We start from the raw sequence: 288358 nt of genomic DNA, 5'->3' as shown, positions 1-288358 counted from the left end.
GTTGTGGCCTCTCCCGTTGCGGAGCACAGGCTCCGGACGCGCAGGCTCAGCGGCCATGGCTCACGGGCCCAACCGCTCCGCGGCACGTGGGATCCTCCCGGACCGGGGCACGAACCCGCGTCCCCTGCATCGGCAGGCGGACTCTCAACCACTGCGCCACCAGGGAAGCCCTATTTCTTGATCCTTTATACAGGTGAGGGGCTCTCACTATCACCAGTCCCCTCCCATGCCCCCCTTCCATCCCAGCTTGCTAAAACCAACACCTGGTTCAGCAGTCAGAGGCACAGGCTAGGGCAGCCTCAGGAACCTAGGGGGAGCAAATGCTGTTCAATCTTCCAAAGCTACTTACCCAACTGCCCATTCAGAACCCACTCCAGCTGAGCCTTGGATTCCAGCAGCCAATACAGTCAAGTTGTCTGCCCACAGTGACCAGCCAGGGGAAGAAGGTGAAAGAAGGTTTCAGAGGAGGTGGCGGAAGAGAGAAAGGAGAGGTCAAAGTTAGAGGAAGAGAAAGCCCCAGGCTGAGACTATCTGCTGATGCGCAGAGCCACGAGCTGAAGCCAAGGAAGATGCAGACCTGGAGTGTGAACTGCAGGCCAGCTGGGACCTGGGCCACCTGAGGATGCTCTGTACCTTCTGCTTGTGTTGCCCCTTTCTCCACTTAACCCTGAATTGCTTCTGAGACCAACTTGCAAGGGAGCTCTCAGAGGGCACACCTTCCTGTAGGGGCTATCTACCAGGAGATAGTGTCAGGTCCCACAGGTTAAGTGCTCCATCCTACAAAACTGCTCCCTCCTCCCCCAATTTCAGACACCAGCTGCAAGCCCAGGTGTCACCTGCGTTTCTGACCAACCTGTTATGGATTGGAAGTTCCCACTGCCTCCTCCTTCATTTTGATTAACTTTCTAGAGTGGCTCACAGAACTCAGAGAAACATTTCACTCATTAGGTTATCAGTTTATTATGAAAGGATACAACTCAGGAACAGTCAGACAGAAGAGATGCTTAGGACAAGGTACGGGGAAAGGGCACAGAGCTCCCATGCGTCTCCAGGCACGCCATGCTCCCAGCACCTCCACGTGTTCATCAACCCAGAAACTCTCCAAACTCCATACTTCGGAGTTTTTACGGAGGCTTCATTACATAGGCGTGGTTAATTAAATCATTGGCCATTGATGATTAATTTGACCTCTAGCCCCTCTCCCCTCCCAGAGGTCAGGAAGTAAGACTGAAAGTTCACACCTCCAATCACATGGCTGGGTCTCCTGGCAACAGCCCCCATCCTTAGGTTACCTAGGGGCTTTCAAAAAAATCACCCCATTAACATAACAAAAGACACCTTTCTAGCTCTTGTCACATAGGAATTTCCCAGGGTTTTAGGAGTTCTCTGTCAGAAATGGGACAAAGATCAAATACATACTTTTTGTTATAAATCACAATATCACAGGTCTGTAGTATTAGCATCTTCTCACAGATCAAGGAGGAAACCACAACCTAGAGAGGTAAAGTAACTTGCCCAGGTCACACGGTTATAAGTAGGAGAGCCAGAGCCAGGATTTAAGTCCGAAAGTCTGGCTCTGGAGAATCTGTGCTCTTAAGCATCAAGCTAGGCCAACATTAATGTCCCATTTACGGATGAGGCAGCCCAAGACCCATGTCACAGTGACATGACTAGATAGCAAATCTAGGTCTTCTAGAGCCAGGCTATTCTCACCATCCCATCTGATCACCAAATTCCCAAAGTATATTTGAACAAAAATAGGACAATTAGGATCCAACTGCTTTCTTATTCCTAGAATCCAACTCTCACTCCTGTACCCTATCTCTGCCCTCCACTCTCCAGTCTTAAGTCCTCTGCTCTTTAAATGGAGCGAAATAAATTAACTACATTGATGGGTTTTCTCCCCCTCCTTCTCCCAGCCTCACCAACCCGGTCTTCAGTCTGCCACCATAAATCACTGGCAATTCAAAAAATGGTTTCTGAGAAAATGGGCCTTCGTGTCTTGATGGATGTGTAAATTTCCACCTCCTCCATACATGTCTCACATTTCAGAGGGAAAAAAATCTTTATTGGCGTTAGCACATTCATGAGTTTAAATAAAAACAAATACATCTCTGTTGACTGTAGTTATTATGCTCGGTTTCATGCAACGTAAGAGCTTCAAATAAAAATAGATTGGTTGGAGTGAGTGTGCATCAGTTCCAATAATGATGCAGCCAGTTTCCGTAGCATATGCGTTCCAGTTAATGTTCCCCCAGCTTGCAGGAGGGGAAGCACATTACTGCACGGAGCTTTTAGGCTCCATTTTCTGTCTAAATGCTCCAGGTAGGTGTGACTGTTTATTAGTGTCATGAAATGCATCTGGCAGGCAAAGCCTGGCCTTTGCAGAAGAGACCAAAGGGCAATTGCTGAAGATGGGCCAGAATGGGCAGAAAGTGCAAATCCTATGGCATGTGAGCCCAGCAGCAACCCATCAAATGTGTATGCAGTACCTACTGCATGCCTGTCACCTGAGCAAGGGCCAACCTAGGACTGAATATTTAGAATTACTTATTTAGGCTCGTCTCCTGAATGGGGTAGTAGCTCATGAAAGGAAGGGCATCCCTCTGTTTTAATCATCACGAATTCTCTAAGTCAGGTTAAAGGCATGGGCCTGGGCATCAGACTACCTGGATTCAAATCCCAGCTCCATCATTTAAACAGTAAGCAAACATTTATGGAGCACCAACTGTATACCAGAACTTTTTCTAGGTGCTGAGGCTACAGCACTGAGCAAAGTCTCTGTTCCTATGAAGCTTACATTCTAGAGCAGGGAAGGTTTAACTCTAAGTAAGAAACATTTCTTGAACTTCAGATTCTTCATCAGTAAGATGGGGATAATAGCACCTGCTTCATGGTGCTGTTGTGAAATTTAAATAAGAAAATTCCTCTGATGTATTTGGCACAGGGTCTGGCATACAGTAAGGGCTGAATGTCAGCTCCCAGCATATTCATTGTCAGTAAGGACACCTCGTATGCAGCATTTTAAATTCTTTTGGCCTTTCTTCTTATTCTAGCCCCTACTGCAGCCAACAGCTCAGTGGCCACTGATAGGCTCCTACAGGTACAGCCTGACAGTCCATTCACCTTAGGCCCATGTCTAAGACTTCTCCCTCCCATCCTAAGGCTCCTCTGCTCATGTTAAGCCTTGGCCCCCATGTAAATGCAACCTGGAACTACAGTGGAGTTAGCACGTTGGGGAGAACCTCTAGCCAGGGTGTTGTGGGTTGAACTGCATACCACAAAAAGCTATATTGAGGTCCTAACCCCTGTGACCTAAGAAATACATATGCCCTGGTTTCCTGGCACACAGCTCCTAAAACCCTTGGAACCTTCGAAGTCCTAAGTGTCTTCTTATATGCTAATGAGATGACTGGTGGTTGGGATCTCCTGGATAGCCTCAGGATGGGGGCTGGTTGTCAGGGGAACCAACTGTGTGATTACAGGGCTGGAACTTTCAACCCCACCCACTCACCCCCAGACCTCCAGGGAGGGAGAGGGGCTAACGGTTGAGTTAATCACTGATGGCCAATGATTTAATCAATCATGCCTAAATAATGAAGCCTCCATAAAAATCCCAAAAGTACTGGTGAACTCCTGGAGTTTCCTGGAGGGTGGCGTGCCTGGAGAGGGCATGGAAACACTGCACCCCCTTCCCCATACCTTGCCTTGTGCATCTCTTCCATCTGGCTGTTCCTGAGTAGTATCCTTTTATAGTAAACTGGTAATCTAGTAAGTTATCTGTTTTCCTGAGTTCTTTGAGCCATTCTAGCTCATTACTGAGCCCAAGGAAGGAGTTGTAGGAACCTCCAATTTATAGCTGGCCAATCAGAAGTACAGGTGACAACCTGGACTTGTGATTGGCATCTGAAGAGGGAGCAGTCCTGTGGGACTGAACTCTTATGTGGGATCCAATGCTATCTCCAGGTAGATAGTATGAGAGTTGAGGTAAATTATAGGACACCTAGCTAGTTTTGTAGAATTGCTTGGTGTGAGAAAAAACACCCACACATTTGGTGTCAGAAGTGAAGTACTGAGAGTAGTACTGTGAGTCCAGGGAGAAACAAATTTTTCCCTTTCACCCCAGTACCTATAAATGTGATCTGACTTGAAATAGGGTCTTTGCAGATGTAATCAAGTTAGGTTAAGGACATACTTAAATAGAGTGGTTCCCATACTCAATGGCTAGTTTCCTTATAAGGAAAGAAGGATCTGGAGATACACAGACATAGAGAGACGGAAGAAGGCCATGTGAAATAGAAGCGGAAATTAGAATGATGCAGCTACAAACCAAGGAAAGCTAAGGATGCCAGCAACCACTGGAAGCTAAGAAGAAACAAGAAAAGATGCTTCCCTAGAGCCTTCAGATGGAGAATTGCCCTTGCCAACAACTTGATTTCAGACTTTCAGCTTCAAAACTGTGAGAGAATAAATTTCTGTTTTTGTGGTATTTGTGATGGCAGCCCAAGAAAACTAATACACATGGGGTATAGAAGTGAATGGGTAGATGTTTCTTCCTTACCCGCCCTGGACAGGTGGCCCTGGGATATGTTTCATATGGCCTCTCAGATGTCCCATGGTGTCTGTCACCCAAACACCCATAGTCGTGGCCACCTCAGTAGTACACCCTTGTTGGGGCTCTCCCTCCTTCCTTGTTTTGCCTTTCCTGTTGCTCACTCCTGCCCCCTGGGATCACCCTTCAATAAAGGACTCCTACATACGCTATTTGTCTCAAGTTCTGCTTTCTGGGAAACCCAGGTTAAGACAGCTAGTACCTGGCAGGCACATGGTTGACATTCAATAAATGTGTATTGACTGACTGAATAAATGAATGAAGATGTAAATGAACACCCAATCCTGTCCTCAAGAGGCTTTCAATTAAATTATCAAAACAAAACACACACACACACACACACACACAATATATGAAGAAATAAATTGTAGAGGCATTGGGAGGACAAAGAAGAACTTGAAATTCCCAGCTGCCTGACTGAGCCCAGGTGGTGGGTAGAGCAGCCATTTCTAACATTTTCTATGGCTTTGATCTCTGGCACCTCCACACACATATTAGTCAGGGTTCTTAATTGCAAACAACAGAATCCACTCTGATTAATTTAAGAAGAGAGCTTTGGTAAAGGACACTAGAGAGCTCATAGAATTTCCAAGAGGACCACTCTCTGAAGAAGAGTATTAATCATATAAGTGTTTCTCTGGGGAATAAAAAGCCACGAGAAAAATAACAGCCACAAATCAGATTCTGCTGGCTGAGCAAACCAGTCCCTGGCTGTATTCTGGAAAATCTGGGAAATCCACAGGGTGGCCTTGGCCTTGGGGAGATCACTCTAATCCAGAGGTGAGCCAAGAAGAGGGAAATGAACCATCCACACCTCACCACCCTGGGGGCCTGTATTAAAACTCCAGGCCCTCAGGGTCAGCTGATTGCAATCTCTTTTCCAGGGCTTTCCATGTTACTAAAATGTTCAAGCTTTCCTATCTGTTAAGTAGCTAAACCAGGATTGCATGCCAGGGTCCAGGTCCTTGATGCTCAAACCCTCATGTGGTTTGTGAACAGGCAGGGGAAGCACTGCTAAGCTTGTTAGAAATGCAGAATCTGGGACGTCAACCAAGAGTGGCTGATTCAAAATCCAAGGCTTAACGGGATCCCCCAGCCGATCTCTGTGCACATCAAAGTTTGAGATGCACTGGTCTGGTCCCTTTCCTTAATTCCGGTGGTCCCCAAATCTGGCTAATCATGAGGCACCCCCCACCAGAACTTTTTAAAATGTAGATTCCCAGGCTCCACCCCAGATGAGCCTATCGAACAGGCCTGGAGTGGGCCCAGGTCACTGTGTTTTTTAGTTTTAATTTCCTTGGAGGTTTTCATGATCACCTAGGTTTGGGAACTGCCACCCTCCAGGATACAGCTCTGGTCCCTCAATCACCATCCTCTCAATCAGCAGGAAGGCCAGGAGACCAACATTCTTGGGAATCACCTGGCAAACCTGACCAACATGCAGATTCCCAGTCCCACCCCAGAGATTCAGATTTCAAAGAGTCCGGACAGAGTCATCATAAGACTGTAGGAGGCCCCAGGTACTGTTACCATGGCGGCTCCAGCCCGCCTCATAAGGGACATATTTAAAGCCATTTTCTTCCCACTATAAATGTAAATGATATGTAACTATGAGAGAGTGGATTGACTTGTGGTTGATGAGTTGACATAGCTACATTTTCTAGACATTTAATTAAACATTTATTAATTTTGATTTTTCAATTTTCTTTTTATATATTATGGCCAGTATTTTTTCCTCCTCAGGGTTCAAATGTTTACAAAGGCCGCTGAAGAGCTTATAAGCTTTTCCACCATGTACTGTGCCTGAAGCACTGAATGGATACAATGGTGGTGTGTTTGGGAAGGGCTCAGGACTCCGCATTTTAACAAGAACCCCAAGGTGACCCTAGAGGTGTCCTCAGACCACACCTTGACCACTGGCCTTCAGAGGAATGAGGGAGATCTCCAGGGCGAACCTGCATTACAACTAGCTGGGAAGGAAAAGCCATCTGGGCTGGCAGGGAGGAGGGATGGCGAGAGTTCTGCTGACCAGCGGGAACACCCCATGACTCCAGAGAAGCCCCCCGACCAGGGCATATCCCCATACAGATCACCTAATACAAAGCACATGGCGTACAGGAAACGCTGCAACCACTCATGCTATTCAGCATTGCTCAGACTGTCCCCAGGACCATAGCTAAGCCCCTACAACAAGAAAATCCAGCTGAACTTGAAAGGATCAGAAGAGTATAACAAAGTGTATAAGTGGTCAGTTCTGGGAAACAGGATTATTTAGTTGGAAAAGAAAAGACCAGATGATCCATGATAGTCTCCAAGCAAATGGTGAATGATCACGTGGGCATGAGGCCTCCCTCCCTGAGCCTGAGCATCTGGGATTGGCATGGAGCCCAGAGGGGCAGGCCTGCCAGAGCCTCTTTGTGAGGTCTGAGGATCTTTCTGGGAGACCTTGTAATCCATAGAAGCCCAGGGTCAGGAAGGAGGGATGAATCTAGACAGGCTCTCAGACCTAGTCCCAGCCAGTCCTCAACGGGACCAGGTCTCAAGTCCAGCGGTAGTGGATACTGGAAATAAAAAGTGAAGAGAGACATCTCAAGAGAAGGGCTGAGATCAGAGCAGATGCTGAATGGCTTTAGGACACTACCTCCCAGCTCAGTGTGACCCCAAGAGTACATTCAAAGACATTCTCTGCCCTCACCCTACCCCCACCCCACCAAGGCATTCTTCAGTGCAGAATCAGGGACAGCCTTGGCATCTCAAAAGCTTCAGAGAAAGGATGGACAGCCCTGCAGAGAGATCTTGGGAAGGGTGTGGTCTCCACTGGCAAACAGTTGGGGACCCTGGCGGGGGAAAGAGCCTGTGGACTCAGGGGAGCCAGAGCAACAGCTGCAGAGCCCTGAGGCTGCAGACCAGCTCTGACATGATAGTTCAAGACCCCTGCCCCCAGGCACTCCCACATGTGTCAGGGATGGAGCAACTTTGCAGGGCTGAGGTCCTGGGTAAGCAGGTAAATTCCAGAAGCAGGAAGGGAAATGGGTCATGGCCATCCATTTGACCTTCTAGCCCTCTCATACCCGTAAGGCCTGGGAAACAGGCCGCCGGGGTTAACAGTGAGTGGTAGTGACCAGATGGCCATCACAGAATCAAACGGGGAGCTTAAAGGCACTGACCTTGATCCTTTCCTGAATGGCAGATGCCCTGGGTACCTCGAAGAGTGCAGTCACAGAGTCTACATATGTGAACAAAACCAAGAGAGAAAGGAAGCAATCAACTTACCCTACTGGCAGCTACAGTGCTGTAGCTGGGTGATTAATTGAACTAATCCTTCCCTGACCTCCGAAAACAGGCACTGTTATCCTCATTCTCAGGGATGGAAACAGGCACCGAGAAATTTTATCTCTTGCTCAAGGTCACATAGCCAGCACACACAGGAGCTTGTAGTTGAACCCACTTTTGTTAAACTCCAGAGCACAGGTTCTTAACCCCTGTGCTATCTGTGCAGAACTGGTGGCAGAACTAATGAAAAGATGGAAGCAGGTCCTGCTGTGAACACCTGGTCTCTGAGGCTATAGGGAACAGTGTCCATAAAGCCCTCATAATATGGTAACAGGAGAAAGCCATCCTCTATTACACTGCTGATGCTGAGTGGCACAGAGACCAGGAGACAAGCACATTCTGTGCTCCGCTTTCTACCCACAGCCTATTGAGCTCCCAAAGAACCACCGCCTACATCCTTCTGCCAGACGCTGCCCCAGGGGACTCAGAGCCCCAACGACCAGTGGGTTGGTTGTGCCAACTGCCCAGAGAGTAACAGGCAGTGCCCCCAATGACACCAGACACCCTGCACTCCATTCTGCACCCCCTCTCCACACCCACAGCACACACACTACCAGTGACCCCAGGTTTGGCTTCTGCATTCACTCTAGCTTCAGGACTGCAGGGCCCTGCAACCATGGGAACAGACGTTCCCCTCGCACATGGCTGGACTTGGATCTCAGCAGTGATGGACAAGCATCATTGACCAGGATGGATGGGCAGCTGGAGAGAACGAGAAGGAGGCACCAGCTCCCACCCCTATCCCATCTCCATTTGCAGAACAGTTGCCACCTCCCTTCCAAGGCAAGAGAGGGCAAGGACATCTCAGACAGCTGTGCACGCCCACCCTGCTCCCTCTCTGCCACTGTTCCCATTCTGAGCACCCAGAAGGCAACAGAAGCACAGCTGCCCGCCCAGCACCTTGCATGGTGCTGTTGTTTCTCTCCCCCCCCCCCCCGCCCCCTCATCAAACATCTCTCAGTGCTTATTCTGCTGTGACGAAATGACCCTTCTATTACTGCACTGTCATTACTGTTGTGTGGATTTATACTTGTGGTTCAAGAAAGACACCAAGTGTGTTACCAAAAGGGCATGGAGAACAACGTAACAGAATGTGCGGTGGTCATCCCTGAATGGAAGGACTACACCTGATTTTTATTTTCTTTCTTTCTAAATGTACCTTATTTTCCTTCTACCACTTATATGTTTTTTATTCATTTAAAGCTAATTGGCGGGACTTCCCTAGTGGCGCAGTGGTTAAGAATCCGCCTGCCAATGCAGGGGACACGGCTTCAAGCCCTGGTCTGGAAAGATCCCACATGTCGCGGAGCAACTAAGCCCGTGCACCACAACTACTGAGCCTGCACTCTAGAGCCCGCGAACCACAACTACTGAGCCCGCGAACCACAACTACTGAGCCCGCGCACCTAGAGCCCATGCTCCACAACAAGAGAAGCCACCACAATGAGAAGCCCACACACCGCAACGAAGAGTAGCCCCCGCTCAAAGCAACTAGAGAAAGCCTACACGCAGCAATGAAGACCCAACGCAGCCAAAAATAATAATAATAAAAAGCTAATTGGCATGTCATGGCTGTGGGCCCTCCTTTGTATGTTGAGAATGAGGTCCTCCAGGTAGGTCATAGGTAATGACAAACCCCACGTGCCACTGATTACCTAGGGATGGGGGTATCCCCGGGCCTGAAGCAAGACTTAATTAGAAGGTACCAGAAGAGAGTATAAAATAGGAGAGACTCTGAGACCCACGAAGACAAGCTGGCTGGGGTAGGGTCAGAAATCTGTACGTGGTAAACTGGATGTATTTTTGTGTCATATGCATTTATCCCTTTGGTTTCCTCTGAACGCTCTGAAAATTCTTGAATCTCTGCATCTTTTGGCTCCATTAAAAAGGACTTAGGAAGATGTTTGCCTGCACTGGGGCCTGACCTTTAAAGGGGGGAATAGCACATCCCTGGAATCACTGTTTCAGTGACCATAGGGAACCCTGCCCCCACCAAAGACAACTGAAACTCAGGGAGCCCTTGAGTCACACCATCCTTCCCTACCTGCAAGGCTCTCCTGACAATGCTGGCATTTTTGCTTTTGCTTAAATAAGGATTATGAAACTAGGATGGTTTTAATAAGGAATGTGATTCATTTATACAAGTACACATATACATACTCCTACCCCACCCCTACCCCCAAACCCACACACGCACACACACATGGGCTTCGTTCAACACAGATGACGATTCTCTCCCCCTCAGAAGTACTCGTCAGTCATCGAAAAGCAGAGTTCACCCACTGCACCCCTCCGGGGGGCACCCTCCACCTGGATGTCTGTGAATGTCACCCCTTTGACTGCCACAGACCTGAGGTCAGCAAGCTACAACGTGCCACCTGGTTTTGTTACTGGAACACAGCCACGTCCATTCATTTATGAGTGGCAGATTTCACACTACAGCAGCAGAGGTGGGTATTTGCAACAGAGGCTGTAATGCCTACAAAGCCAAAAATAGTATCGGGCCTTTTGCAAGTTTGTCATCTTTTGCCATAGACCAAGATGTGGATGATGCTTCCTGGAGCCATGTGATGAGCAACGCTAAGGGAGATCTAGGCAGGGGCTACCCAGGACAGAGCCGGGCTCAGATGGAGCACACACAGCTCAGGACCCCCAAAACCCCTCCCAGCACATCTACCCACATGCTCAGCACCCTCATCTAGGGCTACCAGAAGGCAGTGATCTTGGCAGAGAACTTAAAACTCGGGAGTGTGGAGTCAGGCTGACTTGGGAATCATAAAGCAAGTCTTCTGGGATTATATTTCCTCATCTGCAAAATGGTGTTCATAGAATGTCTCTAATAGGAACACTGTGAGAATCAAATTAGGAACTGCAAGTTACACGTTTAGCATCGTACCTTCCACATAGCAAGCCTTCAACAAGTGTCAGCTCCTACCTAAGGCAGTGGTGGTAGAATCAGTAATAGTTTTATCATCAGCCTACACAGTTTCACTCTAGTGAAAGCACTGTCCGCTTCCTACCCTGCCAAAAATGTGGGAATGAAAGGCAAGACCCCAGAAGGATTTTGCTCACGGCTCAGCACCTGGAACCCACAGAGGGCTTGGAAGTTTCCTTTGGCTGCTGGTGCCTGCAGCAAGGTGTAAATTCTCTGGAACGATTCCGATAGGAGGTTCTCTCAGGAACATCAGGTCCCCTAATTGCACAGCACACATACGTGCACACAGGCATACAAAACGAGAAAGGCTTAGGACATCTTCAAATTCTTTATGTGGCAGTTATGAATGGAGCGGCCAGAATTATACCACATTTTGCTATTTCCTAATGTCTTAGGAATTAGGCTCTAAATTGATATTTTAATTTTAATTGAGTGTATCTGTAGACTGGTCTGTGTGCGGGGAGCCAAGATACCCTGTCACAACTGAGCAAACGCCTCATCCTGAAGACTCTACTAGGGCCCCTAAGGCAGATAACCCCACAGGAGGAGAGGGGCTTTTCTAGAGGCAGGCAGGTGAGCAGGTTCTGGGGATGCCCAGATCAGAGAAGTCCCTAAATACTTTTTTCCATGTGAAGCTTTACACAGTTATCTACTTTTCTGTACACTTTCCCCTTTCTTCAATGCCACCTTAATTTTGTTCACTTAGCTGCGAATACACCTTTAACTCCTGCTCAATTACCTTTTTAAAAAGGGGTTATTGGCCAAACAAATCTGCATATCATTGCAGTCCCAGCTGAGGGTTGGGAAACAGAACTCTGATAGCACATTTTTTCAGGTCTGAGAAACTCTTAGTTATAAAAGTCATCACTGATTTAACAACAGCTCTTGGTGGAGGAGAGGAGCAAAACACTATAGAGTGTACAAGACTGCAAGACACGACATGACTTCAGATATATTTAAATGGGGAGGGGGTCTTAGAACAGAGGAGAAACTAAGAAAAATTATAATAGCCACAACAGTTACCAATTATTGAGCAGCTACTATGTTCCAAGGACCATGCCAGGTTCTTTTCCTGGGTTTTCTCATCGAGTCCCTATCCCTTTGTAAAATAGATATTGTTCTCCTATGTTACAGAAAAAGAAACAAACTTATGGAGCCTCAATTCCTAGAACAGCTGAGCCCCCAAATAACCAAATCTGGAGCAGCACACTTTTTTACCTCTCCCCACTCCAAGAATTGGCTCCAGGGTTCCACCAGAGACCTCAGCCAGAAACCAAATCCCTGAAGTGACACAAGCCCACTCCCTTCCTCCAAAAGAGGCCACAGAGCGCAGCTACGGATACTTGCTGATGCCTCTGCTGTCCCTCCCCCTAAGTACTCCAAAGTCCCCAGTTCAAGAAACCATTTTCAAAAATGCATTCGTACGATGATTATTGAAACTAGAATGGAAAAGGACTGGGAGACGCAGGTGTCAAAAAGTCACAGTAAGACGGTGGGGAAGGCAGTCATAGCTCCTTCCCTAGTGTGAAGATGGAGGGGGCATACACACACACACACACAATCCCACCCCCAGAGGAGTGCACTCCCCCTTCTCTGCAAGCTCCCTCTAGACTCCTGCCTTCCTCTAAGGACACCACCCCGACAATCCTCAGGAGCTAGGGCAGGTCGAGCTGGAAATTAGCTTCAGTTGGTCTCCTAATTGCAGATATCAAGGAGGAATCGGATCAATCCAGCCACAGGCAGGCAGAGACGGAATCAATTCCAGCCCGGCCAACGTCACTATCTTTTTCTTTCTGCAGCCCACAGGCAGTGCCATAAGACCTGTGGCAGCAGGGTAAGGCCAGTGCCCCAAGGAGGCTTATAGTTGCCCCCTGAGTAATTGAAACTTACCCTGTCTTCTAATTGACTGCCTCCTTTCCCCTGAGAGCTCCAGGAAGGGAGGCATGCAAGGGGTGGGGCAATCCCACTGGCCCTTGACCCTATTTTTGCGCACATTATTGTCCTGATTTCCCAGACAAGGAGGCAGTCACCCGCTCAGGGTACACAGGAAGCGGCAGAACTTGGACTCAAATCCAGGTCTGCCCAACACCTAGCCTCTTCCAGTTTAGTTTAAATATCACTTATTAAGCACCGACTTTGTGCTGCTATGCACCAAGCCCTGGGTGAGGAGACGCAGGAACACAGAAATGGATCAAATATGGTACCTATCACTAAGAAACATCAATCCACTACTCCACTAGTTCCCACGCCTGTCTGCACAATAGGAATCACTGGGAGAGATTTTTTTTTTCTTTAAACAGGGCAGACTTTTTAAATTTTTTATTTATTTTATTTTATTTATTTTTATTTTTGGCTGTGTTGGGTCTTCGTTGCCACTCGCGGGTGCTACTCATTGTTGCGGTGCGTGGGCTTCTCATTGCAGTGGCTTCTCTTGTTGCAGAGCATGGGCTCTAGGTGCGCGGGCTTCAGCAGTTGTGGCACGTGGGCTCAGTAGTTGTGGCGCACGGGCTTAGTTGCTCCGCGGCACGTGGGATCTTCCTGGACCAGGGCTCAAACCCGTGTCCCCTGCATTGGCAGGCGGATTCTTAACCACTGCGCCACCACGGAAGTCCCAAGAATATTTTAAAATAAGGACTCCTGGCCCCCATTCCAGAAAATTCCATTTCTGTAGGTTTAGGGAGGGACCCAGGAAATCATTGCTTTTTAAAGACTCCCCAGGTTGGAAGTAGATAAGTTGCGGGGGAAATTTTTGTTTCTTATTAATATACAGAAACATGTATCTAAATAATGAGATTGTCTGAGTGACATTTACTTTGGGGGGGTCAATAGTTATTAAATTAAAATTTTTCTAATTAAGCAAAAGCATCTCCTGGTGATTCTGAAAGTGCAGCCAGCTTTGGGAATCGACACCACACAGTGTTGCCTCCAGCACTTCTTTGGAATTGCTGCCCACTTTGATAAGACACGGCAGTGGAGCAGGGGGCAAGGTAGCTGACAAGTACATTCACACTAAGATTTTAGAGGCTGAATAAGATGCCACTCTCCCAAGGTACCACCATTGTAACATAAAACCTTACAGAGAAAGCACTGTTTACCCTCAAAAAATAAATCCCTAATGGTAAAATACAGACACCAGTGGAGCTCTTTTGAGGCAGGAGAGTCTCTCGACTTCTTCAAATAGCACAGCAGCTGTATGCAAGAAATAATCAGGACCTAAATAAGTTCCATGAAGCCTTGTCCAGAGCTGAGGGAGAAGCCAGATGCTTCATCACTGACACAAGATGCTGTTTATGCTTCAGCTTTATCGAGTTGCAGGGAGGGTAAGGCCTAGCAATTTATAGGCCAACCACCTGGTGGCAGCTGGGCTGTCTGAGACTGCTAGCCAGCTCAGGACTGCCTCAACCCAAATACTTATTCATCCTCAAATCATCCAGCCAAGCCCAGAGCCCTCCACCAGGAGAAGAGCACCACATTGGAACAGCAAGGGCCCCCTCAAGGTTCCCATTTGTCAGTGAGATTGAGCATCCAGGCTGCACCCAACTCAATGCTAGAACCTAGAGGTTGCAAAGAAAAAGCCAACCACCCCTATTCTCAGGGGCCCTGTGATCTGGCTGGGAAGAGAAGACAAACCCATATGCTGAAGATGAAGGCAAGATAAGAGAGCGTGACCAGGCTGAGTGACTCCTGAAAACCATACCTTTCCAGGGAGAATGGAATAATTTAGTAACAGTTAGCCTAGACGACAGCTAACACCTAGAAAGATGCCATGTGTCAGGCATTGTTCTAAGCACTTCATATGGGTTAATTCATTTAATCCTCAAAGCAACTGTAGAAAGATGAGCATTGTGCAAAGACACTGAACCACAGAGACGGTAACTGACTTGCCCAAGTCACACAGCCAAGTGCTGCAGCTGAGATTAAACCCAAGTGGTGCAACTGCAGAGCAGTGGTGTGCTGGGAAGTACTTAACAACTGGCTTTCCTCGGGGTGGAGCCCTGTTGTATTTGCTGATTTTCATGGTGTAAATATCCCCACCATGGCCAATTTCGAGCTACTAATGTGATGCCATTGAGCACAGAGCTGGGAAGAGATGGGCAGTAGCGCACCATCGTACGGTATTTCTACCATACAAGTTCAATAGACGTAACTTCAAGAGCGTAGAAAATAGTCAAATGTAGTAAAACAAAGTGATGAGTATTGAGTACTTATTACCTTTGGTTTTAATTTGTAAGCCATAGAATTTAATTTTTAATAATGACTTTTAATAATTGATTCACAGAACTCCTAAATTTGGGAAATTGGCTCTCACAAGCTGGTGAACACTGGCTCAAGCACATTACTGATCCAGAGTTACAACATTATACAAGACTGAGGAATGGAGGATGGCACAATTGCTATTCTGAGGGGATTTTACATGGAATAAGAATGAGTCATTTGTGGAAGACCAGATTTGAAGTCATTATAAGGTAACTTTTTAACAGACAAAACTGTCCAAAGATAGATTTGACTTCCTAGGTAGACACTGAGTTCCCGATCACCAGAGAAATCCCAGCAAAGACTAGACAACTACTTGACAACAGGATAGAGTGTAAGCTCCAGGCTACTGTTAGATTAGTACTTTCCAAACTGCAGTTTGAAACTTCATATTGAGATACTAAGTCACAAAAACCAATTTAGTGAGTTGTAGGGTCAGCATTTTTAAATGAAATAAAATAGAAAACATAGGCATATTATGGGTAAATTTGGCTTTGTGAAACATTTGTTATACATTTGTTTATTTAATACGTATGTGCATATGTACAAATAATGTATATGCATGCATACTGTGTCATGTAAAAAAACATGTAAATTTTCTTATTGTTAGTCATGATCAAAGAAGTTTGAAAAGTATTGGAATAACTGATAAGGTCCCTCCTAACGTGGAGATTCTATGACTCCATACCTTATTAACTACCATTTGATAGGTACTTCCTTGTCCCAAAAGGACAAGAACGGGGGTGGGGACTGATCACCACAGACATCTCCAGCCCCTGGCCCTCTATCTGACCCACCGAATGTCCTTAAAGATACATTCAGTGAAGGGGACAGTGAGGGAAATGAGCATTAAAAACGTTTCCCTCCAAGGGTAGGAACTCGGCACAGGCAATTCACCCAGGAAAAATTAAGCCTAAAAGGATACTTTTCTATGGCGTCTCTTCCCGGAACAGTCCTTCAGGTGGTAAAAGTGCTCTGCACAGTCCATCCTGACCAAGGGAAGTTCCCCCAGAATTTATGGGTGGAGACGGGCAGGGAAGTGACTCACAGGAGATTAACAAGAGCAATGTGTGGAATGCTTGCCTGGAGCTTCTCAGAAAGAGGAATAGGAAGCCTCTGTTGCAGGAAGAAGGGTAAACTCACACCCAGAGCTGGGGAAAGAGGCTGGAGAGTGTAGCCAGATGCGGGGAAGTAACATTAGAAAGCTGAGGAGAGGATAAAGAAGCAGGAAAGATGACAGTGTTGTTTAGTCAAGAAAAGCCACATGGTAACAGAAGACAGACAGCAGTGCCCAGGATATAGGTACCTGCAACGAAATGCTTGCTTTATGTCTGTTTTCCCCTCTAAATTCTGAATTCCATGAGTACCAGACTCACTGGCTGGTCTGTCCCGGTCACCTCTTCAGAAAGCAATAAATATTTGTTCACTCAATACATAGATGAGTTTAGGAAGGTGAGATCTATTATAACAGCGAGTCCTACCACATATTCTGGGACTTCCCTGGTGGTCCAGTGGTTAAGACTCTGTGCTCCCAAGGCAGCGGGTCCGGGTTCGATCCCTGATTAGGGAACTAGATCCCGCATGCCACAGCTAAAAGATCCGCATGCTGCAACTAAGACCCAGCGCAGCCAAATAAATAAGTAAATAAATTTTTTTTAAAAAAAGCAAAAAAACCTGCCACATATTCTAAACTGGACTGCCTCCCATTTTGAAAATCAGCCCCCAATAACACTGGTGCTGGGCAAGGACTAGAATCCATTCATTCAAAAAATATTTCTGAGACCCAACTATGTCCCAGTTGCATTTCTAGGTGGCCAAGTATTACTAGCTAAGCCCAAGTCTTGGCAAGATGACCAAGGGCTTCTCCTATATTCACAAAACTGAATCCAACAGGTCAGTTTGCCCAAACACAAAGGAGAATGCTCATCTCCCAACCTACTTAAAGAATTGGTTGTAGAACTTTCAGGGCAAGGGAGAGTATGTGTTTCACCTTACCCATTCCCAGTTCTCCCAGCTGTACCTAGGAAAATGCTGAATAAGGCAGAAAACGCTAGATATCAGGGCTAGAGCTAAGTTGAAGATACTTTGCAAAAAGGTGATACAAGGCAGATCTAGGAGCACCATGCACACACACACCCTGCCCTAAGAGAATTTTCAGAGGAGACTTGGGAGGCACCAGCTGCAGGAGGGAGAACAGAGCAGGCCTGCAGAGCACACATCCCCAATCCAGGGCTCAGGAAGCAATGCAGCTCCGCAGGAAGAAGGCAGACTTGGAAGTCAAAGAAGCTAGTTCTCGGCTTTTTTTTTTTTTTTTTAACATGTTTATTGGAGTATAATTGCTTTACAATGGTGTGTTAGTTTCTGCTTTATAACAAAGTGAATCACTTATACATATACATATGTTCCCATATCTCTTCCCTCTTGCATCTCCCTCCCTCCCACCCTCCCTATCCCACCCATCTAGGGGGTCACAAACCACCTAGCTAATCTCCCTGTGCTATAAGGCTGCTTCCCACTAGCTATCTATTTTACATTTAGTAGTGTATATATGTCCATGCCACTCTCTCACTTTGTCACAGCTTGCCCTTCCCCCTCCCCATATCCTCAAGTCCATGCTCTAGTAGGTCTGTGTCTTTATTCCTGTCTTACCCCTAGGTTCTTCATGACATTTTTTTTTCTTAGATTCCATATATATGTGTTAGCATACGGTATTTGTTTTTCTCTTTCTGACTCACTTCACTCTGTATGACAGACTCTAGGTCTATCCACCTCACTAGAAATAACTCAATTTTGTTTCTTTCTATGGCTGAGTAATATTCCATTGTATATATGTGCCACATCTTCTTTATCCATTCATCCGATTATGGACACTTAGGTTGTTTCCATCTCTGGGCTATTGTAAATAGAGCCGCAGTGAACATTGTGGTACATGACTCTTTTTGAATTATGGTTTTCTCAGGGTATATGCCCAGTAGTGGGATTGCTGGGTCGTATGGTAGTTCTATTTGTAGTTTTTTAAGGAACCTCCATACTGTTCTCCATAGTGGCTGTATCAATTTACATTCCTACCAACAGTGCAAGAGTGTTCCTATTCTCCACAGCCTCTCCAGCATTTATTGTTTCTAGATTTTTTGATGATGGCCATTCTGACCAGGGTGAGATGATATCTCATTGTAGTTTTGATTTGCATTTCTCTAATGATTAATGATCTTGAGCATTCTTTCATGTGTTTGCTTTGACAAAATTCAACACCCATTTATGATAAAAACCCTGCAGAAAGTAGGCATAGAGGGAACTTTCCTCAACATAATAAAGGCCATATATGACAAACCCACAGCTAACATCGTCCTCAATGGTGAAAAACTGAAAGCATTTCCACTAAGATCAGGAAGAAGACAAGGTTGCCCACTCTCACCACTCTTATTCAACATAGTTTTGGAAGTTCTAGCCACAGCAATCAGAGAAATAAAAGGAATCCAAATCGGAAAGAAGAAGTAAAGCTGTCACTATTTGCAGATGACATGATACTATACATAGAGAATCCTAAAGATGTTACCAGAAAACTACTAGAGCTAATCAATGAATTTGGTAAAGTGGCAGGATACAAAATTAATGCACAGAAATCTCTGGCATTTTTATACACTAATGATGAAAAATCTGAAAGTGAAATTAAGAAAATATTCCCATTTACCACTGTAACAAAAAGAATAAAATATCTAGGAATAAACCTACCTAAGGAGACAAAAGACCTGAATGCAGAAAATTATAAGACACTGATGAAAGAAATTAAAGATGATACAAATAGATGGAGAGATATACCATGTTCTTGGATGGGAAGAATCAACATTGTGAAAATGACTCTACTACCCAAAGCAATCTACAGATTCAATGCAATCCCTATCAAACTACCACTGGCATTTTTCACAGAACTAGAACAAAAAATTTCACAATTTGTATGGAAACACAAAACACCCTGAATAGCCAAAGCAATCTTGAGAACGAAAAATGGAGCTGGAGGAATCAGGCTCCCTGACTTCAGACTATACTACAAAGCTACAGTAATCAAGACAGTATGGTACTGGCACAAAAACAGAAATATAGATCAAAGGAACAGGATAGAAAGCCCAGAGATAAACCCACACACATATGGTCACCTTATCTTTGATAAAGGAAGCAAGAATATACAGTGGAGAAAAGACAGCCTCTTCAATAAGTGGTGCTGGGAAAACTGGACAGGTACATGTAAAAGTATGAAATTAGAACACTCCCTAACACCATACACAAAAATAAGCTCATAATGGATTAGAGACCTAAATGTAAGGCCAGAAACTATCAAACTCTTAGAGTAAAACACAGGCAGAACACTCTATGACATAAATCACAGCAAGATCCTTTTTGACCCACCTCCTAGGGAAATGGAAATAAAAACAAAAACAAATGGGACCTAATGAAACTTCAAAGCTTTTGCACAGCAAAGGAAACCATAAACAAGACCAAAAGACAACCCTCAGAATGGGAGAAAATATTTGCAAATGAAGCAACTGACAGTGGATTAATCTCCAAAATTTACAAGGAGCTCATGCAGCTCAATAACAAAAAAACAAACAACCCAATCCAAAACTGGGCAGAAGACCTAAATAGACATTTCTCCAAAGAAGGTATACAGATTGCCAACAAACACATAGTTCTCAGCTTTTGACTTTGTCCTTCACTAACTGGGAAAGTTCCTGAACTTCCCTGAGGCTCAATTCCCTTGCCTGTAAAATAGAGATAACATCATCTACCATCCAGAGTCATTTTAAGGAGTCATGAATGAAAGTGCCAAACACATAGCAGACATGCAATATTAGTTGATGCAAATATTGAGAACTGGGTGGCAACAGTCTTCTTTACTCCCAGCCACACCAACACTAAAGAGCCTTTCCTGGGCACGTCGCTGGCACCCCCTCACCTGGGCAACCAGGCTCAGTGACAGATACCCTATGTGCCTTTTTCTGAACACTGCCTTCATGTTCTCCCCCTCACTCTCCTTCTCTCACCTCCTTGGGCTTTTGTTTACACTCCCTCAGGGAACTTACTTCATGGTGCTGGGTATTTCCCCTTTCTTGCTCTCTCTCCTTTACTCCTGTTTCTGCTCAAACTGGCTCTTCTAATTCCCTAAGTAAATGGATCTCCTTTTCCTTTCTTCCCCAGATACCTGAGATTATTCCCCATCTTGCTCCATATCTCAGACTCAAAGCGAAAGTGAAACTAATTTTAAAAAAGGAGAGGGGGGGGCTTCCCTGGTGGCGCAGTGGTTGAGAGTCCAACTGCCGAAGCAGGGGACACGGGCTCGTGCCCCGGTCCGGGAAGATCCCACATGCCGCGGAGCGGCTGGGCCAGTGAGCCATGGCCGCTGAGCCTGCGCGTCCAGAGCCTGTGCTCTGCAACGGGATAGGCCACAACAGTGAGAGGCCCGCGTACCGCAAAAAAAAAGGGGGGGGTGGGAAATGTCTAGCCTCACCAGGTTTACATGCTTTTCAAATGTTCTGTCTACTTATATTAAAAATGTTAAAAACACTTATGGAGCCAAGCTTGGAGATCAGCAACAAGTAGAATTACAGAGAGAAAAAAAAAAACTTATCCCATGAAGAATTACCCAGAAGAAATGAGTTCAGCAAGACTGCAGGATACAAAATCAATATACAAAAATCAATTGTAGGGCTTCCCTGCTGGCGCAGTGGTTGAGAGTCCGCCTGCTGATGCAGGGGACACGGGTTCGTGCCCCGATCTGGAAGGATCCCACATGCCGCGGAGCGGCTGGGCCCGTGAGCTATGGCCGCTGAGCCTGCGCGTCTGGAGCCTGTGCTCCGCAACGGGAGAGGCCACAACAGTGAGAGGCCCGCATACCACAAAAAAAAAAAAAAAAATCAATTGTATTTCTATACACTTGCAATGAACAATCTAAAAATGAAATTAAGAAACAACTCCATTTACAATAGCAAAGAGAATTAAATACTTAGGAATAAACTTAAGAAGTGTAAGCTTGTACTCTGAAAACTACAAAACATTGCTGATATCAATTAAAGACTTAAAAAATAGAACGCCATCCCATGTTCACTGATCAGAAGACTTAATTTTGTTAAGATAGCAGTACACCCCAAATGTATGTACAGATTCAACATATCAAAATCCCTACTGCCTTTTTGCAGAAATTGACATGCTTATCCTAAAATTCATATGGAAATTCAAGAGATCCAGAATAGTCAAAATAATCTTGAAAAAGAACAAATTTGCAGGACTCACACTTCCCAATTTCATAAGTTACTTCAAAGCTACTGTAATCAACACAGGGTGGCACTGGCCTAAGGATAAATATATAGATCAATGAAATAAAACTTAAGAGTCCCAGAATTCAATTTTTTTTTTTTTTTTTTGCGGTACGCGGGCCTCTCACTGCTGTGACCGCTCCCGTTGCGGAGCACAGGCTCCAGACGCACAGGCTTAGCGGCCATGGCTCACGGGCCCAGCCGCTCCACGGCATGTGGGATCTTCCCGGACCGGGGCACGAACCCGTGTCCCCTGCACCGGCAGGTGGACTCTCAACCACTGCGCCACCAGGGAAGCCCCCAGAATTCAATTTTTTATGTCTCATATATATAGGTGTGCAATTGATGTTAGCTATTTAGAGGTCCTCTTCCCCATTCTCTTCTCACCATAACCCTTGGGTACTTAGCTCCTTATGTGTGACTATTCCAATGCACTTGGCCAGGACATTTTTTTGATTGAAAATGAAACTGAAACTCCCCCGTCAATTCAAAGTGATTTTTTTCTTCTTATAAAAGAGAAAAGTAGCAAGGAAATCAAATAGAGCAAAACACGCAAGGAATAGGCAGCTTGAGCCAATGCTATGAGGTGCCACGCTAACTTCACTCACACACAAAAAAGTAAGGTGCCAGCCAACCCATTGGTCTGAATCATCCAACATTGTTTCTAGGACTCAGTTCAAAAAGTCTGGACCTCCTAAAGCCCAGAATACAGCCTCCAAGTTTATGCTTCTAAATCAGTTAGGATTATTTCAGTTGCAAGGAGTAGAAATATGACCAACAGTGGCTTCAACTATAGAGACAGTTATTACTTACCAGACAAGAAGTAGAGGTAGGTGGTCCCAGGGTAAGTACCCCAGCTTGGCCTAGTTCCATCAATCCTCTGCCATCCTCCTTATATTACATTCCCCTCACAGTCACATCATGGCTGCAATATTCCAACCATCACCATGGCTGTAATATTCCAACCATGATATAATCACTCAACAGTATCCAAAACACTATTCAAAAAAGAGAGCAGCAGCATAAATAAACAGCTCACATAACTCAACATCAAAAAAAGAAACAGCCCAATTAAAAAATGGGCAGAAGAACTGAAGAGACATTTTTCCAAAGAGGAAATGCAGATGGCCAACAGGCACATGAAAAGATGCTCAACATCGCTAATCATCAGGGAAATGCAATCAAAACCAAAATGAGGTATCACCTCACACCTGTCAGAATGGCTATCATCAAAAAGAACACAAATAACAAATGTTAGCAAGGATGAGGAAAAAAGGGAACCCTTGTACATTGTTGGTGGGAAGGTAAATTGGTGCAGTCACTATGGAAAACATTATGGAGGTTTCTCAAAAAACGGAAAATAGAACTACCATATGACCCAGTGATTCCACTCCTGGGTATGTATTTTTAAAAAAAACAAAACACTGATTTGAAAAGATACATACACCCCAATGTTCATAGTAGCATTATTTACAGCTCTCAAAATATGGAAGCAACCTCAGTGTCCATCAACAGATGAATGGATAAAGAAGATGTGATTTATATATATATATATATATATATATAAAATACACATTATATATAAAATACACATTATATATATAGTACACATTATATATAATACACATTATACACACACACACACACACACACACACACACACACACACACACACACAATGGAATACTACTCAGCCATAAAAAAGAATGAAATTTTGCCATTTGCAGCAACATGGATGGACTTGGAGGGCATTATGCTAAGTGAAATAAGTCAGAGAAAGACAAATACTGTATGGTGTCACTTATACGTAGACTCTTAAAAACACAACAAACTTGTGAATATTACAAAAAAGAAGCAGACTCACAGACTCACAGATATAGAGAACAAACTAGTGGTAACCAGTGGGGAGAGGGAAAGGGGGAGGGGCAATATAGGGATAAGGGATTAAGAGGTACAAACTATTAGTTATAAAATAAACTACAAGGATATATTGCATAACATGGGGAATAGAGCCAATATTTTGAAATAACTATAAATGGACAGTAATCTTTAAAAATGTATAGAAAATAAAGTTTTAAAAAAGAGAGAGCAGCAAAATGGCTTTTTCCTTTTATACTTCTTACTTACCAGGAAGGAAACATCTTTTCCAGAAGCCCCCAACAGGTCTTATTGTTGCAGCTCATTGGCCAACACTCAGTCACCATAGACTGTCAAACAGAGAAGGAGAACTGGAGTTAACCTACCCTGATCCCATTTTAAGCACCTTCCCAGATTTACCTGGCCTGGCTTGCTCAAGGAAAAGGCTCTAACCACCACTATCTTCAACTCACCTCCTGAGATGACCACACCGGCTCAGCCTCCCTGAAGGTGAGGGCTGAGCTTTGATGTGGACCTCACCACACCCACCAGCAGCCCTGGCTCCCAGGCCTGGCCACGATGGGACCACAGAGACTGGTGCCACTGTTTTGTATTTGTGTACTGTGTGATGATATCAAAGGTTTCTCTTACTATGGGCCGTGGGCAAAAAAAAAGCTTGAAGCACCTGTACCTCTTCACCTTCCTCACCCAAATGCATGAGCTGTGGAAACATGTCCTGTAAAAGGTTCCAGACCACCCACGGGTAGTACACGGTGAGAGAGAAACACAGACAGACAGCTATGGGTCTCTCCCCACACATGTAAGTTCATGTAATTACACACTTCCTTCAGAGAGCATTAAGTTCACTGAGAAAAACTGATCAGTTCTCTTGTTTCTTGCCTGTTTTTAAACACTTCTGACTTGGCTCAGCAGATGGCCCCTGGCCCTTCCAGCCTCCATGGAGAAGTGTGGAGGGTACAAAACCTGGCTGGCGGCCAAGGTTAAGCCCCGCTTACAAATCATGCTCTGGCCAGGCTTGAGGCAAATTTTCATCTGGTACTCAGGGAACCGAAGCCTTTAGATTAATCCCAGATCTGTCAGCTTCTATCATGTTCACGTGGGAAACATGGCAGCAGGGAGGGGGGCACCTAGAACCAGGTTCCAATTCAATTCACTCTTGCCCTTTCTCTGCCTGAGGCCCCCCACTCGCTGCCCTTTATCAGCCTGGTTCACACACACACCATCCTTTCTTGACTCTTTGAATGCTCTTCCTCACTGCTCTTGTCTCCTCTGGTCTCTCTAGGCAACCTCCCTCTGCGATTCCCAAGTGGGTGAGAGCCTGAGCTCTGGGGTCTGACAGTTGGGGGTTCAAGCCCTGAGCCCACCACTGCTGGTTGGGTTTCCTGGACAAGTCGCTTGACCTCCCCGTGACTTGGCTTCCTTATCTACAAATTGGGATGATAATGCCTCCCTCCCAGGGTTGCTGTGAGGATCACATGAAACATTCATGGGTAACGTGTTCCAAATACTTACAGAGGGCCAGTCACTGTTCTAGATTTACAGATTACCCCAACAGACATGGAAAAGGCTTAAAGCAGTATCTGGAATGTGTAGGTACACAATAAATGCTAGCTAAGGTTATGACAGTATAATTAGAGGTCTTCTTCCCCTCATCCCATGGGCACTTGGGAATTCATTCATTCATTCAACAGTCGACTGCTGCCCTTCCACTCGTGGGGTGGCCCAGGGCTGAATAAGGGAGGCACTGCAGTGTACCAGAGTTTGCAGACTAGCCAAGGGCTTCCCTTCTCCTGTTGGGCTGACTGACGACTGTCAAGACCTAATCACAAAGTGTGTTGATGGAGCTATATCATTACTCAGCGTGACAGTATTTTGATAACTGCATCTCCAAACAAGAACTAGCACAGGCCGCTCTCCACAGAGCTGGCAATAATAAACCCTGATGGGGGCACCCCAAACCTGTGGGTGGCACAACATGGGAATCATCACACAGAACCTCTCTCCTATATCTCAAGTAGAGAAGGAGAAATGAAACCCATGGCGAGAGGTGGTCCTGGGCAGGACAGACAACACTGGGCTAGAAGGCAAAGGGCCCAAGAGTGAGAGCTCACTGCCACTTCCCCGTGGCTTCATAAGAGTCCTTCTGAGTCTCTGTTTGCTAATCCCTAAAACGGGTACCTCTCTCCTGAAACATTGTGAATGTTAAATGAAACACTAGGTAAAGAAAGGCTATGAAATACCCAACGTGCAGTGTCCGTGGAAGGGATGAGCCTTATTTGTGTTGCTTTTCAATACAAGGCAGGCGAGTTGAGAACAGAGGTTGCAAACCATGGCCCCATCCAGCCCGCAGCTGTGCTCTGTGTGGTGTGTTTTTTAAATGTGGATTTGTTGCCAGCATTTAAAATCCAGGACATTTCACATAAAAATCCAGATTTCTGGCTTGTCCTAAAAATCGGAAGATTTAGCAACAATTAGCCACAGCTGAACAGCATCTGCCCCTTCAGCCAGGGTCAGGAGGGAGCTCCATGCGCCAGAGGCAGCACTCCAAACACACAGAGACCTCTCCTCGAACACACACACACACACACACACACACCTGTTCACTCACTCACTCACCTTAGTGGCCTGGGCCCTGTGTTTGAGACTCCCGGTCCACTGGTAGGACCTTAAGCTTTGATGTCAATCAGACCTGGACACTAATTTCAGCTCAGCTACTTTATACCCCATGTGACCCCGAGAATTACTTCACCACTCTGAGCCTCAGTTTCCTATTCTATTAAATAAGCATTCATTTATTCAACAAATATTTCTCGAGCACCCATTCTAGGCCAGGCATTCAGCAAACAAGATAGACAAAGCAGACACTAAAAACACGTAAAAAATAAGACAACTGTCCGATTATGATCAGTGCTATGAAAGAAGTAAAAACATGGTGAGGTTCTCGAGAGTGGCCGGTGGGTTCGGGTGTAGGCGCGCCTTTAGCTAAGGTGGTCAGGAAAGGTCTTACCAAAGAGCTGGGGAAATAACTGTATTCACCACCTAGGGCCATTTGGGGGATTAAAAGTGAGGCACTTAACACCTTGCGCGGACGCTGCTAGTCAGCACTCGCCCCTTTGATCGAGGTCTCCCAAGGAGGCCTGAGAAGAAGGAACTGAGGACGGGGGAGGGGCAGCTCCCAGAAGCACGTGGGGCCCAGGCCTCTCCACCAGCACCCACCAGCCCCTCTCTTCCAGTGCCCTGCTTTCAAAGTCCCTGCAATTATCCCATCTATAAATACAGCCTGCCAGCAAAGAGGGACAGAGACACAGGCAGGAGGCATTAACCCCTGAGTGTGGGCCTCCCCCAACTCTCTCCCCCTGCCAGTTTCCCCTCCCCCCTTCCCCCCACTCCCTGCGATCAGCCCCACCCCCTCCAGCCCAGAACACTTTCCCACCAGCTGCCTAATCGATGTTTGACTTGTACAAACAGTCGCCTCACTGCAAGCGGGAAGGGATTCAGAGGAGGCAGTGGATAACAACCTGTTCCTGGTGGTATTTATTCTACAAGCCTGCAGCGCTCAGTGTCAACCCTCACACCAACCCTCTGCTCCTTGCAGACACCCAGCACAGGGCCTCTCTAGAGGCCTCTTTCAAAGGGCATGTCTGTCTCCAGCCTCACTCTCCCTAGGAAGGGGAACAACTTGGTGCAGGCCTAGGATTGAGTTACACTGAAAAAGAGTCTTTGTTTAAATGAAAGCCACGGTTAGAGTTCCTACCTGTCCACAGGGACCCACAAGATGCCCCTTCTCCCTGGCTCCCAGCTCACTGCTCTTCTCTGGGTTTCCAGAACAACACAGCTTCCTCCTACCTCAGGGCACTTCTGTTCCCAGGGTCAGCAAAAGCAGGCCACAGTGTCCAGTGAACACCTCCTCCTCTTTCAGATCGAGGAAGCCCTCCCAGGTGCCCCAAACTACAGCAAACCCCTCATACGGCTTGACAGGCCTTATAGCTACCTGTCCCTTCCCCTACACCCTGTCCGGTGAGTTATGTATCTGTTGATATTCACTGTTGTATGCCTATACCAAGCACAGTGCCTAGAACCTGGCTGGTACAAATACTGGTAAAGGAGTGAACAGGTGATTGAATGAATGAATAAATGAATGTCCAGTCATGGGTTAACACCATGAGATGTGCAGAACCACCATAAAACTCCTCTAGGATGTAAGCACGGGGTGGGGGGGGGGGGGTCCAGGGTGGTGCCTGTCTGTTCAACACTGTCCTCAGCACTTGCCCATTGCCTAGCCCATGTGACATGCTCAGGGAACACCTGGTAATGGAGGTGAGTGAGTGAGAGTTCCTGCTGCCAAGAAGCCTCTATTTAGGTATTACCAGCCCAGAGGAGGGCTTTTCAGCAATACTGCAGCACAGTTCAGAAACTTCTTTTTTTGCAGCAAAGCTACAATAATCATTACAAAGCAAGTTGTAAAGTTGTTATTAAAAAAAAAACACCCAATTAATTTTAACCATTGGTAAGAAGGGAATCAACACCTGAAACTAATATGACATTGTAAATCAACTATACGCCAATAAAATTTTTAAAAAAGCAGGGACTCAACAGGTAAATTATGATCTGCACATGAAATGCGGTTCCCAAGCGGTAGATGGTGTGATGGAAGAAGAGGGCTAGTGCCGACCAGAATAGTCACGGTAGGACCAGCTGCGGGCCAGAGTTGTATGGGGGGTGAGGAGAGGGCTCCCCTCATTAATTTAGTCAACAAGTCTTAAAAACACAAAAACACAGGGAAAGCTCCAAGAGCAGTGCCTGTCCCAAGGAAGGGCTCAATCAGCCCTGAGAACCATTAGCTATTAACTTGTATGAAGCAGCTGACAGCTATGGGCATGCCACGGTAGAGGAGAAAAGATCCCAGCTCTCCTGGAAATCTCATTCTAGCAGAAGGACAAGTAAATAAATTAATTTCAGAAGAGGAAAAGCCCTATAAATAAAATGACTGCAGAGGCCAGCTTTAAGCAGGGTGGTCAGGAAAGCCTCTGTGAGCCGGTGAGCGGAGACTGGAGGCAAGAACGATGCAGTCATTGAAGAACCAGGTGCGGATGTGGGTGAACGGGAGGACGGGGCGTGGGGGGCTCTAGGACAAGGAACAAGCTAAGCTGCTCACGCAGAGGCACTGCCTAGCTACAACAGCTAGATGGACTCCAGAAACACAAGACCAGAATGGCTGAACCAGTAGTGAGCATGATATAAAGAATGATCCACAATCTCCTACTCACAATTCCTGTTATCTACTGAATGTCTGTGTCCTCCACCGCTCCCCAGCTGGTTACTGTAGTGGGGCTTCCCATTCCCTGTGGCAGGGCAAACTGAGGAAAAGGTAGATAAAATTAAACAGCTTTCTTCATTGCAGGGTTTCTAAGAACTTTTAACGTGCTAATGGCTCTTCAAGATAGAGATATAGATGCAGTGTTTCCCAAACTTATTTGACAAGGGAGGAAAAGCCCCTCACAGAACCGTGATCTAAGGAAATCACTTCTGGAAGAGCTGCACTAGACACTGGTATTACATCCTTCCTGGCCCTCCTGCAGAAGGCCAAGCTGCTCATGAGCTTCTGAACCAAATTCTGATGCTCTCTGGGAGGGGTCAGACTTAGAAGGAAAGGAATAAAGGATGTCCTCAATAAACCTAGCTCCTCAGCCCATCCTTCCAGCAGCCTCCTGACTCTCCATCTTTAACTGGGCTTACTCACCCTCACATTTAGAAAGAACCTCTGGTGTTCCAGGCCTGGGCAAGGCAACAGTCATGGGGCCTCAGTCCCTTCTTCCCACCTCCACTTTGGCCGCTTCCTTCCCTTGTGTGCTTACTTGGCACCCCAGCCACTGAATTTTGCTTCCCCTTATACATCCCACACTCACCCCTGTGGCTTCCCCAATTTTATACACTCCCTTGCTCCTGCTTCCATCAGACATCCTTGGTAGCCACTACCCAGGCCAAACAGCCCTAACCTTGAAACACTCTGATGTCAGCACATAACAGCTGCTCCCTGTTGGAGGCGGGTAGTGGGTACTCAAGCCTACCAATGGGATACTCACATCAATTACGGAGACACCAACCAGCCTCCAGTAAGGTCCGTTGGCAAAAGGGAGCTGTACTTCCACTAGGCAGAAAAAGCATCAATTTCAGCTGCAAGTCTTGGTCAAGTTAGAAGCTAAGCTATAGAACTCTGACTGCTTTATTGTCCAAGGAATCATTCACCACAACTACCAAGCGTGTACTTTGTCATTTACAATCCTTTGTGTCATTAGGGTTGAGTGGTTCATTTAAACAAACAAAGGAACAAAATCAGAGGATTTTACTCCTCATCAAGAAGGAATAACAGGGCCTAGATTTACTCTCACACCTTAAACAACTTGGAAAAACGACAAAAGAAAGGGACATAAGTTCTCAGAGATCAGATAACAGGCAACACAGGACTGTGATCAGATAAGCCCTCCTATTACAACAGCTTACATAAAGATAGTTTCTGACTACGACAAAAGCAGGGGGTGTACAAACAGAGCCTGGCAGTCTCTCTGAGTTCGGGAGCCGGAAATCAAAGCTCAAGGACCCCATGGTCGCTATAATTTGTGGGACAGAGCACCAGAGAGGAGATACTGCAGAAAGCTCTTCTCGAGTAATTCGCTGGGCAACAATGTGCACATTTGTGAGAGGGAACTACCCGAGACATGCGGAAAGATCCTCTGAAAAGGAGTAGGCAAAGTAATCCCCAAAGGTCTGGGAAGAGTTCATGTTCCAACCAGCCAGCGTCCAAAATGACACTTCAGGTCTCCAAGTATCAATGTCAATTCTGACCCTGTGTCAACCGTCCTTCACGAGTTTAGCTCATTCTCTCCTTTCCCCCCGCCCCGCGAACAGTTACATGAGTAAATAGCCATGGGTGACCATCCTGCTGGTCCTTTATGCAGATTGAGTGCCATCCTCTTCGGCTGCCCCTAGAGATGCCATGTTCAATTAACCATCCCTTAACTCCACAGCTGAGGACCCCTCTGACTGCCCATGACCTTTCTGCTCACTACAACAAATTTATCCACCTAGCTCCTGCAGGGTTCTATTGCCTCAGGCTCCTACCTTCCCCATTGCTCTCATGGAGCACTATTCTGTACAGGTATCTCCTGCCACCGGCCCTTGGTCTCTGGAGGAGAGCCACCTCACTGATGAGGGCATTCCTCTTACCCACAAATTCCTTACTGCTTCTATAAATCCTCAGGGTCTTCCAATGGAACATCATCCTTTGTGGGTTTTCTGGCTTTAATAGTATATCCACTCTACCATGCTCATTTCTCTCAACCTTTTGTCCCCTCCTCCTACCAAGCACCAGAGAAATCTGGGCATCTTTTAGTGTGGGCCAACACTTTTCCCAAGCTTCTAGGACCTATTGCAGTAGTGTGCCCCAGGCAGAGGACTCACTCCCAAACTGAAAACCTCTCCCTCAACCAACTCTACGTTCCATCCCACCTTGATCAAGCATCTCAAAAACCAGCCCCAAGCATACTCTCTTGGCTCCTGCTGGAATATGTTGCTTGGGTCCTGCAGCTCTCAAAGGAGAGAGCTTATCAGTTTGTCCCTAGCCAGGTGTCATAACTGTACCCTAATTTTTGGCCCAGTGGCCAGGAGGGGAGGTGCAGCATGCTTGGGGAGGCACACGCTGTCTTGCAGAGATCTTTGCATTGTCTTCAAGGAAAGGGGAACACCAGCCCTTAATAGGGAGGAAAAGGTCATTCCTGCAGGCTCAGAGAGTATGGAAGAATCTGATGATTCAACATTTTCAGCTACATCAACCAGAAGTCCCCATTCCATGTGTTACGATCCCATTCTTTCCTAACCAGGGCCCTGACCTTGGTTAGCTTCGACCTAAGCACTTGCTTATGTTGCTAATTTAACTTTCTTTGAAGTCATCTCTTCTTTCTAATGATTAAGTCCTGAGCCTGGGCCTCAGATTTCCCTGCTCTCCTTCTGCTGGTGATGAGAACCTCTTTACATGCCACAAGGAAGTCCTCTGGCCTTCACACTTAGCCTTATAGTTGCGATTATCGCTCTCAACTCTGTAATGTCTTCTTTCAAAGCATTATTTGAGCTTAGCAACACCTACCCAATTCCACTGTCCTCATGGCTACTCTTTATCCCATATTTCTCAAATGCTGATACACTGCACCAGCTAATCCATTCTTTTCCACTGGTATACATCCCAAATCACCACAAATTATAGCTTGTACTACCCCACATACCGTGAGTAACATGGTCCTCGCTGCCAGCCAGGCAATGGTGATCCAGCTCCCAAGCCCCATCCTAGTATCCACTTTCCCAGACTACATTAGGCAGCTACAGTCACAGGTCAGGTTCATTATGGAGGGTTCTAGGAATCAACAACACCTGTGGAGGGGAAGCGAACGAAGCACCAGGTGAGCCTCCACTGACTCTCAGAGGAGCTCTGAAGCTGAGATGACACCTCCAGGTTATCCTGGGTTGGGGGGGAGGCGACAAGAGCTTTCTACCCTGACTTCCATCAGTCATTGGATGTAAGCACCCCCGGAAGTGGGTGCGACCTTGAACTGGGTGGCTGTTTGTAACAGGCCACCCTGGGAGGGCTGACAGCCGAGAGCTCTCAGCCACAGCACTCGCAGCAGATGAGCAATCAGCCCTTCATTCCTAAAGGAAGATCTGATGGTGCATCCAGTGTCCACCACCCCTCCCAAATAAACCACCTGCCTCCAAGTCCTGGCTTCAGGCTTTGCTCTCGGGGAAACTGGAATGAAAACAACAGGGACCAACTGTGATGTTTAGTTCACTTATAAGGAAGGAGAGATTCTCATAGCTCACTAAATTGTTATTTAGGAGAAGAAGAAAGGGAGTGCTTGCCTAAGAGAAAAGGGGTCTTCCTAGTCTCTGGAAGTAACTTAAGTGAAGCCTCAGAGATGTTCTTCCCTATTCCTTTTCCAGGGAAGTCCTTTATTTCTCCCATATTGGACCTACTATTCAAGGAGGACTAATGGGCCTCTGAACTCTGAACATCATCAGTCTCCATGAATGAAACTCTGGGCGTTAAGGAGCTGAACTGCCAAAGTCTGGTGGAGAGCTTTGTACTAAATGTGAGAACAGAGCAAGGCCAGGCTGGGTGTCCAGGACCTGACAGAGGTCTAGGCTTGGAGTAGAGCCACATGCAGGAGGGCAAGTTCAACCCACTATGCCCAATATTTGCCTCCTTCCTCCTCTTCCTTCAACACATCTTTCCAGGGTGCATAGGGAGAAATCTTAGAGCTTTAAGCAGCTGGTAGAAACTGGAAGAGGACTGGTTACATTGCAAGTCCGAGGTAGGCCTAGGAGGAAATCAGGCTGACGTGATATGATAAATGATGTAGGGGCAGGAGGAGGTGCATTCTCTCGGCTGCCCTCATTCATATCACCATTCTAGCCAGACCCCTGCTCCACTGGGCTGACTGGCTGCACCAGCCACACACAGCAGCCATAGGTCAGCATCTACACGGGCCCATCCTCTCTCCTTCTCCGTGGCGTGGACTCTAATCTGCCCTCCTTCCTAACTGAAGATGTTCTCTCTTTATTAAAGAACAGAACGTTTGGATGAGTGAGTGAGGTGTGGTATAAAACCCACTGCCCTTGGCATCAGACTGACAAAGTTTCAGTCTCTGCTCTACCACTTACCACTCTTGGCTCCTGGGCAACTTCTTCTGTATGCCTTGCTTTTCTCATTTGTAAATTGTGACTATAGCTTCCTAACTTATAAGGTGGCTGTGAGGATTAAATGAGATAATATATTTGAACCTTGCCCAAGGTGCTTAATGAAATCCACTTCCTACCCCTCCCACCATCAGCTGATTTTGATTGCCCTAAACTATACTAAGAGCTACTGAGATACAACACATGACATTTATCAAAGAATTTACAATCTTTATGCCCCACAAAGGCAGGGACAATGTCTATTTTATTCACTAACATATACCCAGCCTCTAGCACAATGCCTAGCACACGTTGACACTCAGAAATATTTGTTGACTGAATAATGAATGAATTGTATAAACCTGAATCTTAATATCTTAAGACCCTAAAAAAGCCTCTAGTCCAGGGATGGCAAATCATTTACTTGTTGCCCACCCCAACTGATATGTATCAATAGTTCATACCTACTTGGGACTTTCCTGGTGGTCCAGTGGTTAAGATTCCGCCTTCCAATGCAGGGGATGCAGGTTCAATTCCCTGGTCAGAGAACTAAGATTCCACATGCTGCAGGGCAACTAAGCCTGTGTGTTCTAGAGCCTGCACGCCCCAGCTAGAAACCCTGTGCACTGCAACTACTGAGCCCGCGCTCTAGAGCCAGCACGCCACAACTAGAGAGAAGCACGCCTGCCACAATGAAGATCCCTTGGGCCACAGCTAAGACCCAATGCAGCCAAATAAATAAATTAATTTTTTTAAAAGTAGTTAATACCTACAGCACTGTGTTGAGAAAGATTCTGAGGCCACATCTGTCTCAGCAGGAGAGAATGGTGTGATCAGTTAGCAATATCTGCCAAAAGTATGAAAAGGGATCAAGCATCACTAATGCCTATCTTACCCTTTCTGGTTCAAACTAACGCATCATTTTACAGATGAGGAAATGGGAGCTCAAAGATCACACAGACAGTTAACGGCAGAATTGAACACAAACGTTCAGCTTTGGATGTGAGCAGCAAAGGCCTGATGTGGAGGAAATGGCAGCAAGTTGGGAACAGAAGGCCAGAGAGACTCCAAGCAGCCACTGTCCCAAGATAAACATTTCTGCTCAACCCCCATTAGCAGAGGTATCAATACAAGCAGAAATCCAGAAGAAATACTGATGGATAGAACAGACTGAGAGATTTCAATTAGGCCCAGTGTGGTTAATTCCCTCTTAACTACATCATTTCCCTTTAGGTCACTTCAGTTCTGCAGCCACCTGCCACCCCTCCCTGTTCCTCAGCCTCCCAGTTTCCTGAGTTGCAGCCCTCACTTAAGATAGATTGGTCTCATCTCTCTCAAGATCACTGCTTGGAAGAAGCAGAGAGAAGAGTAATTAGCAAATTCAGCATTCTGGTAACTCTTCTACAGGGAAGGATAATCATTTGTTAGTTTAAGTAAATCCCCACGCCTTGATTAGCTGTCTGATGTTGAGGAAAAAATGAGAATGGGCTCACTCACTGCACCTGGGGCTCTGCAAGAGACTTGGGAGACAAACAAGAGTCCAAATAAATTTTTTTCTTTTAAAACTAAAGACTCCTCCCAAGGAAGGGGAGCCTAACTTCCCACCCCATAAGTGTGGGTTGTACATTGAGACTTCCTTCTAAAGAGTATGATATAAAAGGGGCAAAAACAATAATAACAACTTTATACTGGAGAAACCTGACAAATGCTGTCTTAGCCAGGTGGTCAAGGTCAGCATCGTCAGTGAAAAGTCACATTGATACAATGTGATGAGAAGGGCACTTCACCTCTTTGGTCTTCCTCCCCAAAACCCGCGACCCCAGTCTAATCATGAGAAACACATCATGAGAAACCCCAACTGAGAGACAGTCTATAAAATGCCTGACCAGTGCACCTCAAAACTGTCAGGGTCATCAAAAACAAGGAAAGTCTGAGAAATTATCACAGCCGAGAGGAACCTAAATGTAATGTGATATTCTGGGTGGGATCCTGGAACAGAAAAAGAACATAAGGTAAAAACTCGGGAAATTTGAATAAAGTGTGGACTTCAGTTAATAATAATGTATCAATGTTGGTTCATCAATGATAGTAAATGTGCCCTCCTAATATAAAATGTTAATACTAGGGGAAACTGGATGGAGGGTATGTGGGAATTCTCTGCATTATCTTCACAATTTTCCATACATCTAAAATTACTCTAAAATAAAACTTTTCTTCATTGACAGCAGGGGTCTTAAGGGTCACCTCTAGAAGAGCCCAGGCAGGTGACTCTGGTAGCACTTCTGGCAATAGGATTCATCCACATTCTCCCTCCCTCTGAAATGACTTTTTCTTATTAAGCAGCCAGCTGGCCTCTTCTCTTCTCATCCTGCTGGTCTGAGTTCTTCCCTCTGAAACCCACAGAAAAAGTCTGCAGTCTAGACTCTCTTCTCCAGCACAGCCCTCAAATGTCTCAGAGTTACGCTTTATCAATCAAAAAGAGACCTGCAAACATCTTCCAGCCCCAAATCTTCTTTTTCTTTCTTTCTTTTTTTTTTTTTAATTTTTGGCCATACCGCATGGCATGTGGCATCTTAGTTCCCCAACCAGGGATGAACTCACACCCCCTGCAGTGGAAGCGCAGAGTCTTAACCACTGGACCACCAGGGAAGTCCCCCAGACCTTCATTTTTTTTTTTTTTTTTTTTTTTTGCGGTATGCAGGCCTCTCACTGTTGTGGCCTCTCCCATTGCAGAGCACAGGCTCCGGACGTGCAGGCCCAGCAGCCATGGCTCGCGGGCCCAGCCGCTCCGCGGCATGTGGGATCTTCCCAGACCGGGGCACAAACCCATGTCCCCTGCATCGGCAGGCAGGCTCTCAACCACTGCGCCACCAGGGAAGCCCCAGACCTTCATTTTTAAGACAAACTCAGGCCCAGGAGGTAGGAAACCCCCCACCCAGTCACATAGACACTGAAATCCAGGTTTGCTCATACAAGTCCAAAGCCCTTTTCTTTATAGTATGCTGCTCTTACGAAGAAGGTTAACATGTATCCCTGTACACATTGTCATTTCCTTCACCATCCATCATAATCTGAGATGTCCATCTGCACCAGAACCCTCCCAGGGAGACCCTCATCAGCTTGTGAATGTTTCCCTTGCCCTCTCCACAATCCTTTCCAGAAGCAGTCGTGGCTAAGGATGTTAAAGAAACCAAAATCCCCCCCTCTTGAGAGTTGATGTCCCAAATTGAGCAGAATGCGCCAGATGAGAACTACCCACTGTTACTGTGGCACAAGATTATAAATAGATGAGCACACCTTCCTTAAGCAAGCCTCTGATATACACTAGCTAACTGTCATACAGATGAAGCATGAAACCTCATGAAGCCTTTAGCCAACCAAAATATCTAAGTGACCATCACCATACGGCTCCAATCCCCTTCCTTCCTACCTCTTCCAAAAAGCTTTTACACACTGAGGAGGGCTAAGGGAAGGAGCCAGGTGAGAACTAGCGTTCACTGAGACTGCACAAGGTGCACTGTGCCTATTACACACATTACCCATTGATTCATTTAGCATTTACCGAGGCCACGATCGGCCAGGAATTGGGGGAAGAACTGAGAATATAAAGATCATAAGATACCATCTAGGCACTCGATGATTTCAGTTTAGTACGAAAGACATTCATGTCAACGACAAAATGTAGAAACATGTGACAACCATGAAAGCATGAGATTAGGAGGTAACACCCAATACCTTGTGAGGAAGGATTATTTGCCTACCTATAAATTTTCCAGATGAGGAAGCTGAGGCTTCAAAAAGTCAAGTACTTATCCCAAGAAATGAGTTAGTGATGGAGGCAGAGATGTGAATTCTGGGCACAAAGCTCCGAAGTCCATACTTTCCCAAACTAAGTTGTTGATACATGTTGTACAAAATGTGTCCCATGGTCAATTAGGTTTGAGACTATAGAATGCCACTTCTTTCCCTTGGAAATTGAAAACGCCCATATGAATAATAAAGACTCTAAGAAGTCTTACACTAAAATACCTGTTTAACCCTGTAGTGTGACCACTGAAATATTTTTTTCTTAACTCTTTTTTTTCAGAGAATACTTATTAATATAGAGAATTAATGTTACAGGGACTATACTTTGGAAAACTCACCTCTATATCCTGCTGTCATCCCTAAGGTAAACAAATGCAGCTATCACACCCCTGGGGGGGAAAAATCTTGACAGATTAGAAATGTGACAAAGCCAAAAAAGTCCCTTTGAATAAATACATAACCCATGAGGCTTAATAGAATGACTTTTAGCCTAGATGACATGAAAGTAAAGATATATGTTAGGCCAAGACCACTGCATTCATCTCCAAATTCTATTCATTGCCCAAACAGCCTTCCAGGGTTCCCCAGGTAGCTCTGAGGTTCTTGACTTGCAGGAGGGCAGTAGAAGCTCTGAAGATATGAAACCAAAGGGGAGGTAATGAGAGAAGAGAAAGACACCAGCAACACAAGTCAGGAGAGAGACCCATAAAGGTAGGGAAAAGGAAGTTCCTTGGAGAGAAGGAGAGAAGTAAATGCTACCCTGTAATAGTAGCTTTGGCTTCCAGGCACTTCTCATGATCATGAAATGCTATTGATAGCATCATACCTATTTCCTTTTTCATATTAATCCCCCTACATCAGAGTTTCTTTTTTCCTTTTTCTTTTTCTTTTTTTTTTTTTTTGTCTGTGCTACACAGCTTTTGATATCTTAGTTCCCTGACCAAGGATGGAACCCCAGGCCCTCGGCAGTGAAAGCTCAGAGTCCTAACCATGGGACCACCAGGGAATTCCCCAGAGTTTCTAACTTCTAGTGCTGTTGACATTTGGGGCCAGCCAAGCCTTTGGTGGGGGAAGAGGACTGCCCTGCATTGTAAGGTATTTAGCAGCAGCCCTAGCCTCTACCATATGCCAGAACTACATGCCAATAGCACCCTTCCCCCAGTTTTAAGAAAAAAAATGTCTCCAGATGTTGCCAAATGTCTCCTAGGGGGCAAAATCACTCCCAGTTTTGAACCACTGCCCTAAAGGTTCTTTGGTATCCATCACCAACCCATGCTACCATAAACTCCAAATAAGCGATTACCCTGCAAAACAAAGACATAACCTCTTCTGAATATTACTCCCTGGGCCTCAAGCTGCTTTCCAACAGAGCCCCACTGCTTACTGCCAGGTTGTCTGACTTCTAATCATTCCTGAGGGCCCATCTCAATCTCACCATCTCCTGCTATGAAGTTTTCCTGCCAACTTGAGTCAGCTGTGACCTACCCCTTCCTGCTCTATTCTACCACCCATGATACAGTATCATACAGTAGTGGTACATGATTGACTTCAATCGAAGGTCTACACATATTTGATCTTGTACTGTCCTGTAATTCATTATGAGTGAGCAAACATTGATATAGCATGTATGAAGTGTCAGACATGTGCTGGTGCAGTGGGACGTAGAAGACATAAGGATATGATCTTTACCTTTAAGTAGAGTACAGTCTCATGGAGAAGGCAGACCCAGAGTTACAGTCCTACATAGCTGCTTGTCTCGTCTCGTCTGTGGGATCCCTGAAGGTAAAGACAAAACTCCAGTCCTTCCTTTATGTCCACCACAGAGCTGAGCACACAGTGGGTGCCCAAGAGATTACACTGAACTTGAATCAGTAAGGAGGAGTGCTTCTCTGAGAACTCATCTCCACAAAGGCAACTGCCATGCTTCTAGGACTCCACTGGGCAACTTCTTTTATGAAGTGATGGTAAAAGTAAATGGTATTTGTTATAGATAACTAATGAGAACCTACTGTATAGCACAGGGAACTCTACTCGGTGCTCTGTGGTGACCTAAATGGAAGGAAATCCAAAAAAGAGGGCATATATGTATACGTACGGCTGATTCACTTTGCTGTACAGCAGAAACTGACACAGCAGTGTAAAGCAACTATACTCCAATAAAAAAATAAATAAAATAAAATAAACATATCTAGGTTCTGAGTGGGAAAAAAAAAGTATCTTATGGTTACAAGTGACAGAAACCTTCACTTAAACTGACTTAAGTATAAAAAGACTAAAAAGACTTAGAGTAAAAAGAAATTGGTAGCTCGTGTCACTGAAGAGCCCAGGTGACCACAATGATGGAAGCCAACTGAAAGACAACCCCCGCCCCCCAGCAGTGCTCAAAGCTGGAATAGTCTGAGCAACAAAATAAATAAAGTAGCATTGGATTCTATCCCATACTTGTATAAATAAATGATTGAATACATATATGGGGGAGAAGAGAAATCTCCCATACAGAAGAATTCCAAATAATTTATGTAGATACTCCATCCTCAAAAAGAAGCAACATAAATCCCCACTCCTTAAGCATGGGCTGCACGTACTGACTTCCTTCCGTAAAGAACAGTATGGAAAGGGCGATAAAAGAATAATTTGACAGTGTCCAGCCATTGTAAAGTGAGGCATCCTTAAGGTTTTTTGAAAGAGTGTTTAAAGAATAAATATAATCATTCCCTAAGTAAATAAATAAATAGCTTGACAGTGGAGAAACCTGACAGACCCCACCTCAGCCAGGTGATCAAGGTCAGCAACAGCAGTGATGTCATGTTGACCGTAGGCACCCTTGATATGTGATGAGAATGACACTTGGCTTCTGTGGTCTTCCTCCAAACACATACAACCGCAGCCTAATCATGAGAAAAACATCAGGCAAATGCCAATTAAGGGGCCTTTTACAGAATATCTGACCAGTATTCGCCAAAAGTGTCAAAGTCACCAAAAACAAGGAAAGTCTGAGAAACTGTCACAGCCAAGAGTCTACACGGAATGTGGTGTCCAGGATGGGCCCCTGAAACAGAAAAGGGCATTAGGGGACGACTAAGAAAACGTGAATAAAATATGGACTTCATTCAATAATAATGTACCAATATTAGTTCATTAACTGAGATAAATGTGCCACACAAATGTAAGATGTTAATAATAGGAGAAACTGGGTGTGACGTCTATGGGAGTTCTCTGTACTGTTTTCACAATGTTTCTGTAATTCTAAAACTATTTTAAAATAAATAAGGTTATATTAATTAAAAGTAAATGGTGGGGGCTTCCCTAGTGGCGCAGCGGTTGAGAGTCCGCCTGCTGAGGCAGGGGACACGGGTTCGTGCCCCGGTCCGGGAAGATCCCACATGCCGCGGAGCAGCTGGGCCCGTGAGCCATGGCCGCTGAGCCTGTGCGTCCGGAGCCTGTGCTCTGCAACGGGAGAGGCCACAACTGTGAGAGGCCCGCGTACCGCAAAAAAAAAAAAAAAAAAAAAGTAAATGGTATTTGTTTTTATTTGAAAAACATTAAAAGATGGCAACCCTACATAAGTTACCCTACCTTTTTTTTTTAACTTTTGCTCCATGAAATCCAAAAATCCATAACCCACTGCTTGAATAGTGAAAGTACAGGAAAGGAAAGAGGGAGGGGTCCAAGAAACACATTTAAACTATTAGGAAGTAATGAAGACTTTGCAAAAATAATTATCAACAACAAATAGGCTAGGGAATACTTGGAAAATGTGTAATACATACAAAATCGCTAAATCTTAAAAGTCTGCATTACTGAGTCTTTGGGTGGGAATATACTAAAGCTCTAACATTCTTGAAAAGTAATGAAGAACAGAGGGACAGGAGTGTGGGAAGACAGGTGGAGGTTTACATCCTCCTAAGCCAGAAGAAAATAAGAGCCCTAAATGGGCATGGTTTAAGAAGGCTAGCTTTAGCATTTCGAAGAAACAATGGAAGAGAGTTTAAAATGTTTAAACAACAAAGATGAATAGAGGTCCCCTGGACCACAAGATAACAGAGCAGAGACGCAGTTGCCAATTTGAATCAGGAGGCAGAATCCACCGTATCATCACTCAGAAATGCTCAGTAAATAGTAGCAGTGTTTGTTAGTATCATTACTGACACATCGAGTTCCCCTGACCATACAGTCTTTTTCTTTCCTCTCCTTTGACTTGAACTAGTATTACATGTGGTATTTATACACAAGCCTTGAAAAGAACCAAGCTGATGGCTAGGAAAGTTTCCCAAGGATTCTGTCCTTACCATTCACACAAGAAGAGTGACCAAAGACGGGGGAGCACAATCCAGGGCAGCAAAAGGAGGTCAGGCCAGTGCATTTCAAAAGGGCACCTCGGTCTAGAGTCTATACAGTTCTAAACCCACATCAGGACACGCTCCACCCAGCCTCTCCTTCCAGCACCCTGCGGCCCACCCCACCCCATCGAACATAATTCTCCAGCAGCACACTTTCCTACTCACTCTTGCCAGCCATCAAAAAACTGAGGAGGGCTTCCCTGGTGGCGAAGTGGTTAAGAATCCGTCTGCCAATGCAGGGGACACGGCTTCGAGCCCTGGTCCGGGAAGATCCCACATGCTGTGGAGCAACAAAGCCCGTGTGCCACAACTACTGAGCCTGTGCTCCAGAGCCCGTGAGCCAAAACTACTGAAGGCCGCCCGCCACTGCAATGAGAAGCCCGCACACCGCAATGAAGAATAGCCCCCGCTGGCTGCAACTAGAGAAAGCCCGCGTGCAGCAACAAAGACCCAACTCAGCCAAAAATATATAAATAAATAAATTTATTTTAAAAAAAACCTGAGGAATCTGGGCTAAATACAAGCATAAGGCTTCCCCAGTGTGGAAGGGGGCCCAGGAGCCAACAGCCCATTTTGGGAGGTAGGGTGGTAGCAACTTACATCTGGTGAGCCAAGAAGCAGGGAAAGACCAAGCCCATCTCCACAGCTGGTGCTGGTCAACCTTCAGCGAAAGTGTTAAAACTGAGACTAGAGTCTGTAAAGACAGCATTTCCTTAGCCAAGTTTGAACTTTGCCAAAGAGGCTCAAGGCCTTTGATGTAGTTACTTTTAGGTCACAGCTCTGGTCCACCCAGCCCTGAGGAAATTGGGGCTTCATGGAAGAGTTCCATCCACGGACCCTGGAAAGACGCACAGACCTTAAGGCCCTATATACAGGGTCCAAGAACTTGAAAATGAGAGGAATGAAGGTAATGAGTCTGTCTTCTAAAGACTGAGCAAAGATATGCAAAGCCTGCCTGGTGATATTAACATAGCTATACATGGAATGTGTTCATTAAAGGGGAAATCTCTTAAGGCGGTAGTTTATCAAATTGTCCTGACTCCTTTATAGGTGGTAAAATCAACTAGTGAGTTACCAGCATTTTTTAAAAAATGAAATAACATAGAATAGACAATATGATTGCATCACATGTAATAACAGTAAGTATTGTTTACTGTTTTCATGAAGTGTGTGTGTGTACACGTGTACTGGTCTGAATTTAAAATGTATCTCTTTACTGTTAGGTTTTTTTTGACAGTGACTGCTTTCAAGTAAATACTGGTAGAGTCTAACAGTTTTAGTCAAACCAGTCATTCATTTATTCATTCCTGCATAGCGCTCCTACTATGTGCCAGGCCTCCACAGGGCACTGAGAATACAACACTAATAGACACAATACTACACTTCTTGTTATGTATTTGGCACACCTCTAAGTTCCTTCTATATGCAAATGTACTAGCCCTCGAAACAAGCCTATGAGACAGTTTCCATTATTATCAACACCTTGTTCAGATGAGTAACTTGCTCAACTCCTCATAGCTAGTAAGTGGCAGAGCTGGAATTTGAACCGTTCAGTCTAGCTGCAGAATCTCTACTCTTATCCACCAAGCAATAGTACCCAAGGACTTGCCCTATTGCTCCCAACAATAGCTTTGTGGCAGCAATGAATTGTATTAACCCGAGGCCACTACAGACTGCACCTGTGTCACTAACTCCCCTGGTCTGAACTGTTGTGCTAGCAAGTCAAATGGAGGTTTATACTTAGGCTTCCCGAGAAGTCTGCCATAAGAGACAGAATACACTGCCCAGAGTACCCTTTCCCCTGGGCATCTCTAGCCACACAAATCAATGGCCTGGCATTCTCTCGACACAAATTATGTGCATTGATGTCAATGAGCTTCATGAGCTGACATCAGTATTTGGGGCTGCAAGCCCAAGGGTCAGTCTAGGCCACAGAGACTTCAACAAAGGAAATGCCCCTGAATAGCTGTATGCCCTTGTCTAAGTTACCTTTCTGTGCCTCAGTCTCCTCAACTATGAGATAGGGATAATAACAGTATCTACCTCATAATATTGTTGTAAGAATTTAATGAAATAGGAAATGTAAGCAAATGCCTGGTATTTAGTAAGTGCTTATTAAATGTTCGCTAGCTATTATTATTTATTGGGCACTTTGCTAGTATCAAATTTATCAACCAATGCAAGAGAGAACGTGCAAGCAATATTGTGCCTACAGCGTGCTATGCTGGGCTAGAGGAGTTCAGGGAAGAGGTACTTGAGTTAACCAGCAAATTTCAGAGAGAAGATCTTATTTTGAGATGATTCTTGAGGACTGAACCAACAGGTGAAGAATGAAGGAAAGGACATTCCATCCAGACAGACAGAGTGAACAACTTGGCAGAGACACAGAGGACCTTCGTGTGCAAAACCACCAAAAAAATCTCCAGGAAAAATTCCTGCAGCACAAGATTTTCCAAAGTTGTTTCAGGCATTGAAATATATATGCAATGTGCATTTTATATATACTCACTTCAAGGCAAATGAAAACCTCAGCCCTAAAAGAAACTTAAGGGAAAAAGCATCAGTCCCTAAATACATTAGAAACGGGAATCTCTCCCATGAAGCTGGACGTGCTTTAGAGAAGTGGGCTCCCAGACCTAGGAACTTGTTAGAAATGCAGATTCTCGGCCTCCCCCAGACCTACTGAATCAGAAATTCTAGAGGTGGGGCCCAGCCATCTGGGTTTAGAGAAATTTGCCAAGAAGGAAACAAAGATAAAAGCAACAGCAGTCCAGGCAACAGCTCCTGTGAAGAGCTATGCTCCCTGTAACCAGAGCCAGGCACAATTTAACACAGTGGCTAAATAGCTCAGGCTCTGTAAACCCATCGACCTGGGTTTGAACCCCAGTTTTGGTGCCTGATGCCTGCTACTTCCCTTAACCACTGCATTCTCATCTGCAAAACAGAGACAATGATTCCTCCCTCTTAAGACTGTTCTCAGGACTTGGTAAGATGGTGCCTATAAGGCACTGCACAGAGCAGCTCATTAAGTGCGAGCCAGTATGCCTAAAGGGGAACTCAAGCAAATTCATCCTCTCCAAGAGTGATAACATCTCTATGAGCTCTAACAGCTTTTGGAACAGCAGCCTTCAAGTTGGGGTACACATGCTGTTGGGGGGTATAAGAGGACTTGGTTTGGGGACATGGATAGACTGATGAAGATCAATTTCCAAACTTCATTTTTCCTACAGACTCCCCTAAAATCGATCTGCCTGCAGCTGGGGCATCAGGCAAGTTCTCCTTCCACATCTTCCCTATCTTCTCTTTCACAGTAGCCCTCCTCCCACTTACCAAAAGCAAGACATAGTGCTCACACATCCCAAATCTTACTATGTGTCCTGGAGGACAAACTTCCAGGGCTCCAAACAGGGAATAAATAGAAATATTGAGGTTGTGAATGTCTCTAATGAGAGGGGAAAATCCATTTGCAAATGAACAACTCAAATGACTGGTTACAATTTCTTTTCCAAGTCAGGTGTTTTCCACATAATCGAATGGGGACCTAATGTGCGCTGTCAGCTGATAGATCATTAAAACAAATGTTTGATGATAGACCACTATGTGATTTTTAATTTATGACTTGGAAGCAGTTCAAATAATTCAAATGTAACAATTTTCCTTACATTTCCACTTATGTGAACGTTTTCAGCACTTTAACCTTTTATTTTAATTGAAATATGTTACACTAGTTTCAGGTGTACAATGTAATGATTCAGTACTAGTACAGATTGCAAAATGATGACAATAAGTCTAGTTAACATCCGTCAGCACTTATGTCTTAATAAACAAAACCTTGGCTTGCAACTGATGCTGAACTGTCTCGATCAAGCAATAAGTAATATTCACCCACAGATACATGATACAAGTTTTTAAAATGCCATCCATCTCACAGCAGATGCATTTCCGATGAATTTTACTTCTTTGTTTAATAATTCCATATCAAAATTATAATATATCTATGTTGCTTTTCTCAATTACATAGTATAATAATTTTAATGATAATTCAATCCAGAAGGAATGTTTTAATACTTAAAGCCTTTTAGGCACATGAAATGTTTTAAAATGCTGTTTCAATCTATATGTATGTTTTTGTTGCAGAGAAGCGTGATACAGAAATCGATAAAAAACTTTCAAGCATAAAAATATATTACATTAGGATAAAATTCTGTGGGGAAAGTGGAATGAAAATGTGAGTTCAAGGAGAAAAAGGAATGATGTAAAATTTTGTGACTACTAAAGAAAAGCTCTTTTGTATATTTTTAAACAGAAGACAGTAGTATCAAATCATTATGGTATTTAGATTGGGAACTTTAAAAAGGGCAATGTAAAGGTTTATTTAAAATTTTTTAAATTTCAGTATTTATTATTTGCCCAAAATTACATTCTTTGTAATTTTTATGTAAAGTTATAGTAACTGTAGATACCAAGTTAAAAATGTACAAGGGGGTACACTGCCTTCCAAATTTTTTTCAGGGGGTATGCAAGGAAAACATGCAAATACCTCTGCTCTAGAAAATCTCCCCCTTATTGTTCTCCTCTTTCTTCAGTAGGTGAATATATTACACAGAAATGACATTCTCAGCGCTATATGGCATGCTAAGAAGCATTCCAGAGGAGGAACCATCGCTGTCTCTGTTTTCAAAAACTCACCACCTAGTTGAACCAACCAGAAAAAAGTGATGCAAAGCAACTGAGGTATGTGGCAGACACTGGTCTTGCCCACGTGGTGCTCACGCACTCCGGTATCCTTGCTAAGCAAATCCAGACTGTGTTTAGGACAGCAATATGCCAGGTAAATACCCATTTTTTCAGCCTCCCTTCCCCTGAGGGGTGAACACGTGACAAAATTCTAGCTGATGAAACATAAGTAAAGACCTGAGGGCTTCTGGGAAAGCTTTTGCTTTCCTAATAAAACCATATAGATGCGGCTAGCTCTGCCTGTCCTTTCTTCTTCCTAACTTGAATGCGGATGCAATGCCTGGAGCTACAGCATTTATGCCAAAACTATGAGGCAACAAGCATGAGAACAAAGGCAACATACTAAGGATGGTAATATGAACACATGGAAAGATCCTGGGTCCCTGATGGCATAGCTGAGCAGTGAACTAATGCCAACAAGGGCTTACCTCTAGATCTTCTAGTACATTAAATACATGTATACACATATTTCAATTGCTGTAAACCAGTGCTAGCTGGATATCCCAGTTACTTGTACTGTGTAACAAGCTACTCTAAAAGTGCCATTAAAATAAGTCATTTTTTTAAGCTCACAGATTTTGCAGGTCAGGAATTCAGACAGGGTCCATCTGGAATGGTCTGTCTCTACTGCATGATATCCGGAGCCTCTGTTGAGAAGACTCAACCGGGTGAGTGACTCAAACACCCAGGAACTAGAATAGCTGGCCCTGGAGAATCCATTTCCATGAAAACTTCTTCACTCATGTGTCTGGTACCCAGGCTAGAATGATAAAAGACTGGGCTCAGATGGGACTGTTGACCAAGTGCCAACACATGTGGCCTCTCCATATGGCTTAGGCTTTTCACAGCACAATGGCTGGGTTCTGAGAGCAAGCATTCCAAGAGACCTAGAAGGAAGCTGCATGGATTTTTATGATCCAGGCTCATGCAGGAATCAGTGTCATTTCTACAGTACTCAGTTGGTCGAAGCAGTCACCAGATCCAAGGAGACAAGACACAGATGCCAGCTCTCAATTAGAGACGTAAAAAGAACTTGCAACCATTTTTCTTTAAAACACCACATCAGTTGAGGTATTTTTCCTTGCAAATTAACACATTCCTAACTGATACAATGGATGATATAAGATAACATAAAGTGGATGCGAAGTTGAACAGTACAAGTAGGCTATTGAACTCAAAGGAGGAAGAGATAATGAGAATCAAGAAAGCCTTCATTATAAACACTGATTGAGGGCCTGTAAGTGCACAGCCCAGAATAAAATGCCAAGAGGATTGCAAAAATACTGCAAGACTCCATATCTATCCCCCATGCTAGATATGAGTTCAGATCTCAATCTGCTATTCTCAACTAACATGGCTTTGGAAAATCCTAGCTGAGCCTCAGTTTGTGTATCAGCAAAAAGGAGAGCATATGCCAAGGTTAGGGTGAGGTCTAAATAAAATAGAATGAGAAGGGCCTAGCATGGTGCATGTCACTCAGGAAGTGTTCAATAAATGCTATGCATGTGTTTATTTATTAAAAGAACTTACCCATGTGAGAAAATCGAATGAGTATCTACAATTGACAGAGTTAGTATCCCCCAAACATAAGTCAGAGTCCCAAACCCACCTTATGGACTCAGCAAGGTTTACTGACATTTGTTTTGTACAGAGCTTGGAGGACTTAGACCAATTTTTCTGGAGGAAAACTAAAACAGACTTGAGAAGACCTTCTGATGTCTAGGCTGATGTCAAGCCTTTTCCCTGCAAAGCCCATCCCGACCACTGCTACCAGTTTAGAAAAATCTATAGCATTTCTCACAAGAGGCCAACCATTCCACTCTGGGATAAGTTTTCTAAATATTAGATCTGAAATGATTTATTTTATCCCTAAATGCACTGGGCCACAATCTTCCTGAATGGATTAAGTCATACCATCTATTTTTAGCAGCTGGCTCATTCAGTCCATTTCCTTACTATAAATACCTGAGTGCACTTGTTTTAAAGTAGATCTCTTTTGTCATCTGATTGTCCCAGTCTAGGTTAGAGGGGGATCGAGGAGAGAATGAAAAATGAGCCAGAGAATAGAGGAAGAGAGACTGCACTGCTCTACTCTGCTCAGCAGCTATTTTCACAGACTCATAGATCCATAGCGGCCTAAATACAGGAGAAAGCCAAGAGGGTCTGGTCCTTCTCAGTGTGTTAACCTTGAGAAGTTGGCAGCTATTTGGGACTCGATGGAGCCACCCAGACTCTTTCCTATCATTTCATTCACTGAAAGTTTCCTTTTCATAATCCCATGTCTCAGTCTCCCTACTCCTAACACACTGACACTAACCCCAGCCCCCGAGGCAGGCCAAGAGAGGTTTCTCCTGGTCTTAATGCCCTTGAGTGAAAATAAATTATTATAATATTTCATACTCATCTCCCTGCAGTCTCGAAGAAGGGGACACTGAGCTCTTGAAAAATACTGATCAAAGCATTAAGAGGAAATAGTCCAGAGTCAAATTAAGGAGTGGGTCTGCCGGGCAGCTGCATGGAGCACTACTACACAAGGAAAGATACGTTCAAACATCACTGGATGCCGGTGTGTCGCTGGAAATTGAGGAGATAGATAGAGGAAAAATGCAAGTTCGAAACTCTTCTCAGGAAAGTAGAATGTGTGGTTAAAGGAATACTGCAAAATGATCCTGAAGTTGTAGCTAAGACCTCTAAGGGCCATGATTTCAATAGTGAATATTTGTCATTTAAGGTAGCTAATATCTTAATATTCTCCCTATTTTGAGGTTTCTACCAGCAGTCCTCCTTCTCCATTCTTTTTTCACTTTCCCAGTTTTCAACTCCTCCTCCAAATTAAAGCTAAACAAACTTTTTTTTTTTTTTTTTTTGCGGTACGCGGGCCTCTCACTGTTGTGGCCGCTCCCATTGCGGAGCATAGGCTCCAGACACGCAGGCCCAGCCGCTCCGTGGCATGTGGGATCTTCCCGGACCGGGGCATGAACCCGTGTCCCCTGTATCGGCAGGTGGACCCTCAACCACTGCGCCACCAGGGAAACCCTGAACAAACATTTTGATTGAACAAATATATTGATTTGGGGGGGGGCAAGAAATTATCAACACTCTACCAAGATTCCCACATGTCTCAGTCTAGACACTTCCCCCAAGGATCTCAAAGGAGTACAAAAACCCACTTATCCAAGTTTCAAGCACCAAGGAAGCACTGCGCTCCCAAAAGCAGCCAATGGGAGCAGAGTCTCCTGGCTTCTCTCAGATGAAATGCAAATGTGCCTCAAATAGTAGAAAAGTATTCATCAAATGTTTTCAAAAACAACTCATACACGATGATCCAGTGGGTTTTATCTCAGGAATGCAAGGCTGGTTTAACATTCAAGTATCAGTCAATGTAATTCAACATACTAACAGAACAAAAGAGAAGAAAACAATTACCTCAATAGACTCAGAAAGATTATTAGAAAATTATTGATAATAAAAACTCTCAGGGCTCTTGGAAGTTGAGGAAGAGCGACATAGATATGATGGCTGCATCACTGCCTCCACCACCCCTCTGACACCTCCAACCACATCCTCTACCATCACAGAATGATAATCCAGGATCTACCATTCCTATTTAGTAACTGTGGATGATTATTCCAAAATAGAGAAAGTTGGAGAAGTATCTGTGGAATTATGTGTAAGGGTAGATACAAAACTACTGGTCAAGTGGTAGCCATGAAAAAATCAGACTAGAAAGTAAAGAGGAAGTGTTCCTAGTGCCTCAACTCAGGAAATTTCTCTTTTAGAACTCTGTCATCCAAACATAGTCAATCTTCAAATGTGGTTACACAAGAATCCAGGTTATATCTCATCTTTGAATTCCTTGGATCTCAAAAGTACTTGGATTCTATCCCTCCGGGTCTGTTCATGGATTCTTCACTTGTTAAGAGTTATTTGTAATAAACCCTACAAGGGATTGTGTTTTGTCAGCCTAGAAGATCTCTTCACAGAGATTTAAAACCTTAAAATCTATTGATAACAAAGGAACAATTAAACTAGTTGACTTTGGCTTTGCCAGAGCTTCTGGAATACCTATTAGAGTATACATACATGAGTTAGTAACACTCTGGTAGAGATCTCCAGAAGTACTGCTGGGGTCAGCTCACTACTCGACTCCAGTTGACATTTGGCATATAGACACCATATTTGCAGAATTAACAACAAAGAAGACACTTTTCTATGGGAATTCAGAAGTTGATCAACTCTTTAAAATATTCAGAACTTTGGGCCCCCCCAGTAATGAAGCATGGCCAGAAGTGGCATCTTTACAGGACTATAAGAATACATTTCCCAAGTGAAAACCAGGAAGCTAGCATCCCATGTCAAAAGCTTGGTTGAAAATGGCTTGGATTTGCTTTCAAAAACATTAGTTTATAATCCTGTCAAAGAAATTGCTGACAAAATAAAACTGAGCTACCCATATTTTAATGGTTTAGACAATCATATTAAGAAGATGTAGCATTCTGACAAAAAGTTTCCACATGTATCAAGAACAGATTGTTCTATTTTTACTGTTAACTCTATTTTTATCCCATGTATTTTTCTTTTCTTTGTTGTAAAGTTTAAGCCATACTTCATCTTCCAATTTCAGGTATAACTTAAAATGTAAATACTGTTCTATATGAATTTAAATGTAATTCTGTATATGTGTGTAGATCTCACTGTAACAACTATTTTTTACTATAATAAAACTAAAATCTAGTATTGATGACCAAAAAAATGAGAAAAAAAATTTAAACCTTTTAGTAAATTAAGAACAGAAGAAAACTTCTTCAGCCTGATAAAGGGCATCTTGGAAAAACCTACAACTAACATCACACTGACTGAATGGCTTTCCCCTTAAGATCAAGAAAAAGGCAAGAATATCTGCTCTCACCATTTTTTTTAACATTATACTAAAAGTCCTACCAGGTTAATAAGGCAGTAGAATAAATAAAAAGCATCCAGATTCGAAAAGAAGCAAAACTGTCTTTGTCACAGATAACGTGATTGCTTACGTAGAAAATCCTAAAATACCTGCAAAAGAGCTGATTTGTAGCAAGGACAAAGGTACAAGGTCTATGTATATTTAAAATAAAAAGAAGGGGCTTCCCTGGTGGCGCAGTGGTTGAGAGTCCGCCTGCCGATGCAGGGGACACGGGTTCGTGCCCCGGTCTGGGAAGATCCCACATGCTGCAGAGGAGCTAGGCCCGTGAGCCATGGCTGTTGAGCCTGCGCATCCGGAGCCTGTGCTCCACAACGGGAGAGGCCACAACAGTGAGAGAACAGTGAGAGAAAAAAAGAAGAATTTCTAAATGGTAGAAACAAAGAGTTAGAAATTGAAATAAAATAGATACCATTAATTTTTTAAAATACTGTATTAGTTCTCAAATGCTACATAATGAATTACCAAGTTAGCAGCTTGAAACAACAAACATCTATTATCTCACACAGTTTCTACAAGTCTGGAATCTGGGAAAAGCTTCACCAGGTGGTCTGGCTCAGCATCTCTCAGGAGGTTGCAGTCAAGATATCAGCCTGGGCTGCTGTCATCTGAAGGCTCGACTGGGTCTGGAGGACGCACTTTCAAGATCACTCATTCACATCTTGTTAGTGGAGGCCTCCGTTCCTCGTTTATGAGGGTATCTGTTCTTCACCACATTTGACCTTCCAGTAGAGCTGTTCTCATGTTTCCCAGAGTAAGCAATCCAACAGAGAACAAGGAAGAAGCCATGATGTCTTTTACTGCCTACTCTCAGAAGTGGCATTCCATCACTTTGCCATATCCTATTGGTCACACAGACCTGGTACAATGTGTGTGCATTGCAGGGGGTACTGTACAAGGGCATGAATACCAGGAGGGAAGGAGCATTGAGGGCCAACCTGGAGGCTGGCTACCACAAATAACTTTTGTGACAACACCAAAAGATATAAAACACTTGTGGATAAATTTAACAAAATACATGCTAAACCTCCACACTGAAAATGATAAAATAATCACTGAAAAAAATTTAAAAGACCTAAATAAAGGCAGATATATACAATGTTTATGGATTGTCAGACACAATATTAAGATATTAATATTTCCCAATGTTTTGGGATTCAATGTAATCTCAATCACAATGCCACAGGTTTTTCTTAATAGAAACTGACAAGCCGATAATAAAATTTGTATGTAAATGTTAAGGATTTAAAAGAGCCAAAACAACTTTGAAAAAGAAGAACAAAGATGAAGGACCCTCCTACACTACATCCCCAAATAGTGGAAGACCTACACTATTTTAGGATCTACAATAAAGCTATAATAATACAGACAGTGTGCTATTAACATAGGAGAGACATATAGATCAGTGGAACAGAATAAAATGTCCAGATATAGACCCACTCATACGGTCAATTAATTTTTGACAAAAATGCCAAAGTAATACAAGGGGAAAGGATTTTCAACAAATGTTGCTAGAACAATTGAATATCCCAGAAAGAAAATAAACTTTGAACATTGTCTTACAATATAAACAAAAGTTAACTTAAAATTGATCATTAAAGAATATATAATGAAGAAAACACAGTCTCTTCAATAAGTGGTGCTGGGAAAACTGGACACTTACATGTACGAGAATGAAATTACAAAATTCTCTAACATCATATACAAAAATAAACTCAAAATGAAATAAAGACCTAAATGTAAGACCAGATACTATAAAACTCCTAGCGGAAAATATAGGCAGAATACTCTGACATAAATCGCAGCAATATTTTTTGGATCCATCTCCTAAAGTAAAGGAAATAAAAGCAAAAATACACAAATGGGACCTAATTAAACTTAAAAGCTTTTGAAAACCATTGACAAAACAAAAAAACTACCTACTAAATGGGAAAAAATATTTACAAATGATATGACCAATACGGGATTAATATCCAATATATACAAACAGCTCATACAACTCAACATCATAAAAAAAATCCAATTAAAAAATGGGCAAAAAAACTGAATAGACATCTTTTTCCAAAGAGGAAATGCAGATGGCCGAGAAGAGATGCTCAGCATCACTAATCATCATGGAAATGCAAATCAGAACCACGTAAGATATTACCTCACACCTGTCAGAATGGCTATCATCAAAAGGAACACAAACAGGGACTTTCCTGTGGTCCAGTGGCTAAGACTCCATGCCCCCAATGCAGGGCGCCCAGGTTTGATCCCTGGTCAGGGAACTAGATCCCACATGCCACAACTGAGAGTTTGCATGCTGCAACTAAAGACCCTGTATGCTGCAACTAAAGATCCCACGTGCCACAACAAGGATCCCATACGCAGCAACAAAGATCCCGGCACAGCCAAATAAATAAGTAAATATTTTTTAAAAAGTAACACAAATAACAAATGTTGGTGAGGATGTGGAGAAAAGGGAACCCTTGTACATTATTGGTAGGAATGTAAATTGGTGCAGCCACTGAGGAAAACAATATGGAGGTTTCTTAAGAAACTAAAAATAGAACTACTATATGACCCAGCAATTCCACTCCTGGATATATATCCAAAAATAAAAAACCACCAAAAACACTAATTTAAAAGGATACATGCACCCCAATGTTCATAGCAGCATTATTTACAATGGCCAAGATATGGAAGCAACCTAAGTGTCCATCAACAGGTGAATGGATAAAGAAGATGCAAGATACATACACACACACACACACACACACACACACACACACACGCAATGGAATACTACTCAGCCACAAAAAAGAACAAAATTTTGCCATTTACAGCAACATAGATGGACTTGGAGGACATTATGCTAAGTGAAATAATTCAGACAGAGAAAGACAAATACCATTTGTATTTGTATTCTCTATATCCGTGAGAATATAGAGAACAAACTACTGGTTTGTTCACAGACCACTCACAGATATAGAGAACAACCTAGTGGTTACCAGTAGGGAGAAGGCAGGTGGGGGGGCAATATAGGGGTAGGGGAGTAAGAGGTACAAACTATTAGATATAAATTAAGCTACAATGGGGCTTCCCTGGTGGCGCAATGGTTGAGAGTCTGCCTGCCGATGCAGGGGACACGGGTTCGTGCCCCGGTCCAGGAAGATCCGAAATGCTGTGGAGCGGCTAGGCCCGTGAGCCATGGCCGCTGAACCTGCGCATCCGGAGCCTTTGCTCTGCAACGGGAGAGGCCACAACAGTGAGAGGCCCGCGTACCGTGCAAAAAAAAAAAAAAAAAAAAAAAACTACAAGGTGATATTGCAAGACATGGGGAACACAACCAGTATTTTATAATAACTCTAAATGAAGCATAACCTGTAAAAATTGTGAATCACTATATTACACAACTGTAACTTATATAATATTGTAGAACAACTATACTTCAATTTAAAAAATTGATCATCACTTCCAGGAAGATGGCCGAAGAGTAAGACGCGGAGATCACCTTCCTCCCCACAGATACACCAGAAATACATCTACACGTGGAACAACTCCTACAGAACACCTACTGAACGCTGGCAGAAGACCTCAGACCTCCCAAAAGGCAAGAAACTCCCCACGTACCTGGGCAGGGCAAAAGAAAAAAGAAAAAAACAGAGACAAAAGAACAGGGACGGGACCCGCACCAGTGGGAGGGAGCTGTGAAGGAGGAAAGGTCTCCACACGCTAGAAGCCCCTTCGCGGGCGGAGACTGCGGACGGCGGAGGGGGAAAGCTTCGGCGCTGCGAAGGAGAGCACAGCAACAGGGGTGCGGAGGGAAAAGCGGAGAGATTCCCGCACAGACAATCAGGGCCGACTGGCACTCACCAGGACGAGAGGCTTGTCTGTTCCCCCGCCGGGGCGGGCGGGCCTGGAGTTGAGGCTCGGGCTTCGGTTGGAGCACCGGGAGAGGACTGGGGTCGGCGGCGTGAACACAGCCTGAATGAAGGGGGTTGGTGCACCACGGCTAGGCGGGAGGGAGTCCAGGGAAAAGTCTGGACCTGCCGAAGGGGCAAGAGACTTTTTCTTCCCTCTTTGTTTCCTGGTGCGCTAGGAGAGGGGATTAACAGCGCTGCTTAAAGGAGCTCCAGAGACAGGCGCCCGCGGACCTCAGAGACGGGCATGAGACGCTAAGGCTGCTGCTGCCACCACCAAGAAGCCTGTGTGCGAGCACAGGTCACTATCCACACCCCCTTCTGGGGAGCCTGTGCAGCCCGCCACTGCCAGGGTCCCGGGATCCAGGGACAACTCCCCCGGAAGAACGCACGGCGCGCCTCAGGCTAGTGCAACGTCACGCAGGCCTCTGCCGCCACAAGCCCGCCCCGCACTCCGTGCCCCTCCCTCCCCACCCCCACCCCGCGCCTGAGTGAGCCAGAGGCCCCGAATCAGCGGCTCCTTTAACCCCGTCCTGTCTGAGCGAAGAACAGACGCCCTCAGGCGACCTACAGGCAGAGGCGGGGCCAAATTCAAAGCTGAGCCCCTGTGAGCTGTGAGAACAAAGAAGAGAAAGGGAAATCTCTCCCAGCAGCCTCAGAAGCAGCGGATTAAAGCTCCACAATCAACTTGATGTACCCTGCATCTGTGGAATACATGAATAGACAGCGAATCACCCCAAATTGAGGAGGTGGACTTTGAGAGCAAGATTTATGCTTTTTTTCCCCTTTTCCTCTTTTTGTGAGTGTGTATGTGTATGCTTCTGTGTGAGATTTTGTCTGTATAGCTTTGCTTCCACCATTTGTCCTAGGGTTCTATCCGTCCGTTTTTTGTTTTTGTTTTATTTTTTTTCTTAATAATTATTTTTTATTTTAATTATTTTATTTTATTTTATCTTTTATCTTTCTTTCTTTCTTTCCCTCCTTCCCTCCTTTAAACAACGAATCATCCCAAATTGAGGAGGTGGACTTTGAGAGCAAGATTTATGATTTTTTCCCCTTTTCCTCTTTTTGTGACTGTGTATGTGTAGGCTTCTGTGTGAGATTTTGTCTGTATAGCTTTGCTTCCACCATTAGTACTAGGGTTCTATCTGCCCGGTTTTTTTTTTTTTCTTTGTTTTCTCCTAATAATTATTTTTTTATTTTAATAACTTTATTATATATTATCTTACTATATTTTATTTTACTTTATCTTCTTTCTTTCTTTTTCTCCTTCCTTCCCTCCTTCCTTCCTTCCTTCCTGCCTCCCTCCCTCCCTCCTTTCTTTCTTTCTACTTCTACTAATTCTTTCTTTCTACTTGTTCTCCCTTTTATTCTGAGCCGTGTGGATGAAAGGCTCTTGGTGCTGCAGCCAGGAGTCAGTGCTGTGCCTCTGAGGTGGGAGAGCCAACTTCAGGACACTGGTCCACAAGAGACCTCCCAGCTCCACATAATATCAAACGGCGAAAATTTCCCAGAGATCTCCATCTCAACACCAGCACCCAGCTTCACTCAACGACCAGCAAGCTACAGTGATGGACACCCTATGCCAAACAAGTAGCAAGACAGGAACACAACCCCACCCATTAGAACAGAGGCTGCCTAAAATCATAATAAGTCCACAGACACCCCAAAACACACCACCAGAGGTGGACCTGCCCACCAGAAAGACAAGATCCAGCCTCATCCACCAGAACACAGGCACTAGTCCCCTCCACCAGGAAGCCTACACAACCCACTGAACCAACCTTAGCCACTGGGGACAGACACCAAAAACAATGGGAACTACGAACCTGCAGCCTGCAAAAAGGAGACCCCAAACACAGTAAGATAAGCAAAATGAGAAGACAGAAAAATGCACAGCAGATGAAGGAGCAAGATAAAAACCCACCAGACCTAACAAATGAAGAGGAATTAGGCAGTCTACCTGAAAAAGAATTCAGAATAATGATAGTAAAGATGATCCAAAATATTGGAAATAGAATAGAGAAAATGCAAGAAACATTTAACAAGGACCTAGAAGAACTAAAGATGAAACAAACAACAATGAACAACACAATAAATGAAATTTAAAATACTCTAGATGGGATCAATAGCAGAATAACTGAGGCAGAAGAACGGATAAGTGACCTGGAAGATAAAGTAGTGGAAATAACTACTGCAGAGCAGAATAAAGAAAAAAGAATGAAAAGAACTGAGGACAGTCTCAGAGACCTCTGGGACAACATTAAACGCACCAACATTCGAAATGTAGGGGTCCCAGAAGAAGAAGAGAAAAAGAAAGGGACTGAGAAAGTATTTGAAGAGATTATAGTTGAAAACTTCCCTAATATGGGAAAGGAAATAGTTAAGTTCAGGAAGCACAGAGAGTCCCATACAGGATAAATCCAAGGAGAAACACGCCAAGACACATATTAATCAAACTGTCAAAAATTAAATACAAAGAAAACATATTAAAAGCAGCAAGGGAAAAACAACAAATAACACTCAAGGGAATCCCCATAAGATTAACAGCTGATCTTTCAGCAGAAACTCTGCAAGCCAGAAGGGACTGGCAGGACATATTTAAAGTGATGAAGGAGAAAAACCTGCAACCAAGATTACTCTACCCAGCAAGGATCTCATTCAGATTTGATGGAGAAATTAAAACCTCTACAGACAAGCAAAAGCTGAGAGAGCTCAGCACCACCAAACCAGCTTTACAACAACTGCTAAAGGAACTTCTCTAGGCAAGAAACACAAGAGAAGGAAAAGACCTACAATAATGAACCCATAACAATTAAGAAAATGGGAATAGGAACATACATTATCAATAATTACCTTAAATGTAAATGGACTAAATGCTCCCACCAAAAGACACAGATTGGCTGAATGGATACAAAAACAAGACCAATATATTTGCTGTCTACAAGAGACCCACTTTAGACCTAGAGACACATACAGACTGAAAGTAAGGGTATGGAAAAAGATATTTCATGCAAATGGAAACCAAAAGAAAGCTGGAGTAGCAATTCTCATATCAGACAAAATAGACTTTAAAATAAAGACTATTAGAAGAGACAAAGAAGGACACTACATAATGATCAAGGCATCGATCCAAGAAGAAGATATAACAATTGTAAATATTTATGCACCCAACATAGGAGCACCTCAATACATAAGGCAAATACTAACAGCCATAAAAGGGAAAATCAACAGTCATAGTAGGGGACTTTAACACCCCACTTTCACCAATGGACAGATCATCCAAAATGAAAATAAATAAGGAAACACAAGCTTTAAATGATACATTAAACAAGATGGACTTAATTGATATTTATAGGACAGTCCATTCAAAAACAACAGAATACACATTTTTCTCAAGTGTTCATGGAACATTTTACAGGATAGTTCATACCTTGGGTCACAAATCAAGGCTTGGTAAATTTAAGAAAACTGAAATTGTATCAAGTATCTCTTCTGACCACAACGCTATGAGACTAGATATCAATTACAGGAAAAGATCTGTAAAAAATACAAACACATGGAGGCTAAACAATACTCTACTTAATAACGAAGTGATCACTGAAGAAATCAAAGAAGAAATTAAAAAATACCTAGAAACAAATGACAATGGAGACACGACGACCCAAAACCTATGGGATGCAGCAAAAGCAGTTCTAAGAGGGAAGTTTATAGCAATACAATCCTACCTTAAGAAACAGGAAACATCTCAAATAAACAACCTCACCTTGCACCTAAAGCAATTAGAGAAAGAAGAACAAAAAAACCCCAAAGTTAGCAGAAGGAAAGAAATCTTAAAAATCAGGTCAGAAATAAATGAAAAAGAAATGAAGGAAACGATAGCAAAGATCAATAAAACTAAAAGCTGGTTCTTTGAGAAGATAAACAAAATTGATAAACCATTAGCCAGACTCATCAAGAAACAAAGGGAGAAGACTCAAATCAATAGAATTAGAAATGAAAAAGGAGAAGTAACAACTGACACTGCAGAAATACAAAAGATCATGAGAGATTACTACAAACAACTCTATGCCAATAAAATGGACAACCTGGAAGAAATGGACAAATTCTTAGAAATGCACAACCTGCCAAGACTGAATCAGGAAGAAATAGAAAATATGAACAGACCAATCACAAGCACTGAAATTGAAACTGTGATTAAAAATCTTCCAACAAACAAAAGCCCAGGACCAGGTGGCTTCACAGGCGAATTCTATCAAACATTTAGAGAACAGCTAGCACCCATCCTTCTCAAACTCTTCCAACATATAGCAGAGGGAGGAACACTCCCAAACTCGTTCTACGAGGCCACTATCACCTTGATACCAAAACCAGACAAGGATGTCACAAAGAAAGAAAACTACAGGCCAATATCACTGATGAACATAGATGCAAAAATCCTCAACAAAATACTAGCAAACAGAATCCAACAGCACATTAAACGGATCATACATCATGATCAAGTGGGGTTTATCCCAGGAATGCAAGGATTCTTGAATATATGCAAATCAATCAACGTGATACACCATATTAACAAACTGAAGGAGAAAAACCATATGATCATCTCAATAGATGCAGAGAAAGCTTTCAACAAAATTCAACACCCATTTATGATAAAAACCTTGCAGAAAGTAGGCATAGAGGGAACTTTCCTTAACATAATAAAGGCCATATATTACAAACCCACAGACAACATTGTCCTCAATAGTGAAAAACTGAAAGCATTTACACTAAGATCAGGAACAAGACAAGGTTGCCCACTCTCACCACTCTTATTCAACATAGTTTTGGAAGTTTTAGGCACAGCAATCAGAGAAGAAAAGGAAATAAAAGGAATCCAAATTGGAAAAGAAGTAAAGCTGTCACTGTTTGCAGATGACATGATACTATACATAGAGAATCCTAAGGATGCTACCAGAAAACTACTAGAGCTAATCAATGAATTTGGTAAAGTGGCAGGATACAAAATTAATGCCCAGAAATATCTGGCATTCCTACACACTAAGGATGAAAAATCTGAAAGTGAAATCAAGAAAACATTCCCATTTACCATTGTAACAAAAAGAATAAAATATCTAGGAATAAACCTACCTAAGGAGACAAAAGACCTGTATGCAGAAAATTATAAGACACTGATGAAAGAAATTAAAGATGATACAAATAGATGGAGAGATATACCATGTTCTTGGATGGGAAGAATCAACATTGTGAAAATGACTCTACTACCCAAAGCAATCTACAGATTCAATGCAATCCCTATCAAACTACCAATGGTATTTTTCACAGAACTAGAACAAAAAATTTCACAATTTGTATGGAAACACAAAACACCCTGAATAGCCAAAGCAATCTTGAGAACGAAAAATGGAGCTGGAGGAATCAGGCTCCCTGACTTCAGACTATACTACAAAGCTACAGTAATCAAGACAGTATGGTACCGGCACAAAAACAGAAAGATAGATCAATGGAACAGTATAGAAAGCCCAGAGATAAACCCACACACATATGGTCACCTTATCTTTGATAAAGGAGGCAGGAATGTACAGTGGAGAAAGGACAGCCTCTTCAATAAGTGATGCTGGGAAAACTGGACAGGTACATGTAAAAGTATGAGATTAGATCACTCCCTAACACCATACACAAAAATAAGCTCAAAATGGATTAAAGACCTAAATGTAAGGCCAGAAACTATCAAACTCTTAGAGGAAAACACAGGCAGAACACTCTATGACATAAATCACAGCAAGATCCTTTTTGACCCACCTCCTAGGGAAATGGAAATAAAAATAAACAAATGGGACCTAATGAAACTTCAAAGCTTTTGCACAGCAAAGGAAACCATAAACAAGACCAAAAGACAACCCTCAGAATGGGAGAAAATATTTGCAAATGAAGCAACTGACAAAGGATTAATCTCCAAAATTTACAAGCAGCTCATGCAGCTCAATAACAAACAAACAAACAACCCAATCCAAAAATGGCCAGGAGACCTAAATAGACATTTCTCCAAAGAAGCTATACAGACTGCCAACAAACACATGAAGGACTGTTCATCATCATTAATCATTAGAGAAATGCAAATCAAAACTACAATGAGATATCATCTCACACCAGTCAGAAAGGCCATCATCAAAAAATCTAGAAACAATAAATGCTGCAGAGGGTGTGGAGAAAAGGGAACCCTCTTGCACTGTTGGTGGGAATGTAAATTGATACAGCCACTGTGGAGAACAGTATGGAGGTTCCTTAAAAAACTACAAATATAACTACTATATGACCCAGCAATCCCACTACTGGGCATATACCCTGAGAAAACCATAATTCAAAAAGAGTCATGTACCACAATGTTCATTGCAGCTCTATTTACAATAGCCAGGACATGGAAGCAACCTAAGTGTCCATCAACAGATGAATGGATAAAGAAGATGTGGCACATATATACAACGGAATATTACTCAGCCATAAAGAGAAACATAATTGAGTTATTTGTAGCAAGGTGGATGGATTTAGAGTCTGTCATACAGAGTGAAGTCAGAAAGAGAAAAACAAATACTGTATGCTAACATATATATGGAATCTAAAAAAAAATGGTTATAAAGAACCTAGGGGCAGGACATGAATAAAGACACAGATGTAGAGAATGGACTTGAGGACACGGGAAGGGGGAAGGGTAAGCTGGGACGAAGTAAGAGACTAGCATTGACTTATATATACTACCAAATGTAAAACAGATAGCTAGTGGGAAGCAGCCACATAGCACAGGGACAACAGTTCAGTGCTTTGTGACCACCTAGAGGGGTAGGATAGGGAGGGTGGGAGGGAGACGCAAGAGGGAGGACATATGGGGATATATGTATATGTATGGCTGATTCACTTTGTTATAAAGCAGAAACTAACACACCATTGTAAAGCAATTATACTCCAATAAAGATGTTAAAAAAATAAATAAAACATTCGGGCTTCCCTGGTGGCGCAGTGGTTGAGAGTCTGCCTGCCAATGCAGGGGACATGGGTTCATGCCCCAGTCCGGGAAGGTCCCACATGCCGTGGAGCGGCTAGGCCCGTGAGCCATGGCCACTGAGCCTGCACGTCCGGAGCCTGTGCTCCGCAACAGGAGAGGCCACAACAGTGAGAGGCCCGTGTACCTCAAAAATAACTAACTAAATGAATAATAAAATAAAACATTGGAAAAAAAAGAAAGAAAGTGAATGGTAAACAAATTGTGTTATAATAGAATACTACTCACCAGTAACAAGGAACAAACTATTGACATAAATAAGCTAGACACAGAAAAGTGTATAGTGTATGATTTCATTTATAGAAACCCTAGAAAAGACAAATTTAATTTAAGGTGATCCAGAATAGATCAGTGGTTACCTAGAGTGAGAGTAGAGGACTGACTGCAAAAGGCCAATTGGGAACTCAACAGAAATGTGCTATATCTTGTTTATGGTGGTGGTTAAATGGCTGTATATGTTCATTGAAACTCATTAAACTGTACACTTAAAATAGGTGTGTTTTATTATATGTAAGTTATACCTCAACAAAATTAATTAAAACATTGTTCAAAAAATACATTCATGGGACTTCCCCGGTGGCACAGTGGTTAAGAATCCACCTGCCAATGCAGCGGACACGGGTTCGAGCCTGGTCCGGGAAGATCCCACATGCTGTGGAGCAGCTAAGCCTGTGAGCCACAACTACTGAGCTTGCACTCTAGAGCCCGTGAGCCACAAATACTGAGCCCGCTCGCCACAATTACTGAAGCCTGCGCACCTAGAACCCGTGCTCCACAACAAGAGAAGCCACCACAATGAGAAGACCACGCACCGCAACAAAGAGTAGCCCTCACTCGCCGCAACTAGAGAAAGCCTGCACATAGCAATGAAGACCCAACGCAGCCAAAAATAAATACATAAATAAATAAATACATTCATGTGGTTGAAAACAGCAACTAGTACAAAAAGCTAGACATTGAAAACTTAGTCCTCTCCCACACCAAATATCCAGACCTCCAAACACCCCATCTCCCTACCCAAAGGTAACCACTATTCCCAGTGATTTTATGCATTAGTCAAAATTGTCTACGTGTATATGTGAATACACCTCTATATTGGTATTTGTATATAGATATTTACGTAGCTACACATGCACAGACACACACATATACTTTGTTTACAGGCAAGTAGACATCTTTTGTATTATAGCAGGTGCTTCTGGCGCCTGGCGTCTCATTTTCTCATACCACCTCTGATTTCTGCTGTGACAGAGTCCCACCTTGAACGCCAGCACTTTCTTCAAAGCCACAGGAGCCTGCTCAGTCCACAGGGAAATGCAGCCAGAAGTAGGAGGCAGTTAACACCATGGAACAACCTTAACCAGTGAAGGATGGGCTTCGTTGATAAATATCCCAACCTTCCTTTTTACCAACAAGACAGACAAATCTGGGAGACAGACACTCTGTGTGTTTTTCAAAGGTCTGGGCTTATTCGGGCTTCTCTTGGCTACAGCAACAACTCAGCACATACTTCATTTGCATTTTCTGTCTCACTCTCTTCACTCCCTGATTTATTTTTCCTGGGATCTCTTCCTAAATAAACTACTTGCACCCACGTCCTTGTCCAAGGCTCTCTTTTAAGGAAACACAAGCCAAGCCACATACACACCTTATTTTATTAACAATATATTTTGTAGGTTGCTCCATATTAGCCCATACGATCTACCACATTGCATCTCAAATATACTCCACTGTATGGATGTACCCGTTTTTACAACCATCCCCCCATCAGTAGATATTCAGGTTGTTTATAGTCTCTTGCTACGGTATACAATGTTTTTCAAAACATCCTTTTGCATATATCTTTGTAAGTTAAATCTCTAGAGATGGAATGGATAAGACAAAGGGGTGGCCATGGTAGTCTTTAAATAGGAGGCATCCCTAATATGACTCACCTGTAAAACCTTACCTGTACACATAGCTTTTCAGTCACAAATCCGGGGTGTATTGACGTGCAACTATCCCTATCAGAGCTGATGCAAGGCTGTAATCCTACATCCTACGGCCCTTCTGCTCAACTCTCTAGCCCTCTTTTCCATGGATCAACCTGTCATCTCACTGTGAACTAAATATCAGGACAATCAGGAGGAGGCCTGAGACAGAAAGAGTGAGAACACAAGCTAAAATACAGAGAAAGGGAAACTATATGTAAAACCATTCGTTGATTGCCAGGCAAGTTAGAAAAGTGAGAAAAGTTAGAAAAAGTTAGAAAATACTCCTTATTCACAGAAGGAGTAAAGAGAACTGGCCTAGGGATCAGGAAGTTCTAGTTCTCTCTCAGCCACACAAGTGGTGTCCTTGGATAAGGTAGTCTCCCTTTGCCTCAATTTCCTCATTTGTAAAATGAAGAGGTGGGCCTAAGTCATTCTTTCTGGAGCCCTCCTCACCCTGATATTCCAGTTTCTATGACCCAGGCAGTTTGTAGAAATGGCTACCTTATATACCAAGGTGTCAACCCAGCCACCATCTGTTAAAAACTCCTCTCTCAACCACAGGCAGATGCTAGAAGATACGGGCACACCTTGGAGATATTGCAGGTTTGGGTCCAGAACACCATAATATAGCTAATATCACAATAAAGTGAGACACACCAAAATTTTTGATTTCCCAGTGCATATAAAAGTTATGCTTACGCTCTACTACTGTAGTCTATGAAGTGTGCAATAGCATTGTGTGTAAAAAAGAATGTACATAACTTAATTAAAGAATACTCACTAAAAAATGCTAAATATGATCTGAGCCTTCAGCGAGTTGACATCTTTTTGCGACAGTGACACCAAATATCACTAATCACAGATCACCATAACAAATATAACAATAATGAAGCTTAAAATATTGTGAGAATTACCAACATGTGGCACAGAGACATAAAGTGAGCAAATGCTATTGGAAAAATGGCATCAATAGACCTGCTTGATGCAAGGTTGCCACAAAGCTTCAATTTGTTAAAAAAAAAAAAAAAAGCATTATCTGCAAATAAAAACCAGTAAAATGAGGTGTGCCTATACTATGTGAGCTGCCTCCCGCTTTATTTTATTTTATTTTTTTTTACATCTTTATTGGGGTATAATTGCTTTACAATGGTGTGTTAGTTTCTGCTTTATAACAAAGTGAATCAGTTATAAGTATACATATGTTCCCATATCTCTTCCCTCTTGCATCTCCCTCCCTCCCACCCTCCCTATCCCACCCCTCTAGGCAGTCACAAAGCACCGAGCCAATATCCCTGTGCCATGCGGCTGCTTCCCACTAGCTATCTACCACTAGCTATCTACCTTACGTTTGTTACCTCAAGAACAAATGCAAATATCCCTGAGAATAGGGAGCCCTTTTTGCTTGTAACCATCAGTCGGAGCCGATTTCTGCAGAGCACTCTCTGGGAACAATGCTTTAACCCCCATGGGGAGCTGGAGCTCAGGCTGTAGGGTCAGAAGGACCTGAACGCAAATCCTAGTTCCTCCACACATTACCTATATGGCCTTGACTAGCTCTGTAGAGATGAGGCAAATAAAGCTACTTTGTCGGCCTGCTGGGAGAACTAGAAGAGATGTTAAACAGTAAACTTGTACCTCGGGCTGAGTGTGAGCTTCCAAAGTTGTGGTAAAAGAAAGTCAGCTAAAGCCCAGATGAAGTGGTTGACTTGCATTTGAGGGCCATGTTAACCTGTATCACACACACTAGCACACATTTTTAAGAGCTATATACTGGCTATAAACTGAATGTTTGTGCCCCCTCCCATCATATATTAAATCCTATGCTCCAGTGTGATGCTATTAGGAGGTGGGGCTGATCTCAGGTGGTCTTGGCCTTCAGCGGCTTGAAGCAGGATATCAGTTCCCTGGTCAGAGATTGAAGTCAGGCCGCAGCAGTGAGAGCGCTGAATCCTAACCACTAGGCCAGTGGCCAGTGACAAGGCCCTGGCCCGCTGGCTCTGTAGAAATGAATGTCCACAAAGAGATGGAAAGTAGTGAAACAAGTAAAGTGTTTATCAGGAGGAAAAAGGGTACGTGTGAATAGACTCAAACGGCAGTCTCAGAGAGAGAGTCGAGCCCTCGTGGTAGTTTGAATCACTTATATGGGGCATTTCTTCTAGGTTTCCTCTGCCAGTCATCTGGCTTTGCCTGGCTCTGAGTCTGTGTTTGGTTTCTCCCAGGGTCCTCCCCTGTGTGCGCACGCATCTCTTAGCCAAGATGGATTCTAGCGAACAAGCCCATGTGTAGGTCGACATCACCTACTATGGGGTGGCGCCCCCTCCCTTTTTGACTCCCAAGGAGTCTTTCTGTGCATGGGTAGTCAGGAAGGTCTCCTTGACCTCAAGAATGAGAAATATGTGTTGTCTTTATCTCTTACCTGGGCAGGGCACCTGCTATTATCTTCATTTTGGAGTATTTTTGCACAGGAAACAAACTCCAGCTGCTCAGCCTGGTGATCATCTATCTCCTGCCTCAGGGCCTTTGGGAGGTGATGGGTCATGAGGGTGGAGACCTCATGAATGGGGTTAGTACCCTTATAAAAGAGGCCCCAGAGAGCTTCCTAGCCCAGCTGGCACGTGAGAATGCAATAAGAAGATGGCCATCTCTGAACCAGGAAGCAGATTCTCACCAGACACCAAATCTTCCAGAGCTTTGATCTTGGCCTTCCCAGCCCCTAGAACTGTGAGAAAGAAATTTTGTTTACAAGCCACCCAGCCTGTGGTATTTTTGTTATAGCCCAAATAGACTAAGATAATACTAATGCTATATACTAATCTTTCACCATTATTTAACAGCCTTGTTTCACAAATTTAACAACAAAATTCTGTTGCTATGAATATTTAGGGTATTTCCAATTTCCATTTATAAGTAATGAGTCAATGAATTGTCTCATATATACTCATCTTTGACACTATCACTTAACAGGTCCTAAAATAGATACTAGACAACCAGAACTTTTTTGGGGGGGAAGGGCCTAGATAATAATTGCACAAGACACAAGTGAACCCCAAGTTCATCCAAAAAGTATTTGCTGAGCTTCTAGAGGCTAAGCACTGTCCAGGCACACTTCCATATCACCTCCCAGTGCTGCCCCGAAAGGGTACACATGTGCCTCTTTTTATACAGTGGATGTGGTTTTGTCATGTAAATTGGATTCTTATCAAATGGGAGATGAGACAAGAGCTGAGGTTTAAATACTATTATTTCTCAGCTTCCCATAGACCAGAAAGCAAGAAGAAACTCTTCAGAGAAGTGAAAGGAGAGGACAGAGTAGTCGGGAATACAAAGGACCCCAAACTGAATATGGTGTATCCTGTTTTCTCCAGTCATCAGAACACGAGAGTCCAGCCACCTGGGTGCAGTTTCAACATAATTTATTCACCACGTCAACTATTTACCAAGCATCAATTACAGCCAATAATAACTCAGCTATCATTCACTGAGGCAGACTAGAATAGGGGTTAGGAGTGCAGGCTCTGCCTTTAAAAGAGTGAGGTCAATCTGTACGGAACAATCTGTATGATAATAAGCGACTAAAGTAAGGTGCAAAACTGTGCAGCAAGACCTACCGTGTGTATAAAGAGGAGAGGATATATATGCTTGTTTATGCACTTTATAACTCTGGAAGGATTCATAAATCCTGGCGAAAGTAGCATTACTTCTAGCCTTGATGCAGTAACAGGAACCAGATTTACCCTCCTTCCTTAAACAGCTTTAAAAAAAAAAAGAGGAAACAATGGTTTAAGACACTGTTTAGCAGACAGTGCTGGAAGGGTCGCTAATGGCTGACGGAAGGAAAAGGAAGAAAGTGGCCGTATAACTGCCCAGCTTACTACTAGGAGGTCCTTTCCAGGTGGAACCCAGCACTCTCCCTGAGTTAAGGAGGCAGAGCTTGCATTCAGGGTGGCCAAAGCAGCTAGACTGACAGGGCAGAGGGTCAGAGAAGAGAGAGCTCCTGGGACTTGCAGAGGATTCCCTCTAGTCATTGCCTGAGTACCGGTCGGGGCATGTGTGAGAAGCTACCAGAGGCTGGGAAAGAACCACCGCAAAGCAAGCAAGCCCAACAATTTCCCGACTATATGCTGGGCTGGAACTAGTTCATGTTCCTGCCAGCCCAAAGGGAAAGACCTCATAATAAGCTGGGCATGGGGTAAAATCCTCAGAAGTGGGAACAAATTAGACCTAGACAAAAGACTATTCTGGATCTGCATAATAAAGCATAGAAGTGAAGCCTCCTGGGTGAATGACTGAGGGGCAGAAAAGGGGAAGTTGGGGATCAGGGTCAGGGCTTGAAGTATAACTACCTGTTCACTGTCCACCTTTTTGCACTGTTTGGAACTTTTACTGTGTGTATATATCCCTTTTTTTAAACTTTATTTTTTAAAGAAGGAAGGCTTTGGAGTCAGACTGTCTGAGAATCTGGCTCCATCTCTTGTAAGCTGACTCAGGCAAGTCACTGAAACACTTCAAGCCTCGGGTTTCTCATGGGTGGAATGGATTTCTTTGGATCATTGTGAAGATTAATTGAAATGTTTATATAAGAGCTAGCAGTATCTGGCACTTCTGTACAAATGTTGGTTTTGCTTCCCTCTAACCCATGTTTCTGGCAAAAGCACCCCATTTTTCCTTTGGGGGAAACACCCCTGCCCCACTCATCCATTTGTTTCAGGTGACCATGACTACCCTCCAGTTCCAGAGATGGGCATGTTATTATGGTCTCAGGGCCTTTGGGGGTGATTAGGTCATGAGGGTGGAGGCCTCAGGAGTGAGATGAGTACCTTAGATAAGAGACCCTGGAGAGTTTCATCATCCCTTCTGCCAAGTGTGGTTATAGCAAAAATGACCAGCTAGGAAGCAGGTAGATACAGAATCTACCAGTACCTTGATCTTGAACTTCCCAGCCTCCAGAACTATAAGAAATAAATTTCTGTTGTTTCTGACCAATCACCACACTTCATGCCCCTGGATAGCAGCTAAATTAAATTGGTCTAATGAGAGTAGTGTCCAGACATTTGCTTAAAATGTTGGGAAAGAGACGCCATTCTTTTCAGGATTTTTCAGGGCTGCAAAGTGAAGAGACTGAAGCCGCTGGTGGTCATTTTCAGGGCACCAGCTTGAGAATGAAACCAAGACAGAAGAAAATGAAGCCAAGAATTGGAAAGAGATATGGTCTTGATGGTGTCATTTGAGAACAGGGATGAGTGATGCTTAATGGCAGTTTCTGTCACTTGCAACCAGAAGAGGCCTGACAATTTCAGTAGCAATCATCATCATTCAATCCATTCAACAAGCTCTGAGCCCAGACTAGGTGCCATTGTGCCAAGAGCTGGCATTCGAACATGAGATCCCTGCCTTTAAGAAGTTTATGGTCTAGTGGAGGAGACAGACACTTACACAAAGTGACAACTGCTAGGACAGAGATATTCCCAGGGTTCTGTAGGTGAGACGTCTGGACCATCCTGGGAGGAGGGGGCTAGCCATCCAGAAAGACTTTGTGAGGAGTGATGCCTAAACTGAGACTCAGTGGATGCCAAAGAAGTGGCCACGAGAAAAGAGGAAGTAAGCACATTCTAAACAAAGAGGTGAAGGAAGGCAGATGGGTTCAGACATGAGGGGTCAGTGGAGGTAGATGAGGCTAAAGAAATAAGCAAGAAAAAAATCATGAAGCACTTTGTATGTCATGCCCTAGAGCTTGGACTTTGTATCCTGGTCATTGTGGGATGCTGTTCAAAGACTTAAAACAGGGGAGACGTATGATCAGATTTTTGTGTGGAAAAGAGACTAGAAGGAAAGACAGGTAAGGAAGACCAATTAAAAGGATGTGGGAGTAATCCATGCTTGACATGATGAGAGAGTAAGGTAAGAAATTAGGAGCAGGGATGGAGAGCAGTGAAAGAATGAATTAAAAAAAAAAAAGAATTAGGAAAGTTTTAAGGAGAAAGAATTGACTGGATTTGATGCTGAAGGATAATGTATTTCAGTTTGGAACATTAAAATAGGAATATTAGGGCTTCCCCGGTGGCGCAGTGGTTGAGAGTCCGCCTGCCGATGCAGGGGACACGGGTTCGTGCCCCGGTCCAGGAAGATCCCACATGCCGCAGAGCGGCTGGGCCCGTGAGCCATGGACACTGAGCCTGCGCGTCTGGAGCCTGTGCTCCGCAACGGGAGAGGCCACGGCAGTGAGACGCCCGCGTACCGAAAAAAAATTAAAAAAAAGAAAAATAGGAATATTAGTTAATAATTTTATAGCACTTACTCCCCAGCAAGTCCTGTTACAAATGCTTTACACAAATTAACTCACTCAATCCAGCACCATGAGGTAGATACTACTGAGATTTCTCATTTTACGGATGAGGAACTGGGTCTCTGAGAGGTAAAATAACTTGCCTGAGGTTACAGTCTAGTAAGTGGTATAACAGCAACCCCAAAAGGAGCAACCTAGGACCCAAGCCTGTGTTATTGACCATGAACACGTACATTGTTTAAAAGGTAGACAAAAAACTAAGAGCAGCTGGCCAAGAAAATAAAAACAAATGACCAGGAAAACAGAGAGAAGGCTGGAGAGCTCGGTGTCACAGAAATAAGGAAGGTGAATGCCTGTTTCTTACTTCAGTTGTAATTAAATACCCAATCAGGTAACTGGAGGAAGACAGGCCGAGCTCAGCTGAGAAAAGATGGGAGGCACTTCCACACATATTGTCTCCTTTATTTTTCACAGTTCTGTGAAATAGGTGTTTTCATAGCCCAAATTTCTAGATGTGGAAACCGAGGCTTAGAGAGGTCAGGGGACTTCACAAGGTCACTCAGCTGGTACGTGACCCAGCCATTTCTCAGACCTGGACATCGCAGGCATTCTGTGCTTGTCCACCATAGTGCTGCTGTCCAGGTGCCCAGGGCTGTATCGGGTGGGAGGAGGGGCATACAAGGATGGTCACATCCCTGCTCCCAGTGGGTCTGTAATCTTGTTGCTCAGATGAGGTTATAACAAATGAAAACATAACAATCATGAGAAGGCAGCATATAGGTGTGTGTCTGGTTAAGACTCTGGGCACCTAGAGCAGGTGAGGAGGCATCAGGGAGCTGGTGGACATGGGTTGGGTATTGAAGGACAGGCTGAGTATAAAAATGAAAGGATATGGGGCATTTCCAGGAACTGGGCCCTCACCTGTATGCTCTGAGCCAGTGATAGGCATCTGCTGTTTCCACCTGTGCAACATCTCTGCTCTGTTCTATTGTCCTTTGAATTTTCCTCCCCACTGAGAACCCATGTGGTTTGGATAGGGGTGGCCCCACTCCTCCCTCAGATTCCAGGGCCGGGCACTTGATGCCAGGCTGGTCAATGACTGGGCTTCATTTCTCCGAACACAATGATTGGCTCTGAACCCAATCCAGCCTGCTGATCTCACACATAATCTTATGTGTGTGCTGGAACTTTGGGAGGGAGAAACTCTCCCTAAGATAGCTGCCTGCAGGAATGTTGTTAGCTTGGAGATGCTGGGGCCACGTTGTGTAGAGGTCTGCCTGGGCATGAACCCACACTGAGGAAAGGGGACAGGAGACAGAGAGATCTGATGATAAGATTTAGGATCCAGCCACGGCTGACTGCAAACATCCCTGGACTCTTCAGTTACTACAACTAGTAATTTCCCTTTGTTGTTTATGCCAGTTTGCATTGGGATTTCTGTCACTGGCAGGTGAAAAGGGTCTGATTGACACAGCCCCCCAAAGGTGATGAACTCCAGGAATCCAAAGTTAGGGTCTGTCTGCCTTCCCCAAACGATAGGAGCGGAGGTATAGTAGTAAGGTAAGGTCCATAAAAGACACGAGGGCTATGGGCTTCTGTAGGGGGTGACATCAGTATAGACTTCACAGAAATGACTTTAGTTTCAAGTGTATCTCAAAAGCTGGATGACATTCTACCAACTGACATCTAGGCAAGTGCAGCATGGGAGGAAAGGGATTGTCTCACAGGTGAAAGCAGAGAAAGAGAAGAATGCAGGGCATATTCAGGGTGTATCGCAAGGTCAGGTTTGGCTAGAGGATGAAGATGTGAGAGGCAACTCTGAAAGGTCAGGTTGCAAAGGTGCATTGGAAGGCCCCAAACATCTGGAAGTGTATTTTGGGGATGCTTAGGGATGCAGATGTGACAGTTTCATGACATGTTCCTCCTCCAAGGTCTCTAGAAATGTTTGCATTCCAGAGAAACCAGAGCAGGCTCTCAGGATGTCATAAAGCAATAAAGAGCTAAGTGTCCAGGTAAGAGAGGAAAGAGATGGTTTTGTTCTCCGGCCCCACTCTGTGGGCAGGAGATCATATCGTGTCCTCCGGGCCCCGATTCCTCCTCCCTGCTCCCGCTAAACCCAGGACAGGAGATTAGGTGGATCCTCATGCAGGCACCTTCTCCAGGAGGAGCTTCCCAACCAGGGGCCCCTCGAGGCACCCCAGCCCTAGGAAGGGGGAGTGGTCTGAGTTTCCTGGGGTCGTGCAGCTCCCCTCAGCCTCCCCTGTGGCGCCTCGCAGCACCTCTCAGCAGCCACTGCTGACGAGGGGATGTGTCCCTGCTGCTTGAGTTAATTACAGTAATTATACCTGCTCTCTCTTCGGCTCTGGTTGCCTTTGTTCCCAGTTTCCTGCCGGCTCATTTGCAAATCTAATCACTCTGTGGATTGATTTAAAGGAAAAAAGAAAGAAAGAAAGAATGGGGGTAAAGAGACAAAGATAGGGAGCAGAGAATATGGGAGAGAAAAAGTGGGGCTGGGAGTGGGCTGAGAAGAGGGGGAGGAGAGGAGACGGAGGGAGAGTGGTGGGCAAAGCGGATAAGCGCATCAGAGAAAGGAAAGGACGCTATGAGCACCTAGCTCAGGTGAGGAGGCTCATGGAGCTGTGGACGAGGGTTGGGAATTGAGGACGGGCGGAGCATAGAAGCAGGAGGATTTGGGGCATTTCCAGGGCCCTCACCTGGGTGCTCTGAGCCAGTCGGAGGCATCTGCTGTTTCCACCGGTAGAGCATCTCTGTCGGGTTCTTCTATTGTCCTTTGAGGGACCACTCCTCCCCACTGAGAACCCATGTGGTTTGGATAGGACTGCCCCGCTTCTCCCTCAGATTCCAGGGGTGGGCACTTGATGCCAGAGTCACCCCCAGGCCCGGAAGGTGGGACTGCCTAGTTCTCAGGCCTTTCCACAGAGTCCCCAGCTTCTCTCCAGACAAGGCTGGTCTGGCACAAGTGACAGGAAGCTGGAAGGGTCCCCAATTCCAACAATACCAGTAGATATCCCTGCTCCGTAAATATTGCTCTTCCAGGTATGTGTGGGATTTGGGCTCATCCAGAACACCTGCCCAGTCTTTCAGCGTCAAAGGGCTGAGAGGTGGGAGTGAGGGCTCAGGTAGGAAGCAGGAAGGAAGCAGAAAGTACTCAGGAGAGAAACCTGGGAGCTGGGTGCTGAGTTTTTCTCTCTCACCCCAATCACACCCTGGAGACTCTTAGGAAATATCCTGGCTGTGATATTGTGATTTATAATAAGTAAATATATATGTATATATTTGGTCTTTATTCTGTTTCTGGCACAGAGCTCCTAAAACCCTTGGAATGTCCTAAGTGATAAGAGCTGTAAAGGTGTCTCCGTGTTCATAACAAACCCCTTTCAACCACACCTGAGTATATGTTAATGTGAGGTGACTTTTGGAAAGCACCTAAGGGTGGGGGCTGGCTGCCAGGAGAACAGCCATGTGAAGAGAGGGTTGGAACTTTCAGTCCCACCCATTGGATTCTAGGGCAGGGAGAGGGGCTGGAAGTTGTCAGTTGTCGATGGCCAGTGATTTAATCAATCATGCCTATGTAATGAAACCTGTACTAAAAACCCAAAAGGATGGGGTTCAGAGTGTTTCCAAGTTAGGGTGCCAGAACCCTTCCATGAACTGCTGAGCTGGACCCCAGTCCTCTTGGGGACAGAAGGTCCTTTGTTCAGGACCTCATCTTATGTATCTCTTCAGCTGGATGTTGATTCGTATTCTTTAATATTCTTTGTAATAAACCGGTAATCTAGTGAGTAAACTAGTTTCCTGGGTTCTGTGAGCAGCTCTAGCAAATTAATTGAACGCAAGGAGGGGGTCGTGAGAACCTCTGATTTATAGCCAGTTGGACAGAAGAAGCACAAGTAACAACCCAGGCTTGCAACCGGCATCTGAAGTAGAGGGCAGTCTTGTGGGGCCGAGCCCTTAACCTGCGGAGTCTGATGCTACCGCCAGGTAGATAGTGTCAGAACTGAGTTAAATTGTAAGACACCCAGCTGGTTTTGAAGAATTAATTGGTGTGGGAAAAAAACCCACACATCGTGACCAGAATCATAGCTCAAGGATTTTCCAGATGTGCTCCGAGGAGCACCGAGACTCCATGGAGAATCCCCATGGGGAAGGGGGCAAGTGGGCATGTATAACACACCCCTTTCAATGACATTTATCCAGTTCATATATTGGGTTTCACCTGAACTTTTGTTTGAAAATAATACAAATTTAAGAAGAAAAGAATCTCCTACTATAAAGGATTAAAAAAACTGATCTACTTCTGAACAACTTCTCACCTGTCAGGTAGGGTAAACTGTGACTTAAATGGATCAAGCCGCCTATTCAAATCACATGACAATCAGATCACAGGCCTTTTAACTCACGGTCAAGGGAGATTTTCACCACTCCATGCTGCTTGTCAGGGTATAAGGAGAATGATGCCAGGGATCTTGCCAAAGCTCCTGACTCTTCTTGGGCTCCTGTGAAATGAGGGCAATGTGGCCGATAGCATTATCCTGCCAGAAGCCCTCAGTGAATCCAGGAATCCTCACTCCTCAGTCCTCCGGATGAGCGCAATAGGCAGAGTGCATTTTCTGGAATGGCTGCAACTATATTTCCAATCCCATGTGCTCTTCCCAGAAACTTGCCATCACCAACAACAACACCCTATCAAGAACTAGAATCTGTTTTTTCTCCTCTTGATACAGGAAGGGACTTTGTGATTGCCACAAAGAACAAGATATGGTGAAAGTGATGCTGCATGGCTTTCCAAGTTGAGTTAGAACTAAGGCAATACAACTTCTACCTGGCTTTCTCATTTGGGAAGCTCACCGCTGGAACCCAGCCACCATGCTGTGAGGAAGCCCAAGCTACATGGAGAAACCATGTGTAGGTGTTCTGGCAACAGCCCCAGCAAAGGTTCCAGCCAACAGCCAGCATCAACTGTTAGACATGAGAGTGAGGAAACCTTCAGATAATTCTAAACCCAGATGTTGAGTCACCCCCAGCTTCTGAGTCTCCCTACACTATGGAACAGAAACAAACCATCTTTACTGTGCCCTGTTCAAATTCCTGACAGAGTCTGTGAGCAATTATTTTATGCCACTAGGTTTGGGGGTAGTTTGTTACATGGCAATGGATAGCCAGAACAGATGGTATCCAGAAGCTGGAGCAGATATTCCCCATATCAAGTTAGATTCAGTTAAGCAAGCAACCAACAACCAGGGATCCCAAGAATAGAGTTGATGCCATGAATCCAAGTCCTCAGCTACTACCTGAATTTACCCTCAGCCCTTCCAGTTAATTCTCAAGAGAAGGTCAGAGTTCAGGTAAGCATGGAGGCAGAAGTGGGAATGGGAGTGGGTATCAACTCCCCACAATGGATTCAGACAATGTTTACTAAGTACCTACCATGAGTCAGACACAGAACACAGTCCCCGCCCTATAGGAGCACAGTATAATTGGGGAGGCAGACACATCTACACTCGGAAGTAATTATAACGCAAAGTTAAGTTGCTATTAAAAATAAAAGTACTCTGGGAGATTTTGGAAGTAAGAATGTCAGCCTTAAATGTTTCATATTCTGGGATGGTTCTTATCCACTCATAGGTATAAATGATACTCACCTTACAGTTCTCAGCCCTTAGAATTCAAATCTCTCAGTCCAATCCTTGTAATAAAAGATCTATGGTACACCCTTGCTTTGGAAAGTCAAGGGCTTAATAAATGTCTTTATATACTTTATATAACCCTGGGGAAGCAAATGTTATTTGTACCCAGAAATCCATTCTCCCATTCTCCAGAATAATAAGACCCACGGTATTTTCAGGTTAATATCTGCTTGGAATGAGGATTATGTTTCTCAGCCTCTGCCTCCTTGAAGCTGTATGTGGCTAAGTGACCAATGGGATGTACAGTAGGTGATGTATGAAACTTCTGAGTTGCATCCTTAAAAGGAGAGGGTATGCCCTTCTTAGCACTATTTCTGCCTCCTTCCTAGCTGGAATGAGGATGGGGTATTGAGCCATTCTGGATGATAAGATGAGAGAAATGCCTTAGAAATTGCAGAACCCAGCTCCCTTGCACCTTGGAACCCAGTCCAGCTGTGGTCTGCCTGGTAGACCCTGGCAAATAAACTCTAGTCTTGTTTAAGGCACTATTATTTGAAGGGTCTCTGTTACTAAATCAAATCCTACCCCAAAAGCCCATTAACTTAAGTTCTTTATTTATTTCTGTGTGCATACACACACACACACACACACACACACACATAACTGTGGCCCAGCCCCCAGTAGATACTCAAGAATTAGTTGAGGAATTTGTTGTTGCAGGAGATCAATTGTATTACATTACTGGCATCACTGCTCCCTGCGGCCAGGGGCACCAACTCACAAGAGTGCAAGAGCAAGTTTTCCCACGGGCTTTTGATACCCCTGAGGGTACCTTGTGGTATACCAAGTGATATACAAAGCAGCACTTTCCTAGAGACCATTTTGCTCAAAGATTTGGTAAAAAGACTTTTGAATTGTTTATCTCTTAAAAGGTTTTGTCCTATGCACAAAACAGAAGCAGCAAAAACTCCACCTTCCTGTGTCAGCCAATCTTGTACTTTTTGTGAACACCAGGGTAGAAGGAAATGTTTACGTTTAGCAGCGAGTGATTGAAAAAGTTGTTCTTTTTGTGTTACCAGGGAAACCTCAGCAGTATCCAAGTGGACTGGGCTATACTTTAGGGAGAGGAGATTAAGCCAGCCTTTCCCTAAACATGCTCTGTTGATGGATGCTACATGTGGAAAAGAAAGAAAAGGTTTCATTGTCAAATGAGTTTAGGAAAAGCCAGATTTTCTAAAAAGATGAACAAGTGTCTTTGCTATGGGATTTCTCAGGGTTTTCAATATGGTGATTCACATTATAAATCTCCAACAGGGGAATATGGTGTCCGGAGGTGCCCATAGTGCACCTTCACATGGACAGTTTATGGTGGAGCCTCTCCAAGGAGCTCACTTGCTGAGTTATATAAATGTGACTCTCATTGTTGGTCACGTCTGCCAAAGCCAAGGAGTAGGAACATGCTTTTAGCCTATTAAATTCTGGAGAGAGTAATGTACCAAACCAACACTTCTGCTATACATTTTGCCGTTTCCCTTTCCACTCCCCTCTCCCTAGTTGTGATGGTTAGTTCTATGTGTCAGCATGGCTAGGCCACAGTACCCACTTATCCAATCAAACTCTTGGTGCGATGTTCAAGGTGTTCTGTAGATGTCGTTAACATCTACAATCAGATGACTTTAAGGAAAGATTATCCATGGTAATGTAGCTGGGCCTCATCCAACCAGCAGAAAGGCTTTGAGAGCAAAACTGAAGTTTCCCTGAGGAAGAGGAAACTCAGCCCATAGACTGCAGCAGCAGCTCCTGCCCAAGAGCTTTTGAGCCTGCTGGTCTGCTCAGCATTTATAAATCTGTAAATTTTGGACTTGCCTACAATCAAATAAGCCATCTGAGCCACGCCAGCTACTTTCATTTACCAGAGTAAGCCAAAGCTAACTCCCACGTATACTGTTGGGGTAAATTTCTTAATAATATAAAGTTCCAAGAATTCTGGAATTTTGTATGTATCTCTTCCAAGTGTAATATTATGAAATTTGAATTGAAACTCAGAACTTGGATAGATAGACAAAAATCCAAAAGTTTGAAACATTAACTTGAAAGTCAAATATTCAGAACATTCCAAAAATCATCCAAGGTGGTGACAGACGTGCTATTGTCCTTTAGGTTGCCATTAATGACCTTGACAGTGACAGTAAATCATAACCAGCAGTCAGTCTTAAGAGTGTAAGATTTACTTAGGTACGGGGCTACCCCTGGTGGCGCAGTGATTAAGAATCCACCTGCCAATGCAGGGGACACGGGTTTGAGCCCTGGTCCGGGAAGATCCCACATGCCGCGAAGCAACTAAGCCCGTGCGCCACAACTACTGAGCCCGCATGTTGCAACTACTGAAGCCCATGCACCTAGAGCCCATGCTCCGCAACAAGAGAAGCCACCGCAACAAGAAGCCCGTGCACCGCAACAAAGAGTAGCCCCCGCTCACCGCAACTAGAGAAAGCCCGCGTGTAGCAACAAAGACCCAATGCACCGAAAAATAAATAAATAAAATAAGTAAATTAATTTTTTTTAAAAAAAAGATTTACTTAGGTTCATCATATGGGTTCGTTATATAGGTTCATCATGTGGGTTTTATTGCTGTGGAAACACAATATGAAATGAATCTAAACTTTGATATTCCTTGTGTGAGAAACCCCTGGGCGATGATTGCAGGTAACACTCTCTCTTGCAGCAACATTCAAAACAAAAAGCAAACTTGGAAAGAAAATCTCCAAAGTTTCTACACCACGAGAAAAGAAATGTTAGCTAGGATCAATATAATGAAAAGCAAAAGCAAATAAGCAAATCTAAACATTGTTTGAAGCCCTCTGTGAGGTCAAGTTCAGAATTGTCTGTAAAGGTGAAGCTCAAGTAATGAAAGAAAATGTGGTACAACTTTGCTCTCTATATTTCTGTCCCAATCTGTGTTCAAACAAGCAGCCAAGCTAAAAAGGGTGGTCATATTAAACTTATTCATACAGGCAGATATTAATATACTCAAAAGCATACTAGAACAGGTGGTCAAAACTCTAGAGAGAACTGAGATCTCTTTGCTTTATTTTAATAGTCTTTGAGCATTTTTTCTGATTGTAGAAATAGTGCAGACTTCCGGGTAGAACCACCTGAGTGGAGCAAGCACACAGAATCTCTTTCTTTAAGTACTCAATGAAATAAAGCAAAAAAAGTGAAACAAACCAGCAAGAAGTCATGAGCAGCAACCAATGAAGAAAAGCAGTAAAACCTTATACTGCAGAATTCCAAATGGTAACCAAGAAAAGAAACAGAATATTCTGGTGTGATCAGAATGATTGTTTACATCATTTTCGACAAGAGTAGAACATAGGAAGGTAATTGAACCCAAAGATTCCTGAGAATTCTCACCAATACTGTACAATTTGAGGAGATGTGAACTGAGAGAGTAAGTAGGCAGATCTAGGAAAAGCCGTGGGAAAATTCCAGTGAATGGAAACCCCTCCATCCCACCATGGGGCCTCTGCGGAGGCAGGCAGGATCCCTGGGGCTTACCATCTTTCTAGGGAGAGAGACAACAGGAAAAAAAAACATTATAGATCCAATCTAACAGTCAAGAAAAAAAAAGTAATCCAAGGAACAGAACTAGGTTCTCCATGAGAGTTTTCTTTTATAGAACTTTAAATATATAAAATCCATAAATAGGAGATGATAGAACAATAAAATGAAACTACAAGGGATTTCACAGAGCTAAGGAACCAAATTGTGAACCGAGATAAATTTATTACAAATCTAATAAATAAATTAGAACTAGCTGAATGAAATGAAACAGACACAGCTGAAATACAGAATAAACAGGTTTGGGGGAAGAGCTGATGTAATCACAGTAAACGAGGAGAAAATAGACTAAAGCAATTAGATAAGGAATTACAGGTGTAGAGGACAAAGCTTGTCAAATGTAAGAATTATTGGTACCCCTAAGTTTTAAAAAATAGAAATCAAGAAATATTCTGAAATATAATTCAGGAAAATTTCATTGAAATGAAGGAAGAATCAGCAATTCGAAATGATACATCATACAGATCAAGAATAATTATTCCAGAATAATAGGCATCATGATATAGCCTGCTTAAGTTAATGAACATCAAAGAAAATAATAATGAAAATAAATAAGTCATGATAGCTATCAAGAAGACACATCCTAGTTGAATGATTAGACCTCAGAGATAAGAAAGAATAAACAGAATAAGCAAGAAGGAAGCTATCAGACTGGTTTCAGACTTTTCACAGCAACACTCAATACCAGAAGACAGAAGGATGATGTCCACAAAGGTCTGAGGGAAAGCAACTTTGACATAACTGCAAATTACAACAGATTGTCGTGCGAACGTAAAGTTACAGTCAGATGTGCCCAAACTCGATAGAACAAAGACAGCAGAGCAACCCAGCACCTTCTTTTTAAAACTACTCAATGAAATAAAAAAAACTAGGGCAGTCAATGTGTTAGAAGAAACCCTCAGGAAAATACCCTATAAAAGGAGACTTAGATCTCTGGCCGCAGGGCCCCTGTGGAGATTTTCCCTTCTCTGGGGGAAAAAAATGAGACCAATAGACCTGACCTTTGTTTTCAGGCCCTGGGTTTCAAGTGCATCTGCACAGCAGCAAAATGGGAAAACCTGCAAAGCCTGTAATTGATGCCTCTTTGTTTGGAATCTTGCTCACCTGGTCACGTCCATATCACTTCCTGATATGAAACAAGGCAAAATGAAGCTATCATTGGATTTCACTCTGGGCCCACAATTTCTGCCCTAAGGAAAGTAACTAAAATCATGGATGACCCTTCATTTCGTGGGGACAACTTCACTGCAAACCCTGCTGTCTGTTCCCAGCCACTGCATAACCAAACCCAGCTCTGAAGTCCAGAACCTTTCAGACAACTCTAGAAACAAGGCTGGAAGCAGGGTGGCTGTCAGTGTCTAGACAATGTCTGGGCGCTGCCTCTGGTCAGGAACAAAGGGCATGTGATGTTCTTTTCCCCATCTGTCTCTTGAAGTGCTGAAATTGACAGCTCACTGCAAGAAACAGAATTACAGCACATTTGGCCCCACAGAGAGGCATTGCAAGCTTAGAAACCCCCCAATACCCTGAGTGCGGGGACAAGTCCCCAGAGTGTGCCCCTAGAATGACAGGGCATGCGCATGCCAGCTAAATTCTCCTCTGAGGCAATCTCGCGCTCACTGACAGATGAGAGCATGAGGGGCAGGAACCTAACTGGAGAGGCAGTGTAGCAGAGTGGTTAGGATGAGGACCTGGCACCAGATGGCCTGGGTTTTAATCCCCTCCGCAACTTCCTGTGCAACTTTGGCAATTTTCTTTAATCAGTGCTTCAGTTTCCCCAACTAAAATGAGGCTAACTATAGTACCTACTTCATAAGGCAGTTATGGGGATTAAATGTTAATCCACGTAGTGTACTTAGAAAAGCACCTGGCATATTGTAAACTCAGTATTAGCTATGAGTAGTAATTCTGGGCACGAGTAACCTTGAAGTGTTTATATACACATAGAGAGACCAGTGCCATCCTGGGCAAGGAGGCTTCTCTGCCCAGGAGCTGGAAGCAAGCAATCTTCCCCTCTTACGAAGTCCTCTGAGAAAATAAAATTCGGGGGCAGGGGGCTAAGGTTTCCTCCCTGGGCTCCTATGAATACCTATGCCCCATACCTGGTTCAGCGTGGGCCAGGACCACATCCTCTCTCTCAAGGTCTGGTTGACATCAGGTTTCATGCATTTTACGTAGAGCTTTATCACTTACAAATGGACCTCCTCCGTGCATTCTCTACAGTCCTCACCACAGTGGTGCAGATGAAGTGCAATTATTCCCATTTTCAGATGAGAAAACTGAGGCTCAGAGCAGTCAAGTGACTTTCCCAACTTCACAGAGCTTGAAGTAGATAAGCTGGGATGCAAATCCATTTTTCTGCCTCCAAATCAATGTCCCCACCCTTGTATATGTGTCATTGTCTCTCTGGTTTTTTTCTCTCTGATGTCTGACTGTCTCTTTCCCCCTGATTTCTTCTCTGATTTTCATTTCTCCGATCCCTTTCTTCTTCCTTCCCAGTTCAGATCTTAGATTCCCCACAATCCATCTAAAACCAAAGAAAGGACTTAGGGCAAACAGCAGCCCAGGTAACAAGCCTGACTGGGGACTAGGTGCTGGGTGCAGAATGCAGGACAGATTTGTTACTCCAAAAATAAGAGCAGAAGGGCTCATCATGATAGGGAGAGAGAGAAGAAACCACTGCAAAAAGCAGCCCCTCAGCCGCCCTGTCCTCTTTTCCATTTCCATTCTACCCTCTTTACAATCCTCTGTTCTGATCATTCTCGGGGAACCCACTGCTCATTCTAAGAGAAGAGAACCCAAAGAAATGAGGTGATAGTGGCACCTCTAAAGGGAAGAGAGAAGGGGGCCATACCCTGGGCAGAGAGGTGACTCTGGCAGCTGCAGAAGAGAAGCCCCATACGGTATCCTGCTTCAAGGGAATTGCTGTCCGTTTAGAAGAGGGAAACGGGCCACTGCATCTCAGAGCCTCTGAAATGGCAGTCCAAACTACAAAGCTTGTGTTTTTCCCTCCCCACAGTAATGACCAACTACTACCAACTGGGCAGGGAAAGGGCGCCACCTCCTGGTCAGATACAAGTTTAGGACCAATAGAGGCAGCTGACAACCAAGTCATACCTTCTGAAGGGCAACATTAGCACAGTCTTCAGTGCCTTACACAACAGTCACCCATGGCCCCTTCTAGGCTTTGGAAATTAGCAAACTCTGTTGAGCTATAGCATAAGGATGCTGCCTCTTCAACAATTAGGGTCAGCAAGATCACTACCCTTGTCTGTATGGCCATGTTTAGCTGGCAACTATCTAAATGTCGTCTTGAATTTGCCATTATTTTTTTTTAATAACTGGGAAAGGAAATGGGGAACGAGTTGATACTAGTAAGAAGGTAAAATTCTCATAAACTTTGGACAATGGAGGCAAAGGTGAATTATTAGCCTTGATTGGCCACCCAGCATCCTCCAGCCAGCCAAGTCTGTGTCTAATCATGGAGGGAAAAAAGTGAAATGAAAGGCATTATGACGGGCTTGAAACAGAGCAACAAAGGTTATGTCTAAAAGGCAAGATGCAATTAGAGATTATATAATTTGATCAGAATATCTTTGATAACATGTAAATCTATTCTGGCTTTCAGACATTTTGCTTCTACATGTGTGCAAAAGTATATTATAACAAAAGCAAAGGCAGCAGTGTCCTCCTGGCCTATGGAAGAGACCATGTGGTAAATGTTTACACCCTGTTTTCCCCAGTGTCAGCACCACGGGACAGTATCAATACAGCATGACCAGAAAGGAGTTAGTGGCAACATGGTGTGTGGAGACAATATGGGGACCAAGACATGAATTCAAATCCCAACTCTCTTATTTGAAAGCTCTATGACTTTAGGAAAGTCAGAATAAATCTCCCTGGTCTCAGTTTTTCGTTTGTAAAATGGGATGATAACAGTTCTTGCCAAACCTGCCTCCCAGAGATGATGTAAGGCTCAAATGAAGTAAAGTAAAAGCAATAGGGAAGGAAACTAATGTTTAATGTGTGCGTGCGTGTGCTGCAATGGGCTAAGTACCTTACATACCTTATCTCGTTTAACCCCGTGACAAATATATTATTACCTGCAGTTTACAAATTAGGACATTTGTAGAGGTTACCTAAATTTTCCAAAGGTCACACAGGTTATAAGTGGTAGGTGGAATTCAAATTTAGGAGCACCTGACTTTTCAATGCAATATTTTATAAACTATGAAGCACTAGACAAACGTAAGAGCAGTTTTTGTCTAGGAAATTTGCGGACAATGACTTAGAAGTGAGAAGTTAGGAACGTTCAGTATATATTCATCTTCCTACTTCCCTTGCTCTTTGCCCCAGACCTCAGATTCTCTCTCTACTCAACTCCCAAAACCTGTCTTCTGGAAAGTTCCAATATAAGTCACCTACACGTATCTGTGGACAGGCTTGAAGTGGAGGGGCCTTCTCATGGGAGTGCCTGCTTTTTTAGCTTCTCTCTAGTGGCCAAGTGACAACATCCCTCTAAGGGAATTTCCAACAGGGAGCTGTGGTTCTCGGAGCGGACATGTCTTCATAATTCCTGAAGCCACATCATCTAAGGTTCTGTCTAGGATGGACCTTACTGTTGATATTATGGACCATGATGACTATTCTTCCCTCAGTGTCCCCTTTGTCCCCATCAGAGACAGAATGCCAGATTGGATGGACTGGTAGTGAGTCCCAGGGTAGAATTCTGTATGTTCTATTATGCATTCCAATCTCTCAGATGCCTTGAATTCCATACCAGGGCTACAGCTGCCTTTCTCCGCTTCAACCTGTTAGTCCTAAGGTAACCTAACTGTCCCCAGTCCTCCCAATCTCAAAACCTTGTGTCACTCAATCTTCCACACAGATGACAAAACTAAATCCATGGTGTCTGGCACACAGTAGGGACTCAATGAACATTTGTAGAGTTCATGCATTGAACAAACATTGATTGAGCATCATCAATGTGTCAGGAGCTGGGGATACTACAGTGAACAAATAGGTGAAAGGCAAGGATAGACGAAGGGTAAGTATGTGATGAAACCTTATGCAGAAATTAGTACTAACAAGAAAGTTAAGCAGGACAGGAGGCAGCGCATCCTGAGTGATGAAGGGGAGGGTCTGTTTTAGAACGGTCAGGATAGGCCTCTCTGAAAAACTGACATTAGAGCCCAGATCAGATTGAAGCGAGGGCACGAGACATGCAGATATCTGGAAAGAAAGTTTTCCAGGCAGAGGGAATGCCAAATACAAAGGCCCTGAGGCACGTCCAAACTTGGAATTGGAGTCCAGACAAGAAGGCCAAGGACAAAATGAGTTAAGACAAAGGTACTAAAAGATGAGGTTGGAAAGACAGACCAGGTAGAGTTCTATAGCACTTGAGGACCATGGGAAGGACTAAGAAGGGAAGTCTTTGAAGTCTTTTTGATGAGAGAGCGAAATGATCTGACATTTATATTTTTAAATAGAACGGATATTTTTATATAACACATATATTTTCATATATTATAGATATTCATATGTTATATGTATAATGCACGTTTTATCGTACTTGTTAAATATTAAATAATTTTAAAGTTTAATCTAAGTTTGATTGTGCTCAAAATATACAAAATGAGATAACTAATTAGGCATGAAGCACATTTTGTCATCAGTCTTCATATGAAGGGAAAATAATTTAGATGTAAGATGGGAGCTACAGAGCTATAATGTATCGTGAATATAAAATCTAGATACAGAATAAGAGTCTGTATACAGAGTCTAGATACAGAATAAAAGATACAGAATAAAAGTCTAGATACAGAATAAGAGTCTGAAAATAGATATACTTCCTTACAATAAACCAAAAAAAAAGGCCAATCGTTTATTATGCCTGAATTTTTTTTTTGCTATACTGTTGATTTGCTCAAAAAATATATTAAACTGTATCTTAAATGCCTGAAGAAATTTTTTCCATGCCATTTTTAAAAGTTGAGACTGACTATACGTAATGTAAAATATACCGTTTTAACCATTTTTAAGGGTACAGTTCCGGGGCGCTAAGAACAGTGACATTGTTCTGCAACCATTACATCATCCAGCTCCAGAACTTTATTCATCTTCCAAAAACTGACACTTTGTACCCATTAAACACTTACTCCTCATTTTCCCCTCCCCCAGCCCCTGTCAACCAACATTCTACTTTTTATCTCTATAAATGTAACTACTCTAGGTACCGCACAGAAGTGGGATCATACAGTATTTGTCCTTTTGTGACTGTCTTATTTCACTTAGCATAACGTCTTCAGGGTTCATCTGTGTTGCAGCATGTGTCAGAATTTCATTCCTTTTTAAAGTTGAATAATATTACATTGTATGTATACAATATACATTTTGTTTATCCATTCCTCCATCGATGGACACTTGGATTTCTTATACCTTTTGGCTATTGTGAAAAATGCTGTGATGAACATGGGTGTACAAATAGAGTGAGACTTAGGGTGAGCTGAAAGAGGACTATATTTTGGCTTAGGCCAAAACTGGTGAGAATTGTTCAGACTCAGATATGTTTTGACGGTAAGCTGACAGAACTTGATGATAGTGTGTAAGGACAGGTAAGAAACAAAGAGCCTCTTAGGGTTTTTGTCTGAACAAGTAGGAGTGTCATTACTAAGACAGGGAAAACTTGGGGAGAAGCAGTTTGCTGGGGACAAGAGTACAGTTTTGGACATGGAAGTATAAGCTCCCAGTGGAAATGTTCAGCAGGCAACTGGATATGAGTGTGAAGTTCAGGACGAAAGTTTAAGGCCAGAGTTACAACTGCATATAAGGGTAGTAAAGCCTCGGAAATGGACAAGGTCTCCGAAGGTAGGATGGATCTAGAGGAAAGAGGACAACAGGCTAACTGATTGACTGTATTCTCCTCGACTACCTCCACACCCAGTAGACACCCACTTCCTGTTTGATATCTCTCAAATGTGGACCCCGCTGTCCACCCTCTTAGTCAAAAGTCTTCCTGTTTCACCTAGACCACTGCAATTGCTCTCAACTGGTCTTAACTACCTCTAAGATCACTTCATTAGGTCATTCTTCACATAGTTAGCAGGGGGATCTTTGTCAAACAAATCTGGCTTTGCCACTCCTGCTTTAAAGCCTGAATACAAACTCTATAATGAATGGATTAGTCTGACATCACTTGAACCCAGTAATCAAAGTTTACTTCACTAACCTCACTAACTAATGACTCAACGGGAAACACACAAAACTACCCATGAAGTCTTCCTCCAACAGAAAGAGAACCTGGATCTGGTCAAGTCTCTAGCTTCAACTACCAGTTCACAGGCAATGCTGGGGTTAGGGGAGCTTGCTAAAAGGCACCACGAGGTACAATCGGCCAAATCCAAACTTTGGGGGTCCCACAGGACAAACAACTGTTTCCTAACAGTTTTTTAACTTAAAAAGGTTTTTTTAATCAAGAGGTGGATAGGTAGAGAGCTAATATAGAGTGAGAAAGGCTTAAGAGACAAATCATCCATATGCTGCAGGTGGACTCTGTTTGGATTCTGACTTAAACAAACCAACTGTCAAAAGACATTTTTGAGAAAACACGCGAAAATTGAAAATGGACCAGATTTTAAATGATAGTAAGGAATTTTTGTTTATTTTGTTGGGCATGCAAATTATATTGTAGTTTTATTTTTGAAAGAAACTCTCCGGTATACTTTTGTGATTATATATTTATTTTTTCAATGAATAAGCAGATTTCTTTTTTTTTTAACATCTTTATTGGAGTATAATTGTTTTACAATGGTGTGTTAGTTTCTGCTTTATAACAAAGTGAATCAGCTATACATATACATATATCCCCATATCCCCTCCCTCTTGCATCTCACTCCGACCCACCCTATCCCACCCCTCTAGGTGGTCACAAAGCACAGAGCTGATCTCCCTGTGCTATGCGGCTGCTTCCCACTAGCTATCTATTTTACATTTGGTAGTGTATATATGTCCATGCCACTCTCTCACTTCATCCCAGCTTATATATTCTTTTAAAGAAATTATACTGAAGTATCCATGGGTACCGGATTTGCTTCAGATACTCCAGCAATTAAAAAGAATCTGGAAGTAATCAATAGAAAAAGTCGGTGGTTGTTAAAGCTGGGTTACGGATATGTAAGACTCCCTCATACTCATCTCTACTTTTATGTGTGAGAGTTTTCCATTATAAAAAGTAAAAACAAGAAGAGAGAAAACCTTAAAACATGTAGCAAGTTAAGCATTAAGTTGGCCCTATGTATCTTCATTTCTTCTTTCTGTCACCCTCATGACATGTTATGTTCCAGATACACCAAAACCCTTGGTTATCTAATAAAATATACTCACAATTCATTAACACATATTTTATAAGACGTTAACTAATATTGATTTTGGTTTCCTTAAAGTTACATATAGCCAAAATGTCCACAACCAACACCAATGTATTGCTAACAATGGTCTCCAACAGAACAGCGTTTATTTTGTGTTGCAAATGCATACATTTTATTGGAACACTACATATCCCCATTTTTGTGAACACCTATCTGATTTTCTTTAGTGCCTCCAAGCCCTTTCTTGCATTGTTTCCTCTTTCTGGGGGACCTTCCCCACTTCACCACTTGGCAGACTCCTCCAGTGTTCACCTCAAATGCTACCTCCCTTATGAACCCCTCCAGGGCCCTCAGTGAATTCTCTCAACCTTGTCCCCCACCTCCCATTCTAAGCAGTTGGTTGCTCCCTCCTCTGCTCACCTGGCTCCTTGCACAGACCTCATTATCACTCCATGTTGTAATTGTTGGCTGTCTCCACCGCTAAACCGAAAACACCTTGGTGTGTTTTCTACACAGGTATATCAGCCAACTTAGCACACAGTAGGTGCTTAATAAACTCTTGAAGGAAAAATGAGAAAGGAAGGGAAGGAGTGAAGGAGGGAGGAAGGGAGGGAGAGAGAGAGGGAGGAAAGGATGCTTTTATCCTCTCCCTTCTAACTGCAGAGAGAGTCCCAAGACAATATCTGTGTCCCCAGAGAGCCCAGAAGCATTTTATCCCTCACTGCTCACATCAAGCATCTCAAAGAACCCACTGCCCACCCAGCTCATGCTCCATCAAGGTGGACAGTCTCTAAGCATATGTAAACTTCCTTCATGGATCCCCTACTCCTCTGCCTCCTCTAATTCCAAAATCAGCAATGACAAAATGGACAGAATTCAATCTCCAAATTTCTATAGAACTTTGCCTTCTCAGCCCATATCCTGTAGACCAATGGAGGATGGGCATAGCCATGTTTCTGGGCTTTTCCTGATAGCTCCCACTTGGTGAGGCCTCCAGCAGGATGCTTTGGTGTTTTGAAGGATCCAAGGTCCTGACAGAAGAAGGAAACGTGATTATGGCCACTCTCTCCAGCCAATTCCTGGCTCGGGCACTCTAACAGCCCTTAAGAAGCATTACCTCTCCATCATGATGAAGACAGAAAGAGGAGGCCACTTCTGTTGCACATGGCCTGCAGAGTTAACTCTTGGGAGCCCACAGACCCTGACCCAGACCTCTAATAGCTGGAAAACCCCAGGGTCCTGAAAGGTGCTGGTATCCCCACCCCAGAGGATGCTCCCACAACCCTCACAGAAGAGCTGTACACGTTCAGTTAGGTCACTACCTCTGGCGTCCCTTCTAAAGCCACTCCTCCTCAGGCCAATTCCATCACCACAGGTTGAGGATCAGTTTTCCATTTACACTATAATTAGAACCCAAGGGGTGTTTGAATCTACTTGGCACACCCCACCTCCTTCTCCAGAATCAAAATATGTCCCCTATGCTCAGCTAGATTTTGTCCCAAGAAAGAAACTCCGCTGCATTTTGGTTTATGGGACAAACATGAAATTAATCTGATACACACAGAGAGCAGGGAGCATATTAGTAGGGCATGTTCAAACGGGAAGGTTTTTGCTGGAGTTGTAACAGAAGGGGATAAATGCTTTAATGACCCAAATTTGCATTGAAATGACCTCCAACCCACAATCCCCAACCCCAAGGCACGTGCACCACTGGTGTTCTGGAATCTCCAGCCAAGAGAGGCAGTATAGAGGAGTGGTTAAGAGCAGTTCTCTGGAATCAGGCAAACCCCGGTCCAAATGCTGACTCCGTCCCTTAACAGCTGTTGGTCTTGGGAGAGGATTTCTCCAAGCCTGATTACTCATCTGTCAGGTCTCTCTCTTTTTAGCCTCCCTCACCAGGAGTGGTAAATGATATGACATATACATCATCCAGTGCCTTTTGTAGTAGCCATTATGGCTCCTGCCCCTAATGAATGGTTTTGGTGATCAGTCCAGAGGAACAATAAAAGCTGAGCCCAGAGCTTGCATTACCAACAGGATTGACCTGTGCCAGGCACTGTTCAGATGCTATACGTACACTGTGTTAACTCATGGAATCCTCATAATGATCTTAAAACTATTATGCCTTCCATTTCATAGATGACCAAACCAAGGCACCATGATCTTAACATATTTTGCTCAAGGTTACACAGCTAATAAGCAACGGAATCAGGATTCAAATTCAGGTCACCTGGCTCCGAAATCCAGCTCTGAACTGCCACACCACTACCTCTAGTAGAATGTACCAGCAACCTGTGTTTTCACAGTCATGTGGATATACACCCCGTACTCCTATCCCATGGACCGTTGGGTGGAAACAAGCTCACCAGCCAATGAAGAGGTCATATGGTCTCGCTACAGAGAAGTCAGGACTGGTTGGCATTTTTCTTGTTTTTTATGATGTGTGAGCCTACAGGGCTCACTATAACGTCTGGACCTTCCATAAGCTGTTCCCTTCCTAGCCTGCTCCTTCTGGGAAATTCCTTCAAGGCTTCAGGGTTTAGCTCAAACATCAGTCTCTTCTGAAAGCCTTTCCCAATTAAACACCCTGACTCTGTGCTTTCCCAACACCCTGAACAAATATCTAACAGCAGCACTTATTGCACAGCATTGTCATGCTTGGAGGATGTCTCTGTCATCCCTCTGAGATGCATGTTCCATGAGGATGGGGCCAATGCCTTACCTCACCCAGTGATCCAGCCAACATGCTCTCCTTCCTCTAGCAGCACACAGTAAGTGCTCAAGAAACGTTGTTGCATGATCAAATGAGAACTTTTTCCTCCAGGGTCCCTAGTGAAGGGACTTCAGAAACATTGTGTTGGTGGTAATTTTGCTGTATCATCCAGTCCAATATTTTATAAACAAATCTTGATTGAGATCAACAATCAAATCTCTCTGTGCTCCTCACCAGATTAAAAGCGTACCTCTCCCCCCAGCTCCTCAAGAAGAGAGAAAGGTTAAAGGAAAAGGAGGAGAAATGTGGGAGAGGTATGTTACAATGTGTCAAATGTGAGTTCAGATACTTCATTTTAAAAGAAACCAGATATGAAAAGGAATGAAGTACCGTTACATGCTATAACATGGATGAACCTCAAAACTATGCTCCAAAAAGGTGACAGAAGCCGGACACTGTATGATTCCTTTTATATGAAATATCCAGAATAAGCAAATCCATAGAGGCACAAAGAAGATTAGTGGTTTCCAGAGGTTGGAGGTAGGGGTGGGGAATGAGGAATGATTACTTAAAGAGTATGAAAAAGTTTTGAAACCAGAGAAAGAACATGGTGAATGCACAAAATGCCTCTGAATCGTACACTTTAAAGTGGTTAATTGTATGTTATATGAATTTCACCTCAATTTTTAAAAAATAAAAGAAATAGGGACTTCCCTGGTGGCACAGTGGTTAAGAATCCGCCTGCCGATGCAGGGGACACGGGTTCGCGCCCTGGTCCGGGAAGATCCCACATGCTGCGGAGCTACTAAGCCCGTGCGCCACAGCTACTGAGCCTGTGCTCTAGAGCCCGTGAGCCACAACTACTGAAGCCTGCCCGCTCTAGGGCCTGCATGCCGCAACTACTGACCACGCGTTCTGCAACTACTGAAGCCCGCACACCTAGAGCCCGTGCTCCGCAACAAGAGAAGCCACCGCAATGAGAAGCCTGCACACTGCAACGAAGAGTAGCCCTGGCTCACCGCAACTAGCGAAAGCCCGCGCCCAGCAACCAAGACCCAATGCAACCAAAAATAATTAATTTTTTTAAAAAAAGAGCCATTATCATCATTAAAAAAATAAAAAAGAAACAAATTATCTCTAGACCCACCCTGAGGAGGTTGTCCATACGATGGTCAGCTGTTGAGTGCAGAGAGCCCACCCTGCGCCTCATCACCGCCACAGTGTCTGGGGTAAGAGACAACACAGCACAACACTGGCACAGGAGAGACAGGGCAAGTCTGCAGTTTGCTAGCCCACAATCTACCTATGCCCAAGAGATAGGTTCAGAGACCCTCCGAAAGGCATTTCCAAGGACTCCCATCTGGGATATGATCACCACAGCTGAGTAGAAACATTATGTGTGGGAAGAATGGGACCAGGGACAAAGCATTCTTAGTGCCCCAGCTTAATACAGACTTTGCTCAAGAATCTTAAAATCAATACAGCTGTCACTTAGCTTGTGAAGGATCAGGCTCCTGGGACAAGACACATTCCTATGGGCCTAACACACCAGAAGGGAGAAAGGATTCCACCCAAGATATTTCAAAAAGATGCACTTCTCTGAATCTGTCCTGCCTTCCTTTCTTCACTCCTCTGACCCGAGAGACCCCAGCCCAGTGGGGACATGCCAACTTCTCCAAAGCCAGGAGCTTATATTGCAACTTAAAGACAGTGGTCTTGATTTCTCTTTCTGAGAACCTTCCAGAATGATCTGTTGTCACCGGCAAAGCCCGTTAACAATTCACAGGAAATAAAAATAGAATCTGGGTAATAAAGTCTAACCTTTTTTTCCCCTTGGTGCTTAGTCTAGTTTCACTTACTTATAAGGTGCGGCGTGCAGAGACCTCCAATCCGGCGTTTCAGACCAGGGTTCCCCGTGAGAAACACCCGCCCCGACACGTCAGCTCAGCAGGGCCGTGCGCAGAAGCGCTGCACGGGACACTGCAATTCAAGATGGTGGCTGCAGGCCGCGTGCAGAGACGCTGAGCCCGGCGCGGTGATCTGGAGCCACAGGCAGCACAGCTGTGCCCACCGGCGAGAACTCCGCCCCCCTCCCTGCTGCAGAAATCTCTACGCAGCAGCCCCGCTCATGGTCTGTAGGAAAGGGGGAGAGCTTGTGCTCTAGAGCACAGAAAGAATAAAGCTTTCCTTTGCTTCCAAACTGAACTCGGTCTCATTCTATCGGCTTGAACGACACCAAGCAAAAGGACCCTTGTTGGGAACCTACTTGGGAGGGCTGGTAACACTGTGTCCCCGAGAGTCCAATATAATTCAAGGTCTTCTCCTACTTAGATGCCATTTAAGCCAGGGAGTTGGGAAAAGCGGGAAGAATGATTACAGACCCTAGAGGCGGGGACATCTACAGTGGATACTTGTTGTTTGTCCACAGTTGAACCACCAGGCTCCTTTTTTCTCCCCCACCCTCAGTCCACATGACAGTAGTGGACTCCCAATCACTAACTTTGTTCAACTTAAACTACCCTGGCCACAGTTGATTGAACCAAGAGTGAGCACATGACTTAAGCTAGTCCATCAGAGACCTTTCCGTGAGAAATATAGAACCGGGGCCATGAGAAAGAACTGGATCACTCCATGAAGCTGCACACGTATGTATAAATGTGAGAACAGAGGGACAGCGGTGTTTCCCGGCCTGTGATCTGGTCTGTGGTCAGCTACTCCTAAAATGCCTCCCAGTGTTCTACACCTCCTGGTATTCATGCCCATATATAATCCACCACCCCCTCCCTTGACTGTGGGCTGGAACTAGTGACTTGCTTCTAACAAATATGGAAAAAGTGATGGCACTTCTGAGATTAGGTTATAAAAAGCTGTGGTTTCCATTTTGCTCCCTTTCACTCTGGCTCTTCACACTTGCTTGCTCTGATGAAGCAAACTGCCACATATTGTGAGCTGCCCTATGGTGCAGCACACATGGCCAGGAACTAAGGATGGCTTCCCACCAAGAGCTAGCAAGGAATTGTGGTCCAACACCTGTCCAGGAACTGAATCCTGCCAACAACCATGTGCTGAGTTTAGAAAAATATCCTTTCCCGGTTGAGCCTTGAGGTGACTGCAGCTCTGGCTGACAACTTTGATTGTATCCTATGAGAAGAAGAAGGCCCAGCTAAGATGCACCAGGATGCCTGACCTGAAACTGCGATATAATAAATGATGTTTTAGGTCATTAAGTTTTGGGGTAATTTGTTACACAGCAATGTAATACATGGTGTGAGGAGAAGAAGAAAGGAAAGCCAGACTGAAGAAAGAGGAGGATGAAGCAGACACACATAGAGAAGGAGAAATGACAGAGGGAAACTTGGTAGTCAGAGATCCCCATGGATTTGAGTGGATGTGGGGAGACCAGTTAGAGGCAATTGGTGTTGTTCAGGCAAGAGATGATGGTAGCTTAAAGTAGCATGGATGCAGTGTCCTCTTCTGTGATGGAGAAAACTAAGGGAGGAAAACGTTCAGGGAAAAAATCACGAGATCAGTTTTCTTTTAACATATGGCCAATTAATATATGAGCTCATGACATAATTCCACTCAGCAAGCACATATTAAACTGTGTTGGTGCTCTTCCAATGCTATAAACATGAGGAAGATGAGTCAAAGTGCTCAAAGGTGCTCAAGCGTCCCCAGGGTGCTCAAAGCTTGGGGGAGGAAAGACAAGCACAATACAATTTACACAGTGTATACATTTGGCCTGTGAGCAGAGAGCTATACGTTGAAGAGGAAAGGGAGTGATTAATTGTGTCTGAGAAGACAGAGAGGCTCCTCAGAGGGGACATCAACATGTGTCCTGATCACACCTGTAGGAAAATGCATTTCTGTGCAGGAACAAGGACATAAAAAGAATTCAAAGTAATAAAAAGAATACATTTCTATGTTGCTTGTATTCTTCCTTGTCTTGAGGGTATAATAAAACAAGTCTTTCTTCCAGTTAGGGGAACATAAAGGACTTAGATCAAGGAGTGAAGGGAGATGGTGTGAGGCAGTTTGGTGTTTCCTCTGTCTCACAGATGGTAGCCTCTGCCCACTTTGAAAAAACAGATCAAGGCACGAGATTTATGGAGAAAACAGTAGCTTTAACTTAGTCACAGTTACGAGTGGAGGCTCTGGAGCTAGACAGACTTAGCTGCTCTCGGTGTACCCAGACCCTGCCATTTATCAGCTATGAGACTGTGGCCAAGTTACTTAACCTCTTTCTCTAAGCCTCAGTTTCCTCATTGTGAAGTGGAGATAAGGATTAAATTAAGTAATATTGCAGTGCTTCTCAAATGGGGATCCACAAATACATTTTCTGAGTCTGAAGAGTTTTCTAAAACTATATTTTGTAGTTCTCAATTGGATAGTAAGCAGAAAATTACAATATTAACATATTCCAGATTATCTGGTTGACTACCTCATAATTAAGTCCTGCTGGGAAAGCTCAGTGTCCAAGTTTTTGATGCCATTTGCACAAGCGTTGGCACCAGTGACGACTATTGTAACGAGTTTAGGCTGGTAAAGAAAGAGAGAGAGACACAGAGAGAGACAGACAGACGCAGAGACAATATGTAAATGCTGCTTTGAGTTAAGGATGGGCCAAATGATGTCACATCACATTGCACATGTGGAAGCTTCAGGGTGGTGCAGTGGTTAAATAGAGAAATTCGTGGGAGAATTGAGTCATCACTCAGCACGAGGGAACAGTGATGTGACTAAAGAACCTGCACCAAAGTCATCCACTACAATTTACAGTATGAATAGCTATTTAGTTTCAACAAACATCGTCATCTGTCACGTTAAATAAATGATGTTGATTTAAATTATTGTGTTGTACTTTTGTTTGCATTTAATTTATAAATTTCATTTTGTTTTATAGTTGCTTAAGCATAAGAATCTGAGACCTAGTTGTGTGTCAATACATATTTATGGAGCAAAATGATAAAAATAGCTTATTAACTCTAGGAGCCCATGAAAGAGTATTTTTCCTTTAAAAGGAGGCCATCTGTTAGCCAGATTGTTAAAATGCAAAACAAGTGATGTGAGGTATTTAGCATGGTGTGTAGAAATGGTAATTATTATTAAATCTGAAAGAGAATACTGGGGTTCCAGTTCCAGGTAAGACGGAGTAAGTGCCCTTAACCCTGTTTCTCCCATTGAAGGCAGCTGTAAATCTTGGGCAGAATGCATGGAGCAGCTATCTGAGAACTCTCAAAATTAAATAGTGTGTTTACCATTTTTTCCATCTGGTATCCACCAGTCTGAACTAAAGGCAGCCCAAAACCCAGAAGGGGCACTGGGGCACAGAGAGTAAGTTCCAGAAGAAGCCTCTAGCTCTGGCTTGGGGAACTCCTAAAGCTCAGAGAGAGTGCAAAACTCTCCTAGATTTTTTTCCTTCTTTTCCTCAATTCTCTCACACTCTACCTCCCAAACAATGCTCTGGTAGCAATGAATCCCGAAGGAATAAAAACTCAGAAAGAGGGGAAACTTCCTCTATGATTGGAGGAGCTATGGTCCCAAAAGAATGGAGTGAACCTCCATTGGAGGTTGAACCTCCAACCTGGAGTGAATGGAGTGAACCTCCATTGCTTTTTTTGTCTTTGTCTTTCTACTCCTTGGACCCTGACATGGGCACACTTGTGAAAGTGGGTGGCAAAATTGTATAAATAAAACCTTAGATTTCTGACTGAAGAACAGAAAAACCCAAGGACCCAGAAAATAATAGGGAGATCAGGGAGAGGAAGCAGCTTAGGAAAGTGACCCCATCTAACTGGTTATGGGGTTGCCTCCAAGCTGTGCCTGCATGCATCTGATCCCAAACAGCATACCAAAGACTATGAACCATGAACTAACATATAGATCACCCCCCAGGTCCCAGAGTAGCCACTGGGTGGCACACACATGGGAGAGATTCAAGTAGCATATATAAAGGATTTAGAAACCAAATTGATATGGAAACAGCCCACAGAAAATGAATTAGAACTTGCAGCAGATCAGCTGCCTACTTAAATAAAAATATTACCATTATCCATAAGACTTTAAAAAGACCCTGAATCTCATAACAAAATATGAAAAACATTCAGGGTACAACTCAAAATTACTTGACATGTGAAGAATCAGAAAATTTTCAGCTCACTTGGGAAAAGACAGTCAACAGGTGTCAACACCTAGATAACACAAAAGTTGGAATTAGCTGGTAAAGTATTTAAAGCAGCTACTATTAAAATGCTCCAATAAATAATTCCTAACACTCTGGAAATTAATGTAAATATAGAAACTCTGAGCAAAGAAATGGAAAACGTCAAGAAGAACCAAAAGGAAAGTTTCGAACTGAAGAATACAGTATGAGTTCAACGGCAGAATAGAGATTACATAGGAAGGAGTCAACCAACTGGTAGAGAATAAAATTATCCAAAATGAATAACAAAGATAAAGAAAATGAGAGGAAAAAAAAAAAAGAACAGAGCCTTACCTGTGGGACACTAATTGAAGGTCTAATATTTGTGTTAATAGAGTCCCAGAGAGGGGCTTCCCTGGCACAGTGGTTAAGAGTCAGCCTGTCAATGCAGGGGACATGGGTTCAAGCCCTGGTCCAGGAATATCCCACATGCTGCAGTGCAACTAAGCCCATGGCCACAACTACTGAGCCTGAGCTCTAGAGCTCACGAGCCACAACTACCGAGCCTGTATGCCACAACTACTGAAGCCCGTGCACCTAGAGTCCATGCTCCACAACAACAGAAGCCACTGCAATAAGAAGCCAGCACCCCAACAAAGAGTAGCCCCTGCTGGCCACTACTAGAGAAAGCCTGCATGCAGCAACCAACACCCAATGCAGTCATAAATAAGAAAATAAATTTATTTTTCTTAAAAAAATAGAGTCCCAGAGAGAAAAAATAGTACCTTGCTGAACATTTTTTGAAGAAATAATAGCCGAAAACCCTCCAAATCTGGAAAAAGAAATAAACATACGAATTCAAGAAGCTCAGCAAATCCAAAAAAAGGATAAACCCAAAGAAACCCATGCCCAAATGCATCATAATCAAATGCTGTAAACTAAATACAAAATAAAAGTCATGAAAGCAACCAGAGAAAAACAACACATTAGCTATAGGGGAACAGTGATTCAGATGACTGTGGATTTGTTATGAGAAACCATGGAGACCAGAGGAAGCAGCACACCATTTTTAAGGTGCTGAAAATAAAGCACTATCAACCAACATTTCATACTTGTCAAAAATATCCTTCAGAATTTAAGATAAAATAAAGACCTCCTCAGATGAAGAAAAACTAAGATGCCAGCAGACCTGCTCTAAAAGAATTGCTAAAGGAAATTCTTCAGACAGAAGGGAAATAATACCAGAAGAAAATCTGTAACATCAGAACGAAGGAAGAGCATCAGAAAGGGTAAATATCTGGTTAGGTATAATAAACTATTCTCATCTCTTAAGTTATTTAAAATGTGTTTGATGATTAAAAGCAGATTTATAACATCACCTGGTGAACTTTTCAATGTGTGCAGGTACACTGTGTAAGATAATTACAACCTCAAATGGGAGAATAGAGAGATTGATGTGGCAAGATTTCTCCATTCCACCTGAAGTGGGAAAATATTGACTCTAAGTAGTTTGTGAAAAATTAAGATGTATATTGTAATCCCTATAGCAACCACTAAAGAAAAATGTACAAAGAGATAGACTCAAAAAATAAAGAAACGTGAGTGAAACACTAAAAATGATTTAAATAGTCTAAATAGACAAAGAAATAAACATACACATTGAAGAAGCTCAGCAAATCCAAAGAAGAATAAACCCAAAGAAACCCATGCCCAAATGCATCATAATCAAATTGCTGTAAACTAGATACAAAATAAAACTACAAAAAAATATACTAAATAAAATAGAAAGGGGAATCAGAGGGACAAAAAGAGAGTACAATCCAGAAAGCAAATAATAAAATGGTAGACCTAAATCAAAACTTATTAATAATTACATTAAGTGAAAATGATCTAAACACACCAATTAAAAGACAAATGTTGTCAGAATACATTTTTTTAAACCCCTGACACAACTATGTGCTGTTTACAAGAAACTTATTAAAAATAAAAAGAGGGGGAAGGCATACAATGCAAACACTAAAAATAAAGTCACAGTGGCTATATTAATATCAGACCAAAAAGATTTCAGAAATGAGAAAATTACTGAGTCATTCACCAGAAGAAATAGCAATCCTAACTGTGTACCTAACAACAGAGCTTCAAAATACATGAAGCAAAAACTGATAAGGAGAAGCAGGCAACTCTATAATTATAGCTGGAGACTTTGACACTCTTAATAATTAGAACTAGCAAACAGAAAATCAGCAAGAATATAGAAGAGCTAAACAACATCATCAAACAACTGGATCTGATTGACATTTACACAGCACTTCACCCAACAACAGAAGAATACACATCGTTCTCAATACTGCACTCCACTCAAGAATAGCAGAATACATGTTCTTGGAACATTCACAAAGATAGATCAAATAGTGGGTGAAAAACTAAACCAACAAGTTTAAAAGAACTGAAACCATGCAAAGAATGTTCTCTGACCATAATGGAATTAAACTAGATCAGTAACAGAAAAATAACAGAAAAATCTCCAAATGCTTGGAAATTAAACAACAAACTTCTACATAATTCATAGGCCAAAGAAGAGTCTCAAGGGAAATTAGGAAATATTTTTAACTAAACAAAAATGAAAACACAACACATCAAAATTTGTGAGATGTAGCTAAGGCCATAATTCTAGAGAAATTTATAGCATTAAGTGATTATATTAGAACACAATGAAGGTTTCAAGTCAATAATCCAAGTTTCCACTGTAAGAAAGCAGAAGAGAAGAACAAAGTAAACAGAGAGCAAGCAAAAGGAAAGAAATAATAAATAATTGAAGAAATCAATGAAATTGAAAGCAGAAAAGAAAAAGGAAATCAGTACAACCAAAAGCTAGTTATGAAAAGATAAATAAAATTGAAATTTTTCTAGAAGGAAAAAGAAGAAGAAATACAAAGTTTCAATACCAGGATTGAAAGAGGAGCTATCACTATAAACCCCACATACATTAAAATGATAGTAAGAGAATACTATAAACAATTCTACACACGTAAATTTGACAACTTAGATAAAATGACCACTTCTTCAAAAACCACAAACTACTCAAACTCTCCCAAGATGAAATAGGTAACCCAAATAGTGCTATAACTATTAAATTATAGTTTAAAAATCTTCCCCCCAAAATAATCCCCAGGATTTTACTGGCAAATTCTACTATTTAAAGAAGAAATAATACAATTCTAGACAATCTCTTCCAGAAAATAGGGGGGAACACTTTGTCTCAATTTATGAAGTTAGCATTACCCTAATGCCAAAAATCAAAGACAGTACTCCCTACCCAAAAAAAAAAAAAAAAGAGAAAAGAAAGAAAGAAGTGAGAAGAAAAAAGAAAAGAAAACTGGAGACCAATATCCCTAATGAAAATAGATGCAAAATCTTCAAAATATATTAGCAAATTAAGTCCAGGAGAACATAGAAAGAATAATACACTACAAACAAGTGAAGTTTATTCTGGAAATTCAAGGATGGATCGATACTGGAAAATCAATCTATGCAAACCACTATATCAACAATCTAAAAAGAAAAACCTCATATCAGTTGATACAGGAAAACATTGGACAAAATGCAACATATAATCACTTTTTAAAATCCCACCAAACTAGGAATACAAGGGAACTTCCTCAACCTAACAAAAGACATCTATAAAAACCCTACAGCTAGCATCATACTTAATGGTGAAAGATTGAATTATTTTCCCCTAAGGTTAGGAAGAAGGAGAACTAATTTCAAGATGGTGGAGGAGTGAGATGTGGAGATCACCCTCCTCCCAATAAATACATCAAAAATACGTCTCCATGTGAAACAACTCCTACAGAACACCTACTGAACGCTGGCAGAAGACCTCAGACCTCCCAAAAGGCAAGAAACTCCCCATGTACCTGGGTAGGGCAAAAGAAAAAACAGAGACAAAAGAATAGGGACAGGACCTGCACCTCTGCGAAGGACCTGTGAAGGAGGAAAAGTTTCCACATACTAGGGAGCCCCTTCATTGGTGGGGATGGGGTGTGGGCAGGGGCGGAGCTTCGGAGCCACGAAGGAGAGCGCAGCAACAGGGGTGCGGAGGGCAAAGTGGAGAGATTCCAACACAGAGGATTGGTGCCGACCAGCACTCACCAGCCTGAGAGGCTTCTCTGCTTACCCACTGGGATGGGTGGGGCCTGGGAGCTGAGGCTCGGGCTTCGGAAGTCAGACCCCAAGGAGAGGACTGGGGTTGGCTGCGTGAACACAGCCTGAAGGGGGCTCGTGAGCCACAGCTAGACGGGAGGGAGTCCGGGAAAAAGTCTGGACCTGCCAGAGGGGCAAGAGACCATTGTTACTGGGTGTGCGAAGAGAAGGGATTCCTTCCCTGTGTGCCCACAGAAGGCAGAGCACCGCCTAAATGAGCTCCAGAGACGGGCGTGAGCTGCAGCTATCAGCTATCAGCGCGGACACCAGAGATGGGCATGATATGCTAAGGCTGCTGCTGCAGCCACCAAGAAGCCTGTGTGAAAGCACAGGTCACTATCCACACCTCCCCTCCCGGGAGCCTGTGCAGCCCGCCACTGCCAGGGTCCCGTGATCCAGGGACAACTTCCCCAGGAAAACACAGGGTGTGCCTCAGGCTGTTGCAATGTCAAGCCAGCCTCTGCCACCTCAGGCTTGCCCCACATTCCAATTATGATTACTGTACCCCACCCTCCCCCTGGCGTGAGTGAGCAAGAGAGCCTGAATCAGCTGCTGCTTTAACCCCCTCCTGTCTGGGTGGGTAACAGACTCCTGAGGGTGGCCTACAGGCAGAGGCAGGGCCAAAACCAAAGCTGAACCCCGGGAGCTGTGCAAACAAAGAAGAGAAGGGGAATTTCTCCATGCAGCCTCAGGAGCAGCAGATTAAATCCCCACAATCAACTTGATAAACCCTGCATCTGAAGAATAGCTGAATAGACAATGAATGTTCCCAAAATTGAGGTGGTGGACTTTGGGAGCAACTGCAGATTTGGGGCTTGCTTTCTGTATCTAATTTGTTTATGCTTTTATGCTTACCTTAGTTTAGTATTTAGTGCTTATTATCATTGGTGGATTTGTTTAGGGTTTGGTTGCTCTCTTCCTTTTTTTTTTTTTTTTTTGCCGTATGTGGGCCTCTCACTGTTGTGGCCTCTCCCGCCGCAGAGCACAGGCTCCGGATGCGCAGGCTCAGCGGCCATGGCCCACAGGCCCAGCCGCTCCACGGCACGTGGGATCCTCCCGGACCGGGGCACGAACCCGCGTCCCCTGCATCGGCAGGCGGACTCTCAACCACTGCGCCACCAGGGAAGCCCTCTTCCTTTTTTTTATATACATATTTTTTCTCTTTTTGTGAGTGTGTATGTGTATGCTTCTTTGTGTGATTTTGTCTGTATAGCTTTGCTTTTACCCTTTGTCGTAGGGTTCTGGCTGTTCATTTTTGTTTTGTTTTGTTTTGTTTCTTTCTTATTTTTCTTCTGAGCTGTGTGGCTGTCAGGGTCTTGGTGCTCTGGCTGCATGTCAGGCCTGAGCCTCCAAGGTGGGAGGGCTGAGTCCAGGACATTGGACCACAAGAAACCTCCCAGCCCCACTGATAATATTAGTCAGCAAGAGCTCTCCCAGAGATCTGCGTCTCAACACTAAGACCCAGCGCCACCCAATGACCAGCAAGCTCCAGTGCTGGACACCCCATGCCAAACAACTAGCAAGACAAGGGCACAACCCCACCCATTAGCAGAGAGGCTGCCTAAAGTCATACTAAGTTCAAAACACTCCAAAACACACCACTGGACGCAGCCGTGCCCACCAGAAGGAAAAGATACAGCCCCACCCACCAGAACACAGGCACCAGTCCCCTCCACAAGGAAGCCTACACAAGCCACTGAAACAACCACACCCATTGGGGGCAGACACCAAAAACAATGGGAACTACAAACCTGCAGCCTGCAAAAAGGAGACCCTAAACAAAGTAAGTTAAACAAAAGGAGAAGACAGAGAAATATGCAGCAGATGAAGGAGCAAGATGAAAATCCACCAGACCTAACAAATGAAGAGGAGATAGGCAGTCTACCTGAAAAAGAATTCAGAGCAATGATAGTAAAAATGATCCAAAATCTTGGAAATAGAATAGAGAAAATACAATAAACATTTAACAAGGACCTAGAAGAACTAAAGAACAAACAAACAATGATGAACAACAAAATAAATGAAATTAAAAATTCTCTAGAAGGAATCAATAGCAGAATAACTGAGGCAGAAAAATGGATAAGTGACCTGGAAGGTAAAATAGTGGAAATAACTGCCACAGAGCAGAATAAAGAAAAAAGAATGAAAAGAATTGAGGACCGTCTTAGAGACGTCTGGGACAGCATTAAACACACCAACATTCGAATTATAGGAGTCCCAGAAGAAGAAGAGAAAAAGAAAGGCACTGGGAAAATATCTGAAGAGATTATAGTTGAAAACTTCCCTAGCATGGGAAAGGAAATAGTCAATCAAGTCTAGGAAGCACAGAGAGTCCCATACAGGATAAATCCAAGGAGAAACATGCTGACACATATTAATAAAACTATCAAAAATTAAATTCAAAGAAAAATGATTAAAAGCAGCAAGGGAAAAGCAACAAATAACATACAAGGGAACACCCATAAGGTTAACAGCTGATCATTCAGCAGAAACTCTGCAAGCCAGAAGGGAGTGGCAGGACATATTGAAAGTGATGAAAGGGAAAAACATACAACCAAGATTACTCTACCCAGCAAGGATCTCAGTCAGATTTGATGGAGAATTTAAAACTTTTACAGACAAGCAAATGTTAAGAGAACTCAGCACCACCAAACCAGCTTTACAACAAATGCTAAAGGAACTTCTCTAGGCAAAAAACACAAGAGAAGGAAAAGACCTACAATAACAAACCCAAAACAATTAAGGAAAAGGTAATAGGAGCATAAATATCAATAATTACCTTAAACATAAATGGATTAAACGTTCCAACCAAAAGACACAGACTGGCTGAATGGATACAAAAACAAGTCCCATATATATGCTGTCTACAAAAGGCCCACTTCAGACCTAGGGACACATACAGATTGAAAGTGAGGGTATGGAAAAAGATATTCCATGCAAATGGAAATCAAAAGAGAGCTGGAGTAGCAATACTCATATCAGACAAAATAGACTTAAAAAAAAAGATTATTATAAGAAACAAAGAAAGACACTACATAATGATCAAGGGATGAATACAAGAAGAAGATATAACAATTGTAAATATTTATGCACCCAACATAGGAGTACCTCAATACATAAGGCAAATGCTAACAGCCATAAATGGAAAATCGACAGTGACACAATAATAATAGGGGACTTTAACACCCCACTTTCACCAATGGACAGATCATCCAAAATGAAAAAAAATAAGGAAACACAAGCTTAGAAGACACAGTAGACCAGATAGACTTAATTGATATCTACAGGACATTCTATCCCAAAACAACAGAATACACTTCCTTCTCAAGTGCTCATGGAACATTCTCCAGGATAGATCATATCTTGGGTCACAAATCAAGCCTTGGTAAATTTAAGAAAATTGAAATTGTATCAAGTATCTTTTCCGACCACAATGCTATGAGACTAGATATCAATTACAGGAAAAAATCTGTAAAAAATACAAACACATGGAGGCTAAACAATATACTACTTAATAACCAAGAGATCACTGAAGAAAGCAAAGAGGAAATCAAAAAATACCTAGAAAGAAATGACAATGAAAACACAATGACCCAAAACCTATGGGATGCAGCAAAAGCAGTTCCAAGAAGGAAGTTTACAGCAATACAATCTTACCTCAAGAAACAAGAAACATCTCAAATAAACAACTTAAACTTACACCTAAAGCAATTAGGGAAAGAAGAAACAAAACCCAAAGTTAGCAGAAAGAAAGAAATCATAAAGATCAGATCAGAAATAAATGAAAAAGAAAGCAATAACAAAGATCAATAAAACTGAAAGCTGGTTCTTTGAGAAGATAAACAAAACTGATAAGCCATTAGCCAGACTCATGAAGAAAAAGAGGGAGAGGACTCAAATCAATAAAATTAGAAATGAAAAAGGAGAAGTTACAACAGACGTCGCAGAGATACAAAGCATCCTAAGAGACAACTGCAAACAACTCTATGCCAATAAAATGGACAACCTGGAAGAAATGGACAAATTCTTAGAAAAGCACAGCCTTCTGAGACTGAACCAGGAAGAAAAAGAAAATATAAGCCGACCAATCACAAGCATGGAAATTGAAACTAATTAAAAATCTTCAAACAAACAAAAGCCCAGGACCAGATGGCTTCACAGACGAATTCTATCATTTAGAGAAGAGCTAATCCCTATCCTTCTCAAACTCTTCCAAAATATAGCAGAGGGAGGAACGCTCCCAAACTCAGTCTATGAAACCACCATCACCCTGATACCAAAACCAGGCAGAGATGTCACAAAAAAATTACAGACCAATATCACTGGTGAACATAGATGCAAAAATCCTCAACAAAATAGTAGCAAACAGAATCCAACAGCACATTAAAGGATCATACACCATGATCAAGTGGGGTTTATCCCAGGATTGCAAGGATTCTTCAATATATGCAAATCAATCAATGTGATACACCATATTAACAAACTGGATAAAAACCATATGATCATCTCAATAGATGCAGAAAAAGCTTTTGACAAATATAATAAAGGCCATATATATTTTGACAAATATAATAAAGGCCATATATGACAAACCCACAGCCAACATTGTTCTCAACAGTGAAAAACTGAAACCATTTCCTCTGAGATCAGGAACAAGACAAGGTTTCCCACTCTCACCGCTATTATTCAACACAGTTTTGGAAGTTTTAGCCACAGCAATCAGAGAAGAAAAAGAAATAAAAGGAATCTAAATGGGAAAAGAAGAAGTAAAGCTGTCACTGTTTGCAGATGACATGACACTATACATAGAAAATCCTAAAGATGTTACCAGAAAACTACTAGAGCTAATCAATGAATTTGGTAAAGTGGCAGGATACAAAATTAATGCATAGAAATCTCTTGCATTCCTATACACTAACGACAAAAAATCTGAAAGAAAAATTAAGGAAACAACCCCATTTACAATTGCAACAAAAAGAATAACATACCTAGGAATAAACCTACCTAAGGAGACAAAAGACCTGTATGCAGAAAACTATAAGACACTGATGAAAGAAATTAAAGATGATACAAACAGATGGAGAGATATACCATGTTCTTGATTTGGAAGAATCAACATTGTGAAAATGACTATACTACACAAAGCAATCTACAGATTCAGTGCAATCCCTATCAAGCTACCAAAGGCATTTTCCACAGAACTAGAAGAAAAAATTTTACAATTTGTATAGAAACACAAAAGACCTTGAACACCCAAAGCAATCTTGAGAAAGAAAAATGGAGGTGGAGGAATCAGGCTCCCTGACTTCAGACTATACTACAAAGCTACAGTAATCAAGACAGTATGGTACTGGCACAAAAAGAGAAATATAGATCAATGGAACAGGATAGAAAGTCCAGAGATAAACCCATGCACATATGGTCACTTTATTTTTGATAAAGGAGGCAAGAATATACAATGGAGAAAAGACAGCCTCTTCAATAAGTGGTGCTGGGAAAACTGGACAGCTACATGTAAAAGAATGAAATTAGAACACTCCCTAACACCATACACAGAAAAGAAATCAACATGGATTAAAGACCTAAATTTAAGGCCAGACACTATCAAACTCTTAGAGGAAAACATAGGCAGAACACTCTATGACATAAATCACAGCAAGATCCTTTTTGCACCTCCTAGAGAAATGGAAATAAAAACAAAAATAAACAAATGGGACCTAAATGAAACTTCAAAGCTTTTGCACTGCAAAGGAAACCATAAACAAGATTAAAAGACAACCCTCAGAATGGGAGAAAATATTTGCAAATGAAGCAACTGACAAAGGCTTAATCTCCAAAATAAACAAGCAGCTCATGCAGCTCAATATAAAAAAAAAAAACAACCTAATCCCAAAATGGGAAGAACACCTAAATAGACATTTCTACAAAGAAGATATACAGATTGCCAACAAACACATGAAAGGATGCTCAACATCACTAATCAACAGAGAAATGCAAATGAAAACCACAGTGAGGTATCACCTCACATGGGTCAGAATAGTCATCAGCAAAATTTCTACAAACAATAAATGCTAGAGAGGGTGTGGAGTAAAGGGAACCTTCTTGCACTGTTGGTGCAAATGTAAATTGATACAGCCACTATGGAGAACAGTATGGAGGTTCCTCAAAAAAACTAAAAATAGAAGTACCATATGACCCAGTAATCCCACTACTGGGCATATACCCTGAGAAGACCGTAATTCAAAAAGAGACATGTACCACAATGTTCACTGCAGCACTATTTACAATAGCCAGGACATGGAAGCAACCTAAGTGTCCATTAACAGACGAATGGATAAAGAAGATGTGGCACATGTATACAATGGAATATTACTCGGCCGTAAAAATAAAGTGAAATTAGTTATTTGTAGTGAGGTGGATGGACCTAGAGTCTATCATACAGAGTGAAGTAAGTCAGAAAGAGAAAAACAAATACCGTATGCTAACACATATATATGGAATCTAAAAAAAAATGGTTCTGAAGAACCTAGGGGCAGGACAGGAGTAAAGATTCAGACGTAGAGAATGGACTTGAGGACACGGGGAGGGGGAAGGGTAAGCTGGGACGAAGTGAGAGAGTGGCACAGACATATATACACTACCAAATGTAAAATAGATAGCTAGTGGGAGGCAGCCGCATAGCACAGGGAGATCATCTCGGTGCTTTGCGATGACCTAGAGAGGTGGGATAGGGAGGGTGGAAGGGAGGCGCAAGAGGAAGGGGATATGGGGATATAGGTATACATATAACTGATTCATTTTTATACAGCAGAAACTAATACAACATTGTAAAGCAATTATACTCCAATAAAGATGTTAAAAAAAAAAAAAGGAAGAAGACATACTCTCACCAGTCCAATCAACATCATACTGGAAATTGTAGTTAATGTAACTAGGCAAGAAAAAGAAATAAAATACCTACAGATTGGAAAGGAAGAAATAAAAATGTCTTTATTCACAAACATAATTTTCTAAATATAGAGTCCTGAGAAATCGACAATAACAACAGTAAAATTCATAGAAACAGTAAGTGAGTTTAACAAGGTCACAGGCCACCAGTTCAAGGTTCAACTCACAAAAATCAATCATAGTTTTTTTTTTTTTTTTTTTTTTTTTTTTTGGCAGCACTGGGTCTTCATTGCTGTGCGCGGGCTTTCTCCAGTTGTGGCGAGCGGGGGCTATTCTTCATTGTGGTGTGAGGGCTTCTCATTGTGGTGGCTTCTCTTGTTGCAGAGCACAGGCTCTAGGCATGCGGGCTTCAGTAGTTGTGGCTAGCGAGGTCAGTAGTTGTGGCTCACAGGTTCTAGAGCACAGGCTCAGTAGTTGTGGCACGTGGGCTTTGTTGCTCCACGGCATGTGGGATTTTCCCAACCAGGGCTCAAACCCATTTCCCCTGCATTGGCAGGCAGATTCTTAACAACTGCGCCACCAGGGAAGCCCCAATCATAGTTTTAGACACTAGTAAAAATACATACCATTTTCATATTTCATATTCAAGAAAAATAAAATACTTACGTATAAACCTAACAAAATATGCATGGGACCTGTGAGTTGAAAAAACTACAAAATGCTGATGACAGAATTCAAATTTGGCCTAAATAAATGACAAAACATACTATGCTCACAGACTGGAAAGCTCAGTATAGTAAAGATATTCATTTTTCCCAGATTGATCTATAGATTCATATAATTTCAGTCAAAGTTCCAGCAGGATTTTTTTTATAGAATTGGGCAAGCTAATTCTAAAATTTATATGGAAAAGCAAAGAAACTAGAATAGCGCTATGGACTGAATGTTTGTGTACCCCTAAAATTCATATGCTGAAACCCTAAGCCTCAGTGTGATGGTATTTGGAGATAGAGCTTTGGGGAGGTCATGAGAGTGGAGCCTTCATAATGGAATTACTGCCCTTATAAGAACAGGCAAGAGAGAGTTTGCTTCCTCTCTCTTTCTTCCATGTGAAGAATACAGCAAGAAGGCAGCCAGCTATGAAATAAGAGGAGGGCTCTCACCAGCCATGTTGACACCCTGATCTCAAACTTCCTACCTCCAGAACTGAAAAATAAATGTTTGTTGTTTAAGTCACTCATTCTGTGGCATTCTGTTTTAGCAGCCCAAACTGATGAAGACAAATAGCTAAACCAATCTTGGAAAATGGAGAGTAAGGTTGGAGAAGTCACACTACCCGAATTTTAATACTCTCTGTAAAGCTACAGTAGTCAAGACATGGAATTAGCAAAGAAATAGACATGCGCATATCAATGAAACAGAACAGGGTCCCAAAATAGCCCCATACAAATATGACCAACTCATTTTTTTTTTTTTTTTTACAAAAGTGCAAAAGCCATTCAATGGGGAAAGGACAGTCTTTTCAGAAAATGGTACTGGAACAACTGGACATCCATATGCTAAAAAAAAAAACTGAACTTCAACTTAAATTTCACACTGTATACAAAAATTAACTCAACTGGATCATATATCTAAATATAAAACTACAAAACTTGTGGAAGACATGGGCAAAATCTTTGAGATTAAAGTTAGGCAAAACATTCTTAGATATGACACAAAGTATAATGCATAAAAGAAAAAAACTGAAATTCAGATTTCTTCAAAACTAGAAACTTTGGTCTGCAGAAGACACTGTTAAGAGAGTGAAAAGACAAGCTACAGACTGGAAGAAAATATTTTCAAATCACGTGTTCAACAAAGGGCTTGTATCCAGAATATATAAAGAATTCTCAAAACTCAGCAACAGGAAAACAAGTAGCACAATTTAAAAATGGGCAAAGGACTGAAATAAACACTTCATCAAAGAGGATATATGGATGTCAAAAAAATGTTCAACATTATTAACCATTAGGAAAATGCAAATTAAAATCATAGTGACATACCGCTACACACATTAAATGGCTAAAATAAACTTTTAAATACCCAAAATGCCAAGTACTGATTAAAATATGGACTAACTAGAACTCTCCCACCTTGCTGATAGGAATGTAAAATGGTGTGGCCACTCCAGAAAGCAGCTTGGCAACTTCTTATAAAGTTAAACGTACACTTACCATATGACCCAGCAATCCAACTTCTAATTATTTACCCTAAGAAATGAAAACCCAAGTTCACACAAAAACCTGAACACAAATGTTTATAGTGGTTTTATTCATTATTGCCCCAAACTGGAGGCAACCTAACTATCCTTCAAAAGGTGAATGGATTAACAAACTGTGGAACAACCGTACAGTGGAATATCAACCACTCAGCAATAAAAACGAACAGATTTTAATACACACAACAACTTGAATGAATCTCTAAGGTATTATGCTGAATGAAAAAGCCAGTTTCAAAGGGTGATCTACTATATGATTCCCTTTCTATGACATTCTCGAAAACACAAAACTATAGTGATGGCAAACAGACAAGTCAGTGGCACAGGCTGGAGGTGAGAAAACAATGTGACTAGAAGGAGCTAGCATGAGGGAGCACTGTTTTAATTATGGTGGTGGTTACATAAATCCATATATGTGTCAAAATTAATAGAATCGTATACACACAAAACATTAATTTTACTATATAATAATTTTTAAATAAAAATTTAAAAATAAATACTAACCTATGAGACAGACAAGCTATACCAACTCAAAGCTAAGAATACATCGTTTTGCAGTCCCTTCCCTGATCCTTGCAAATAGTTTGCAAGATTCTCTCAGGCTGTGAGCTACCACAATACGTTGAGCTTCAGGGTTCAGGAGCCAACCTGGGGCAGATTGCTACCCTATTTGAGCACCCAACCATTGGGTTCTCAAGAATTTTAGCAAATAAATTAATTGGAAGATGATTCTTAGGATTAAATAATGATTCTTCACTTACCAAAAGGTTCCTTTGCAACGAGAACTGTCTAGTCCCCTTCAGTCTGTAGAGATTGCAGACCTAATAATGGCAAACAAATAAAAAACCTAAAACAATGGAAACCACTGCTTATTGAACTGAAGTGATGCCCTACACAGTCTTAAAATTAGTAGGTAAAGCAATGAGAAAACTGAATGAAATTTACCAATATTTGAGGTACACAAAAAATTTTAAATCCAGCCATTGTCTGCAAGATGTATTCAATAGTCGCTTGACCCAGCATGCAATGCATTACAGGCACAGTGGTTGGAGAATCATCATCTAAAGTCTGAATTGCCTTCTCCCCAAAACAGAAAGAGAAAAGTGGAGTTATCTCACTTCTCTGCTCCTTTTCCCAGCCTCTCTCTTTCATCATTATTCCCAAGGAGGAAATATTACAAACCTACTGTCAAGACTCTGCAGAGAAATTGGAGAAGCTTTCAGGCCTCTGTCCAGAAGACCCTCTGACTATCTTATATAATTCTCCCATCAAACCATGAAATAGGTACTTATATTGTTTACGAATGCTTTTGGCTGCAAGGAACAGAATAATCAATTCACAGCAACATTAACAAACAAGGGTTCATTTTTCTCACGTGAAACTTGGGCAGTTAGGCTTTGTTTTAGCTGCTCCACGATGGAGGACCCTGAATAGGTGTCTCCACATTCTCCTGGTCTCTTGGGAATAAAATTGCTGCCAAAGCCATAGCATTTCCATTGTAGGAAGCAGGGGGCAGCATGAGCGAGGGGGGGTTCCTCCCACCAACCAACTTCACGTCAAGAAGGAAGCAGGTGGCAGACAGAATAGAGAGATACTCTTTGTCTGCCTTCTCATATCAGGGAGGGAAGATGCCAGAACTACCCCCAAAATATTCCCTTTTCATCTCATTGGCCAGAACTGATCACATGTTCACTCTAGGATCAGGACCTAGGCCCACCTCCCCAGAAATCATGGGAAGTGGCCAGGAGGGCCAGTAGAGATTGCTCTGCTAATGACTATGCAAGTCTTAGAAGAGAGAACAGAGCAAGAGTCCCACTGTGGATCAGCATCTGGGTCATCCTGCACCTGCTTACCTGATGGCAGGGGAGAGCATGTCTATGAAATCTCCATCTTCCTGTGGCTCTGTCTTCCTTGGCCTCTCCCCACTGGCCTCCATCTTCCTCTTTGAAGAGGCCCTTAGAAACCATCCAGGGGAACAGAGCTGGGTAAGGGAGCTGGGTTGGAAATTCTGCCCCTCTGGCTTGCTCCCTGACCCAGCCACTCTGGGCTGCTTCCTTGGCCCTGTTCAGTTTGCTCATCTTCTCCCTGCTGATTTTCCTAGGGACCCTGATATCCAAAATAACTCAAAAGTCACCATATGTGACTCTAATGCATACATATCCTCCCTTAAATGAGGGCTGCAGACTGTATTTATTTCAATGAGAAAACAAATTAGCAGGTAATAAATTGTCCCTCTTTTTCTGTGTTCCTAGTGGGCCCCACAATTAGCAAGAACCAACTGTCACATTAATTTCACTGTCAGGGACCAGAGCTAACGGTGACATCAAACTGTTCACTAGCCTGGGTGGGAGGTAGGCACACCTGTGGCCCTGAAGTGGACCAGTGGGGAAAGGGAAGTGGACACTATTCATGAACAGGTCCCATGTCAAATCCTACTGTGTTTTTTTCTGGGCTGTTTCCCAAGAGGAGAGAGCTGGGTCTCTAAAAACTTAAAGGCGTTATGGTTTCGGGCACAGGCACAAATAGATTTTCCAACACTGGTTATGTTCTCAACACACCGCTGGTACCTCCATCCCTGTTTCAGGAGGTCTTGTAGGGAAAGAGCATCTTGTTGTGTTTAAGTAATGGTCTCTCCGTTCCAAAAGAATTTCTGCGACATTATTGAGTGGGACAAGGAAGGATTAGCAAGTCCGCAGATTATCTGAGCAATAAAGATATACTGCCATAGGCCTTTTCATTCGGAACTCAGTCTTGGTCAATATCAACATCTTATGGCAAGTCGATAAATCCCGGTATCAACCGCCGTGGAAGAAGTGTCAACACCTGCTGCCGGCAACTTAGTTTATGGTGAATCAAGACCTTGAACGAGGCTTTAAATTTGCTGATGCCTTTTTCTGTGGGGTTTGGTTTGTCGCGGCTCACCCAGCCAGATCGATTCGATGCGTCGTGCTGGGGAAGAGGAAAAGGTTTGTGGCTCTCAGAGTATTAGCAAGTTCATTTCACACTGATGCTGTGACAGAGGCCAGGGGAGGGTTTACAGAGGAGGCATTCATCAAGCTGGCTGGTCGTCCACGACATCCCTCAGGCTTGGAGCAGAGAGACAGGGAAGGCGGGCGCTGATGGCTGGCAGTTCATAGGGAGAGTTGTGGCTTTCTTTGAGAGAGGACATGTAGTGAAAAGGGGATGGGATCTGGAGGCTCTCATCAGAGGCTTCTCCCAGGCCAGGAAAGGAGCCAGCTCTCAGGAGCTGTTTGGGTCTAAGGGCATTTTTCCCTTCCCGGAGAGTCTGCGGCAGACTGACTGCAAAAATGGCCCTAATTCTCCATCCTTCCCACACCACTTGCAATGTGACCTGGTAGTTCTTCTCATCAAGAAGTTGAAACTATTTCCCTGTTCTTTAAATCTAGGCTTCCTTGTAAGTTCCTCTGACCAACGGAATGTAGGCAGCAACATATCAGCTCCAAACTAGGCCTCTAGAGGCCTCACCTACTCCCCTCTCCCTCTCCCTCTCCCTCTTCCACTCTCCACAACCCCCCTTTCTCCCTCCCCTGTCATGAGAACACCATCAGCTAGCCTTCTGGAGGGGAGAGAGCATGTGGCGAAGAGCCAAGTCTCCCCAGCTGAGGTCATTCTGAACCAATCAGCCTCCAGCCAACCTGACCACAGATGCTGAGCCCAGCTGAGCCCAGCCCAGATCAGCAGAGCCATAAGCCTGTGAGCAATGATAAATGGTTATTGTTTCAAGTCAGTGAGGTTTGGGGGATTTTTTTTTGTGTTTTTTGGGTTTTTTTTGGTGGGGGATGTTTTTTTTATGTAGCATTATTATGTCAATAGATAATTGATACATGGTTCATCCAATTGTTTTAGTAACCAAAGCAATGCCCCAGGAGAAATCACCCCAGGCCCTGAACTTCAGGGTTCCTGACTCTCTGAGGACCACAGTTCTACAAAACTGGCCTAAAAACCTGAAGTCTGTATATACTATGTACATGCAACAAAAACCCCACCAAAGCCAAGTCCATGCCTTCCCCCCAAAATACTGACAGCAAAAGGCCATACACATTTCCCCAATTTAACTTAATCTTAGGGGTAAATGTAATGATCTCCAAGACAACAGGCCAGCTCTAGCTCCAGGACTCTGAACAACACTTTCTTTTTTTCTGGAATGGATAGACAAATACCAGCTAGCCTCCACCTCCCCACACAGCCTCCCTAAGTCAGTGAAATATTTTGTGTAAAATGGTAAAATTTCTACTGTTCCTATAATAAACTACCACAAATTTAGTGTCTTCAACAATATATTATCTGCTTGTTCTAGAGGTCAAAGTCAGACATGGGTCTCAGTGAGCTAAAATCAATGTGGTGTCAGGGCTGCCTTCCCCTCTGGAAGTTCTAGGGGAGAATCTGTACCTTATCTTTCCAGCTTCTAGAGGTTGCCCTCATTCCTTAGCTCATGGCCCTTTCCCCCATCTTCAAAGTCAGCAACAATGGATTGAGTCCTTCTCATGTCACATCTCTCTGACCTACTCTCCTGCCTCACTATTCTACCTTTAAGGACTCAGGTTATTAAATTGGACAATCCAATAATCCAAGATAATATCACCATCTCAAAATCTTACCCTTAACCATATCTTCAAACTCCCGTTTGCATTATAAAGTAATGTAGTTACAGTTTCCAGGGATTAGGACATAGACATCTTTGAGGGCCATTATTCTGCCTCCCACAATTTCACTGTGATTTTGTATAATAAAGATTGAAAGACAGGAAGCTTTTGTTTTCTCAGACATCTCCATAGAACTGAGGGGCCTACACCTGGAATTCTATAAAATGGGATCATGTTATAAAAGAAGGGAGAGATGGAAATGAACCAAGATCAATAGTATCCCCCTAATTCACCCACAAAGTTGCAGGGCATCCTACCCTCCATGAAATGGTGATCTCACTACTGAGGAAGCAGTAATTCAAGGGCAGGGTTAGATAGCTTTATTCTACAAGGAACACAGCTCTTCAGGATGTCATAACCCTGAACAGAACTGCCAGAAAACTGTTGACACCTCTCGTGGCAATTCCAGAAAGGCCATTCAGGAGCCATGGCAGACTCTGAAACCAACGAGGTTCTTTCCCCACTTACTGAACCCTGTGCTAATAGTGAGGGGTTGCAGAGATGGATCTGAAGAGATTCTGCCTGCAAAGGGCTTACAGACTAGAGATTATACAGAACAGGCATTTTAAATAAATGACGGTTGCAATTTTTAGAAGAGAAAGCATCACAAGAAATAAACAGATAAAATGTGATGAAAGTTCGGAGCAAGAGAAGATGGGAAGAGTGCAGAGTGGATAGGAAGAAAAGGAGAAAAAGAATAAGCTGGGAAGGCATTCTGGAAGAATTTAAGGAAACACAATATAAATTAAAGTTATAAACTTTATGGTTTAAGCTGGGGTAGACAAACTTTTTCTGCAAAGGGGCAAATAGTAAATAGTTTAGGCTTTGCCGGTCATATGGTCTCTGTTGCAACTACTTAACTCTTCTGATGTAGTGCAAAAGCAGCTAAGTAAGCATGTGAACATGGCTGGGTTCCAATAAAACTTTATAAAAAGAGATGGGCCAAATCTGGCAGATCCCCATTTTAAGCCATGCCGTAGGCATCCAGTAGCGTAATCGTGAAAGGATTTATGGAAGATGTAATGCTTTGGTTAAGCTTTGGTGAATGCACAGGACTTGAATGTGAAAGAAGAACAATCAAGAAGAAGGTAAAATTAACAGTCTTTACGGGATATTGAAGAGACCAAGTCCTTAAGAGTTTCAGATAGAGGATTTTGTATGGGGGAAATACTTGAAACACAACTAGTTTGAGTAGAGGTACTTTATGGAGAGCCTAGATAGGCAAGTAAAGAAGTTTTGATGTAAGACGATGGGAATTAGGAAGCCGTGGATAGGCTTTGACCTGGTAAATTATGGCATGCAAATATTTTTCAAATCACTAAGTTCAAGGATTGGCGTCTAGGGCCATACAAGCGCACGAAGCAGAGGTCCTGAAGATTGTCCCTACAGGATTAAAAGCTCGCCCTTTAATCCCCAGCCAACAACTGGTCATGATGTCACCTGTTTCCACACACAATTGGAGCTGGTCTGCACCTCACACAGAGCTGGGCCCGGATTCCCAGAAGATTCAAGGTGCCCATTAGGGTCTGAGCTTGGTTTCCCCGAAGCACTGGGCGTTTCTGCCTTCCTGTCCTCTGCGAAGAGGGCTCTCCCTCCACCTCTTCCCCTGCTCTCTGCTCTGCCTCCTCCACCCCAGAGCCTTCTTGCTGCTGTGAATCGCATGTTATAACAAATGAGTTACCGAAGGCTCCAACAAGCTGCTCGTCGTTAACCCCAGCAGGAGAAAAGCAGCCACGACCTGGAGCTGGGACCTTGTTAGAGTTGGTAATGAGGTAACGGGAAAATATTTCTGCCTGATTAGAATCCCTAATGAGCTGCTGACAACGGTGAGCAGAGAAAGGCCAGCTTCTAGCTCTCTCCCCATCCCCTCCCACACCTCTCCCTGCTCCCAAGCAGCACTCCAGACGGGAAAGGGTTCTTTGCCAGCAGTTAAAACCATAAAGAACAAACACAAAGCAGCCCCAGAAACTCCCTTTCCATCCCTCTTCTCCCTCTCCCTAGGAGGATATACCTCCATCTTATTCATTTTTCCATGCATACGGACCGCTGCCACCTGCTAACACCCTAACGATGCCACCTGGACCATACATAATTGGTCACAGGTGCCCCATGGGTCCTGGCAAGGTCCTCACTCAGAAAGAAATAGAAATGCAGGAGCCACTGGAAACATGAGGCCACAGGCCAAATTCCCACAGCAACCAGTCAGAGCCAATTCTCCAATGCAAAGGATTTTGCTTGCGTTCAATTCAGAGAATATTCTGATATCCCCAGTTTCTTCTAGTTGACTGATTTTAGAAAGCATCTGGATTAGCTCCAGAGTGAATTGATTCACCACAATAGTGATTTTTAGAAGGAAAATAAAAACTCACAACATATTTTGGAGGTAGTTCATGGTTCAGTAAAAAAATAATATTTGGGTTCAGTTTGGGGTTCAGGTTGTGCTTATGGTCAAGTTCCTGTGTCAGAGGGACTTGAATTTTTAAAGCTTACGAGATATTTATGTAGTCCTGGATTATGAATTCAAAGGAAGAGAAGATATGTTGCTGTAGTAAGAAAAGAAAGTATTCCAGGATTTGGTAAAATCCGCCTTGGGGTGCCTGTGAGTTCTGTTTGTGGGATACAGCCCAGTCTGGCTCCTCTACCGGGCAAGGCAGCTCCCACTTCATTTCTAAGGGACCCCACCACTACCAAGGTCCCTTTGCTGTGCCCACACAGAAGCAGGCTTTGGCTGTATTCTAAATCACAAAGCATTTGACGTTTTAGCTACCATTAAGCAAATCACACCAGAGCAGTGGTCCTCAAGCTTGGTTGTACATTGTTATCTCCCAGGGAGTTTAAAAAAAATGAGGATGCCAGGGTCCACCCTCAGAGATGTTGATTTAATTGGTCTGGAGTATGGCTTGGGTGTTGGGACTTTTAAGTGTGCTTCTAGAGCTGAGAGCTACTGGTCTAGTGTACTGCTTCTCAAACTTCAATGTATATATGGATAGCTTGGGCTCTTGTAAAAATGAAGGTTCTGATTCAATAGGTCTTGGATAGACCTGAGATTCTACATTTCCAGCAAGCTCCCATGCTGCTGGTCCTTGGACCACTTTGACTAGAAACGATCTAGCATATCATCCTGAAGTGCTATTATATTTATTAGACACTATATTTGCCAGAACTCAGTCAACCACAATCAGTAGAAATCCAACTCAAACTGGAATAATCGAAAGGAGGAATTCATTGGTACAAATAAGTGGGGAAATCCAGGGGTGGGGCTGGCTTTAGGCATGGATATATCCGGGAGCTCAAATTATGTCACTAGGACCTTCTGTTTCTATTTTTGCTTTCCCTGGTGGTGCAGTGGTTAAGAGTCTGCCTGCCAACGCACGGGACATGGGTTCAAGCCCTGGTCTGGGAAGATCCCACATGCTGCGGAGCAACTAAGCCCGTGTGCCACAACTACTGAGCCTGCGCTCTAGAACGCACGAGCCACAACTACTGAAGCCCGTGTGCCTAGAGCCCGTGCTCCACAACAAGAGAAGCCACCGCATGAGAAGCCCGCGCGCCGCAATGAAGAGTAGCCCCCGCTCACTGCAACTAGAGAAAGCCCGCGCACAGCAACAAAGACCCAGTGCAGCCAAAAATAAATAAATAAATAAAAATTTTTTTAAATGTAAAATATTTTTGCTTTCCCTTTAGTGTGCTCCATTTTCAGTCAGGCTCTCTCCATGCGGCATCAAAGATGTTCCAAACAGTTCCAGACTTACCTCACCCACACAGTTAGCAAAGCCAGAGAAAAGAGCGTGCCACTGTCTCCGTCACCATCCACACTGGCCCCTGAATATGACTCATAATCCCCACTGCTGGACAGGGACGGGCAGAGCTCCATAGTTAATAGCCTCACCTGAAACACAGGTATTGGGGAATGACAGTTTCTCAAGGGAGGGATGGAGAGCAAACCACAAAGGAGCTGATGTTCCCCATGAGCACCACAGTTACGTGCCAGAAGCTCTTCGGATGTTCTCTGCCACCTCCCCTTCTCTTGCTGTTGGCTCTCACCCACCATGACTCTTCTCTGCTCTTCACAAATGGGAAGGGCCTCCCTATTCCTCAGCAATCTGTCCCTTATAGAGTCTCTCCAGTCAGATGCTCACAACTGGGTGAACAGAAGCCAAGGAAGTCCTTAAAACTCCAACTTCCTACATCTCTCCTGACCTCCAGGACCAGAACAGGAAGAGGGCCACAGAACAGACAGTGCTTTAGAGATAGAAAAAACGTTCAGAGATCATGTTGAATCCCTCCATTTTACAGATGGGAACACTGAGGCTCAGAGTAGCTGAGTAACTTGTCTGAGAATACTCAGCAAAGACTGGCAGAGCCACAGCCTAAATTCAGGTTTTCATTTCTGTCAGTCACCAGGAAACTGACCCAAGCTGTCAGAAACAGAGGGACTGGTCGCCGACTAACTCAGTATTGGGTTTGTTTTGATGCTAAATGCGCCACTGGCCGGAACCAGTCCACAGCACCACTCTCCGGGCCCCAGCGTCCGCGGGAGTGGCGACACTGGCAGGGATGCTGCAACCGAGGACGGCCTCACTCCACGGGACCTCGCCCGCCAGTCTACCAGCCGCCGTGCCCTTGCCCTGGCCGAGGCTGCACCAGCTCTCCCGGCCGTAATGATCCGTGACCGCATCCAGACTCCTGGGACGCTTGACCTTCCTTTGCAAACACAAGGGCCTGGGGAGAGAGGGGGAGGGAAGCAGGTGGAGCCTGGGCCTGGCTGGGGGAGCCTCCCCCAACCCTGGCCCCCAGCAGGGACCCCAGCAGTGCTGCCCCCTGCAGGCATCTGCCCAGGTGAGGCGGGCCAAGGAAGCGGGCAGCAGGATCGCATGTGGGAAAGGACTGACACACGGACACACACACACACACACACACACACAGAGTCTCGGCCATGACTTGGGCCCAGCCACCCGTCCTGCCAATCCACCCCCCTCCCCAGGTTGGAGGCAGCGGGAAGACTTGCCAAACTCCAGCTACCGCCCCTCATGCCACTCCCCAACTCCGAAAACCCCAGGCTGCTGGCCAACAAGAAAGCAGAGGGTCCCATGGCAAATTTCTTATGGAAGTGGGGCTGCCCCTACCTCCTACAAAGATGCTGGGAATTGTGGCCAAGAGATGGGGCAGCTCTCAGCTCCAGAGTGGGTTCCAGGGGTGTGCAGTGCAGGGAGAGGCTGCCCAGCCCCTAAACTGTCACAGTCAGGTTGATTTTACCTTCAAGTTTCCATCACCTCCATCCCAACCTTCACCCACCCTGTCCAGCCATCATCCAGCTAACCCTGTGTGGTTTTCTGCTTTGCTCTTCTCACTGCCCAATGTTATATATTTGTTTGTTGTCTCTCCCTCACCTGACCCCATTCACTGCTACATACTCAGCACCTACAATGGTACCTGGCCTGCAAAAGACAATAATTGTGACGGACGCCATGATAGCAATAGCCTCAGCTGAAGAGAGCTGCCCTTCCCAGGTTGGCCCACATCCCTGGACTGATGGAGGTCCAGCATCTAGGCCCGACCTAGGACAACTCTGTAGGTCAGGTCTAGCTCCAGAGCGCCCTTTGGGGTTGACTGCGGCTGTGTGGTTCCCCTTTGCCCACTCCTGTGTCTGTTCCCTCCTTTCCACAGGTGTTGGTGCAAGGACACTCCTTACCGTCGTGCTCGATAAACTCAGCCTCAGTGCCCACTTCCCAGGGAGCCAGAGCACAGCAGTACATATCTCTGGAATGAAAATGGACAGAGAGAGAGGAAAAAAGAAAGAGCTTTGACTTTCTACTGTTGTTCACCATCCATATCCCCAAAGTACCTCAAATCTGCCTATTTCTCTCCCCGTCCAATGCCACCACCATAATTAAAGCCACCACTCTCTCTTGTTTGGAGCCCTGTATCTCCTCTGGAACGGACGCTGTGAGGCCCACCCCAGACCCTCTATCTAGCATCCCCTGAACACAGCTGCAGCCGTGGTGGTGGGTTGCCAAGAGGCTGGCAGCTTCCCTCCTCAAGCAGCTCCCCTGCTTTCTCCCAGGGCTTTCTGACACAGCACAGCAGCTTGCTCGGCCCAGAGCAGGGCAGCCCGGAGTGTTAGGAATCTTACGGCCCCCCAGGGACACTCCGCAAGAATCACAGATGACCACCCATCCCCACTCCTCGGAAGGACAATGCTGAGGCATATTCCGCAAGATTCCTCAGAGGTCCCCAATGGGATTCAGCCCCTCCATTCACTACCCCAACTTTTCTTCTCAGTTCCCCCCACTCCCTCACTTGTGCTTCCCAAGTAGAAACTAGCAGCACCTAAATCCTTGTCTCAGTACCTGCTTTGGGGGGAATCCAAACTGGGCGAGCCTCCTGACTGACTCCTGGGCTTCTGCTCTTGCTACTTTGAGCTTCTAAAGACAGCACTGCAGAGCCTTCCAGGTTCTTCCAGGCCACAGGGACTTCGCTGTGTGGTTCAGTCTATTCTTTCATTCAGCAACTCTTTGTTGAGTGCCTACTGCTTCAGACATTGGGGTACACAGCAAAGCAAAGTCAAAAATCCTTCCCCTCCTGGAGCTGACATCCCTCCCACTCCTCCCCAAGTCCCTTCTCACCAGATGCTTGCTTCTCTTGCCTCACTCCTATTTACCATTTAAGTCTCAGCTTGTAAAGCATGGCCTGTGTTCATTCAGGAAGGTCTCCAAACCCTGCCTTCTCCATGCACTCTTCTTCCACCAGGGTGAGAGAGCTCCCCTGCCCTACTCCAGAGCCAGGTGCACCACCTGTCTTAGTCTGCTTGGCTGCCATACGAAATACTATAGATTGTGTGGCTTAAACAACAGAAGTTTATCTCTCACAATTCTAGAGGCTTGGGGAATCCAAGATCAAGGTGCCAGCAGATTGGCTTCCTAGGGACAGCTTACTTTCTCTATGTCCTCATATGGTCTTTCCTCAGTGTGTGCAAGCTTCTTCTTCTTATAAGGCCACCAATCCCATCGTGACTCTAATTATCCCCCAAAGGTCCCATCTTCAAATACCATCCCGTTGTGAGCTAGAGGCTTCAACATATGAATCTGAGGAGGACACAGATATTGAGTCCATAACACCAGTGATGAGAATGATCAGGTAAGAGATTGGTCCTCAGACGACTGAGGCAAAAACGGAATCATTTGGGCTTAAAGACTGAAATATAAGACATGATACCATAAAACTCCCAGAAAAGAACGTAAGCAAAACATTCTCTGACATAAATCGTACCAATGTTTTCTTAGCTCAGTCTCCCAAGGCAATAGAAATAAAAACAAAAATAAACACATGGGACCTAATCAAACTTATAAGCTTTTGCACAGCAAAAGGAAACCATAAACAAAACTAAAAGACAACCTACAGACTGGGAGAAAAATATTTGCAAATGATGTGACTGACAAGGTCTTAATTTGTAAAATATACAAACAGCTCATACAAGTCAATAACAAAAAAATGAACAACACAATCTGAAAGATGGGCAGAAGACTTAAATAGACGTTTCTCCAAAGAAGACACACAGATGGCCAAGAGGCACATGAAAAGACTCTCAACATCACTAATTATTAGAGAAATGCAAATCAAAACTACAATGAGATATCACCTCACACCAGTCAGAATGGCCATCATCCAAAATACTACTATATTTAAAATAGATAACCAACAAGGACCTACTGTATAGCACAGGAAACTCTGCTCACTATCTTGTAATAACCAAAATGGGAAAAGAATTTGAAAAAGAATAGATACATGTAAATGTATAACTGAATCACTTTGCTGTACACAAGAAACTAACACAGCATTGCTAATCAACTATACTGCAATTAAAAACATGTCTACAAAAAACAAATGCTGGAGGGAGTGTGCAGAAAAAGGAACCCTCCTACACTGTTGGTGGGAATGTAAATTGGTACAGACACTATGGAGAAGAGTATGGATGTTAGTTAAGAAACTAAAAATAGAGCTGCCATATGATTCAGCAATCCCACTCCTGGGCATATATCCAGAGAAAAACATGGTTTGAAAGGATACATGCACCCCAATGTTCATTGCAGTGCTGTTTACAATAGCCAAGACATGGAAGCAACCTAAATGTCCATCGACAGACAAATGGATAAAGAAGATGTGGTACATATATACAATGGAATATTACTCAGCCATTAAAAAGAATGAAATAATGCCATTTGCAGCAACATGGATGGACCTGGAGATTATCATACTAAGTGAAGTAAGTCAGACAGAGAAAGACAAATATCATATGATATCACTTATATGCAGAATCTGAAAAAATGATACAAATGAACTTATTTACAAAACAGAAACAGACTCATAGACTTAGAGAAGGAACTTATGGTTACCAGGGGGGAAGGGTAGGGGGTAGGGATAGACTAGGAGTTTGGGATTGACATGTACACACTGCTATATTTAAAATAGATAACCAACAAAGACCCACTGTATAGCACAGGGAACTCTGCTCAATATCCTGTGATAACCTAAATGGGAAAAGAATTTGAAAAAGAATAGATACATGTATATGTATAACTGAATCACTTTGCTGTACACATGAAACTAACACAGCATTGTTAATCAACTATACTCCAATTAAAAAAAAAAAAGTCTACAAATGCCAAATGCCGGAGGGAGTGTGGAGAAAAGGGAACCCTCCTACTCTGTTGGTGGGAATGTAAATTGGTGCAGTCACTGTGGAAAACAGTATGGAGGTTCCTCAAAAAACTAAAAATAGAGTTGCCATATGATCCAGCAATCCCACTCCTGGGCATATATCCGGACAAAACAAAATTTGAAAAGATACATGCACCCCTATGCTCATAGCAGCACCATTTACAAGAGCCAAGACATGGAAACAACCTACAATAGATGTCCATCAACAAATGAACAGAAAAAGAAAATGTGGTATATACAATATATACAATGGAATATCACTCAGCCATTTTCAGCAACATGGATGGACCTAGAGATTATCAGACTAAGTGAAGTAAGTCAAAAAGAGAGACAAATACCATATGATATCACTTATATGTGGAATCTAAAATATGACACAAATGAACATATCTACAAAACAAACAGACTCACAGATATAAGAGAACAGACTTGTGGTTGCCAAGGGGGAGGCGGTGGGGGTGGGGGAGGGGAGGACTCGGAGTTTGGGGTCAGCAGATGCAGACTATTATGTATAGAATGGATAAACAACAAGGTCCTACTGTATAGCACAGGGAACTATATTCAATATCCTGTGATAAACCATAATGGAAAAGAACATGGAAAAGAATATATATATGTATAACTGAATCACTTTGCTGTATAGCAGAAATTAACATAACATTGTAAATCAACTATACGTCAATAAAACTTTTTTAAAACTGCATCATTCATTCATCCATTAAACTGACATTTATTAGTACTTACTATGTACCAGTACTCTGCGCTGAGGTTCCAGTGTTGATTCAAGTAAATTTAGCTCCTGCCTTCATAAATATTACAGTCTTCAAGATACGACAACCAGAGGCTGTGGGGAAGAGAGCACCAGATGTCAGCGCAGGTCTCTGCAGAGTTCAGTCATTCATTCAACAAACATTTGGTGAGTTTGACTGTGTGCCAGGACACAGGGAGAAATCACAGTCACTGCCCTCACAAGGCTCACAATCCTGGAGGTATAGGCAGATTGCAAATACAACATGGTAAGTTCTACAGAGTTGAGTCATGACATATGTGCATGTAACATTGGTTCATGTAATTATACAGCAAAAAGAGAGAGAGAAAATAATCAGGGAAATAAGACAGTGGTTCATCCACCATTCCTCCCACTAAGCAAAGCCCCAGCATCAGCACAAGATGATAAAGAGAAGCCATCAGACCTTCAGTTTGTTCCACTCCCTATTGCCTTTCTCGGTGTGATCACTGCCCACCGCACTGACATCCACTTATCATTAAAAACACGTTCTTCTTCACTCAAGGTCCCTAAACTAAAGCCAACTACTTCATCTGGTCATCAGTCAAAGAGGTGGGATCACTTTCATCACTGGCTGGGCTGGACTTCTTAAGGGGTCTGATGTAATTTGTGGGTGGGTTGACCAGACAATTTATCATCCAAACCAGGACACCGCTGAGAGTGAAGTGAGGTGATATTGACAATTATTCCAGAGAAAGAGGCATAAATTGGGACTGTCTGGGCAAGCCAGGCATATGGCATCTCTATTTATGGGTGACTTAGGGGATTTTAATTTATTTTTTTATCTGAAAAGAGCTTTTTTTTAGCAAACAATATGTTTTGTTATACAAGTATTAATTATAAGAATGTTTTCTAGTTTTTATTTAATTTTATTTTTAATAGATTAAAAGTTCACAATTATTCAGAAGGAACACAGTAAAAAGTCTCCCTCTCATTCTGTCCTCAGCCATTCAGTCGCCCCCAGAGGCAACCAATGGCATATTTTTCTTCTTTAACACAAATAATAGCATGGTATTCACACACTTCTGCACTTACTTTTTTCTCTTAACAATATACCTTAGAGATAATTCCATGTCAATATGACAAGCTTCCTCCTAATATACAGCGCTTACTATTTCACTGTATGGATGTACATAATTTATTCCACCAGTCTCCATTGATGAGCATAAAGATTGTTTCTCATCTTTTGCTGCAATGAATGACCTTGACCATACATCATTTTGCAAATGTGCCAGTGTATCTGCAGGACAAATTCCTGGAAGTGGAACTGCTGAGTCAAAGGGCATATCAGTTAAGATTCTGTTTGGTTGCTCATAACAGAAAAGCCAAAAACACAGTCATTTAAACAAGAAAGATACTGATTTCTCCCTTAAATAAAAGGAGTCTGGAGATGGGCCATCCAGAGCTGCCATGGGCTTCTAAGTGTCATAGAGACCAGAATTCTATCTTTTTGCTCTGACATCTCCTGTCTAAAGCTTATACAATTGTGCAGGCCTTCTTTAAGTAAAAGAACACAAAATTACAAATAATTATTTAGAATGAGGGAAAAAATCATAGCGCATTATAAATTTTTAAAAGCTGAAATAACACAAACATCACTACACCCAGGAAAAATAATTATTCACCTTCCCAACATACCTTTATAACAGGTTTTTTTTTCTACTTTTTTTGTGCTACATGATCTTTGATCACTTTTCCATAAGATAAGATTTTGTAATATCTAATGGAAAATAAATAAAAAGATAATTGAATTTTTCTTTCAGCATGGTTCATTAAAATTTTTTATTGTTGATAGTTGATACGCATAAAACATATGAAACATACTATTTGTAGTACTACTGCAGGTTTTGCCCTACAAATATAGGAATTCTGATAAACTCTACGATTCATAATGCCCATCAAAAACTATCTGGTGTTTGTAAACATGTAAGCTAAGTTACTGAGCATGTTCCTGATAGGAGAAATCTTCCATTTTACTAGGCACCAGTGAGTACCAAACTCTCCACTTATAATTTTATACATCTGGTAAGTGGAAGAATATTACACAGACTAGCTTCTGGCTTTGTACATTTCAGCCTTTTTTCCTCCTCCACCACTGCTAAATACTTCTGATGATGGGCAGAGGACACATTCACAACATGATATGACCTCTGGCCCTGCACCTTGATATCATAAAGCTCAGGGAGTTGGCACAGTGAGCAGTAAGTGTCTTCATGGAAGCCCTTCCTACAACAGGACAACTTGGAATTAACCGCAAAACACAGAAGCAGATACAGTCAAACACCAACTACATGTACCTACAGTTCAACTTCCTCTTAGCTGGATCCCCAAAATTCCCATGGCCGTTCCAATACCGTCCAACACAACACATGGTCATCCAATACCATGACACAAGGAAAATCAGAGTCGAAATAGCAACCTTAACTCTTTTCAGTTGACATATCTTACTTCTGCAAGGATGGTTGCAAAAGCGTATGACCCCATGAACACATTGCTAAGGCCCTTCCGGGGTCTTGGAAGATGCCTGTGCACCTGAGGGGCTCTGAGGCTGAAGCTCCATTACCTGCATGGTAGGATGCCCCTGGCCAGCAGGGTTCTAGATTCATCTGGTCAATCACATACCCATGATTCCTGGAAGGGAGGCAGAAGCCCTTCTTCCTTTGCCAGTGGCAGTTGCTGAAGCACCAGTTTCAGCAGGTATGAGTTTTTGCTGTGGCCATTAGGCTCTAGATGCTATGGTCTATCACCCACTTTGGGTCTACAGGCTGTGTAGGGCAGCTATATGGATCCGGCAGCAGCTTTCTCCTGGTTTTTGTCTGTCTGTTTCAAAGTAATTTTAATTCTAATTTCATGCGCGCAGGAAAGAAAAGAATACAATAAACGCCCGTATACCATCCACCTAGTTTTAACCATTATTAATATTTTGCCTTTTTTTGCCTCATAACTGGATCATTTCTTAGTAAATTAAAAACATCATGACACTTAATTCTTAAATATTTAACATGTATCTCCAAAGAGTAGGGATACTTCTCCAATTAACAATACCAATATTATATGTAACAAAAATAGCAGTAATTCCTTAATACCACCTAAAACTCACTTCATATTCAAATTTCTATAACTGACCTAAAAAAAATTTATACCTGTTTCTTTGAAACGAGGATCCAGTAAGTTTCACACAATAAATTTATTATGGCTCTTAAGTCTTGTCTCATCTATGACAATCCCCCCTCATGACATTGACCCTTTGAAGAGGTCAGGCCAGCTGTCATATAGAATGTCCCAAATTCTAAATATGTCTATCTCCTTATGCTGTCACTTAATCCCTAGAATTTCCCACGAAATGCGGTAGATCTAAAGGCTTGGGTTTCTTTTTTTTTTTGGCTCAGTCAAGCTGACACATAAATTTAATCATTACGTGTTAACTTGGCATCCACATGCATCTCCTAAACCCACACTTAATCTCCAAATAAAGACAATAACAAGGTTGTAATTCTTCCTCACATGTTATAGCTATCTTGCATACAACTAAAAACGCACTAAACCCTCCTCCAGGAAAGGAGGTAAAGTCCTTAAGTGATACTTTTCTCCTTGATATCTCATAGCTTAAATACTATGACGTAAAATTAATACTTAAATACTGTAATAAAAAGTCAGTACATCTTATGTTATATGATATGGGAAAAGGGAAGAAAACATAAACACGCATATACATGTAAACATATGCATAACAAAATGAGGAGATATTCATGACAATTACTTTCCTGTAACTGGTCACATGGTCATAGCTGGTATTTATAACTACCCTCTTCCACTACCCATTCTGTATTCCTTTTGCCTTCAGCAAGCACTCAGATATCATAGTTCTTTACCTGTTGTGATGCAAACCTTCATTCCTGGGCCATTAGCAGACTAATATTCAATGAAATATTTGTTATATATTACATGCTATGCATAATTTTGGGATCTCTTTACATTTTGCTCTGTGCCATTTATTTATTTTTTTAAAGACACTTTTAAAAAAATTATTTATTGTCTGCATTGGGTCTTCGTTGCTGCGCACGGGCTTTCTCTAGTTGTGGCGAGCAGGGGCTACTTTTTGTTGCGGTACACAGGCTTCTCATTGTGGTGGCTTCTCTTTGTTGTGGATCATGGACTCTAGGCGCACGGGCTTCAGTAGTTGTGGCACACGGGCTCAGTAGTTGTGGCTCGCAGGCTCTAGCGCTCAGGCTCAGTAGTTGTGGCACACGGACTTAGTTGCTCCACAGCATATGGGATCGTCCCGGACCAGGGCTCGAACTCATGTCCCCTGCATTTGCAGGCAGATTCTTAACCACTGCGCCACTAGGGAAGTCCCAGCTCTGTGCCATTTATTAGTTTCTACAGACATTTGTCTATAGGTACTATGGTTTGTCTGATATAATTAATTCCCACGTGGTGTAACTAGAACTAAAATCCACGTTTCCTGATTCCTCATCCAGTAATCTTTCAAAGGATAAAGGAAAATAAAATAGCTTGTTAGGATAATACGATTTGTTTTCTTTCTTTTGCATTTTATCTGGGTAATTTTTTATTTTTTGTTATATCTCAACTCCAAACTGAGCTTGAATAACCTCTTCTGCTTGAAGACGAGACAGTTCTGATTCAAAACCTGCCAAATCCTGAGTTCAGAATTTTGTTTTCTTTCCGAGATGAATATAAAAGCACCTACAAATCAAGGAAAATGTTCTTCCTCGTACGGGCCAGCAGAAGCACTTGAGCGCCAGGGGGCCGGCCCTCCCCTTGGCCCAAAGGCCAGATAGCCTCGGCACCTCACTCCACCATCTTTGCTTCTTCTCAAGTCCAAGGCTTGGGTTTCTTAAAGCCATATTTATTGAGGTATAATTCATATCTGTAAAACATCATCTTTTTTACTTTACAGTTCTATGTGTTTTGACAAATGCAAATAGTCGTAATCTAAAAGCTTGGTTTGATTCAGATTTAACACATAAAGTCAAAATACTTTAAAAGGATGCTTTGAATTTCCTATTGAACTTATATATCACATCTGCAGGCAAATGATGTCTAGTTGTCCCACAATTAATGGTACTAACTTTGAACATTGGGTTCCTATAGCTTTCTGTATATCTATGTCCTTTAGTAAAAGTTAATGGAAAACTACAGCAATACGAGAAGAACCACCAAGAGAGCACAGCCTTCAGGAAGGAAGGCTTGGGTCATTCTACCAGATAGAGAACCCTGAACAGCTGAATGCTGGCTGAGAACAAAAGGAACAAGGGATAGATGGCAGAAGAAGGAAGTTACAATAATCAACAGAGGCCGGTTGCAAAAATGTAGTAAATATGCATATATTCTTCCTTGTTTTATTAGGTCTTTTCTTCCTCTTTCTTTCCCCTATTATTTTATACAAGGAGTGTTAGTGGCAGCTAATCTTCTAATTTAGTCTTTAGAATATCAAATGAGATGATGAGAGAAGAAGGGAGAAAAACATCAGTCAGAGATGGACACAACGGCTGATGAGACTTTGGGTCTTTCCTCTTGGCGGAGGGGGTGGCTATCTTCTCATTTGCATTATTTTATGTAACTATGCTTTCTTTTAGATGGAAGTACTTCTCCAATCTTATCTCTACTACTACCCTTTTATATACTCTACTCCAGCCGTACAGGCTTCCTGTACCTCAAACAGACCAAGCACATTCCAGCCTTAGGGATTTGGGTACTTGCTGGTCCCTCAGCCTGGAATAATCTCCTAGATAGCCAAGCTGCTGGTCCCTTATCTCCTTGGTGTTCAAACGCCATCTCATCAAGGAGGCCTTTCTTATTTAAATAGTAATGCCTAGCCTCTCTCCAGAACTCCCTGTCTCCTTTTCCTGCTCTCTTGTCACAGCACGTATCATGACTTGAGATACTGTCCACCACCACCCCCACTAGGATTATAAGCTCCGTGAGGACGAGGGTTTGAAGCTATTTTATTTATTGCTAAACCCTAGCCCCTTGAAAGTTATTGGCACATAACAGGCACTCGGTAAATATCTATATGACTAAATCAATGAATGAAGCTAATATAAGACCTGTGGGACTTTCATGTAAACGGGACCAGAAGATGTAAATTTGGGGAGCAATGGGAGTGGATGAAACTACCTTAAAGGAGGTAAAGCTGTAGATGGGAAATACTAGGTCACAAGTCTTGTTAAGAGTTAAGTGTTTAGTCAACTGTATTTCAATTGAAAAAAGTTCAGTGTCTAAACTGGAGATGCAGAGTTTAGTGAGGACAAGATGAAAATGCTGTAGGCAGGTGAGGGTCAGCAGTAAGAGCCAACACATAAGATATGTCAGGCACTTTATATGTGTATTAATTTACAACAACTGTAAGGGTTCAATACTGTTACTATTTCCAATTTACTGGTAACTAAATGAGCACAGAGCATCTGAGACTTGGCCAGGGCCATTTGGCAAAGCTGCAGTTAGAAACTGAGCTTTTAGTCTTCGTGTTTTTCCCACTGCACTGTGACTGCCTTGATAAGAGCTTATTAGGACTGCACCGAGACTGTGGAGGACCCCGTCTACAGTCCCCATCACTGTGCTCAACAAGAAATGTAGGAAGAGCACACTTAGAGTGGGGCTAAGTGGTCCATGAGGGCTGAAACACATTACCAGAAAGAGCTTTGGCTGGAGGACCAGGACACATGCGTACTCATCCTGGCTTTGCCACTGACTCTCAGGAACCGGGGACTAGTTACTGCCCGCTCTGACCATCCCCTTCCTCATTGTGCAAAGAGGGAGCCAACTCATACAATCTCACATTCCTTCCAGTTTGGAAATTCCAGTCTATAAACAAGCACCAACTCCATTAGCAAGTACGATTAGCACATACCATAGATGCACCTTTCCTGTAACACCAGGTACAAGGTGTTAGGGGAAAATCAGCAAATAATTGGCAGTTAGTAGAAAGACATTTTCTGATGGAATCAAAAGCTCTAAGAAGCTTACTGGGAACCATAACTTGGAAAGGCGGTGTGATGGAGAGGACTGGGCAACGGAAATGTCCCTATACGTTGGCACTGCACAACTTGGAGGTGTATTTGTAAACGGAGTTCTTCCTTTCATTATTATAATGATGAGCAAAAATGGAAAGTCTGCAACATGTCAAGGGAGAAGCTAGGAATAAAATTTAATTCCTGAAAACCTGGATAGAACCTTATAGCAGCCATGATCCTAAAAGGAGGAGTTATTATGCATATACATAGATCTATAAATAACTGGAAGTTTCTGTTGACTCTACACATACCTGCCCACATCCTGTGTTTTGTGTACATGCGTATATACACATCATAGGTGCACATCTAAGAGTACATGTGTATCTATATATACCCACAGGAGTGGCCAGATCTATATTTATATATTAGAGCCTGGCTTAAAATGGGGGATAATGACACTGAAAGTTATTCTAAGCTTTTCAAAGACATAAATGACCAAAATGCCTCCTGACTCCTGAATTACATTACCCAGAAAGAATTTAATAACATGTTATTATCGCTTCTCCTCACTGACAGGATTTCAGGGCTCAAAAGACAAATAAGAAATGCATTCGTAATCACCAGCACAGTCACCTCTGCCAAGCTGTGGCCACTGCTAATCCCAGGTAGGTGCTGTTGGGTGGAAGAAAGCCTGGGGCCGGTAATGTGACTTGGTGCTTGGTAATTGTCACCAGTTCAGTTGGACTGTCACCATCTGAGAGGGCGTGGCTATGGGGAGCTCATGGAACAAACAGAGAATCCCATGGGTGAAGGTCAGAGGAGAGAGAATGCATTATGGGAACCAAAACAGAATTTCTCGGTTCAACTGACATAATGGAGGTGAAATTCCTTGTAAACTGTAAAGTGCTTCACAAATGTGACTGTGAACGGGAAGGGCTATCACTCACGGGTCCTGTTTGAGTTATCAAGGCTGCCGTGTATAGCTGTACAGGCTGTGCATTGCTCAACTTCTGAGAATGTCATTAGTTTATGAGAATGGTGCCCCCTGGAGCTGTACATTGTGGCAGCCTTGTTGGTGGAAGTGGGGCTAAGTTGGTTGACAAAGACCAATATGGGGGCTGATGTTCCCTTCCTGGACAATGCTTGAGCCCCAGTGATGAACAATCCAGAGAGCTGGTCAACAATTCTAACAGCAACTTGCTAATGGTTTGGAACATTTGCTGCAGGGTAATTAAAAGGCAGTTACAAATAAGATCTCTGAGGGCAGGAGCCATGTCTTATTCACTTAGTATCCTGAGTCTTACGACATGTTTGGTATATGATAAATGTACATGTTTGGTATACGATAAATGTTCAGAACATGTTTGTCGAATGTAAGAATGGATGGATATTGAATGAATGAAAGATGGAGACTCACCAGGGTCAGCTCCTGGGGAGAACTGGTTGTAGTGATTGCAAAAAGCATGTTTAGCTCAGCAGATGTGACTGCACACTCTGCCCCATGTCTCGTCTCCCACAATTCGGGCTATGACAAGCCTTTTGTGAAGTGCCATGGGCACGTCATGAGTTCAGCAAGGGTTTGTTCAAGATTTATGATATGCCTCACCTGATGCTGGGTGCTATGGGCCTGTGTAGTGGTGATGACAGTGGAGCCAGCAAACATATCACAATCCCTGCCATCAAGGATCTTACAATCGAAATGGTTTAGTCAGATGTAAGGCCATGGAGAAATGAAATAATGCTATTAGGTGATATGAGCCCAAATGCCAATGAACAGCAAAGATGGTAAGTAGTATAGAAGTTCAGGACAGAAAGCACAGATTTCTGCTCTGCCACTTGCTTGAGAAATTTACTTACCTATTCTGAGACTCCCTTTTCCAGTTTGTAAGACTGAGGTAATCGTGCCTACCATGCAAGGCCCTTAAACAGAAGATTAAAACAGATAATGTATTTAAAATGCATATCACAGTGCCTGGCACATGGTAGAAATTTCCGGAATGTTGGTTCTTGTATAAGGACTCTCCAGTCAAATGTGACAGAATCCCAGATGATCCCAACTTAAGAAAGAAAAAAAAAAAAAAAAAAAAAAGGTGTGTGTGTGGTTGGTGTGTATATGTAACCCCAAAGTGAAGCAGTATGAAGGCTTCTAGCATAGGGGCATCCAGGAGCTCAATCAATATCACTAGGGTTCTGCCTGTATTTCCATTTCTCATACAAACTTTCTCTAGAGCTTTTCTAGGGTAAGAACAGCTGCCAGCAACCAGAGTCCAGCTTAGCCTCAGAAAGAAGAGCTCTCCTCCCAGAAATCTGGAATAGGAAAGTCTCAGGGAGCACTCTGATTGGTCCAGCACCACCCATGAAACCATCCCTTATCCAATGGCTGTGGCCAGAATAGCGAAATGATCTGACTGGCGAGGCCTGAGTTGTTCCCACTCCTGAGCTTATGGGAGCGGGGAGGGGGTGGAGGGTGTTTAGCCCTATCCAAACCTTGTGGAATGACTTTCTGAGTGGAAAAGTGTTGCCTATTTCTTCTATATACTCGGAAGAAATACATAAAAGACACAGCTGCATGTGTCTAGAAAAAAAATAAAATAGGAGAGCTAGTTATTTCTTGACAGGAGCAAAAAAAAAGATTCCTATTAGATAAATATACAAACACCAGGTGTATGTGGGTAAATTCCCTTGGCCCCTGGACTCAGAAATGGTACCCACCCAGCTGGGGTAAGCGAGCCAGGACCTTGCGACCCCTGGTGAGCAGGTACAAGCACTACAGTTATACTCCGCAAAGCAAGATGGCAGGAAAGCCAATTCGGGTGGGGTCATGAGAGGTTGTGGGAGACCAAAAGCTGAGCTTTGGTTTGTGGGGAGACGGTGGCATGGGAAGGGGAGGGAGACAGTGACAAGCCCCGTCTGGCTGACCTTGCCCCTTCTGCAGGACCCAGGGACGGGCTCCAGAGTCAGCATTGATCTAAGTGCCTATTCCAGACACACACGGAGCAGGGACGTCCTGGCGACCAGGGAGGAGCCGCTCGTGGTTACAGCAACACAGAGGGTACCCCGGCCATGACAGCGGGAGGGGGCTGGGCCGGGTGGCCGCACAGCCTCTGCACAGGCCAGTCAGCTGCTCTGAGATGCCGTGAAGCCTCCTTCCCTGATGTCCTGTTCCATTTTCTTGTCTTGAAAAAAAAAAAAAAAAAGAGTGGGGAAGGGGGGACTGTTTACTTAAACATCTTGTAAGTGTGGCCTTGAGTAACCAAGCCTTTAATGTCAGAGAGCAGAAGAGAGAGAGAGAACGTGCAGCACATGCATAAAACTGGCCGTCACTATCACCATTTTAAATCACTTATCATGCATTTGTTTGTCACTGCATATTGTTCTAAATTCAATTTAGGACAGGAGTTAGAGCAGGCCCCAGAGTCAAAACACACCGGTTCATATCCCAGCCCCCTCTGTAAAATGCAGTAGTTGTGAGAATTAGAATAAAGGATGTTAAAGTACTGAAGAGCACCTGGCATACAGAAACTACTACGGTCATTGACCTTACGGTGCTTTAGTCAGGGACTGCTCTCAATAAGGTCCCCACCTTCTTTGAGTTTATATCAACTCGAACGTAGAAACCCAGTTTGGAGTTTCTACTTGTAATGATATCTACTGAGCTGAAAGAGATGTTCTGCGATAGACTGAATTCTAAGAGGGCCCCTGAGACTCCCACCCCCTCAACTCCAACACACAACCCTATACATCTTGTATAATCCCCTCCCTTTAAATGTGGGTGAGACTGAATATGATGGGATGCCACTCCGTGATTTGGTCATGTTAGTTGGCAAAGGTGGAAGGATTTTGCAGCATCCTTGAGTTGGAGATAACCAAAATGGAGCTTATCCTGGGTGGGCCTGGCTTAATCAGGTGAGCCCTTAAAAGAGGGACTAGGTCCTTCCTGAGGTTAGAGTCATACTCTCCTGCTGGCCTTGAAGAAGCAAAGCCATGTTGTGAACTGCCTGTGGAAAGGGGCAGCCTTTGAGAGCTGAGGGCCTCTATGCTACAACCACAAGGACCTGAATTCTGCCAACAACCTCATTGAACTCGAAAGAGGGTCTCAAGCCTCAGAAAAGAACACAACCAGGCTGACTCTGTGTTCAGCCTTGATCACAACCTTGTGAGACCCTGGGCAGAGGACCCAGCTAAGATGTGGGACTCCTGACCTACAGAAACTGTGAGAGAAATGTATGCTGTTGGAAGTGACTAAGTCTGTGATATTGTTACACAGCAATAGAAAACTAATATATATTCTATGTCTGCTTAAAGCCTTGTTGAACTCTGTTTTAAAACGGGGTGTGCCTGAGTGTGTGTGTGTGTGTGTGTGTGTGTGTGTGTGTGTGTGTGTGAGACAGAGAGAGGAAGAGAGAGAGAAATGATTTAAAACATGGCCCCAGGGACTTCCCTGGTGGCACAGTGGTTAAGAATCCACCTGCTAATGCAGGGAACATGGGTTCGGGCCCTGGTCCGGGAAGATCCCACATGCCGCAGGCCATGCGTCACAACTACTGAGCCTGCGCTCTAGAGCCTGCGAGTCACAACTACTGAGCCCGCGTGCCACAACTACTGAAGCCCGTGTGCCTAGAACCCATGGTCCGCAACAAAAGAAGCCACTGCAATGAGAAGCCCGCGCACCGCAACGAAGAGTAGCCCCTGCTCACCGCAACTAGAGAAAGCCCGCATGCAGCAACGAAGACCCAACGCAGCCAAAAATAATAAATAAATAAAATAAAAAACAAACAAAAACAAAAAAACATGGCCCCGTTATTTTTGTTATAGTTGAAAATATGGAGTATCATTCATTCAACAAGTATTTACTGAGTACATACTTACTATATGCAAGGCAATGGACTAGGAACTTAAACAGGATCAGAAACCAAAACTGGAAACTTGTTACTGCTGCTTCCTAAGAGAATTAAAGGGAAAATGTTTAATGTTGAAACATGTCTTCTTAAACCACTGTTATCAGAGCTTATGCTTGTCACGGATGAGTTTCTTTGAGATAGTGAATGAATAATAATAGTAGTAGTAGTAGTAGTAGTAATGATAATAATAGCTAATGTTATTAAGTGCCTAGTATGCCCCAAGCCTCTTCCCATTCAATCCTCATAACACTAAGAGGTAGGAAGTTGGTATCTTTATTATTTTTGTATTATAGAGGAAGATACGGAAGAATAGAAAGGTAAATGACTTGTCCAAGGACTCACACAGCTGGTAGAAAGCAGAGCCAGAATTAATCCAGCTCTTTCTGGCAAATTCCATGCAAACAAACTTTTGTTGATCACCTACTATCTTGTGGGATCTTAAATGGTTCTTTTTGCTTCTTATCCCCTTTGCCACCCACCTTCCAGAGGATGCCTCTCCCTTCCATTTTACTGAGACAGTGGTGGCTACCCATGTCTGTCTCCCCAGATTTCCTCCAGAAACAATAGAGAACAAGAAGAAAAATTAAAGCTACACAAAAACCACACCCTCAGCATGGCTGAAAGACAGAGAATGCCTAAACTTCAAAATCACTGTAAGTCAAAAAAGAAGGGACTTCCCTAGTGGCGCAGTGGTTAAGAATCCATCTGCCAATGCAGGGGACACGGGTTTGCACCCTGATCTGGGAAGATCCCACATGCCGCAGAACAACGAAGCCCGTGCTCCACAACTACTGAGCCTGCGCTCTAGAGCCCGTGAGCCACAACTACTGAGCCCACGCACCGCAACTACTGAAGCTCGCACGCCTAGAGCCTGTGCTCCACAATAAGAGAAGACACCGCGATGAGAAGCCCACACACCGCAACGAAGAGTAGCCCCTGCTCACCGCAACTAAAGAAAGCCCACGTGCAGCAACGAAGACCCAACACAGCCAAAAATAAATTTTTTAAAAGAAAAGAAAAGAAAAAAAATTCCCACTGAGTGAACTTTCACATTCCTGCTTCACCACCAGAGCTCCAGTGAGCCCAGGGAAACCTGCAGGCATGTATTCTGGGGGAGAAACAGGGCCAAAGGAAGGGAGAGGCGTCCTTTGGCAGTGGGCTGGTCCTGCAAGCCAAAAGAGAACTAAAAGATCAGAAGTATCTCATTATACATCCTTTACCAAATGGAAGACTCGGTATATTGTGACAGATTAAGATTTTTGCACTCTTCAGTGCTGGGATCCTCCCCTCCCCATTTCCTGTTCACTGCCCTTTTCCCCATCCCCACCATTAAGCAGCAACCAGGCTTCTCCCTTTTATTGGCTGGGAAGAGATAAGACTGCAAAATGGCAGTGGGGGGGGGGGGGCGGCGTTTACTAGCTTTTGATTCAGAAAGCTAGCTATCTGGATTTTTCTTTAGGGGATGGAATAGGCTCAAAATTTAATCAAAGGATTTGGGAGAAAAACATTAGGAGTAAAGAACAAGATTCTCTCTTCCCCCTGCACCCTCCAACACTTCCCCCAACCCGACCCCAGCTACAAAAGAAATTTTTCCCCAGAGGTGGTAAGAGGGGAGAGAGAGGAACTTGATGAAAGCTGAGGCATCACTGGGTCCCCGAGAAGGAGCCCTGCATCCTCTGCCTCGCTCCTATTTTAGGTCTCAGAAGTCCAGAGGGGTGTGTGGTCAGAGCGCACCTGTGAGCATTTCCTAGGTAGAGCTGCCTCTGGACCGGAGAATGGTCACCTAGTGTCTCTACTTTTACGGTCTCAGCGCTTCCCTGTGCCCCAGTGTGGCTCAGGGCAGTGGTCTGTCTGGTGATTGTTGTACCCAGAAGTCACGACAAAGTTGCCCTGAGAGGGTGGAGAAGAGAGGAATGAGGGTCATTCGGGCAAACATGGTGTTAGAGGCTCACAAGGGAAATGTCTCCAGGAAAGGTAAGCAGTAGCCGAGGACTGGTCCAGCCCAGCGAGTGCCTGCATGGTAAGACAGCATCGGGGGCACGTTGGCCCCTGTGGATGCTTTGGCCCCATGGAAACCCTCAGAACTCAGAAATGGGGGAGAACTGACTATGATGAAACCTCTCCCTCCTGGATGAATGGGCTTCAGGCTGAATTGCAGAGACCCAGTGGCCTTCCTGACCCCCCGCCTCCTTTGTGAGAGCGGTAGAACATGGCTGTGGAACATTGTTTGGGGAGCTGAGGCAGGAGGAGAAGGCGGTCCCACAGCTCGGGGGATTCTCAGACCTGCTGCAACGACAACAGACATGATTACAGCTCTTCCTCTTTGAGAAACAGCCAGTGGCCAACATCCCTTTTCCTTCTTGATTGCCCAGCAACGGGGTGTTACTGGAAACTGAGGAGGAGGGGTGCAGTACAAGGAGAAATGCAGAGGCGAGTGGAAGGAGGCTGAGGTAAAGAACTCTGGGAGTGGAGGCTTTCCACTTGACCAGCTGGTTCCCAGATGACCCTCCGACTCAGGTCCCCAAGTGGGCCGGGCTGCTCGCATCCCTGGTAAAGGGGACGTACCGTTGCCCTGACGCCAGGGCACAGCTGGTCCTTAGCGTCCCCTGGAACAGAGCGCCACACAGCTTGCTCCACACGGGGTACTGATCACATTGTAAGACCACGTGTTTGTTTGCCTGCCTGCCTTTCCCACTCCAAAGGATATCTTTCTTTTTACCTCTGTCTCTCCTTTTTCTATAGGACCCAGCTCCTCCAAGGTGGACAGGAAGTATTCGGTGAATAAATCACTTCACAAATGCCTAACAACCTCTGGGACGTGTCACCTTTGTTACCACCTCTGAACTCACCTAGTGAGCTACTTAATACAGCCACTACCAGGAGAAATAAGAACACATGCCCCATAAAGAAACACGGCGGACAAGGAGGAAGTAACCCCGGTGCAACTGGAGAGTAACTGTCCCGCTCTGGGAGACCCCTGACTGCAGTTAGGCGTCATAACTTTGCTTTGGCTTCTCCCTCAAGGAATGTCAGCACCTGAAAGGAGGGTAATCTGGTGATCCTGGCACCTTGCGACTCAAAGTGTGGTCCCTAGACTGGCAGCATCAGCATCACCTGGGGGCTTGTTGGAAATGCAGGACCTCAGGCCCCACCCAGACCTGCCGAGCCAGAGTTTGCAGTTAACAAGAATACGGATTCAGGTTTGGGTAGCGAGGCCTTTGATTACAGAGAAACAGTTAGGAGTTGGGAGACCAGTGAGGTGACGCAACTAATTACTATTCAACAGTCAAAACAAAACCAAAGAGACCTAGAGCACAACGTGTGACATCCGATGCCCAAACCAGCCTGCCTGATCCCAGCATGGCCATTGTGAGATTTTTAGCCTATGAACATTCGCGACTGAACTAGAGGGCCAGTGGGATGTACCCACCTGCCACGTCCCCAGCAAAGCCTTGGCCACTACCCCTTATCCGTAGCGGGCCTGTCTTGACAACCCTAACCCCCCTCTAACCCCTCTCCTCAGGAAAAATTGACCATTTCCTACGTTATTCCCAGCACAAGGTAGGCACTCAATAATTGTGTGACAAGTAATGAAAGTGTTGTGCTAGCAGGCTTGGATCAATTAGTGATTGCAGTTGAAGCTGAATGTAATTAATTATATAATTTGGGGCTGTTCAAGTTTACTTCTACTAAAATTACATCATGAGAAAGGGGCATGAGGAAGGATTACAGAGAGAAGGAGGGGAGGTAAGCTTCCACGTACAACAGTTGCCCATGGAGTCAGACCTCCTGCCGACAGTAAAAGATGCACGTGGCTGTGTATGTAACTAGGACATTCTGATCCTGAATCCCATTTGGACACAGAGTCCAAAATCAAGGACTTCACCTCAGTACCAGGGCTGTGCGGCAGTGGGCACTGTCAGCAGCAGACTCTGCTCAATTCGGGGACATTAATCCTTGCCTTGATCCATTTCCACTGCCGCATGTTTTCCATTATTCACGCCAAGTGAGTCTCCTCTCTGCTCACACTCAGAGGATGTCAGAGCTAAAAAGGCTCTTTGGGGATCTTTAGACCAGTGCTTTTTAGCCCAATCAGACCTCATGCACCCTTTTTACAACAAATATTTTGCAATGCCGCCGACCAACCTGAAACAAAATCCATAGAAACTATGATCTATGTATATATAAAATTAACCTACTTGCATAATTTTTGAAAGTCAGACTGATGCAGGTACACTGGCCATTCAAATGCAGGCTCTGCAGTGTCATTGGTTATGTGTTTTCCCAGAAGAGTGACCAATAATTCCTAAAGAAACAAATCACCCCTCAACTCTCATGGTAATTGCATTCCTGTAAAATTCAACAGGTATTAATACCATGAAAAAAAGAAAAAAAAAGGTGTGCCTTTACATGTAAAACAGAGTTAGGCTATAGATTCAGTACAGTCGGGATTTTTACAACATGAATATCCTGGACACCACACTGGTCACAGGACAATTCTTCGTTGGGTAAAGCTGCCCTGCCCATAGGAAGATGCCTAGTGTCCCTGACCCCACCCGATCGGTGCCAGTAGCAATCCCTAGTCATTATGATAACCAAAAATGTCCTCACACGTTTCCAGAAAGTGCCTGGGGGTAGTAGCACCCCCATGGAGTACCGCTCATTTAGCCCAGTCTCCTTAATTTGCAGGTAAGAAATCAGAGGATTAGGGAGGAGAAGACTTGAGCTAAGTGCCCAGCTGGTCAGCACCCACTGGTCTCCGGACTCCCATTCCAAGATCCCTCCTAGCTCCACACTGCAGCTTCCAAGCTGAACACTGCGGGAGGAGATCAGGCTTTTGGCCGGAACTCCTTTGGTTCCCATGCTCAGATTCATTATTGCTCCCCACACCCCCAGAAGACCAAAGTCCCTCCAAAGGAAAACACAGCCATACAGTGTCGAATAAAGTCCTCTAAGCTAGGGAATGACATCTAAACACCTTTCAATTAATCTGCCCAAATGAGCCCAAGATGATCTCCTCTCCACCACCAGAAAGCTAACTTGATCATCTTCCTGCCTTCATTTATGAGAGCTCTGAAACTCTCCCAGGTAAAGAAAGGATCCTACTTTGAGGCCCAAAACAGCACTTAGGCATTACATGCCAACACTGCTCAATCAGGAGCAGTTGACGTGTGTGCTGTGTTAAGAAGGATTCCGGAGCCATATCCCAGTTCAACTTGAGAGGATACAATGACCAACTTGTGGAGTTTGCATGGGCCATGGTAGGGGCCAGGTGTTAGTTACGTCTGTCTTAGAACCCTAGACAAATCCAATCTATTTTCCTAGGTCAAAAGCTTTGCCAGTGACAGTCTATTTTATACCACTGGCTTCTCTGTTTAAAACTTGAGGCAAATGTCTCCTTCCTGATGGCTGACACAGTTCAGTCATGAGATAAATTGCTTTGCTACAAATGGCAGTACTAGACTCTCATCTCACTCATTCACTCAGGACCTGTGAGTTGAGCATACACTGTGCATTAGTCATTGGCAGTGGGGAGATGTAGCAAACCTGTCATACTGCATGTAAGAATCACCCTTTTCCAAGGTCTCTAATTCATAAAATAGTATGCGCCACACAAAACTCAGCATTAATACCCACCATTTTTCATCTGAAATTGATGTACCCTTAGTTAAGGGATCAAGAAGACACAGTGCACAATATACCCTGAGAAAACCATAATTCAAAAAGAGACATGTACCACAATGTTCACTGCAGCGCTATTTACAATAGCCAGGACGTGGAAGCAACCTAAGTGTCCATCAACAGATGAATGGATAAAGAAGATGTGGTACATATATATACAATGGCATATTACTCAGCCAAAAAAAACCCGAAATTGAGTTATTTGTAGTGAGGTGGATGGACCTAGAGTCTGTCATACAGAGAGTGAAGTAAGTCAGAAAGAGAAAAACAAATACCGTACGCTAACACATACATATAGAATCTAAAAAAAAACAAAAGCAAAAACAGGTTCTCATGAACCTAGGGGCAGTACAGGAATAAAGACACAGACATAGAGAATGGACATGAGGACACAGGGAGGCGGAAGGGTAAGCTGGGACAAAGTAAGAAAGTAACATTGGCATATATACACTACCAAATGTAAAACAGATAGCTAGTGGGAAGCAGCTGCATGGCACAGCGAGATCAGCTCGGTGATTTGCGACCACCTAGAGGGGTGGGATAAGGAGGGTGGGAGCGAGACACAAGAGGGAGGGGATATGGGGATATATGTATACATATAGCTGATTCACTTTGTTATACAGCAGAAACTAACACAACACTGTAGGGCAGTTATACTCCAATAAAGATGATAAAAAAAAAAAAAAGATGACACAGTGCATAGCAATTGATTATAATTAATGCCTTGACTATATTTTTCTTTTTTGCTAGGATAGCCATATTTTAAGGAAAGTGTCTTTAGAAAAAATGGCTAAATATTGGCTATCTTTAAAGTTAATGAAAATAGGTAATCTAGAAAAAGACATCCATAGGAATACAAAATAATCGTTCAAAGAGCTGTCTCTTTAATAAATACTTATTAGAAATACAAAATTAAGTCAAATACTCTTGCATGAATTGGTTTAAAAAATTTTTTAAGTGAAAAGAAAAAAAAGGCAAGAAATAACAGGAAGGTTAAATGGATCTGAAAACATTCAAGAATACTTAATTTGAGGTAAACTGGTCTTTGGGAGAATGGATCCTTGGGCAAACAGGTTTTTGGCCATATGACCGTAGGCAAGTTGGCTTTAGGTGAATTGAACAAGAGCCAGTTTGGTGGGACATGTTGGGAGGCAAGGAGGCCAATGAGGGGATCAGATCTGAACCAGGATGCTGGTGGTAGAGTGGGAGAGGAGAGGATACAGGACATACAAGGTGATATAGTTTATGGGGCATTTCTATGAAGGTCAAGACCCTCACTTCAAAGGCTGACTCCTGGCTTTTGCACCTGGGTGACTGCTGGTGGCACCAACCACTAAGACAGTGAATGCAGGTCCCTTGGTAAAAATGAAATTTGGGGAAATACTGGCCCTGAAGAGAGATAGAGATGGTCTCATCAAATCTTGCTTCCAGGTAGAGCTGCTGACTGGCATCACTGGTCCCCAAGAGTTGTTTAAATCCTTTTCTCTCCTCCCAGACCACAGACCTCCTGGCTCACCACTGCCCCCACCGGCAGGAGGCTCTCTCCTTACCCAAAGCCAGCTGCTCTTGTGAAATATACCCCAGTTCCTTAAAGGCAGGCGTCATGTCTGATTCATCTTGTCTCTCCACTCCCCTCCGCAATAAAAGGGCATTGAAGGGATGCATGTGACATACATGAATCGAGGCATGTGTAAGTGGCCACGTGATGACCAATGAAAGGCTTACTATGGTCTCCACTGTCCTGGTGTCAAAGAGCATGCAAGAGACAAAGAGGTGGCCCTTGCCCTCCAAGGACTGCACAGGGCAGGCAGACAGTTGAGTGTGGATGGTGGGGGTAGACAGACGTATCAAGAGAACTGAGAGGGGGAGGAGAGGAGCTCAACAAGGGCAGTGATCTTGGGAAGTTCCCTACAGAAGGCAGGACTTGAGAGCTGTCATGAACATAGAAAGCAGAGGGCTTGGATATAAGGAAAAGCAGAGAGAGGCAGAGTGAACACCCAGAGCAAGACCGTGGAGATGGCGTGACCGTGGAGATGTCTATAAAACATCAAGATCAGCCTGTTTAGGAATCTCACAACCCAGACAGGCAGAGAGAGGTGACAACCCTCACAGGAGCTCTCATCTCACTCAACGGGACGTGTGAAGTAGGAAAAGCAGAAGAAAGAGAAGCTTCCACACACACAGTCCAGTTCCCAAACTCATCCTTGGTTAAACATGGGCTCTGTGAACTGGCCAGCTCAGCTCTCAGGCCAATGGGGAGCACCTACAGGAGGCTGTCTTTACCTTAAATGCTCCCAGGATGTCTCTTTCAAACTAACACTGTGATTAAAGAAAGAGCTCCTGCCAGCTCTCTGGTGATAACCTGGGTGGACAGCAACTACGAGAATCAATAAGAGAAATTAAGCCTATTTCAGCCAAAAAGCCAGTTTCTAAATACCCTATGGATCATCAGAAAATAGCCATGGCTATTATAGAAAGCGTGTCCATACAACTGGTATCCAGCCAGAATGGCATGGCCTTTGTGTTGGTTTTGACCAGAAAATAACATATAAGGTAACCAATCAGCAGCCCTCACTCTCATCGTCTCAACAACAGCAGTAACAATAAGACCTTACTGCAATTTAACTCTGTTTTCTCTTGCTCAGCTCTCTGGAGAGTGTCCAGTCTATAATCGTCTCTTTATTTTCTATCCCTGTAGACATGTCTATTATTCTCCTCTAGACTTCCTCTGGGTTCTCCGCATCTTCCAAACGTGGGTCCAGGGCCCTTAAAGATAATAGCTGCAATGATAAGGGCACTTTGGGTTAAAACGCAAATACCCAATTTAAAGTAACACACAAAAAAGGGAGAGGCAGATTTATTGGCTCATGTAATTGAAAAACCAAGGTGGATCTGGCCTGCAGGAATGGCTGGATCTAGGAGTTCAAAAGAGAGGCAGGCAAGATAGCCACTGGAACTTAGGAACCAGTGGAAAGACAGTCATCCTCCATAGTCTTCGCTGAAAGTCACAGGAGTGCCCTTGGAGTCATGAACCCATACTGGAACCAATGTCTGTGGCCAGAGAGATGGCCATCTGTCTACCCCCATGGCGTGTGGGAGACACTGGATCAGCATACTCGCAGGAATGGGTGTCGCTACAGGAGAAGGGAGTTCTGTTAAAGCTGCAAGGGATGCTGGGTAGATAAACTGTTCACTTGCAGGCTATGTCTCTGTTAGTTTCTTAGCGTTGCTTTTCCCTGTCGCTTTCACTGGCACTATCTACTCACATTCATCACAGTCCTCCAAGAAAGGCAACCTATGGACAACCACTCCATTTCATAGCAGGGGAAGCAGAGGCTCAGAAACCGAAACAAGCTGCCCAGTGATAGCAGAATTAGGTTGATGGGCCTGACCTCCAGCTGCCCGGCTCAGTGTAGGCGACACTGGCCCCCGTCCAGAGAATACGGTCCAGGACAAAGGTAGGAAAAAGATCAGAGCCTACTCTGGACACATTGTGCCATCTGGTTATTATGGACATAAGCTGTTACAAGTCGGAACTCACTTCTAATCAGCTCATTATAACATCCTGAATGTTCCTGGTTTCTCTTCTAAATCCCGTGTCAGTCATCATTTTTCCCTGCATACCCGAGGGGAGGCAGGAGGGAGAGGAAGAAGTGAAAAAGGCAGAACCTCCTCTATATTCCTACTTACCATGGGGCAAAATTGAATCTCTGCCAATGTCAACTTCCCTAGAAGGGGATGCATTCCAGCATCCAAGGCTGCCCAAGAGGCTTGACGTGAGGCCTCGCTGGCTGGGTGAGCCCTGGGCCACACAGGCCCACCCTCTGCAGAGAAATGACTACTCCTAGGGTGCCACTGCCCAGCTGCACTCACTGCAGGAAGCACGGAAGCCCACCACTTCAGGAACCCACTAGCTCCAGACTGAGGAGGCTGCAGGAAGGCAGGACGGGTCCAACCTCTAGCAGGCTCAGGGGAAGCAGCCCACTCCAGCAGAGGAAAATGGAAAGTCAGTAGTTGAGAGCCGAAGCTCTGGCTGCAGACTACCTTGGCTCAAAGCCTGGCTCCACCATTCACTGCTTGTGTGCCTCTAGCAAGCAACCTAAGCCTCCGTGCCTCAGTTTACTCACCTGTACACAGAGGGTAATAGTGGTCCCTAGACTTCATAGGGTTGTCATGTGCCTGGGAGGAGTGATGCCCAGCATCCAGCAGAGGCTGCTACATGCCCAAGTAAAACATCAAGTTGTACCTACCACCTCAAGATCACAAAATGGCTGCTAAAGTTCCAGACATCCAAAACCACACACCAGTCTCCCCTGATGGAATGAAGCAGAAGGGGCAACACTCACAAACTATACCTATATCAATATCTAAAAAACAAACTTCCCAGAATCGCTCCCAAAGATTCCTCTTCACCTGCCATGTCGTGTGCCACCACCAGCTGCAAGGGAAGCTGGGAAACCAAGACCTCACTTTTTCAGCCTCTCAAGTAGAGGGCAGGGTTAAGAAAAGACGTTGGGAATACAGTCTGCCATGGGGGCTAATCATAAAAATAAGTGACATTTATTGAGCGCTTGCTATGGTTTCTCTTCTCTAAGCATTTCTGCAAGTACATTGCATATATTATCTAACTTCCTCCTCCCAATGACCCCGTGAGGTAGGTACCATTATTCCCACTATTCAAATCTAGGAATTGGAGCCCAGAGAAGTTGTGTTGCTTGCCCAAGATCACACAGAACACTGAGGGCAACAGGATTTGAACTCAGGCCAACTGTAGAGAGAGCCCAGGCCCTTGGGCTGGAGGGCATCACCTCCATGATGGTAGCAGCCGCTGTCAACAGACGTTTACAGATACTCTGATGTGCACACGCTTACATTTGGCACAAAAAGGAGCAAGCACCCAGGGGCCAGGGAAGAAGACCCCCACCTACACACAGCCCTGGAAACTCCAAGAGGGCAAGGAATACCCAGAGCCCCTGACCTCTGTCCCCAATTCATCAACCTGGAAGGACTTCATGTCCCACCCAGTGTCACCTTGGAGGAAAGTCCTGCTGCCGGCACTCCATCCTCCAGCCTTCCCTCTCTGTTATTACTCACCTAGAGGAAGGACCACCAAGCACTTCCGTTGTTCATGGCTTGGGCAGTCAGTCGTGGGCTAGAAAGAGTCGGCCACTGGCCCAGCTGAGACTCTGACTTCCCCTCTGGGCACTGGGAGGTGGTTGCCAGTCCAGGCTGATGCAGAGGACACCAGGCCCACCACTCAGGAGTGACTGACCAGAGGGCTCCCTGCCAACCTCCCACTAGTGATCTCCATGTCTAGGGCTGCAAATACACCTGGAAAACAAAATTGCTAGTGCCAGGCCTATCTTTTGGTGGGAGGGGTTTGGTGCTCACGCTTCTGATAATACATCCATTTGTCACTACATTTGTGTGTTTGCTTAAAGAGTTAACGTGTGGCAAATGTAAACATTAAAATTACACAGCCATTTGTATTACCTTGTGTTGGTATAGCTGCATTTTGTAGTTTCCTGGGAGCCTTTTAATTTGGAAATAGCCAGGCCCCCCTTAATCTCAAAGAGGCTCTGCCTAACGCCCACCTGTGGAGAAGTTCATAAGCTGCGTTTCTTCCTTCTCCAGAAGATACCTGGAAGGTGTGTGAGCCTAACGCTGGGTCCCAGCCCTGGCTGGGGAGCTTGAAAGCACAAAATCAGTACATCCCCCCGTCCATATGATGTTTCCCAGGGTGTGGCACGATGAGGGGGTGTTCCTCCTTTGTGGTATTCTTCCTCAAATCCGTAATCCCATTCTCATCACAAGAAAACATCAGACAAACCAAACTTGAAAGATGATCTACAAGTACCTGGCCAGTGCCCTTCCAAAGTGTCAAGGTCATGAAAAACAAGGGACGTCTGAGGAGCCGTCCTAGAGCAGGGACAAAGGAGACGTGACAAATGAACGTAAAGTACGCCCTAGACTGGATCCTGGGACGTGGCGAGGACATTCGTGGGGAAATTGATGAAACTGGAATAGTTTAGTTGATGGTATTGTACTAATGTTAATTCTTAGTGTTAATAAAGGTTACCCTGGTTATCTAAGGTGCTAACATTAGGGAGAGCTAGGTGAACGCTATGTGGGTACCCTCTGGGTACTGTCTTTACAACCTACTGTAAATCTAAAGTTATTTCCAAATAAAAAGTTTTTTAAAATTGTTTTAAATGCCTGGCCCTCATTTAAACCAAGTTAATCGGAATCTTGGGCATTCAGAGCTCTCCTGGTGAACCCGATGTGCAGGTAGAGTTGAGAACTATAGACCAGAGATTTCAACCATGAGTGTGTACATCAGAATTCCCTGGAGGGCTTATTAAAACAGACTGGTGGGTCCCACTCCCAGAGGTTCTGCTTTGGCAGATCTGGAGTGGGGTCTGAGATCTGCATTTCTAACCAGCTCCTGGGTTACGCTGATGCTGCCTGTCCCAGGACCACACCTTGAGAACCACTGATCAGAACCTTGCAGCTCAAAGCATCATCCTCAGACAAGCAGCATCAGCATCCCCTGGGAGCTGGTTAGAAACGCTGAATCTCAGGCCCCACGCAGACCCACTGAGGCAGAACCTGTGTTTTAACATTAGCCTAGGTTACTTATGTATACAGGGAAGTTTGGAAAGCACTGCTCAGGAAGGAGGGATGAGGAAATGGGAGCTGAAATGTCAGGGGTCGGGGGCTATTGACACCCATCACTTCACCACTTCACCAGCCTGGACTTCCCTTTACACAAGGGAAAGAGAAAAACAGGAAGAAACACCAGAGGCTCTTTGCTATTGTTAAGCCAAAGGCAGAACTGGGCAGAAAGAGTGCTTTCTGTCCCTTGCAGTGCTGGCCAGGGGCACGGTGACCTGGCTAGAAGAGGAGCTAGCCGATGACGGGGGCTGAGGCAGCCTCCGGAGAAGTCAAGTAAACCGGGCCAGGAGGCACTGGCTGTAGGAACATGGACATCACAGCCCAAGGTTTAATCTTTACTCTGCTGAGGGTCCCTCATCCTTCCTTTAGAAAAGGAGAGAGCAGCTTTGTAATAAGCTTTACTCCACAGGAGAGAAGGAGGGAGGGAGGAAGGAAAGGAGGTGAGAGCAGAGCCTTTCTGAACAAATGGATTTTTACCAAAATATTTGCAGACTTAAAGCTTAGGAGACGGGGCCTCCCCAGTCCCCCTTGGCCAGTTACAAACAGCAGTGGCACCAGGTCGCCGGGCATTCAAGGCCTCTCACCCCCGATCTAGCCCAGCAAACATCACCCCCAGCAGGCCAGGCTGCCAGGAACTCTCTGAGACCCTGTTCATCCTGTCTATTCAGATCTTGCCCAGTCACCAGTTCCCAGCTCAGACCCTAGCTCCGCCTGGCCACACCTTGAGACTGCTGAAGCCCCAGTGTCCCTCGGCAAGGCTCCATCCCACCCTTCTCACATTTGCTTACACTGAGGGTAATTCCAAACCTCCAAAGCACTGCCCCTGAGGATTTGTGCCGCGTGGAGCCACACTCATTTTCTGAGATGTCATCAGAAGTCCCTAGAGCCGTGAAGTGGTGGAGGACGGGGGCACCTAGCAGCCCATCATGCTGAGAGTGACCAGCCCTGATCCCGGGAGTGGGCTCAGAACACTGCGGAAATTAACCTGACAATCAAACAAGGCAGTGTTCCTAGCAGAGGGAGACTGGCATGTGCAGCTTCTTTTTAAATACACAGGTTTCAACTCCCTTGAAAATAGTGAAGGATTCTGAGAGTCTAAATATTCGCGTGTTTATTGAGCACTTACTACAAACCAGGACATCCGCACTTCCTATCAGCTGGGTGCATACTCGAGAAGCCAAATGGGCCATCGAGTTGGAATTCCCCTCAGGTGGATGAGAAGAGGGAAGGGGAACTATAGCCATGTTGCCCAAATCAAAGAAGCCAACACCTAAATTGAGTAAGGATCCAAGGGTTAAAAGAGAAGGTGCTCTTCAAAGTAAGCTGGTGCTGACTTCCTGACACATTGTAACTGCTGGGAGAAGAAAGCCACAGGATTTTACTGGAAGCACCAAACCCAGATCAATGTATGGAAGTTCCACGGGACAGAAGGGAGCAGGGCAAAGGTCCCACATATAAACTCACGTGCACACTCTCTGAGCTGCAGAACAGAGATCTTGAGATGGATCCACCAGACATGGCTCCACCTGGCAGAGCAGAAGGCATAGACCAGTGGTCAGTCGATAAAGACGCACCTCAGGCCAAGTACACAGGATGAGGAGACATCAGAGTGATTGTTACATAGTGAAGAATCTGCCTGGTCTTTGTTGCTCTGTCTGCTCCTGGGAGACGACCTCTCAATCCTTGGACTTTCTTAGTGATGGGAGTATCTTTGTTATTCATGGTGTGCCCCCTGGATCACACCTGAGCTTATGCTAAATGACTCAGGATGGGGTTGATAGCAGCCCCACCTTCTCCAGGGAGGGAAGGGGGGCTGGAGATTGTGTTCAGTCACGTGGTCAATGATTCAATCAATCGTGCTTATATAATGAAACCCTGATAAAAACTCTGGACACTGAAGCTCAACGAACACATTTCTGTGCCAAGAGGTTCCCTTCACAGCAAGAACCCAGAAGCTCTGCATTCGGGATCCTCCCAGACCTCACCCTGTGTGTCTCTTCATTTTGCCTGGTCACAAGGGTAGTGCTTTCCCGAGTTCTGTGAGTCATTCAGCAAATTATCAAATCTGAGGGGGCTGTGGGAACCCCCAAATTTGTAGTCAGTTGGTCAAAAGTGTAGATGGCCTAGGGACCCCCAAACCTGCAACTTGTGTCTGAAGTGAGAGCAGTCTTATGGGAACTATGCGCTTAAGGGAACAGAGTCTGTACTAGCTCTAGGTGGTCAGCATCAGAATTGCACTGCAGTATCACAGTGGTCCAGGTCCATTCTGCCTTAGGCCCGAGGAACATGCAGGACTCGGTCTGCACTTCCAGAACTTTTTGTCTCCTTCACCCATCCACTCCCCCACTTCCACTGAAAACCCAACTTTCTCTGAAGTCAGGGTGTTAGAGTCACAATTCAGGCACATATGACAGCTCACGGAGCAGGCGTAATCCATATCTCCAACACTGTGGAATAAAAAGCAAAGCATGGACCCTCATTCAGCAGCTGTGTGACTTCAAGCAAATTACTAAACTTCTCTGAGCCTCAGTTCCCAGCTCTGTGAGATGAGGCTAATGACCCCTTGCCCTCATAGAGCTGATGAGACAAGTCAATGATGTAACTTATTTACAAAGAACCTAGCATGTTCTCTCACACATGGAAGGCACTCAGTAAACACTGACCCCTCCTACTTTCCAACTGCTCTGTACCCCAAGCTCTCCCAGCCTCTCAGCTCTCTCTGGATAACTGTTCTGGCAACATGCTGATGTCTTAGATCCCAAGGCAGCAGGAAGCCAACCATTAAACCCAAAGTGAAAAGCGAGTAACCATTACCTTGAACAAAAAGGACATTTATATTTACTTCAGTGGCTATAAAAGACACCATAAAATGTAATATGCAGCGTGCATCCTCATGACTCATAACAGATCTTGCAAATTATTCTCTCAGGTCTCTGGGTGCACCCAACTGGTCACTAAGAACAATTAATTCTTTCAGGAAATAAAGGGATTGTGAATCATCTCTGGTCAGTGAAAAATCTGCTTCTTGTGTTATGAATAAAGAGAACAGAAAATGAGACTTAAATTTAGGGTTTTTTCTGCCCTCATGAATGCAGTGAAGTAAGACTGGAGAGATTTAAACACAATTACTCTCTGTGAGCCTGGGTGCTTGGTGAGAGCTCGGACCTGCCATATCTGGGGTCTTGGGGATCTGGAGACCACACAAACACAGGGGTTTGCGGGCGTCCCCAAAACAGGACCAGATGATCGAGTGGGGGGAGGGGCAGGCTAGCAACAGGCAATAAGGTAGAAGTAGAGTCCAAACAGGCGACAAAGAGGTTTCAGAGTGGAAGCCCAGCCATGGTGACTGAACTTTAGACTACAGTCTCCAGGACTGGGGATATCAAATGATGAATCCAAGGGCTAAGTCAGAAGCCAACTGGTAGAACAAGGCAGGTGCCAGGTCACAGGGAATGAGGTGAGAAACCGGGGGAACCAAAGTCAGAGGTTTCAGCTGAGCCTCTGAGTTCCTGGCCTTGGGCTTCCTAACAACTCCAACCAAGGTCTCAGTCTTAGAAAGTGAGAGGAACATACAAGAATCAGAAAGCTGCCGTACAGTGGAAGGGTGGAAGGATTTCAGGGCCAAGAAGCCGAGCAGATCACAATGGCACACGGCATCCAGACCCACTCCCACCTAGTGGCCAAAGTGGATTCACTCCCAACCTGGAATAAAAATCCCACTGACCAAGCTCTGCTCTGCAACCCTGAAGGGGTTTTTATTGAATCACAGTACATAAAACACCAAAGGGGTCACCACGACAGCAGTGAACTCACAGCTGCAACAGAGCCTGGCTTGGGTGCCGAGCCACCTCGCTAAGGTCGGCACCTCTGGGGAGTGACAGAGCAAGGAGAGGAAACTGTTCTCCAGTTCAGAGACGACGCTCCCTTCCAGCGAAATCAAACTTCCTACAAGTTAAATGTGCCCTCAGTGGGATTCATGGTCCATCCTGATAACAGGAAGGGTTAATGGAAGAGGGGGGGCATCCAACCCAATGGCCCACATGGGGAGCGGGAAAGCAGACTGCCATGTCTTCTCCCTGGATACAGAGAGAAAGAAACCTATCACACGGCACAGCTTGGGGGTCCCAAGACAAGGGCTCCAAAGGAGAGGAATTTCAGAGGTGGAGCACAACGGTGCCATGGACAGAGACCGTGGGGCTCCAGGCCACCAGCTGGCAGAAACAGGGCAAGTGCGTAGAGACACGATGGAAGAGTGAGGAGTGAAAAGACCCCTTGGCCACCACAAGGTCACACCGGGAAGGGAACAGTAAGTCCACTCAGTGTGGAGCAGGGAACAGCCAGCAGAGCAGGGCCAACACCCAGCTGGCCAGCCTCAGCCCCTTCACACGCAGAACGAGTTCATGAAGGTTGATCTGCCATAAGTTGAAGGCCTCACTGAAAGAGATCTGGGTCCTTCTGAAGAATGAATGGGTATTCTTCTTCTTGTGCCTGCAGGAGGGGCAGGAAGGAAGGAGAGAACAGGAGATAAAGAGGTAAGAAGTATTCAGTATCATTAGAACAATGGAGGATGGTGGCTTTGCCAACTCACCAGCCCCCTGCCCCAGTGGACAACTCCTGGTTATGGATCAGACCACGGCCCAGTCAGGGACCAGAGGAACTCAGCTATTCCAAAGGCATCTTCCAGGTAAGTGGGGTCAGCAAAAGCAGTTGTTTCACAGCGTATCAAAGGTCTAGTGAACCCAGTGGGTAGCACGTTCCAATGTTTCCCTTTTTCCAAAAGTATAGTTAATATTTATCAAATCAGAATCCCCCAAACCCAAATGTAAAAGCTTTCCCAAACTTTCTGAGGGTAAGAATCACTTGGAAACCTAATCAAGGTAGTCCTGGGAGGCTGGGGCCACTGTGGATTCAGCCCAGCTCATTCTCTTCTGCACCAACAAAAGGACATGATGAAAATTGGTGTTTATGATGACCACCTATTCCAGACTTGTTTCCTTTTTTTTTTTTGGCTCTGCCGTGTGGCTTGCGGGATCTTAGTTCCCCGACAAGGGATTGAACCTGGGCCCCAGCAGTGAAAGCACCCAGTCCTAACCACTGGACTGCTCCAGGAACTCCCGAGACTTTGTTTCCTGAACCTCAGAGGAAGAATAAATCATGTTCGGCCCTTTCTGTATACAGTCTATTTTCCTGTAATCTAACTCAGTATTTGATAGTGGGTGCATGATGTATGTGGTCAACACTCCCTTCACCCATTTACCAGAATGACCCATTCACTGCCTAGAATGGATGGGCTCGGAGCTGACCACAGTCCAGGCCTGCCCTCTCAGGTGAGAACATTCAGCCAGAGCACAGGCCTTCCTGTGTAGTTGCTACTGTCAGCTAGGAGAGCCTAGAACCCTCTTTCCTCTGTCACTAACCCCCTGAGGAAGCACCCTTCCCTTCCTCATCAACACCTCAAGGGTGCTGAGACATCTAAAAAGACCTGAAATTCCGAGATGGCCTGCTGGTGACACTCTCCTGAGTCACAGCCACACCTGCAGGGAAAAGAACACTGGCCTCACTGCCCGGCCAATGCTGGGGACACAGTCTCAGGACCAGCTAGAGATGGGATGCGAACCCGGGCATCCCGATTCCAAGTCCGGGGGACGCTTGAATGGGACTGAGATTTTCCGAAGACACTGTAAACTTTACTAAGGGTAAGAATCACCTGCAAAGCTTGCCCAGGAGGGTGAGGTCCTAGAATCCACAATTTTAACAAGTAGAGGTGGCTCTCTGGACCACCTCAAAACACAGCCCCGAGGCATCAGCCAGGTCACTGGAGCTGTGTTCTGCCCCTAACTTCCTGCAGGGAGAGCTGGAGACTGGGGAGCTCAGGCACAGCCCTGGGGACTGGTGGGAAAAACTGGAGGTGTGCAGACCCCTGGGGCTGGTCGGGGAGCTAGAGGGGAGGAGCGGCCAGAGCCCACACTCACGCGGCCAGTGCCTTGATGCAGCAACGTGACATGTTGAGGAAGGAGGTGGCGCTGGCGCGGGTGCCCAGGGCGGCCTCGATGCCCCGCAGCAGGTCGTTGGTCTTGAAGATGAGCAGCATCTGACGCGGCACGAGGTTGAGAAGGTGGCTGATCTGGGGGAGGTAGTTGGCCGCATTGTTGCGGATCTCTGAGTCCTGAAGCAGAGACAGGAGGACAAACAGACGGCTGGCATAGGAAGTGGGGCCCCGGGTGGCGGGCTGTCCGGGCAGCCTGTGACCTGAGGGGCTGCAAGGAAGGTCCGGGAGGGAGCGCCTAGCACAGCTGCCTCGGCAGCACTGGCAACCCTCCCCAGAGGGAAGCCTAGCCCAAGGGGCTTTGTATCCGGACAAACCTGGATGGGACATCTCACCCAACTTCTAGCCAAGCACCGAATGCGGTACAGGAGCAGAAGCACATCAGCAGGAACCAGGCCGCATTTCTGCTGCCTCTGCCATCCTAGCTCCCGGCAGCCAAGGTCACCCATACCCAGGCCCCAAGCCCCCAAGCCCCCAAGCCCCCAAGCCCATACTGACTGGGGTAGGAAGTCTACCTCCCCACCAACCATTTGATGAGTCCAGCCTCTGAGCCCGGGGTCCACCCTTGTGTTATTTTCTAAGGCTTCTTCGCTGGCCACCAATTTCAGGCCAGGCCTGGAAGGAGCCTTGGAAGCTGGTGCTTCTGAGTCGTGTCCCCCATCTCTCCAGCCAAGCCCAGGCTGGTGCAGTTGAGAGGTCTGAGCTGCTGACCCCAAACCCAAACCCAAAGTCCTGCCCCATACCCTGCCTGGCCCTGTACCCCACCAGACCTGCCCACCGGGCCACCGCTTATCACTGTCCTCCATGCTGGAGCCAGCGTCAGCCCGCCCACTGCCCGAGGTCCTCCTGTCCCCAGAGCAGGATTCAGGGCCGCCCTTGCCCCATCCTGGTGGGTAAGTTTGGGGTCTGGCTTCCCAGCCTTCCCCGTCCCTGAGCTCTGCATGGTTCTGGGCAGATAACTGCCTCTAGCCAGAGTCCTGAGTATAGAGTGAGGCTCTGATCCCTTCTCAGTCTCCAGAGAAACAGTGATGGTGACAACGATGCCAACAGTCCACTCGTACGGTGCATCACTAAGTAAGCCGGGCGCTCTGACAATGCTTGCATGCGTTAACGCACCTAATCGCACGGCAACCCTAGTAGGCAAGCGTATACCCCACGTGAGAGGAGGAAACTGAGGCACTGAGAAGTTAAGTAACCTCCCCAAGGTCCGCAGCTAGTAAGAGGTGAGTCAGAAGTCAGACCCAGGCCGTGCAGCTCCCAAGCCCACACCCTCACCACTACACTGCCTGTCATCTCACAGAGGACTGTGTGACCCAATGTCCTCCCCAAAAAACTGGGCATGTTAACACCGTCTGTGCCCACCTCCCAGCAGAACCCAGAGGGTCATCAGGGATAAGGTATGGGGAGGCGCGTGGGGCCTGTCAAAGTCACCCCAAGGGGCCCAGCAATGCTGCCAAGCGCTTCACCCCGCCCAGCCGCTTTCTGCAGCAGGAGCAGAGCTCTCGGCTCTTTCAGCAACACGCATGCGCCGCTGACAACTGAGCCGCTGTGAAACCTGAAATGTCCCCCAGGCAGGAGCTATCAGACTGGAACATCTCAACACGAGCCAGACACCAAGAGGCTGTCTGCCTCCCCGCCACCTCCCCGCACAGCTGCAGGTCGCCCTGCTTGCGGGGGCTAAGGGCAGATCAAGGCCCCGCTCACCAGACCCCCTCTCAGCCCAAACGGAAGCCCCTGTGTCCACCCAGGCTACCCTGAGAGGCTCTTTCTCAGAGCAGCACAGCCGTCAAGCTTGGAACCTGCTGGATGTCTACCCGCTTGCAAAAACAAAACTCTAACTTAGTTAATAAAACCAGATATCATTCACTGAGAACCTACTGTGTGCCACGCAATCTTGTCCGTCCCTGTGGCTTTAATACCATCTATACGCTGGAGACTCCCAAACTTATATGTCTCGAGGCTGGATCTCTGAGCACCAGGCTTAACTGCCCACGACACCTCTATCTGAACGCTCAGGAGAACTACTGACCCTCCCACCCCAAACATGTCCTTCCCCAAGTCTTCCTATGTCAGGAAGTGGTGCCCCCTCCACCCCATAACTCACCTCAAAAAGCTACGATGCAACTCTGACCCTTCCCTTTTCCTCCCCTCACGTCCAAGCCGACAGAAAGGCCTCTCACTCTTATGTCCAGAATGCACCTTAGCCCCACCTGCTTCTCTCCACCTCCATTAGCGTAGTCTGAGCCCCGTCATCTTTCCACCTGAAGTCCTGCCCCACTGCTCATCTTGCCCCACTCCAGGAAAATACTTAACATAGTGAGTCTGAGCACATGCTTCTCCTGCTCAAAACCTGTCAAAGGCTCTGCTTTGTTCTGAGAATGAATCTGAAATTCTCCCTGTGTGATGCTCTCCCAGCTCAGCCCTCCAAACGCTTCTCAGTCCACCACCCTCCTCACACACTCCAGACCACCCAACCCTGCCCCCTTAATGCATCGCGTGCCCTCTGCCTGGAGTGCTTTCTCCAAGCTCTTCCTGTGGCTGGTGCCTTTCTTGTCCTTCAAGCCTCAGCTTACATGTCAACTCCCCAGCAAGATCTCCTCTACAGCATCCCCCCCACACCCATCATCACAGCACCCTGCTTATTTCCCGCCCGCCACCCCCCCAGCACCTCTAACCTGCACTTATTCCATTTACCTGTTTATTCACTTGTTTACTGTCTGTCTTCCTCTACAAGTGCAAATTACATGGAAGTCCTGTCTGTCTGTTCGTCACTGGATCCACAGGCACCCAGTCCAGGGTCCAGCAAAAACAAATGTTTATTCAGTGAACAAATGTCAGAAACTATGAGGAGGCATTTTACATGTATTATCAGTAAAGCAGAGACTATCGTCCCTATCCAACAAACGGAGGAGATTGTTTTCCTTCTTCTGAGATGATGAGCTGAAAGCTGTGTAAGCCTGGGGTAACTGGTGGTCATCTTTTTTTTTTTTTTTTTTTTGCGGTATGCTGGCCTCTCATTGTTGTAGCCTCTCCCATTGTGGAGCACAGGCTCTGGACATGCAGGCTCAGCGGCCATGGCTCACGGGCCCAGCCGCTCTGCAGCATGTGGGATCTTCCTGGACCGGGGCACGAACCCGTGTCCCCTGCATCGGCAGGTGGACTCTCAACCACTGCGCCACCAGGGAAGCCCCTGGTGGTCATCTCTGCCACCAAGTTTGCTGGGGAACGATGTCAACTTGGAGGAAGGCAGAGCCAAGAGATGGCAAGAGGCGGATGGTGGTTTGGTGACATTGCTTGGAGACTCTGGACCCAGCCATTCCTAAAGCCCCCACCACAAGGCAGCTCGCAAGGGAGGACTCTGAGGCTCAGAGAGGTGACTAGAACCATCCAAGGTCATGCCACCAGAAGCAGGCGCTGGAACCAGAGCCCAGGTCTTTCTACTGCACAAGCAGTAGAGCGTAAGCCCCTCCCCACATGGACACGGGCAAGTCTGCAAAGGTCTGCAAACTGACAGACTGGGAAGACAGAAGGCAATTCCATGAGGGATTAAGAAGCCTGGGAGGGAGCTCACCCTGAGCCAGGAAGAATGAGCTACCCGCTAAGCCCCTACTGGAGGGGCAGAGGTGAGTACAAGTACAGGGAGAAGGTGTTCCTAGGATCGGTCTCAGCCCAGACTCCCGATCCAATGGAGGAATGAGCTACAAACAAAAAGACCAAAAGAGCTGTTCCACTAAAAACTCCATAGGAATGAAGGGACAAGCAGCCCTTGAGTACGGCATGAGGATTGAAGCCCCCTGCCCAGGAGGGTGCCCTAGAGCAACCCCACGATGGGAGATGGTGCCCAGCAGGAGACAGCGGGTGGTGCCAGACTTATTCACCAGACAGTCCCTGGGGATTCCCAGAAGTCCTGGGGGAGAACTTGGTGGAAGCCTGAAATCTTATGACAGCAGGTTGTAGTGAAAGTCACAGAGCCTGGATTATACAGTTAATGTGACCTACTTATATTCCAGGTTGATAAGGCCAGGAGGGACACAGTGGGACGGCATCCCCTTTCCCTCCGTCCATCCAGGCACACTCTTTCTCCCTCCCTCCCTCCTCCTCAACCAGTACCTCTCTAATTCTGCCCCCTACTCCATCCCCACAGCCCACCAGTATAGAACCCCAGACCCTGGGTTGGCAGGGCTCCAAAGGCCATGCCTGGCCCTGCCCCTTGCATCCGGGACAGGGCAGGACCAGGGTGGCGGGGGGCACCCACCTCAGTGGCAGTGACTGGAGTTTGGCCAATGCCCCTGTTGACTGAGTCCCACGACCGGGCTGTCAGCATGCAGGTGAACAAGGGGTAGAGGTCCCCGGCTCCCAGGCGCTGGCTGTACTTCTTCACGCTCTTCATGTCGGTCCAGATCAGCGACTGCCAGAGGTGGCAGTAATCCAGGCGGAACTCTTCCGTGAGCACCTACAGCGGGGGCAGCATGGCAGGACCTGGGCCCCCTCTCCCCATGCAAGACCTAGTCCCTGGCTGGTGTGACCACTGCAAAGGGGAGTGGAGGGAAACCGTGGTTCCTGCACAACGTCTGCTCCTCTCCCACAGTCAGCCATCCTTGAAGGTCCAAGCACAAAGCCACTATTTGGCCAGCCTTGGTCCTGAGTGGCAGAGGCTACCAACAGCCCACCAAAATCTATATTCCCCTCTTCTTCCCAAGTACAGTCTAAGATCCCCGGCTTCCTCCTAGTTAGATGTAGCCCTCTGCCTGAACTCTGACCAATGGAATGTGGCAGAAGCTCCACTTGCAGGCCTGGTCCATGAAAACTTTCCCATGCATGCTCCTCTGAGCCCTTACCCCTGCTGCTGTGGGTGGCGAGACCCCCAAGGAGACCTGGGAGCAACAGCCTCGGGCAGCACCTGCTTTCAGGCTCCTCCACGCACCCCAGACTGGTGTGTGAGCAGGCAATTAGACATCTGTTGTGTTTGGGCCATCATTCACTTGGGGGCTGTGTCTAACTTAAACTAACATGCCCAACACCCCTGAGCCTTTCAAAGGAAGCCCAGATTTGGGGATGTGGGATCAGGGCTCTGAGGCGTGAAGCAGGAGACCACCAGGGAAACCTCCCCAGGACCACCTGCCTCATGGAATCAAGCCAGGCCCTGGGTCCTGGGATTGACACTGAACTTGTCAACTTCCAGGCAGGAACACGTGGCTCGCTGGAACCTGCTCTGTGTCCCAAGTTCCAGAGGACAGTCGGGACCATCCAACCCCTATCAGTTCCCTGCGCCCTTTCCCATGACATATGACCTCCTCACTGGGGCTGAGTTACCCTTCCCCATGAAGTCCAGCTCATGTAAGGGCAGCTCACCTCCCAGGGTCTGGCTGGCCTGGGCTTCCCTGGGAAAAAGGTTTTTTTTGCAGCTGAGAAAGCCCATTCACACATCCAGGCACAATCTCATCTACCCCTGACAGCTGCCTCTAAAGGAGGTGTTATCACTCTCACTCTATTAGGAGCAAGCTGAGGCTCGGAGAGCTTGGAGAGCCCCTATGACCTTGACTTCCACAAAATAACAGCTCTAGGGGTAGGGCTGGGCCCTCTTCAGCTACCTTGCTATCTGCTTCCCATTTCTGTGGCCAACAGGGGAGTTCAGCGGGCTCTGAGCCCAGGCAGGACCAGACCCTGGGGGGGGAAAGGGCTCTCCTACCTGGTAAAGCCCATGGTCCAACAGGACGATCTCCACCTTTCCTGTGCCAGGGCACTTCCGCACCAGCACATTGCCTGGGTGAGGGTCACAGTGCACGAAGCCGTTGACAAAGATCATCTCACTGTACATCTTGCCCAGGTGGCGCGAGATCTGAAAGAGAAGGGAGGCGGGTGGGAGTTGCACCTCATTACCACGTGCCTCAGAGATTTCTCCTCTGGCCCCTCAATCTGGCCACTCTCAAGAGGAAGGCCTGAGCAGTCACGGTGGAAGGGATGGATTGAGATTGCACCGTTCTTGATAGAGCTCAACGCTCATCCAGCTTTTCCTAACTTCAGCTGCACATGAGATTCAGCTGGAACTCAGAAATGTTAGGGGTGGTACCCAGGCATCAGTATTATTTTTAAGTGCCCAAGGGGATTTTAATGGATGGCAAGGTAGGAGAACCACTGCTTCTAGGTTTTCTGAAGGCTGTAACACCCACTTCCCACACCTGCCCCTCCAATCTTCCCTGGTTTTTCTCTTCTCTCAGTCCCTCTTCATTGTTTCCCCCAAAGCTGAATATGAGTTGGAAAGCTGGGTGGGGGTAGGGATCACTCTACCTGCCCCTTCTCCAAAGAACAAGGCCAGAGGGCTGAGGACCAGGGCTAGGTGACCCCCACCACCCTCTAGGGCTGCCTCAGCGGCTCCAGGCCAGTCCCAGGAGTACCCAGAATCACAAGCCCTTCTCCCCTCTCCCTTCAGCCCCCTCTCCCTACTCCCCTCCCTGCCATAGCCCAATGCTAATCTGATTTATGATGTCTGCACAGAAGAAATGACACTGGAGAGGCCATTTAAATCATCCTGTCACTGCTGCTCTCCCTGCCGAGGCAGCCTCCTTATCTCTACTCCCTTTTCATTAAAGCTAAAAGCCCCTTCCCAGCTAGGGAACAGCTGCTGAACAGAGCCAGACCCGGACCCACAGATGGTCTGCTGATGGGTTTCCACAGGACAAAGAGATGCTTAACCCAGGAAGCTGACGCCCTAGGACACACACTGCCCTTGGCATCCCTCAGCCTCGGCTGGACCCCATGGTCACTAACAAACATATCCCAGCTAGAGGAGAGGAGCTGGGGCCCGTGGGATGCGGAACATAGGATTAGGGTCTTAAGATAAAGACTCCTTTCCTTGGTTTACAAAGTCCTGTACAACCAGGCCCAGCCTCCCTCCCTGGTCTCATCTTGTACCACACTGACATTCCAGCCATATTTGCTCTCTTCCTCTTCTCTGATAATCTCTGTGCCTTCCTACCTCAGGGCCTTTGCACATGACATTCCAGGAACATTGCTTCATCTCCCCTTCACCTGGTTCACTCCTCTCTTCCTTCCCACCCCAACTGAGCATCACCTCCCTGGGGAAGCCTTCCCTGACCTCCTAGACTAAATGATGTTCTCCTGCCATACACCCTCACACTTTTCTATCACTAGCACACTCTTTGTGTTATTATTTGATTAACAATCATCTAGCCCGCTATCATAAGCTCCTATATGATGGCAGGAACTGGCTCTATTTTGTTAAACAGCTTCATTGAGGTCTAAGTTACATATCATAGACTGGTTCTATTATTCATCCCCTTGCCTGTAACAGGCCAAACATGTGAGTATAGGACTCTGCCTTCAACATGAGTGAGACCCTTGTCTCTCCATGTTTTTCTGGGATGCTGAGGTTCCGGCCTCTGATGCTTATCCGAACCCCATTAGTCTCCTCTGAATCCCAATCAATGATAACTGGCCTCCAATTAAATCATCAAGGATAAGTCTACTTTAGTAACAGTAGTGGTCATCCTTATTAAAAGCCCTAAAAGTAAGTACAATCATGATCCCCATTTTGCAGATTAGGAACCGAGACTCGTCGAGGTTTAATGTACCCAGAGCTACCTGGATGGAAAGAGGTGGAGACAGAATTCAAACCAGGTGTGACCCACAGCCTTCCAGTAAGCCCTATTCTATACCGGCTCACGCCAACTTCTGCACTTCTCAATTGAACTTTGTGACCTTAAAGAAGTTAGTCATACTCTCAACTTCAGCAAAATGGAAATAATAATAGTGCCACTCTCACGGGCTACTGTCAGGTAAATGAGAGTGTCATGGTGCTTGGGACCTAGGTGCCCCTGATTCCTCATAACACTCCTGGGAGGGCGGCAGACTAGGTTTCATTGTCCCTTTTTAAGAAATGACGAAATCAGGGTTAAAGAGGCTATCTAAAGTCCTGACACTTAGACTGTCGCCCTGTGCCCTGCTACCACACGCTCCTGACATTTTTCTTGCGGGAAAGGAATGCCCATTACTCAGTGCCTGTGGGCATCAGGAACAGAACTTTACCCCATGTCAAGTTCCCAGACTCAGGCTGAGATGTTGGGTGCCTCAGGGCCACCATTTTCTGTTTCCTGGGAGAGGGGGCCCACCCAGAGCTGGTCCTGGATGAGCCAGCAGGTCCCCACCTCGGGACTACTGAGAACCCCTTCTGTTAGGCTCTTTGGAGCTCTACGGAGACGAGCTCTGAAAGGCCATATTTGCCAAACCAATTGCATTTATTAAGTAATAATTCATTTTTATTTGTCAAGGATGCCTATAAGGTCCGATCAGGGCTCCTGATCAGCCCAAGATAAGCAGGGCAGCCAGACAGAGCTGACAGAATTCCAGCCAAAAGCAGAGACATGACATTTCATTTAGTCTGGGCAGACCTGTCATGGGGAGATGTATGACCTCCCTTAAGCTTCCTGAAATATTGCTAGTCGCTGCGGGCCCCCTGTTACTACATTGAAAGGTGGCCCCTAGGGCTCCGGGGACTCAGGCTGGGGGAGCCTTGGCCCATGAGGAGCGAGCGGCTGCTATAGGAGGAAGAGAAGAGGCTGCCAAGTGCGGCCCATGTACATGCAGGCAAAGCCACCAGAGCAGTCCTCCCCTTCCAGCGGCCCCTACCTGGGTGTCTTTCCTTTTACGGGCTGTTCGTGATGTTCATTTTAACCAGATCTCACCAGGATAGGCAGATGTGGAAGGCAGAAACAGGAGGGAGGACCAGCCTATGTCACTGGCTTCACTCTGGGGCCCTGTTGGCACTGCCACTGTGGGCATGGGTGACCTGGGGGACAAGTCACCTCCCTTCTCAATCTGGGTCTAAGTTCCCTGAGCTGTCCGGTGAGCCTAGCCCCATCTGCTCTATTTCCTCACAGAGCTACCTCGAGATTCAAGGTCAAAATGTGATTGCTTGTGGGAAGGCACTTTATCCACTACACTCTACGACACAAATGTGCTTGTTTGTTTTCTGTCATGTGGTAGCTTACTTTAAACCTGGAAAAAAAATATACCCACTGTCACCATCAAAGAGTAATTTTCGAAAAGTTAAAAACTTGACTTTCACACAAATATAGAATGAACACATGTCAAACATTGTGTAACTCATCAGTAAAGGAGCAAGTAAGAAAGTAGGTCTGGTTCAAAGAGAATTTTGAGGGACTGGGTATTTATGGGTATTTAAACAGGAATAAGAGACTAAGATTACGGGATTAGATACAAAACTGGTTATTGGCCTACTGGGCAATAAGGAAATCATAACCTTCCGGGTTATCTTTTCTAGTAGGGAGAAATTATTTGCATCTCTACTGGATAAGATCCACAGGTTGACATATGACTTCAGTCTGAGCCCTTAATTAATTGTCAATAGCAAAGTCAAACAAAAGTACATTCCCTTAGATATGAAAAAATCCTCAGGTAGGCTGCTTGAACAATGCCCAAGAGTGACTTTGAAAGGACAAACCGCACACTCCTTTTTCTGAATTTTAGGTAATTTTTCTTAACATCTATCAGAGTTGCAGTAAATAGTCTCTGAGAACCAATATGCCCAGAGAAAGGCAGCCAGCCCCCTCCTACTCACAGAGGCACTGAGAGTCCCAGGAGAAACCTAAGGCCAACACTGGGCACAAAACCCTCTCTCCACCCCTTCCATATACTTAGCTATGGCTCCTCCTCAAGAACAGACAATTGTAAATAAGGCTGCAATGAATATGGGAGTTCAGGTATCCTTTTAATATTGATTTCGTTTCCTTCAGACACATACCCAGAAGTGGAAATGCTGGATCATATGGTAGGTCTATTTTCAGTGGTTTTTTTTGTGTTTTCTTTGTCTTTTTTTTTTTTTTTGGCGGTACGCGGGCCTCTCACTGTTGTGGCCTCTCCCGTTGCGGAGCACAGGCTCCGGACACGCAGACTCAGCGGCCATGGCTCACGGGCCCAGCCACTCCGCGGCACATGGGATCTTCCCGGACCAGGGCACGAACCCGTGTCCCCTGCATCGGCAGGCGGACTCTCAACCACCGCGACACCAGGGAAGCCCTATTTTCAGTGTGTTAAGGAACCTCCATACTGTTCTCCATAGTGGCTGTATCAATTTACATTCCCACCAACAGTGCACGGGGGCTCCCTTTTCTCCACACCCTCACCAACCCTGTTATCTCTTGTCCTCTTGATGACAGCCATTCTAACAGGTGTGAGGTGATCTCTCATTGTGGTTTTTATTTGTATTTCCCTGACAATTAGTGATGTTGAGCACCTTTTCATGTGCCCCTTGGCCATCTGTATACCTTCTTTGGAGAAATGTCGGTTCAGTTCCTCTAAGGCTGCCCCTTGCCCTGTTAACGGCAGCATCTGCATAAAGAAAGGAATCCCACCTTTTTAGAATGGTAACAGCTAACGCTCTGTGCCATGCACCATTCCAGGTACGTTACATGGACTCACAGCCACCTCTGCAGTAGACAGGTGAGGGAAGCGAGATACAAAAAGAGGAGGAAGCTTGGTCACCTGGCCAGCAGTTAGTGAAACCGGGATCCAAACCCAGGTGGCCTGTCTCCAGGGAACAAGCTCTCAATCACCAGCCCCTCCTGCCTCTCCACTCACTGGGAAGCTCCTTCCTGGTGGCAGGAGCTGCACCAAAAACCTCTGCAGGTCCCCACGGCAACCAAGAAAGCATTCCGTTTGGAGAAAAGAGTCGCAGTGGGAAATCCAGAGCTGTTTGTCTAACCAAAAATACACTGTTAACTAAAGCCATACTACAGCTCTTTTCAGAAAAAAAAAAAAAAAAAAATCAGTGACAAGTCTTTAATTGTTCCTTGTAAAAAGAATGTGCCACTCACGTAAGTGATTTCCATAATTACGCAATGCCTTTATGTTCTAACAGTAGGCAGGGGAAAACCCAGGAATCTATAAAAAGTCTGAGTAATGAATTAATTTAGTAAATAATATTTAAACCAAAGAGTTATTTTTGGATTTTTCTCAAAACTGGAATTGGCGGAAAGTACTTTAATTATTCTATAATTGCATGGATGGATTTATTCCCACCCCCAAGGGAAAGTCTATTTATGTTCTTGGGGGGTGTCAAGGAAGCAAGGTCAAGATCTCTGAAAGAAACAGGAGGATGGTGTTGCAGGATATTAATAATCACACAAGTAGCCCGATATTAAGTATAAGGAGGTTAATAATTCAAGCTCTCTTTGCCCCTCCCCTGGTGTCCGCCCAGGCTTCTAGAGGCAGAACCACAGCCCCAAGGACCGGACCAGACCACTGCCTAGAGCGTTTTACTCTCCAGCCCACCCCACCCCCAGAAACCACCCCTGGGATGTATAGCCTCAGGTCCCTCGCTGCTGTCCATTCACGGAGCGGGTCAGTCTTGGACCAGCAAACACTGAGATGAAGTCCCTGAGTGTGAAGGCAGTGGGGAACTTCTTCAGCCACACATGGTGTTGGGAGCAGTAATGAGGAAGAAAAGAAGAGGAGCCGGGTTAATTACAGGAACCTGGGGGAGTTTCTCTAATCTAGGAGCCTCTAGGAGCTTGGTGAAAGCTTCTCTAGATTCGGCTTGAACCGGGACAGCACCTGAGAGCCAGGGCCTGGGGTATCCACAGGCCAATGAGGGCTCCTCAGGTCTCCTGGCCAGTAAGGCTCAAAGGGTCACGGCTACCAGAGTGGCGAGGAGTGGATCCCAGGGGCCACAACTACTGGAAGACACACATGATGACCTCTGACATCCCTGCCTCGGGCAGTAACTCGCTCCAAAGAAATACGTCCACATCTGCCCACCTTACCTGGGTCAGGATAAAGGAAATGAGCAAAGGGTTTCTTCCCTACATTTCCCCCTTCTTCTGGCTAAAGTCTTACTGCCAGCACCACAGAGGGGGTTGGGGGTTAGAATTCCAGCAAAACAGCCTGTGTTGAGAGCATGGCCTGTGGGCACTGCACCAGCTGCTTCATGTTTCAATCATCAAACAATCCAATACTTTTTTTTTTTTTTTTTGGCCACACCACACAGCATGTGGGATCTTAGTTTCCCAACCAGGGATCCAACCCGTGCCCCCTGCAGTGGAAGCGTGGAATCTTAACCACTGGACCACCAGGGAAGTCCCTGATACTCTCTTGTATCCACTTTACAGCAGGAACCTGGGCCTTCCCAAGGGTGATGAGTTCCACCAAGGCGGCACAGCTCGCAAGCAGCAGAGCCAGCAGCAGAAGCCAGGAAGGCCAACTCCAAAGTGACGCTGTTCCCCACTCCTGACACACCTGCTGTTGGAGAAATAAGTCTCCAGGAACCCATCTGTGTACCTGGACCCCTCCAACATCCCCAAGCTTCTCAAGATCTGGTGTGAGAAGTTACGGAGGGTGGACGATGGGAGGAGGTGTTTTCATTCTAGTGATTTCAGTAACCGGGGGTCTCCGTGCCTCTCTGGCTTCTCTTCCCTAGTCTTCTGAGCACCTTCCACCACCGAACCAGAGTGGCCCGCCAAGTGGTGGACGAGGCTGAGCACAAAGCAAATGTCCTGCGCAATCCGAGCTGGTGTCGGGAGACAAGAGGCAACACGTGGGCAGCATGGCTTTTAGAGCTAGGAAAGGGGGTCCCCATTTGCTCAGTCAATGACCACTGATCACCCCTGAGTCTACATACTCATGGACAACAGAGGGAGGTGGACAGGAGAGGAGCAAGAAGATTCTTGGAGATTCCGTGGAGCAAGACATGCCTCTGTGACTAATAACCTCATGAATTATAAATGACTTTCTTTGTTTTTAACAGAACTTCACAGCCTGCAAAGCCACACAACGACCCTGTGAAGGAAGTATTGTTATCACTCCAACTGTACAGATGAGGAAACTCAGACTCGGAGTTTAAGTAACTTACCCAAGGGTACCTGGCCAATAAATGGCAGAGCTACACACAACCCCAGGTGGCCCGACTTTGAACCCTCTGCCCCTCCCATCATACACGCAGCCTCAGTGACGCCTGACCAGCCCACTTGTCCCACGCTCTGTCCACACCTCTCCTATGGCACTGACATGAGGGGCCTGCACCTAGTAGGTGCTCAAGAAACGTCTGCTGAAAGACGCTTCTGAGATGCTTTCACTGCTTCTCCAGTGACACAGAATAGAAAAACGACTGGAAAGAAGAAACATGGCAAGGGCGGCTGGCTACACAGAGCAGATGGAACCCAGGCACTGACTGCATTCCCTCACCAGCCCCACTAAAATGACTCTAAAAGCAACAGATAAGGCCAAGACCCCACTGCAACAGAGAGTAGAATGGCCAAAAGCAGCACACAAAGAGATTAGCCAGGCTGTTTGCCAGAGGGGAGCAGACAGCTACTGAAAAGTGGCTCAGCAGGCTAGACGACAGGGCACCCTAAGCTGACAGTGGCGGAACTTGAAGTCTGCTGTCTCGGAGCCTAGAGAGGCCAGCAACTCGGGCCCTGGCACCTCTGATACATGGGTTGGGAGTCCAAAGGAAGAGCTAAACCTCCAGATCCCCTTCAGATCCTTATGGAAGACAAGATTTACTCTCTGGAGTGGTAAGAAGACAGGCTCTACAAGCCACACCACAGACCAGAGGGCCATCATGGGGACAGAGGACCCGGTCAAAGTCCACATAATGACCACTGCGGAGCACCCGGCCTTCTTCCCCCAGCAGACTCCCGGGCCCCCGGGATAGACAGGCTGGCGTCTCTTGCAAGCCCGCCATCCCTGCACCCAACGCGTCCTTCACAGACTGCGGACGTTACCCACCAGGCCTCCAGTCCCTGTCTCACCCAACCCCAGCTCCTGACTTTGTCACCTTTCTCCCAGCTAATTTCACACAAATTCAATTGGGCCTCAGCCCGTGTGGGGTCTTAAACACACACTCACTGAAATCCAATTAACCTTCGATAAAGGTCCTGCAATCAATAGTCGTCCTGTGGCTTAAGGAGGCTCCATTCAGCCCAGGAAAGCGTGCTCCCGCACGACCTTTATTCTTAATGAAATCAATGACAGTCACTGTCACCAGTTCTTAAAGTGACTGGCAAATATGATCACCGGGTCAGGCCCTCAATAATGTGCTGCTTCTGGGCTCAGAGCACAGACAAACGAGGGCCCTGCAGGCTGCTGGCTCCCCAGGCTCCACGCTCCCTGGCCAGACAACACACCTAGGCAGGGCCTGGACGTGCAAAACAGTGGAGGTGAGGCTTGCGGGCTCACCTGGGGCAGCCAGGGACCCCCTGGTCTTGTGGCAGGTGGTTCCTGAACTCCAGTGAGTGCCTGAACCACCTGGAGAGTTTGTTAAAATGCAGATTCTTGCAACCCTTCCCACCCCAGATTCTGATAAGTTTGGGGTGGGGCCCAGGAATCTGCATTCAAGTCTTATCTCCAAGCAAGCCAAGAGTCGCTGTTCTGTAAAGTATCCAAGCAGGACAGACCCTTAGAGTCCTGCTAACCCAATGCCTTCGGTAAGAAAATTGAGGCCCAGAGGAGGGGAGTGATGTGTCCAAGGTCACACAGCAGGCCACTGGCAGAGATGGAGCTTGAACCCAGGTCTCTTGTCTCCTAAACTGGTGTTTCCCTACCTGAGTCTCTGGGGAACTGGCCACTTGGACTGGTCTTCAGGTCCTCACATACTAGCCCAACTGTGCTGAGACGCTGCAGGGTGAGGAGGCCTCTTCAAAGTGGAATGGGGATGACTAACAAGTGTTTGGAGGGGTCTAGAGCCCTCCCCACCCTTGAGAACAATTCCTTCTAGAGCCACTTCCTGCTAAGCCCCATCTTCCAGCTGAGTCAACAACTTGTAGCAGCCAAGATGCCACTAACTATCCTTTCCCCCAGGATCTGGGGTGAGATCTTTGCCCCTTGTCACTCCTATCTGTCCCCTGTATTTCCCTCCCCAAGCAACACTCACAGCCAGGCTGTCCTCAGGAGGGAGAATCACTCCAGGGACAGGCCCACTCAGTCCCACAGTCCTAGACAGGTTTTAGACTCTCAGAATTTTTTTTAGAAACTTTCAGTCACGTGGAGTCTTTCATGCTACATACACACACACACACACACACACACACACACACACACACACACCCCACTAGTCTTCCATGAGGCCTGTGGCTTTGAGGTTGGTTGGTAAGAGCCATAATAGGTTAATTTCTGCACAGTAGGGCCTGTCCCTAGTCTCCCAACATCACCAATGGTCAGCAATGGCACAGTAGAGCACGTGTCCCAGCGCCCACTGCCCAGCCTGAGGTTCCTGTGGAAGTATTTAATGACATCATCTCAGAACACTACCAAAGAGGCTCCCAGGTCATGCAAACCCTAGAGCCAGGGGCAGGGGATTAAGGAAATAGGAATTAAGACAGTATGGTTATTATTGCAAGGACAGACCAACAGACCAATGGAAGAGAACAGAGCTTCCAGAAAAGACCCACAGCCAATTGAGGACAAAGATGCCAGGCCTAAATTACTATATGGTATGATGCCATTGACATGAAATTCAGTAAGGGAGAAGGTGATCTATGGCGACAGAAGTCAGAATAGTGGGAGCTCTGGTGGGGGTGAGGGTATCAACCGGGAGCGGGCAGGAGGGGGCCTGCCAGGGGGCTAGAAATGGTTTGTCCCTTTATCTGGCTGGTGAGTACACGGTATATCCATATGAAAACTCACTAAGGTGTACCATGAAGATCTGGGAACCTCAAGTAGTTACCCTCTCTCTCTGAGTCTCTGATTTTTCATCTGCAAAATGGAGACAAGACCTCCCTCCTAAGTTTGTAATGCAGATCGGGCCTGGCACCCAGAGTCCGGTAGTCAGTAAACGTTATGGTCAAGAGGGTAACGGAGGAAAGGGCAGGGCCCAGTGGATGATAATAATAATGAAAACAGCAACAACCATCAACTAGTTACCAGTTCAGAGTCCTAGCCACATGCCAGGAGCTGGGCTAGGAGGACACATCTAGCCCTCACAACATCTCTAGAAAATGGAACGTCTGTACATGAACTTGACGTAAGCTAGAGAGTGAAGGGCTGCATTTAGATGGTGCCCTGGGAGCTGGGCAAAACTTCTGTCAGTATTCCAACTCCTTCTTCGAGGAGTTACTGGTGTGGCTGTCAACCAGGTGGCCCCAGGATCCACTGCAGCCCCAGGCATATCCCTGGGAGGGAGACAGAGAAGGTGGAGGTGCAAGGACTTTGAAGCCATGCAGACCTGGGTTTGACTCCTGACTCTGCCCCTGCTAGCGGTGTGATGTTGGGCAAAATTGTTTAACCTCTCTGAGCTTCAACCTTTCTCATCTATAATTGGGGTTAACAATATATCATTGGAGGACATCTGTAAGGAGTAAAGATTATATTTGTCACATGCTTGGTACATATAAGTTGCTTATAATAATTTTTGCTATTGTTTTTCCCAAACTACTCTGATATCAGCCTGCCCGACTCTGTATGCCCACAGAAACAAAAACCAACACTCTACCCCATCCCTGTCTCATAGAGGCCAATCCAGGGCATGAGACTGGCTTAATTTGTTCACTAATTCATAGGATGTCCACCAAGGGTCTGCTCTGCACAGAACACTGGCCTTATCTGCAAAGCTGATTCAAGAGGGTTGGAAGCAGGAACAGATGAACCCAGGCCCTCAGAGGGCATCACCTAGACCCAGCTCCCACCAGCCACCTCCAACCTCCTCCCAGGTACCTCACTCAGCCGAGAGCAAGCAACTACACCAGAGCACATCTTTGTCTGCATTTGTCTTTGAAAATCAAAGCTGCCTGATTAAACGCCATTACAGCCCTGGGTTCACCGGATCAGAAGAGATTAATGGATTTGGGGTGCTGCTGGCATGAAAAGCCCACCGCAGCTGGCAGTAACTAAACGCCAGTAACCTGAGGCTCCTGGAGTCTTTCCTGATCAGCAGGCAGAGAGACCCTGCTCCCCTTTAAGACTGCTCAGGATAAACAAGAGGTGACCTCCCCTCCTCTCCCTTCCCCTCCTCACTGGCACCAAAGACTCTGTACTCAAGAGTCCTGGTGGACAAAGGACAAAGGATCCCTGGTTAGATGTGGGGACAAACCCCCACCCCAACCAACAGAGGAAGAGATGGGCAAGCAGGTCTTACCACTCCCTCCTCTGCAGGAAGCTCTGCCCAGACACCCTCTAGCCAACAGTGAGGGAAGCAGAGTCAGAAGCCCCAAGTTGTGCTACTGCCAGGTGACCTCGGGAAAGACATTTGCTATCTCTCTGAGCTTCCCCTGAATTGGAACAGTAGTTTTCTCATCCTCCCCCTGCCCCCAGCCCCCAAGCAGCAGATCTCTTCCCAAAAAGCCCAATAGGCAACTCAGGTGATGGCAGAGCTGCCCTGGATGAAACAGGGCAGGGAGTAGAGAGGCCCACCCAGCCTCCCCACCCATCCAGAGGCCCGTGAAGGGTTCTGGGAGCACTGTTCCCTAAGTCAGGGGACAACAGCTGTCCCCAGGACTCAAGGCCAGCTGTGGCTAAACATACTCCTGGCAGCAGCTCCATACCCTCTGATGCAGGCCCTCCTTTTATGAACTAAGAGGAGTACTGGAGTCAGAGAGACTTGGGTTTCAATCCTAGCTCTACTAGCTGTGTGACCTTGGGCAAGTTACCTTCCTTCTCTGAATCTCTGATTCCTCATCTGCAAAATGGAGGCAATAAGACCTCCCTCCTGAGTTTATCATGGAGAAAACGGCCTGGCACAGGGAGTCAGGCATTCAGCAAACATTCACCGTAAAAGGAGATAAAGGAGGAGGAAGGAAGGGCCAGAGCCCAAAGAAAAGAGTGGAAACCACAGTCCTGCTGCCATTTTGGAGCGCTCAGCATACACCAGGCACTGTTCTAAGCACTGTTGTGCACTAACTCTTGAGGTCCTCCCAACGTTTTTAGAAGTAAGGCTATCCTCGTCCGCATTGCAGAGGCCACACAGGCACCCAAGGCCTGGGCTCACAATCTGCACACCTCCTGCAGTTCCCACGGGCTCGTCTGCTGAGCCAAAGTATGGCTTTTTCCTCTGGGCCACCACTGGGACCACAGGCTCATCGTCGTGTGCTGCCTGAGAGGGAGTAGCCAAGAGCATTCGCTTCTACTGGGTCTGGTTCCTTTCCTTCCTTCCTCCCACCAGCCAGAGGGGTCATGTCACTGCACAACTCAGCCTTCAGTGACTCCCCAGTACCTCGGGGTCATGCCCAAGGCCTTCACCATCTGCCTGCAGCCCTGCAAAACCTCACCACTCCTTAACCCTTCCTTGCAGTACCACCTCTGCGCCCCCAACGCCTCCACCCCGACACACACACACACACACACACACACACACACACACACACACACACACATCCCTGGCAAATTCCCGCTCATCCTGCTGGGGAAGCCGGCCTGGGGCAGAGGTGAGCACTTCTTCTTTGTGGCTCCCTGGGGACTGGCTCACCCCTCGTTGCGTTGCCTGAGAGATGGCTACAAGGATAGAGTTGTGTGTCTGACTCCAGTGCTAGGCTGGGAACTCCCTGACAAAGGGAATTGTGTCTAGTTCCTCTCTGAACCCTCACACCTAGCACACAGTAAGGACTAAAAAATGATGAATGCTGGTGGAAAAAAGACAACCTCATCCCTACCTGTGGTATCCCATGGTGACCAAGAAGAAGAAAATGGGGTACAGGCCCCAGCCCACCGGTCAGCTTTCCCTGAGGCCAATCAGGTGGCAGGCAGGAGACAGAAGCCCCTCTGTTTTTCGCTCCAGGCCACTAGCTGGCTACTGCCGCGCCCTTTTGGCCTGATACCTGGAGATCTGGGGAGGGCAGGAAGAGGGAGGAGGTGCGTCCAGGGCCCAAGGGGCAGAGGATTAAGTCCCATGGATTTGCACCATTGTTCTTCAGTTTCTCTGCACTGTGGGGCTCAGATGGCACAAGAAGGTAGATGGTAATCCCCTGTCCAGGCAGGCACTGCTGGGGGCGGGTCAGGTGGGGCTCAGCACGTGCCCCACCCCACTGCCTGCTGCCAACCCCAGTTCTAGGAGATGGGCAGAGAGCTGCCATAGAGGACCTGTAAGGCTGCTTTGTGCTCAGAGATGTTATAATTCTTCAGACAACAGGCCCCACTTCAAGACCTTGAGACCTCACCCAGACACACCTGCCCTTGCTAGGCAGCCCCACCCCGTCCCGCGCCAGCAGCCAAGCGCCCTTGACCTTACCTCATTGACGTCAATCTTGTTCCTCTCCATGTAGTCTCTGTCGTTGACCTGCCCGCCGTCCACAAACTCCATCAGAAGGACCCGCTTGGTGGACAGCTCCCAGTAGATCTGGGGGACCTGGAATAGGAAAGGGCAGGTCAGAAGGAGGCAGGAGGCTGGAAGCTGCGGGCAAAGGGGCTGCAGACAGGCACGTGAGCCAGACATCAGCACACGCTCCTCCCAGGAACAGAAGGGAAGGCCCCCCCCCCCCCAGCAGGGATTGGTGGGGAAAGTGGGAGGCAGGCCAAGAGAGAAGGGTAGGCTGTTTCGCCTCCACCAGCGAGGCGCAAGGCCTCCTTTAGTGACCCCTCCTGCTTGGGGACCAGAGAAAGGGCTTCCCACCCTCCTCAGTGCCTTCCAGACACAATGAAGAGCCCACACTAAAACTGGGACTTAGGGGAAAATGCATGGAACCTCTCATATCTGAGCCAGAGTTGGTGTTAGAAGCAAATTCTCTCTCACACCAGGCTTATTTCAGGCTCCTCGTGTGAATATAAACCCCCTGCCTCAGTTTCTTCACCTGTGCAATGGGTGTTATTATATGTATGAATGATTGAATGAATGGATTTTTCCTGAGTGATAAATTTTTCAGTCATGAGTTTTCTCATGCCCGTTTCCTAAAGCCTCCTGTGGCAGGCAGTGCTGAGGCCTAACCCAACACCTATTCCCAACCCTCCTCTTTCCCCGAGACAGGGGAAACTAAATACTTTCCCTGCCTGCCCTGCAATAATTATGGCCATGTGACACAGTTCTGGCTTATGAGACATAAGTGGAGGTCTGTTAGGGGGTGTAGGAAGGTTTTTATTTTCTTAATAAAAAGGGATGTTTGTAAATATTGCAACTCTTCTTACCCTTCTCTTCTTACCTTGAGAGTGAATGTGATACCTGGAGCTGCAGCAGCTACCTTATAACCATGAGGAAAAGTCTAAGAAAATCACAGAGATGCCAGCTCTGATACTGTCAAACCACTGAAACAATAACAACAGCCAACTGCTACAAGCCTTCTTGCTATGTGAGGAAAATACATCCTTTTTGTTTAAGACACTCTGAATGGGGCTGTCAGTTACTTACAGACAAATGCATTCCTGATATGCTCTCTGACCCACTCTGACTCTAAGGACACCCAACAGCCAAAAAGAGAAGATTTCCCCAGGAGTAGCCAAGAGATTGGGCTGCACCAAGGACTGCTGGGCTGCCATGTGAGTGAGTGACACCTATGAGTCCCACCATGGCCAGGAGGGAGGAATGACCAGGATTTCAACATGCCATGATTCCCCAACAACTTAATGGGTTTATGCCACTTACAAATGACGAAGCAAGGGCACCTAATTCAAGTGTTTTGGGGAATAAGGACTTCCCTCATCCCAACCCTCAAAGCTCACCTAGCAGTAAGATAGCAGCCCTCAAGCCAAGAAACCTTTCTTGTTCCTGGTTCTGCTAACAACTGTTGTGTCTGAGTCCACTTAACTCCTCCATGCCTCAGTTTCCCTCATTAGAAAGGAGATTGTTCCTTCTCCATCTCAATAAGGAGCTCTGGGGACAAAAGGTGCCGTACGTACAAGTGAACACCCTGGGCTCCCTGGAACAAAAGTTCCTACTGAAATCAGGTGTCATTTTGGTTTGCTCCTTTCCTGCAATTCTTGCCATTTGAAAATCTGGGCCATTAGAGAAATCTGTGACCCTACGTTACTTTGAACTTAAAATTCAGTCTCGCTTGGCATTCTTCAAAAAAATCTCTTTAAGAATATGAGTGGCAAGTTTGCTGCTGTTGGTGGTGGCTTCCAAAGGAAAGGGACATATTTGGGGGTTAAGTCCTTCCCCTGCATTGTATGGGACCCAAGCTTGGCCGTGGGTGCCTGGGGCTCTGGAAACTGGAGGCCAGGCCCCTCCCCTCCGTGCCTGCCTGGGGCAACAGGGAAAACAGCCAAGAAAGAGCCACAGACCAGAGAGAAAACCCAAAAGCTGGAGACTCCCTGGGCCTGTTTGTCAGGGTCACCGGTGTACTGGGTTCCCCCTCTTCCACCTTCCCCCCAGTCTCCCTCCAAATGCAACCAACCCAGTCTCCCAGTGGAATGTGCGCCTGCGTCAGCGGCTTAGCTCTGAAACAGCAGAGACAGCAAAACGATGGGAGGCAGAAGGGTTTGTCCCGGGAGCTCGGGGAGGGCGGCAGTTGCCCTTCGATGGATGTAACATGGAAATGCCTGCAAGATGCTCAATTAGGAGAAATTTGGCTTGACAGGGGACACAAGGTCAAGTGACTCGTCCCTAAATCATCACGTGAGCAGGAGGCTCCGGGGCTGTAAGGTGAAATTTACTTCACCCCGACAGCAATGTTTCACCACCATTCCTTCCTCAGCTTCTTCCATCAAGGAATGGAAAATGAAAGAGAAGTGTTTTTTTTTTTTTTTTTGCGGTACGCGGGCCTCTTACTGTCGTGGCCTCTCCCGTTGCGGAGCACAGGCTCCGGACGTGCAGGCTCAGCGGCCATGGCTCACGGGCCCAGCCGCTCCACGGCATGTGGGATCTTCCCGGACCGGGGCACGAACCCGCGCCCCCTGCATCGGCAGGGGTACTCTCAACCACTGCGCCACCAGGGAAGCCCAAAACAGAAAATTTTTAAAGAGGCAATAAGAACCACCCTGTCCCCTGCCCAAACAAAAATAAACCCCAAGAGGCTCCTGGCCAGGGTGCCTGCTCACCCAACATAGGCCATCAGGACCTCTGGGTCTGGCATCTAAACTTCTCACCACAGAGCAGAGGCCCCACTCCTGTAGGCTCTGCCTGCCCCCATACCAGAGCCAATCCTGACCCCCGGAAGGAGGGCACAGATTATGGAAAGTTCCAGCCCCAAACCCTGGCCTCAGCCTCATTAACTGGCCTTGACCCTGTGCTTCCTCTTTGTTCCTGTGCTTGGTCAGCACACCTGGCTTGTCCGGGCCAGCCCCCCGTCATCCAGGGCCACAGTCGTCCCATTAGCCGAGCCCAGTGGAGCAGAGCATAGACCTGAAGTCAGACTGTCAGGCTGGAGCCCCTGCTCTGCCACCTCTGAGCTGTGTGACTTGGGTAAGTTTTATAACCTCTCTGAGTGCCAGTTCCCTCACTGTAAAAGGGTGACAACAGTTACGAGGAAAGCGACGCTCCTTACTTCCTACTAGCATGTGTGAGGTCCTGGTGCTCAACACGGCAGCTGCTATATGACAGCCACGTAGAATTTCACTGGTTCTGAAACACAACCAGCGCTGAGAGCTAATGCAACGGACAGTTCAGCATAACTCAGATCTGCCCATACGTTATTACAGAGGGAGAAGAGCTCAAGGTTTAACATGCAGGCTTGGGGCCAGGCTGCCTCTGTCCCTTACCAGGAAACTGTGTAAACCTGGGCAAGTGGCTTCATCTCTCTGGGCCTCAGCTTCCCTGCTGCTGACATGGAGCTAATAATGGCATTTCCCTTGTGGGGCTGTATAACGATTAAAGAGTAAATATACATAAAGCACTTTAAAAGTGTCTAACACAGCACAGGCATGTAAAAAATATTAACTAATTATTACACATCAGTGCTTCCTGATCTTTGAGAGTCTTAGGAAGTTATGGTGTTTCACCAAAAGCGTGCTCATCTCCTCAGGGTTTGCCCACAGCTTCTGGAGAGTCCCAGGCCCCTTACCTAGCACTAAAAAACCCTGGAGTGGGCCCTGCTCAAGAGACAACTCCCCACCAAGCCCCAACTCCACATAGAGAGACACACTCTCATCCCTTCCAGTCCCAAACCCTGTGGTTATAAGGCTTCTCCCTCTATCTTGTCCCAGTTGTCCCCAAGGTCAGTCACAAACCTCACTGCTTGTCCTGTCCCCTCCCCACAGCAGACACGCACTCTGATGCCGTATCTACAAATGCCCTGGTCTGACCGTTCGGCCTGGCTGCCCCATCACCTTCTCCCCGTCTCCCCGACACCACGTTTGCATTCAGTGCTTGTCTGAGGCTCGGAGATTTATAGCATAGGGCTGAGGTTATTAAACCCCACTGGAAGAGGCCTCACACACTGAGAGGTAAACTCTTTGCTGAGGCTTAATTACGCACAGATGTTGTGACGGGGTGCCAGCGTGCAAAAGCAATCTATCTCCTGTTTTAAGAGCTGAACGGGGTTCGCAACGCAAAATTTGCTTCCCACTTGTTATGTGTTTAGAGAAAATTAATTACTCAGGAGCCTTAATTCTACCATTGTCTCAGGAATGGTGTGCGGGTTTTAGAAGCAGCAGGTCAAATCATTACACTAATTATTTACCCATTTGGCATCCTCGTTTCAAAAATTTGTGTTATTATTATTATTATTACATGTCTTGGTCTGACAGATGCTAGCTGGCCCCAGCCAGGGGACGATTTTGCTGTTTCCATGGGAACAGTGGAGGAGACGGTTCTGTTTGGTGCGGAGGACCACCCCTGCCGGCTAAGAGGCAACAGAATGTCCTTAGACGAGCCTCAGAGTTGAAGTCAGAAAATCCCGTTTGTACCCTAACTCCTCTCCTCTAAGACTACCATCTGTAAAATGGGATGATGGCTGTTGGAAGGAGTCAGTGTCCTAGTATCGTCACAGTGTTCAGTGCCGCAGAAGAAACATTCAGTAAACATTGCCTATCCCTTTGTATAATCAACACGTCTTGGAAGCCCCCTCTGACCTCCTTACCTAGGTGGAATTAAGTACTTCCTCTTGGGCATCCACAGAAACACAGATCAGTCTCTGGCATAGTACTAACCAACCCGTACTATAACAACATGCTGTGTGTTTGTCCCCCACTAGATGGGACGTCTTCCCAGGCAGGAGCCAACCATCTCTTACTCATCTGGGTACCCTCCAGATCCTAGCACAGCAAGAGGCTCAGGAAATGCTCCATAACTGTGGAATAATGGACTGAAAGAAAAGGAATATGTAAGTGGAAGCATAATTCAGACCCCACAGCATTATTCTAATTAGTTAATATTATTACTTGCATTAGAAAGCCAAGTTTTCATTGAATTGGTGGCTTGAAGCTCAAGGCTGGGGCAATGTTACCAGATCATCTGGATTTGCCCAAGCAAGAAGGTCTGTACGAATAATGGCATTTGCCTCGTAGGGCTGTTTAAGGCAAAGCCAGTCAAGCACACTGGGGGCATCTGGACAGACCTGACCCCCGACTCACTCAAAAAGCTGAACTTTGCCAGTGGCTACACCTTCCACCAAACCAGCGTATCAAGACGCCACGCTGCTCATCACAGTTGTAGGTCTTCCTCCCATGAACCAAGCTCTAGGACTCTCAGGCAGCTAGGGTAGATGCACCCTCAGTCTCCCCGTCTCTATTAATCAATCCGGATAGCAGAAGTACAGTATAAACACAGTCTCTGTTTCTCAGGATGTCTTCAGAAGCCACGTGGATACCTTAGTCCAGAGCAAGAGACCTTCCAGTCCACATGCTGAGACACCCTCCCCAGGAAGAGCCCCACTTGACTGTTTGCTCCAGAACTAGTACCTGGAGCCCTGTGCCTCCCCCTCCCACATTCTCCAGGCCTCCCCAGTTAAGAGCAAAGGGTTGATCTCTCCCAAGAGTTGAAAGTCAATCTCTCCATGCAGACTGCCAGAGGGACCCAACCCCTGCACTGCTGTGATGAAGCGGTACCCCCGGAAAATGAATCCAAGCCCCACCATGGACAAAATGTGTTGGAAGAGCAGTGGTGTGGGCATGCATCTCTCTCACTCTGACCTCCACGGGCCCTGTGGGGAACATCAGGACAGTCCTCAAAGACCAGCTCCAAGGCCAACTCCTCACTGGAGCCTTCCCTGCCCTGCGCCCCCCGGGGGTCCCTTCTGAATCCTTAGAGCAGGACCTCTCACTGAGCTGGGACTCTGTGACATTTGATGTTGTTTCCCACAGTAAGTGTCTCCTATCACACCAGCAGTTCTAGTAAATACTTGAAAACACAAATCCGTTCCAATGTGACTGATAAATTAGGGAAAAATTTGATCATAACACAAATTTTACATTCACTTACGTGCAGTATCATCTGCGAGAAATACTCGGAAACACAGAAAACTGTATCCAGCTGATCCACACAGGAATACAGAGCAGACACACCTCAAACATCACCACGTGTGTTATGGGTTACACTCACCCATAACTGGCGTCACAACAGCTGTCCAATTTCAGATGACCCTCCTTCCACCTCTTCATAGTAACTCCTAAGCAGCCACTCTTCTGATGCCCACTTCCGCAAGCCCGTGTCAAGTAAAGTGGCGTGTGTACTGTGGTCTTAATGTATTTCTTAGCCACTTACCATGTGTAAAACTATGCTACCATTTCATTAGGTTCCTATCCGCTTTTATTTTCTGGGTCACTGGTGACATTTTTGAATGTGGTAAGCCTAACCCTATTGCCCATAAACCTTGTGGTTTCTGTTGTGCCATTTTGCATACTGTGGAGATTTCTAGGACACATGTGTTGTGTGATACAGACCTGCGTACTCAATGAGCTGATGTAATATAGGTAAAGCTTTAGGAACAGTGCCAGAGTATACTAGCGTTAGTTATCACCATCACCATCATCAATGTCATCATCCCATGGTTGATGGAGGTGGAAACCATGGCTTACAGGCCCTCAGGAGTGTTCAAGGTCTTGCAACTGCAGGTCATTCAATAAAAAAATATTTGTTCAAAAAGTCAGCAATCCCGTTTGATAATTTGTATCGATAACTTTGCCTTCGAGGGCTTTAATGTGCATCACCAGGGACAAATCAGTCACCCTCAGAAGGAAGACTCAGGAAGGAGATGTCCCCACTCATGTCTTGCAAGGAGGGATGCTCAGGGCTGGGACCAGTTTTCCCCTGCCCTCTTCCGCCCAACCAGCAGGGCCCCATGGCCCTGACCTCCTACCTTTAGGAAGTCAAAGTGCTTGAGCATCTGGGCCACTTTCTCGGCGTTCCTCCCCTCATTGAGGAAATCCAGCTCCAAAGGCAGGTTCTTCTTGGCTTCATCCACCAACCACATGAACTCAAACTCTGGAAATAGCTGCTTCACGGCCAGGACGAGCACCTAAAACCCATCAAGCACCCCATCAGTCTGTCCACGGCCCCCACCAAGGGAGGTACATGCTCTGTCCTCCTGCCTGGGTCTGGGCGTTGACAAGTCCCCAAGCCGCCCCTGGAGTAAGGGTGGGTGGGCAAACGGCTCCCCTGGGGCCCATCTCTGTAGTCCAAATCCAAGATTATGAAAGCCCAACAGCCGCGAGCAGAAACCACCACCACCATTTACTGAGCGCTCCCCACTCGCCCAGCACTGGGTAAGCACTATTACCTGCCTTATTCCTCCATTTCTTCTTCACAGTGTCTCCGGGAGGTACACACCCTTATCATCTGCATTTTACAGGTTAAGAAAGTTGAGGCTCTGAGAGGTTATGTGATTTTCCTGAATTTGCCCAGCAAGGAAGCAGAGCCAGAATTCCCCTTGGGTCTACCCGGTCCCAAAACCCTTGTTCTTAAGCACGTTGCTGAATTGCTGCCTTTGCTTCTCCCAGATTTGTGCTTCGTGGTCCTGTTTATAAAGGGCTGGGAGGGGGCAGCAGCTACATTTTGTTTATTTCTTAGGCTGAGTGGTTGGTACCTGAGCATTTATATTATTTTCTATGCTTTTTGTATTGAATACATCTAAAATATTTCGTGATAAAAAATCAAATTGGAATAAGAAACCAAGGTTGGCTAAGACAAGAGGAGTAAGAGATAAGGGATTTGACCACTTGGGTAAAAAGCTTGGATTTTTGGAGATCTGGGCCCACAGTGGACTCTTGAGTCAGGACATGATGAAAGAGTGAGTTTCAGAAGACTTATCTGGCATTTCAGTTGTCAGTTTAATTATGTGAAACAAACATCACTGGCAGAGAACAAGAGCCCAGGGACATCTGCAGAGCACACCACGGCCCCTCCGTGGGCAGGGACTCTGTTCTGAGGCTACCCCACCACTGGAGCTATGGATTTGAGATGGTCTCACAAGTTCACAGACTATAGCACTATAGTAGTGGGTAAGCAAGGGTGATGCCAGGGACATGGGGGATGTTCCAGCATTGTGGGGGGGGGGGGGGCGGTGTGGAGAAAGGGAGGGACACAGAAGGCACCTCTCCTGTTCTTCTATAAGCCCTCCTGTTGGTGTTCAAAGTCGGGCCTGGGGAGAACCACTGATAGATCCTCCCAGTAATTCTTGGTATAGTCCTCTGAGAATCCCCATCTCTAGCCCTGGCTAGAGCAGAAGGACAAGGAACGAGAACTAAAGAACCATGGGCCTATTGGTACCAAGAGACCTTCCCCATCTGTTATGGACTTAATGCTTATGTAGCCCCCAAATTCATATGTTAAGCCCTAACCTCAGGGTGATGGTGTTTGGAGGTGGGGCCTTTGGGAAGTAATTGGGTCTAGATGAGCTCATGAAAGTAGGGCCCCTGTGACAAGATTAGTGTCCTTATAAGAAGAGAAAGAGAGACCAGGGCTCTCCGCTTCTTCGCCAGGTGAGGACACAGGGAGAAGGCAGCCATCTGGCTACAAGCCAGGAAGAGGCTCCTACCAGGAACCGAATCAGCTGGCACCTTGATCTTAGACTTCCCAGCCTCTAGAACTGTGAGAAATAAGTGTCTGTCATTTAAGCCTCCCAGTCTATGGTATTTTGTTATGGCAGCCTGAGCTGACCAAGACACCCCCCAGTCTATCCAGAAGGCCTTCCCGAGCCCCAGCTATGAGGCTTGTCTCGTGCTTCTGCTTGCCCTGGTCTATGATATGAGGTCCAACACTGTAATTAGGTTCACGCAGCACAAAGAAGTAAATCTAAAGTAGGGCCGTTAACTAACTACAAGGCATTCTACAGCTTTGTTTCTAAATCCTATGTCCGAGGCAATGTACCAGATGCCACTCTAAAAGAATCATCACACAGGGTTATTATACTCAGTTTCTCCCAAACCCTTTTTAATTACATTCGGCTGCAGTCTAATTTCCTTTAAGTCTTGTCTAGTCTTTCAGGGGCTAGACCTGTGACCTTATGATAATCGATTTAGTTTATGTTTTGTTTCTGTTTCCGTCACACGAAACAAGAAGGAAGAGGTGGCAACAGTGAGGCCCAGGCCGCATGTGTCAGAGCCGGGCATCCTGTCTCATCATCGTGCCCTCAGATGGCCCTCAGCTGTCACCAAAGGGGAGGCAGAGCTGGTGCACAGGAAACAGAAGCACCTGCCCAGCCCAGGCTAAGGGCACACTTGTCATCCGAGGCACCTGAATTCCAATCTCTGGGCTCTGAGTTCAAGCAAGAACCCTCTTGGGTGTTTTGCTCCAGCCTAGATTCCAGAGCTTCTCACCCAGGAGGGACAAGGAAGGAGCCACAATGAGTCTCACTCATTTGTTCAGTCAAAATGTACTGATTACCTTCTTGGTAATGACTTTGGACCAAGGTATACACAGAGACCCACATGTAGCCCAGTGGAGTCTATACCAGGAGATGAGGCTTCTGGCCACACAATAACTCCTCATCATTTGTATGGTCACTGCTATTTGTGAAATTTTTAATTATCATTAATTATCGTTAATATCCAAACAGCACTGAAAGGCACTTTAAAGACTCTTCTGTTACTAATCAATTATGTGATTAGTCATTACTAGTACTATTGATTATTATTAATACTTAATGTCATGAATCATAAAAGCAGCCAAAAATTGTATTGATTGATATTAACTGCTAATAACTAATTAGTAAACTAATTCATAACCCAAAAAACGTTGCACTACTCATAAAACTGGTCTCAAAAGCATTCTGTGGTGGTTGGCATGTCACTTCCTTGGTTCCTTTAAAATGAGAGGGTCTGTTTGAATGGAAGTCAGGGGTTCTTAGCTTTATAGGACACCATCCCCTTTATAGGAAGTCACCAACTTGAAATTTTGATGCCCGCTATGAAGCCCAGAAAATGTAAATACTCCCATAATTTTGTACATAATTCAGGGGGGTTATCAACCCCTTGAACTTCACAGTGGGTGGGGAGAGGGGTCAGGTTAAAACTTGTCTGGTCCAAGTCTAAAATGGTTTGGGCAGCTGTCACTTTAGACTGTTCTTGGCTTGGGAAAATAAAATAAAACTCCTCAGTTTCACCTTCTGTTTTTATTCAATTCCGTTCTTAACAGCCTGCCCTAAGTAGATTCAAGTTTTTCTTTTTTGACAACACATGCAATCAACGAAAATAAAACAGGTGTTGTTATCAATTTGACTTTTTGATTTTTCTCCCAAATTTATCTTCTCCATAAAATTCTTCCAGCAGCCAATTTTCCACCAGTGCCTAGCACGTACTCAATAACCAGCAGATGTTTACTGAATATTCACGTGAATGAATGAGCGAATGAATAAATGAACATTCCAAAAGGTTTGCCCTCTCCCCAGAAATAATTATATGTTCACATGTGCATTACCCAAATGCATTAAGTTTTTGTGCCTCTAAGATTTTGGTGGAGAAAGGACTACCTCTGAACTTTGGGGAACCACGGTTTTACGATGACTGAGAATATTCTACTTGATCTGGAGTCTTGTTAATCAATCAAGGTATATTCAACAATTAATACTTCCTTCAAGGTAGAATAATGAAATCATTCTCCTATAAGGCTATTGGCTCACAGTAGGAAAAATAAATTATGAGCCACACAGAAATGTAATAGAAAAATTGAGAGTCACATAAAAGTTTGAAAACTAGTGACTGCTATTTATAATAGCAAAAAAAAAAAAAGGGGGGGAATTATCATTATCCAGGCATAGGCAGTGCGCTATGAGGCACTTTATATACATGCTCTCATTTCTTCCTCTTCTTGTCCATTTCACAGAGAAGGGAATCAGATCAAGAGGTTAAAGCATTTCTCAAGGTCACATAGCTTTTAATTTCAAATGCAGGACTTGGACCCACGTGTTGGTTTTTGTCTTTTTTTTCTTTCACTTCTTTATGCAGCCCTGTCTCAGGCAATACAGTACAGGACAATACAACAGGAAGCTTGAGATAAGGCATAAAAAGAGCTTTGTAAACTGTAAAATGCAACTGAAATTCGAGTTACTGCTATCAAGTTATTATATATTATAAAAGAAATAATGTTCTATGGAAAAGCAGGACACTAAATAGAACGCCTACACGGATCTGAACTGGTAAAAATGGATGTTCGACAAGGATCGAAAATCAGTTCAGAGTGATGCAAATAGCTTACCATTCATGGGGTTAATCTTTGTTCTGATAAGTTATTAAAGTGCATACTTTTTAGAAAGCAGAATTACAGGGTGAAGAGAAGTTTCCATGGGATGGTCTACATCTCTGGGGCTTTTAAAAATGTATTTAAAAAAAATAAAATCAGCTGTTGGATTCTGTGCCAACACAAACATTACCTAGCCACCCACTGTTCAATCAACACATTCAGAAAAGAAACAAGATGACAGACAGCATGCACTGAAAATGTTGTTCAAAAAAAAATCAAAAACATAACTGTCACAGGTCTTTACTTTTAGAGTCCCTCGGTATGGGCTGGATGACATCAAATGGTGAGTGGATGGGATTCTGGTGCTCAGATCAGAGAGTTCTACCCTAATGCTGCAGAGCACCTTGGGGACAGGTGGTACATGAAGGGCAGGGAGCCTGGCCATGAGTTAGATTCTTTAGGGGGTGATAGAGCACGGGGGTGTTCATCATCAATTTCAGAAGCTTAAGGGATAACAGGGGGTGATACAGGATAGTGCTATTGGGACCTGGGAATGATGGTCTTACTACTGCCTCATGGGTCAACTGAGTCCTACCCTGTTCTCAAATGGTGAGCGTGGCAGTGAGACCCGGCCTGCTAAGCTCCCTGCTATCGTGGGCAGGCAAGAACTGCTGCAAAGCCAGCCCGCCAGCAGACAGACTCTGCCTTGTCAGTCCTCCCCTTGCTGCTGAATCACTGTTCCAATCTCTGGGCCCAATTAGTCTGGCTCTGGACAGCCACTCAAATCAATAAGAGTCACTGGCCACGCATCTAGAAGTAGAGTTGCCCCAACTATTAAAGGGACAATATCAGGTGATAATGACAAAGCTGAAAACACCCTTGGCTGTGCCTTTCTCTTTTGTGCAAAGTCACCGACACCATCAAGTTCATCACCATTTACTGAGAGTCAGTCTCTGTTTCTCTAGCGCTGGTCAACAGCTATCACCGAGACCATCCCCTTCCCCAAGAGGAGGAGACACAAAACACCAGGGTGGCACATGCTATTGGGTGCCAACTTCCTGGCTAACAGAACCTCAATTTTCTGCACCTTTCTTGTCCTTCAAGGAAGGCAGGCCTTAGCCTGAGAAGGCAAACCATGATTGGTCTAAGCCAATCAAAGTGGTCCCAATCCTCTTGCCAAGACTGATTCAGTCTTGGGGATGTGGGCCTGCTTCTGGCCAATGAAAACTGAAATGAATTCTATTAAGGGGCTACTTTTTAATATGAGGGAAGAAACAGGCCCTCTCTGGCATCTGGATGTCATCCACTTGTAATAGCAGGAACCCCGCAGCTGTTTTGCAGCTATGAGGGGCACTACCTTAGAAGGACAAGCCAGGAAGCTGAGCTGGCAGAGTGGAAGACATAAAGAACCTGGGTCCTTAAAAACCACACAGAAATGATGCATTAGTCAACCTTGAAACAGCTGACCCTACTTCCAGATGTCTTGTAATGTAAGATAATATAGGTTACTATTATTTATACCACTTTTAGTTGGATGTCCTGATACACGCAGTTAAAAGCATACTAACTGATACAGCTAGTAGCCCCCACCTCCTTATTCTCAAAAGTCTCATTTCTGCAAACCTCCATCCTTACAGCAGATATGTGTTTGGATTTACAAGCCCACTTCTTAAACTGCAAATATAAAGGTTAAGCCTATTAGCCACTCTCTCCTTAGTATGAACTACTTTAATCGGGTTTTCTTCCTCTCAAGACCAGGCTGTGATCAATCACAGGGTTGGAGATGAGAGAGAGACAATAGTGGGCAGTGGGAGAGAAGCATGAGGACACACAATACCTGGAATTGGCATGAAAAGAAACACCAGAAGGCTCTCCAGGAAAGTAGCTTTGCCTCCCCTCTGTCTCTAAGTTTCTGGTGGGTGCGATAGCCCTAATGCCTCCTAGAAATCATTTTTTTCCTACCAAGCACACTGGAGCATGTGTCATTCCTAAAATCAAGGCACCATTTAGGTCTGGACTTAGAAAAAAATAGTAATACTCATTTCAAATATAAAACGAAATGAGCTTTCCAGTTGGCACCTCTTAGTTGTAAAGCAGAAAGGGTGACCAGATAGGACTTTTTTCCACCAGAGGCCAAGCCCAGCGACAAGGCAGTACCACTCTGTGCTGCTGCTAATGCTGGCGGTCCATGGAGGTGGTGACCTCAGGCCTCATTTCCAGCTTCTCTCCTGAAGGCTGCGAGCGCAGGTCTCTTATCTGCCTCACGATCCCAGCCCCAGCCACTGCGAAGGAGCCACCCTGTGCTCTGCACATAGTCACAGGGCTGGTAATTTCCAAGAAAAGCATCTGATGCTTATCTCAGGCCGGAAGATGCCAAATTTTTATTTCTACTATTATTGATAGTGACCTTACGGCCACCATTACTTAGGGAGCAGTGAGGCTCTGAGCAAAGAAAAGATGTCAGCTGTCCTCCCAGCCCCAGTGGGTCTGCTGGCACCACCGGGCAGAGACAGGCTCCCAGCTAATGCAGGCATGGCTGCTGGGTCCCAGGACACCCAGGGATCCTCTGAGACTCACAGTGAACTTGCATCTATGGCTGTTCCATAGCTACTGACTGATGCTTCAGAAAACTAAGGTTTCCAGGTGGCTGCCCAATGCCACTCAGCAACCCCACTCCCGAGTACCAGTCAGCTCCCTTTTCCACTGCACCCAGCAATATTCCAAACCTTCATTTCCCCGCTCAAGCCTCCATGCCACCTCCTACCCCCTCTTTCTCAGCAGATGGTCTTACCTCCTACTTCAGAGAAAAAATAGAGGCTATCAGGCTGGTACGACTCAGCTGTCCACTTTCCCCACCTTCCCCCTCTGCCCCACTCACTCATCTGTACCCAGCCTTACTACCTTCCTCTAGCCTCAAACAAAGGCTGCCAAAGCCCAATGTTTCCACCTGTGTCCTTGGAGCCCAATCCCTCCAGGCTCCTCCTAAACCAGGTCTATCAGTTACTTCCTCTCCTAAATCTCCAAGTCCCCGGCTCCGCTGCCCCTTCCCCATCAGCTACAGCCTGCCCCAGGTCCCCGCCGCTAATCCTGTGCCCTGCTCTAACCACTATGCTCACCCTCCCCCACCATCCATGGCTAAACATGAAAAGAGTAGTCTACATTAACCATCTCTGCTCCCTGAGGCCTCAATTCTCTTCCACCCCACTCACCCCACTCTCCCTGCTCTTCCCAAGAACTCTAAGTCGCCAAATCCAAAATACTCTTTCCAGAGCTTCACAAATTTATGTTGCATTTGACAACATGCAGTAATTCTGACAGATTATATTTTCCAAAATGGCTGCAACAATACCTCCCACTCTAATGCTCTTCTGGAACCGTGCCACTCGCCCATCAGGAGGTAGAGTCTATTTCCCTGCCTCTTAAACCAAGGGGGACTTTGTGACTCTTGCTCTTACCAATAAAGTAAGGAAGAAGTAACCTGCGTGACTGCCACGGCTAGGTCATAAAACTATGATGTGCTTTCAGCCTTATTCTCTTGGGACACTCCCTCTTAGAAACCAGCCACCATGCTGTGAGGAAGCCCAACCAGCCTTGGAGAGGCCTTGGTGAGGGTCTAAGGCCCTGACCCACAGCACCGGCTGAGCTCCCAGCCAACAGCCAGAACCAACTTGCCAGCCGTGTGAGTGGGTCCTCCTGTTGCAGTTAAGCCACCCCAGCTGGCGCCAGATAAAACAGAGATGAGTCTCTCTGCCACACCCTGCCCAGGTTGCAGAGTCATGAGCAAAATACACGACTGGTGTTTTAAGCCACTGCGTTTTCAGGTGGTTCATCACGCAGACTAGTGGTTGTATCAGTTGGGATGCTAGATAACTGACAGTGCTCTCTTCTCTACATTGTTCTCATTGGATGTAGCTGCTCAGTCCTGGCTCTCCTCTAATCCCTCTGGCCATGCCTTCTTAGTTCCCTCCGGAACTCATCCTCCTGGGCATGATGCTCTCACAGCTCTTTCTTTGCCCCCTCCTTTTATTTTTACTCTATATAGCTTTTCTAAGTCATCTCAGCTACTGCCCCAGATTCAGCTCCCATGAGTCTCCTTGCTGATAAATCCAGAATCTGTATTTCCAGCCTGAAGTGCAGACCGACAAGAGATCCTGATCTAAAACTGCTGACGGCAATGTCTTACAGAACATAGTTGCTCCGTCACCCACTCCACTTGCTCTGATATCCATCCCACCCCCTTAATCTCATAAGAAACTACATTCCCCAGGCTCCCTTACCAACTGGCTTCTAGCTAGGTTTGGTGGAATACAGGGGAGTGGGCAGGGGGAACAGGAGGAGGTGAAACACCCACTGCCTCAAACGGCATCTGTGGTTCCAACCCCAGGTGACAGGCCCGAGGTCTCTGATCCACTCCCCTCAGGTAGCCCCAGCACCTGGGCTCCAGGGAACCACCTCTTCTCCTTGTCCCTCCACCTGGAGGGTGGCAGTGGCTTCCTGCTATTGGTGACTATCTCACCATTCCACTTGGCTTCTCAGCAATTCCATCCCCTGTGAACTCCATGTTCTGTTTTAAATTCCCTCTGAAATACCTAGAGCAAGTTCTTTTTTCCCCCAACTGAATCCTGACTGATACACATCGTTAAAGGCACCTAAATTTAATCATTTAAGCTAGAAACTTACAATTTGTTTTCATTTTCATTCATACCAGTGTTTCCCCCCATCCCATGTAAAGCTGGTCACAAAGTCCTGATGATTCCACCCTGTGAATCCATGCCTCTCCTCCACCCCCATTACACTGCCTGGGTTCGCATCATCTTTTCTCTCTCAGACCAAGGCTGCAGTCCCTCAATTAGTCTCCCTGGCTACAGTCTTTCTGCCTTCCAATACATCCTCCAGACTGTCAACAGACTTTTATTTCTAAGGCACATCTGATCACGACATTCCCCTGATTAAAATTCTTAAATGGTTCCCCACTGACTACAGAAGAAAATCAGATGTGCTCGGTTCCACAGTAAATACGTACTTACTATGTATACCATTCTGCGCCTGAGCCTGGAATACGAGGCCCTTCATGTTCTGTCCTGCCTACCTTCCCAGCCTCATCTGCACCCACGCCCAGCTCGTTCCATCTGAACCAGCCGAAGCTCTCCAAGCACACCCTGCTCCCCTAAGACTCAGGGCCTTCGCACAGGCTGGGTCATCCTTCCCCTGCCCGGCTGCCTCGTGGGTGCCTTGGTGAAGCCCCCCTGATGCCCCCAACATTCCAGGCACAGGGCTCCACGGCACTCTGCAAACACCCCTTTGACGGAGCTCACAGTCGAGGGCTGTTTTGTGTACAAGCCTGTCTGCGCCACTAAACGGGGAGCTCCCCGAAGATGAAGATGTGGGTCACTCACTCTTGTGTCCTACGTACGTGTTAAGTTTAGCCAAAGTGAGCTGGAAGAATAAACTAAGTGTCCAAAGTGAGGAAAGGGAACCAAGGAAAGGGAAAGAGAAAAAGAAGGAGAGGGACAATCTGGCAGGGTAGGCAGGCTGCTGACCTCCATTGGGGGTGCTGGCTACCGCCCAAACCCTGGTCGCTCACCCTTTTTCCTTGCTCCAGGCATGGAGCTAGAAAAGTCCAGAGGCACAGTCCCCACTACAGCTGTCCCAGGGCCATTTTAGGGCATACACGTTTTGTTCATTCAAAGCAAAGTATCAGGGAAGCAAATGTGCAATCTGCATAAATATTTCTATGTGATCTGCCTGTCATTTCCATATCCCTTGACTGACCATATGCTCCCTTTTGTTATAATTTAACAAATTAGGAAGTAACTTTTTCTACCCCCAAGGAAGTCACCTGTGGGTCGTCTCATTTCTACAATATCCCCGAGGTCTCCTTGGCCCCAGCAGCGGCCCACCGTGTTCTGAGACCACCCACAGACAGTTCCCAGGAATGAATCAAAAATCAAGCAACCTTGCCATGGGTCCCCTGGTCACAGCGCTGTCATGACACCTCCTTTGCGGTCTCAAGCTCTCCTCTTTCACTCTGCTGCTCAAAGGGCCACACTCCAAACTATAGGCCTTGAACCAGTTTCACTGGGACTGCCTGGATCCCAGGGGAATGTAGAACGAGTATGAAGGAAGGGGAAGGTGGAAGGCTCTCACCTCCATCAGAAGAATGTCCTTTGAGCTCTGAGCCTGCACCTTTGGGTGCTGGACCTTCACGGCCACCGTCCGCCCATCATGCAGCATCGCCTTGTGGACCTGGGCCAGGGAGGCAGCTCCCAGAGGGGTGTCATCAAAGCTCATGAACAAATCATGAATCTGTCAAGAGTGGAGAGAGGACAGAGCAATTAAGATGACTCAACTCAGTGAGAGGGGCCAGGAGGATGGGCCAGGGCCAGCACTGCCCAGTGCCCCCAAGAGAGATTTTCTCCTCTATCAATTGCTTTGCCTGGGCCCTTTAGTGCCATGGAAATTCACACCAGCCACCAGGGCAGGGAGTGAGACAGAAAACACACGTGGAGGGTGGGTCTCATACCTGTGCAGGGGTACCCTGAGCACCTCCATTTAAAGCCAAAAAAGTGCCATCTCGAGTGTTCAGAACCGTGCATCATCCACCTATTTAATTACTCACCATTGTGTCTCCGAGGCTCTCACATATGGATATGATCAAAAGTTAACAGAACCTGGGCCCAGGGCAGCCCAAGCCCGGGGAGCAGATGGAAGATGTTCCAACCCCGCCAATCCGGAAAGCTCAAGGAAGCCCAGGCTAGAGGCTCCAAACCCAACAGCTACCACTTGTTGCTGCCTGAGCCTCAACATGGGTCCCCAAGTCCACTCCTGACCCAGCCACCTGGCAGAGATCTCTGCACACCAGAGCCCTGCTTTTGTTCTTCAGGTGTGATGCCACCCCAAGTACCTTGGGCAGATCCCTGCCCCTTCTGCGCCTCACTTTCTCTATGAAATGGAACATATACCCCTTACTCTTCCATCTTCTCTTCCCTTCTTCCTCCCCTCCTTCCCTCTTAGAAATGCCATTCCAATTCTCCTGAAGGAAAGGTCTGTCTGACTTGAGTGGTCAGATAGTTGGTCCAGATATGAATATTCTACCAGATGGGAAGAAGGGCCCCAAAAGCCTTTTGCAAAATTGTCCAGGTCTGAAATTCTCATCCCCTCCATTTCTTGAATTCCCTGTATAGCCTCACAATTCTGGAAAGGCCAGACATTCACACACACACGCACGCACACACGCACGCACGCAAATGTGCATATGTATGCCACATACCTCCGCTCCTTCTCACACCACCCAGGCTCTCATGCTGAGGTCCACTCAGTCCGTGCCCCTGCTGCCTCTCTTTGTCCCCCTTCGGCAGCAGCCACTCCATCCTACCCCTCAGCCCCTCTCCTCTCCTTGGACTTCAGAGGTCACACGACCCACGGCCACCACCCCATCCCTTTGTTTGCTAGGCTGCACCATCACTTTGCTAATCTCATCTCATAAATCACTCCCTCCAGTCCTGTCATCATTTTGGTAGCTTTCACTAACTCCATGCCATTTATCAACATCCTGCGGGGGCCAAAGGTCCAGGCAACACGGGAGGGGCCTACCCTTTTCTGTCACGGGAGATGGGTACAGATTGGCTTCCCGTCCCCCTTCTTCCTTATTGGGTATTTATTTGTACCCCTCCTACTGCCCCCTTCCCCAACTTGCCTTTTTCCCTCCCTCGTGAGTTCTGGGCTCCCTAAGGGCCAGATTCTTCCCACATCATCCCCCTGAATCACCCTGGGTCTCTCCACACAAGAACGCTTTATCCTGGACCTGGGCTTAGACTAAGAACGAAAGGGCCGTCAGCCCTATAGCGCGTTAAAACATCAGCTCCAAATAGGCAGCAACTGTTTTCTGTTTTGTTTGCTGCTGACTTCCCTGCGGTTAGAACAGGACTGGAACTAGTCAGTGCTAAACAAATATTGTTGAAGGACTGAATCCACTATTCTTTCTATCGGAGAGGGATTGTATCAACTCTTTCCTCCTTTTGAAATGGCTGGACCATCCTACTCCCACACTGCTACTATTCCAAAGGCCTCACACATAAAAGCACATGTCACGAGTGGGATTTACCTAGGTGGACTCCACCTGTTACTCCAGAGTGGGGGTGAGACCCTGGCCTGATCATTCAGAACCCCGGGTACCTCAGGCCACACTGATTACATCAGAGATTGACCCAAGTGGTCCAATCAGACTCAATTGTTTTACTTTTGCTTGAACTATTGTAGAAGTGCTTCTCCTTCTTTCTGCTCAACTTGAAGCTGAAAATTGAACTTGAAGCCTGGAGCTACCAGGGGTCACACAGTAGCAACAAAGAGGAAAGCAGAGTCAGGAGAGAGAGTGAACCCTGGTCACAATGGCTGAGCCCTGGGTCTAGCCGTGCCTGGATGCCCAACCCTATAATATCTTTCTTTTGCTGAAGGTAGTTTGAGTCGTTTTCTGTCACACACAACTGAAGGGGCTCTGACTGACACAGTGTGTTCTCAGGCCCCAGCAGGGATAGATGAAAGAAACCTGGGCATGGTGCCCGGTACCCCCAAGAGGCCAGTACATGAGAGTTCCATTTCCTTCCCACCCTCTTGCTGGGACTGGCATCCAGGAACCGAAGGGAGATGGAACTTCAGCAACATTCCTGTCCGTAACATAATGAGATCAACACCACTTCCTTGGAAAGCCTCTGGTAATTCCTGAAGGAGCACCAAGGAGAATGTTTTCTAGAGAAAAGCCGTGAACTCAGACCCTCACCTCCGGCAGCTAGGATGGGCAAGGGGACCTGGGGGTCATCTGACCCCACTCCCACCCCAAGCCTCCGCCTGGCTCCCTGGGAACACTTGCTCTTTCTCTGAGAAGGACGACCAGTCTTCAAATCAGAGTCATTGCAGGGACGCTGCAGAGTCACTGCAACTGAAGAGTGACGTGGCATCACTAGGGCTGTGTGGCAGGAACAGCTGCCAGGAGCGCTGCAGGGGGTGGGGAGGTGGGGGGAGGAATGCGTCAAGGCAAGCATATCCCAATCTTCAGGGCAAGAGGAAGACTGGTCCCCCATATCCCCAGGGAATGCGGAGGGGGGCCTCCCACAGTTCCCTGCTCCCACCAGGGGTCGGGCGGGTCCCAAGGTACCACCAAAGCCCAGGTGCCCATTCAGCACCCTGCACGAGGCCCAGCTGTGAGGACGTGCCCAAATCCTCAATTTGACCAGTGGAAGCAAAGAGGCATGGCAAGTGAGGATGCACTACCCACTCGGCCCAGGGAACCTGTCGGGCAGATACCCCGCCCACCCCACCCCATCCACGCACTGCCACCACCTCCGGGGTGCCCCTGCAGCCATCCTCTTCCCCTTTATCAGTAAGCACGTCAGACACCCACACCCTCCTGTGCTTACACACACTCACACACGACACACACACACAGTTATTGATTGCTAGTGAATGTTCCTAGCCGGCTTATAAAAAACCGTAATTAACGATTGGGGCTACAGGCTGTAATTAAATATGAATAAAGTACCTGTAAATGGAACCTTGATTCAAAGTGTTCGCTGGAAGTACTTTATGCTGATAGAGAGTAAGGAAAAATAGACCCTGTCCCGAAAGCAGAATTTTACCCCTCGTGCAGCTGAAACAAACGTCACCCCCCTCCCATCAGGCCTCATCCCCCAGACCTTCAGCAGAAAAGCATTAGCAGAAACAACCTGCAGCATTTGTAGCAATTAGATTCAAGTGGGGCCCTCAGCCGCCTCCAGTCCCTCGCAGACGCCTCTCTCCCCTTCTAAGGCTTTCTCTCCCCTGTTCTTTTTTTTCTCCCTCTGGGTCTGGCGGCAAAATCAATTAACTAAAACAACTACATTTTAAAATGACGTTATGTGCTTTTTAATTACTGTCAGCCCATGATTCAAATATATCAATGTCCCTGTCTGGAAAAGGAAAAATAATCAGGGAAAAAGTTTCTCTAGCTTTGTATGGTCTGGGGTGTGTGTGTGTGTGCGCGCACGCGTGTGTGTGTGTGCGTGTGTGTGTGTGTGTGTGTGTAAGGGGTGAGGAGAAGGGCAAGAAGAAATTTGTCACCTCCTAGGGGCTTAGCTCACCAGGGGCTCAGGTTAAGACTTCAGCACGTCTATATGACATGATGGATGTTAACTAAATTTACTGCAGTAATCATTTCACAATATATGTAAGTCAAACCATCACGCTCTACACCTTAAACTAATACAGTGATGGATGTCAATTATATCTCAATAAAACAGGAAGAAAAATAAATGTCAGCAGACTGCCTTCAGCTGGGTTCCAAGAATCAAGAGACCACGTGACGTGATGCCCTAGTACTGGGCAAAGTGAGAGACCCTCCAGAAAATCAACCAGGAGGATTCCCATAAAGCCAGGTTACCGGGCAATGTTTCCAAAATGCCACGTTAAGCAGCCAGGCACTGGCCAGGTCCTCATTCAGCCCAAAATAAGGAGGCCGGAAGTCAGGACCTTCTAGAGAAGCCTCAACATGACCCCTGGGGGGAGTTTCACTGGGGTCTCTTAGCCAGCCCCACCAGAGCCTGCAGCCCAGGCAGCCCCAGCCTCATCGGGACTGGCCCATCAGTCACAAGATAGGGGATGTCCCAGATTTTCCAAGATGGTCCAATTTCAAATACTCTATCCTGTTGTCCCCATACTCATTCACATCAGACATATTCTGGATTCAGAAATGACATCACCAAAAGATAATGCTAAGAAATCCAGCACACCCTGAACTGGCCAGCTCCGGATGTAGACAGAAGCAAATCCAGGCCTTGATGCCAAGGCCAGGCAGTTCCCACTTAGGAGCCAGGAAGACTGCCCAGGGCACCTGAGCAGGTTACCATGGCATCAGCAGCAAACAACATCTGGCTCTCAAGGTCTTGAGATGGCCCAGCCCACACCTGGCTGGGTGCCAGCAGCCATCCACTGCTACCTGATGGGGGGAAGGACAAGTCCCTGTGCTAATGGAGTGGCTGGAGTGAAGCATACCCACCCCAGCCTGAGGCAGACAATAGAGCTCTAGCTTGCTAGGACTCTGCCAAAACACTGATGTCTGATGTCTGCCTTGGGCAGAAAATCCATCCCCCCTCTCAGCACCAGGAACCCCGACATCTCACAGTCACCCTATCAGCTGATACCCCATTTTGCTGCAATTCCTGCCCCTCAAGTAGGGGCTGGACTTAATGACCCACTCCTAGCAAACAGCACATGGAGGAAGTGACGATGTCCAATTCCCAAGACCGTCACCAAGATGTCCTCCTTGCTTTCTCTCTTGGAATGCTTGCTCAGGAGGAAGCAAGCTGCCATGTCACGAGGACACTCAAGCAACCTGTGGAGAGGTCCACGTGGTAAGGAACCCAGGCCTCCTGCCAGCAGTGGGCCATCTTGGAAGCAGCTCCTCCCTCCCCACTCAGGCCTTCAGATAACTCTACCCCAGCTAACATCTTGACTGGAACCTCACGAAGAGACTGAGCCAAAGCTATCCAGTAAAGCCACTCCCAAATTCCTGACCCGCAGAAACTGTAAGATATCAAATGTCTGTTGTTTTAAGGCACTAAGTTTTGGGGTAATTTGTTACCCCAATGTAGCAATAGCTAATTAATGTACCCCAAGCACACCCTGCCAGACGTCACGAATCAATCACAGCCTTCATTCCTGCTGGGCCCAGATGATGCCTCAAAATCTCTCTCAACCCAGTGTTCCACGCAGCCACTACCAACTGACAAAAGTTAACATGTGAAATGAAACCAACTTGCCATTTCTTAGCCTAAGCCAATGAATATTTACTGCAGGCCCATCAAATGACAGACACCATGCTAGGAACATGGGCCAACAAAACAGGCAGTCCCTAGCCATGAGGAGACCTTGGTGCAGCCGAATGTCCTACTAGAAAAAGGCAACAGCCTCTGAAAAACACACCTGCATTTTAGCAGTACCTGCTGGAGAGAGCACCCCCTGCCCAGTGCTGCTTAACCCAACCCTGAAAGGACCTTCAGGCAAGGTAAGAAGAGGGGACCCCCCATATCGCCATGTAGACCCTGGGGGGTCAGGGGAGGGGACAAGGCATCCAGGTGTCTCTCTGTCTCCCCACTCAATAGCTGCCCCGCCTCAAGGTGGGCGCAGCCCCATCTCCAGCTTCCCACTCAGAACAATTTATTATAATAAAAATCGTAATGACAATAATAGCTCAAGGACACCTAGAACCTGTTTTCCATGGAATCTGTGTTATTTCTGGGGTTCTAAAAGATCAAAGTGTTGGTTCTGCAGAGCCATTAGCTATTGCTACCGCCAAGCTAGGCCAACAGCAGAACCTGAGGCCCTTCTCAACAAGGGTCCTCCCCAGAAATTACAAAACAGCATTCCCGTCTAAGTTCTTGCAAGGAGGCTGGCACGATGCTAAACTCTTACCAACTTGCTGAAGAGCCTCCAGGTACAGGATAATCATCTACCTGGCTCCACCAAGGGCGTCACAGGTCAGACCAAGCTTCTTTCCTCCTGCAGGATGGTAACAAGTAGCTGACAGAAGGAGAAGCAAGAAGCCAGGAGCAGCCCACCCTAGGATGGCCATGGGCATGCTCCCTGGGAATGCCCACCTGCTGGCCAGGACAGTCGGATCTGAGAGGCAGCAAGGCATAGTGATTCCAATGCAAGCTCTGGGTCAAACTGCCCCGACTCAAATTCTGGCTCCAAGGTGCATCAGCTTCGGCGGTGACATAATCCCTCTGTACCTCGGCTTCCTCATCTGTAAAGTGGGAATTTGGGTACCTACCTCATAGAGTTGTACGAAACCACATACATAAAGGGTCTAGAATAGAGCCTACAGAAGACCCCCAATAATTGTAGCAGGAGTAGTGGGTGCCCCATCTGATGCCTCCATGAAGAGGACACAGTGGTCTAATGAAAAGAGCACTGGACAAGGAGGCTCTCAGGTCTGTTCTGTCAGTGAGTAAAACCCACCATCCTCTTTCACCCAAAGACTCCTAACTGGTCTGCCCACTCATGTTCCTTTCTGTGCCAAGCCATCTTCCCCATAAAGCTAAGGTGAGTTTTCCAAACATAAACCGATCATGTCACTTCTTGCTTCAACTACTTCACCAAATTCCCAGGGCCAAAATCTTTAGCACGACCCACAGGGTCTGACCCTGCCTACATGTCCTGCCCCTTCTCCTCCCTCTGCCCTCCCCAAGCTCCATCTGCCCTGAAGAGATGGCCTCTTTTGACCACCAGCATACTCCCTCACTGCCCAGGGCCTTTGCACGTGCCATCCCCTCTGCCTAGAAGGAATGAATAGGAATTCTTCATCGAGGGAATTCCTACCCATGCTTCAAATCACAGCTCAACTGTCACCTCCTCAGGGAAGCCTCCCTGTGTACATTCTCAGAGTTCATTGCCTTCCTCAAGAGCAATTACACAACTGCACTTTTGCCTCAATTTATATTTGCTTCATCTCCCTCTTTCCTTCTAGATGATAGACTTCTGTTTTGCTCAGCATTGCATCCAAGGCACCTGGCACACAACTGGTGCCCAGTATGTATTTCCTAGTGAATGAATGGATGTGAGGTTTGATTTCCCCACCCACTTCCTGGTGAGGGGACTCCAGGCCTTCCAGCTGATCCAGGATAGCTAAAACACCTCCCGGAAGTGGCTACAGTTCCCTCAAGGTGGCTGGGCACTTCGAGAGCTGTGGGTAGAGGGACTCTATGGAAATGTTGTGATAATAATGATTAATAAAAAGCAGATAAACACCCAGTGTGGCCGGCCAGCCCAGAAAGCCATCCATTAGATCTGTCATTCATTAGAGGTGGGGGAGGGCACAGTCCAATCAGATCTTCTCAGTTTAAGCAAACCTTCTGTAAATTGTAGGCTGCAGGCACTGACATTTGATAAATTATTGTTCATAACCCACCATTGGCTGTCATAAATCTAATCTTTCAACATTTCCCATCTTAATAACTTGTCCAGCTGCACAGGGTGACAGGTCTATGTCTCTGCCTGTGACAGAGATCTCTGGGGTAAAGATACCAGAGATCCTAGGCAGTGCTGTATGAAGTTGAGGACTCCCACAGCCAGGGCCCCACCAGGGCAGGCATCCCCTGGGTGATCAGAGTACAGAGGTGATGAGCTGTCTGTGGAGCTGCAGAGCGCCCGTGAGTCAAGTGCTCACAACCCATCCCAGGGTCCAGAGACGGGTGGTGCCAGGAGCTCAGACCCAAGAATCGGGCAGGTTGAGCTCTACACCCTCCACTGCATGCCTGCCCATGTGAGGACTCTTCCTTGAACTTGAGCTTGGTTGGAATAAGGGATGTCAGGATATCTTTGCTCTGCAGGCACTGAATGCTCAACCATGGGTAATTCCTTGTTTTTGCATAATATCTTGCTCTTATGTAATTCTCAACCCTCTCTTAAGGTTAAGGTAGAGGAGATACAATCACCCCCATTGTACAGAGTAGAATATATTCCCTAAAGGTCATTCGTTTATTCATCCAACAAATGCTTATTGAGTGACTACTACGTGCAGGGCCCTGTGCTGGTCAGTGGGGACTCAATGGGGAGTGAGTCCAAATTGGGTACGGCCACCAGCCTCTGGAGTTACTACAGGAATGTGAAGTCCATTAGGGAGACAGGAATTAATCACAAGATCACCAAGAAAGATAAACGGCCAGCTCTGATAAGTGCATGGAGAGAGAGGTAGCTGGTACCATAAGAGCCTGTGTCCAGAGGATTAAACACAGGCTGGGAGAACTTCTTGGAGGAGGAGACAAAGAACTGAGCTCCGAAGGATGAGGAGCCAGTTCACGAGTTAACTAGCTGAAGAAAGGAAAGAGGAGCCTTCCAGGCAGAGGGGACAGCCTGTGTGAACCATGAATAAGGGGAATAAGTTATGGAGACAGCAGAGAGCCAGAGAGAAGATGACCACCAACTCCCAACCTGGAATCCAGGCCCACTTGGGCTCCCCGGGTCTCCCCCTGGTTGAGGAGGAGGGTCCTCATCCACAGCTCATGCCCACGGCGGAGAAAGCCTGGCCATAGTGACTCGCATTCATACTTCTAAAACCAAATGGGCTCACCCTCACAAAACCCCAAAGGCCTTCTCCCAACAACCTTCAGATGTTCCTACACCCAAAAATATAGGAAGGGAAAAACTAAAGCCTAAGCAAGCATTCTTTGCTTATAGCGGCTCCATTTGCTGTCAGGACGGACTTCCTTAGCCTTTGGGAGGTGGCAAAACGACACACAGCAAATGAGCCCAAGCTATGTTCCTATGCCTCAGAGCCCCAAACAAGAGGGTTCGCGTACCAAAGCCCTTGTGGTCTTTCTATAACACCTGAGCGTGTTCCATCCAATAAGAAGTTTCCCAGATTTACTTTGCATGTGACAGCAGCAGTGCCCAGGAATTTTAGAGGGAGGTAAACCCAGACTTGCTGGATCTACGGGGAAGATAAAGCTCACATTTGGGGGAAACCACACACACGCCTGGCTAACCCTATCTGCCAACATATAGCCAAGTGGCCTTGGGCAAACTGCTTAGCTGCACTTATGTTCTGCAAATGGGAGTGATAATAAGGCCCATTGGTAGGGGAGTTCTAAAGGTTAAAGGATATTATGCATCTAGAGCAGGGGGCCAGTAAACTATAGCCCGTGGGCCAATCCAGGCCACCGCCTGCTTTTCTGTAGCCCACAAGCAAAGAATACTTTTTTACATTTTTAAGAGAGAAAAATCAAAATAATAATATTTTGTGACATGTGAAAATTACGTGCAATTCAATTTCCACGACCATGAATAAAGTTTCACTGGGACACAGCATGCCCATTCATTACTTATTGTCTATGGCCACTCTCATCCTGCAACGGCAGAATTAAGTAGTTGCAACAGAGAGTGTGTGGCCTGCAAAACCTAAAATATTTACCATCTGGCCCTGTGGCAGGCAGAAAAATGGCCCCCTAAAGATGTCCATATCCCAATCCCCAAAGGTGTGATGAAGGTAAGACTCTTGAGATGTGGAGAGTATCCTGAATTCCCATGTAGGCCCAATGGAACCACAAGGGTCCTTATAAAAGGGACGCAGGAGGGTCAGCGTCAGAGCAGAGATATGACAATGGAAACAGAGGTGAAAGGACAAGAGAGAGAAAAAAATTTTAAGAAGCTATGCTGATGGCTTTGAAAATGGAGGAAGGGGCCACAAGCAAAGGAATGCCGGCAGCCTCTAGAAGCTGGCAAAGGCAAAGAGATTCTCCCACAGAGCCTCCAGAAGGAACGCAGCAGCCAGCACCTGAATTTCAGGGCTTCTGACCCACAGGACAACAAGATAATGAACGTGTACTGTTTTAAGCCACTAAATTGGTGGTAATTCGTTACAGCAGCAATAGGAACCCAAAACAGGCCGTGAAATAGAGCATTAGTGTAACACTCTCAGTACAAGTCGGGTTTTATTGTTTTGCTGCATTTCCCAGGACAGAGAAAGGGCTAGAAAGCTGGGGAATGTGACAAGAGGTTGCACTGGCAGTGGGGGGAACACAGGTCAAGTGCAAACCCTGAGATGTGGAAACAGGAAGGGCACATAACTGCTTCCAGTTCTGCTGTGCCAGGTGGCACACCTAGAGCCAGTCCTGTTCTCACCCGCTTCCCAGGGCAAGGCGTCCTCTGCTCCCCCAGCTGCCTCCTACATGTCATTCCTTCCCAGCCTCCAGGCCAAACCCTAAAACCTGCTTGGCTGAAACAGCATCTTCCCCTCTTCCCAAGGAGCTTCAGTCCCCACGCAGAACTACCTGTCATCGGCTCACACACCAAAGATGGGAGGAGCAGTGGGGGCCCATGAGAGACCCCTCGTCACAATGCTGATGACATAGTTAATTTGCAGAAGCTGTTCCAGCTGTTGAAGTAACAGCTTCTCCTACAAAATCCGTTACACACACACACACACACACACACACACGGCCCTAGAGCTCACGTCAGATCAGGGTACGTTTTTAATATCTGGAAACCAGGAACCCAATGCTGGATCCCAGCCTCTCAATGCTGAACCCCAAATTACTCAAACCCATGTGGACTCTCTGGCCTTCTCTGACCACTAAGGAGAGAGGGAGCCACTGTGCAAACCCCAGCCCTGTAGAAAGACCCTTCCCCAAACTGCTTGCAGGCTGACCTGCTAACACACTCTCCTCACCGTCCCCTCCAGTGCTGTGGTCAGAACCCCAGGAGTCCACTGTGGCACGTCCCTCTCCCTGGCCCCTCCCCACGTGATTCATCCTTGAGTCCTGTTGATTCAGCCTCCAAAGCATGTCTGTCCACGCCTCGTCCAAGTCACCATCACCTCTTGCCTGGACAACCACAGGAGCCTTGTAACTGGTCGCCCAGTTCCACCCTGATCCCCTGCGAGCCTGCAGGCTGGACTGCGCCGTCCTCTGCAGGGAGCCGGTCAGTGCCAACCTCGGCTGTCCCGAACGGGCCCAGCACCTCTCCAGCCTCACCTTCCAGGGTGTCTCTCTGTCCAGCCACTACCACCCCTTTTCTGCCCCCAGGCAGATCCACTGTCTTCCCCACCCTGAGGCCTCTGCATTCTCTGTTCTCTGTGCTGCCTCCCCTTCTCCTAATTACCCTCTGGCCTCAGCTTAATCCTCACGTCCTCAGAAAGGCCACCCAGCCCCACACTCAGAGCACTCCTCCTCTCTCGTGGCATTTGTCACAAGTGTCATTAGATTTTCACTTTCCTGGTCGCTTGTTTAGCATCTGCCGTCCCCACAACTGGATCACGAGCACCATGACGGCAGCTTGTTCATGCACGTAACCCCCAGCGCCCGCACAGCAGAGCTCGGTAAACATCTGCTGAGCCAATAAACCAATCAGCAAAAGATTGGTGACGTCCTGGAAGGGAGGTGGAGGGTCCACACACGGGACCCCAGCCTCTGGGGCAGGCACACCACCCAGGCCCCGAGGTACAGGCTCCCTGGTCTGGCTCAGATTCAGACGCCTCCCTGAGATCCTCAGCCCTGCCTCTGCCCGTCAGCTCATGCCTCTCCACCTGCCCAAAGGCCCTCTCCAGGCCCTTCTGCTCGTTCTCCTTTTACAGCACTGAAGTCCCACTCAGGTTTCTCCTCTTTCAGAGAGTGTCCTAACTCACCCCTCCCTAAGACCCTATTCACTGATTCCAAGAACACCTGAAAACTGTAGCCCAAACTTCAGAGAACTTTCTCTCAGCCTGTCTTAACCTCTCATTAAGTTACATCTACAGCTCATTCTGTACCTAAAATACAAGCTCCTCCGAGATGTCAGAGTTGTATGATGTCAATAACTCAAGGAGAGCAGCCCACACAGTACCTTTCTCTGACTCTGCCCTGCCTGTACTGCTGTGGAAAGTGTTCTGTCCTCCGAGTAGGGGGGTCTAACCCCACCTCTGCCACCAACCAGCAGCGTGACCTTAGGGAAGTTGCTTCACCTTTTCTGGGTCTTAATTCCTCACTTGTAAAAGGAGGTGTCAGGGTACTTGATCTTTGATCGCCCTCCCACTTCTATGACCCTGTGACACTGACCTTCCATCCAATGCTCCCCTAATTGTTCCCCAGCCCATCCCACCCTCTACACAGGCAGACATGCACCCATGCACACTACATCCGGTTCTCCACCTGGAGTCAGCTTACCCTCTCTGGTCACACACACACACGGAGTCATCTCCAAAGTGGCACAGGCCAGGCACCCAAGACACCACTCCTTGAAGCTGGGCCCCCTACAGCAGAAATCACCAAGGGAGCCTGGCCTGGGACATGGGCTTGTTCCTAAAGCTCCATGAATAAAGAAGCAGGCACAGCTGGCCCATTCATAATCAGCATAAAAAATTGATTAGCCCTTTCTGGATTAAACATTATTGTTTCAACGATGAACATAAATCAGGCGGACGTGGAGGGCTTGCCTCTCTCTGCTGCCAAGGAGCAGTATCAGGTAGACGGCGAACGGGGGCAGTGGGAGGAGAGGGGGGCTCCTAGCTGGAGAAGTCCATGGGGGAGCAGCCCACTCCCCCATCACCAGCCCCTGCCTGCACACACACAGGGGGAGCACCTTGTCCAGAGGTGAGATGGAGAGGAGAGCCTGATGACCTCCCAGCAGGCTCCTTAGAGCACCTCCTCAGCTACCATCTGATTGGCTCTCGAGGCAACATAGGCCCAGGGCCAGCCCAGGGCTGAAGGCAAGGGGGAAGACTGGGGTGATGTCAGAGGCAAGAGCATGGCCCTCAGAGGCAGACTGGGTCCCACAGGCCCATCAGCGCAGCCTCCATGAACGGTGTGTTTCTCTGGAGTCAGACAACACTAAGGTTCAGTTCCCAGGTGAGCCACTGTCCTGCTGTGTGATACTGAGTAAGTTACTTAGCGTCTCTGAATCTCAGTTTCTACATCTGGAAAAAATGGGGAAAGGGATACCTACCTCGCTGAGCTGCTGTGAGGACTAAGTGGGACCTTGTGTTTGAAAACACCTAACACGTGCTAGGGAAGGAGAAAACACTTAATAAACATTCAGTTCCTTGACCTGCCAGGTTCCCCATCTGCCTGTCCCGCCTCCCACTCAGGAATGCTGGGAGAATCCATCAAATGCCAGAAGTATGAAACCTTGTGAAAAGCACAGGGGTCCTTACAGAGAACAAGGGAACACAGTGGTTAGGAACTTGGGTTCTGCAGTCAGCCCTGGCTTCTGCTCCTGACTCTGCCTGGTACTCTCTGTGTGACCTCAAGCATGTGACTCAACCTCTCTGGTCTTGGTTTGCTCCTCTGTAAAATGGGAATAATAATAGTACTTCCCCTCATAGGGCAGCTGTGAGGATTACAGGAATGATGCCTGCAAAGTTTGCCAGTGTCCCCCCATTCCCTCAGATCTTTCCTCCTTCTCTGGCCTGATTTGCAATTCTCTGTATTTGCATCTGTGCCTGAGGACTCCTCCTCCAAAGCCGCAGGAATTAACAGCGCTCTGGAGCAGGCATCACTCAGGAAGTTAGAAAGCTGGTGTATAAACACCCCACCTTCTCCTTTGGCTGTTGAGTGGGATGATTCTAAGGTGACTGTTTAGCACCGTTTCCCAGTCTCCCCACAGCATTAACCTTCATTCACCCACTGGGGCAGCTGGTTTAAGAGCACACAGCCACCGGCTGACTTCTCTTCTCTGGACCACGTTCCCACTTCCTACTGGAAGACCCTGAGCTTCCCACAAAACCACTTGCACTGGAACCCTTTTCTTGGAGTCATATTCTGGGAACCCCCAACTAGGATGAGCACCTCTCACGCCATGAGCACTGGGCCAAGGTTGGCAGTTATGTTCACTGTAGGATGGGGCAGAACCTGGGACTCCTCCAGATCATCGCTTCTCCACCAGCCATCACCAGTAAAGACAACTGCTTGGCTCACATGGAGACAGAAACCACTGCGAGCACATCCAGCCGGCCCACACCACCAACCCCAGCCCTGAGGGTTGCAAGTGAAGACCCACCCCTTCTCCCTGGGAAGGGGAGGAAAGGCCACAATTTCATTCAAGGAGAAGATGAGGACCCTGCAGTCCCCCCAGCAGTCCCAGAGGGCATGGGGTCAGCTGTCCGGCCAGCTCCTTCAAGAGCAGTGACCGTGGCATTCATCCTCTGGCTTGTAGCCTCCTGACTCACTGCCCAGCTCGGGACACTTGCTCGGAGCTCCAGGGGGATGGCGAGAGAAGAAACTGGCCCTGCCCAAGCCCCAGGAGACAGCTAAAAAAAGGTTCTGTAGGGAGAGTTCACCTCTGCCATATGTGGATGATGGAAAGAGCCCCTTCCCACAGCTCCTGCCTTGGGCCCCTCCATCCATCCTGCAATGTTGGCTAACTCTGCCCGAAATGTCCTTTTCCATCAGTCACGGGAGCTTGCACACACGCACGCACGCACGCACGCACACACACGCTATTAGCTGATTTGACTTAACATTACTTCCTGGGGCCTGTGGCCACCCCCTAAAGCCTACACATCAAGGCCCAACACTTATGTCCACTGTAACGCCCTCCGGGAACCAGTCCCTCCTCAGGGCTGGCAGCTGGAATGCAGGAGGGGCAAGGCCTTAGGCAACAGAGTTCAAAGCCTGGCTCTGCTTCCTTTAGCTATGTGACTGTGGCTGTTACTTAACCTCTCAGGGTCTCTGCTTCCTCATATGGAAAATTGGAACGGCAAAGTCTATCACACTTGCAGAATTATTGTTAAGGGTTAGAAGCAATATCTGTAAGACATCCTGCCAATGTGTACTACACAGCAAGTACCAAATAAAAAGAAACTAACACTATCATCCGCTGACATGAACATCTCCGGTTCTGCTGGCCTTACGCATCTTTATGCCTTCTTCTGCCTTGCTGCTTCCCACCCGACCCCAATTCTAAACCTTGGGGGTTAAATGAGGGGGGTAATTATCTTACAGACCCCACCTCCTCCGACCACAGTGATTGGTCCGTATGGAACAGACAACTGTATTTGCTAATTAGGGCTACCACACCAAATTACCACTAACTGGGGGGGCTTAAAACAACGGAAATATTGTCTCACAGTTCTAAAAGCTCAGCTCATCTGCAGTCAAGGTGTTGGCAGGCCTGCGTTCCCTCTGAAGGTTCTAAGGGAGAATGCTTCCTTGCATCTTCTTAGTTTCTGCTGGCTGCCAGCAATCTTCAGAGTTCCTCGGTTTATAGTTACATCACTCAGATCTCTGCTTCCATTGTCACATGGTGTTCTTATAAGGACACCAGTCATTGGGGACCACGCTAATCCAGTGTAAACTCATCTTAAGTTGCCTAATTACATCTTCAAAAACCTTATTTCAGTCTCAGGTTCCAGACAGACATGAATTGGGGGGAAGAAGGGGGACACTTTATTTTATAAAATGAAACTAGAGTGGTGGGGGGAATTCCTCCTGGGGCCACAGATGGAAAGAGGTGAGGCTGAGAGCTTCCAGTGCCAGGTGGTCATGGAGGGAACATGAATGAAGCTGACCTGCAGGAAGAAGTGGAGAGACAGAGAGAAGAGTCCGGGAAGAGCTCCCCAAAGGCTCAACTCCACCCCAAGCCTTCCTAAGATGTGGTTACATTAGACAGGACATCTGCCTTTTTGCTTCAGCTCGATCAAGTTGGGGTTCTGATCCTCACAACCACAAAAGACCCAACGCACCCACCTGTTATGGGTTGGTTTGTGTCCTCTGAATATGCAGGTGTTAAAGTCCTAAGCCCCAGTTAGGGGGTTAGAACATGAACTTATTTGGAAACAGTGTCCTTGCAGGTGTAATTAGTTAAGATGAGGTCATGCTGGCATAGGGTGGGACCCCTAATCCAACATGACCGCGTTTATGAAAAGGGGCAATTCAGACACAGAGACAGACACACACACGCACACACACACACACGTGCACACACACACAGGGAGAACGCCAGGTGAGAGCGAAGGCAGAGATCAGGGTGATGCTTCTACAAGACAAGGAACACCAAAGATTGGCTTCCAAACACCAGAAGCGAGGCGAGAGGCAGGGAACAGATTCTCCCCGACAGCCCTCAGGTGAACCATCCCTGCCGACACCCGGACCTTGGACTTCCAGTCATCAGAACTACAAGACAATAGAGTTCTCTTGTATAAGTCATCCAATTGGTGGTACTTTGTTACAACAGCCCTAGCAAACTAATACACCCCAACAAAGTTCCCTGTCATTCCAACCCCACTGGTCTGCTCTTGGCACAAGACAAGCTGTGGTCAGCCCTCGCCACCACACTGCCCGGCCTCATGTGCTGTCGTACTTTCCCTCCTTAAATCTTACTCATCCTCTAAGGCCCAGCTCAAGGCCCACCTCCTCCAAGAATCCCCTTCTGAACTTCCCCCAAACTTTTCCTTCATCAGCCCCACAGGTGAGGCCTTGATTGTTCTCTAATTACTCCCTCTGTGTATTGTTTTGTCTGCCTGGCTTTGGCGGGGGAGGGGGGAGGCGGGAGGGAGTGACATGGCTATGACATTTTCTGTATCCACCACAGCACTGGCACAGAGGTAAGAACCTATCAGCTGCTCAACAAACCTGTATTTTCTGAGTGAGCAAAGCAGCAAGTGGTCGCCCCAAACTTCCTGAGTCAGTGAGTGGGACCACCATGAGCTGAGGCCCTTTCTTTCTCCACGGAACAGCCCAGACACAGCAGCTAAGCAGAGGGTTTGGGCACCACCCCGCAGGACAGATCCCAGAGAAGGGGAGCACCCCAGGCGTGGCCTGTGGGCCAAAGGTGAACTGGTAAGCGCAAGGGTATAATCTCCCCAAAGCACAGACAAGGACTGATAGAAGGATACGAAGAAGAGAATCCATCCCTTTGAGGGATGAACTTAGGAAAATACAGCTTCCTGAAAGTCCACAAGAAACTACAAGGTCCCAAGTAGGGTGGAAGCTACCTGAGGCCCTCTGGGTTTCGCTGAGAGCAAGACCGGCCTCGTTTCCTGTGCGGGGCCTCTCCTTCTGGGCACTAAGCTTCCAGCCCTGAACAGAACAGTCCAAGAGCACTAGCCCTGGATCAGGAGTCATGAGACCCAGGTTCTAGGCCTGCTTCTGCCACTAAGCAGCTGTACCACCCTGGGCAAGTTACTTCTCCTCTCCGAGCCTCAGTTTGCTCACCTGTGAAAAACTGGGGTTGAACAAGATGATTTCTAAACCCTTACAACGCATGAGTTAGTGACGCTCTTAGATAACCTGTGTCTAAAGCAGCTGCCGCTGGAAGATGAGGGCTGAACGAGAAGATCCAGTGTTTGTCAAACCCCAGGAAGATCCAAGTACCAGGTGAGGTGCTGGATATAATCTGAGGGTCCCGTCTTATTGCTTCAGTTCTTCCTCACAACCTTATACATGACAACCACAGCTAACAGCTACTGGGATTCACCACACGCTGCGCACTGCATTTTACATGGGTTAATCTTTCAATCCTCATCACAGCCCTATTAATACAAAGGTTTTGTTACCACTCTTGTTTACAGATGAGGAAACTGGGGCTCAGAAAGAACTAATGATACAATTAGAATAGGGTAGCATTTGGGATTTGTGCAAGGCCCTCTGAATTCAGAGCCTATTTTATTAACCTTCATGCCACGCTACCTCAGAAATGATCCTTTTGCTCCTTCTAGAAGCCAGACCCTGACTGAGCCTCAGCCCGTAGTTTATTTTTTTATTTTATTTTTTTAAGACTTTTTTTGATGTGGACCATTTTTAAAGTCTTTACTGAGCTTGTTACAATATTGCTTCTGTTATATGTTTTGGTTTTTTGGCCCGCAGGCATGTGGGATCTTAGCTCTCTGACCAGCGATGGAACCTGCACCCCCTGCATTGGAAGGCGAAGTCTTAATCACTGGACCGCCAGGGAAGGCCCTCAGCCCGTAGTTTAGATAGCCCCAGACACACCCTCGCCCAGCCCTCCACAGGCTCATATGGGAACGTCCCAGGGAACAAGGTGGCCAGTACCGAGCCAGGCGCAGAGCTGGCTACCCCAAGGACCCCAGGCCCTACAACCCCACACCACGATGTCCTATGCTGGATGGAGTGTCTCAGCACGCGTTATAATCCATTATTAAGCATCTTTTGTGTGCCAAGCACTGGACAGAGCTCTGAGGAAACCCCAAGGTGAGCGGGAAGAGACCTGCCATCCTGAGAACATAAACCGAGCTCTGAGATGACCAGACGACCAGGCTGAAGTGAGAGGACCGCCCAGTTCAAGGGGACAGGGGCATCTGAAGTAGTTCTACAAGTCAACCCAACCACATTACTAACACCTACTCGGCGCAGAGCCCACACGAGGCCTCGTAGGGGACTCAAGACGGAAGAGCAACCGATCCTAACACAACAAAGAACTGCAACGGGGGAAGCGCAAAGGAGCCATTAATCCTGACTGGGAGTACATGAGGAGGCCCAGGGGCCCACTTCACCAGACACTGTACCTCAGTTTCCTACCTGTAAAATAAGGAATAATGGTATCCATCTCAGAGGGTTCTAGTGAGAAGTGAGTTGATCCATGTGAAAGTTTAAAGCAATGCCTGATACCTGGGAGGCATTCACTGTGTGTGTGTGTGTGTGTGTGTGTGTGTGTGTGTGTGTGTGTGTGCGCGCACACGGTGTTGTTCATCTTCCTTTATCAAAGGATGATAAAGAGCCTGAGAAATAAAGGAGGGACATGAGAGGACAGGCCTGAGGTACAAATGCAGGTTGATGGGAAAACCCTGTGCAGCCAGGGTGCAGCTGTGTGAAGAGCGGAGAGGCCAACGGGGCTGGAAAGAAAGCAGGGGGCGGGGGGCGGCACTTGAGTTGCTCTCCGGGGGCCTCCATTCCACAGGCGTGAGAGGGACGTGGCCCAGGCTGGGTAAGGTTCACCCAGGAGCTACAGAAGAATCGGACGGTAGGCACCCCAGAGACCGGCATGGGCGCCCGCCCACCCCAGAAGAGGAGGCCTGCAGAGGGGTGTGGGCCTGAGGTGGAGCCGGGCCAGGAGGCCTGGGGAGGAAGGGCCAGTGTGGATGCCTCAGTCTCTCACCCAGTGACTAATGGCACGCCATCTGTCCCGGCTGACAGGAATGCTTCCCGCCATCCATCTCCCACTCGTTAAATTACCATTTTATGGCCAAAATCTCGCTCTCATAATTGATAAAAATCTCCTTTTGATGTTCAGCATTATTGGGGGCAAAATGTTTTTCTATTCTTCATTATGTTTTTAATATAAATGTATTTTTTATTGAGAGCTGCTGGGAAGGCTGGATGAGCCCAGGTCAGGAGAGAGGGTGGTCAGTTCCCCCCCTCCCCCTCTCCACCCCGCATTCCAGCTCCTTCTGTTCCGTTCCCAGAACGCTCACACGGTAGCCTTGGGGAGGAGGGGTGCTGTCTGGGGAGACAAAGAAACCAGACGCCAGAAGAAGACCAAAAGAAGCAATTCTACAGACAGCTGAAGCCCTCAGGGTGGTCCTCAGCTGCAGGCCAGTAGAGCAGCCCAGGGGTGGTAAAGGGTGAGCTGACCTTGGCCCGGTCCCTGCCAGTGTGTGCGAGAACAGGGCAGGAGCCCCAGAGGGCACGGACCCCCGGGGGCTGGCATGGTACCTGGCACAGAGGAGTGCTCCATAAATATGTGTGAACAAATAAGAGATGGGCAGGGAGAAGTTGGGTCGGCATTGGAAAGAAGGCAGCAAGGAACACGAGCGCACGGAGGCTTGTGTTATCAGGGTGGAAAGTGTTCTGCCAGCTGCGGGCCCCCAGGTGGAATCAGCCCCGGGGGCAGGAGGGGCTCCTCTTACCTCTGTCCTAAGCTCTTCTCTAGCCCTAGTCCAACCCAGGGCATGTTCAGCCCTGTGCACATCCCATACCCACCTCCTCCAGGACAAGGGAAGTTGAGTCCAGCTGCCTTCCTGCAAGTGAGGAAGGCACGGTGGGTCCTGGACACAGCAGAGCCGCCGACTCATGGCTCTGGGCACCCGTGGCTCCACCTCATCCACGGAATCAGACCAACAGTACACGGGAGGTGCTGCTGATGGGCCTCAGGAAACTGCCCGCTGAGCTGCCAGCAGCCCCCAGGGTGGGGGTCTGTTGGGAGGGTGGTGCTCAATAAGCCCCGGAAACAGGCTCCAAGGCAGCCTGTGTGAGGTTTCTAACAGTGGGAGGGAAGGGGCTGGCCACTAGATGGAATGCTGGGTACCAATCAGGAAGGGGAAGAGAAAGGCTGATTCTTCTAGCAAAATAGTATCTGGGACCATACCTTGTATCAGAAAACCTGGCTAAAGACCCAACTCCACCATTTAAAGTCTCCCAGAACCTTGGTTCCTCGCACATATGAAGCATCCAGCGCAACACAGAAACAACAGCTAACCTTTGCTGGTCATCTGGTCTGTGCCAGACACGCTCTAAATGCTCCACATTCATTAATTCATTTAATCCCTGCAGCAAGCCTGTGAGGCAGGTACTGTCATTATCCCCATTTTACTGATGAGGAAACTGAGGGACAGAGAAGATACGTAACATGTCCAAGGTCACAAAGACAGTAAACCAACAGGCAGTCTGGCTCCTGCCCACCTCAAAGGCTCAAAAAGAAGCTCAAGGGCCGTGTGAAAGCAGGACCCAGGGTACAAATGTGCAAGCCAAGCTAAGGGCCATGTGGGGAACTATGAGGGTTAATTATACGTGTTAATTTGGCTGGGCCACAGTGCCCAGAAATCTGGTCAAACGTTATTCTGATGTTTCTGTAAGGGTGTTTTGGGATGAGATATATATTTAAATTAGTAGACTCTGAGTAAAGCAGACTGCCCTCCTTAATATTGGTGGGCCTCATCCAATCAGTTGAAGGCCTGAATCGAACAAGACTGACCTCCCCAAGCAAGAGAAAATTCTGCCAGCAGATGCACATCAGCTCTTCTTGGGTCTCCAGCCCAATGGCCCACCCTGAAGACTTTTGACTTGCCAGCCTCCATAACTGCATAAGCCAATTCCTTAAAATCAATCAATCAATCACTATTTATTTATTAGATAAAAGAACACACATGTACCCTACTGGCTCTGTTTCTCTGGCCAATCCTAATAGAAGAATAAAAATCCAGCCCTGGTAGAGCGGTCACCGCCTGGGGGAAGGGATGCCCAGCTCAGGCACCTTTTCCTAGTTCTCACAAAGTTCTCTGCGTGCCAGCAGCAGTCCTGTGTGCAGGCATGCAGAAATGATATGGCTCAGCCCAGAGCCGGTCATTCACTCTCCAAGCCTACGGTCCCCTCCCCCAGCCCTGAGGCCTCCACCCAAGCCTCTGTTCCAGTCTCTGCACGACCCCCACCCAGTGGTCCCACACCAGGAACCCCTTGCACAGGCCAGGAGTTCCTGCCTCACCTCCCCGCCTTCTGCTTTTGCCTCCGCTGGTCCTCACGTCCACAGTGCTTTCTCTCTGCCACCACCACCAAGCTTGAGAGATGAATGATGTTCCTGGGACCAGAGCTTCTTTATCTCCTTTTCTGAACTTTTGCTTACAACTGAAACATCGCCCTCCACCCGTACCTGTAGGTTTGTATGAAACAATGACGGGTGCATTTTCCCACCTGAATCACAGTGGCTCTCTTCCGTATTCTCACAGCCACTCTGGTCAGATGGCCCATCAAAACACTGAGCCCTTGTCCCTGGGAGCTATGGGGAGTTACAAAACAAGGTGAAATCTAGATCCCTACCCTGTGGGAGCTCAGGGGTAAAAGACAGATAAAACATCTTTCAGAGCACAGAAGCCAAACCCCAGCACCCCAATACCAGCACAAGCATTGCCCCTAACAAAGGTATTTCTGTGCTCTGCTCCAGCCTCTAACTTCATTTGCTTTGGTTTTTCATAGAATTTAAGGGTTGGAAAGAACGTTATCTGATACAACTATGTTCCGGGACAATAAACAGAACTGGATCATTCACTGAAATATATTGTAAGGAGATTGGACTTGTCTGTATGTGCTGGGGAGGTGGGGAGAGATATGTGTGTGTGTTTATGACCAAAGATAACTGTCCCATTGCAGCTGAGGGTTCCATCACCTCTTCCAAAGTCTCACTGTAACTCCTACCCCCAAGCTCTCCACCCATCTCCAACCTCCCGCCTCCACCTTCCCCACCTGTAAAAGATAACCTCATCTCCCATGTTACTAAGAAAATTCGGCTCCACTCTGTCCTTCCTTGCTCAGGCCCCTCTCCTCCAGCCTCCCATTATGAAAAGAACATTCAAAGGCCCATCTCAATGTAACCTCAGCCTCAACTTTGCAACCTCGGCTCCACTGGCCACCAACTTGAACCCCGTATACTAGTCAACAAGACTGTTCACCGTGCACTCTCTGTACTTTATGCTTTCCACTGCTTGCAACTTTGGCACATCTCATTAATCAGCAATCCCCTCCTCCAACCTCCACCTCCTCCAACCCCACCCATCTTTGAGATCCTGGGTCAGATGCCACCTGCTTCAGAAAGCTTCTATCCACCCAAATACAATATCTATCTATCTATCTCCCTCTCTCCATCTCTCTCTCTGCCTCTCTGCCTCTCTCTCTCTCTCTCTCTCTCCATCTCTCTCTCTGCCTCTCTCTCTCTCTCTGCCTCTCTCTCTCTCCGTCTCTCTCTCTCTCCATCTCTCTCTGCCTCTCTGTCTCTCTCTCTCTCTCTCTCTCCATCTCTCTCTCTCTCTTTCTCTCTCTCTCTGTCTCTCTCTCTCTCTCTCTCGCAGGCACTTACATGGCCAGGTATTACAGTGACGAGTGTACCTCTTGATGACCCCAGACTACAGGGGCCAGAATGAGGTCTTACCCATTTTGGCTGCAGCCACAGCTTCCAGCTCTGTGCCTCTCTCACTTAATTCAAGCTGCTTAGACAACAAAGAGAAAGAAGAAATGGAAAAATGAAGGAAAACGTGTTGAACCATAGAACTGCATGCTCTTAGAGCCTGCAGGGGCCCTTAGAGGACTCCTACTCCAAACGAGGAAGCCGTAAGGATAGGCTGGTGGTCAGTGTGAAGAACCCTGCCAGGTCCTCCAACACACAGCCGAGAGCTCCTTGGGACCAGGACGGTCAACAGTCTCGTACCTTAGGCTTGTGTCTGCCCCATTCAGGGTCAGAGGTGTCAGCCCAGGCTCCCTCCACGGCATGGACCATGCCCAGGAGTACAAATCATCTGAATCTCAGCCAGCTGCTGGGACTCCCCTCTGTAAGGAAGGACCGTGTCTTCAACACCCCTCCCTGACTCTCGAGCTCAGGCGCCATCTGCTGGTCGAGATCAGCACTGCACCTGGACCCACAGCCCTAAGGGCAGTCAGGAGACCAAGGTTCAGACCATCTCCAACCCACTCCAGATCCAAGTCACTTTGGAAGCAGCAGAAATGACCCCACATCCTAGAGTTCTGACTTCTGACTGATTCCCAGGACCTGTCCTTCAGGACTTAAGCCTAACATTCAAAAGAAAAAAGTAAGTTTCTTTGTGGTAATAATAGTAGAAACTTCCAAGGCACAGATACACGGACACATAGAAAAGTGATTTACAGAGGATTTCTGCCAAACAGAAGCTCTGCTAATAAGAGACAAAGCACTGGCCAGAAGATCAGGAGATCTGACGTCTTGTCCCATCCCTCACATGCCACTCCCTTAGCTACCTGGTCCCCCAGACTCCCTACCCAGGCCAAGCCCTATGCCAGGATGGTACCCCTTCACTTGCCCTCACCTCTGCACTGACAGCACTGGCTGCTGTCCAGGGATTTGGACTGATCCAGAACCAAGTGCAAATCATGGGATCCAGAAGAGCCGCCACCTAACCCTCATCCCCCATGCTGGGGACACCCCTCAGGGCCAGCCCTATCTGCCTGGGACAGGGATCAGTCTGAGGATATTAGTGACCCCCCCCCCCCCAAGGCCTCTGCTGATGGGAAGGGGCCCCTAAGAGCATAGAGGGAACCAATCAGTGCAAGCTGGGATGCACCGGCCTCGAGCTCCTCTGGCCACCTCTCCTCACTCTTCAGTCTGAGATCTAGGGGCAGCTATGCAGTCTTTGAGCTCCAGGTAACCTCAGAGCCCACACAAGGACTCACACCTAGGAAGAAGATGGTGATGCATGGCAGACTCGGCTTCCTTTCACCACACTCCTGGAACCAGGGACGGAATGGAGGGTCCCAGGGCAGGCGAGGAGCCCAGGAACAGTGGGGCTGGCTCAAACATCTTCCTGGGGGGAGGGCTGCTCCCCGAGAAGTGTCATAGGACACTTCACTGGAGGAGGAGGGAAGTGCAGAGTGAGTGACTTTCCCCGCCCTCACAGCCCCACACCCACCTACCCTGCTTCCCACCTGTCTCCTTTCCCCTCCCTCCACCCACAGGCTGAGAAAGTGTGTCACCGGGAACAAAAGGGGTGAGGGAAGACTTTGACTGTACACCTGTAGTGCCGGGTAAGAAACCAGAGGTCTCTGAGCTTCCCAGCTGTAAGGGATGCCCCCTCTGAGCCATGACCTTGACATTAGCCTCCTTTTCTCAGAGGACTCGAGTCAAGCTGTGGGTCACAAGCCACAGGCCACCACGCTCAGGAGGACTTGGCCGGGGTGCCTAGAGAAGAGACCCTGAAGATGCAGGCAGCATCCTCCAACCCCAGACATGTCAGCTGGGCAGGCACACCATGACTGCTGACACCCCCAGCTTCCCATCTCGCTCCACCCTGGCTCAGAGGAAGCCACTGCCCTGCTCTTGCCTCCCCCTCCAGCTCTCCAGAGACGAGTCGGCCTCCAAGGGTTAATCTGCTGCCTTCCCTCCCTTGCCTCCGCCCCCCACTGAGCTGCCACATGCTAGCAATGATGCACTTCACACTGTTATTATTTATTTAGTTTTATATTTAGTTTTAGTGATTTATTTAGTTTTAATTTGGGGGTGCACCTCATGCTGTAGGAAGCAGGGGGCCAACAGTCTTGGCAAGAAGCAAGGGCCCACACGGCTGTGTCATGCCAATCCTGTCCCCTCTGCCTGCGGCCCCTGCATCCTAACCCCGCTCTTCCCAGCCTGTGGTCTGCTCCTGACACCAGCCCTAAAGCTTCACTCAATCTTCCCCCTGTCCCGTTGGAGATGTTCCTCCTCAGTAGGAAGGGAATCCACAGAGGTTTCTATGCTCACCTCCTGCGCGACCCAGGCCCCCCAGAGTCAGTTAATGAGGCCAGCCCAGGCCAGGCTATCACTGAGGAGTGGTTCACCTTTGGCTGGATGCCGGGCACAAGATACCAGCTCTACAGAAAGGCACTGACAGCCAGGGCCAGCTCCACGCAGAGCAGAGAACATGGAACACGGTCTTTATGAATCTCTGCCCCTACTCTCCACCTAGTCCGCAGCAGCCTAAGGAAACTGTCACTTACCAGCCATTGGTTCATTAAACAAACACTGGTGCCCACGATATACCACATCCTATCCTGGAACTGCAGATGGGATTAAAAGGACCATCATGGTCTTCATCCCCAGACTTTACAACTTACCGTGAAACCAACTAGACACAACTAACCAAACTACAAGAGGCACAAGCAGAAGGAGCAAAGGTGTGCAGAGGGTCAGAGAAGATTTCACAGGAGAGCTGGGATTTGGCCGGGACACACAGCATCTCGCACAGTGCCCAGCATTTGGTAGACAGATGGACGAATGGCCTAGAAACACAAGGAATCACTTGACAGGGAGAGAATGGGGTAAAGAGATTCCAGACAGACAGAGACCATGGCAACTTGAAAGCAGATGGGGTAGACCTTGAAAGTCCTGCTAAAGATTTGATTTGGGGAAATTGGGAGGCACCAAAGGTAATAAAATAATCTCAGGAAAGGCATCAGCTGATCTAGGCTTGACTTTAAGATTATTTTGCTCAGAAAAGTTCTAGATCCAAAGGGTTCTCTAAGAGGAGAATTTCAAATATAATAATAGGTGAAGGGAGAAAAGAAGTTTTTTTATTATTAGCGTTCTCTGGGGTACCATGAAATTATAGCACATAATTTATAAGTCTGGGCCTGATCGGCCAGTCGGCACCCTGCAGACGGCTGCTCCAATCCCTCCCCATCCCCAGAATCAAGATGAGCAGAACAGGTCAGCAAGGATCCACACCACTGTGGCAATCTGGGTTCCACACATCCTGCAGGTCACTGGCATGAGTCCAAAGGAGTGTGACCAGGGCTGTGTATGGAAGGGCCCTCAGCCCCTTTCTCTTTTGCTCCATGGGGTGGATGAAGATCAGGAAAGTTTGAGGAGGCAGGCCTAGCCCTTAGGAGGAAGCATGTGTAACAATTAGAGATGAGTGATTATAGAATGGACCACCTTAGGCAGCAGGTAAGAGAACAAGCTTCCTATCACTGGAGGTAATCAAGCAGTGGCCCACAGATGTTCTGGAAAAGTCATAGCACTGAATGATCAGGACAGCTCACTGATAGAGCAGTGCACTGGGATCACTAACAGTCCCCTTGGATGCTCTACCTGGTCACTCTAAGTCTCCATCCCTCACCTGCAAAATGGGGTTAATGATGGTGCCTACCTCATAGGTTTGCCCTGAGGACTAAGTGAGATAACGTGTGGGAAGCAGCGCAGGTGTGAGTGCGCTGTAAACCCTCAATAATTGATAGGTATTATTATTATTTTTTTTTAATTTTTTTTGCAGTACGCGGGCCTCTCACTGCTATGGCCTTTCCCGTTGCAGAGCACAGGCTCCGGACGCGCAGGCTCAGTGGCCATGGCTCACGGACGCAGCCGCTCCGGGGCATGTGGGATCCTCCCAGACCGGGGCACGAACCCGTGTCCCCTGCATTGGCAGGCGGACTCTCAACCACTGCGCCACCAGGGAAGCCTGATAGGTATTATTAAATTCAACCATATAAATCATATTAAGTTACAGGTCAAAAACAATCAAATATCAATGATTTCATATGGCCCAACTAATATTTTATACTGAGGGCCACTCAGGCTCCTTCTAACCTCTCTGCTTTCACACTGAAAGTTTCTGCGAAGCGTAGTTCCACGCCACTGGTGGAGCCCCAGGGCCTGGGGCCAAGCAGCAACAACTCTGCGGGGGCCTTTTCAGAAGCCCATCCCCCCTGGCAGAGGTGGGTACCTCTTTGCCCAGGTCCTCTCGGATGACCTGGCGGACCTCCTGCATGCTGCTCTGTGGGGCCTGGCTGTGTAGCACCTTCAGCGTGCTGGTGTACTCCTCTGGCAGCAGGTAGTCCAGAGCCCCCAGGTGCTGGCCCACCTTGATGAACGTGCCCCGGTTGGCACAGCAGAGCTCGCAAAGGCGCCTGGCAGAGCGAAGGTGCACCTGCAGGAAGACAGGCGGGGCCAGAGAGATGTGAAAGCTCACTGTCAGCTGCATGCTCTTCTCCTGCCCCCTGTGCTTAGCAACCCTGATTCACCACCACCCCCACCACCACCACCACCACCACCACCCCCACACACACACACACACCGTCATTCACCTTCAGTCTCCCGGTACCCAGAGCAGGCAATTCCAATCTCAAACTGCAGCCAGCCTCCTGACATGGCCCGATGCTTCTGATCGCCTTTCCTTCAAAACTTACCTGGTCCAAGTCCCACTCCCTCAGAAACTAGCGTTTGTCCAAGACTTTCAACCAATTCTAATCTACACTTATGATTCATTCAAGGATACACTGAGTTCACGCATTTGTCACCCACCCCTCAGTCATACTAATAATACTATCTGTTTGTTTGGAGGTCTACAATTTTTAAACATGGTCATATTCATTATTTTTTTAATCCTTACAACAATTTAGGGAGGCACGTATTGGTATCTTTAAGGATAAGAAACTCAGATGTTTTGCTTATCAAGAAATAGCTAACAAATGTCAAAGGAAGGTCTAGAAAACACTTCAAACCTAGAGCGCTTTAACACAGCAAACTTTAGCAGGGGTCTCCTGTTAAGTGAAGGAGAACTTTACAGGGAGCATCAGGCACGTGGGGTAGGCAGCAGGGCAGGCTGTGCAGGACAAGCCGGCCTTAACTTCCAGCCTGATGCCCACCTATCCTTCCAGAGTGGGAGGTGGCCTCCATCCACCCCCAGGCTACACATCCCCAGTCATCACCCCAGCTCAGCTGAGGGTCTTGGCATTTTGAGGGTCCTGCCTTCTTGGATCTACAGTTCCTGAAGCAGGATGAAGCCATGGGTACACACAAAAGACAAGGGAGCCCAGTGCCCTGTGGGAACCTGGTACCCTCTTCCACCCATAAGTCAACCGGGAGAGTGAATATCTAGGATGGACTTACACTCTCTTAAGTGCTATGAAGGATGCTGACACAATTAAGTGTGTATTGGAGGCAATAAACCACATGAAGAGATAAATAACCGCTGGCAACAAAGATGGAAGAAACGTTCAAAGATCCTACATAATTAGTTGCTGAGTGAACCATACAGAAAACCGTTACCTTAGGAATTAAAAAGAGAACACTGCAGCCCTGAACACCCTGGTCCCAGCAGCCAGGGAGCCATCTACCCACTCCCTCTAGAGCAGAGGGATGCCCCACACTCCAGGCACTCGCAAGCTGTCCTTAGGCCCTCAAGGGCTCTGCTGGACACCTCTGCATCCCGCGCCAACCCACTACTGGGGAAGCCTATGTCCACATGACTCTATGCCCCTGAACAGAGTGCGGGCGCCTGGTCCAAATTAGGCCAAGAAGAGTCTTTTTTCCCTGACAGGAGGGTGCAGAGAGAAGGGAATTGACGCTAAGAATTAAGGCAGGGCGGGTGTGGGGAGAGAACACATTTCCCTAGATGAGTAAAAGGCCCATGGGGGCAGCAGGGGGGGTGGACTGGGAATTGAGCTGGCCGGTGTCAGATGGTAGAAGGTCACTACTGTCCAAGGCCACACTCACGTTCTGAGGACGTGAGAAAGAAGGCAAACATGGTCAAATATGGAACTGGGCGTTTCCCCACCCTCCATGAGTCCAGGCTGTTATGAACAAATGACTCTTTACATCTCAAATAATCAACCCCAATTCCCACCCTGCCGAATAAGAGGCAGCCAGCAAGTCATCCACAATCCATTTGTCCTAAGGTACAGTGTGACCGGAAGCCAGGTCCCACCAGAGGCTCCCGGTGAGGCTGCCCTGGCACCCAGCTGCCCACTCCCCCAAGGAGGCATGCTCAGCCCTCACACCAAAGCCACTGCAGGGTCAAGGCAGAGGACGGGAAGGCGGAGTGAGGACACACCCCATTGTCTCTGCCCCTCCGAGGAAAGACATCAACCGCTGTGTATTCACTGGGGGCTGACTGAGTCCCACGCCCTCCACCTCGTGGGGAGATGTGACAGAGCCACTCACACACAGAGAATGACACGTGGCAGTAGGACCACACTGAGGACCACAGAGCTCACAGATGGGAGAAACAAGAGGGCTGGAATTAGAGAGGCTTGGCTCCTGGGGAGAAGCAGGGTGCGTGCAGCTCAGGAACACAGGGCCTCTCAGCTGCAAATCCATGCTTCTTTGCTGTGCGCTGTGATACTGGTGCTAGACCCTGTGCCATTTCTCCTTTGTCAGATGGGTCACTATTAGGCTTTGTCAACAGGGGGCTCTGGGGAACACTGCAAGGCCACAGCACAAGGAGGCGCCCTTATTGTCCCCGTGCACTGTTTTCAGCTCATCAGCCAGTGGGTAGTGGCTTGGGGATGACCACTTTGGTGGCCCTCATGGACCAGCCCACCCTCTGTAAATTTCTCCACTACCTGATGGGCCCCTCCTGTGGACCAACTCAGGCCCCATATCCTCCAGCAAGTGTTCTGACCAACCAGCAGGCAGCTCCTACACACTAGCTCCAGGTCGCACCCTCCTACAAATTTCTCTGCCACCTGGCAGGCTGTTCCCATAACCATGTCCACCATCACGTCTCATCACCAGGGCAGCCCAGCATCCCAGCCTTGCAGGTGGCAGGCCCCCAGCTAAGTCTTTAGCTCTGTTCTTGTTCACCACCCCCTCAGCCCTAGAGGGAGCAGGTGCTTTATGCATTTACTACTTCTGCACCTTTAGAATCTTCTTTTACTCCTTTTAGGAGTTAACTACCTTTTCCTAGTGAATAAGTCTTTATATTTAAATTACAGGTATGACTAGTCCCTGGCTGATACATAGGATTAGCCCCTGAAATTGAACCTGAAAAGATCAGAATAAAAAAGGAGGGCATTCCAGATCGAGAGAACAACATAACAACATGCATGTGTGTGTGTGTGTGTGTGTGTGGTGCTGAAGACCTGCTCCACCATTTTCTTTAGACTGGATTCACATCTGCGTTTATCTCTGCTGCTGGTAGCCCTCAGAAAGCATTAGCCTCACCCTAACAAGCCCTCCTACCAAGGAGCAGAGCCAGGGCTCTGTTGCCCCTCACCTGTGGCCTGAGCCAGTCCTGGGTAGGGCGTCTCTTGGCACAAAGTGATGGTCACCTTCAGGACACTGTCTGGGCAATGCAGAGAGCCCTCTCTGGTCACACAAGCCCAGGAAGGCTGGTCTACTGCTGACTCACTGGTTACTTGGCACATCAGCCACTGGGGACAGAGCATGTGTTGTGTCCCCTGTAGACTCTGTGTACCCCAGGGCAAGCCATGCATGAGCTATAAATGTAGACTGATGACAACCTTGGGTCATACACTCACAGAACCATCATCCATGAAGCTGAATCAGCATCTACTGCAAATGGCACATTTCAACAAAAGAAGCCCCAAAGTCACCTTCAACCAGCTTCTAATTAAATACAGACACACACAGAGTCACATGGGGGTGAGGGACATTGCCACTAACCAAAAAGTGTAAATGCTCTTTTAAAGCCAAAAGACACACATGCTGAATAACGGAGCAGGCACTCTGGTCTCCGGCGTCCCTTTCTAGCTCCAGCTCCTACAGCTCCACCATCCTTTGGGATCAGAAGGCAGGTCCCACTCAGAACTTCAAGAAATTACTCTCTTAGCGCAAACTCCCTCTTTCAGCATTCACCTCCTGCTTGCTGGTACCTGGGATGGAGGACTGCCCTTCCCCCAGCTCACTGAGCATCCTTGCTTCTGGGATCTGTAAGTAATAATAAATCTTGTGACTCTACTTCCTCTGTGCGGGTGTATTTAAACTGTACCTTCAATCAAAACAACCCACTGTGTTTCACTTCCCCAGTGGAAGCTTGGATGCCGAGGGAGCTACCAGCCAACCCCATGTAGGAGACTTGCACTCCTCATTCATCAGGTCATAAACTACATATTCTTAATTCAATACACCAGCTCTTGCTTCTCAACACATGTTACTGCCCTAACACTCTCCACCCATTTGCTCACTGGACCTGAGTCCTGCCCTTACCCAGCACCTGGTTTCACGAGCTAGTTGGGTATGTCACTGCCGCGTGTCCTCACTGCAGAGTCCCCACACTCCCCCTTCTGTTCCTGCCAAAACACGGCAGGAACGGCTGGCAGTGTCTCTCTGCCCCTCCTCCAACTTTGTTTTCACTCCCAGCTCAATAACTTGCCTTATGATTATCTCATTACCAATAACCTTGTTGTAATGAGTTTTAATCTGCCTCATATTAATTAAAAGCATTGTCATTAGCCAGCTTGGGTTGGGGTTGGGGGGCCGGGCAGTGAATAGCTAATAAGATCAACTCAGTACTGATTAATTATTGATTGGGAGGGATGGAGCAAAGGCCCAAGGAGAGCAATCCTTTACTCGTGTCTAAATCCCAAAGAGTAGGGATCTCGAGCCCCAAACTTGGCAGAAAGGCACCAAAGCCAGACCGAATCAAAGAGGCTTCCCATCAGAATTGAGCAGTGTCTCCAATGGGATTTCGGGGTGTGACTGTGAGACAGAGACGAAAGAGACAGACGCATATACATACCCCACACATCACAGGAAGAAAGAGACAGTGAAAGACAAGGTCACAGACAGACCCCAAAACAGACAAGCCCCTTGACGGATTCTTCTAATCAAAGATTCAAGACCCAAAGGAAAGGCACTGACATGTAAACAGTGTTACCTCTGGGCAGTGAGATTAAAAGAATACTTTTCTTTATAGGTTTTTCTGTATTTTTCAAATTTCTTAAAACTAATATGTATTATATCAATAATAGAGGAGAATATTAAATACAATAATAGAGGAGAATATTAAAAAATAATCCCTTCTTCAACATCTTCTGGAAATAGATAAGTCCAGCTGACAAGATTCTCCCATGCAGACTGGACCAGCTTGGTGCAGAATCCAGCATCTCTTCCCCAATTTTCCAGGGTGCTATGATCCACGTGTGTGTTTTTCATCATGAAAATGGAACTGCAGGGCTTCCCTGGTGGCGCAGTGGTTGACAGTCCACCTGCCAATGCAGGGGACACGGGTTCATGCCCCGGTCCGGGAAGATCCCACATGCCGCAGAGCGGCTGGGCCCGTGAGCCATGGCCGCTGAGCCTCCATGTCCGGAGCCTGTGCTCCGCAATGGGAGAGGCCACAGCAGTGACAGGCCCGCGTACCGCAAAAAAAAAAAAAAAAAAAAAAAAAAAAATGGAACTGCAACTCCTTCATCCCCAAGAAATCAGGCCAGGACGGTCTCCAAGGTTGCTTTTCTGGATGTCAGCCTTTGCTTTAAGCTCTCAATTAAGCAAAAAAGTAAAACTAACTCATGTCTTAGGGGGAAAAAAACAAGTTGCAGTTTATAAAAGTTTTGAAGGAGCCTGACCACAAATTTAATCCCACTCCTTGGGAGTGTCCTCTGTCTCTCCTCTGACTACCTGTCAGGTAGATCCTGGTTAAGAGCACAGGGCCAGCATCAGATTGCCACAGTCTATATCCCAACTTCACCACTCAGAATTGGGTGATCTTGGGCAAGTTATGTAACCTCTGTTTACTTCTGACTGCTCATCTATAAGAGAAAGACAATAATAGTACCTACCTCATAGGGCTGCTGTGAAGATTAAATGAGGTGAGGTAATGCATGCACTTCACTTAGCCAGAACTGGCATTTCTGTACTTGTGGTAAGGGTACCTAGAATTTGTTTTAAGGTATGGTAAGACACACAGACATGGAAATGACTATCATAAAGAGAGAAGTTTTTACTCACAATTCCTTACAAGTAGGAGAGTTGGCATGCCACACAGAGCCACACTGGGAAGCACCAGAGTTGGCCAGGAGAGAGAGGGCGTGAGGGGAAATGTGGGCAAAGCTTTTATTGTGGATCCAATGGGAAAGAATGGGTGAGACTTAGGAGCGGCTAGTTTTAAGTATTTCATTTGGCTTTGGGGCATAGGGGATGTTCCTGGTTGTTTGGTACTTGGCCCTGGGGTGAATAAGGCAGGTGGATAGTGACCCAGAGTGTAACAGCTCGGTAACAGAGGTGGTTGGCAGGTATGGGCTCCAGATTGGTTGGTTTGCCTATGAAAGGCATGCTCACAGGTGAGTTGCTTACTATCTCTTGGAACTAGTTAACCTTGAGAGCAGCAGTACCCCCAGTTTCAAAGCATCAGAATATAAAAAACATGATCAATACAATACTCTAGCTATACTCCCTTGGGGAATCTCACCCAGAATCATGGTGGTAAATACCGTCTACACACTGATGATACACAAATGCGTATCCCCTACCCAGACCTCTCCCCTGACTCTAGACTCACATATCCAACTTCTTCTCTGACATCACCCAATGTCCAATGAGCTTCTCAAACTCAGCGTGACTTTCTCACCACTTCTACCACCACCAAACCTACTCCTCCCTCAGTCTTCCCCATCTTAGGAAATTGCAACTCTAAACTTGGAGTTGTCGAAGCCATAAATATTGATGTCACCCTTAACATGTCTTCCCAAATGGGGACCAAAATTACCTTCCCATCTGAAATAACAAAAAAGTGGACAAGATTTACCAAAAAAAGTTTTCTAAGGCATTGGGCCTCAGGAAAGGAAGGAGAGTGGTTCCTGAGAGATGGGAAACAAACAAGGTGAACACTATGGTTGCCCCAATTTACAGCATTGAGGGTTTCCAGGCCACAGTGCAGGGAAGGGGAACCCAGGCAGTGAACAGGAGATTCTCTGAACTGAAGAGACAGAGCTGAGAGGCCAGAAAGACCAAAGTAGCTAGAGTTCGCAGGACAGAGTACTGGAGAGTGGACAGATGTACAAAGAAAGAACTCTGAAGATCTGCAGAGCGTCCATCTCACATATTCAGCTAAGTACTGGTCAGCACATGCACACAAGAAAACTACCTGAGCCAGAGAAATAACAACCACAAAAGACTAGGGTTAACAGTACCCAGTGTTCATATAAGGTCTATTTCTACCAGCCATACCAGAAAATCTCATAATTCTTGAGACTTTTGTTATAATACCCAGAAGTGGCTTGACTCAGTTAAGGGGAATATACCAAACTAAACACTGTTCCATTCCCAACTAATAAATATTAAAAGAAAGACTTGAAAAAAAATCACTGTTTTCAGGGCTTCCCTGGTGGCACAGTGGTTGAGAGTCCGTCCACCTGCCGACACAGGGGACACGGGTTCGTGCCCCAGTCCGGGAGGATCCCACATGCTGCCGAGCAGCTGGGCCCGTGAGCCATGGCTGCTGAGCCTGCACTTCCAGAGTCCGTGCTCCGCAATGGGAGAGGCCGCAGCAGTGAGAGGCCCGTGTACCGCAAAAAAAAAAAAAAAATCACTGTTTCCAAGTAACTTAACTGTGTCCCAGAACAAAGCTCAAGAATATTTATAAGAATACAAATATATCTAGTACCCAAAAAGATAAAACTGCAATGTCTGGCACCTAATAAAAAATTTACCAGACATGCAAATAAACAGAAAAATACAACACATAATGAGAAAAAAAAAATCAATCAATCAAACCAACCCAAAACTGAAACCTATATTAGTAAAGGAGGACAGCGGTTATAACTGCATTTCATATGTCCAAAAAGTTAAGCAGCAACATGGGCAATATAAAAAAAGAGAGCAAGATCCAAATGAAACTTCTAGAGGTGAACACTAATGTTTGATATGAAAAATACACTGGATGGGGCTTCCCTGGTGGCGCAGTGGTTGAGAGTCTGCCTGCCGATGCAGGGGACACGGGTTCATGCCCCGGTCCGGGAAGATCCCACATGCCGCAGAGCAGCTGGGCCCGTGAGCCATGGCCACTGAGCCTGCGCGTCCGGAGCCTGTGCTCCGCAACAGGAGAGGCCACAACAGTGAGAGGCCTGCATACCGCAAACAAACAAACAAACAAACAAAAAACACTGGATGGGATAAATGGCAGATTAGACATTGTAGAAGAAAGGATTAGTGAACCTCAAGACCTACCAATAGAAACTATTCAAAATGAAACACACAGAGGAAAAAAAAAATTTTTTAATGAAAAGAGCATCAGCGATCTGTGGGACAAATTCAAGCAGCCTTGTAAACGTGTAGTTGGAATCCCCAAAGGAGATGGAATGGGAGAGGTGGAGAAAAAATATTTAAAGAAATAATAACTGAATTTTTTTCAAATTTGATTTTCAAAATCTATAAACCAACAGGTCCAAGAATCTCAACAAGCCCCAAGCATAAAAAACATGAAGAAAACTACATAATTAAGTTGTTCAAAATCAGTGATAAAGAGAAAATCCTGAAAGTACCCAGAGAAAAAAGACACATTATGGAGAAAGGAACAAAGATAAGAATGACAGCAGATCTCTACTGGCAACAATACAAGCAGAAGTTAGTGGAGCAACATCTCTAAAAGCACTGAAAGAAAACCCAGAATTCTATATACCCAGTAAGAACATCTTTCAACACTAAAGGTAAAAAAAAAAAAAAAAAAAAACCTCTTTCAGACATATAAAAGCTGATAGAATTCATCTCCCTACACTATAAGAAATGTTAAAGGATATCTTTCAGGCAGAAGGAAAATGATATTGGAGAGAAACATGGATGTACATAAAGGAAAAAGAGACCAGAAATAGAAACTTCAGGAAAACATATAAGAATTTTTTTATATTCTATATCTCTTTAAAAGATAAGTGACTGCTTAAACAAAAATAATAACAATGTAATGTGGAGTTTATAACATATGGAAAAGCAAAACGTATTACAATAGCATAAAGGCTGGAAAGAAAGAAATGAAAGTACACGATTATAAGATTCTTATACTCTGAAGGAAGTAGTATAATGTCACTTGAATGTAGACTGTGACAAGTTAAAGATTTATGCTATGAACTGATGCAATCACTAAAATAAAAAGAATTATAGCTCATAAGCCAACAAAGGAGACAAAATGGAACCATGAAAAAAATATTCAATCCAAAAGAAGGCATGAGAGGAAACAAGGAATAAAGCATAAATTGGACAAGTAGAAACAAATAACAAGATGAAAGACATAAATCTAACCATATCAATAATCTCTTTAAATATAAATGGTCTAAATACCCAAATTAAAAGCCAGAGATTGCCAAATTGGATAAAAAAGAAAGACTCAAATATATGCTACCTATAAGAAATTGCCATTTAAATATTAAAACAAAAATAGGTTAAATGTAAAAGGATGGAAAAGGATAAATCATGCCAACACCAATTAAAATAAAGCTGGAATGGTGTATATCAAACAAAGAAACTCTGACCCGAGACGGTGTCACAGTTGAATTCTATCAAACATTTAAGGAAGAAATATTGCCAATTCCACATAAATCCTTCCAGAAAACTGAAGACAGAATACCTCCCAACTCATTCTATGAGACGAGCATAACCCCAATATCAAAACTAGACAGAAAATACAAGAGGAAAAAAAAGCTATAGTCCAATATTCATAGTGAACATAGATGCGAAAATTCTTTTTTTAAAAAAGTGTTAGCTAATTGAATCCAACAATTTATAAACAGGCTCTGTTCTTCTCATTACAACCTGGTGGTGCACAACTTTGATTTGTCTCCCTAGAGACAATGTTAATTTTGATAATGTCTTAAGATGGTTATCCACCTAACTTCCTCACTTAAGTTACTTGTTTTCTTTTTTATAATTAAGTGTTTTATGGGAAAGTCCTTCCAAATTTTATAAATAGCCAGTTCTTTACCAAAATTTCAGTTTATTCATTTGTTTATTTATATCAGTATGGACTCATGGATTTCTAATTTTTTCAAAGGATCATAATCCATTAACATCATTTTTTGTTGTAACAGCCTCACTGAGGTATTGATATTTTGACACAGTACACTGCACATAGTTAAAATGTAAAATCTGATACTTTTTGACATATGTATACGCCTATGAATCCATCACCATAATCAAGCTTGTAAACATATCCAGCATCTCTCAAAAGCTTTGATGTCCCTTGGTAATTCCAGCCCCATCCCTCCACATACCTCCCACCTCCAGAAAACCACTGATCTGCTTTCTATCAGTATAGACTAGAATTTTCTAGAGTTTTATATAAGTGGAATCATATAGCCCATACTCTTTATCCAGCCTTTTTCATTCAACATAATTTTTCTGAGACCCATCATGTTGTTGCATATATCAATAATTTATTCTTTATTTTTTAACTAAGTAGTATTCCACTGCATAAATATACCACAAACCTTTCTACACTGAATTCCCTTTTCACCACTGTATAAAATTCATTGTTCATATTATGTGTGGGTCTATTTCTGGACCCTCTAATCTGTTCCACAGATCAGTCTGTCTATCTTTATACCAATACCACACTATCTTATTACTACAGTTTTACAGTAAGTCTTGAAATCAGATAGTATTAGTCCTCAACTTTGTTCTTTTTCAGTGTTATCTTCTAGAATTGACTCTAAAACACTCTGCATTCTCACATAAATTTTAGAATCGGACTGTCAATTTCTACAAAAAAGCCCACTGGGATTTTGATTGGGACTGTTATGAATCTATAGATTTATCTGGAGAAAATAGACACCTTAACATCATTGAATCTTCCAACCCATGAACATGATATATTTCTCCACTTATCAGGTCTTCTTTAATTTCCCTCAGCAATGTTTTGATTCATATATATCACTTTAAAAATCCCTCCTAAGTAAATAATCCAGGACATAGGGAAAAACCCTATGTACAGAGAGGTTCAGCACAGTGCTAATTATAAAAGAAAAACATATAGATAGATGCATCCTAAAAGTAAAAAAAGGGTTAAGTAAATTATGGAACAGTCACACAGTGCAGTATTAAGTAGCCATTTTAGGTGAAGACCATGAAGATTATTGTAACAAAATGGAAAATGCTAAAGATAACATAGTAAATCAGAAAACCAGACAATTATATTGATAGAACTATGGATATAATAGGAAAGGGTTAGAAGAGAGCATATCAAAATCATAATAAGTTTGAATTGGTGAAATTATAGATTTTTTTCTTGAACCTCTAAGTTTTTTATAATGACTGCTTTAATAAATTAAATTTTCTATTTTTTAATTGAGATATAATTCACACACCATAAAATTCACCATTTTTTTTTTTTTGGCTGCACCAAACGACATGCAGGATCTTAGTTCTCTGACCAGGGATCGAACCCGAGCTCCCTGCAGTGGAAGTGCAGAGTCTTAACCACTAGACGCCAGGGAAGTCCCTAAAATTCACCATTTTAAAATATACAATTTGCTTTCCTCAACATAATAAAGGCCATATATGACAAGCCCACAGCAAACATCATCCTCAATGGTGAAAAACTGAAAGCATTTCCACTAAGATCAGGAACAAGACAAGGTTGCCCACTATCACCACTCTTATTCAACATAGTTTTGGAAGTTTTAGCCACAGCAATCAGAGAAGAAAAGGAAATAAAAGGAATCCAAATTGGAAAAGAAGAAGTAAAGCTGTCACTGTTTGCAGATGACATGATGCTATACATAGAGAATCCTAAAGATGCTACCAGAAAACTACTAGAGCTAATCAATGAATTTGGTAAAGTAGCAGGATACAAAATTAATGCACAGAAATCTCTGGCATTCCTATATACTAATGATGAAAAATCTGAAAGTGAAATCAAGAAAACACTCCCATTTACCACTGCAACAAAAAGAATAAAATATCTAGGAATAAACCTACCTAAGGAGACGAAAGACCTGTATGCAGAAAATTATAAGACACTGAAGAAAGAAATTAAAGATGATACAAATAGATGGAGAGATATACCATGTTCTTGGATTGGAAGAATCAACATTGTGAAAATGACTCTACTACCCAAAGCAATCTACAGATTCAATGCAATCCCTATCAAACTACCACTGGCATTTTTCACAGAACTAGAACAAAAAATTTCGCAATTTGTATGGAAACACAAAAGACCCCGAATAGCCAAAGCAATCTTGAGAACGAAAAAAGGAGCTGGAGGAATCAGGCTCCCTGACTTCAGACTATACTACAAAGCAACAGTAATCAAGACAGTATGGTACTGGCACAAAAACAGAAAGATAGATCAGTGGAACAGGATAGAAAGCCCAGAGATAAACCCACGCCCATATGGACACCTTATCTTTGATAAAGGAGGCAGGAATGTACAGTGGAGAAAGGACAGCCTCTTCAATAAATGGTGCTGGGAAAACTGGACAGGTACATGTAAAAGTATGAGATTAGATCACTCCCTAACACCATACACAAAAATAAGCTCAAAATGGATTAAAGACCTAAATGTAAGGCCAGAAACTATCAAACTCTTAGAGGAAAACATAGGAAGAACGAACACTCTATGACATAAATCACAGCAAGATCCTTTCTGACCCACCTCCTAGAGTAATGGAAATAAAAACAAAAATAAACAAATGGGACCTAATGAAACTTCAAAGCTTTTGCACAGCAAAGGAAACCATAAGCAAGACCAAAAGACAACCCTCAGAATAGGAGAAAATATTTGCAAATGAAGCAACTGACAAAGGATTAGTCTCCAGAATTTACAAGCAGCTCATGCAGCTCAATAACAAAAAAACAAACAACCCAATCCAAAAATGGGCAGAAGACCTAAATAGACATTTCTCCAAAGAAGATATACAGAATGCCAACAAACACATGAAAGAATGCTCAACATCATTAATCATTAGAGAAATGCAAATCAAAACTACAATGAGATATCATCTCACACCAGTCAGAATGGCCATCATCAAAAAATCTAGAAACAATAAATGCTGGAGAGGGTGTGGAGAAAAGGGGACACTCTTGCACTGCTGGTGGGAATGTGAATTGGTTCAGCCACTATGGAGAACAGTATGGAGGTTCCTTAAAAAACTACAAATAGAATTACCATATGACCCAGCAATCCCACTACTGGGCATATACCCTGAGAAAACCAAAATTCAAGAAGAGTCATGTACCAAAATGTTCATTGCAGCTCTATTTACAATAGCCCAGAGATGGAAACAACCTAAACGCCCATCATCAGATGAATGGATAAAGAAGATGTGGCACATATACACAATGGAATATTACTCAGCCTTAAAAAGAAATGAAATTGAGCTATTTGTAATGAGATGGATAGACCTAGAGTCTGTCATACAGAGTGAAGTAAGTCAGAAAGAAAAAGACAAATACCGTATGCTAACACATATATATGGAATTTAAGGGGAAAAAATGTCATGAAGAACCTAGGGGTAAGACAGGAATAAAGACGCAGACCTACTGGAGAACGGACTTGAGGATATGGGGAGGGGGAAGGGTGAGTTTTGACAGGGCGAGAGAGTCATGGACATACACACACTCACAAACGTAGTAAGGTAGATAGCTAGGGGGAAGCAGCCGCAAGGCACAGGGATATTAGCTCGGGGCTTTGTGACAGCCTGGAGGGGTGGGATGGGGAGAGTGGGAGGGAGGGAGACGCAAGAGGGAAGACATATGGGAACATATGTGTATGTATAGCTGATTCACTTTGTTATAGAGCAGAAACTAACACACCATTGTAAAGCAATTATACCCCAATAAAGATGTTTAAAAAAATAATAATAAAAAAAATAAAATAAAATATACAATTTGGTGGCTTTTACTATATTCACTAACTTGTGCAACTATCACCACTATCTAATTCCAGGCCATAAAAACTGTTTTACTTTTTAAAATCAATTATAATATTTTAGTCACACTTTATATAAATATCCATCTTGAGCCTTTGAAATAAGACTGCCTTCATTCAATTTATCAGTACTCATTAATAGATGATAAAGGTTGTGAATGCCCAGTATGTATGAGTTTCCTATTATCTTAGGTTTTACTAACACTCAAGTTCAGTTAATAATTTCATATTAAAATGAGGATCAAACTAAGATGCCAAATGACTTGTCAGCACAATGCAAGTACAAATAGGTCCCTAATTTATAATTTTCACATACTCTTCTCCATAATCATTAGCTTCTATTTGAATTCTTGATTCACTATACCAGCATATGACATAAGCCGCTGGGAAACAAAATCTTGCTCATCACACGCTCTGTAATAATGGTCCTCAGCAGTAAATGCACAATTCTTTATAAGTGCATTATACCTTTCATACACATTATCTCACCTGATCCAGGTAAGAGCCCCTCGGGTGGATATTACCATTCTCTCCAAGGCCCCTAACAGAAAAGCTAGGGGCCTTGCTAGGGTTACTCAGCCAGTAAATGGGAGATCCAAGGTTTGAGTCATTGTCTTCTGACTCCAAAAGCCACCTCTTTCTGCTAGACTCCACTGCTCCTCCAAAAACACCGTTAAACATTCTTCATAAATTAGAAGGAAAAAGTCCAGGTGGCCATGGGCCCTCGGCGTTGCCCTCCCCACTCCCGCCCCCAGCTATTTCCCACAACTAGGCCACGTGGCCGCCATGGCGCCTGGCTGTGTCTGGGCTCCCAGGAGCCATTCCAGTAAGCCGGCTAACACCAAGATTAGGACAAATTCATGAGCACACAGAGGGGCCTGGAAAATACCAGTCACACAAACAAACTGCAATCAGGGAGCCACTGGGAGAAGGAAAAGAGGGAGGCCCAGGAGGCATAACGTGTCTCACTACAGACACAGGATAAGACCACAAGACTGTACAGCCCAGGCAGGCAGGTCACGAAGGGGCAGGATACTGGCCACAGTGGGAAAAGGGAAATAGCCTTCCATGATAACCCTCCAGAAGTCCCCTCTGCCCTTGGTATGAAATCCAAGCTCCTACCAGGCCCATCACGATGCAACCCAGGTGCCCTCTGAACTCATCGCTTGCCCTCCCCACTCACTCCCTATCCCCCAACCACAGTGATCAGTCCTGCGCCATCCCCTGCCCCCCGGCCTCTGCACAGGCAGTTCCATAACCTCACCATCTCTTTCTCCTTCTCACCTGTCAAAATCCTCTTCAGCCTGGACCCAGGCCTCACTCCCCTCACCTTTTCCTAGTCCCAGCCTGGCCCATTCTCCTCTCCTCCCCATCTACCTTCTCCCAGATGATGTGACTGCTGCCCACCATCCCAGAACTAACAGCAGAGCCAGAGCTCAATCTCCAGTGTGCCTCTCAATCCTCCCTTTTTCTGAACCTCCGTTAGAAAATACTAGGCTTCTGAGCGTGCTGCAGCTCTGGGGCTCTAATCATCTGCTCTGCTCTGGGCCCAGACAACGAAAAGCAGGGAAGCCACCGCAGACATGGCCAGGTTGCCACCAAACTTGGTTGTGATCCAAGATGAAAGGCCCAAAGCAACAGAGCTTCCAAATGTTAGGGGCAATGACGTGACTGTCCTTCAGTGGGGATGGCCTCCTTCCCACAGCCCCCTTTCCCCCCTTTGTCTGCCAGGAACAGACAGGCAGACCCTAAGAAGGCCCCTATTTGAGGATCCAGAGCAGAGGCTTTTCCCCCCCAGCCAGTCAGGACTGGAATCACAGATGATTCACTTAACGGAAGCCACACGCCCATCACAGCACCCAGGGAGCCCTCCCCACCGCTGCAGCTCCCTTCCCCTATACACTCCAAGAGGAGCCACTGGGCACTGCTTCCATGAGGAACTGAGCACGCTACCAAGAGGCGAAGTCAAATAATGCAGGGGTAGACCATGGTCCTACAGGAGTCAGCCCCAAGTCCCATCACCCCAGGCCAGACATCCGGGACTATCACGGACTCCTCCCGGCTCTCAAGGCCTCCCTGGGTCCCCCTCAAGGTCACCCAAAGGGACCACTGACAAGGGCCTGCGTGGCTGGACTAACGTAAAGAGGACCCCAGCCCAGTTATGGGTCCAGGCTCTGCCTGGGCCCTGCTTTCTAAGCCCACTGGAGAGGCGGGTGTGAGGGGAGGGGGCTGGCACCAGCTGGGCACTGATGTCCAGTCTGCAAACTAGGTTGGGGGATGGGAGCACATACTGGCTCAGGGGAGCAGGGATGGTCTGGGGAGATGCTATAGCAATGTTCCGATCAGAGGAGAGACCAGGCAAAACGGCCACCGAGGACTCTTTGGCAGCTGGTCCTCAGGGAACCCCACCAGGCCTCCAGGGCTTTGTCGATGCCCCAAACAAAAACAAACTCCTGTGGAGTGTGAAGTATGACACCCCAAACGTGGGCATTTACAGGCCCAGCACCATCTCACACTTGGTTGTTAGTACTGTGGGACTTTTCATCACCAAATTACAAATTCCAGGAACACATCAAACACAGAAAATCCCAGAGCGTTCAATAGGGAAGGAAGAGAAGCAGGTGTCTGAGGGGTACCTCTGCAAGATACTGCAGAGGGGGTGACCATGGGGAGTTTTTGTGTCCGTATCCAGCAATAATCTAGAAGGACAAGGCAATAAAAATTTTAATTAAGTTACTAACATTTATTAAGTACTATGTATAGGCCCTAATCCAAACACTTTATACGCATATTATCTCATTTAATTCCATAACCACCCTATAAGGTAGGCACAATTATTATCCCCTGTTTTACAGATAAAGAAGCAATGACTCAGAAAAGTTAAATAACTTGGCCCAGGGCACACAGCTAACTGAGACCTGAACCCAGGCAGTCTGACTCCAAGACCACATGCTCTTCAACCACAGTGAAATGCTTCTTAGAATACCTGGATACTTCAAAAGAAAGGGTTTTGAACCAGGATTCAAGGGACCTGGATTCTGGGCCAATTCTGCCCCTAATTTGTCACCCCTACTTACATAATCCTGAACAAATCATCCCAGCTTTCAGGACCTCAGCTGGCCCATGTGTACAATGAGAGGTTGCAGAGAATCAGGAATACAAGTGCGGCATACATGCCTCCCCTCTATTACCATGGCACCCATCAGACATCACTAATCAACCGCAACACACTGAGCTCAGGTGAAGACTCACTCATTCTCCACCCTCCCCTCAACCACTATGTATCAACTCGTATTGACAAATAAAATGCATTTGCTTTCCCAGTGTTAGATTGTTTCTAAGGTGTCTTCTGACTCTAAAAATCTAAAACTGTTACTGGGGTTCTGAAGACAAAATTTTAATTATAGCCCCACTCCAACTAGATTTTGTCCTTACGCTTCCATTTTCCTTCTGCAAAATGGACATTATGTTACACGTGGTCAGCTCCACTTTCTCCCCGACCCACAATGGACGACACTCCAAGCCAACGCTTAATCGTAGTTACGTGAACTGGTTGTGCTGGCCCTCTCTCTCCTCTGCCTCTCTAAGGGAGCCCAATAAAAGGGAGATCTAAGGTCAAAGCCACTGACATAATAGGATGAAGGGGTACAGGTTCCTTTGTACTAAGCACTGTGCTCCCAGAAATTTCCACTTAAAATACAAATACTCCCTAGAGATGGTAACACAGAAAATTATTATCAGTCACTGACACCTTGGCATGAGTTTCTGTCTGTTTTCCCAGCTTCAGCAACTAGCTGAGAGCAGAGTTCTCTCTTTGGAATGAGAAAGACTCCAAACATAGGTTCTGTTTCAGAAAAGCCCATCCTAAAAAGAAAGTTGCGGGAGGGGGCATTTGGGGAGGGCAGCCACTAGTGGCTGAGGAAGCTTTATGAATAAAACATGCTACACAGCTGCCAAGGCTACTTGCATTTTAATAGGGAACAGTTTGGGGCCAAAAGAATTAATCTCTAATGGTGGAATTACAAGCATCAGCAATGATTTAGGGAGGTATTAAGCAAAGAAAGTTGTTCCAGCATCCCTGAAATCCCATCAAATGAGCTGATGTGAGTGCGCAAGCCCTCAGCAAACAGCAAATATGCTGCAAATTTAAGGGATTAATAATATTATTACTGACAACTTCTGACTCTGCCTGCCAGTGAGCAAGCCTGCCACTACAGAGACAAACCCAGATGCCCACGGGAGCCCAGGACACGCATTCTTTGGTCTGGAAAGCATCCATTTGGGAACCTAGTTGCCAGAAAAACTGAAGAGAACCCTTCCCTCCATCTGCCCCTTAATCACACACACTGAGAAGATGCATAATTAATTTGTTCTCAACAGTTGCTCTGTGGCTAGTAGAGTGAGGGCATTTCTGGAATGGCAATTACAAGCAAAAAAAAAAAAAGAGAGAGAGAGAGAGAAACATTAGGCCACAAGCAGAATAACATATCCATCCAGCCTGTTTCCCTTCCGTTCCCCGCAACCCTGTTCAGGCTACAGGCCTGGGTGTGGGACAGGAGTGGGAAGGAACAAAAAACAAAATCCTAAGAGATACAGAGAAGGAAGACTCATTCTAACCTCAGAAGAAGAAAAGGTGCAAAGCTCAGGTACGACATGAAGATCAACAGGCAGGGTATTTGAGGGACAACTGAATATACACAGGAAGTTGATGAAGTTAAAGAATTCTTGTTAATTTCATTCATTGTGATAATGACGTCAATACTTATAAAAATGTCAGTTGTTAGAAATGCATGTTGAAATTACAGTTGAAATGCCATGATTTCTATAATTTAAAATTCTTCAGCAAAAAATATAAATAAATAAATGAAAGAATTATGGCAACATATTTTAGATCTAGGTGCCAGGTATAGGGTTCACCTTATTATTCTACTTTTTAATTATAGTTGAAATTTTTTATATGGAGTTGGGTTTTTCGGGGGGGGGGTGGTTTTTTGTTTGTTTGCTTGTTTTTTTCAGATTTAAGGCAGATCCCTACCTGCTGTTCCTAACCTTTCACTGTGGCTTAGGAGGCCCTGTGTGCTCGACCCACGCCAGCCTCTCTTGATTCATTTTGTACCACATGCCCTGTCATCCACTCTAGTCTATCACGCCAGCCTCCTTTCGGGTCCTTGAACAAGCTGTGCTTGTTCCCATCTCGGGACTTTTAGGCTTGTAGCCTCCTCTTCCCAGGGCCAGCTTCACCGACATGTGACCAGTGCAGTGAGACTGCACCCTGCACTCAGAAAGGCTCCACACTTGTGGTTTAATGCGGAAGACAGAATAATACCCCCCTAACAAAGATGTCCACGACCCTAATCCCTGGAACCTGTGAATATGTTACCTTACATGGCAAAGGAGAATTAAGGCTGCAGAAGAAATTGAGGTTACTGATGAGCTGACCTTGAGACAGATTAGCTCAGGTGATCCAGGGGGGTCCAGTATAATCACAATGGTTCTTTCAAGTGCAATAGGGGGGGACAAGAAGAAACCAGAGAGGTAGCAGCATGAGGACCTGGCCAGACATTGTTGGCTCTGAAGATGGAGAAAAGGTGCTTTGAGCCAAGGAATGCAGGTGGCCAATAAAAGCTAGAAAAGACAAGGAAATGAATTCTCCCCTAGAGCCCCCAGAAGGAATAAAGCCCTGCGGGCACGTTCATTTTAGTCCAGTGAGAACCATTTTAGACTTCTGACCTCCAGAGCTGTAAAAGAATAAATCTATATTGTTATAAGCCACTAAGTTCTGTTTTTTTTTGGCTGCGTTGGGTCCTCGTTGCTGTGCACGGGCTTTCCCTAGTTGTGGTGAGCAGGGGCTACTCTTCGTTGCGGTGCGCGGGCTTCTCATTGCGGTGGCTTCTCCTGTTGTGGAGCACAGGCTCTAGGGCGCGCGGGCTTCAGTAGTTGTGGTGCATGGGCTCAGTAGTTCTAGCACACAGGCTTGGCTGCTCTGCAGCATGTGGGATCTTCCCGGGCCAGGGATCGAACCCTTGTCCCCTGCATTAGCAGGTGGATTCTTAACCACTGCACCACCAGGGAAGTCCAGCCACTAAGTTTATAGTAGTTTGTTACAGCAGCAATAGGAAGCTAATACAGAGTAGCTGTCTCGAAATTTTTAATTTTATCTTTGAATTTGTGTTTTTCAAGTGAAGCCGAATGGGACTATGGAGCATGCACTGGGGAACTCAGCACACACACAGTCCCACCTCCCTGGTGGGTTCTCAGCTGCCCATTCCTCACCCAAGCCCAGTACCCTGGCCCCATCCAGCCTCCCCACAATTACAGCTGCTCTCCACCCAGCATGGCAAACAGGTCATGTTGGTGGGAGATGTCTACATTCTTCCATTGCCCTTCGTCCCTACTGGGGGCCTGGGTACAGGCATAGGAAGGATCGGGGTCTAGGCTTACCATGACAAGTTCAGCAGGTGACTCAGCAGGACTTCTCACTCATGCCCAGTCCAGAGCCTGAGCACATCCCAGCACAGAGGCTGCAATCCCTTGGGAGCTTCCCATCCACTGCGGGTTGGGGCAGCAGGGCCACAAGAAGGGGAAATTGACTTCCCACCCAGCCACAGCCCTGCATTGTCATTTTGCACTGGGCCCTGTAAATTACATAGCCTGCCCTGCCTCTTCCTCTAACAATATTCTCCCAGCTCTTCACTTGCTGGTTTTTTCATCACTTTTCAGTTTCAACTGAAAAACCCATGTAAGAGAGCTTTTCCAAAGCCCAGCTTCCGTCACTCTTTATCCCGTGACCACGTTTTATCTCTTTTAGGGAACTCAGCAAGAGCTGACATTATCTTGTTTACTTACCCCATTGAGTCACTAAAAAGTATTCACTGAGCCCGTTGTGTGCCAAGCACTGTTCCAAGTGCTAAGGATACAGCAGCAAGAAAAACAGATCGAGTCTCTGCCCTCCTGGACCAGACACTCTTGTGAGTGCCACCAATTGCTAATGATCTCCTATCCCCTCAAGAATAGACCATTGTACACCCAGCACCTCACACAGTACCTGGCTCATAGTAAGTGCTCAAAAATATTTGCTGCACAATTGACTGTATGAATGGTGAGTGGCCCAGGTACTCTGGGCTGTGACCGGGCACAGCATGGAGACATCCCTCTTCATCCTATAGAGTGTGGGGCATGAAGAGCCATCCCAAAAGCAAGAAACTGGAGGGAAGGAGAGGCCTGGAGACAGACTGGGGTGGGAGGGGGCAGTGCCCCAGCTCCCAAACCATGCTGCCTTAAATTAGCTTCACATATGTCCTGCCATTATCTGTCAACAGTTTATTTGTATATTTAAGTGAAGTTATTCTGCTAATTGGACATATGTCTCACGGTTCTACAAGGAAAAGTCTATTAAAAAGTCTTGCTGTAACAGGAAAGAGCTTTGAGGGTAGTTTTATTCAGGAACAGGAAAGGAGCTGAGTGGATTTTAATTTGGTAGAAAATAGCTGCTTGGGGCCAAGACAGTGAGAAGCAGGAAATCAAAATAGGCTATTAGATTATTAGTGTTGTTAACAACCGCCTCCATCACCCTTACAGCTGCAGATTCCTTCCAACAACTTTATTAGTTGTATTATGGCCTTCCATCTACCCCTGCTATTCCAGCGATTCCCATTTTGGAGACGTGGCCACTGAGGCAAGAAAAATGCATCTCGCCCAAGCCAGTATGAGTGTGGCCTCATAGTCCCTACGGCCTCACCTCCCAAGCACATCAAGGTGCGAGAATTTCTGCATCTGAGATGAACAGCCCAAAGGGTTTCAGGAGAAATGGTGGAGGGTCGAGGCGATAGGAGAGAGGTAGAGGAAAATACTGGTTTGTCAACTCTCTGATACAGCAAGTTAATCCATGCCTCGACTGCTGGCCTATAGGAAGCCTAGAAGCTCATCCAGTCCAGGAGACAGAGCCAGGAAGTTGAGTGGTTATAGGCAGAGGCTCAGGGGCCACCTATCTGGGATTAAATCCAAGACCCTACAGTGGGTTGAATGGTGGCACCCAAAAGATATGCCCATGTCTTATTACCCCCAGAACCTATGATTGTAACCTTAATTGGAATAAAGGGTCTTCATAGATTTAATTAAGTTAAGAATCTTGAGATAAGAACACCCTGGATTGCCCAGATAGGCCCTAAATCCAATAACAAGTGTCCTCAGAAGAAAAGAAAAGAGAAGACAGAGGCAGATATTGGAGTGATGCAGCCACGAGGAATGCCTGGAGCCACCAGAAGCAGCAAGGAAGGATTCTTCCCTAGAACCTCCAGAAGGAGTGTGGCCCTGTCAGCACTTTGTTTTCATTGTTCTGGCTTCTAGAACTGTAAGAGAATAAAATTCTGTTGTCATTGGCCACCTAACTTGTGGCCATTTGTCACAACAATCACAGGAAACTAATATACCTGCTTACTAGCTGTATGCCCTTGGACAAGTCACTTCATCTGTGCTTCAGTTTGTCCATCTGTAAAATAGGGATGACAATGATAGCATCTACCTCGAGGTCATTGTGAAGTTAAAGGAGATAATACAGAGAGAGCTCTCAGCACAATGCCTGTCCCGTGGTGTTCAGTCAATGTAAACACTTGCTCTTAGCATCAGAAGCCCACCTGGGGAAAAAAAAAAGAAGCCCATCTGGGGAGCCCATTTTTAAAAATGGGTTCTCCAGGCCTTACCCCAGAATCACTGAAAACAAATTTTAGAGCATAGAATCTAAGAATCTGTACTTTTAAGGCTCCCCATCTGACAGGTTAGAAACCATCCGTGAGCTCCACAACAGAGTCTCTGCTGTTTCTGGAAAGCTGCCCTTCCAGATACAGATTTCACATCTGTCCTTGGTAACCCAGTCCAGTACTAAAGAACCTTAGCGGTAAGGAAGTCCTAGCTTTTGCCTACTCCTAACCCCCCATCACGCAGCTTCATTCCATTTCCCTGCAGAGGTAGAAAGACCTTGGTCATGGTGAAAGCACCCAGTTCAGGACAAGAAAGGAAACCGCAGGGAGGTTTTCAGTGGAAAAAGCAGTCAGCAGTGAGAAGCCCAGCCATGGTTAGTCTGGGATGGAATCTGAGATGAGCAAAGACAGACTGCAGTTGGGGTTTCTCCAGCTCCTGCCCCATTACGTGCAGGCTAAACCCTCAACACAGCACCATCTCTGGGGAGCAGGCCCCTCTGCTTTCCTCTGGCCACTCCTCAGAACCAGGTGGCAGGGGCAATTGGAGAGCAGATCTGCAGCAGCAGAAAGCCAGCTCTGAGTGTCAAGGCAGCCCACGTAGGCAAGGGAGCTGCAGACACTGCAAATGAGGAACTGGCTAATGGTGATAATCGTGCTGATCAGGATGAGAGACGCCCAGCACAGGCAACGGCCTCCCATCACCGGAAACCTAGGGGCTGATTTTGTTGGGGGGGGGGGGGTTGGGTTTTTTTTGTTTTTTTCTGATTTTGTTTTGTTTCAGCTGTGGCCTTTGGAAAGGGATCACTACTTCTGAGCAGCAGGAACAAATATCAGCCCATCACATAGCTTCAAGCCCGAAGCAGCCCCAGGAGATAAACAGGGTGAGCGAGGGGAAGAGGAAAGCTAGAAAAAGAGGAGCCAAACCCAGCAGGGGAAAGACCGAGGCAATGGAGGGCGCAAGCCAGAGTCTGGCCCAGCATCTGCTACTGATGGTGCAGTCTGTGTTTCTCTAAGTGTGACCTGGCACCAGTGTAAAAAAAAAAAAAAAAAAAAAAGTGGTACAAGAAGCAATTTTGGGTGGTACCCAGAACACGTCTTACTTGCATATGCATTAGACCCCAAAAAAGCAAGCTAGTCTATCAAACCTGCAATTTCACAGATATGTTTGCTTAGAACAAAACCAAGTAAAGGAAAAAGAGTCAATAAAATGAAAAATATCATACCAATACATAAATAGTTGGGTATAAAGAAGTGCATGGGAGGGGCTTCCCTGGTGGCACAGTGGTTGAGAGTCCGCCTGCCGATGCAGGGGACACGGGTTCGTGCCCCGGTCCGGGAGGATCCCACATGCCGCGGAGCGGCTGGGTCCGTGAGCCGTGGCTGCTCGGCCTGTGCGTCCGGAGCCTGTGCTCCGCAACGGGAGAGACCACAGCGGTGAGAGGCCCACGTACCGCGAGAAAAAAAAAAAGAAGTGTATGGGAATGACAACTGGTTACACAGGAGGAAGACTGGAATCAGGGAAGAAATACCTAGGGGTCTACAATTATATGGGTAAGGTATCTTTTCTGAAATTGAGCAGGGAGTGTAAGGGTGATCACTAAATTATTTTTTATACTTTTTTTTAGGTCTTATATATTTCACATGTTTTTAGAAATATAAAAGGTATGCAGGCATGGCAAAGTGGGTACTGTTATTGGCCATGGTCCATAGGTCACTGAGAAGTCCAGAGCAACCAGGAAGACAGCTTGGCATTTGTGTGGTCTGCCTGGGAACTACAGAGAAGCCACCGCACAGTGGGCCCAATCTCCTGGGGAAGCTCAAGGCACACCACATTTTCCCCCAGGGTCCCCACTAATGGGAGTGGACCCCACCAAGGCTTTCCCCAGCCCACACCAAGGCCCAAGAGCCTCCTGCTGTGTAACTCTCTCTGAATCAGAAAGACTTTGGGGTCAGGGCCACCGCAGCAAGTTGTGTAGGTTTGCAATGCAGTACTCAGAAAGATCTGGGTATGCAGAAAACTGAAAAGGAGGTGCTAGATTCAGTAGCAGACTCTGGTCTCCCTACTCCACAGGCCTGGTCCTTAGATGACCCAACCAGAGCACATTAAATGCAGCTCATGCTCCTGCAGAAATTATCACAAACTCTGAGAAAGCCAGTCACCAAGACAGCAAGGATTCAATTTCCCTCCTCCTCTGTGCAGAATACTCTCAGGCAAATATTCCATGATGACAAACAAAAGCAGTAAAAGGGGATCTGAGGGACAGAATGCATTAAAACTCCCTGAAAAGCGTCCACGCCAGCTTGACAGACACCAAACGTGCAAAAGGAACAGCAACACAATTAGAAAAGGCAACTCCAGGCCTTCTAGGCATGTACCCCCACCCCCCAGGCGGGGTTAGCAGCCCCTCCCACGCAGGGCTCCTGCCCACTACGCACGCCCCACCCACCCTGATCCTCCTGGCTAGGAGTTAGCTGCTGTCAGGGGCCAGAGCTAGAATGAAAACACACTGATCTTCTGCAACTGGAGATTTCACGTCTGGTCCCCCCAGTAGACTGTGAGCAACTGCAGGGCAGAGATCGAGTCTTATTTCCCTTTATATCCTCTGAGCCTGAGCCTGACGCAGGACCTGGCACACAGCAGGCTCAGTTAACGTTGGTTAAAATAACAGGTGATTGGAAGAATGGTGAACATATGTCCTGATTTGGCCAGAATAGTCCCAGGTTTCAGAGAATATAACTAAAGAGTCAGACGCGGCTACAGTTCCCCTTGCAAAGCAAGAAGAGCTTTAAAATGCTTGCTGAGTTATCATACTCTCACTAAGCTGGGAGCGTGGTTATCCTCAAAACCAGCGGTTGCTCAATAGCTTAAGAGTTGAAACTCCCAAGCAATCTACTGATTCCTTTGGAGGGTCTACACTCTCCTCCACTGGGGAGTGCAAAGTCCAAATATTTGTTGAATTAATAACTCTTTGGTTGATGGGTTAAATAAGTAAAGGAATCCCAGGGAGAAGGCTCTATTGCCCTTCTCTCCTCCTCTGTGTTTCCCAAGCCCACCCAGGCAGCATCACAGCCTCAGGGCTTGCACCAGAGGGCGCGGACCATGGGGAGAAGCTGCACAGGCATCTTTGGTTCTACTTTCTATCCAACTTGGTGCTTATCCAGGTTGCAAGTGGACAAAAAGGGAGACAACCAAGTATAAAGTGCAAAGAACATGAGATTGGGCAAGATCTGGATGTCCAAGACCAAGTCTGCGATCTGCCAAGACCTGCAGGGGGCTGGGGGGTGCCTGAAGAAGTAACACCCTGCTCTGGGCCTCCAGTTCCACATGTGTACATTAGAGGTTTGAGTTAGCTGATGCCAAAGATGTCTTTCCCAAGTTCAATGGAATGATTATAAATAGCCATCACCTTCCCTGAACTCCTCATTCTGCTCCTCTGACCAATACCCACTGGTCAGAAGTGGAGTCCATTTTCCCCCAAAATACCCTACCACGTGCCATAATTCTAAAGGTAGACAGCACATGACTCCTCCCTCTAAATGCAGATTTCAGTAATGCTGTAATTGTCAGCCCATATTCAAGCCCGAAGCAGCCTGTGTCCCTATACAAGGTCAGGTGTAAAGGTTAGCAGGATTTAATGGGCACAAAAGGTTCTTACAGCAAATTTAAAGCTACCTCCCCTTCCGAGGGTAAGTGCTGCAGGTAAGCCTCCTTTCACTAAGTTTCAGGCAAGCACGTGGAGGGAGCCCCATTAGAGGTGTAAGGCTCCTGACCTCTCTCTTCCCTCTCCCTCCCGCCCTGTGGGAGGAGGAATCCTCAACCGGATTGGTGAGTTTGGGAGAAGAAACAGCTCACCTCTTCCTCTCTCCTCCCTTTTGGGATCTGCAAACCTGCAGAACACTGGTATTCAGTCCCTCCCTGCCCTAAGAGGCAGGCCCCCATCTGAAAGGCTTGTCCTGCCACGTCTGTGCCTGGGTAGGCAAGTCTATCAAATTCAGGGGTGAAGTTCAACAAGCCCACTTGTTCACAGGCCCAAGACATGTGATCCAGCCGAACACTTACCAGTAATAAAGCTGACATTTTGATCTCTACCTGGCAGAGTCCTGCATTTCCTTGGTTCTGCTTCTTGGGCAAAGAGGAAAAGAGTATTTACATCTTTACCTCCTAAGCCCAAATATTTATTAAGTACCGTAGTAACTAATATGACGCACACATACTGCATACCTGAAGCATCCCAGGAAGCATACCACAGGAGCTCAGTGACCTGCTCCATAAACAAGAAACTGAATTCAGCTAAAGATTCCCAGTCACAGCAACAATCAAGGTCCCCTGCCTATATTAGGACTCCGATTAAGAAAGGAAAAGGCACATGAGATTTCTCTCACTCTCTTACTTTATCCTCTCCACACACGTACACATACACATACACACACACACACACACACACCACTTTTTTACTCATTGTCTAACTCAAAGCAGAAGCTCAGAAAATATTCAGTAACTGATGACTTTAAGCATTCTCATTCATTAACGGCTTAACAAAACTTTACTCTAGAACTTTCCAGGGCTCCCTACTGCCCATGGTATAAAACTTGGCCTTTAGTCCCTCTGCAACCTACCTCTAATTCTGTTTGCCAGTATAACCCTTCACTCACCCATAACCTAGTCTCCAGTAACACTGAACTACTCTCTGCTTCTTATAGACAATCGCCAAAATTTTACCCATCAACCTCAGCCCAGATCACCTTGTCCCCAATGCTACATGTTTCTATCTTATGCATCTATCCAAACCCAGCTCAAATACCCCCTTAATTCATCTTGAGCCACTCTCTCTGCTCTTGTATGCCTTAGGGGTGTTAACTAATTTGGGCTATACTAGGGTTTAACAAATAAGTGAATATATTGTAGATAATAGGCATTCTCACTCTTGGAGAAATAAGTTACATATAAGGAAAGGGAGAAGGCTATAATGAACTCTGTGAGTTTAGATTGAAATTAGAGGTATCAGCATGAGCTCATGTTTTTTTAATAGACAGATGTGTTTATGCATGAATAAGTATACATCCATATATTTCCTAGCTATGTCTCCTGGAAGAGCCTAGAAACAACAGCACCCCAGTAGCAACATGCATCCACATCTTGGTTTCTGAATACCATTCTCCAATAAAAGGAATCAGAGCTCCTTGGAGAAGTGACTGATTCCAGGGATTGGGCAATGAAAATACAAGATGATCCTGGGGCAACTTGTGGTACCAGAAAGTTAAGACAGTGCTGAAAAAATGATGGGGCATATCAAAAGAACACAGGAGACAACCTGAAGAAGCTCCCAATGGCCAAAGTCAGAACAATTTGAGTAATAAAAAGAAATAATGATTATTTTGGACTCTAACCCATAGAATAAAATAAATATCCATGAGTTGATACTGATAAAAATAAACAAATAACTGATTGAGAAGGGACAGCTATTTCTTGTAGAATAATTCCAATTAATACATGTAAAAATAAGAAAAATAGAAAATAATTAACTTGTTCATTAAAATGATAAGGAGCCATCAAGGCAAACTGTGCTTCTAGATCTCCTCTCTGGCTGGTTAAATAATCCACAGTATTTAATTAAGTAAAGCTTCTCATCTCTGTTCTTACAAACTTAGCTGGGGCAAAGACCCACTTTACAGTTAGGGAAGTAGAGGTGTTTGGTGACAGACCAGGAGCTCTAGGTCCAAAATGGCTCACATTCTACCCAGCACCATCATTCTATCTCCTCATCCTCCATGGGCCTTGGAATTTCTGAATTTCATTTCTTTCCTTGAGTTACTGGTCCTTCTGTGACCTATCAAAACACTAATTACGCTTCCCCAAGAGTTTATCAGAACTCATTTGGCTGCAAGGAACAGAAAACTGAACTCAAAACATCTTAAACAAAAAGAGAATTTCCTGGCATAAATAACTGAAAAGTCCAGTGGTAGTCTAGCTTAGGACTCAAATATATCTCTCCACAATACTGGCTCCATTCACAGATGGGCTCTCCCCTCGTGGTGGCAAGATGGCTGCCAGCAGCTCTAAGCCAACATCTGATACTCTCAGCTAATCCAGCAGAAAAGACAGTGTCACAGGGGGGACACCCCCAAAAGTCCTGGAGCTGATTTAAGTTCACTGACCAGCACTGGCTTAGATACTCATCCTTGAATCAATCACTAGGGCCAGAGGAATGGACTACACTGATAGCCAAAGTCACATGCCCACCCTGAGGGTGGGGTGAGCTACACTCAAACCTCAAGGCATGTATATGAGATAGGAGTGGTTCCCCAAAGGAAAGTTTAGATGCTGCTCCCTAAAACAAGAATGGCTCCGGTGCTGCAAAATTAACATACGTCCACTACACCTCGACTCCTTGGTCAGAATCAACTCAGTCCTGCCTCCTCCAGCCCATCGTCTGGACATCTGTACCAGCAGTGACTTCTTTCTGCTTCAGGCACAGGCAAGTTCACACCCAACCTTTCTGGGCACCAGGAGTCTCGTTCTCCAAAGCACCTGGGTCCCGCCCCACGCCCTCACTGCCTAGCAAAGTGCCACTGTGCCCCTAGAAAACACACCTTCACGCTGGCTCCCACCCCCTCTCGAAGCAGAGCTGAGTCACTGCGATCCCAGCCAGCTGAGCACTAACCTTGAAAGTGCTTCTCGAAGTCACTGCCTGCCAAGCTCCTGGCTCTGGCGCGCTCCGGGACCTGGGGACACTGGCTTAACAGGTGAGATAATTATGTTTTACCCGGCACTCACTTCTTTATCAGTCTCACAGACCAGAACAGATAAGTGCTCCAATGCAAGAAAACACTTCTGCGGTACTTACTTGTGCTCTTTAGTGCTGGCCGGCTCTCCCTTCCCAGGCACAACTCCCAGGGACCAGCCTGCACCCTGTTATCTGGTGCCAGTCACCACGCGCTGCTGCCCTCTTGTCAACTGCCAGACTGTACTTTCCTAACTGCATTCCCCCAAGCTTCTCCAGGACCTGCAGCACCAGTGCTTTGCAGATGACTTACACATGAAGGGCAACTGTCTTCACGACATCCATCCCCCTGTCTGCTCTGCAGATTCCCCAAGGCAGAGGGCTTGCCCCTGTGCCCTGGCCTGGACCTCTCTGCAAAATGTGGCTCTGGTGGGTTCCAAGGTCCATAGCATTGGTTAGATGGAGAAAAGGGGGTAGGGAAAAGCAGGGGGCATTAGGTCTCAGAGACAAGGACTTTGAGATCTTCCAATACACACTAACATTTCATTCATTCATTCATTCAACAAACCTTTATTTAGGAGCTACTGTGTCCTGGGTACTGTAGTAGGTGCTGCAGAAGTGAAGATACACAACATAGACCAAGTCTCTTTCCTCGTGGAGCATACCTTCTAGTAGACATCTGACTTATTTTTGATACCTGCTTTATTTACATTTACATTCACAACACACTGTCTCAGATACTATCCATATAATCCTCAGTAAGTGGTATAACTATCTGTAGTCCACAGACCCCAAAAGTTTGAATGACCTTCTCAAAGCCAAGGCACAAACTCAGGTCTTCTGACTACAAACCTTTCTCTTTCTGGGGCCTCTCCCAAGGCAGGGAGCTAGCAGGGTACAGCCTGGCATTGAGACAGACATTAACTCAACTCAGTCCCAGGCACCACTGCCAGAGATAGGAGATGTAAAAAAGAAAGACCCATCCCTGATCTAAAAGAATTTATGGTCTAAAGAGAGAGAAAGACACATAACCAACTATCATCTATGACAGGAATAAAGAACACAGAGTGGTTAAATCCAAATAGGAAGAGCTCTCTGGAAAGATATACAAGATATAATGATCACCTCCAGGCAGAAAAACTGGGTACCTGAGAAACAGGGATAGGAGGGTCATTTTTTATGTTCAAATATTATATATTTTGAATTGTGTACCGTTGAATTTACTTCTCATTAAATGACACTGTGAGGATGCAATCAGCCAAATGCTGAATGTAGGAAATTCCACAGGATAAATGATCTGGTTTCTTCAACAAGCAAATAGCTCCCCCAAAAAGCAGGGAGGGGAAATATTATAGACTTAGAAAGATTTAGGAAACATCAGCCAAACATAATATATGAACCTTGTTTGGATCCAGATTTGAATCAACTTAAAAAAGAAATTTTGGGGACAACGTGGAAGGTTTTTTTAAAAATAAATTTATTTATTTATTTTTGGCTGTGTTGGGTCTTTGTTGCTGCCTGGGGCTTTCTCTAGTTGTGGGGAGCGGGGGCTACTCTTCCTTGCAGTGCACGGGCTTCTCATTGCGGTGGCTTCTCTTGTTGCGGAGCACGAGCTCTAGGCACACGGGCTTCAGCAGTTGTGGCATGCGGGCTCAGTAGTTGTGGCACACGGGCTCTAGAGCACAGGCTCAGTAGTTGTGGCTCACAGGCTCTAGAGCACAGGCTCAGTAGTTGTGGCTTATGGGTTCTAGAGCACAGGCTCAGTAGTTGTGGCACACGGGCTTAGTTGCTCCGCGGCATGTGGGATCTTCCTACACCAGGGCTCGAACCCACATCCCCTGCATTGGCAGGCGGATTCTTAACCACTGCGCCACCAGGGAAGTCCCAAAAAGGAAGATTTGAATATGGACTAGCTACTAGAGGTTATTAAGGAATTATTATCAATTTTGTTAGGTATGATCATGGTACTGTAGTTAAGGTTTTTTTAAGGTCCTTATCTGCTAGAGATACATTCTGAAGTATTTACAAATGAAATAATATGATGCCAGAGATTTGTTTTTAAATATTTCAGCAAAAAATAATAATAAATAAATAAATGAATAAAGAAGTAAATGAAGGAATGAATAAATAAAGGGAAGAGTAGATGAAACAAGATTGGCAAAAGGTTGATAATTTCTGAAGCTGGACGACAGTTCCATAGGGGCTCATACTACTCTACCCTTATGGATGGTTGAAATTTCCATAATGAAAAGTTTAAATAAAAATTTAAAAATTAATTATTCCAGCCAACTAGGATGACTGAGGAGGAAAGTGTCACAGAGGAAAGGTATTTGAGCTGAGTCCTGAAGGATGACTAGGAATTTTCTAGGGGGCAAAGGGCCTTCCAGGCTGAGTAAAGATACACAGATCTATCACAAACCTCTCTCTGGGAGAACCAAAGTTATATACACTTGACCTCAAACTCAACTTACATCCCACACAAGTGCCCTCTTGCTTAATCCCCCAACTCTCTGGGACATGTAGACATAGCACCAAAATCAACTATCCTGTTCCAGATGAGAACAGAGTGTGTGGTCGACAGCTCCACTCAGAGGCCTACAATAGGCCCCGGTGTAGCCTTCAGAGGACAGGAAGGCAATTAACCTCTCTCACTTGGGTTTTGCCTGACAAGGCAGTTTGGAAGCCAACTGAGTTATCTCAGGGACAGAGCCTTCATCCCTCCTGAGTCATCCCAGACGCGTGCCCTCCCTAAACACACACACCAGCCTCCCCAGCAGCACCTTATAGATTTATAACCTCAGTACTGGGGGGTCCAGCTTGATGGCAGCTTGGCAGCCCAGCCCATGGGCACTAAAACACGCCCCCTCCTTCCTCCCAAGCCCCCAGCCTCAATCCCTACACTGCCCCCGCCCACCTCCAGCTGCACTCAGGAAGCTTGCTGGCTTTGCAGCCACTTCAGGACTTATCCAGGCCTGGCCTAGCTCAGATGGGTCCCACAGGTCCCTTACCTTGGATCGAAGCTGCAAGTATTCCTCTGAACCATAGGGGACACTCCTCAAGGAGGTAAGATAGTCGTAACTGATGACAGCTGTCTGTGAACCAAGGAAGAGGAAGGCTTAGCACCAGACATCAAATATTACTCCTCTGTCCAAGGCCTGCAGCTGCAGCCCCCTGACACAGGTGGTATGTCTAGAGAAACAGTCCAACCTCTAAGAGGCCCTGCCCCCAGATTTCGATCTGGCTGGCTTCTTCCTGTCATTCAAGGCTCTGCACAAATGCTACCCCTGCAGAGACCCTCAATCTAAAGTTACCCCCATCCACCAGGAACTCCCAATTATTTATTATAACAAACTACCATCCAAAATTACCTTGCTCATTTGTTTCCTTGTATATGGATGGTTTCCACTTCACTAGAAATTAAGCTCTATAAGCTCAGGGGCATGTCCTTCCTATTCATCATCGTATCCCCTGCACCTTTCACAGTGCCAGGCTACTCTTAATTGCGGCGCACGGGCTTCTCGTGGTGGCTTCTCTTGTTGTGGAGCACGGGCTCTAGGCGTACGGGCTTCAGTAGTCGTGGCACGCGGGCTTGGTAGTTGTGGCTTGCAGGCTCTAGAGCGCAGGCTCAGTAGTTGTGGCGCACAGGCTTAGCTGCTTCACGGCATGTGGGATCTTCCCAGACCAGGGCTCGAACCCATGTCCCTCTGCATTGGTAGGCGGATTCTTAACCACTGTGCCACCAGGGATTGTTTTTTTGACCCATTCATGTGAACACTCCTCAGTCAGAAGGTCCTTCAAAGCTGCACCTGTAGGGGCTTCCCTGGTGGTGCAGTGATTGGGTCTCTGCCAGCTAATACAGGGGACATGGGTTCGAGCCCTGGTCTGGGAAGATACCACATGCCACGGAGCAACTAGCCCCGTGAGCCACAACTACTGAGCCTGCGAGTCTGGAGCCTGTGCTCCACAACAAGAGAGGCCACGATAGTGAGAGGCACGCGCACTGCGATGAAGAATGGCCCCCTCTCGCCACAACTGAGAAAGCCCTCGCACAGAAACGAAGACCCAACACAGCATAAATAAATAAATAAATAAATAAAATTTAAAAATATATACATTAAAAAAAAAAAAAAAAGCTGCACCTGCGTGGGACAGTTCGTTTCTACCCCTAAGACACATAAGATAATGCTGGGCCCAAAAAAGGCATTCAGCAAACACTTAAGAATCACTACATATGCCATGGCCTGTTTATCTATTTGCTAATCTTGAGTCTATGACCCAGTTTACGTTAAGGAGCAGGCATCACATCTGAGCCAGGCTAGGAAGAAGACGGGACAACACTGAGTATTAAGGAAATGATTAGACAACAGTCCAGACAGACTGTGCATCAGAGTGTCTCTACACCGAGGGGAAGAAAGCATGGGCTCATCCTGCAGCAGACAAAGGAGGAAAGAAAGCAGGACGCATGTGGCACTCTACCCACCAATGGAGCAATTATGTAGGGGTGCCTGGAACAGCCACTTTCAGCAGAGTTAAAGAGGATGTGATCACACCAGAACGATGTTCCTGAACCACTGGAGAAAGCCTCTAACAGTCAAATATTCAATTCAGATTGTTAGTTTGGAGCTTGGAGGGGATCGGCAAAGTTCTTCGAGGCATAGATACTCAGAGCATGAGCCCTGCATCACGAACCATTCACGAGCTCACTGGAGGCAGCCCAAGTTTTCTGGTAGAATTTAATCAAAGCTGCAAAGCTCTCTTTCCATGTGTTTCCTGAGAAGACCGCCTCCTGAGTCTGTGACTAAAATAAGGTAAGGAGGTTCTGTAAAGGTAAAGGCTTCAGAACAGAGACCCCATGCAATACCACTCTGTTTATCTTCAGGATGCCAGAGGCTGTGTGAACAGGGATACAGGCACACAGGGGTGCACACCCATGCCTGTGCAACTGTGTAGTGGGAGCTTCACACATGTAGGGGTACATGTGAATCTCCACATATGTGTGGCTGGCAGGTACATCTGCTACATGTATGAACACCTGCAAGTAATACTGCAGTTCCTCTGCCCCTCCCAAAAGGTGAAGAACCTACCGTGGCAACTGCTCTGCCCACCCTGACAGCGCCAAAGTCGTTGAGGTCCAAGTACTTGTTGCTGTAGAGGTAGACGCCAGAGGCTGCAAGAGCCATGCTGGTCCACGAAGCAAGCTTGAGAGCCCTCCGGGCCATGTCCCCAGACCCTGAAGAAGGAAAGCAGAGGAAGAGGAGCAGTTAAGAGTTTCCCAGGTGGTCAAATTCAAATCCGGGCTCTGCCACTTAGACTGCATGATCTCCAGTCATTTCCTCAATCTCGCTGCACCTGTGTTTCCCCATTTGTAAAACAGGAGGATACCTACCTCAAAAGCTGTTGGGATAAGATGAGATCGTGTATGTGAAATGCTTAGCACAGTACCCAGCATAAGTCAACTGTCAAAGTCATTCTTCCTTCAACAGTACCAGGCACTGTCCTAGGCACTAGGGAGAGAGCCAAGAAAACAGACAATGTTCTTACAGTCTAGAGGGGATGACAGATCACAAGCAAACAGACATGTATTAGAATAGCAGCAGGTATTCAGTGCTGAGAAGAAAATCAAAGTGGGTAAGAGGAAGGATGACGGATATGTGATGGATGCTGTTTTAGATAAGAGAAGCGAGTGTGTGTTAACGACCCTTACGGAAACTATGACTGTACCACTAAGCACACAAAGGCGTCATTAGCCCCCTTTGCCCAGGTCAGAAGTAACCACAGCCAAGACGGCAGCTGGTCAGAGCAGCCAGGTAAGCCCTCCACGTCTGACTGATTTTCAAAATATTTATTTTGATTAGAATAGACAGCCCCTTTTCTAGACTGTAAGCTCCTTGAGGGCAAACACCATGGCTGTTACTACTTGTCCACTCACAGCCCTCCAGGCTGCTTTCTGGTTAGGGGCTCAAGGTCCACCTGCTGATTTGCTCCGTTTCACCAAACTCACACTCCCATTCAGTGGGACCAAGTGGGCTCCCGGCTCCCTTTCCCCACCCTGCTTGTACTGCTCAGCGTGCCAGGTGGCTGCACAGACAGTCTTTGGGGCCACTGTAGCCAGTGGGCAGATTCCCCTTCAATTCCTAGGAATTCTATATCAGAATAAAGTCCTTGACCACAGCTGCAGCTGCCAGTGGAGAAGTCCCACCCAGAAGTGCCACCATCAAGCCACCTGCAGCTGCAAACCCGGCACAAATGCAGCAGGAAAATTTAGGTCATCACCCTGTTTGCTTCTGCCCTGGACTCAGTCTGTGACCATCCCCTCCCTGCTCTGTGCCTCTGTTTCCCCTTTGGATGGAAACAATTGCTCCAAACAGCCTTGTCTGCATTTTCTTTAAAGTCTATCTTGACTCATGCCTCATAACATAGTCACAGATTTTTTTGAAGTATCCACAGGGACATATTTCCATTCTTTTACTTTCAACTTACACTTTATACTGTTTCTCTAAATAGCATATAGTTGATTTTGTTTGCATTTAACATAATCACTTATGTATTTGGATTTAATTTTACCATCGTCTGTGCTTTCTATATTCCTACCTGTTCTGTTCCTTTTTCTCTCCTTTCTTGACTTTTCTGGACCCAGTTCTTTTTATAATCCCATTGTTTTTCCCTTTGCAGTGTTCTTTTCCTAGCCAGCATTTCTAAAGTGTGGTCAGAGGAACTCTTAAAAAAAATAAATATCAATCTGGGTGCCATTTCAAAAATGTAGATTTCTGCTAGACTCACAGACATAGAAAGCAAGCTTATGATTACCAAAGGGGAAAGTGGGGGAAGGGATAAATTGGGAATTTGAGATTAACAGATACACGCTACTATATATAAAATAGATAAACAACAAGGACCTACTGTAAAACATAGGGAACTATATTCAATATCTTATAATAACCTATAATGGAAAAGAATCTGAAAAACAATATATATGTATAACTGAATCACTTTGCTATACACCTGAAACACTGTAAATCAACTATACTCCAAAAAAATAATAATAACGATAATGATGTAGCAAAGTAAAAAAAAATGCAGATTTCTGAAGTCCACCCCTTGGCCCACTGAATCATCAAGGCTGGGGGTAGGACTCAGGAATCTGCATTTTAATAGGAAATATAATGGGTTATTTTTATGCAAAGTTTGAGAACCACTCTTCTAAATATTTCATTTTTAATAAAGAGAGGCTTCATGTGTTCAAATTCATCAGTGAAATCATGCCCCCTTCCAAGTTTATCCTACCCACTCGCAACCCCAGATGACTGCATTCACCCCACAAGGAATGCAATTTTTTTTTTTTTTGGCTGCATTGGATCTTCATTGCTGCACGCGGGCTTTCTCTAGTTGCAGTGAGCGGGGGCTTCTCATTGCGGTGGCTTCTCTTGTTGCAGAGCATGGGCTCCAGGTGCACGGGTTTCAGTAGTTGTGGCATGTGGGCTCAGCAGTCGTGGCTCACGGGCTCTATATCTCAGGCTCAGTAGTTGTGGTGCATGGGCTTAGCTGCTCCGCGACATGTGAGATCTTCCCAGACCAGGGCTCGAACCCGTGTCCCCTGCATCAGCAGGTGGATTCTTAACCACTGCACCACCAAGGAAGTCCCATGCAAGCAATTTTTTTTTTTTTTTTTTTTTTTGCGGTACGTGGGTCTCTCACTGTTGTATTTTCTACTGCAAGGGGCAGCACGCTCAATGTCCCCTCCACCTTGTTTCTGCCAAGACACAGGTTGCCAGTTGGAACCGGACGCAGGCCTTAAATTAGGCTGAGTGCCCTCAACTCCTCACACACCTTCCTCCTTCAAGATCATCAGTTCGAAAAGGTCCATGAGGGGTGATCCAGGGACCTTCCTTGTGGGGCCTGCAGAAAAGCCCACACGAAGAAGGCAGTACAGAGCAACCGGTGGTCAGGAACTCAGCCTCTGGAGCCGGGAAGAGCCTCGGCTCAACTGCTCACCAGCTGTGTGACCGTGAGCAAACCACAACCTCTTAGAGCCTCCATTTACGAAAGAGGCTCTTGATAGTACCTACCTCATAGGGTCATTGTGAGAATTAAATGAGATGCTGCTTTAACAGAATGCCTACCATGCTCAGTAAATGAGACCTCTTCTCCTTATTGTTATTTTAAACTTCATTTCTTCTTCTCTGAAAAGCTGAAGAGCTTATATAGAAGAACTCCTAGCTCTCAGGGACCAGAATTCAGCACAACCTTGTACAATTAATAAAGGAGGTGGGAGAAACCCATCACATCTTGCCTGAACCATTCAACCATTCCCCATTCCAAACACTTCCCCACATCCCAGCCAACCTTCACTCTGCCACACAAGTCGTCATCATCCTAAACCACAAGTGCATTCTTATCACTCTTACCTACCCACTCTCTACCAAAAAGTCCAAATTCTCTAGCAAGGCATTCAAGGCCCACCCCATTCTCATCCCAACCCACCTTTCCAGCTTCATCTCCCAAAATATCCCCCCACACTCAATCCCGCATTATCCCTCTATGAAGTTTTGTCAGCCAATCACTCAGAGTTCCTTGCTCCTTCCTCTCTGGTCTCATTGTACACTGCTTTTACCTCTAATAATCTGGCCCTATATCTGCCTCTTCCACTAAATGCAAAGGGCAGAATTCGCTAATAAATAATAAGTGAGTAAATAAGTCTGCTAAAAAAAAAAGACTGAATGAATGAGAGAGTGAAAATTTCCCCACTCTATTCTCAACACGGAAACTTAAGTCAAACTCTGCATTCCTCTGCTCTAAACTCTCCAATGGCTCCCACCTCACTCAAAGTGAGACAGGAGGGAAGGGGACAGGGCACAACCTTTAAAAGAATGACACAGCCGTTGAGGATATGACATAAACTAGTTAGAACCAATTAGGCCCTAGATGGCAGATGATTCAACTTCCAGTGGACCTTGAGCCTCATTATATGCTCATTATGATACATTAGCTAAATGATACACCCAAAGGCGCCATGACAGTTCAGAGGCTGATCATAAATGGCCAAAAAGTGGGTGATGATCTAATTCCTGGAAATCCCCACCCCTTCCCCGAAATGATTGGAATAATCCTCCCACTTACTGGCCTATGAAATTACTCAGCCCACAAAAACTAACCACCCCATAGTTCAGGGTCTCTCGCCTTCTGAGACGGCCCACAATCTGTCTATGGAGTGTGTGTCTCACTAAACAAACCTGCTTTCCCACTTAGTTCTCAGGCCAGAGCCCCCTTGCCTGCCTGCTTATATTCCTCACAAGTGTCCTATATTAATGAATCTACCTCTTGCCTATCACTTTGCCTCTCACTGAATTCCTTCTGCGCTGAGACATAAAGAACCTGAGCTTCAGTAAGTCCTGACACCAGGTGGGTGATTTTAATTAAAAAACAGTGGGTTCGAGTCCCAGCCCGTGGGCTCGAGTCCCAATAGGAGTTTTGGCTGGATTCGAATCCCATCTGAGGTGCAATTGGGTTCGAGTCCCAATCTGAGTTGTGTGGTTTCAGAAGAGCCAAGGCCTTGGCGTGACCTGAGAGGCCTTCTTGATCTGACTCCCCAGTTCCCTCCAGGGTTTCAGGCCATTCCACTGTCCCCGCTTGCTCACTTCACCCCAAAGGCACCAGCCTCCCTGCTATTCCTCAAACACGCCAGGCACATTCCAGCCTCCGTGCTTTTGCACTTGCTATTCTCTCCGCCTAGAACAGGGGTCAGCGAACTTTTTCTGTAAAGGACCATAGAGAAATATTTTTGGCTTTGCAGGCTATGATATCTGTTAGAACTACTCAACTCTGGCATTGTAGTGCAAAGCAAAGGACAGCCATAGACACTATGTAAAGTAATGGGTGTGGTCAGATTTGGCCTGCAGGCTATAGTTGGCCATAACCTCGCTTAGCACATGGAATAGGTGCTCCAAAAGTATTTACTGAATGAATTAATTAATGAATGAGTAAACTATACCCTATGAGACCTGTACAGAGTCAGTAACAACACAGATTCCCAGGTGAGAATCACAAACTTGAGCTGCCAATTCGACAGCCATCCTCCTCCAGTCACCCCCAACATCCCTCCCAGACTTCCCTCCCCGAACCCCATCCTCCTCAGGTTGCACCATCCTCCAGGCCTGTCCCTCTAGGTAATGAGGCCACCCCAGGCTTAAGCCCACCTCTGAGTGGGGAAGCAGCAGCAAAGCAGACACAACTCCCAAGACCCAGTTTTCATGCAAACGTCCTCAGTAATAAAAGAGGTGGAAATTGAAAAACATAAAATAGATGATATAGGAGTCAAACTGTGTCTAAATAGACTGGAGCTGGAGTTTTCCATAAGGTGTCAGTGAGTCTTTAACATGTAAATGAGTTGCTTTCCTCGGGGTAGCAATCTTAAAAGACCCTGTCAGCCGTGAAATATGTCTGTCAATGAAAAACACCTTTCATTATTAAATCTTTTGCTAATGAATCACCTGCCCTGTTCTGTTTACTTGCGTTTTTTGACTTTCACCTGAGTTGTTTCTCATAACAGCACATCCTTTTTTTTGGTTGGGGGTGGGAGGGGGAGGTGCCTGGGGCCACCGGACCCTAAAACCTAAACATTAGATAATAATATTAGCAATAACTGATCTTTACACAGCCCTTTGCACTCATTATTTCATTAGTTATTCCACACAACCCGGTGAGGTGAGACAGATACTACTACCATCCCCAGGTATAAATGAGGAAACCAAGGAGCAGAGAGGGTGAGTGATTTGCCCCAGGTGGCTCAGCTGGTAAACGGCAGGGTAGACCTTCAGCCCTTTCTCTTTATGGCACGTGATCTTCCTGACAGGGACTCGCAGACCTCCAATCCCCAACATTCTTAACCCCATTCTCAAGTAACTGCATCAGTCACTATGATTTCTGACCCTCTACCACCCCCAAACAGTGCCAGGCACAGGGAAGACACTGCTTGGCACCCTGGAAGTCAACAGCATGTCACAGATCAACCAAAGCACCTCACTAGAAACCACCAATTCCAGGCTATGAAACATTTAGGAGAGCTGTGTTATTGTCAAATCAAGGATGAGCATGGAATCCATCTCGCTGGACCACAGGAAACATACTAGCAAGCACTGAGATAAGGCAAGAGGAGAGTCTGGGAAGATCTACAAATTAAGTTGATGGTCAAATGAAATTCCACCCTCTGTGCAGAACTAAATAGGGAACCAAGCACTTACTGTTCACAGGGCTAAGCCTTTTCAGCTACTATCCATCTGCTGCCTCCTCCCCATGCCACATTACAGGACAGTAAGCCTAGAATCACCGCTCGCTGTTTGTTGCACAGGTGAGAATGGCCACAGAGGAAAGAAATTTAGGGCTCCAATCCCATTAATCCCATAAAGTGACCACAGCTCCTCCTCCCATTTCCTAGAGAGACCGTTAGACAAACGAGCAGTATTTCTTTTGGTCTGCTCCCAAGACTGGAAAAGACCCAATAATACATTTGGAGACAGTGATCTGGTTTTCAGGGAAAATTGGTTATTCATGTAGATAAAAAGCAACCAAGGTGGATGATACCATCATGTTTCATATCAATGCTGAGGGACCATCTAGTTGACCTGAGCAGGTTTATAGCCTGCCCTGCCCTGTAGATAGGAATGTAATCCAAATGTAATCACTCTGTTTCCTAGTGTTTGATGCCCAGAAGGTGATTCAATCAATATTGATTAAAGGAATCCCCAACTGATGCCGAAGTCCCAGAGTAGACAGGTAAAATAAATCTCATCCAAGCAAGGAATAGAATTCTCCACTTACTTCATCCAGAGATAGGGGGACTCAGGGAGAACAGTGGAAAAACAAGCACAAAGCCTGAGTAGCAGGTAAGAGGAGAAGAGTGAGTGAGATTGTAAGCAGAAATGTACAGTGCCAAGTGCTTAAACACCTCATGTAACTCTCAAAACTACATCCTGGGGTGCATCCTATTACAGCCTCATTCTACAGATCAGGAAGCTGAGTTTTAGAAAAGGTAAAAAACTTGGCTGGGAAGCTACTAAGTGATGCAGCCAGAAACTGAATACAGGTGTGTCTGCTCCAGCCAAGAGAGCACAAGGCGGACGAGAACAGGGCTTGCTGGGCCCTGAGGTGGGTCCCTGAAGTGCCTCTGATGTAGATAGCTAAACTGAGATGGCTTATTCAGTGAGTTGGGCGGGGGGGAGGGGGGAGATGCACGAACCTAGCACTATTCTTGTCTTATAGGTCCCTTGTGTGACAAGAAAATAAGTGTATATCAGAAAGGGAAAAAATGTAAACTCTCCCAGCAGAGGACAAAGTTTACATCCTGAAGGCTGCTGAGAAATGGCCAAAGATACAATATGATGTAACCCAGGAAAATTGACACAAGTGTAGACTACATGAAAATCTGTATATAATGTGGGGGAAGAAACAGTGAACAAAGTAATACGTACATGCTTACTATCGCTACCGAAGTTAAACTGGCAAGCCAGAACAGAAAGGCCCGGGACCAGGAGTGACGAGTTGGTGCTTTAAGTTCACAGGAATTTTTCCTACAAAACAGTGATATTCCAAAGTATGTTCCCAGACCAGCAGCATCCGTATATCCTAGGAGCATGTTAGAAATGCAAATGCTCGCTCCCCACCCCAGACCTACTGAATCAGAAACTTGGGGGATGGGGTCCAGGTTTCTGTGTTGTAACAAGCCCTCCAGGTGATTCTGATGCAGGGTAAATTTTGAGAACTACTGCTTAAAGAAAACGTGTGAAGGCACAGATAAAGTCTAATTCACTTTCAACTCCGCAAATATTTCCTGAGCAGCCACTACGTGCCAAGAATCATGGAGGTGATCAATAAGTACTTGTTGAATCGAATGACTTCATAGTTAGTAGAAAGGAAATGCCACTTAACCTGGGGAGAGAGCTGTACTAGGCGTCTTCTAAACGGTGCTCTCCTTACAGCGCTGTCATCAGCACACGTTTACTGTGCGATCCGGAAGCTCAGGGCCCCACCAAGTGCTATAGATACGGCGCGCTCCGGGGTGGCGCAGGCCCCTGTGGAGGGCAAGGATACCTGCGCGCCCCTGCTCTGATCCAGCCTGCGCTCCAGCCCCGGACGCCTGCGCCTAGGAGCCCACAGACCACCAAGGCTGAGGAGGTCTGGGTGAGCCACCTGCTGCCTCCCTCCAGCTCCAGCTCTACCTACACGCAGGACTGCGCCACGCTTCCGCCCAATGGTGAGCCAGGCTGGAGAGTCGCGGCAGAGGTGATGGGGCACTGCAAGTCACCCGAGTCACGTGGCCGCGCGCAGGGCCCCGGATGGTAAGGTCACCGGCCCAGGGTTCTCTCCCGGCTGGAGGCCGCAGCAGAGGCGGGCGCCGGGCGCGTTCATACTGGCTTACCTGCGCCCCGGGGCCCTGGCAGCCCGGGCTTTGCGCGGGCCTCCGAGGAGCTGCGCCTACTCACCCCGTGGGAAACAGAGACGCGGCGCCCGGCTTCCAGCAGCAGCCTGGTGGCGGGAGCTCGCGGGGAACTTTGCTTGCCGCCACCTCCGCATTGCTCTTGGCGAAGCCGGGGCGGCGCGCGGCCTGCCGGGAGTTGTAGTTCTTGGTTCCCTAAGCCGCGGGGACAAGGGCCAAAGAACAGCCGCGGTCGCCCTGGACCGCTCCACCTAGGGAGGCAGAGCGGTCACAGACACTTGACCTGTCAGATAGCCTGTTTCTTTGCCTGTGCTGCGGCCAGGATCCTTCCTGAAAACTTCATCTATCAATTCAATGCAATTCTAATAAATTTTCCAACAGGATTTTCTCTGGATGTTTACAAGCTAAGCTAAAATTTACATGGAAAAACAAAGGACAAAGCATAGCCTAAACACTCTTGAAGAAGAGTAAAATGTTTCAAGGACTTACCCTTACATATATCAACATTTATTATGAAGCTATAAAAATTAAGACTATGGGATATTAGTATAGGGATAGGGAGAGAGGGAAAATAAAACAGCCTAGAGAGACCAAAAACAATCCAGGCACATGTGGAATCTTGATATATGACAGAGCTGGCATATGAGCTGAACCAACTGGTTCTCTGTTGGGCCCCTAACACAAAAAATTAATTCCAAATAGATTAAAGAATTTTAAAGGAAAAAGTAAAATCAGAACTTTTGAAGGAAAATTTCCTACTATCTCAGGGAAGGGTTTATTAAATGACATCAGAAAAACGGTATGGAAAACTTTGATAAATTTGGATTACGTTAAAGTTAAGAACTTCCTCATCAAAAGGCATGAAGAAAAATACAAGCCACTAACTGGGAGAAGACACTTGCAGTACAGGGCTACAGTACAGAGCTAGCAGTATTATAGAGTTGCATAATACAGCTGCCACCACCTCGAGTTTGCAATGTATAAGTGTTAAGATAAAAACAAAGGAATAATTTCTGGGCTTCCCTGGTGGTGCAGCGGTTAAGAATCCAGCCGCCAATGCAGGGGACACAGGTTCGAGCCCTGCTCCAGGAAGATCCCACGTGCCACGGAGCAACTAAAAGCCCATGCACCACAACTACTGAGCCCACGTGCCACAACTACTGAAGCCCATGCACCTAGAGCCCATGCTCCACAACAAGAGAAGCCACTGCAATGAGAAGCCCGAGCACCGCAGGGAAGAGTAGCCCCCGCTCGCCACAACTAGAAAAAGCCTGTGCACAGCAATGAAGACCCAATGCAGCCAAAAATAAATTAATTAATTTAATTAATATTTTTTTAAAAAGGAATAATTTCCAAATGGTGTGAATAGTGTTAGAATAGAGGTATGAACAAAGTGGTGTAGGAACATAAAGAAGGGAGCATTAATTTTGCCCAGGAGATTTTGAAATGCTTTGTAAACTCAGACATGACTTATAGGCTGAGAATCAAAGGTTGAACAGGGGCTCCCTGGGAGAAGGGTGTTGGGGAGCAGACCAGGCATAGGAAAGTTCATATAAAAAAGCATAAAGATGAATAATACAGTAAAAGACATAAAGACATTTAAATTAAAATGGAAAATTTTAAACCACAGAGAGAGAAAATATATTGAAAACTTAATACGGTTACTCTAATTGGACATTAACTTTACGAAATTGTTACCAGCAGGCTAGCAGCTAACCCTGAAGAATGGGAATGGGGGAGGTGGGTCTGGAGTACTTTCAGTTTATACTGTACCCTTTTGTGATATTTGAATTTTTTACAGTGAATGTATGTATAATTAAAATTTAATTATTTAAATTTTTTTAATTTTTAATTTAGCAGGTTTCCAGTTCAACATGCTATGTTTAGTATACCCATTTAAATCCATGCCTGCCTAAAATCCCATGAAAATGACAGGAAAGGAATAAAAAAGGCATAAACCCCAAAAGGAACAAGAAAGGAGACAACAGCAAATAGAAAAAATTTAAAAATATATGTGGGAAACTCCAAAGCAGATAGGCGAGTGAGGCGCTTTTAAACAAGCTAGTGCCTGAGCCCCAGCCCCAGAAATTCTGATTTTGGAGTCTGGGCCTCTGTAATTCTTAGAAAGTTGCCTTGGTGATTTTAATGGGCAGTTTAGTGGAAAGGCTCTGTCAAGAAGGCAGTTCATATAGTGAAAAGTGGGTAGATTGAGAGCAGAGTTCTAGCCCCCGCAGAATCACCTGGAAAGCTTTAACAATCCTCCTGGGACACACCCTGGAGCTCTTGAATCCATTTTCCAGGGACAGAACCCAGATAGAAGGATTTTGCAGAGCTCCCCAGAGGATTTCCATGCACAGCCAATGTTAAACACCACTGATTCACAGAATCTTGTTTGAACTGTGTGACTTAAAGCAAGTTTAAAGCAAGTTTTCTCCCTTAGCAGAGCTTTCATTTTCATCTTAATAAAATGGTGGTTTCCTTCTTGATAAAAGATATGAACTATCATCTGTCCTACTTACCTCAGAGGTTCTTGTGAGGATCAAGTGAGATGGTGTTTGTGCTTTGGAAACCGAATAGTGCTGTACAGATGTGTCCCATCACACTTAGAAGAAAACACAAACTCTTTACCCAACCCTCCCTTCTGCCCATGGCTGTTACCACTCCCTCTGTCTCCAGCCCTTGTTTCCCACCCACCTCCCCCAGCTCACACCACTCTAGTCACACCAGCTTCCTTTTTGTTCCTCAACCTGCCAATCTGCCTGCTCCCTTGAGGCCCTTACACTTGCTGTTCCCCCAAAGGTCTGCTCTGTCACAGCAATCTGTTCTCTCTTTCATCATCACCCCTCCAGAGAGGCCATCCCTGATCACCCTTATCTAACCACCACCACCCCTCCACATTCCCTGAGACACATTCTATCCCCTTACACTGCTTTATTTATTAAAGTACTCATCAATACTAAAAATTATATCATTCATTTGTTTAAGATGGCTTTTATCTGTCTCCCCCACTAGAACATAAGCTCCACGAGAGCATGGATTTAGATCCATGGTGCCTAGAACAGTGCCTGCCACACAGTAGGTGCTAAGGATATAATGGTGAATAAAATGGAAAAGGTCCCTCACAGAGTGTCATTTACCTGAGGTGGAGAAAGAGGAGACAGACAATAGACATGCAAAGAAATAACAGGATAGTTGCATGATGTAATAAACTCTGTGAAGGAAGGAAGCAGGGGGGTATGGTAAAGAGTAACTGGACAGAGGCCATTGATTGCGTCTTTGGAGAGAGTAGTCACACAAGGCCTCTTTGAGGAAGGTGCACCCGAATGGATGAGGACATCAGCCATGGGGAAGATGAGGAAGCATGTTCCAAGAAGGGGGAACAGCAAGCCCAGGGGTAGGAAAGAGCTTGGTAGGTTTGAGGAACAGGAAGGAGCCCAGTGTGACTGAGCAAAGAGAATAGTGTAGGAGGAAGTAGGAGAAGCAGACAGGGGCCTTTGGAGGGCTCCTCAGTTTGGATTTTAGTCCAAGTGCACTAGGAAGCCATTGAAGGGTTTTAAATTGAGAGGGGACGTGACCAGCGAAGCTAAACAGAAAATGCACTGAGCAACCAAAGCCATTAAGGAAAGCAACTAACTCATTCCAGAACGTGCCAGAGTCCCGGTTACATTTCTGGGACAGCAAGGCCTGGGTTTGGTACATTGAGTATTTAGAATGCTATCCAAGAGAGGTTTTCATTCAGGGTGCTGTGTGGCTTATCCCAGAGGTGGACCATCTGGGAGAAAGCATCACACAGCCAACCAGAGGAAAAGCAAGAGAAACCAAAGTACAAAATTCTTCCTTAAGGCAACAAGAAAAAAGCACGGCAGAGGAAGTAGTAAGGGAACTGTGTTCAAGGCAGGGGGAGAAGGCTTAGGGCCTGTGGTAAAGGAAACAGGAAAGCTGTGTTGGCTCCCAGCAGCAACCCAAAGGGGAGCAATGCCCCACGGGAGTCCATCCACAGAAGCAGCAGCAGAAGGAAGCATGGGCTAGAGGCCCGAAGCTGGTGTTAGCACCTGCCCAGGACAGAATGTTCCAGTAGGACAAAGGAAGTCAACTCAGACCCAGGGCCAGAAGGTCAGGATCGAGCTACCCCAGAGGGCAGTTTAGCATTTGCCAGAGGATTGGCAGCCCAATCCATGTACATCTGTGTAGTAGAGTGGAAGGGCAGAAACCTGCTTGGCCTGCCCCATGAGGTGGTCAGACGGGCCTGGACTTGATGGAAGCCTAAAGGGATTTTTTTTTTAGTATCTGGGAGGAAGTAAATCAAGATGAGTAATCTGGAATTCATTTCCAACCTGGGGGCTGGAGTGATATTGAGAACAGGGATTTCTTATCTGCCTCTGACTGACTGAGAAATCCCACAAAAGACACACCACCCAGGCCCTTCAGGCATTTTTTGTTTTCCAAATTTATTGAAATCTAATTGACATACCCTTCAATTTTCTTATCTGTCACAAGGGAAAAGAAAAATTCCTTGTGAAAAATAGCTGATGTATCTAAGTAAGGGTAAAAAAACATATAAATTCTTAACCAGAATTGCAAATCTATTTATTTGAATATATATATATTTCCCATATATATTTATATATCTGAATAAATATTAGATATACATATATATGCTATCATTTATCAAGCACTCATTGCCAGATGCTAGTCTAAGTGCTTTAAGTATGTACGTTTTCACATATAATCCTCATGCTATATGAGATACATATCACTATTATCCCCATTTTATAGTTGAACAAACTGAGGAACAGAGAGTTAAGCAACTTGTCCAAGGTCATGCTGAAGGGCAGAGCTGGGCTTCCAACCCATGAGTCTAACTCCAGGGCCCACACTCTGGAATGGGCAGCCCACTATGATCACAGATGTATTTAGAGAGGGAATCATTTGAGGCAAACGTCTGGGGCCAAAGTAAAATACACCCTGAGGTCTTTGAGCAGTTTTAACAGGAAATAGGCAAGCTGGCTCAGCAGTAATCCTTTATTACCAACGATTAATTGACCACAGTTCTCAAATTGAGAGGCATGATGGACTGGGAGCTAGGGAACTGGGTTCCAGTCCTGCCTATGCTACTAATTAGCAGCTGACCTTGGACCTGTCGTTTTACATCCCTGGGATTCAGGATCCTCTTTTGTAAAGTAAAGGAATTCTATGGGCAGAACTGTAAGGACTCTTCCATCGTTCACATTCCACGATTCTTTGGGTCTGTAAGCACTGTCCTACCCCTAGAGACTGACACGGAGGGCAGGCTTGAGTAAGCCCCTGTGCTGAATATCCTCTGTATCCTGCCCGAGTTCAACTCTCCACCCTTCTCTGCCCTGCTCCATGCCCAGGAGGCTGACCAGTACAGGCTGCATCCCTGAGACTCCCCTGCCCTCTGTCTTCTAGTTGAGCTTGGCCAGTGGTAAGCGTGAGTAGGAGGCAGGGAGGCCAAAGGAGAGAGAGACACCATGTCTGCACACACACAGAGCCCCCTTCTGCATGTGCTCCCAGCCTTCCTGTCTGTGTTCTGGCAGTGGCTGGGTTCCTCTCCTGCCACAGCTCCTGTTGGAGCACCTCTGCCCTAGCCCCAGCTCCCACTGGGCTATAGGAGCATCACTCCCACACCACACCCCTTTAGACTTAGGGATGACAATGACTTCCTGCTCTGCTGGTACCCAGCTGCTTCCCCTTAACGTCCCACGCCTCCTCTAAGCAGTCCATCCGTTCAGTGCTCTGGATTTAAACCCTTGAATGTGCCATCTGTTTCCCATAGAACCCTGACTGCTGCAGCCCCTGGGAGTGGGGTGGCTTTCTTCCTTGTCATTGACACCATCTCTCCATGTGTCATAAATCAACACAGGAATCCCAGACCTCCTTTCAGAGTCCTACAGGCATCCTCACCTAGTCAGAGGGCCTAGAAATAGGCACTTTCAGGGTGAGGGGGCAGGATTCCCCAATTCTCCTATGGTGGTGGGAGCATCAGTACCAATGTTCTATTAGCCAAAGTCTATAAAAAAAACTCTTGGGCTCTTTTGAGAGAGGTGACATGGAGTCAGACAGACCTGCGTTGGAATCCGGGCTCAGACTCACTGGGTTTGAACCCTGGCGCAGCTACTTACAGGCTGTGAGAACTTCCTGTGCCTTAGAATCCTCATCTGTAAATTGAGGAAAATAACATTTGCCTCTCAGTCTTGCTGCCAGGATTGAATATGATAATCTATGCAAAGGTTTTGTACAATGCCTGGCACATTCTAAACAGATGCTCAGTAAATGTTAATTCCCTTTCTCTATGAGGCAACTAGGAGGAAGAGAGGAGAAGCCATGAAAACAATTAGATGGGTTAAAGTGGCTTCTCGAGAAATACCATACCAACTCCTTCAGTTCTCCAATGGGATAGCCAGGGCCTGATATGGCAATGGACCAAGGCAGGGGAAGGGAAAAAAAAAAAAAAAAACTCATCAGAAGCCAGGCTTTTGTCAAAAAAAACAAAAAAAACAAAAAAAAACCAACTGCAGCAAGCAATTAGGGAACAATAGCTAAATACTTTCTATAATTAGAGAGAGAAAGCATGGCAAGTGATCAGAGTGCCTTTGTCTGCACTGACCCTCTTCACCCAAAGAATATCTTGGCTCACATGATATGGAGACTGGGGATCTTTGTAGTTTTTTAGTTTTCTTGAGAAATCTAACCTCACACCACCCTTCTGTTGCCAAGAAAGGAGGACAGCAGAGCCAGCGAGGACCCTGTCATCAGAAAGAAAGGCAATTGGAAATATGACTCATGTCTAGGACTAATTCAATCCTGAAAGAGATGATCTTACAGCTTTGCCTGGGAGTTCCTGACACCCTGGCCCTACCCTGCTCGTGGGGCAGGTGGGTGGGTTGGAATTTCTGTAGGAAGAGGAGACAGATGGGTTTTGACATCCACCTAGCCTGCTCCTTTTGCTAAAATCTGGGGGGCAGCAAGTCCTTACTAATTTTTAATATTTATTTATTTATTTATTTGGCTGTGCCAGGTCTTAGTTGTGACATGCAGTATCTAGTTCCCTGACCAGGGATCGAACCTGGGCCCCCTGCATTGGGAACTTGGAGTCTTAACCACTGGACTACCAGGGAAGTCCTGGGGTGCACAGTTCTTCTTTTTTATTTATTTATTTAATTTATTTATTTTTGGTTACATTGGGTTTTTGTTGCTTCGCACAGGCTTTCTCTAGTTGCAGTGAGCGGGGGCTACTCTTCGTTGCGGTGCAGGGGCTTCTCATTGCGGTGGCTTCTCTTGCTGCAGAGCACAGGCTCTAGGCACGTGGGCTTCAGTAGCTGTGGCACACAGTCTCAGTAGTTGTGGTACACAGGCTTAGTTGCTCCGCAGCATGTGGGATCTTTCCAGACCAAGGCTCAAACCCATGTCCCCAGCATTGGCAGGCGGATTCTTAATCACCACACTACCAGGGAAGTCCAAATCCTTACTTTTTTAACAATGGATATTCCAGACAAAAGCAAAGGAGAGGATATTTCCACAAACATTCATGCTAGAGAATTGATCTCTTGCTCTTGACAGAAGGACCAAGCTGGCTTCCTCAGCCAGAATCTCTGTGCCTTCCCAGGCACTGCTATTCTCCCAAGCCCCCAGGTTCTAATCCAAGTCATCCTTTTTCCTTCATTCTTTTCAACCCCTCTTCACGAACTCAGCCTCTTGACACTTCCTTCTATAACCCTTCCCATTTTTCTCTTCCTCCCCATTCCTATCACCACAAGCATTGTCAAGCTCCCCGCACATCCCATGACTAGACTTCCACAGACTTCCGTCCAGTACCCCTTCCTCCAGACTCCTCCCCCTCAAAGACTCTCCACGAAACACCACCTAAGGCACTGCATTCACAGTGCCATTCTGTATACCCAGACTTTCTAAACTATGGTACAAGTGCCCCTGGTGGTAGATAATTTTAGGTGATGTGGTACACACAGTTAGTGTTCTGCCCAGGTCCCCTTGAGCAGGCCAGTATGCCCATCACTCAGCTGCTGTGAATGTTGGCTGCTAACAGCTCACAGTTGCCTCAATCTCCAGAAAATTGATGGGCTGAAGGGAGCTGCCTCACCATGAAATGTCTGGAAGGTTACATCCTCACACATTCCTACATCATGTTTTCAAGAAGATATCCTGTTTCTTGAATGATGGCGTGTGACAAACCGTTTCTTTGGCAGAAAACCAGGTCAGTCTAGGGAAATCTAGGACACCTGCAATTCCAGTCTGTGAGAGGCCATGGAGACCTAGTTGTCTCCCACTCCCTGCCTGGAAGGAACAGTTATTGGGGGGTCTACCATGACCCAGGTACCGAGCCACTAATAAGCACCACACCTTGTTTTGAGAATACTGATGTAAATAAGATGATGTCCCTGCCCCACTGAGAAGCCCATAGTTCAGTAGTAGACACAGATTTTGTTTTTAATTTTGCAAGCACTTTCAAAAGTGCTATATAGACAAATGTGTAAAGTAATACTGGGGGAGGGCGAGCTCCTCCGTTCCTGCTACAATGGAGCACAGTGAAGTTCAGGATTCAGCAGCTGAGTTCCAGCGTGGACTCTCTTGCTTACTTGCTGAGAGACCCTAGGCAAGTCACTGATGGTATCTGCTGGCAAAAAAGATCAATTAAAATGTCCTTTAGAAGTCCGGTAGGATATACACCAACTTCATGGAAATTGGATTACAGAATTGCAGGTGGTTTTTATTTTCTTCTATTTGCTTTTCTACTTTTAAAATTTTCCACAGAGAATAAAATCCTTTTGAAATCAGAAAAAAGAGAAACACTAAATTTTTTAAATGTGGTTCTCAGAAATAAGTTCCAAGGTGCAATTTTTTTCTTTTTTTTTTTTTTTGCGGTACGTGGGCCTCCCACTGTTGTGGCCTCTCCCGTTGTGGAGCACAGGCTCTGGACACGCAGGATCAGCAGCCATGGCTCACGGGCCCAGCCGCTCCGCAGCACGTGGGATCTTCCCGGACCAGGGCACGAACCCGCGTCCCCTGCATCGGCAGGCGAACTCTCAACCACTGCACCACCAGGGAAGCCCAAGGTGCAATCTTTTGAGGTATATACCCTCCTCCCCATACATTATCTGCCTATCTATCTGGAAGTATTCCTCAAAGTGTAGTTTTTATGACTCATTCCAGATTGGGGGGATGGAAATGTGTAAGATGATCCTGGAATATCTTGTCATACCAGAAAGCATGGAAGTTATCAGACTACTGGGGTTGGGTCAAAAGGATTCAGAAGTCAACATGAAGAGCCTCCCACTTGCTAAAGGTGGGACAATTTGATCATCCATTGGCTAAAATCATCAATGGATTGAAGCACATCAAATATGTTTAACTCCATAAAGTTTAAAATGATACCCCCCCACCAGAAAGTCACCTCTGAAGAATACTAGGAAACCACTTAATTATTTTAAAAGCTGGTCAATAAAGAGAAAGAACTGAGTATCTATTCTCTCTTCCCTTTGTGATCTGTTCCAAAGGGTAGGCAAATAGTTGATGAAGGGAAAATTCTCTTTTACAGAATATTTCAACTAATAAATGGAAAAAGAATGATTGAACATCACCAATTTGCGATTACTAATGATTTATGGTGTAGCAATGATCATAAATGGCTGCTAACATCACAGGAAAGACAAGCGGACTTTGGATCTTCCTAATAGAAGTAAACACTACTATCTGTGAAGTTGCTTTATCCCTCCCCCCACCGCACCGCAAAAATAAAGCAAAACAAAACCCTGAATCCAACCAGGCCTTTATATCTAATTAAAAATTTACAGGAAACAGAGGAGGAACAACATCACAAAGATAGAAAGTAGAGGTTATAGGAAACTCTACAAGGCAAATGACCTAGTTTCTTCAACAAAATATTGCATAAAAAATAAATAAATAAAAGAGATGGAGGGGGAACCTATAAGTAAAAGAGATATGATGTTACTGAATCAGGTTCAGCTGCTCACCACTAGAAAATCAGTACTGGAGAGTGCTGGTAGAAATGGAAAACGTTGCTTTTAGTCAGAAGGCTGGCAATCTGGGGAGAAGGCAGACTCGTGTCCCAAAACTAACTCTGAAGATCCTGCCTGCCCATGAAAGTTTTTAAAGGGAAAAGGGGAAGTAATCTCAGTTAATCATTGAGTTAGGGGATCAGATGTAGCCATCTCCCACTGTGTGCAGGCTTGTCAACTCCTTGCGACCTTTCTTGAGATGCTACCTCGTTCACACAGTTTATTCGCGAGATTACTGATGGGGAAGCTGGGGAAGAGATCTGGTCATCTGTTAATTACTTATTCTTCATTTCTACTTCTTTGATCTATAGAAAGAACTAACAGGTTAGGGAAGGTATTTTGTGATCAAAAGATTGGAAAGGTGTGCTTGGGCTGGAGATGAGTAGAGCCTGATGGTGCCTGGCTTAAGGTTACAATATAGCTTTGCTAAAGTGACAAAACAAAAGGGGCCTCCTGCAGAGAGCTCTTTCCTGCCGAAAGCTGCTTGTAAATCCCCACTTGTCAGAACATCATTCCATTTCTATGGGATTATGGGTGAAGGTCTGTCTTTTTTTACTTCTTCATGCTAACATAGGGCGCCATATTCTCAGAGTGAAAGATGTTGACATGCGTCTGTAGCCTCTCTTGGCTGACAATTTTAGTTGCCTGCTTACTTACATATATGGGCAGAACAAGCTACAGTGATTTTGATGCCCACAAAGATATAGATTATTATGAGCAACAGTGTTAATCCCATTCTCTTAAGGCCAGTTCTTGGAATTGTGCTAGCCATAGATTCAATACTGCTCAAGATGGAGCAGCTTAAGTCACGGCTGCAGTCTGGTCATCCCTCTGGTGGCAGTTATAGTATCTGTAAAACAACTCAGATGCTGAAGGATTCTGTGACTCTATTGTCCTGATCATTAACTGCTTGAGCCTGCTCTCTTGTGACACAGGGAGGCCTGGGAGACTTCAGTTTTTCTACAAAGAAGAGGCAGGGGACATGGAGGGGCCTTTGTACTTGGAGGGGCCCTACAGGATTCTGCTCAGTTCCATGAGATATATCAGCCAATCACAAGGGATAAAACTTACTTGGATCTCAATTCAGGTAAGCAAAACTGTGTGTGTGTGTGTGTGTGTGTGTGTGTGTGTGTGTGTGTGTGTGTAAAGCAAAACCAAGAACACATTAAAAAAACATGTAAAGCCTAATTCTAAGACAATCAGGGAAATTCAAACACTGGATATTTGATGATATCAAGGAATTCTTTTTTTTAATTTAGGCGTGACGATGGTACTGTGGTTGTGATTTTTAAACAGGGGTCTATCTTTTAGAGAAACATAATGAAAGTTTTACAAATGAAATATAATGTTTGAGATTTGCATCCAAATAATCCGGGAGAGGGAATAGGAAAGGGTATGATAGGCAAGACTGGCCCTGTGTTGAAAACTGTTAAAGTCAGTGGTGTCTTCATCAGTTTCATTTTTCTGTGCTATTTTTTTAATATCTTTGAAATTTTCATCAATAATATATTCTGGAAGTTCACAGCTGAAACTTGAAACTTTCAGAAAAGTAAAAGAAGAAAACTTATATTATCCATAATCTCCCTGCAGAGATGATCACTACTATCATTTTACAGTATATTCTTCTTGACTTTTAAATAATATATAAAATAGAAATCCTGCTGTGAATATTGTTTTGTGATCTGCTTCTTTCACTTAAGGTAGCATTTTTTCTTGCCGTTAAAAACTCTAAAACCTTATTCTTAATAGCTGCCATAGTGTTTTAGTTCCTAACATTTATTTAATGAAAGCTCTATTTTTACTACTAAAAATTATTCTGCTATAAACATCCTTGAAAATCTTTCTTTGGGGGCAGCACTTATTTTTAAAAAGTAGAATTAGTGTTTAAAAGACAATAAACATTTTCAGGTATTTAATACATACTACCAAACTACTCTCTAGGAAGGTTATCCACTTAATGTCCTACCAGTAGTGAGGTAGAATTCCCCTTTGCCCCAAATCTTACTCTTCTGGAAGAATTTAATTTTCCCTATTTAATAAAAAATTCTAAGTCAAAAGAGCAATTGATAAGTGTATTGGAGCCAGACCTTTGAATCCTATTAACTGTGTGACATTGGGAGAGTTACTTAACATCTGTGGTCCTGGGAAAAGAACAGCACGGGGAGGTCATACCCATTAAATAAGGTCATAAATGTAATGGTATATTATCTGTAAATTCCTAGCCACCATGCCTGGCTTGGCAGATGTTAGCTATAACTATCATCATTATCATTGTTATTGTTATTACATACTACCTTCCTATAGAATAAAATTCATATTTTTGTAACAGCTGTTTTCCTTTTCATGAAGAGGCCTTTTTACTTGTTCCTGCATGCAAGTCTGTATTTAAGATAGCTTATGGATAAGTTAGGATGCCTTTGGTTGCATCCAAAAAAAAAGCCCAAGTTAAGCCAATAGAGCTGCAGCACCCAGAGGTACGAAGTATTCAGAAGACGTGGTCTGACTGTCCTCAATGATTCCCTTGGTTCTGCCCATCTCTGACTGTTGTTTTCAACCCCATACTGATGTCGCTAGAACAAGGCAGCTGTCAAATAAAAGAGACACAACTATATCTACATGCTTCTTTGTTCCCTTCCGGCTGGAAAAAGAAAAAAACCCTGCCCCCTACCCTCCAGTTAGATCTTGAGATGTATACTGATTGAGAAAACTGTTTTTGTTTTATTTAGTTTTCAGTTTGTGTGTGTGTGTGTGTGTGTGTGTGTGTGTGTGTGTGTGTAACTTGATAAGCAGATTCTCAAGGTAAAGGGCCAAGATGTAACGCACTATTGAATAAGGAGAACAAGCTGAGAGGACTTGTTGAAACAGGAACAGAATAAGGAGCCCCCAAGCAGACCTACACATATGGTCACTTGCTACCTGACAGAGGCGGCCTGCAGAGCAGTGAGAAAAGAACAGATTTTTTAATAAATGGTGCTGATAAAATTGAGTATCCATGTAGAAAAATATTGAAATTGCACTTGTATCTCACCTCATACACAATAGTCAATTCCAGGTGGAATTGACCTAAGTGTAAAAGGGAAAACTATAAAGCTTTTACAAGATAGTACAGGAAAGCATATTGAAGACCTTGAGACAGGGAAGAATTTCTTAAACAAGACACAAAAAGCACTACCATTATAGAAAAGATTCATAAATTTGCTTACTTAAGAATTAAAATTTTCTATTCATCAAAAGATACCATTGTTAGAGCAAAAAGACAAGCAGAGTAATAGAAAATACTTGCAATACTACAAAACAGACTCACAGACATAGAGCACAGACTTATTGTTGCCAAGGAGGTGGCGGGGGTGAGGGGATTGAGAGTTTGGGGTCAGCAGATGCAAACTATTATATAGAGAATGGACAAACAGCAAGGTCCTACTGTATAGCACTGGGAACTAGATTCAGTATCCTGTTATAAACCATAATGGAAAAGAATATGAAAAAGAATGTAAATATATGTATAACTGAATCACTTTGCTGTACAGCAAAAATTAACACAACATTGTAAATCAACTATACTTCAATAAAATAAAATTTAAAAAAATACTTGCAATAGACAAAGCACTAGTTTCCGAACCACATGAAGAATTCTCACAAATGGACGAGAAAAAAACTTATCAACCAGTAAGAAATGGACAAGAAACTTGAGCAGGATCTTCATAAAAGAGTAAATCAAAGACACTCCCCTCATCACTAAGCATGGAAATGCAAATTAAAATCAATGCCATCGTTACATACCAGATGTAAAATTTTACATGATGAGTATATCAAGTGTTGGAGGTGGGAATGTAAACTGAATCACCAACTTTGGAAAAGAGTTTGGCATCATCTGGAAATAGGAAGATCCACATACCCTGTGACTCGGCAATCTACTCCTAAGTGTGTACCCAAAGAAACTGATGGGCAAATACCCAAAGTTGCACTATTCATTAATTACACCAAATTGGAAACAGCTCAAATGTTCATCAACAGGAGAGCAAAGTCTTGGACAAGCTTGCCATTACCCTCTCTAATAAAACTTAATTAATTAATAATAGCCAATCTTTTTATGAGGTATGGTTGAATAATAGCTAATCTTATTGGGCACTTACCATGTGCTAAATACTGTTCTAGGGTTTTAATATATAAATAATCATTAAAAATACTAATACAGAATTTACTATGTGCCAGGTACTGTTCTAAATAGGTTTCATATATTTAGTTATTTTATCTTCACACTTAACCTATGAAGGAGTCCCTGTAAGCAGCTATTGGCAGGAAAAAGCTCTTTGCAGGAAAGAGCTCTCTGCAGGAGGCACTCTTTTGTCTTGTCACTAACCTTAAGTCAGGTGCCCCCATATGCTCTACTCATCTCTGGCGCTAGCACACCTTTCAAATCTTCTAATCACGCAATACCTTGCCTAACTTATCGGTTCTTTCCATAGATCAAGGAAGTAGAAAGGAAGACTAAGTAATTAACAGATGACCAAATCTCTTCCCTAGCTTCCCCTTCAGTAATCTCACGAATACACTGTGTGAACAAGATAGCATCTAAAGAAAGATTACCAGGAGTCGACAAGCCTGCACACAAGCCTGCACACAGTGGGAGATGGCTATAAGTCCAGTCCCCTATCTCAGTGATTAACCGAGATTACTTCCCCTTTTCCCTTTAAAAACTTTCATGGCCGAGCAGAATCTTCGGAGGTGGTTTTGTGGGACACTGAGCCCACCATTTCCGCAGATTGCTGGCATTCTGATTAAAAGCACCTTTCCTTTCTACCAACATTTGTCTCTCTCTCTCCAGTATTGATTTTTCCAGCGGAGAGCAGCTGGACCTGATTCAGTAACAATGCAATTATTATCCTCATTTTTCAAATGAGGAAATTGAGGTCAAGAAGTTAACTAATTTGCTCAAGATCACACAACCGTTAGTGGTAAAGTTGGGAGTCTGCTTCATGGAGCATAACTAGAAAAGGGTCTAAAGCAGAACCTTAAGAAAAGCCAGCAGATAAGGAGTTAATGCGTAAAGAGAGGCTAAGGAATCTTTTTACAAGATAAGGGGAGAGAGACAAAAGTCCCTTGTGGCTTCTATTTATCTCAGAGGGAGTGTGAGGAAACTCGGAGCAGAGATTTGTTTCAGTATCAGCTTTACTGAGATATAATTCCACATGCCATAAAATTCACCTTCTCAAAGTGTACAATTCAGGGACTTCCCTGGTGGTCCAGTGGTAAAGAATCTGCCTTCCAATGCAGGGGACGCAGGTTCGATCCCTGGTCAGGCAACTAAGATCCCACATGGCGTGGGACAACTGAGCCCACCTGCCACAAACTACAGAGCCCAGGCGCTCTGGACCCCACGAGCCACAACTACAGAGAAGCCCTCGCCACAACAAAGAACCCACATGCCGCAACAATAAAAAAAAATCCTGCATGCCACAACTAAGACCTGATGCAGCCAAAAAATAAAAATAAAAAAATCTGCTAGCAAAATAAAGTAAGACTAATATAGCTATTTAAAAAGAAGTGTACAATTCAGTGGGCTTTATTATATTAACAGAGTTGTACAACCATCACCACTATCTAATGTTAGGACTTTTTTAAGACTCCAAAAGGAAACCTGTACCAGTAGTAGTCACTTCTCCTTCCCAGTCTCCCCCTCCTGTCCTCCCACCCTGGCCCTAAGCCCCCGGCAACCGCTAATCTACATTCTATATGGATAGGCCTATTCTGGACATTTCATATACGTAGAATCATATAATATCCAGTCTTTTGTGGCTGGCTTCTTTCATTTAGCATAATGTTTTCAAGATTCATGTATGATGTATCACCTATGGGTACTTCATTCCTTCCTATTGCTGAAGAATATTCTATTGTATGAATATATGTAACACATTTTGTTTACCCACTCATCAGTTGATGGACATTTGGGTTGTTTCCACATTTTGGCTGTTATGAATAATGTTGCTATGAACGCTGTGTACACGTTTCAATGTGAACATATATTTTCATTTCTCTTGGGTATACACCTAGGAGTGGAATTTCTGGGTCATATGGTACCTCTGTGTTTAGCATTTTGAGGAACTGCCGGACTGTATTCCAAAGCGACTGCATCATTTTACATTCCCACCAACAATGTATGAGAGTTTCAATTTCTCTACATCCTCTCTGGTACTTGTTGTCTGCCTTTTTTGATTATAGCCATCCTCGTGGGTATGGAGTGGTATCTTATTGTGGTTTGGAGCAAATTTATCTTTTTTTTTTTTGACCACACTGCACGGCTTACAGGGTCTCAGTTCTCAGTTCCCTGACCAGGGACTGAACCCAGGCCACGGAGGTGAAAGCCCCGAATCCTAACCACTAGGCCACCAGGGAACTCCCTGGAGCAAATTTCTTGACTATAGGTTGAACTTCACCTTGAATATTCTCTTCCATCCTCAGCTTTCACCCAGCCTTTGCCAAGTCTCTCAGACCCCTCCTAAGAATGGGCTTCCAATGCCCTCAAAAAAAAAAAAAAATTCTCAGTCTACCCACTATGAATAACAGTATTTTTCCTATGGGCTGAGGCTGAGCCTGACCCTGTCCCTGACCATTCAGACAGGTTTCCATTCTCATGTTGAAAGGAGCTAGATTCCTCCTATCTCCACTTTTCTGGATTCTCCCAGAAATACTCTCACCTCACCTCTGGAGGCTTCTCTTTACTGCCCTGGGAGGAATTTAACTTGCTTTTGTCAGGAACAGCATTTAGGGTGGTTATTTTGTAAGGGGATATAAATTCTACCTGCCACACGAACTAAGATCCTGCATGCACACAACATGGCCAAAAAAAAAGAAAAGAAAACAGTGCACAACTGCAACCGTGAATGGCCACTGATCCCCTCAGATACAATAGGGAGTGGCGGGGACTGTGGCCCACATTCCCACATTGGCAAACTGCCTCCTAGATGATTGCTGCCGTGTGAGAATATAGGCCCAGTATTGCCATCTCTACTAGGTTTCCAAAGCTGGAAATACAGATGTTTATTAAAATCTCCCAATTTTTAAATGTCTGCAACTAATTCAAAAGTGTTGAAGCATGTGTGGACAAACAGAACACTTCTGAAGGCCAGATTCAGTCCACAAGCCCCAGATCTACTAACCCCCTGGTCTTTAGGACTCAGACTGTGCAGTATTTAACTCCAAGTCCCCCCAGATTAGCACAGGGTCTGGTACAGAGAAAGCACTTGATAGGTTTTTGAAGGAAAACACCTGATATTCATTTAGTACTCACTGGACCAAGCACTTACGCACTTTATTATCTCATAGCATCCTCAAAGTTTTATGAGGTAGGTAGACTTGCTAAAGGTTATAGAACTAGGAAGCAAGGGAGGCAGGACTCGAACTCAGGTCTGTCTAACTCCAAATTTTTAGAAAGGTACCCTCTTCCACTTGGGTGCCAGTATGGAACAGTGGTTAAGACTATATTTGGGGGGTTTAAGTCACTTTGCAGATTTGTCACTTTCCATTTGTCGTCTCGGGCAACTTACGTAACATCTCTAAGCCTCCATTTCCCAATCTGTAAAATGGGGTTAAATAAGAGTTAACTACTCATAGGGTTGTTGGAAGAGTTAAATGAAATAGATACAGAGGAGCTCATCAACACACAATAACTATTCTTATTGCTCCCGTATTTTCCCCCTTAGGGTTATTAAATCATAGCCATCCACGCCCACATCAGCTCCTTAGTACACAAACAGGCATATTTTAGTGGGATATCTTGTTACAAGACAAGAGAAAAGACAAGGAAGTAATGTAAGGAGTCACTTCAGTATCAGATGGCTGCCTTCTGAGCCAGAAGCACACTTGATAGGAATGAAAACGATCGAAGTAAATGACAGTGCTCAGGGCAAGGGGCAAATTGTTCCCCTGCCAGGCTGTTCAATAGCAAAAGGAATAGTTATCTTGGGTCTAAAGCTTCATCCCCACTGGAGCCTTGTGTTTCAAATCCCCTTGAGGTTAGAGCCAACTTTCAAAAAGAATAATTAAATCTGGAAAGAAATGGGGTCGGCAGGTCTCACAGTGCTTTCAATCAGGAAGTCTCAGAGCTGGAGAAGGGAAGTAGCTGCCAGCAAAGCTGCTTTCCTCCATCTCAACCCAAAGAACTGCTCATGCCCAGGAAGAAGACGTAGGAGCCCATCTCACCACATACAAGTTGACCTTAACTTTGTCATCTACAGTCAAAAAATTGATTCTATTCATAAACAGAATGTGATTATTGGCCATTCACATATTTTCTTTGAAGAAATGTCTACTTAAATCCTTTGCCCATTCTTTTAATTGGGTTATTTGTCTTTTTGTTGTTGACTTGTAAGAGTTCCTCTGACAAGTTCCTTATCAGATATATGATTTGCAAATATTTTCTCCCATTCTGTAGGTTGTCTTTTTACTTTCATGATGGTGTCCTTTGAAGCATAAAAGTTTTTAATTTTCATGAAGCCCAATTTGTCTATTGTTTTCTTTTGTTGTTCAGGTTTATCAGCTGATAGTAGACTACATGATAGAATTTTTACTAATTTTCTTCGGAGTATTAATGACAATGTGGTTACAAAGAGAATGCCCTTATTTTCAGGAGATGCATGCTGAAGGGTTTGGGAATGAAATGTATGCCACTTTATGACATTGACATTTTGAAGATTCCAGGCCAGTTGTCCTGTAAAATGTCTCATATTCTGGATTTTTCTGATTGTTTCCTCATGCTATTTAACCAATTCCTCTATCTCCTGAATTTCTTGTGAGGTCAAAGTTAGGTCTAGCTTGATCAGGTAATTTAGGAACATCCTGTCAGAAGCACCTAATATCAAATTGTCCCTTGATCCAGATTTCTCCACTACAAAGGTACGTTTTTTCTTTTGCAGTTAATAAGTAATCTGTGAGTCTAGCCTTTTAAACTGTGCTTCAGTACAAATCAGTACTTTGATTTAAAAAAAATTTTTTAAGATTGTGAAGGCATATGAAAGGCTTCTAAAAAGGTAGGACAGTGCTACTTTTCACCAGGGAATGAACATAAATAAATAAAGCAGCAATAACTAAAGCATAATGGCATCAGAGCATAAAATACTGGCATTGCAATAAATAAAAACATGCATCATACAGGAGAATAGAATGTTAGTTCAAAGGTACCCTAGAAATAAAATTGAGTTTAACTGCCTCACTTTACAAATGCAAAACCTGAAGCTCAAGAAGCTTAATAAATGTTGTTAAGGCCAATTAAATTAAGTCCAGAAAATAATAATAATTTTTTGAGTACTTACTCTATCCTGGACATTATTCCAGCACTTTATGTGATTAAATTAATTAATGAGTTCATTTAATTATCCCAACAGCTTTATGAGAATAGATTATAATTACTTTCCCCATTTTTTTGGCCAGCAAGAAATTTAGACAGAAGTTAAGTGACTTGCCCTAATTCCCTAGTAAATTAGGGAGCTGGGATGGGAACCCAGGAAAGCTGACTCTAGAATCTGTGTGTTTAAGAGCTCCACACTTCTACCTTACAAGTTATGTCACTGTGGCTATGGGGCCACAGCTAGTTAGGAATCAAATTAGGCCCTCTGAGAATGAATTCCTCCCTCTACCTGGAATACCAAGAGTGGAGTCAGTTGATTGTTCCTCGTAATCTGGAGCATCACCAATTCTAGCCTACACTGGGCAGTCTATTATGAGCAGGCAGCTGCTACTTACCTGTGATAATAAGGGAAGAATGCTACAAGGATGATCCAGCACAGCTGAACACAAGACCCTCCCCACAAAACTGAATAAAGTACTTGGCCTTGGGGTATAATATCGTGTTATTTTTTCAGTAGATTTGCCTTCATAATTATGTTTTGCTAACATTGCTATTAAAGTCAGTTGCTATTCTCTATACACCCCATGGACAGCAAGGGACCACAAATGGTAGAAATGCTTCACATGGATATGCCTCTGTGAAAAATGAGACTGGACTGTAAAAGCTCTACTCCACCCCTTTCTTTCAATCCTACATCCCAGATCTTGGTCTGTATCTTACTGATCTCCCATGTTAATTATTTTAACCTTTTCCTCAGTGGGCTCCTTTGTCTCTCATCACCATAGAAACCCATTCTGCCTTAAGAATTGTCTTCCTTGCCAGTTTCTTTGACCCAGGCCCTTTGTTTATGTCCTCCTTCAGCTCCAAGTCACCTGCTGAATTAAATCTAAGCGTTTTGATCTTGGCTTTGGGACCTTTCTCTAATTTGCCCCTTTTTTATTCTCTTTTTAGGAATAATACATTCCTGGAGCAGAGGTTAAAGCAGATCACTGTCAGCCAAAATATTAACAGAAATAACTAATATATTTACACAGTACTTTAGATTTGAGTAAAACATATTCACCATTACCTCAATTAAGTCTCACAATCACTCTATGATATATACATAAAGCAGGTAACAAGATCAGCATTTTAAGTTTGATAAAATTAGGGGCCAAAGAAGTTAAGTGTCTTGACCATGATAACACAGCTTACCAGTGAAGCTATAGCTTGAATTTATATCTTCAGACTCCCAGATCATGCTTGGTACCTCATACAATACAGTCAATAACCCTGCATTTACCAAAATATTTTTTGTCTTTTGGCTTATATCCTGTCGCAGACAGAATTCTAAGATCTCTCCCATGATCCTCTCCCCAGACCCAGCTCTGTGTACATGCCCTGGGGCTGTGAATATGATGAGATATCAGTCCCCTGATTGTGTTATGTTTATAAGGCAAAGTTGATTTTAAAATAAGGAGATTATCTGGGTGAGCCTGACCTAATCTATGAGGCCTATAAAAGCAAAGACTTTTCTCTAGCTGATAGCAGAGGAGAAAGTCAGAGAGATGTGCTCCATCTGGCCTGGAAGAAAGCAAACAGCCATGATGTGAACTAACCACAGGGGTCATGTGGGAAGGACCTGAGAGTGGCGTGTAGGAGGTGAGGGTGATCCTCACCAATAGCACACAACAAAACAGGGACCTCAGTCCTACAACTGCAACAACTAGAATGAGCCTGGAAGTGGATTTTTCACCAGAGCCTCAGCCTGATGAGAATTCAGTCCAGTCAACATTTGATTTCAGCTTTATGATACCCTCAGCAGAGAGCCCATTCATGCTGTGCCAGCCTTCTAACCTACAGAAATGTGAGTTCATAAATGGGTGTTGTATCAAGCCACTAAGTTTGTGATAATTTGTTATACAGCAATAGTAAACAAATACATCTAATATTCCCTTACTCTTCTTAAAAAAAACAAAAACACATTTTCTGAAACCACTTCTATGGGTCTAAGAACCCAAGATGTGTTCTGAACCACAGCAAGTGTAGAGTAAACATTGCTGATGCAGAATGAGGCTAAGTAGGCCCTTCTAACAGTATGGTAGTAAGAACTGGACCAGGAATTTAAAAACGTTTATTTTTTTAAGTGTCATACAGTAAAACTGACTTTTTGGGTGTACAGTTCTATGAATTTTAGCACATGTATAGTTGCATGTAACCACCATCACAGTCAGGATACAGAACAATTCCATAACCCCCCAAAATTGCCTTGTAGAGGGTCACATCTTTCCCCTACCCCTCATCCCTGGCAACCGCTGATCTGTTCTCTGTCACTATAGTTTTATCTTTTCAAGAATGTCATAAATAAAATCACATAACATGTAATCTTTTGAGAATGGCTTATTTCACTCATCATAATGCCTTCGAGATTCATAAGTTGTTGTATGTATCAGTAGTCCCTAAAATGGCATATTTTTAAACCTCTTTATGTAGAAGTTTAAAAACTAGAGAAAAGTACCAACAATCAAAGGATGTTGACACTAGAAGGGACAGCCTATGCTGTCCTTTAAAAGATGAGGAATCTGAAATCCAGTGAGGGTTGAGGACTTCCCAAAATTGTATGGCCACAAGTGAATGGTGAGAGAGATTCAATCTCCCTTGCAGTCACATAATCCATCAAAATCTATAAAGTGTGGTAAATGTTAAGACTGGGGGAAGTTCAACAGAGAAATTAAAACCTTTACAGACAAGCAAAAGCTAAGAGAATTCAGCACCACCAAACCAGCTTTACAACAAATGCTAAAGGAACTTCTCTAGGCAGGAAACACAAGAGAAGGAAAAGCACTACAATAACAAACCCAAAACAATTAAAAAATGGTAATAGGAACATACATATCGATAACTACCTTAAATGTAAACGGATTAAATGCTCCAACTAAAAGACATAGACTGGTGGAATGGATACAAAGACAAGACCCATATATATGCTGTCTACAAGAGACCCACTTCAGACCTAGGGACACATACAGACTGAAAGTGAGGGGATAGAAAAAGATATTCTATGCAAATGGAAATCAAAAGACAGCTGGAGTAGCAATTGTCATATCAGACAAAATAGACTTTAAAATAAAGACTATGACAAGAGACAAAGAAGGACACTACATAATGATCAAGGGATCAATCCAAGAAGAAGATATTACAATTGTAAATATTTATGCACCCAACATAGGAGCACCTCAATATATAAGGCAAATGTTAACAACCATAAAAGGGAAAATTGACAGTAACACAATTATAATTGGGGACTTTAACACCCCACTTTCACCAATGGACAGATCATCCAAAATGAAAATAAATAAGGAAACACAAGCTTTAAATGATACATTAAACAAGATGGACTTAATTGATATTTATAGGACATTCCATCCAAAAACAACAAAATACACTTTCTTCTCAAGTGCTCATGGATCATTCTCCAGGATACATCATACCTTGGGCCACAAATCAAGCCTTGGTAAATTTAAGAAAATTGAAATCGTATCAAGTATCTTTTCTGACCCCAACGCTATGACACTAGATATCAATTACAGGAAAAAATCTGTAAAAAATACAAACACATGGAGGCTAAACAATACACTACTTAATAACCAAGAGATCACTGAAGAAATAACAGAGGAAATCAAAAAATACCTAGAAACAAATGACAATGAAAACATGACGACCCAAAACCTATGGGATGCAGCAAAAGCAGTTCTAAGAGGGAAGTTTATAGTAATACAATCCTACCTCAAGAAACAAGAAACATCTCAAATAAACAACCTAACCTTACACCTAAAGCAATTAGAGAAAGAAGAACAAAAAAACCCCAAAGTGAGCAGAAGGAAAGAAATCATAAAGATCAGATCAGAAAAAAATGAAAAAGAAATGAGGGAAACAATAGCAAAGATCAATAAAACTAAAAGCTGGTTTTCTGAGAAGATAAACAAAACTGATAAATCACTAGCCAGCCTCATCAAGGAAAAAAGGGAGAAGACTCAAATCAATAGAATTAGAAATGAAAAAGAAGTAACAACTGACACTGCAGAAATACTAAGGATCATGAGAGATTACTACAAGCAACTCTATGCCAATAAAATGGACAACCTGCAAAAATGGACAACTTCTTAGAAAAGCAAAACCTTCTGAGACTGAACCAGGAAGAAACAGAAAATATAAGCAGACCAATCACAAGCACTGCAATTGAGACTGTGATTTAAAATCTTCCAATAAACAAAAGCCCACGACCAGATGGCTTCACAGGCAAATTCAATCAAACATTTAGAGAAGAGCTAACACCTATCCTTCTCAAACTCTTCCAAAATATAGCAGAGGGAGGAACACTCCCAAACTCATTCTACGAGGCCACCATCACCCTGATACCAAAACCAGACAAAGATGTCACAAGAAAAGAAAACTACAGACCAATATCATTGATGAACATAGATGCAAAAGTCCTCAAACAAAATACTAGCAAACAGAATCCCACAGCACATTAAAGGGATCATACACCATGATCAAGTGGGGTTTATCCCAGGAATGCAAGGATTCTTCAATATATGCAAATCAATCAATGTGATACACCATATTAACAAACTGAAGGAGAAAAACCATATGATCATCTCAATAAATGCAGAAAAAGCTTTCAACAAAATTCAACACCCATTTATGATAAAAACCCTCCAGAAAGTAGGCATAGAGGGAACTTACCTCAACATAATAAAAGCCATATATGACAAAACCACAGCCAACATCGTTCTCAATGGTGAAAAACTGAAACCATTTCCATTAAGATCAGAACAAGACAAGGTTGTCCACTCTCACCACTATTATTCAACATAATTTTGGAAGTTTTAGCCACAACAATCAGAGAAGAAAAAGAAATAAAAGGAATACAAATCAGAAAAGAAGAAATAAAGCTGTCACTGTTTGCAGATGACATGATACTATACATAGGGAATCCTAAAGATGCTACCAGAAAACTACTAGAGTTAATTAACGAATTTGGTAAAGTAGCAGGACACAAAATTAATGCACAGAAATCTCTTGCATTTCTATACACTAATGATGAAAAATCTGAAAGAGAAATTAAGGAAACACTCACATTTCCCAATGCGACAAAAAGAATAGAATACCTAGGAATAAACCTACCGGAGGAGACAAAGACCTTTATGCAGAAAACTATAAGACACTGATGAAAGAAATTAAAGATGATACGAACAGATGGAGAGATATACCATGTTCTTGGATTGGAAGAATCAGCATTGTGTAAATGACTATACTACCCAAAGCAATCTACAGATTCAGTGCAATCCCTATCAAACTACCAATGGCATTTTTCACAGAACTAGAACAAAATATTCCACAATTTGTAGAATATTGGAAACACAAAAGACCCTGAATAGCCAAAGCAATCTTGAGAAAGAAAAACATAGCTGGAGGAATCAGGCTCTCAGATTTCAAACTATACTACAAAGCTAGAGTAATCAAGATAGTATGGTACTGGCACAAAAACAGAAATATAGATCAATGAAACAGGATAGAAAGCCCAGAGATAAACCCACACACATATGGTCACCTTATTTTTGATAAATGAGGCAAAAATATACAATGGAGAAAAGACAGTCTCTTCAATAAGAGGTGCTGGGAAAACTGGAAAGCTACATGTAAAACAATGAAATCAGAACACTTCCTAACACCATACACAAAAATAAACTCAAAATGGATTAAAGACCTAAATGTAAGGCCAGACACTATCAAACTCTTAGAGGAAAACATAGGCAGAACACTCTATGACATAAATCACAGCAAGATCCTTTTTGACCCACCTCTTAGAAAAATGGAAATAAAAACAAAGATAAACAAATGGGACCTAATGAAACTTCAAAGCTTTTGCATAGCAAAGAAAACCATAAACAAGATGAAAACCATAAACAAGACAACCCTCAGAATGGAAGAAAATATTTGCAAATGAAGCAACTGACAAAGGATTAATCTCCTAAATATACAAGCATCTCATGCAGCTCCATATCAAAAAAACAAAGAACCCAATCCAAAAATGGGCAGAAGACCTAAATAGACATTTCTCCAAAGAAGATATACAGATTGCCAACAAACACATGAAAGAATGCTCAACATCACTAATCATTAGAGAAATGCAAATCAAAACTACAATGAGGTATCACCTCACACCAGTCAGAATGACCATCATCAAAAAATCTACAAACAATAAATGCTAGAGAGGGTGTGGCGAAAAGAGAACCCTATTGCACTGTTGGTGGGTATGTAAATTGATACAGCCACTATGGAAAACAGCATGGAGTTACTTAAAAAACTAAAAATAGAACTACCATACAACCCAGCAATCCCACTACTGGGCATATACACTGAGAGAACCATAATTCAAAACGAGTCATGTACCACAATGTTCATTGCAGCTCTATTTACAATAGCCAGGACATGGAAGCAACCTAGGTGTCCATCAACAGATGAGTGGATAAAGAAGATGTGGGACATATATACAATGGAATATTACTCAGCCATAAAAAGAAACGAAATTGAGTTATTTGTAGTGAGATGGATGGACCTAGAGTCTGTCACACAGAGTGAGGTAAGTCAGAAAGAGAAAAACAAATATTGTATGCTAACACATATGTATGGAATTGAAAAAAAAATGGTTCTGAATAACCTAGGGGCAGGACAGGAATAAAGACACAGATGTAGAGAATGGACTTGAGGACACGGGGAGGGGGAAGGGTAAGCTGGGACGAAGTGAGAGAGTGGCATGGACTTATAAATACTACCAAATGTAAAATAGATGGCTAGTGGGAAGCAGTCGCATAGCAGAGGGAGATCAGCTCGGTGCTTTGTGACCACCTCAAGGGGTGGGATGGGGAGTGTGGGAGGGAGATGCAAGATGGAGGAGATATGGGGTTATATGTATATGTATAGCTGATTCACTTTGTTATAAAGCAGAAACTAACACCCTGTTATAAAGCAATTATACTCCAATAAAGATGTTAAAAAAAAAGACTGGGGGAAGAACAATTATTATGGGAGCACAGAAAATAACCTTTTTGTTGTAAATGATAATAAGCTCAAACTAGTTTAAAGCAACAAACTAATTTATTGGCTCACTTGGTTAAAAAAATTCAAGGTGGTGTGGTCTTTAGGCACTGCTGGATCCAGGAACTCCCATGATGTTGTTCAGAGGTCTCAACCTCTATCAATCTCTTACTCTCCTTCTCTTTACTCTCTGGTCTCTCCTTTTTGCATGGTGGCTTCTTTCTTCCCTGTCACAGGCTCTTGCTTTATGCCAGGAAAGATAGATACTGGTAAATCACACCTACAACCTTATAGCTTCTGATCCAAAAGAAAGGCCTATGCTTTCTCTCCTAATTCCATTGATCAAACCTCTAGCAATTCTCTCTCAGTCTCCTTACTGGTTCCTCCCATGTCCCCAATTCTAAACTCCAGAAGTCTGTCCTTGGACTACTTCTCTTCTGTACCCACACTCCCTCCATTGGTAATCTCATCTGGTGTCATGAATGTAAGTACTATCTGTCTCCAACCTAGACCATTTCCCCCATACTTCAAACTTGTATACAAACTGCCTACTTGACTCATTTACTTGGCTGTCTAATAAGGCATTTCAAATGTAACATGTTGAAAACTAAATTTCTGATCTTCCTCCCCCCACCCCAAACATGACCCTCTTGCAGTTTTCCCATCTCAGTAAATGGCAACTCTATCCTAGTTGGAATCATTCTTGATTACTCTCT

At 45.4% G+C, this 288358-nt stretch overlaps 1 protein-coding gene and 1 pseudogene across 19 annotated transcripts; one reads left to right on the top strand and one right to left on the bottom strand.

The window, feature by feature from the left end:
* Positions 1 to 50419, top strand: part of LOC116748649 — a 111715-nt pseudogene extending 61296 nt beyond the window's left edge.
* A 57737-nt stretch (positions 50420 to 108156) lies between these two features.
* ADCK1 (aarF domain containing kinase 1) lies at positions 108157 to 261322 on the bottom strand. Of its 19 annotated transcripts, none has more exons than XR_004348316.1 (22): positions 261211 to 261309; positions 252820 to 252965; positions 250744 to 250827; positions 245074 to 245136; positions 218443 to 218646; positions 190983 to 191141; positions 180517 to 180675; positions 173583 to 173699; positions 160080 to 160229; positions 158646 to 158843; positions 154317 to 154510; positions 149809 to 152832; positions 137722 to 137877; positions 135956 to 136028; positions 134006 to 134262; positions 132944 to 133006; positions 124067 to 124166; positions 120955 to 121136; positions 120297 to 120364; positions 110886 to 111895; positions 110702 to 110761; positions 108157 to 109932 (listed from the first exon to the last, which is right to left on the bottom strand). XR_004348316.1 is itself a non-coding variant. In XM_032621903.1 (12 exons), the coding sequence occupies exons 1-12, from the start codon at positions 261299 to 261301 to the stop codon at positions 152661 to 152663; spliced, it is 1737 nt and encodes a 578-aa protein (XP_032477794.1). In that variant the 5' UTR covers positions 261302 to 261309; the 3' UTR covers positions 149552 to 152660. The 19 variants fall into 19 exon arrangements, 5 of the variants coding, with proteins under 5 accessions (XP_032477794.1, XP_032477798.1, XP_032477796.1 ...); XR_004348318.1 differs by having other exon boundaries at positions 108157 to 109242; XR_004348324.1 differs by lacking the exon at positions 261211 to 261309 and adding exons at positions 260200 to 260298; positions 260819 to 260926 and having other exon boundaries at positions 108157 to 110761.
* Between the last annotated feature and the right edge of the window lie 27036 nt (positions 261323 to 288358).

This window comes from Phocoena sinus, chromosome 2 (genome assembly GCF_008692025.1).
Source record: "Phocoena sinus isolate mPhoSin1 chromosome 2, mPhoSin1.pri, whole genome shotgun sequence".
Taxonomy (NCBI): Eukaryota; Metazoa; Chordata; class Mammalia; order Artiodactyla; family Phocoenidae; genus Phocoena; species Phocoena sinus.
Note: the sequence above shows the minus strand (reverse complement) of the source record. Positions and strands in the feature narration are given on the sequence as shown.

What these genes read in the sequence shown, in the direction of transcription:
- ADCK1 (XM_032621903.1), bottom strand. Translation starts at nt 261,301, where the DNA reads ATGCGGAGGTGGCGGCAAGCAAAGTTCCCCGCGAGCTCCCGCCACCAG. An exon ending in TGGACCATGGGCTTTACCAG is followed by an intron (nt 158,844 to 160,079) that starts GTAGGAGAGCCC and finishes CCCCCGCTGTAG; the next exon opens with GTGCTCACGGAAGAGTTCCG. An exon ending in CTCCAGTCACTGCCACTGAG is followed by an intron (nt 154,511 to 158,645) that starts GTGGGTGCCCCC and finishes TCTCTGCTTCAG; the next exon opens with GACTCAGAGATCCGCAACAA.